The 288,358-nt window shown below is 42.1% G+C and overlaps 6 protein-coding genes across 12 annotated transcripts; 3 read left to right on the top strand and 3 right to left on the bottom strand.

Annotated features, from left to right (window-relative positions):
• Positions 1–19,342: 19,342 nt before the first annotated feature.
• Positions 19,343–27,663, top strand: LOC103279011 (uncharacterized). 2 transcript variants are annotated; one of them, XM_062967241.1, is made up of 3 exons: positions 19,343–19,428; positions 23,522–24,331; positions 26,417–27,663. In XM_062967241.1, exons 2-3 carry the CDS (start codon positions 23,544–23,546, stop codon positions 26,964–26,966), a joined length of 1,338 nt encoding a protein of 445 aa, XP_062823311.1. In that variant the 5' UTR covers positions 19,343–19,428; positions 23,522–23,543; the 3' UTR covers positions 26,967–27,663. The 2 variants fall into 2 exon arrangements, with proteins under 2 accessions (XP_062823311.1, XP_062823310.1); XM_062967240.1 differs by lacking the exon at positions 19,343–19,428 and adding an exon at positions 20,096–20,221.
• A 47,282-nt stretch (positions 27,664–74,945) lies between these two features.
• Positions 74,946–100,882, bottom strand: chpf (chondroitin polymerizing factor). Its single transcript, XM_003214980.4, has 4 exons — positions 100,168–100,882; positions 87,789–88,353; positions 82,063–82,245; positions 74,946–77,148 (listed from the first exon to the last, which is right to left on the bottom strand). The coding sequence occupies exons 1-4, from the start codon at positions 100,488–100,490 to the stop codon at positions 75,883–75,885; spliced, it is 2,337 nt and encodes a 778-aa protein (XP_003215028.1). The 5' UTR covers positions 100,491–100,882; the 3' UTR covers positions 74,946–75,882.
• A 13,068-nt stretch (positions 100,883–113,950) lies between these two features.
• On the top strand, positions 113,951–140,354 carry tmem198 (transmembrane protein 198). 4 transcript variants are annotated; one of them, XM_062967238.1, is made up of 6 exons: positions 113,951–114,220; positions 119,256–119,440; positions 127,942–128,192; positions 129,018–129,593; positions 133,517–133,725; positions 138,704–140,354. In XM_062967238.1, the coding sequence occupies exons 3-6, from the start codon at positions 128,030–128,032 to the stop codon at positions 138,848–138,850; spliced, it is 1,095 nt and encodes a 364-aa protein (XP_062823308.1). In that variant the 5' UTR covers positions 113,951–114,220; positions 119,256–119,440; positions 127,942–128,029; the 3' UTR covers positions 138,851–140,354. The 4 variants fall into 4 exon arrangements, with proteins under 4 accessions (XP_062823308.1, XP_062823307.1, XP_008110074.1 ...); XM_062967237.1 differs by lacking the exon at positions 119,256–119,440 and having other exon boundaries at positions 113,953–114,220; XM_008111867.3 differs by lacking the exon at positions 119,256–119,440 and having other exon boundaries at positions 113,971–114,220; positions 133,517–133,707.
• Positions 140,355–141,786: 1,432 nt separating this feature from the next.
• Positions 141,787–216,981, bottom strand: obsl1 (obscurin like cytoskeletal adaptor 1). 3 transcript variants are annotated; one of them, XM_008111858.3, is made up of 29 exons: positions 216,598–216,981; positions 213,223–214,294; positions 206,525–206,794; positions 205,081–205,341; positions 202,272–202,577; positions 201,697–201,972; positions 200,690–200,968; positions 199,807–200,079; positions 196,570–196,845; positions 193,629–193,901; positions 191,562–191,834; positions 187,960–188,232; positions 183,949–184,221; positions 182,767–183,042; positions 165,684–165,959; positions 162,376–162,651; positions 157,860–158,135; positions 155,745–156,020; positions 153,516–153,782; positions 152,848–153,117; positions 150,229–150,495; positions 149,596–149,862; positions 148,413–148,525; positions 148,018–148,171; positions 146,317–146,478; positions 144,901–145,005; positions 143,507–143,773; positions 142,504–142,773; positions 141,787–142,014 (listed from the first exon to the last, which is right to left on the bottom strand). In XM_008111858.3, exons 2-29 carry the CDS (start codon positions 214,256–214,258, stop codon positions 142,007–142,009), a joined length of 7,599 nt encoding a protein of 2,532 aa, XP_008110065.2. In that variant the 5' UTR covers positions 214,259–214,294; positions 216,598–216,981; the 3' UTR covers positions 141,787–142,006. The 3 variants fall into 3 exon arrangements, with proteins under 3 accessions (XP_008110065.2, XP_062823306.1, XP_062823305.1); XM_062967236.1 differs by lacking the exon at positions 162,376–162,651; XM_062967235.1 differs by lacking the exon at positions 187,960–188,232.
• A 5,311-nt stretch (positions 216,982–222,292) lies between these two features.
• Positions 222,293–227,878, top strand: inha (inhibin subunit alpha). The gene is made up of 2 exons (XM_003215061.4): positions 222,293–222,984; positions 225,779–227,878. The coding sequence occupies exons 1-2, from the start codon at positions 222,687–222,689 to the stop codon at positions 226,543–226,545; spliced, it is 1,065 nt and encodes a 354-aa protein (XP_003215109.1). The 5' UTR covers positions 222,293–222,686; the 3' UTR covers positions 226,546–227,878.
• A 4,926-nt stretch (positions 227,879–232,804) lies between these two features.
• On the bottom strand, positions 232,805–248,181 carry LOC100561092 (gap junction gamma-1 protein). The gene is made up of 3 exons (XM_003215060.4): positions 248,055–248,181; positions 234,882–236,042; positions 232,805–233,689 (listed from the first exon to the last, which is right to left on the bottom strand). Exons 2-3 carry the CDS (start codon positions 236,023–236,025, stop codon positions 233,682–233,684), a joined length of 1,152 nt encoding a protein of 383 aa, XP_003215108.2. The 5' UTR covers positions 236,026–236,042; positions 248,055–248,181; the 3' UTR covers positions 232,805–233,681.
• Between the last annotated feature and the right edge of the window lie 40,177 nt (positions 248,182–288,358).

The following is a 288,358-nucleotide window of genomic DNA, read 5'->3' as shown; positions in this document are numbered from 1 at the left end:
GATCTTACATGGGTGGCAAATACTCCTGCTGTGGGGAAACAGCAAGATACTCCGTATGTGACCGGTCTGTGCCTGAGTCCTTCCACACTTGCAGAGTTGGAGTATGGTGAGTACTGTTAAGGTAGGCCTTCCTTTAAATATTTTCCTGGCCTTGTTTCCCAATTAAGATCAGAAACGAAGGAATTAAGTTACAGAAGTTTTATTACTGCAGTAGAAAACTAATGGGTGACTTCCGGAATAGCCAGGTGTACCACAAAGAACAAAGATAATGGCAGCAGTATTTATACAGGTTTCAGAAAATCACACAGAAACACACCAGCATTTCTCTCCTAGCCCCACCCCTCAACTCCTCCCAGTTCCACCTCCTGCTCTTGTCCCTCCCAGTTGCCACTCTGAACATGTCCAAAATTCTTCAGTCCTATTGTTTATTCATAGTTTGTAACGGTCTTTTCTTTATCAGTTACTTCTCAAGCCAAATTCAGCCTTAACTTGAATGAGTCCTGAATGTCCCTTTGTTTGTAAAGCTGATTGCTCACCCTTAACTTTTCCCCCCTCACTTCTCCTGATGTGTTGCTTGAACCAACAGCAATCTAGAGTAGAGTCTCGCTTATCCAAGCTAAATGGGCCGGCAGAAGCTTGGATATGCAAATATTTTGGATAATAAGGAGGGATTAAAGAAAAGCCTATTAAACATCAAATTAGGTTATGATTTTACAAATTAAGCACCAAAACATCATGTTTTACAACAAATTTGGCAGAAAAAGTAGTTCAATACGCAGTTATGCTATGTAGTAATTACTGTATTTACGAATTTAGCACCAAAATATCACGATATATTGAAAACATTGACTACAAAAATGGCTTGGATTATCCAGACGCTTGGATAAGCGAGGCTTAGATAAGTGAGACTCTACTGTATTTCAAAATGGCAATTAATATAGATTTCAGTCTCTAACAATTAATAAAAAAATATATTATTCCGGACAGCTGTCTTCAGTATCAAGAAGTGTTACTGTTCAAGTTATATGGATTATGAACCAAGAACACAAGTTTGAGATGTTATATTTTTGGATTGCAATTGCCGTGGTAACTAGAACTGTATAGGGATTGTAATCCAAGCAAGTTGGGGGTTTTTTTTGGGGGGGGGGGGGGTTTGCAATGAGTTCTCCCAAGAACGCATCCCTTTCTATTCCACTACCTCCATCCTTAGTCCCCACATCCTATTAGTCATGAACCGATCTTCTCCCAAACCCATCTTTCCCTTCTGTTCCTGCATCAGCCCACCGGCTTCTCTCCCAGGCCCTACCCAATGCTCAGCACGCAAGGAGAGCGGCCTTTCTCTGGCCCATAGCCAGGGAAGAGTCTGTTGCTCCAGGCCTCTCCCTAATGGGGGAGTCTGGTCTCATCAGGGCAGACAGGGCAGCTTGAGGAAGCCCTTCTCTTGCACCATCTGTCCCTGGGCGGTAGAAGCAAAGCGTAGGGGCAAAAACGGTTCTCCACCCCAGTTCCTTGCTGAAATCACACTGCACTATCATTCTGTCAGAAATACAATCTTGCACCAGATATAGTAAAAATTGCGTTTTAATCCCCTTTTCTGACTTCACTATGTTAGCAAGCTGCCTCTACCAGGCTTTTACAGAAATTCAATTTCATGAACAAGTAATATTTAAGTTGCAATACTGCTCAGAAGGAAGCATGAACGACCAGAGTCACATAAATGCATATTTTCTCTACTTCTCAGGTATGTAATAGAACTACTAGTAAAAATGCTATGTCGCAGATCAGAGAAGATAAAAGGCAAGTTGAGAGAGCATCAGAGAATTGCAGAGGAAATGGAAGAGTCTCTTAGAAAAGCTAAAACTTCAGGCAACATTGGTCTTTCCATGGACATTGTTGGAGCAGCAGCAACAGGAGCAAGCCTCTTTCTGGCTCCTGGCACATTTGGGGTTTCTTTATTGGTAGGAGGATATGTAGGAGTGGCTGCAGCTGGAGTGGGGCTCATTTCCATGAGGAAATTCAAAAAAAGGGCAGTTGCCCAGAAGAAGGAGTTGGATGCCATCTTTGCTGAATGCCAACGTTTCTTTGATTATGTCAAAATACTTATAACTTTGCTAAAATATGAGATTGTATTGTCAACAGATTGGGTTTTTCAGTCTTATTCCTTACTGGAGTATATAATAAATGAGATTAACCTTATAATAGAGCAGATTGAATCCAAGAAAAATTATGTGCAGGAAATTATGTACATGGAGTGTAATATAGAACTGTGTGCATTTTACCTAAAAAAATTGCTTAAAATCTTTTGAGTAAAAAAAGTCATTGTCCAAGTAATATTGTACCTCTAAGGGACATCACTATATAAATATAGGCAGGCTGCTTTGCTACACTAGATTGACATTCCATATGGTCTGGTTTTCATCCCCATCCCCATTAATTTTAAACAAGGAAAATTGCTGATAAGGGGTACAACAAGCATTTGACATTGACTTTGTCCCAAAGGAACATAGCCTCGCTTCTACCTTCTGTCAAAATTATTATGGTTGGGGTGACTGGTTGTTCTTGTAATTGGCTTACTGCTTCTAGGAAATCACTTGTCATTTCTAGGGTAAATGGAACCATAGAATCATAGAGTTGGAACTCTACACGGGCCATCTAGTCCAACCCCCTGCCATGCAGTAAACACACAATCAAAGTACTCCCAACAGATTGTTTCTGGAGAAACTGAGGAAAATGATGTGAATATGGTTTGTCAAAACTATACAGTATGAAAAAGTATAATCGAGAAGGCTTTGCACTACATAGTAAGATTCCGCTAGTTGCTCCCACACGGAAACTTTCCAGTGGTACTCGCAGCCTCACACATTGCCTTTCCTCCCAATTAACTGGAGGCATGAGTGAAATGCGAGGCCTTACTCAGGATTTAGTGACATGCCACACCAACCAACAATAGCTTCCTTCATGGCCAAGATCCTCTGGAAATGTTTTTCCACACATACATTCCCTTCAGCAAAAGTCCCCTTCAATAATGGAAAGATTCCTCCTTCAAGGATCTGTGCTTTAATTGCTTCTTGTTCAGTGTGGCTAATAAGGAATTAATGACCACTGCCTATTTAATCACCTAGTGTTCTTAAAGGAGGGAGTGATCTAAATCTTACTTTATCTGTAATATTTATGTCCCAAGGAACTTTGGTTTCAAAGGAAATAATCAACAAACACAGCTCTTTCAGTGGACTACCCAACATGGAGAGAAAAAATTCCTGGCCACAGTTGATAATTGAAGATGTAAAAGCAAAGGCATAAATATTCAGTTTCCTAAACTATTTATGATGATTCAGGGAGAGTGCTGCTTTTTCGAGCATAGGGATCCCCGTACACATATTCTTAGTTCTATTACAGGGAGGAACTCTGTCCGGATAAGCCATCAGTGGCATCACTCTATCCGACCTACTCTTAACCTCCAGCAAAGTCCAGTCTTTCAACAACCCCACTCCAGGTCCCAAGATAGCCTCTCTCAATAGTTCCATCCATGTTCATATGTTTAAATCTATATTTTGGAGCATCAGCTGAAATCTGAAGTGCTATATGAAGGAATCTACTTAACAAATGCTCGAGAAATACATATTATCTTTTTATCTTGGCTTGGCTTTGGCATTTAGTCATTCAGATGACATTTTATCTGTGAATTAAACATTAGAATTAAACATTGGTTATTGGTTATCGAATGTTGTTGAGTTTATACATTTATTATTTTTATATGTTTTTATGTATTAAATCATTGTAATTGAATGTATCTTATGTTGTTGTATTACTGGACTTAGTCCCCATGTAAGCCGCCCCAAGTCATGGGAACCAATTGGACTCCTTGGGCAAGACACACTCTTTCAGTCTCAGAGGAAGGCAAAGCCTCTGAAAGAAAAACTTTGTCATAGGGCTGCCTTAAATCTGTAACAACTTGAAGGTACACAACAACAAAATGCAGTGCCCAGGATTAGCTGAGATGTTGCCTGGCTACAAAAGTAGAATCATAGTCTTTTAATAGTGCAGTGAAAGGGTCCTAGGTGATGGCAGATGGTCACTCTGCTGAGCACTGCATGGCCTGGGGAAAGGAATCTATCAGTGATTTTACCAAATACCGTATATACTCGAGTATAAGCCGACCCGAATATAAGCCGAGGCACCTAATTTTACCACAAAAACTGGGAAAACGTATTGACTCGAATATAAGCCGAGGGTGGGAAATGCAGCAGCTACTGGTAAATTTCAAAAATAAAATTAGATACCAATAAAATTACATTAATTGAGGCATCAGTGGGTTAAATGTTTTGAATATTTACTGTATTTCAAAGAAAAACAGTAAAATATCTCTATAAGTGGAAAAGCAACAATAACTTTATAATCATCATCAACATCATCAACAGCCTCTTTTTTACCCTGCCCTATCTATCTCCCCCTGGGGACTCAGGCCAGCTTCCAACATAGTAACAGGCAAACATATAATGACTACATAAATAATGCAGAGCTAGATATAGATCTATCATTATTTATATTAATTTCACATGTGTATTTCCCACTGAAACCTTTGCAAATCCTCTCTCTATGTGCATTTTCCTCCTGCAGTATTTGTAAGCTCTATTTATCAATGTTTATATCTATCTAGACATCTGTGTGTGTGTGTGTGTGCACACACACACACATTTTCCCTCTGCACTTGCAAACATGTGAGGGTAAAATTCATATAAAATTCATATATAAAATTAATTCATGTATAAAATGTATACATATAGGAACAGATATACAGGTACATGGAAATCTCTATCTATATTTACATAGGATTTGCAAAGACATGTAAACATATGAGGAGAAAATTAATATATTAATGTATTTGTAGGGAGAACATCTATATAAATATTTAGAAGCTTTGGGGCATGCAATTTACCCAAGGAAGAAATGCAAGCAAAGTCCCCCTAAAAACAACTTTGTCCTCTTTTCTCCTGCCCTTTCCCACCTCTTTTCTTTCTCCCTTTTTCAAACTCTAAAAGTAGCCAGAAAAGGTTTTTTAAAACTTCTCTCCCCCTCCCAAAAAAACCCACCTCATTTTTGTTTCCTTAGGAATAAAAAGAAATACACACCTTCTGTTGCTCTCTTTTCCCTCCTTCCCTCCCTTTGGACTCAAATGTTCTTGCAATAATAGTAGTAGTAGTAGTAGTAGTAGTAGTAATAATAATAATAATAATAATAATAATAATAATAAGGAATCATGCAAATTTGCAAGAATATCTTTTTTTTCTTCCCCTTTTATCCATGCAATCTGGCTTGCAAGGGTTTCTCTCGCATTCTCCTTTCACTTTTGAAAACATTCGCTTCTTGTCTCTGTCTCTGTCTCTCAAAAAAATAAGATAACCAGCCTGGGAGGAGAAGCAGAGGAGGGAGGTTTTGGAAAAGAAAACATACTGTGGCCTCCAGGCTCCGGCTGCTGGCTTGACCTTGACCCGAAAAGCCAGGGGAGGCTTTTTCAGCTCATAAATAAGGGCTGAAAAACTCGGCTTATCTTCGAGTATATACTGTATCCTAAAAATGCATTTTAGCTTTCATCTTGCCTTGATTTATACTTTTTACTATCTATATTGCATTTTATGTTTTGTTCATGATGAATAAAAAACCAAATTGAAACATTGGATGGCTCTGGCAGTTTTATTGTTGTTGTTTTTTTTTACGTTGTGCAGTGTGTGTGTGTGTGTGTGTGTGTGTATGAGAGACATTTCCAATTTTTTTACATACATACCAAAAGCAAAGATTAAAAAGACGGATAAAAAAAAGGGGAGAATGGGGCTATTGAAGTTATTGTTAGTAAATTAAATCTTTACCGGTATCTAATATGTCGAAGAGGAGGGGGAAAGGACAGAGGAAGAGGCAATATACAAAGTTATCATTTTACATCTATTTCTTCATTTGTATTATGCTCACTTACATTACTTAAAGTATTAAAAATTCCATATATCCTCTATAACAAAGAGAAGAATGATATTATCAATTAATTTTAAGCCTGATAGTCATACTTTCTTATATCTTCTTCTGTTATCTCATGTTCTTTCTTCTCTTCCGCCTTTTTTCATTAGAAGTTCGTCTCGATTATGCTTGTCAGATTATTTCTTTTAAATCTTTATTTAATTTTAATTATTGCCCAAGAAGTCTAAAAAATTAATTTTTTCTGTCTGTAAGTTAGTTTTGTGCAAACAAAAATTTATTATATATCACTACACTATCATTCTTTCGCCCCCTTAGCACTACACAAAGTTTTTGCATTTCTGCATTAAGCATTCCTAATCTATTAAAGAAGTGTTAAATAATCAATTTCCAAAATCTCTTAAATGTGGGATATATAAATAATACAAAATTTATATTTCTATATAAACATTCCAAATCTAATTAAAGGGTGCTGATCCATCAATTGTCTAAAGTTTCTTAATTGTGTGGTAAATAGGTAATTCAGAATGTATATATAGGGCAGTAATAATATTTTGATCAACAAATCCTGTTGTGGCCATCTTCTAATTCTTTATTAATTCCATATAGGGTTCCCACTCTTCTTGAAGTTTTTGTCCAAAACACTTGTGGTCTATCCAAAGTCTCTCAAAATTATAGTTTACTGATCATGTATTTTTACAGAATCCCCAACTTGCCATCTAAAAATTGAGTCTCTTAAGTTCCTCTTGATCAATGTTTCAAACTCATCTCTAGGGAATTTATTCCCGTGGCACATTCAGAATGTATCCCAAAAGTCGGCTCTGTCTGTCTCTCCACTTCCATTGCCTGGGTTCCAGGCCCTCCTACAGAGATTTGCATCAGCGTTTTTCTCAAATTTTGGGCATCCTTAGGAATACCATCTGGTCTAAGTGGGAGCCACTTTTGTAGTCAGTACAATAGTTATAGTAGAATATTTTATTTCAAACCTTTTGTTGGAAGTTGTTGCTGCAATCTTTTATTGGCTCTATCTGCAGATTCAATCAGAGCCCCAAGCTGCAGCATCATGAATTGACGTCGATCATACTAACTTTTTTCACTCTTGTTCCTTTAATAGTAATCATTTTCAAATATGTTCTTCTAGCATTTGAACTAACACCATGAAGCCCCCGATGGCATAGTGGACTAAAGCCTCGTGACTTGAAGGTTGGGTTGCTGACCTCAACGCTGTCAGGTTCGAATCCCACCCGGGGAGAGTGCGGATGAGCTCCCTCTATCAACTCCAGCTCCATGCGGGGACATGAGAGAAGCCTCCCACAAGGATGGCAAAAACATCAAAACATCTGGGCATCCCCTGGGCAACGTCCTTGCAGATGGCCAATTCGCTCACTCCAGAAGCGACTCAAGTTACTTCTGACATGAAAAAAAAACAACTAACACCGTGAGCCTTCTCCACTAGATTGTCACCTTCTGTTGTCTTTCTGCTGACTCTCTGACTGTCTGTTAAAAAAAAAAGGGTTTCTTTCACTTTGAATGGAATTGAATGTTGTTTTGAATGAATGTACTTTTTTAAGGCCAAGCTTCTCAGGAAGCCTGGTTAGTTGCTTTAAGGTAAGATACTATACTTTACATTTCCTTTGAAAACCTTTTTCTCACATTCTCCTACAAAAATTCTCTTTTCTCTCTTTTCTTTCCTTTGCTTCCTTAATATGTTCATTAATTTTGCTTAAGAATGATCTTATCTGCTTTGTTAAGTTTATCTTTTCATTTTCTGTCTTTTTAATGTCCATGTTATAAATCATTAAATCATTCAATTCATGTACTTGCCATTAATTGTCTGATCCAAGGTTCAGCTAATTCTTTTCCTTCTTTTCTCCCCTCCTCCTTCTACATTTCAGATGTAAGTTTCCTTGTCTTTCCTTGTTTCTTTAGTTCCTTTTAACTCCAAGGATATAAAAATAAAATTAAAAGAAAAAAGAAAAACAGAAGAAAAAAAAAGCTGAATTGATCAGAGCTGTTAGCTGATGAAAAACAGCTGCAATCTGATCATGTGTGCCATTCGTCTCCTGTCCAATGACACTGCCTTTCAGAAAGGCTGAAATCGTACACACTCCCCGCAAGGAGATTCTGCTGGTCTTACAGCTTCTCCTGATTGCTGCCACTTATTAAGGACTTTGCATTTACCCATGGACATTTATCTAAGCCAAGGTCATCTTTTTGACCCTTGAAGGATACCCTGGATGACTCTAAAACATTGCTTTCGGGAGCAAAGAAATCTTCCCAACCTGTCACACCACCATATCAACCAGAAGTATGCTCTGGAAGTTTTAAAACAGTTTAGCTAGTGATGAATAAAAACCAATTTAAACATTGGGTGGCTCTGGCAATTTTTAAACAGTTTGCTGATCATTTCTTGTCCCTATTACATCTATTATTCCTTATTTACACAAGCCCTTTCATATACTGGTTGGCTGGCAACACACATGTTGTTAATACACACATACCCTTCCCTGAGTACCAAGTTAGGCAGAAAGGTGGGGTATAAATAAAATAATATAAAGTGTTACAATGCATCACTTGTTTCATGGTCTGGGATGGAGGTGGAGACAACATGTGTCAATGTTGCTGCTGCAGTCTTTTCACTCCCTGCCCTGATGATGCCGCTGTGCCTGGGCAGAATTAGCCATCAAGGCTATAGCAAACATGAGAAGGTTCTCCATATTCACCTTATTCAGATCGTGCATTCATGTCATAAATCTCTGACAGTACACCCTTTCCTCAAAGTGAAGGAAATTCCTGAGTTTTGAGGATGACCCTTATTTATTTAAACTTTATTCCCTGAATTTTCCTCTTATGTGTTTAAACTTTGTTGAACGAAGATAACAGAACTGTACTTGAGATGTTTTACTTTCAGCTTTCCCTTTTCATTTTAACCAGACTTCCTTGATGGATGAGAGAGGAGAAACAAAAGCAAGAAAACAATTTGCAGAAAAAAGTGTTCACTACCATCCATGTTGTAGGAGGAACTCACTTGGGGGTGCCGGGACCATTTCTCCTTCAGTAAATTCTGTGTGGGGTCCAACCTCGTCTGCAACTTTGAAAGTTTGGAAGGATTCGTCCATTTCTTTTGTAACTTCATGCAGTTACTTTAGAAGGGATGACAAGGGATTTGGTTAAAATAATGAGGCAATTGATCCCATTTCTATTTTTTTTTCTTTTGAAAATGTGACATAATATATTCAATATGCACATCTTAAGTTTGTATAGCCAAATCTGATAACTGGTTCTTCCAAAGATCAATTTAGATTAACGTTCAAATCACACAGTACTAACTTTACAACTGCCAGATTTGGCAGGAAAACTGGTAATAATCCTCTGCCATCCTACTTTTCCATCTGCTTTGAAAATTTCTGAGTTTCTCTTCTCCTGCCCCCTCCCCCCCCCCAGCTTTGCCATTTTCTTTTGAGGACTATAATATCTCAGATTACTTGGAAGTTGTAGTTTTACAAGGTGTTAAGAACTCTGCCAAGAAATACTGGTGCCTCATGGAACTGCAAATATAAGAATGGCATAGCATTGTACCATAGTAGTTAAAGTGGAGTCAAATGACTTTAATTCTGCAGTGCTGAATTAACATTTTAATAAAATCCACGAATAGCCCAATCTGCAAAAGTGAAAACTTCAAATTTGGAAGTAAATTTGAATGTTTGCCTTTGTGCAGACCACAGGCAGAATGTGGGTTTCCTATTTAACCAGGCTAGGCTTATCCACACTTTATGTAGAAGTATGGTTCAAACTCCAGAATACAAGATCTTATTGTACTCATATAGGTCAACTTCATGTATAGGATAAAGACAGGTTTGGAAAATAAAATTATAGATTTTGTAACATTTATTTTAAAATTATTATTTTATTTTATTTTATTTTAAAAATTATACAACAAAAAAGATGAAAAGGAAAAACAGGAAAGAAAAAACAGGAAAGAAAAAAAGGGGTTGGAGATATTTGATATTTGTCACAGTAGATTAAACTGTGACAAATATCAAATATGTTGCAAAGGAAGAGGGAAGGGATTAAAGGAAAGGAGGAAAGACAATTATCAATGTACAAAGTTTTCTTAATGTCCATTGAAAAAAATTATTAAAGTATTTTAATACATCTGTTTCTTCAAATTAATTACAAGGATTATATAAAATGCCAAAAATTTATATGTGTTTACTAGAGTAAAGTGAGGAATGATTTTGTAACCAAACATTGAGTCTAATACCATATCTTCTTCCAGTATTATCTCATGATCTCCTAGTCTTTTCTTCCAGTTCTACTGCATTGAGTTTATCTTCAATAATATTATAAAACACAGCTTTGTATTTGTTTAAGTAAACATCAATAACTATCTATTATATTTATGTCTAGTAACTATATTTTATATGTATTAAATTATTTATTTTAAATCCTCTATCTAATTAAAAAAATTACATAGTAAATCTAATATAATCTGTTAGTAAATTAGTATTGGGTAAGGAAAATGTTAATATATTTAACTATCCTTGTTTCTTCATTTTCCAACAGTACCTAACATTCATGTCTCTTTGTTTAAAAATCTGAAAATAGTATAACAAAAACAAACAAACAAACAAAAAATATATCAGGTATCCAAACTCTTATAGGTGGTGGAAGGAAAAGGGGGGGGGGGAATGAAGAAAGGGAAAAAAAATATTTATCCAACAAACCCTGTTGTAGTCATTTTCTTTTGATTATTTATACATTCCATGAAAGGTTTCTATTCTTCCTGAAATGTTTTGATGTTTACTTGTTGTAGAGCCAAAGTCAATTTGTCCATTTCAGCCATCTTGAAAACTTTTGTGATCCAGTCTTCTGATGTTGATATATGTTGCTGTTTCCATAACTTCGCATATTTAATTCTAGCTGCTGCCATCACATAGAGAAAAATGATTTCCTGTTGTTTTAATACTTATTTGCTTAACAGTCCCAATAACAAAATCTGGTTTCAGTGGGATTTAAATATCTCTATGTATATTTGTCCAGAATTTTTTTGCTCTTAGGCAAGTCCACCACAAATGGTAGAAAGTTTCAGTCTTTCTGTTACACTTCCAACATAGGTCGGAACTTTTAATAATAATAATAATAATAATATACAGTAATAACTTTATTCTTATATTCCGCCCCATCTCCCTGAAGGGACTCAGGGTGACTTACATGGGGACCAAGGCCAGTAATACAGCAATAAAATACATCAACATAAAATATATTACAATTACAATGAGTTAATACATAAAAACATAAACTCAACAGCAACTAATAACCAATAGCCAAGCACAATTGCAGTAATCCAATCTTGAAATAACTAAGGCATGGGCCACCATGGTCAAGTCAGACATCTCAAGGTATGGTCACAGTTGACATACAAGCTTTAACTGTGCAAAGCCCAGACAGCGCTGAATCCAGGAAGACCCCCAAACTGCGGACCTGTGAATTCAGGGGGAGTGTAATCCCATCAGGCAGGACAAGGAGGACCTCTGTCTTGTCTGGATTAAATTTCAGTTTGTTAGCCCTCATCCAGTCCATCACAGCAGCCAGGCACTGGTTCGGGATCCGGGTGGCTTCCTTGGAGTTAGATGGAAAGGAGTAATAGAGTTGAGTGTCATCTGCATAGAGATAGCACCCAGCTCCAAAACTCCGGATGACCTCACCTAGCGGTTTCATGTATATGTTGAAAAGCATGGGAGATAGAATGGAACCTTCGGGGACCCCACAGGACAAAGGCCAGGGTCCAAGCAGGTATCTCCCAGCTTCACCAACTGGATATGACCCTCCAGGAAGGAGCAGAGCCATTGCAAAGCAGCACTCCCAATACCCAATACCCATTCCAGAGAGCCGTCCAAGAAGGATATCATGGTCAATGGTATTGAAAACCGCTGAGATGTCCAGGAGAACCAACAGAGACACACTCCCCCTGTCAAGCTCTCTGCGAAGGTCATACATCTTTGATAGCTTTTCTGGTGTTATATACCACCTGTATATCATTTTATAGACATTTTCTTTGACAGTATAGCTTCTTGCACATTTAAGTTATTTCTTCCAGAGTTCTTTACATTATTTTAGTTTTATTGTTTGGCCCACATATTTTGTCCATTGGATTATAGAGTCTTTTACTTGTTCATCAACTGTGAAGTCTTTCAGAAGGAATTGGTATCATTTTCTTATCTGTTTGTCTTTTGTCTGTAGTAATAATTCCAATGGTTCTCAGATTCTTGTATACTATTTTATTATCTAACCAATGTCTTTGTTGAAGTTAGTAATAATGAAACTATGTCATTATTGAATCTTCTTTCTGTAGATCCTGTAGTATTTTACAACTGCACTTTACAACTGCACTTGCACTTTTTATTGTTGGAGGGGGGGAGGCTGGAGGGTTACGGGGATTGTAGGGTGGGGGGAGGGAATGGGTGTGAAAGGATGCCAATTGATAATAGGAGATTAATAAACCAAATAACATCATTCGAACCAGGGGAAGAGGAAGAGAGAGGTCAGCATGATAGGGGAGGGGGGTGTTCTGATGGGTGGGGAGCCCCTATTGAGGTGATGTCTGGAAGGGGGAGATACGGGAAAGGGAGACCAAATTATTTAATTCGGCCTAGGGTTTCTGGAAGGATATTAATAGTCCCAAAACAGTCTCCTAACATAGTTAATCTGGGTAGCCAGGATGGCGGTCCCTCCAGGTTGAAGGGGTGCTGTTCAATGCCAGGTCTGTGAATGGGAAGACATTTCTCATCCAAGATCTCATCTTGGATGAACATGCAGACCTGGCATGTATAACAGAGACCTGGCTGAACAAGATGGGAGGAATTAATCTCACCTAGCTCTGCCCGCCAGGTTATGCTGTACAGCACCAACCAAGACCTGGAGGGCGGGGAGGTGGGATCATGGATTCCATCCCCCTGACCAAGTGCCCCATCCTGCAGTCAACCATGTTTGAATGTGTTCACCTGAGGGTAGGAGACCGGGACAGATTAGGGATTCTGCTAGTGTACTGACCACCCCGCTGCACTACAGTCTCCCTGCCTGAGCTAGCTGAGGTGGTCTCGGGCCTGGCGTTGGAGTCCCAACGGCTTAGTGCTGAGGGATTTCAATGTACATGCTAAGACCAACCTTTCAGGTGCAGCTCAGGCCTTCATGGCCGCCATGGCAACCATGGGGCTGTCCCAATTAGTAACAGGCCCTACTCACAGTGCGGGACACACACTAGACTTGGTCTTCTGTCAGGGATAGGAGGAAATTGGCAGTGTGGAGGAGCTTACCATTGTTCCGTTGCCATGGACCGACCATCACCTGATCAGGTTTAGACTTACTGCGCCCCCCAACCTCTGCAGAGGTGGTGGACCTACTAAAATGGTCCACCCCAGGAGCCTTATGCATCCAGAAGGATTCCTGAAGGCTCTTGGGGAGTTTCCCACCTCCTCAGCAGGTGATCCTGTTGATGCTCTGGTTTCTCTCTGGAATGGAGAGATGACTAGGGCAATAGACACGATCGCTCCGGAGCATCCCCTCTCAAGTAACCGAGCTAAACCAGCTCCTTGGTTCACTGAGGAGCTGGTAGCAATGAAGCGAAAGAAGAGGGAACTAGAGTGTGTGTGGCGATCCGAGTACAAGTCAGACCGAACACAACTATGTTCCTTTCTTAGGACATATGCCACGGCAATCAAAGCCGCAAGGAGAATTTACCTTGCAGCCAACATTGCGTTCACAAAGAACCATCGGGCAGCGCTGTTCCAAGTTATCAGAGGGTTATTAACTCTCACCACTCAAGGTGGGATCCCTGATAACTCGGCAGCCCACTATGAAGCATTTGCTCGGTTCTCTGCGGACAAAGTCACTCTGATCCGCTCTGACTTTGATGCCATATTAACAGCAGTCTGTGAGGATGTAACGAGAGCACCTGCTTGTCCAGTTTTGATTAATTCATTTCAATTGGTTGAGCTTGAGGATGTGGACAAGATTCTTGGAGAGGCGAGACCGACCACATGCATCCTGGACCCCTGGCCATCCTGGCTGGTGAGAGAAGCCAGAGGGGGTTTGGCCGAGTGGGTAAAGGTGGTGGTGAATGCCTCCCTCCAGGATGGCAAGTTTCCAGCAAGCTTAAAAATGGCTGTGATCAAGCCGCTGTTGAAGAAGATATCACTGGATCCCAGTCAATTAGGAAACTTTCGGCCTATTTCCAGTCTTCCCTATTTGGGCAAGGTCTTGGAACATGTGGTTGCCTGGCAGCTACAGGGATTCTTGGTTGACACTGATTTTCTGGATCTGGCAGTCTGGTTTTAGGCCGGGGCATGGTACCGAGACAGCCTTGGTCGCCTTAGGCGATGATCTTCGCCGGGAGCTGGACAGAGGAAGTGTGTCCCTGCTGGTTCTGCAAGATCTCACAGCGGCCTTCGATACCATTGACCACTTTATCATTCTGGGACGCCTCGCGGGGATGGGTCTTGGAGATACTATTTTGCAGTGGCTCCACTCATTCCTGGAGGGTCGGTCCCAGATGGTGTCATTGGGGGATGCCTGCTTGGCCCCACAACCATTGAATTGGGGGTCCCACAGGGTTCTGTACTATCCCCCATGTTGTTTAATATTTACATGAAGCCGCTGGGGGAGATCATCCAGAGTTTCGGGGTGCGGTGTTATCTTTATGCAGAAGATGTCCAACTCTGTCACTCCTTTCCACCTGTCACTAAGGAGGCTGTCCAGGTCCTGAACCGGTGCTTGGCCGCTGTGTCGGTCTGGATGAGGGCCAACAAATTGAAATTGAATCCAGACAAGACAGAGGTCCTCCTGGTCAGTTGGAAGGCCGAACAGGATATAGGGTTATAGCCTGTGCTGGACGGGGTCACACTCCCCCTGAAGGCGCAGGTTCGCAGTCTGGGGGTGATCCTAGACTCATCATTAAGCCTGGAGCCCCAGGTCTTGGCGGTGGCCAGGGGAGCCTTCCCACAGTTAAAATTTGTGTGCCAGCTATGCCTGTACCTTGGGAAGCCAGACTTGGCCATGGTGGTCCATGCTCTTGTTACACCCTGATTAGACTACTGCAATGCGCTCTACGTGGGGCTGCCTTTGAAGACTGTTTGTAAACTTCAATTAGTCCAATGGGAGGCAGCCAGGTTAATAACCGGAGCGGCATACAGGGAGCGTACTACTGCTCTGTTACGCCAGCTCCACTGGCTGCCGATTAGCTACCGAGCACAATTCAAGGTGCTGGCTTTAGCCTATAAAGCTCTAAACGGTTCCGGCCCAGCTTATCTGTCCGAAAGTGTCTCCCACTATGACCCACCTCGAAATTTAAGATCTTCAGGTGAGGCCCTGCTGGCGGTCCCCCCCAGCCTCACAGGTGCGGCTGGCAGGGACGAGAGACAGGGCCTTTTCTGTAGTGGCTCTGCGCCTATGGAACGCCCTCCCAAATGATGTCAGGCAGGCTCCCTCCCTCCTATCTTTCCGTAGAAATGTTAAGACCTGGTTGTGGGCCCAGGCCTTCGAACAATAATAGCAGCATCAATTACTACTACACGTTTTAAAACTCAATGACAGACCAAGTTTTTTAGACTTGAAATGCACCAATTGTATATTTATATGTATATTTTTATGAATGTTTATTGTATTTAATTTTAATTGGTTGAATGTTCTGTATTATTTTTATATGTGTGTTTTTATTGTAAGCCGCCCTGAGTCCCCTATTGGGTGAGAAGGGCAGGATACAAGTACTGTAATAAATAAATAAATAAATAATTTCTGTGGTGTCCCCGTGTCTAATAATTGTATATAATGTGTTGATGAAGGCTTTCATTGCCACAATCACTGGGTTGCTGTGGATCTTCCAGGCTGTATGACCATGTTCCAGAATCATTCTTTCCCGATGTTTCACCCACATCTATGGCAGGCATCCTCAGAGATAGTTAAGAGAACCTCTGAAAGCCGTGACATGGTCCTTTCATCCAAAATTTTGTGGGGTTACAGCTGCAGGAGCAATGTCTTGTGCCACCTTCAACTTATTTATTTATTTCGTGTCAAAAGCATTGCATAATAAGTTTAAAAGTGATAAAATAAAGGAATCACAAACAGCTAAATAGTTTTGGACCAAAAGTGGGCAACAGCAATCGCATTGTCCATAGCTTTAAACAACTCCTCCTCCGTGCATGAAGCAGGGCATTGTGGGCAAGCATACATATGAGGAGTTGTTTGTTCAGCTCCACAGTCACACAAGGTGGAAGATTCCTCCAGGTAGTGCCATCTTGCCAGGTTATCTTTTGATCTGCCCACTCCGCTTCTCAGTCTATTTAGGGACTTCCAAGTGGCCCATTCTTAGTTTGCCCCTGGAGGAAGACCCTCATGGGGGGCCATCCAGTTGGAATTGCCTGGTTTAGCTGCCCAGAGGGACACCCTTGCTGTTGCTGGGGGGACATCAAGAGTAGTGGTGGTTCTCATGAAGCCCTTCCTTGATTTGAGTCTGGTGGGAGGAGGCTGATAGTCATGCAGTGGGTGGCTTTCACAATGTTCAACCTTATTTCTCTCACAGTTCGCAGCCACCTTCAACTGAGGGTCATAGAGACACTAATGGCTGAAAGAGATCCAGGCAGTCAGTTTCATTCCAGGACTTTAGCCCACTCTGACTTTCTCCTCACAATCACATGAATCATAGAATCATAGAATCATAGAATAGTAGAGTTGGAAGAGACCTCATGGGCCATCCAGTCCAACCTCCTGCTAAGAAGCAGGAAATCGCATTCAAAGCACCCCCGACAGATGGCCATCCAGCCTCTGTTTAAAAGCCTCCAAAGAAGGAGCCTCTACCACGGCCCGGGGGAGAGAGTTCCACTGTCGAACAGCCCTCACAGTGAGGAAGTTCTTCCTGATGTTCAGGTGGAATCTCCTTTCCTGTAGTTTGAACCCATTGTTCCGCGTCCTAGTCTCCGGGGCAGCAGAAAACAAGCTTGCTCCCTCCTCCCTATGACTTCCCCTCACATATTTGTACATGGCTATCATGTCTCCTCTCAGCCTTCTCTTCTGCAGGCTAAACATGCCCAGCTCTTTAAGCCGCTCCTCATAGGGCTTGTTCTCCAGACCCTTAATCATTTTAGTCGCCCTCCTCTGGACGCTTTCCAGCTTGTCAACATCTCCCTTCAACTGCGGTGTCCAAAATTGGACACAGTATTCCAGGTGTGGTCTGACCAAGGCAGAATAGAGGGGGAGCATGACTTCCCTGCACATGAGTGCAGGAAATGAAAACATGCCAGTTTTAGAACATTCTCTGCATTAAAGCAACAGTGCTGCTTTGATGATCTATGGTCCCACCATCTATCCTCAGCACAGCCTCTGGACCTCACCTTCCTACTCTATGCCCTATCTCAGGGGTCCCCAAACTAAGGCCCGGGGGCCGGATGCGGCCCTCCAAGGCCATTTACCTGGCCCCCACCCTCAGTTTTAGGCTCTCCCAAAGTCTGAAATGACCTGAAGGAACAACAAAAACAATCCTACTTGATGATCTCATTGGCCAGAAGCAGGCCCACACTTCCCACTGAAATCCTGATAAGTTTACAGTATGTTGGTTAAAATTATTTTTATTTTTAAATATTGTATTGTTTTTTTTCATTTACCAATCTTGTAAATGAAATATTGTAAATGAATGATATGGTAATAATATAATATATTGTAATAAAAAATATAGTGTATACATGTTGATAATAAATATTATAATGTAATACAATATAATATTTATTTATTTATTACAGTATTTCTACCCCCGCCTTTCTCACCCAATAGGGGACTCAGGGCGGATAATAATAATAATAATAATAATAATAATAATAATAATAATAATAATAATAATACAATATAATAATATTGTATAATATAATAATATTAATTATATATTATATATTAAATGTAATATTACTAATAATATTACAGTATTCTGGTATAGTGCAATATAGTAATATACTAGCTGTGCCCGGCCACGCGTTGCTGTGGCAAAGTGGTGGTGGTATTGGTGAAAAATTGTTGTGTAATTTTTATTTGACGTTATTTGTATTTTTTAATTAATTTTATTATATGTTATCTTTTTATTATATTTTATTATTTTCTTGTATTATTTTAGTTATTTTCTGTTATTATAGTATTTTACTGTATTAATCTTTTAGTGTTTCTAATTATTTTTTTAGTGTTTTTTATTATTTTTTATTGGGTTGCTAGGAGACCAAGTTGGAGGAGCTTAGCCTTCTAACTGGCAGCAATTGGATAAAAGCAATTATTCCTCTCCCTCTAATTAGGACTTTATTTTTCTTTTCTTTTTGTTGTATCAACCTAGAGCCGTGAATGATGGGTTTTGTTGTCAAATTTCGAGGCTGGGGGGCCTGTAGTTTTGTTGTTTTGTCGGTTGCTGTGATGCCATCACTCTTTTATATATATAGATAATGCTAATATTGTGCTATGCTAATAACACAATATATTGTATGTACATACAACTTGTAAGCCGCTCTGAGTCCCAATCGGGGTGAGAGAGGGTGGGGTAGAAATGTAATAAATAAATAAGTAATTGTTGCTGGAGTTTTGTTTTTGTTTTTTGCACTACAAATAAGACATGTGCAGTGAGCATAGGAATTTGCTCGTTTTTTTTTTTTTTCAAATGATAATTCGGCCCCTCAACAATCTGAGGGACCATGAACCGGCCCTCCACTTAAAAAGTTTGAGGACCCCTGCCCTATCTAGTGTTCCCTTCAGGAGAGTTGACAAGGTCATGTGACAAGTACTGGCCAAAGACACTATTCTCAGGCTGAAATTCCAGTCTGATGTGATACGTCCGAACATAGTTGTGCTGTCACCTCTTGCTTTAAGGACTTCCTTAAAAGCATGCAAGAAGACATGTTAAAAAGACCTATTGTAAGTAGCTGAGCATCATGTAGGCATTAGCCATAACAATAGTCCCCTGCCCAACACCTATCAAGTGGCTTGCTTCTTCTCAAACACAGCCACAAATCTCCTCAGCTGCTACAATATGGTTTATAATCCACGCTTTAATAAAGCTTTCAATCCTCCCATTTCCTAGTTTCTTTTCCTTATCCCTTTTCTAAGTAATTAAGTCTTTAGTTTTGATATAATCCTCCACCTTTAGTAATATATCTACATATTTACTAGAAGACAATTGTTCATTTGCTAAATCATGTGTGGCAACTTTTTAAGGTGTTTTATTGGCATTACTATGGGTTAAAATTTTTCATTGCTTAACAGTAATAGGGACTTTCCAGCCATTCCCAAAAAGATGCACGTTAATATCAAAAACGAAAGCTACAGTCCAGTCAAACTATTGTTTCACTGTTAGAAAGCACAGCTCAAATTAACTTCTTTCAAGGTAAGAACAAAGCTTCTAAGGGTATCAAAAGCAGGACAGACCAAGGATTAAAGCAACAGGTGAGTACACTTGGCTTTTCTGAACAAGGTTCTGTTCTTTACCTCCTGCGAGAGAAGGATCAAGATCTTGCTTTGTCTCTTCGTTTTTTGGTGACAGTGCAGTTCATCCAAAAGTAGTATGTGGTGGACTGGATCTAAAAATATTGGTTGCCCGGAGACAAAGCGGATACACTCACAACTATGGGGCTATCATTTGAGTTTTATAAGAAACTAGCTTGTGTACCCTGCAATACCTAGGTTATGGAATGAACTGAATGTTCTTTTCTTTTCTTTTTTACTTAGAAAAAATGGATATTATTCTTTTCCTTAAACCTTTTAATTACTTTAGGCTATGATACAATCCTCCACTCTTAGTAATATGTGCACATATTTATTAGAATACACATGTCACAACTTTATTTAAAAGCCCATCTCATGGTGTTTCATTGGCATTATCATTTGTTAACAATTTTCATTGCTTGAAAGCAATAAGGACTTTCTAGCCCCTCTCAGTAAGATGCATGTCAAAATCAGAAATGAAAGTTACAGTCCAGTCAAATGCTATTGTCCTCAGTATTATTTGTTTTCATTGGCATTATCATCTGTTAACAATTTTCATTGCTTGAAAGCAGTAGGGACTTTCTAGCCCCTCCCAGTAAGAGGCATGTAAAAATCAGAAACGAAAGCTACAGTCCAGTCAGATGCTATTGTCCTCAGAAAGTACAGCTTTCAGCAAACCCACTTCTTTTCAAGGTGAAAAAGACGCCTCTAAGGCTGTTTGAAAAGCCCGGTAGACAAAGGACTAAAGGAACAGGTGAGTACAACACTTGGCTTTTCACTGAGAGAAGGATCAAAATCCTGTTTCTTGGGGTTCAGAAGTCTTATCATTTTTTTCCCTTCATATTTGAAGGCAGTGTAGCTCTCCAACGAACTATGCAAATAAACAACGCTCAGCCAAATTGCCACTGAATTAATTCTCAATGCAAGAAGTGCACTTTTGTCTGGAAGTGGTAACAATTTTCTTCCAAAAGTGCAATGAGATTCCTCCCTTTATCCTGTGATGAAACTTTCAAAAAATTGTGGTGAAAATCTGCTACTATTGTAGGGCCTGGCTGGGATTATGCTGGCAGGAGCAGGAGCCCTTTTCCAAGTGCTCAGGGCAACAATGAGTGTGAGTGTGTGTGTGTGTGTGAGAGAGAGAGAGAGAGAGAGAGAGAGAGAGAGAAAGAGAGAGGCTCTGAGACTGACTTATCAGCCATGCCTCACAGGAAGGCAAGGACGACCCCCCCCCCCCGAAAAATTATGCTAAGAAAACCCTGTGCAAGGTTCATTTGGGCTGTCATGAGTAAACAAATGAATTGAAGAAAGAAAGGAAAACATACAGCTGCAAAAATGGGTTGCACTGACTGATCCCAATACTCCTTGCACCACACATGTACACACTGTTTACAGTTTTAAAAAGATTCACCAGCCGTTGGTGATGGCTTTAACATCATATGTAGCTGATTCTAACTACCAGTCCCCACTGCTTCTTGTGGAAGGCATAGCTTAAATGTGTATGGGACATACAAACAGCTGACAGACTTACTTTTTTACTAGTAAGTAACTAAATTTCCAATTGGCATGGAGGTGGATTAAGCCCAGGTTGACCAGGACCACTGAATGCCATGGGCTGGGCTGATAGTATCTTGGATGATACTCATGAAGTTCAGTGAGGATGAAAAGCATATTAAGAAGTCTCCCATTTGTGAGTTCCTTTTGCTCCCCACCGCATACCATAATCACTTTATTGGATACTTCTTATTATCATTTAAGAGTCAGACTGAACACAAGGATTTTTGTCTCAGCGGGCGTAATTGTAATATTATGGGTGAAAGGAATGTCCTAGTTTAAAGTGATGCTATGCTCTATTAAGGGTGCATCCACACAGGGAAGAAAATGTGGACCCTCCTGGATTTTTACATGGGGTGTCTAAATGACGCCTCATGTAAAACACATTAATTTGCCACCAAGCAGGAAAACCCTGCTTTGTGGCAAATTAATTTGATACTGGATTAGACCTGAGTCTTCTTATAGAGTATGGGCGGTGTCTGGACTGCCCTCTCAGAAGTCCTGGACTTCTGAGCGGGCAGTCCAGACAGCCCTCTTGGGTTTTCCGGGTTGATTCAGCCCGGAATATCTGAGAGGGCTCTAATGCCCTTCCCAAACCCCCCAGAAATGCCTTAAAATTAAAAATTACTTACCCAACTGGCATTTCCCTGTTGTAAGAGCTCTGCTGGTGCATAGAAATGACACGCCAGGAGAAGGGGGGGGGGAGGGAAATCACTCCTGCCCCCCTTCTCCTGACACATCATTTCTACACACCAGGATAGGCCCAACAGCAGGGACATGCTGGCCAGGTAAGAAATTTTTACTTTTTAAGGCTTTTCTGGGGCAGCGGAGGTGGGGGTGGGGGTGTTGGTGTCTGGGTGCCCTGCCGGAAGATCTGGCAGGGCATCTGGACACCACCACCCCCAGGAAAGCACAGGGTTTTTACCGGTGTGGGGACAGAAATCCGGCCTGACCCGGGTTATTTAAACCCAGGTTGGACTGTACTTTTCCCCTGTCTGGAACCACCCTAAGTATGTGGGTTCAGGTAATACCTGAGACAGAATTTCAGCTTTTCAGATGTTGTTGAACCATAGCTTTTCTGATCATTTGTCATTGGCCATGCTGCTCAGGCATGGTAAGAGTTGCAGTCCCACGCCAACTGAAAGCCTGCTATTTCCCCATCACTGCTTTTAGCAGTTGTCTGAAGCAAGGTACAGTAACAATACTTTATTTCTAGACTGCCCTCTCTCCCCAGAGGGACTCAAGGTGAGTTACATGCATATAAAAGGCAAACATTCAATGCCATATTTGAAAACACAATGACAAGAAATGGAAATTTAAACATTAACAAACCTATTACAAAACAGAATTAAGATAAAATAATGAGAGATACAAATACTTAAATAAACACATAATTACACCAATAAAACATAATTGCACAAAACCATGTATCCTGAACAATTAAAATGACCAAACTGCAAAATGTGCCAAGCATCAGTTGTACAGGAAGCTATTTCTCTGTAAGCTCTGTAACAATCACCACTTTGAAACTCTGTGATGGCAATTTTTGGAGGGGTTTTCCATGTTCCTAAACTTATGAGTGGCAGTAGATGAAAAGTAGAATTGCTTTTGCTGATTATGTATTGCGGTCTGATGTTTTTGTATGAATTTTATATGTTGTTCGCCGCTTTGAATCCCACCCATGGGAGAAAGGCGGGATAGAAATGAATTAATAATAATAATAACTTTTTTTTTCATGTCAGGAGCAACTTGTGAACTCTGTTCTTTTCAATGGGACAACATATGTAAGCATAAAGATGAGGGTGTAGCTTGCACAGGAGATCCCAAGTGAATGAGTGAAGCCATCATTAAGGGAAACCATGTATATTGATTCCGTCAACAGGGAGGTCATATTGTACTGGTTCTCTTTAGATCCTTCTCAAAGATCAAAATGAAGGCAAATGAAGGAGAAGAGACTTGTAGTTGGGTGAATGGATAGGAGATGCTGCTTCAGGCATGCAGTGTAATGTCACAGAAAGCACTGCATTATTATTATTATTATTATTATTATTATTATTATTATTATTATTATTATTATGTTTATTATGTTTATTATGTTTATTATGTTTATTTATATCCTTTTCTCTCCATAAGGGGACTCAAAATGGCTAACATTAAAAGCATTACACTACAATTTAAAATATACAGATATTAAAACAGTACTAAACATCATTAGTATTAAAACAGTCATAGGCCCGGAAAGAAATTAGTTACTGAGTGCAAAAGAAAATGAATGGCTGCGTGAAAGCAAAAAAGGAACATAATGAGCAAAAGTAAACAATTTTTGTCACTGTGGATGGTGAAACAAGAGGCTATAGACATTTACAGACCAGAATTAGGACCAGAATTAGGAACTACAGCTCCTGCCATGAGCACTGTGCCTGACTGGAGGATTCTGGAAGCCCAAAGCTTAATTTTAAAATCTCTGCTCCTAACCAAAACATGTTTTTTCCCTTTCAAACAGGACAGTGTCTGACTGCACAATCATGAATACAGAAGAAATTTTTGTGTGTACAAAAGTAGAAAATGAACGGTGTTGTTTTAAGTCAGTACTAAGGCATGATTACATAAAGAATATTCAAGACCTAACCAAGGAGGAAGCAAAAATAGCAGCTGCAGCAAAGGAAGGAGCAATTGAAATCCTAAAAGATGCCTTAAAGAAGAAGGACAAAGTGCTGATGAAAATACCAACAAAAGTTGTTACTAAAGGGGAAGCGAAAGAGCCATTTTGGATGAAACGTCATGCAATATTAACAGAAGATCTAGTGAAGAAACTCCTTGTAGAACTGAAGATAGTAAGATTTAAGAAGGACATTTACAAGAACAATACCTTTGCATATGTAAAGCCACGTGATGAAACAAGAACCATTTATTTGTGTAACTTATTCTGGGATGCTCCAAAGTATCTTCAAGAAAATTCTCAACCAGGTACCCTCATCCATGAAGTGTCTCACTTTCTGGGTACTGCTGACATCGTCTATGGCAATTATGAAAACCCTACCCTTCAAATAGGCTGCAAAGGGGACATGGTAAAAGATGTGCACTTCAGACCTGCATCCAGTTCAACTGCCTCTCCTGTTGAGGAAGAGGTCCACGATGCCCTTTGGAAAGCCTTCTGGAATGCTGATAATGTGGAGTATGAGTTTGAGCGCACCATCAACCACAAAGGATCTTATGAGGGTGGCAAATACTCCTGCTGCAGGGAAACAGCAAGATACTCGGTCTGTGATCAGTCTGTGCCTGACTTCTTCCTCACTTGCAGAGTTGGAGAAAGGTGAGTACCAAGAAGTGTGCAAGCTACAGTATATGGATTATGAACGAAGAACAGATCTTGAAGTGTGACGTTTTTGGATGGCAGTTGTCATGGTGACTAGGACCTCATCACACTAGAGCATGGATCCACTCTAAACCCAGTTTCTGCTTCCTGCAGAATTCTGGGGCTTGTAGTTTAGGGAGGGACCTTTAAATTGCTTAGTCAGGCAGGTCCTGGGCCCGACAAGCCCCAGAATTCCAGAGGAGGCAGAAACTAAATTTAAACTGGATCCATGCTCTAGTACAGTGGCTCCCAACCTGTGGTCCATGGACCACCAGTGTTCCCCACTTTTACCAGTGGTAAGCATGTAAAGCCTACCCTTTACGTTGGCTGCCAAGGGGTCATGGTAAAAGGCAACCTCAGACCTGCACCCAATTCATCTGCCTCTCCTTTTGAGGACAACTTCCATGATTCCCTTTGGAAAGCCTTCTGGAATGCTGAGAATGTAGAGTATGAGTTTGAGCTCACCATCAATCACAGTCAAAAATATGTGGGTGGCAAATACCCCTGCTGTGGGGAAACAGCAAGATACTCTGTGTGTGACCGCTCTGTGCCTGACTTCTTCCACACTTGCAGATTTGGAGAAAGGTGAGTGCCAAAAAAGTGTTACTGTTCAAGCTATATGGATTATGAACCAAGAACAGACTCTGGATTGCAATTGCCATGCAAACTAGAGGTGCATGTGAATTATAGTCCAGGCAAGTTCGTTTTTTATTTTCCAAGAGCTCTCCCAAGAATACTTTTCTTTCTGTTCCAACATCCCTGTAGTTGCCATTTGTCACAGACAGACTTTCTCCCAGTCCTATCAATCCCTCCTACTATCACACTCCAGAGCAGGAATCCCTTTGACTTGAAACAGCACACCAGGTTGATAAAATCAGCAAGCAATTTATTATAAAATATATGTAGGCAAAGCAATAAAAATAGTAATAAAGTATCAATCCAAAAATCCAAGGTATTCTATAGAACTTTTGAAGAAAGCCAGGTCCATTGTTACATTTAGATCAATGAAACAAGGTACTTGAAAAACAAAGAATCAAAACAGCAGAAATTCTCAGGCATAAACTTGAACTCGACAACAACTTGATACATGAAACTTGGAGCACATGAAAACGAAACTGGCAAAATTAAAAGCCATTGACTCGACTGACTTACAAGTATCCCATGAATCATTATAAACCTTTTCCAAGAGCTGGAACTGACATGAAAGCATTCTTTCTCATGTTCCCACTAGATAACTGATTGTAACTCTTCCTTTGTTGTAAACGAGCAGAGTGCCTGATTTTTTGAATGCCTTGCCTGTGTTTATTGAAACTTTGCTTTCTGCTCAAGATTTCATTTTTTGTCAGCACATGGCAAAGAAATCTCAGAATCACCTTCAGACGGTTGCTCTGAGAAAAGAGGTGAACGGTCTTTCCCAGAAGTGTGGCCTTGTTTAGGCCTTCCTTTTGAACTTAACTCCGACCCAAGCCCATCAGCAGGAACATCATCTCCATTCCCATCATGAACATTAGACACAATCACAGGCTGAATAGGAACATCAGACACAATCACAGGCTGAACAGGCTGACATACAACACCTACTCCTGCATCAATCCACCAGTTCTTCTCCCAGGACCCACCCAATGCTCAGCACTCAAGGAGGGTAGCCTTTCTGGCCCATAGTCGGAGGAGAGCCCATATTACACCTGGCCTCTCTCTAAATGGAGGAGTCTGGTCACATCAGAGCATACAGGTCTGAAGGCAAAAGCCCTCCTGACTTCACCTGGCCCTGGGCACAAACAATTCTCCATCCCAGGTCTTTGCTCAAATCATACTGTGGTATTCTGTTGGTGACACATGGTACACACACAACCTTGCACCAGAAGTAGTAAAGATATAGTCTACACCCACTTTTCTTACCTTACTATGTTTCAATAAGGTGCCGCTATGAAGCATTTTGTAAAATTCAATTTCCTGAGCAGATAAAATGTAGGGTGCACTAAGTCTAGGAAAGACACAGGAATAACCAGAGTTACTTAAACATCTGTTTTCTCCACTTCACAGGTGGGAAATTGAACCATTAGTAAAAGAACTATGTCGCAGATCAAGGAAAATAAAAGACAAGTTGAGAGACTGTCAGAGAATTCCAAAGGAAGTGGAAGAGTATCCCAAAAAAGCTGAAACGTCAAGGAATGTTGGCCTTCCTGTGGATGTTACTAGAGGAAGAGCAGCAGACACAGGCCTCCTTCTGGCTTTTGACACATTTACGATTTCTTCATCAGGGGAAGGATATCAAGGAATAGCCGCAGGTGGAGCTGGTGCCATTTCCAAGAAGAAAATAACAACTACAGCAATCACCAAAATGAACCTCTTGGAGGGCATCTTTGCTGAATGCCAACATTTCCTGGATGATGTCAGTGGAGCTATAGCTTCCTTAAATGATAAAGCTGGAATCCGGAGAGATTTTGGCATTCAGCGTACAAGAGGTTTGATAAATCTAATGAAGGAACAAGTTGAATCCGAGAGAGATGATGAGCTGAAAATACATATGTACATGGGGTATATGATACAGTGTGATAATCTCCTGGAAAGTCTGTGCATTATGAGTAAATAGATCAACTGTTTTTATCCAGTTAATATTGCTTCAGCTCTAATCCTGCATGGGAAGCATAAGTATATCAATGTTGGTGAAAGGGATTTGATACATTGGTTTGATGTTGCTGAATTACGGGTGGTCTGCTTTTAATTTCCCACCCCTTTTGTTTCCAACATGGAGGATTGCTGATGGAAGCACAACAAATATTTGACACTGATTTTGTTCCACTTCTACCTTTTATCAAAACGATTGTGGTTGGGAAGACTGGTTATTCATGTAATTTGCTGATCCCTTTCAGAAAATCTGTTATCATTTCTAGGATAAATGAAGTGATTGTTTTTGGAGTACCCAAAAACTTGGAGAAATGTTATTAATATGATTTGTCAAAACCCTATATAGAATGAAAACATGATTTTCCAAAATGTAGTGGAGAACAGGGTTGTTGTATGTCTTTCGGGCTGTGTGAATGTTCAAATCAGTTTAACTGAATGTCTGGTAAACACAACTATGTCTTAGAAAAATGTTGAATAACCAAGGCATAGATGAGCCATGGGAACAAAAGGCATTCTTCTGTCTATATGCAAAGAGTGGCTCTCTTAATACGAAGAGATCAACACAAGTATCAATTCATCTGAGTTATGGAAGAAGGCTATTAGATGAAAAAGAAAAGTTTCCAAGTTTGCTTTGAATAAATGCTGGGAATCCCTCACAAAAATACCATTGCTTGGATTATTTAGGAAAAGGTTGTTAAATATAGTATTTTTGTCTCAAACGTCACTTGTGATAAACCAATTAATCCCTGCTTACTTATTTGGGCCTCACCTTCTACTAGGCCATCACAATTGCCAGTTTCCAGGCTTAACCAGTAGAGGGCAGCAAGGGAGCTTCGAAAAAATGACATTACCTGTGGCCAGTTGAGTCAGAAAACCCTCTTCTTTACCCAGGGACCAACATCTGTAGGAATTGCCCAAAACCCCATGACTGGGACTCTTGCTAGTAGGCAAGAGTTGTACCCTGGCATAAAGATCATGCGAGTCCATTCAGAAAGAAAACAGACAAAGGGGCTACATAAACTTTTGCCCTCCACATATTTAATGCCCCCAAACTTCCCTTCCTCAAAATTATTGTTAAGGAGACTTCCACTTCTATTTCACCAGTGTAGCTGTTCTTGTGAGGTCTCTTTGCTCACTGGGAAAAAGTGACTTCGCAAACTCTTCCAGCTGGCTTTCTGAGTTCCTTCCTCAGCAGATTGGCACCCATCTCAAATATGTGAGCAGGCAGAAGATGATCAGCATCTATTGCAGAGTTACAGTGGGGCTGAAAACTTTTCTGGATTGGCTGAATGAGGGATTAATTTCTATCAAATTCACTTTCAGGATTGTCAATTGACAATATCATTGTTATTTCTAACTATAGTAGACCCGTCAAGTCAGTCGGGATTACCTAAGTCTTAACATAGGTTGACTCAATAGGTCTATTCCAAAGTTGGGCAAAGTGGAGTCCCCAGGAATACCTCTTTTTTTTTTTGCTTTTTTTTGGGGGGATACACACACACACACACAGACAGAAACATACAATCATGATATTCCACAATCAAGATACCAGTATTTTTCCCCAATCCCGTCACCTCCCCATTATCACCTATGAACTTATCCTTACGTAGTACGAGGGTGCAAAAATACAATTTAATACTTACAGGGTAGGTAAAGGTTTTCCCCTGACGTTAAGTCCAGTCATGTCTGACTCTGGGGGTTGGTGCTCATCTCCATTTCTAAGCCCAAGAGCCGGCGTTGTCCATAGACACCTCCAAGGTCATGTGGCCGACATGACTGCATGGAGCGCCATTACCTTCCCGCCGGAGCAGTACCTATTGATCTACTCACATTGCCATGAATATTTATACCTAAGTATAATTGAGCATGTATATGTCCCTCTTTCTCCCTCCCTCCCTCTTCCCCCTGGGAACAGTTTATTGCTCTTACTATTCTTATTTTAGTTGTTCAATCATGAGGGTAATCTTATTTAATTCCTTATATTTATCTTTCCCCTTTATCCTGGAAATGAGGCCCTTCCATTTTGCCTCCCAGGTCTTTTTGGTTTGGCCCAACTTTTCCTTTCACTAATATAGTCTTGAAATAGGTAGTCGGCTAAATATTTATACCAAGTTTTTGTACCTCTTTTTTTTTGGTCCTTCCATCCTAAGGCAACAGAGGCTTTAATTGCATCTAGGATATGTTTTATTATTTCCTTCCATTCTTTAAGTTCCCCATTGCCTGCCATTTTTTGAACAAAAAATTGTGTTTTGTTCCAGTCTATTTTTATCCCCAGTAGCTCTTCCATCTCTTTCTTAATTATATTATAGAATCTTTGGATTTTTTTCGCATTCCCACCACATGTGGGTATAGGTTCCAGTTTTCCCACAATTATGCCAGCATTGTTTTGGGTTGGTTTCCGTTATATAAGCCAATTGCACCGGAGTTCTGTACCATTTTGTAAGTATTTTCTGTTACATTTCCTTAGTCTTTAAATTTTTAATTTTATTTATTGATTTTATCCAATTGTCTATTTCTCTCTCGTTGTAATTTAATTTCTCTTTCCAGACTTCTATCAGGGTGTGTTTTGTGTTATATTGTTTTTCCGTGATAATTTTGTATATGAATCCCATGATTCCTTTCTCCTTCTCTACTTTCCATTTTATTATTTTATCAAGATCTGTTTCTAGAGTCCCCTTACTCTTCCATTCTGTTAGCTTTTTAGACAACCCTCCCCATAGTAGCCAATTACCCTGCCCGCATTTATCTTTTATTTCTTCCCATTATATAACTGTTCCGTCAGATTTCAGTAAGTCCACGATCTTTGTTATATCATGTTGTTCTAATTTCTTTAACATATTCCGGTATACCTGGGGTTTTCTGTTCTCTATGGATCCTATTGGGAGTTTGTCTATTTTATTTATTGGAAGTTTGTTTTGCCACTTTCCCCAACATTCCATTGTTGAGGTCAATGGGGCCCCTTTTATATTTTTTAGGTCTTTTTCCCCATTTTCCCTATCAAACATAATCCGTGTTATCATCCATTTATTAGTTTCAGTCCCCAGGAATACCAAGGGATAAAAATATTTTTTGCAGTTATAACCCTGAAGTGTCTTTGGTGCTGCTCTTTCAGCCTCAATCGCAGGCCCTTTGAAGTACAAAGGGGGTGTATGAAAAAGAACATGGTATTTGTCTCCAAAACATCCAACTCCTGGTGTTTGATCCACTTTACTTGAAAGGGAGACTGCCAATGAATATCAGGTGCTGTGGGCTATATTTCGAGGAAGGAACTAGCAGAACCACTTCTGAGAATTCCTGGCCTAAGAAAACCCTAAGAAATTCATTGGGTTGCCATAAATTGACAGAAGATTTGAAAGCATACATACATACACACTAGTCACAGTGATAAGGCATGGAAGCTATGATTTATTTATTTAATGTCAAAAGCATTGCCTAAATAACTATAAAACTGATAAAACAGAGGGAACATAAGCGGCTAAATAATTTTAGACCAAAAAGGGGCAACAGCGACCGCATTGTCTGTAGTTTTAAAGAGTTCTTCCTCTGTGCATGAGGCAGGGCATAGTGGGCAAGCATACAGATGCAGAGTTGTTTGTTCTGCTCCAGTCACACAAGGTGGAAGATTCTTTTAGGTCAGTGGTTCTCAATCTGGGGTCCCCAGATGTTTTTGGCCTTCAACTCCCAGAAATCTTGACAGCTGATAAACTGATACGTTGTAGGTTGAAAACATCATGGGACCCCAGGTTGAGAACCACTGTTCTAGGTAGTGCCATTTGGCTATATTGTCTTTTGATTTCCCAACTCCACTTCTGACCCTGTTTGGGGACTTCCAAGTTGCCCATTTTTGGCCAGAGGGATACTCTTGCTATTGCTGGGGGAACATTAAGTGGAGTGGTGGTACTCATGAGCTTTTCCTTGATTTAAGTCTACTGGGAGGAGGCTGATAGCCATGAAGTAAGGTCATGTAAGTCAAGGCATCATGCCACAGACTATTGGAAGACTTTTTTCAGAGGAAATTATAATCTTGCTAATGAAGTTAAGATGTATAGGATTCCTTCTCTGTGTTAATTACACAATGGGTATTAGCAAAGTAAATCATGGGAGACTAGAGCTAGAAGACAGAATTGTCAAATACCCGTCAATCCCCTAGAAACCTGAAAGGGCTCTTAAGATCTTCAGGAAAAGGCTATCTCTCATTCCGCTGCCATCACAGTCTCCCTAGGTGAGGACACAAAAGAGAGGCTTCTCAATGGCTGCTCCTGTCCTCTGGAGCTCCCTTTCCATTCCATTGGAGTCTAGGTTGGACTCTTCCCTGCTTCCCTTTCTCTGGAAGGCAGGCTTTCTTTCTTCTTTGAGCAGGCTTTTAATGTATTGGAGGGCACATTTTACTGGACATGTTTTATTTCTCTTTACCTATGTTTTTAATTAATTTTAAAATGTTTTATTATTTTGATTGTTTTAATTTCTTGTCTTCAGAAGCCCCTTGAGTCCCATTCGGGCAGAAAGGTAGCATATTAATCAATCAATTAATTAATTAATTAAATGGAAAACAATTACTCAAAGGATGAAGAACTGTTATGTAATCCAACTAGCATAATAAGAGCTAACAGGACTGGAGTCAAAATTAAACAAAGAAGCAGAATACTCGTATCAGCGTGATTATGATTTGAAAATACAATAAATACTGTAGGTGAAAAGTCCTCCCCCAACTGAAAATGTAGTCAGTCCTTTAAACCCCTCATTTACAAGATTTCTTTGTAAGAAGAAGACACCCCTGGGGGGGGGAAAAGACAGCAGAACAAACAGCAGCCCTGACAATGATGAATGCTAGGCTATGGGCAAATGCTGTATCTTTTTTTGAAGAGCAAAGGAGGAACTCTGTCAGATCAAATGTTGGAAGCAAGAAGATAGTTTAAGAGTAATTACTAGATGAAAGACAACAATATTTAGTGTAAATATTCTGTTTTTCTGGCATTTTCCACTTGTGCCAGGGTGTTGTAGCAAAGATAAACTATAAAATAAACTAAATAGACTAAAATTTGGATAGTAAAAAATATACCCAACACCCACAGAAAAAAAGCTGGAGTCATGTTCCTTGCTAGCAGAGAAGAAGGTCTTGTCAGCCTTGCTGTTGCATTATGGATTTTTGCCCTAGAGCAGTGGTTCTCAGCCTGTGAGTCCCCGGATGTTTTGGCTTTCAACTCCCAGAAGTCCTAACAGCTGGTAAGCTGGTTGGAATTTCTGGGAGTTGTAGGCCAAAACACCTGGGAACCCACAGGTTGAGAACCACTACCCTAGAGAGGCATTAGCATTAGCCCATATTTGAAAATGTGAATTCACTGTTTGGACAAGGGGTCCTCAAACAATTAAGCAGAGCGGTTTGGGGGTCCAGACTATAGTTTACAGGAGAAAGGTACAAATTCCTATGCATACTGCACATATTTTACTTGTAATGCAAAAACATAACTAAACAATTCAATATTTAAAATGAAAAACAACATACATTTACCAGTATTGTGGTCGAACCCGGATGGCCATCTGCATTCAGCCTAATCTGACCTGCAGCAGTGAGTTCTGCCGATCAGAAGGAGCCAACCTGAGATCAATCCGGCCATGCATGCATGCCCCAGCAGCAACTTAAGATGTATTTCCTGCCTCTTCCCTGTGCCTTTCAGACTTTTAACTATGTAACAAACCTCTAATAAAAGAATCTCCTTGCTCTAACCTCCCTTCTTGTGGCTATTTTGTATCCTTCCTTGCATTGAAGCATGAATTCCCTCTCAATCTTAGCCGCTCTGCCTTCCCCTCCTTTTCTCTCTCTGGACGAACCACCCAGCCTCTATTTCCGGTCATATCTCTCTCATTTTGGCCCCAAGCATGACCATCTTCCATACCCCTAACTAAAAGGGCCTCCCCGTCACGAGGAGACCACTCGTTCTCAAATTAATAAAGTTTTTAGAAGCAAATCAGCTGATTGTCAAAGCCTATCAAAACTGTCAAAACGGAGTTTCCCCACACCGTGGCACGATTTTCTTTACAAGAACAGACTCACAAAGGTTCGGACTATGTGCTGGGTGCGGAGGGGGCCATCCAGGGCTCCCTGCCTGCCGTTCATGAACTGCCCTCATCTCCGGAGTGCCCCCTCCTGCTGACCTTTGGCACAGTGGGGCCGTTTCGCCCGGATTGCCACAGATTCCACCCCCTTTCTGAACTTTTATTACTTTATGAATTCCCTGCATTAAAACTTGGGCTCTGGGATGGGTGAAACCTGATGAATTATGTTCCTACATGTGTCCTGTGTACCCTGCATGTTCCCTTTTCCCTTTATCTCCAGGAAATATATTTTATATTAAAGAATGACCGAAATCTGACCTAGATAGTTGCAACATTTACCGGAGGACATTATTCCTCACACCAGGAGACTGTCAGACGCTCATCTTGCATGGACAATAGATATGGTCTTCCCCCATTAAACATTGGAGCTGGCCCATTTAATGGAAAGATGACTATCTGGTTCTCGGACCACTTACAATGGGGACAATCAAAGCCCATGATTGTCCCAGCTGTCAAAATGAACTGGACTCATTCAAAAACAAATCCTGCCCATCTGATCAGCTTTGGTTCACTGGAATCTATCAAGCCCGCCAGACAAATATATATGTTTGCACCCCAAGAAGCAGTCTGGAAACTACATTGAGGGCTTGTCAAGGCTCTCGGTACTTCCTTCTTGCATATTAACTCAATGACTCAATCATAATCTCTAGCAAATCCATTGTTCTTGGCTCAGCCAGTCTCCTTGCCTCTGATTGGTGGAAAAATCGAGATGGCAGGAGCTCCTTGATTGGATGGGGTTTCTCGCCACCGCTTCAGGGACCAATCAGCGCACAGGTGGGCGGGGGAATGAACGGCGCGAATTTCAAATTGTGCCTCCCATTTTCTGTATTATAAAAGTTGTTGCTCTGCATTGTGTGGCATGGCTCCTTGACGAACAATCACGGGTGTCATTCATTTCAGCTGAACTGAATAAACAACTCAGTCTTCTTTCTTCACATCTGAGGGTGAATTTTGTAGTGAAAAACCTTGATCTTTAGCGGCTCCCCCCTTGCCAGGATTCTCAGACCTACGGCCGGGGATCAGGAGCTGGGGTTCCCTCCAAAAAGGGATCCCCCCAAATCCTAGCTCGATATCAGTATTTCAGTGGGAAGTGTGGGCCTGCTTTTGGCTGATGAGATAGTCAAGTTAATGAGGATTGTTGTTGTTGTGTGCCTCCAAGTCTTGTTGTGTGCCTCCAGATTTAGGGTGACCCTAAGTCTAAAGTTTAGGGCAGAAGCTGGGTAAATTAAGGCCCATAGGCCTTAATTTGAGGACACCTGTTAAGACTAAAAGAAAATAGTGATGCCAAAAGCTGCTTGCAGAAATGCCATTTTTTTCTCTTTTTTTGTTTCCTAAGATCCCAATTTCATACTGAGAATAATGAAACTAAACAAAATGGCACTAGGAATGGCCTTGTCTTCATTTGGAGCTTTATGAGCAGCAGTGACCACTTGATTCATATGACATGGAGTAAAACTGTTTCCTATAATCAATAAAAGTTTAAGACATGTTAAAGGAAAAATCCCATGCCTTTTTGATAATCTTGTGGGCTCTATCTATCATAAGGAAAGAGGAACATGCAAAAAAAATATTGTGTGACAGCAGTGATTAACATGAGTAATGGCTTTCTACTTTGAGGTAAAATTGGTATCACTGATGGTATCACTGAGAGACATTTAGTAATTTCAATATGTCCAATTTAATAACAGCTGTTTGCTAAAAAATATATAAGACAATGCCAAGGTTTGCATTTAATAAAAAGTAGCTCTGAGTTCAAAAATGGGTGGCCGGGTAGCTACTAATACTGATATAATTTGGCCTCCTGAGCTTGATAAGGATCAAGAGGCAAAATAAAAACCTATGAAAATACAGTGTTTGAATGCATAGTGCTATTTTATCAAAATAATAATAATAATAACAATAATAACAATGTTGTTGTGTCAATAATAATAATAATAATAATAATAATAATAATAATAATAATAATAATAAGTTTATTTGTATCCCGCCTCCATCTCCCCCGAAGGGGACTCGGGGCGGCTTACAGCAAAATCAAAATACAAACAATGATAAAATATAAAACATCAGGACAAAAACAAAAACCAATAAAAAATATACACAATAGGCTTGATCGATCCATGAAAAATTTGATTCTAAACTCGTTTCAAAACTAGAGGGGGGCAGCTTTTCGTTTCTGATGGTATTTCCGAATTTGGCCCCCAAAATTTTTCGAAATTAACGAAAATTCGTTATTTTCAAAATTAATTTGTTAATGGCGGACGCGCATGCGCAATTCCCAAAAACAGCACAGAGGGAGAGGACTTTACAGGACTCTCCCACCCTCATTTTTTGAGTGATCTTCTTCAAACTTGGTACAGTGGTAGAACACATTTAACACTGATAGCTCACCAAAATTTGGAACGTTTCCCTTATCCTCTGATTTTTGGAGAATTTCCATAGCTTTTATAATAAACCATTTTTTAATAATTGCAGAAATCTGTTCCTGGTTTGAAAGTCTTATTTCCTGTTAAATTGGGTTGTCTTTACTGTGAAAGTCATTGTTCTACTTCAGAAACTTTGTTTTTGTGGCTGAAACTTTGTTAAATTGGTGTGTGTGTGATATATATTGTGTATATATATATATATATATATATATATATATATATATATATATATATATATATATATAAAAAATAGTCCCTGCTTATGTGTGTGTGTGTGTGTGTGTGTGTATAGGTAAAGGTAAAGGTATCCCTTGACGTTAAGTTCAGTCATGTCTGACTCTGGGGGTTGGTGCTCATCTCCATTTCTAAGCCCAAGAGCCAGTGTTGTCCATAGACACCTCCAAGGTCATGTGGCCGGCATGACTACATGGAGTGCCATTACCTTCCCAGAAACACCCAGAAAATGGGAATTCCAGACAGGAAACAATCAGGGCCAGCTAATACCTCCCAACAAAGGATTCCCCCAGGTAGGAAGCAGCCAGGCTTTGAAGCTGCAAGGCTATTCAATGCTAATCAAGGTGACCAATTGCAACATTCACACTTGCCTCCCACAGACAAGAGTTCTTTCTCCCACCCTGGACCTTCCACAGATATATAAACCCCACTTGCCTAGCTTCGCACAGACGTCAAAACCTCTATGTCTGCCACAGATGTGGGTGAAACGTCAGGAGAGAATGCTTCTGGCACATGGCCATAGAGCCCGGAATACATACCACAACAGTGTGATCCCGGCCATGAAAGCTTTCGACAACACAACCACAGTATCCATTCAAGTTCATGTAGCGTGGTATGGACTGGAGACCTGTATTGGGGGGAGGGAGGGTGCGAATCTGAGCCCCTGGGAGTCGTAGTCCTCCCTCCCTCCCTCCCCGGGAGCAGCCGAGGACGGGCCTGGCCCACACCCCCTCGCATCCCGGGCCTCTTCCTCCTCACCGCCGGGCCCCTCTCTGTCTCTCCAGGCCTGAGCTGAGGCGAGGCGGCGGCGGCGGCCATTTCCCCCCTCCGTCTTCCTCCTCCTCCTCCTCCTCGGCCTCCTTCCCCCTCGCCCCCTCCCATTGGCTGAGCCCATGCTGAGGGGCAAAAGGAAAGGAGTTTGGGTGATTTGCAAAAGCTTTTTTTTCCTAACGAAAAAAACGAAGAAATAAGAAAAAACGGCCTCTCGCGATTCAAAACCGCGATATCCAGACGTGTGGACAATCAAGGTCGTATATTGCTTCAAAACAAACGAAAATAATGAATTAATAACGGGTAACGGGGAAATCGAATTATTTGAGCAAGCCTAATACACAATAAGTTAAAAAACACAACGCAGAATTAAAACATCAGGTTAAAAACAATGAGGTTGCAATAGTGGATAAGCAAAGTGTACGGTGCACATTATGGATAACAAATTCATAAATAGATAAAGTGCATTAGAATCATTTAAGGTCACATTAGGTACGGTAGGGAGGAGTCCTGAGTAATATCAATCAATCAGGAATCGGGAAGAGCGACCAGTGCAAAAGGTCGTGGAGCATAATAATTGTGATGGAAAAAAGATGATCTTAACCAAAGGCCTGAGTGAAAAGCCAAGTTTTCAGACTCTTCCGAAATGCCATCAAGGTGGGGGCTTGCCTGATCTCCCTAGGCAGCGAATTCCATAACCGGGGGGCCACTACAGAGAAGGCCCTGTCCCTCGTCCCCACCAACTGCGCTTGCGATGCTGGCGGAAGCGAGAGGAGGGCCTCCCCCGATGACCGAAGAGACCGTACAGGTTCGTAGGGGGAGAGACGATCCCGAAGGTAGATGGTTCCCAAACCGTTTTGAGCTTTATAGGTGATCACCAGCACTTTGAATTGGGTCCGGAAAATAAGCGGCAGCCAGTGGAGCTCCTTAAACAGGAGGGTTGACCGCTCTCTGTATTGGGCTCCCGTTAGAACCAAGGCTGCCGAGCGTTGAACTAATTGAAGTTTCCGGGCCGTCTTCAAAGGCAGCCCCACGTAGAGAGCATTGCAATAATCCAATCTAGAGGTAACTAAGGCGTGAACCACCATGGCCAAGTCAGACTTCACGAGGTATGGTCGCAGCTGGCGCACAAGTTTTAGTTGTGCAAAGGCCCTCCCGGCCACCGCCAACACCTGAGCATCAAGTGTTGGCGATGAGTCCAGGAGGACCACCAAGCTACGGACCTGCGCCTTCAGGGGGAGTGCGACCCCATCAAGCACAGGTTGCCACCCAATACCCCGATCAGGCATGCGACTGACCTGGAGGACCTCTGTCTTGTCAGGATTAAGCTTCAGCTTATTCGCCCTCATCCAGCCCATCACAGCTGCCAAGCACTGGTTCAGTATCTGGGGGGCTTCCTTGGAGTTTGGTGGAAAAGAGTAGTAGAGTTGGGTGTCATCTGCGTAGAGATGGCACCGCACTCCAAAACTCCGGATGACCTCACCCAGCGGTTTCATGTAGATGTTAAAAAGCATGGGGGACAGAATGGAACCTTGCGGGACCCCACAGGTCAATGGCCAGGGGTCCGAGCAGGTGTCCCCCAGCTTCACCAGCTGGGAACGGCCCTCCAGGAAGGACTGGAGACACTGCAGAGCAGTACCCCCAAGGCCCATCCCAGAAATCCGTCCCAGAAGAATACCATGGTCGATGGTATCGAAAGCCGCTGAGATGTCCAAGAGAACCAGCAGGGTCACACTCCCCCTGTCCAGCTCCCTGCGGAGGTCATCCACCAAGGCGACCAAAGCCGTCTCAGTACTGTGACCAGGTCTAAAGCCAGACTGTGATGGGTCCAGAAAATCAGTGTCATCCAGGAAACCCTGAAGCTGCGAGGCAACCGCCCGCTCCAGGACCTTACCCAAGAAAGGGAGGTTTGAGATAGGTCTGTAATTGTTTAAAATGGTCGAATCAAGGGAGGCCTTCTTCAGGATTGGCTTCACTATGGCCTGTTTAAGGGAAGATGGAAATTTACCTTGATCCAAAGAGGAATTAATTATCTTCACAAACCAGTCTCGCAACCCACCTCTGGCTGATTTAATTAGCCAAGAAGGGCAAGGATCCATGGCACAGGTAGTTGGTCTCACCGCCTCAAGGATCCTGTCCACGTCATCTAGGTGAACAAGCTGAAACGAATCCCACAAGATAGGACAGACAGGTGCCTCGGCTAACTCACATGGCATTGCAGCAACGCTAGCGTCCAAGTCATGACAGATCTGAGCGACTTTGTCTGCAAAATGGTGCGCGAACTCACTGCACCGAGTCGCCGCGTCCTCGGGTGCCTCCCCACCCCCAGGAGGGTGGAGAAGCTCCCCGATGACACGGAACAACTCTGATGGTCTATTAGTTGCAGACGCTATGCGGGCAGTCGTGAAGGTCTTCCTGGCTGCCTGCAAAGCCGCGGAGTAGGCACTAATAGCAGCACTAGCCCGTGCTGAGTCTTCCGCCAGCAGCACTCTAGTCCTCTTCTCTTGCGCTTCATCACTGCCAACTCCTCTGAGAACCAGGGAGCCGACCTGACTATGCGCAAAGAGAGGGGACGTTCGGGAGCAATCATGTCAATTGCCCTGGACATCTCGCTATTGTAGCGGTCTACCAGGGCATTGACAGGATCGCCAGCCTCCATGACAGGAAACTCCCCAAGAGACCTCAGGAATCCATCAGGATCCATAAGTCTCCTGGGGCGGACCATCTTAATGGGTCCACCACCCCTGCAGAGGTTTGAGGTCATGGTAAGTCTTAAACTGATCAGGTGATGGTCAGACCATGACAACGGAAGAATATTTTGCTCTTCCACTCTGACACCACCATCCAAAGCAACAAAAACCAGGTCGAGTGTGTGACCAGCTTGATGAGTGGGACCAGATATCACTTGGGACAGCCCCATGGTCGTCATGGCAACCATGAAGTCCTGAGCTGCTCCTGTTAAGGCTACCTCAGCGTGGATGTTAAAGTCCCCCAGCACTACCAGATGCTGGAAGACCAATGCCACATCAGAGATCACCTCTGCTAGCTCAGGTAGGGAGACTGCTGTGTCGCGGGGTGGACAGTACACCAGCAGAATCCCCAAGCTGTCCCGGGAACCCACCTTAAGATGGACACACTCAAAACCTGTAGATTGCGGGATGGTGCACCTGACCAGGGAGATGGACTGCCGAAAGACCACCGCAACGCCACCTCCCCGCCCCCCGGATCTAGCCTGCTGTTGCACCCTGAAACCTGGAGGACACAGCTGGGTGAGATTTACCCCACCGAGCTCGTCCAACCAGGTTTCAGTGATGCAGGCCAAGTCCGCCGCCTCGTCCAGGATCAAATCCTGGATGATAGCAGATTTACCATTAACGGACCTGGCATTAAACAGCAAAAGCTTTAATCCGAGGGGGCTGTCATGGAGGCTACCACATCTAACCTTCTCCAGGGTCGCCAGAACTCTAGTGCGCTTCTCCCTGGGTCGATGGTGATTATTTCTCCCCCTCCCCCACACGGTCTCAATGGTCCCCCCCCCCCGGTCATGGCCCACCCCCTCCCCTGGGGCCCAGGCAGGTGAAAGCTGAAATTGGGGCATCCTAGTCAGTTCTCCTTAATCGGAGAGCTACATAAGTTTGAATTGTGTCTATGTTAAGAGTGTAGATCTTGAGATGATGGTAATGATAGTGCTGGTGTTGAGAGGAGAGAACTATTGGAGAAGCTAGATTAACTGAACAGAATCAGGGACTGAGGGTAGAGATCAGATGTGGATTGAACGGTGGCTGACAACAAAGGAGGGGACACTTGACAATTATCTTGAGCAGAGGGGAACCGAATTGGAGAATTTTGGGTGCTACCAATGCTTGGACTAAAACGATCTCTAACCGAGCCTATCATTAAGGGGCGAATCAAAGAGTCTAAAACGACTCTTCTGACATTAATTCCCCAAGATAACAATAAGGGTTTAAGTGCCCAGAGCTCTTCTGTTAATAGGCTATCTTCAAAGGTGGCAATAAGGGATATGAAACGATCTCGAAACAGGAAGTCCCTACACAGCCAAGTAACGGTCTTTAGTCTGACTGCTGATAAGCTCTTCGATAGTATCTGGGCTAGGGACTTCTGGATCGCTCTCCTAGAGGTCCATCTACCCCTATTCAATCCTGAATCTGTAATTTCAAAAGCCAATTTCCCATGCTGGAAAAGAAAATTTTGGGTTTGATGGCATTTTGGATCTGATGGATGAGGAGCAGACTCTGGTGTCAAATTTGTGAAAGCTCTTAACCAGCCACTGCCCTATATTTGGCCCTCCCTTCTGTTCTGCAGGAATAAACCTGCTCTCCCTCTTCCCCAACAACCTCAGTTCCCATAGACACATTCACTTCGCATTCGGAATGTCTTTCCCCGCCCTCTCCATCAGGCACCCGCGACCAGTCCTTAGCATCAATGTTCATCCTCTTCCTTCTGGATGACATTTTGGGCCGGAGATCTCACTATGAGAGAAATTCCATTAAAAATGAGATCCAGTTTCTTATTTAACATAGTGAGTTGTGATAAAACAAGGGCAAATGACTTGCCCATGAGGTCGCATAGATGGGATAGTTCATTATTCCTATGGGTTCCAGGCTTGTCCATAATTCCTATATCACTTTCAAAAACCTTCCAATAGTTACCACTCCAGACCTTCAAATATAATTGTACATTCCCAACCTAATCTTTCCACAGACTTTCTCAAACCAATAATAATGTAATAATAGATTGTGTTAATATAGATTAACACTTGGACTGTTAAAACTGTTCTCCCTCAATTTATTTTAGAATACAGTATAGTGCAGTATTACAACCTTTCCAAACCAAATGCTCTCCAGATTGTTGGATATAATTCACATTAACTTTAGACTGCACAGTCCTTTGACCATGATGTTTTTGGGGGTTGATGGGACTTGTGATCCACCACAGTTGGAGAGCAGTGGTTTAGAGGTGTTGCATCACCTTGATGAGATGAAAGCCTAATCAAGGTAAAAACTGTGAGCTGATGTGTGGTTAAAAGCTATCTGGAAAGAACACAACATTTTTCCAGTCTTGTGGGAAATGAAAGAAAAATTATCTATATGTTAAATACATTAAAGAAATAATTCCAAATATTTGAAAAGTGCTTCTAAATGTTTACATGAAGGGGCTCCAAGTCTGGGAATATTCCTAATTGTTGTTGTTGTTTATTCATTCAGTTGCTTCCGACTCTTTGTGATCTCATGGACCAGTCTATGCCAGAGCTCCCTGTTGGCTGTGGCCACCCCCAGCTCCTTCAAGGTCAAGCCAGTCACTTCAAGGATACCGTCCATCCATCTTGCCCTTGGTCGGCCCCTCTTCCTTTTTCCTTCCATTTCCCCCAGCAACATTCTCTTCTCCAAGCTTTCTTATCTCCTCATGATGTGGCCAAAGTACTTCAGCTTTGCCTCTAATATCCTTCCCTCCAGAGAGCAGTCAGGCATTATTTCCTGGAGGATGAACTGGTTGGATCTTCTTGCGGTCCAAGGCACTCTCAGGATTTTCCTCCAACGGAATAGTTCAAAAGCATCTATTTTCCTTCGCTCAGCCTTCCTTATGGTCCAGCTCTCGCATCTATAGGTTACTACGGGGAATAACATTGCTTTAACTATGCGGACCTTTGTTGCCAGTGTGATGTCTCTACTCTTCACTATTTTATCGAGATTGGTCATTGCTCTCCTCCCAAGAAGTAAACGTCTTCTGATTTCCTGGCTGCAGTCTGTGTCAGCATTCATCTTCGTGCCTAGAATACAAAGTCTGTCGCTGCCTCCACGTTTTCTCCCTCTATTTGCCAGTTATCAATCAGTCTGGTTGCCATAATCTTGGTTTTCTTGATGTTTAACTGCTACCCAGCTTTTGCACTTTCTTCTTTCACCTTGTTGATAAGACTCCTCAGCTCCTCCTCGCTTTCAGCCATCAAAGTGGTATCATCTACATATCTAAGGTTGTTAATGTTTCTTCCAGCAATTTTAACTCCAGCCTTGGATTCATCAAGCCCCGCACATCACATGATGTATTCTGCATACAAGTTGAATATAGGTTCCTAATTAGTTGGCTGAATTAAGTATTGTCGTTTCAGGTCTTCAGGCAGAGGCATCCAAACAGATGCAAAAGCGGTACTTATAGCTTGAATAATAAATAAATAATAAACTTTATTTATAACACACCTCCATCTCCCTGAAGGGACTCAGAGTGGCTCATATGGGGACCAAACTCAGAAGTCACAACAGATAAAAGAGGCACAACAACAATATAATTAAAACAGTTGAGCAGTAAAATAAAACATCATAAAATACATTAGTGAATATTGAAATTGAGAGGTAGAGCTATTAAAATTACAAGGAATGTGCAGGAATGTGAAAAACGCAGAGCAATATTATCAAGAGTGGGAGTAAAATCCTGGAGATCAGGGCAGTAAATGATTAAGACTGGGCAGTAATAAGTTATGAACTGACCTATTGTTCAAAAGCACGTTGAAGCATCAATGTCTTTCGGAATGTGGACAGGGTGGAGAAGAAATTTATTTGACCTGGAAATCTTTTTCCACTGTTGAGTAGACTGGAATAAAATGGAGTGGAGTGAATGGGACATCACTGATATGCCACAGCTGTCACATGTTCAGGGATGAGCCCACTCCTCAGCGAAGACACCAATGGATAAAATATATTATTGAGGAAAGAAGACTACAATTTCGTTAGTTAAAATTGTAAGTAGGGTGACCTCGGTCCCATGGATCCTGGATCCCGGCACCAACCAACTTGACTATTGATCGATAAAGCCCATTGCTCTAGCCTACTGCCAGAAACCTTGGGATGACAGGAAAGGAACCACATGCACCCATTATAGACTTCCCTTGTCACCAAGTGTCTAGGAGCCTCCGGTGGCATAGAGGATAAAAGCCTTGTGACTTGAAGGCTGGGTTGCTGACCTGAAGGCTGCCAGGTTCGAATCCCACCCGGGGAGAGCACGGATGAGCTCCCTCTATCAGCTCCAGCTCCATGCGGGGACATGAGAGAAGCCTCCCACAAGGATGGTAAAACATCAAAAACATCCGGGCGTCCCCTGTGCAACGTCCTTGCAGATGGTCAATTCTCTCACTCCAGAAGCAACTCCGGTTGCTCCTGACACAAAAAAAAAAAAAAAAAACCAAATGTCTACCCTCCAAACCAGGGGTCCTCAAACTTTTAAAGCAGAGGGCCGGTCCACAACCCTTCAGACTGTGGAGGGGCCGAATTATCATTTGAAAAAAAACCCGAACAAATTCCTATGCACACTGCACATGTCTTATTTGTAGTGCAAAACAACAGCAACAACAATGAAAGAAGAATACAATATTTAAAAATGAAAACAATTGTAACCAACATAAACCTATCAGGATTTCAATGGGAAGTGTGGGCCTGCTTCTGGCCAATGAGATAGTCAATTAGGATTGTTGTTGTTGTGTGCCTTCAAGTCATTTCAGACTTTGGGTGAGTCTAAGTCTAAAGTTATTTATTTATTTATTCATTTACTACATTTATATCCCGCCCTTCTCACCCTGAAGGGGACTCAGAGCAGCTGTATGTACATACAATATATTATTAGCATAGCACAATATTAGCATTATATATTACTACAGTAGAGTCTCACTTATCCAAGCTAAACGGGCCAGCAGAAGCTTGGATAAGCGAATATCTTGGATAATAAGGAGGGATTAAGGAAAAGCCTATTAAACATCAAATTAGGTTTTGATTTTACAAATTAAGCACCAAAACATCATGTTATACAACAAATTTGACAGAAAAAGTAGTTCAATACGCAGTAATGTTATGTTGTAATTACTGTATTTGCGAATTTAGCACCAAAATATCATGATATATTGCAAACATTGACTACAAAAATGGCTTGGATAATCCGGAACCTTGGATAAGCGAGGCTTGGGTAAGTGAGACTCTACTGTATATTGAACTATACCACTATACTGGAATATTATATGTAATATGTAACATATAATTATTATTATTATATAGTATTATTATTAGTATTATATTGTATAACATTATAATATTATTATAAATACTATATGTATATCTATATATATAAAAGAGTGATGGCATCACGGCGACCAACAAAACAACAAAACTACAGGCCCCCCAACCTCGAAATTTGACAACACAACCCATCATCCATACCTCTAGGTTGATACAACAAAAAGAAAAGAAAAATAAAGTCCTAATTAGAGGGAAAGGAATAATTGTTTTTATCCAATTGCTGCCAGTTAGAGGACTAATCTCTGCCCATTCCTAGCAACCAACTCAGCCCAGGGGACAGGCAGACTTAGGCCTCTTCCACAGATTATCTAATTTGCACTAGATTATATGGCAGTGTAGACTCAAGGCCCTTCCACACAGCTATATAACCCATTTATAATCTTATATTATCTGCTTGGCACTGCCACACTGACTCCACACTGCCATATAATCCACTTCAGTGTGCATTTTATACAGCTGTGAAGAAGGGGCCTCATATAATCCAGTTCTAAGCAGATAATATAAGATTATCAATATAATATGTATTAATTACTGTGATATAGAATCATAGAATCATAGAATAGTAGAGTTGGAAGAGACCTCATGGGCCATCCAGTCCAACCCCATTCCGCCAAGAAGCAGGAACTCGCATTCAAAGCAATTAATAATAATACAGAACAATATAATCTCTAAAATCAGGACAGTAATTAAGGAGCAACACTTTGAAAGCATAAGCCACAGCAATGCATGGCCAGGCAAAGCTAGTACAATATATTATATTATTTAAAATGATATAAAATATTATATTATAAAACTGAGGGCGGGGGCCAGGTAAATGACCTTGGAGGGCCGCATCCGGCCCCCGGGCCTTAGTTTGGGGACCCCTGCTCCAAACCAAAGAGCACAAGCATTCAGATGTTATCAAATAGTGAGAGGGATGAACTGCAACATACCAAACTAGTTGCCAGTCTGCTCCTTCCCTGCAACAAACTCATCCCTTGCTGTTGATGGGAAAGCCCGCTAATGGCTTCAGAGCACACCATGTTCTTGTCATTTATCTGTTATAATGAGCCAGGACTAAGAAATAACTTCATAGGACTTATTTTTCTTTGCTTTTGTTTCATAATGTGCGCTTTTAGGTCACCATCAACTTATTCAATGGTACACCCTTTGGTGGGGACCTGCTACTGTCTGTGCATGGCTTACAGGGCAACCTAAAATGTCACAGTGACCTTATGTAAACAAAAGCCCTCTTCATCTTTCCCTAACTGGATGGGATCACTCAGTTTATGAGGGGTTATAATGACATGAGCACGCCTCAAATGACAAATGAGAACAATTTGGTTCCCCGTTTTATTCGATGGCATACATACATCCTGGACACACCCTGATCCAAAGATGTAGAAGTGGCAGACAAAAATAAATACTGAGACAGGAGCCATATATCATATAAAGTAAAGGTAAAGGCTTCCCCTGACGTTAAGTCCAGTCGTGTCCGACTCTGGGGGTTGATGCTCATCTCCATTTCTAAGCCAAAGAGCCGGCATTTTCCATAGACACTCCCAAGGTCATGTGGCCAGAATGACTGCATGGAGCACCGTTACCTTCCCGCCAGAGCGGTACCTATTGATCTACTCACATTTGCATGTTTTGGAACTGCTAGGTTGGCAGAAGCTGGAGCTAACAGCAGGCACTTACTCTGCTCCCGGGATTTGAACCTGCGACCTTTCAGTCTGCAAGTTCAGCAGCGCAGAGCTTTAACACACTGTGCCACCGGGAGCTCCTATATATCATATAAAGCTTGCAATAGTGATATGTTGCATTGTATATATTTACTTAAAGGCTGAAGAAATTTCTGATCCAAAGGACACTAGCTGTCAAATGAATGCATAATAACAAAACATTAAAGATTTCGTTTGTTGTAAACAAATATTAGCATGGTTGTGGGGGAGATTTTTGTTCCCACCATGTATATGTATATCCACAAGCTAAGAGCTTTTATAGTTTTCCCATCACTTTTACCACCACCACCCCGGCATTCCCATTGGATTGCATTATATCTAGGCACTTAACCAAAACATACCTGGGCAATTATCCTAGTACTCACATGTTTTCCTTTGCCACCTGTCATGCCAGAGGTAATTTCCCTGATCATCCAGGGCACATTCACTGTCTTTTTGTGGGATTAACAGAAATCATACTGGAATGGTTCCTGTCAGGTTTTGCCTGACCTTTGCATAATCTTTGTTGTTGATGGGCAGGGGTATAAGGAACCCCCGGTGGTACAATGGGTTAAACCCTTGTGCCAGCAGGACTGCTGCCCGACAGGTTGGCAGTTCAAATCCAGGGAGAGTGGGTGAGCTCTCTCTGTCAGCTCCAGCTCTCCATGCGGAGATATGAGAGAAGCCTCCCAAAAGGATGGTAAAATATCAAACATATGGACATTCCCTGGCCAACGTCCTTGCAGACAGTCAATTCTCTCACACCAGAAGTGACTTGCAGTTTCTCAAATCACTCCTGACATGAAAAAAATAAGGCATCTGTTTCCTCATTTCTGTTGTTTGCTGCTACAATTATCAAAATAAATCTTCTATCCCAAAGTGTTTATTGCTCGTGCTTATAATTTGCCTTTTTGTTGTGAAGTGGGGGAGTATCAAATCAAAATGTTCCATCCCTTTGAACATTCACATAAATGAAGTGGCCGCAGGAAACCTTTGTTGTCATTACTGGGTATTTCAACTCCATTTGAAGTCAGAATCTTGTATATGCTGGGGGAAATGCTCAACCTAAAGTTAGTGCATGCTTTCAATTGGCATAACTAGTCCCAATTGTGGCTATTGGGGATTCCATTCCATAAGACCTCCACAAAAATGCAGAGATCCAGCGAGAAATCTTTGCCACCATTGTCAGGTATATCGACTACATTTGAAATTGGTATCTTCTTGCATTTGGCAGGGAGGGGAGAGATAAAATGAAATTGAATGTATTCACAATTGTCATTGAGGCGGGAGGTTAAGGAACCCCAGGAAATACCATATATGGGCAGAGATGGCGACAGCTAGCGACCCGGGTGCATAAACTCACAGAAACATGTGACTTCTGGGAAATCATGTGTTTCTGAAGAAATGAAAGCTAAAGATAAACAAACAGCGCATGCGTACGCAGGCGCTCTGAAAGATTTGTGAGCACGGCACAAAAGAGTGCAGCCGGCCTGCTGGTCAGCATTGATTGGGCAGCGTCACAACTCTAAGCCAATGAATTTGCTTGTGGGCGGGCATAACCCGAACCCTGTAGTGTGTATAAATGTTTACTCAGCCTGCCACTGGGCGTTCCCCTGGAGAAGCACTTACTTTGTGTTAGGGGGAACCCTAGTGGCCATTAGCGAAATAAAACTGCTTTCTTGGAATTCCTTCAGTTGTCCGTCTTCAAATTCCTCCACTGCGCCAACAAGAACCGTAGCACGAAGGTTCCGCTACATTTTCTGGTGACCCCGACGTGATTTTTTCCTATAAGACGGGCCAGGAGATTGGAGACGGATCCCGTTGGCGGGACGGCCTCAACTCAGCGGTGGGGGCCTGAGGCAACTACCGTGAGACGAGAAGGGGCCCCTGAATATTACACGACCGGCTGCGGTACTTGCCTCTGATGCCAACGCCGACTGACGGTGGAAGCTGCAACACCAGCAAGGTTCCATAGAAACCAGCTAGGATCCAGGGAAAAAAGCCCAGGGGCGAAGGTTGGTCCGACGTCTACAGAAATCTGGCAAGTATAGGGGTTTGCATGAGATATTAAGGGAACGCCAGCGCTGGGAGGGACAAAAAAAAGTTCCCAGGGAGGTAGAAAGGGGTTCTGTCTTGTGTTTCCTGACGCATGCCATTGAGTGGCCAGGTGCCCAGGCCAGGACAGTCCCCTCTATTAGGCAGGATGGGAGGGAAAAATTCAAAGAGCTCCACTCCCTTACAATGTATCTTAGATAATTTTGGCTCTTTTGCTATCAGAGCCGTAGCAGGGAACCCAAGGGACCTAAGAGATTATAGACTGAGGAATTTGTGTCAGGGAGAATGGCCAGAGTTTGGTTTAGGTTGGCAAGTAGAAGGAACGTGGGATCTGAAACTGATCCGAACAGTGGAAGAATATTGTGCTGTGAATCATCCGAACCAGTGGGTCTATATTGCTACGTGGGAACGGGTAGTTAGAGAAGATCCAGGTTGGGTTCGACAGTGCAGGAATGGCAAATGCATGGTGGTGAAGAAGGAGGGGAAAAAGAAGGAAGTTTTCCAATCCAATGAGGAGGACTACCCAGATTTACAGTTGAGTGTACAGGCTAGACAACAGGAATTATTGCCGCCACCCTTGCCACCGCCCCCCCCACCCCAGGGAACAGCCCCCGGTGCACCTACACTAGGAACGAGACCCCCACCCTACTCTTCGGAGTCAACCGAAGCAGCCAAGAAACACTATCCTAGCCTAGAAAAATATCAGGAGGAAACAAAGGAAAAGAAGAAGTCACAACGGATGCCCAGTGATGCTTCTCCGGCACAAACTCGGAGACATGGAGCTCCGGTGTGGTCTGGTGATTCACCGACCGGACCGGCCCTCCAGATGCCCTTGAGAACGGTGCCTGTGATAAACAACAGGAATGAGATAGTTCAAGCATACCAGGTAGTGCCTTTCAGTAGTAGTGACATTTTGAATTGGAAAAATAATACTCCACCTTATAGTGAAGAACCCCAAGCTATGGCTAGGCTATTGGAAGGGATTATGGCAACCCATAATCCCACCTGGCAAGATTGCAGACAATTGTTGAATATGTTGTTCACATCAGAGGAGAGAAGAGCAGTGTTGAATAATGGGGTAGCCATAGCCCAGGTTGGTGCCCCACAAGATGGTGATGCAGCCGAGTGGGGAGCACAGAGGTTTCCTGTGGAAATAGATCCCCAATGGGACACCGCAGAAGAAGGACATTTGCAGAGACTGAGAGGATTCCAGCGTATATTGGTAGAAGCGGTAAAGAGGGGCCCGCCGCGACCCGTCAACATTGTAAAAATTCAGGGAGTGGTACAGGAAAAATCTGAGTCACCAACAGCCTTTTTGGAAAGGCTGGAGGCAGCATATAGAAAGTATAGCCCGTATAATTTGGAGGATGAAAACGGTAGGAGGGCGATTCAACAGTCTTTTATCAGTCAAGCGGCTCCTGACATCCGGAGAAAGATTCAAAAGCAACCAGGATTTCTAGGAAAGACTATGAATGAATTGTTGGCACTCGCAGATCAAGTTTATATGGCGAGGGACCAGGTAGAAGAAGAGAAGAAGGACAGGAAGAAGAAGCAGGAATACCAAGCATTAGTTACCATGATGGAACAAAGTGCAAGTGGACAGAGAGGAAGAGGAGGATATGCCAGAGGGGGACAAGGAGGAAGAAGAGGGCCCCCTCGGAGGTTAGGTCGAGACCAATGTGCTAAATGTAAGAAGTTTGGACACTGGAAAGGTGAATGCCCAGAAGGAAGAGAAGGAAGTCAGGAAGGACCGAGAGAAAGAGGAAGGCCTGAGAGAGGAAGAAACCCAGGAAGGGGAAGAGGACGTGGGAACTACGTACCTTTTCCTGCAAGAGAGGTGATAGCTGCAGCAGCTGTGATGGAAGAAGAATGGGAAGATATGGATGGAGGAGAGGAATGAGGAAGCCAGGCTCTTGTTTTGTTGGACCCCGGGGAGCCGATGGTCACACTTGAAATCGGGGACCAACAATTGGACTTTTTAGTGGACACGGGTGCCGAAAAATCAGTAGTAAATACAAAAATTAGTCCACCAACTCGGGAAACTACGAAAGTAATAGGGGTGTCTGGGAAGACCCAGAAGTGCCCCTTCCTTAAGGAACGCACCTGCAATCTGGCCGGACATCAGGTCAAGCATAAGATGTTATATCTCCCAGACTGCCCAGTCCCTTTATTGGGAAGGGACATTTTATCAAAATTACAAGCACAACTCCAGTTCATGAAGAATGGACAAGTGGAGCTATCATTTCCCATGGAAGAGGAATGGAGACTGTTTCAAGTTAGGATTTTTACTGAAGAAATACAATGGCCATGGCATGAGACTCCTTTAGTGTGGGCAGAAGATAATCCTCCAGGATTAGCTAAATATGTTCCACCGGTGGTGGTGGAAGTGAAAAGAGGAATGGGGCCCATATGCAAGCCACAGTATCCCGTCAGTCGAGAGGCAGTGCAGGGGATCAGAAAGCATCTAGAGCGACTTCTGCAGCATGGGATATTGGTACCATGCAGTTCCCCATGGAACACGCCCCTGCTCCCAGTCAAGAAACCAGGAGGACAAGGAGAATATCGCCCAGTTCAAGATTTGCGGGCTGTAAATCAAGTCACCGTTCCCCTAACCCCGGTAGTGCCAAATCCATACATCATGATGAGTCTAGTACCAGCATTTGCCAAATGGTTTACTGTATTGGATTTAAAGGATGCATTCTTTTGCATTCGATTGGCCCCTGTATCCCAACCGATCTTTGCTTTCCAGTGGGAATCTCAGCAGTCAGGGCAAAGGACCCAGTATGTTTGGACACGCCTTCCTCAGGGGTTCCGGGACAGCCCGACCATTTTTGGTCAAGCCCTGGCCAAAGACTTACAGGATTTTGTAATACCTAAGGAAGAGGGAATTTGGCTTCAATATGCAGATGACCTGCTTATCGCTTGCCGGACACTAGGGGGCTGTAAAGAGCATACTTTGAGATTTCTCAAGACATTGGAAGAAAAGGGTTACAAAGTGTCAAAGAAAAAGGCCCAGTTGTGCTGTCCCACGGTGAAATATTTGGGGTTCCATCTGACCGAAGGAAAGAAGATGTTAGGAGCTGAAAGAAAGGAAGTTGTTTGTGCCATCCCCACTCCCAGCACCCGGCGACAGGTGCGGGAATTTTTGGGATCAGCAGGATATTGTAGACAGTGGATCCCCAACTACGCCGTGTTGGCTAAGCCACTGTACCAGGCTACGAGAGGTGGAAGAGAAGATCCATTTGAGTGGACAGAAGAATGTCAACAGGCATTTAAGGCATTAAAAGAAGCATTGATGTCATCTCCAGCATTAGGACTGCCCGATTTGGAAAAACCATTCACTCTGTTCGCTGCAGAGCGGGAAGGAACAGCGGTTGGAGTATTGACCCAACCACTAGGTTCATGGCAAAGGCCGATTGCCTACTTGTCAAAGCAATTGGACACAGTGGCTCGTGGATTGCCACCTTGCCTGAGGGCTGTGGCAGCATCAGTAGATTTAATCAAAGAAGCGAATAAATTGACCCTAGGACAGCCACTGACAGTTAAGGTGCCCCATAGCGTTAAGGCACTGTTAGACATTAAGGGACCGCGCTGGCTCACAAGTGAGAGGTTAATGAAATATGAGGGATTGTTGTGTGACAACCCACTGGTGACCCTGGAGACTTGCTCCACTCTGAATCCGGCCACCTTGCTCCCGACTCCAGGAGACACCAAGATCCATCAGTGTGCCCAGGTGATGGATGAGGTATTCTCCAGTCGACCGGATTTGAAGGATGTGCCACTGACTAAGGTGGACGACACTCTGTTCACAGATGGAAGCTCCTTTATGGAAAATAATCAAAGACACTCAGGTTATGCGGTTGTCCGGTGGGGGGGAGAGACGCTGGAAGCAGGGTCACTGCCCCCGGGGACTTCTGCCCAGAAGGCCGAATTGATTGCCCTGACCCGAGCGTTGGAATTGTCAAGCGGAAAGCGGGTCAACGTCTACACAGACTCAAAATATGCCTTCACCACCCTCCACGCACATGGAGCACTGTACAAGGAGCGCGGGCTCCTCACGTCTGGAGGAAAGTGCGTGAAACATGCTGGAGAGATTGTGGATCTCCTGGAGGCGGTTTGGAAGCCAAGGCAGGTGGCTGTGATGCATTGTAAAGGGCACCAACGTGGAGACGATCCCGTAGTGCAAGGAAATAGGCAGGCTGATCTGGCAGCCAAAGAGGCAGCTAGGCTGCCCTATATTGAACATCAGGTAATGGCCCTACAGGTAGAATTAACTGAACATAACATTACATATACACCAGAGGAAGAAGAATGGGCCTTAAAGGAGAAGGGTCAGTGGTCAGGAGAACTCATAGTGATGCCAGACGCCCGTGTCTACGTCCCTAAGGACTTGGCATGGCACTTAGTCCAACACATGCACCAAAACACACATTTAGGAAAGATGGCATTGGCAAATCTGCTAGGACGACAGTTGTATATCGATGGATTACATAGCCTAACGGCAGCAGCAGCCCGAAGATGCTGGACATGTATAAAAAATAACCCCAGAGAAGGACCCCTCAAGCCACCAGGAGTCCAACATGTGGGTGGGGTACCCTTTGAAGCTTTAGTCACTGACTTTACAGAAATGCCCCCATACAAAGGATACAAATATTTACTGGTATTCGTGGACACATACACAGGATGGGTGGAGGCTTACCCTACAAGGACTGAGAAGGCTGTAGAGGTGTCAAGAGCTCTAATGAAAGATGTTATTCCCAGATTTGGCATACCCTTAGAAATTGGATCAGATAATGGCCCCGCATATATTCAACAGGCTGTGCAAGGATTATGTAGAATTTTGGGCATAAAATGGAAGTTACATTGTGCATATAGACCCCAATCTTCTGGAAAAGTGGAAAGAATGAATAGGACATTAAAGGCTCAGCTTGGGAAACTTTGCCAAGAGACAGGACTGCCGTGGACGGTGGTTTTGCCCATGGCATTATTAGGAATCAGATGTACACCACACAAACGGACAGGACTCTCCCCTTTTGAAAGACTCTATGGACGACCCCCTTTGAACTTGAAGGGAGCCTTAGAGACAGGAGCTGAGCAGCACCTCATAGGAGAGAAACAGACATTGGCCCAGGTTCAGGCTTTGGGCAGACAAATGCAGCAGTTAGAAAAATACATTTCTGAATTGAACCCACCATTCCCTACCACACCTCTACATTGTTTTTCACCAGGTGACGAGGTTCTGGTCAAGGATTGGAAGATTGAGCCATTGGGACCCAAGTGGCGAGGACCCTATGTTGTGCTCCTGTCTACCCCCACTGCAGTGAAGGTGAAGGAGATTAAGCCGTGGATACATTACACCCGTGTAAAGCTAGCACCTGAGGAGTGGCGGACGGAGCGAGTTCCTGGTGAGGACCTGAGACTCAGGATCATCCGGCAACTCCCTAAGGGGTCAACAAGGCCATGAAGCTGATCCCTTCGGGTGCAACGGAGCGTCGGTGGTCAAGTATGTCGCAGCATGGCCCAACAAAGGCGCTCTCCGGGAGATGGTGGCTAGACATTTTGAGAGGAAAGAGTGGGAGACAAGTTATGAGGAGGGGAGGAAAGCGCACTGTGTTTGGTATATTATTTGTGCTGAGTTTTATTCTCTCTTTTGGAAAAAGAGCACATGGGAATTGGATAAAAGAACATGCCAATTATATGTTTGAGCAGCACGGGAAAGAGGTAGCATTAATATATGAACACCCCCTCACCGTAGGGGATTTTTCATTTCTTCCCGATTTAATTGATGAACCACAGATTGTGTTGGAGGGATTGTCCAAGGCTCAGGAGGGTCCACCTACCGTGTTTTCTAGCATACCGCAAAGGATAAATAAAACTCGGTTTCGACGGTTTAGATACCATACCTCCACCAGGGGTTTGTGCTTCTGTTGTGGAGGATCGGGAATATGGAATTCTGAGTGGAAACACTGGGGAACTAGGCAGGCGTTCTTTTCCCGATTAGGCAATTATTCCCATTGTCGAGACCGGTTCTATCTACATGGACGATTTAATACATCTTATGTCTCACGATTAAATCTAACCGCAACCGAGTGGGCTAGCATGTATCCAGATTATCCTACATTTAGTGTGAATGATTCTATTGAGGGCCTAAAATCTTATATGAACATACTGCAACAATTAACCCAACTGAGCCTAGGTAAAAGCCTCTGTCCGTTATGGCAAATTAGGGATCCAAATCTATGGTTTTTCTTTGATAAATGGGCCACAAATTATCACCCCGGCAACTACCAGTGTGTCGGTGTGGGTTATTTGACATTCCCAGTTCAGGTCTTACACAAAAGGCATCAGCGCCTGAAACGGGACATTGTGCAAACAGGCCCTCTAGGACCAGAATGCTCGGATGAGGTCATTATTAACAAGGCCCTGTCAGGTTCAGAAGCCTCCCGTGTAGGAGGAGGCCTGATCACAGGCTTGTTGACACTGGGTGCTTACCCAGGGATTGTAGCTCAAGCAAACCGTAGAAGTGTTCTAGGCCTGACTTGCCGCCTTGAAAAGTCCATAAATGCCACTGGTAAAATTTTCCGGGAAATCCAGTCTGAAGTAGAAGAAATCAGCCAGATGGCCCTACAGCATAAGTTGGCCCTTGACTACCTACTGGCGGCCAGGGGGGGCTTATGCGCCATGGTTAGAGGGCGTTGTGTAGTGAAATTTCATAACTTGAATAGTACTATTGAAGATGACATCGAGTCATTACAAAAGTTAATTTACAATAATGTCCAGGAGATAGAAGGTTGGTCTCCTTTCTCCTGGGTGACTAGCTGGTTACCCTCAATAGAATGGTTGAAGAACATATTGTTGGTAGGGATTTTAGGATTGTTCATTGTTCTCATAGTTATGTGTTGCACTCCAATAATGATGCAAATGTGTACTAGGTGTGTCACACAATCTTTACCTGAAAAAAAGATAGCCATACTCCAAGCCAAGCGGGATTGGATGGAACCATAATGCTTTGCTTCAGCTTTTGTACATGCGCTTCGCAAAAAGAAAATGGGGGAGTGAGGCGGGAGGTTAAGGAACCCCAGGAAATACCATATATGGGCAGAGATGGCGACAGCTAGCGACCCGGGTGCATAAACTCACAGAAACATGTGACTTCTGGGAAATCATGTGTTTCTGAAGAAATGAAAGCTAAAGATAAACAAACAGCGCATGCGTACGCAGGCGCTCTGAAAGATTTGTGAGCACGGCACAAAAAGAGTGCAGCCGGCCTGCTGGTCAGCATTGATTGGGCAGCGTCACAACTCTAAGCCAATGAATTTGCTTGTGGGCGGGCATAACCCGAACCCTGTAGTGTGTATAAATGTTTACTCAGCCTGCCACTGGGCGTTCCCCTGGAGAAGCACTTACTTTGTGTTAGGGGGAACCCTAGTGGCCATTAGCGAAATAAAACTGCTTTCTTGGAATTCCTTCAGTTGTCCGTCTTCAAATTCCTCCACTGCGCCAACAAGAACCGTAGCACGAAGGTTCCGCTACATCATAAGTACTCCCAACTCTATGATTAGTGAGGATTGGGTTTTGGAAAATCCTACCCCATCTCTTCTCATTCAAACGTATGCATAACTATTTAATCTGGTGGGAATGCCAATTGCTGTTATTTAATGGAGCAACGGAGATGGCTGCTTGCGACCAAGCCCAATGAATTACTGACTGGTGGCTTGAGAAGACCACTCTTCTGTTGGACTACTTGTTGGAGGCTAGTGCTAGTCATTGAGTGATGAGCCGCATCAACAAGAGGAGCCAGCATTTTTAATGGTAGCTGTGAAATGCATTGTGACAAAGGAGCCTGAACAGCAATGACAAATGAAGTTTATGAACAACAATGACAAATGAAGCTGTTCAGCAGTGGAACTCTCTGCCCCAGAGTGTGGTGGAGGGTCCTCTTTGGAAGCTTTGGATGGCCATCTGTTGAGGTGCTTTGAATGCAATTTTCCTGCTTTTTGGCAGGGGGTTGGACTGGATGGCCCACAAGGTCTCTTCCAACTTTATGATTCTATATTTGTGAAAGCCCAGGTTTTTTAGTAACTGGGGGTCCAAACCGGGGGCTCCTCGGTCATCACCCCCATTCTACAAGAAAACACACCGCTTACAAGTGACGGCAGAAAAGCCCAGCTGACTGAATCATCATCCACCATGTCCATTTGTACCACTAAGAACATGATGATGTGTTACCATCTCCATCGAAATTACCACAGAAATACATACTAAGTCAAGGAAGAAGCTAACTGGTGCCATACCAAATTTGAGGGCCCACATGTGGAAATTGTCCAGCCACAATTCCTTCAGTTTGGTGAAATGTGTGCTTGTTGTGTACCTTTCAGTCAATACTTACGATGGCTCCTTTGTTCAAACACATTTGACAGTTTTATTTAAAAGCCCTTGTCATTCATAGGCATTATCCCTTGTTAATAATTTCCATAGTTTGACAGTTTCAAGCTCCACCCAAGATATGCATGTTAAAATCAGAAACAAAAGCCACAGCCCAATCATACTCTGTTGTTTTGAATATCAAAAACACTGTTTTCAATAGACCCACTTCTTTCCAAGGTGGGGAAGAAGGTGCAGTTTGAAAAACACAGCAGACCAAGGAGTAAAGCAACAGGTGAGTTCAACACTAGGCTTTTCCCAACCAAATTCTGTTCCTTGCCTGGGAGGCTGGATTTGCATTGCCATACGATCCAGTTTCTGAATCCAGATTATCAGTATGGAGCTTTTAACTAACGACTATTGCCATAGTTTATTGATTCTATTGCTCTTGTTAATTTTATATGACTGATTTTAATGTGTTATTGATTTTAATGTTGATATGTTGCATTTTATATATTATAAAATTATATATTGTGTGATAATAATAATATTATTTTGTATATTGACTTTCTATGACTGTTTTTAATCATGTTGAAGTTTTATTGTTTGGTGATCTGTTTAATGTTTTTATTTGACTCGTGTTGTCGTATCCGGGCATGGCCCCATGTAAGCCGCCCTGAGTCCCTCCGGGGAGATGGGGCGGGATATAAGAATAAAATTATTATTATTATTATTATTATTATTATTATTATTATTATTATTATTATTATTATACCATTGTGTGCTTTATAAGCCGCTCTGAGTCCCTATGGGCGATGGTGGCGGAGTATAAATAAAAGATTATTATTATTATTATCATTATTATCATTATCTGAGTTGAACTGGATTATATGAGTCTACACTGCTATATAATCCAGTTCAGAGCAGACAATCTGGATTCAGAACCTGGATTATATGGCAGTGTAGATGGGGCTGGAGAGAAACAACTTGCTTCCCTGGGATCCAGAGTTCTCTTGTCTTCCGTTTTTTGCTTGCATTGTTGAAAGCTATGTCACTCTCCAGCAGACTACACACATATTCAATTTTTCTTTCAATTAACATGCTAATGCAATACTTTTGTCAAGAAATGGAAAGAATTTTCACCTAAAATGTGTTGTGCTTCATAGGGAAAATTATATTTTGCAATTAAATTTCTCCTTTTTGTTTGAGGTGGGTCTTTCAAAAACTACAGTTAGCCCTCCATATCCATGGATTCTGCACTTAGGAAATCAACCATTCTTGGCTTGGAAATGCCCCCCCCCCCCCCTTCGCATTGAAAAAGGCGATCACAGATTTTTAACATGCCCTTCTATATAATGACACTTGAGCATCCATAGATTTTGGTATCTCTGAGAGTGTCCTGGAACCATTTTCCAGGAGATACCAAGGGCCCACTATATCTAACAGTGAGTGTAGGGCCTGGCTTAGACTATGTCCCTTTTAGCTTTCTGGGGAAACATTGTGATAACATTAGTTGAAGCTCCATTTTTCTTTTCTTTTCAAACAGGATAGTGTGAATTGACGAATATCTAATTGCACAATTATGATCTCAGAAGAAATTTTTGAATGCAGAAAACAAGGAAATGAACGGTACTGTTTGAAATTAAAAGCAAAGGGTGGTTCAAAATTCATAATTGAAGACCTAACTGAGGAGGAGACAAAAATTGCAGAAGCAGCACATTGGGCAGCAATAGAAATCCTACAAGATGCCTTGAAGAAGAAGGAAAAGGTTCTGATGAAGTTACCAAAGAAAGTAGTCATTAAGGGTGAAGCAGAGGATTCATTTTGGGTGAAGCGTCATGCAATTTTGACCGAAGACCTAGTGAAAAAACTCCTTGAAGAACTGAAGAAGGTAATATTTAAGAAGGGAATTTCTAAGAAGAAAACCTTTGCATTTGTATATCCAAGTGATGAGAAAAGAACCATCCATTTGTGTAACTTATTCTGGGATGCTCCAAACAATCTTAAAGAAAATTCCCAGCCAGGTACCCTCATTCATGAAGTGTCTCACTTTCTGGGTACTGCTGACATCGTCTATGGCAATTATGAAAACCCTACCCTTCAAATAGGCTGCAAAGGGGACATGGTAAAAGATGTGCACTTCAGACCTGCATCCAGTTCAACTGCCTCTCCTGTTGAGGAAGAGGTCCACGATGCCCTTTGGAAAGCCTTCTGGAATGCTGATAATGTGGAGTATGAGTTTGAGCGCACCATCAACCACAAAGGATCTTATGAGGGTGGCAAATACTCCTGCTGCGGGGAAACAGCAAGATACTCGGTCTGTGATCAGTCTGTGCCTGACTTCTTCCACACTTGCAGAGTTGGAGAAAGGTGAGTACCAAGAAGTGTGCAAGCTACAGTATATGGATTATGAACCAAGAACAGATCTTGAAGTGTGACGTTTTTGGATGGCAATTGTCATGGTAACTAGGACCTCATCACACTAGAGCATGGATCCACTCTAAACCCAGTTTCTGCTTCCTGCAGAATTCTGGGGCTTGTAGTTTAGGGAGGGACCTTTAAATTGCTTAGTCAGGCAGGTCCTGGGCCCGACAAGCCCCAGAATTCCAGAGGAGGCAGAAACTGAATTTAAACTGGATCCATGCTCTAGTACAGTGGCTCCCAACCTGTGGTCCATGGACCACCAGTGTTCCCCAAGATCTAAAATATGGTCCGCAACCTCACTGTTACTACATTGTTGCAACAAGAGCAACTGATCTTGCAAAACCCTCTTATAGTGCCAAGGCAATGGAGATGTTGGGAGGAGGGAGACTGACTACCCACGACAGGTGCAAAAAGCCTCCTGACTGCTGCTTCTCCTCCTCCTCCCTTCCCCTTGGCAGAGCCGTTCCATGTGGCACCTGGAAGCAGGCGTGCCTTGGTGTCATTTTTAGGCCTGTTCTTGGGTTTTTTTGGGTGCTGATTAAGAAAATTGCATTGAATAGACCACGTCAGCGCTAGATTATTATTTATTTATTTATTTCAAATACTTCTATCCCGCCCTTCTCACCCGGAGGGACTCAGGGCGGCGTACAATTGGCAACAATTCGATGCCGATACATCATTAAAAACAACAACATATAAAAAATACAACCAATTAAATACAGTATAAAATATAAAACATAAAACGTGTTTAAAATCCGTTCGTCCAATATCCTCCAACTTTATCCATATAACAATCTGGGTCGTCTTTATCATTTATTCATTAAAAGCCTGGGCACAAAGCCATGTTTTTAAGGCTTTTCTAAAACTCAAAAGGGTTGGGGCTTGCCGTATATCTCTGGGGAGGGTGTTCCATAGCCGGGGAGCCACCACCGAGAAGGCCCTGTCCCTCGTTCCCACCAGCCGCGCCTGTGTGGCAGGCGGGACCGAGAGCAGGGCCTCTCCAGATGACCTCAGGGATCTTCCTGGCTCATAGGAGGAGATACGTTCGGACAAGTAGATTGGGCCAGAACCGTTTAGGGCTTTATAGGTCAAAACCAGCACTTTGAATTGGGCTCGGTAGCATATCGGCAGCCAGTGGAGCTGGCTTAACAAGGGGGTGGTACGCTCCCTGTAAGCCGCCCCAGTTATTAGTCTGGCTGCCGCCCGTTGTACTAGTTGGAGCTTCCGGGCCGTCTTCAGAGGCAACCCCACATAGAGAGCGTTGCAGTAGTCCAAACGAGCTGTAACCAGAGCGTGGACCACCGTGGCCAAGTCAGACCTCCCAAGGAACGGGCGCAGCTGGCGCACAAGTCTGAGTTGTGCAAAGGCTCCCCTGGCCACCGCCGAGACCTGAGGCTCCAGGCTCAGCGATGAGTCCAGGAGAACCCCCAGACTGCGAACCTGTGTCTTAAATATGGTTTTCTGTTAGTGAGCATATGGTGACTACTGGATGGCATATGTTCTGTATCAGAAACTAGAGCTGATTTGATCAATCCAATACAATTCTCTGAATCAGTACCCCAAATAAAATTGACCAAAAACGGGTTCGTGCCCCTTTTGGTACTAATGTTGGAGAGTGGTCCCTGGTCAAGTAGGCCCTGTTCAAAAAAGGGTTGGGAACCACTACTCTAGTGTGATGAGGCTGTAGAGGTGTATTTGAACTGTAGTCCAATCAAGTTAATTTTTATTTTTCAAACACACCATCATCCCCATCTGTAGCTGCCACAAGTCATTAGTCACCGTTAATGACCTTCTCCCTCCCTTATCATTCCCTGCCGCTCCTGTATCATCCCACCAGCTTGTCTCCCAGGCCCCACCCAATGCTCAGCACTCAGGAAAGCTTCCTTTCTCTGGCCCACAGCTGGAGAAGAGCCTTTGTTACTCCATTGGTCTCTCCCTAAATGGAGGAGTCTGGTCACATCAGAGCACAAAGAGCTATGGATGGAAGCCCTCCCTGGCTCCACTTGGCTGTATTTGATGCTGGAAATTTGAGTTTTTTCAAAGCCCTGTGGATACCGAGGGATGCCTAGCAAGCTTCGTTAACCTCTGATGTTTTGTGTCAGAAATCAGGGATCTCATCAGGTTGAAGGCAAATGACAGAGACATAATAATAATAATACAGTAGAGTCTCACTTATCCAAGCTAAACGGGCCGTCAGAAGCTTGGATAAGCGAATATCTTGGATAATAAGGAGGGATTAAGGAAAAGCCTATTGAACATCAAATTAGGTTATGATTTTACAAATTAAGTGCCAAAACATCATGTTGTACAATAAATTTGACAGAAAAAGTAGTTCAATACGCAGTAATGTTATGTTGGAATTACTGTATTTACGAATTTAGCACCAAAATATCATGATATAATGAAAACATTGACTACAAAAATGGCTTGGATTATCCAGAAGCTTGGATAAGCGAGGCTTGGATGAGTGAGACTCTACTGTAATAATAATAATAATAATAATAATAATAATAATAATAATAATAATAATAATAATAATAATGTTAACTGCAAAAGTCCACCCTACTGGGATCTGCATGCATTATCTGAAAATACATCACACAGTCCTAGACACTTGGGAAGTGTTCGACTTGTGATTTTGTGAAATGAAATCCAGCATATTTGTTTGCTTGCTGTACCATACAATAAAATAATAATATTTTATATTATTAATATTTTATAATAATATTTTATATTATATAATTGTACATATTTGCTTGTTTGCTGTACCATACAATAAAATAATAATAATAATAATAATAATAATAATAATAATAATAATAATAATAATAATAATAATAAAAATAAAAACTTTATATATAGACCACCCTCTCTCCTTGAAGGGACTCAAACCGGTTTACACAAAAAAGGCAAACATTCAGTGCCAATAAGAAAATACAAACATTTCAAAATGATGCAAAATAATACAAAATAATAACTGTAAAGTTATTTTTCAATCTGCGCAGAAGGGACACTTGTACCGCAATGGGTGTTCAAAGGGTACAAGTGTAAAAGTATAATCATAATCAGGCATTTTTATACACAAGACTTTTCATCCATTAACATGGCTACATTTTGAAATTCCCTCCCTTCCCCCTGATTGGCCAGTGCCAAGAGGCCACCGGCATTTCCCAGGCCTCTGATTGTTCTGATAGGAGGCGGGTCCTATCCTAGTCAGTGCATGCCCTGATTGGAGGAGGAGGCTGGGGCTTCCAATGGGCTGGCAGAGGTGGTCTCCGGGGTGGAGAGGTCTCCAGGGGCTAGGCCAACCCCTTGGTGGGTACCAATAGAATGCTGGAAACAATGAAAAGTCCAAAAGATGATTTGACAGGATAGTGCAGATACCGCACCCTGCTGGAGAGGACAATAAGAGTTGTTGTTCCAGACATCTTCCCATGCTAGGAAGACAAAGAAAGAGTCCCAAAGCTGTCTGTTGATGGGACTGCAATCAAAGTTCCTTCCTAGACTTTTGTCCCATGGATATCTGAGAACCCTAAAAAAGGACTTTTCAGGTAGCAGGCAGGTAGCCTCCTGCCGAGATACAGGAAGATCCTTTGTCCCATAGATTATGTGCCATCTCTGGTTCCCACACAGGGCATGGAATGGGCATCTGGAATTGCTCAAGAGGTTGTTTGCGAGGTTACTGCAGTTTCTGAATTCATGTACATCTACCTTCTATTTCATATGGTTCTGTAATAATAATACAAATATAAAAATATAAAGGATAGTTCATGTGGTGTTGTTGGTATATGCTTTTGGAGGGAAAGAGGTGTGAAGAGAGGGGATCTCAGCTCTGTGCTATGGAGCTGGGGTTGCTGCTGATCTTGGGAGGCTCAGAAGAGGCTGCAAGGACGGTGACTGTTCCCATTCATCTGGTCTTCCATCCTTGGGAAACTATAACTCCCGCAAGGACCAAACTATGTCTCCCTTTTTATTAGAGGTTGGGTGAGGGCTCTTCGATAACATGTTGTGTGTGTTTGCAATTCTCCATCCCAGGCCTTTGCTCAAATCACACTGTGGTATTCTGTTGGTGACTCACAGTACTTATGCAATCTTGCATCAGAAGTAGCAGAAAACATATGTCAACCCCTTTTTTCCTGGCCTTATTATGTTTCATTAAAGTGCCTTTCAGAAGCTTTTTGTGAAATCCAGGTTCCAGAATAAGTTGAACTTATAATCAGAGAGACTAAAAAATGCCTAATTAGTTAATGTACATTTTTTTTTTCAATTTCTCAGGTTGGAAACACGTGACATAGCAAAAGAGCTATGTCACAGATCAAAGAACAAGTTGGCATTACTTCTCAAAACTGCAGAGAAAATGGAAAGGTATCTCAGAAAAGCTGAGGCTTCACGCAAGGCTGGCCTTTCCGTGAGTTTTGCTGGAGGAGCAGCTGCTGCGGCAGGCCTCTTTCTGGCTCCTGCCACACTTGGGATTCTTGTCTTGGTGGCAGGAGGGGTAGGGGTGGCTGGGGCTGCAGCGGGCCTCATTTCCACAGCCATCTTTAAAGCAAAAGCAGACAAAAAAAAGAAAAAGCTGAATAAATTATTTGATAATTGCCAAGAATTCCTGGATGATGCCAAGAGAGCTGTAATTTCCCTAAATAAGGTAGCTGGGATTCAAAGAGATTATGGAGTTCAGCGTATAAATACTTTCATAAACCTAGTGGAGGAGCAAGTGGAATCTGAGAGAAATAATGTGCAAAAAATACATATATATGTGGGTGCTATCAAAAAATGTGCATATTTCCTGGAAGTTTTCTGCAAATTTATTTCTAAGTAAAGAGGTCAACTTTCTTGATCCACTTAATATTGCTGCAGTTCTGATCATAAATATGGATCAGAGGGCTTTGTTACACCGGGTTAATGCTGCTGAATCACAGATGGTCTGCTTTTCATTTTTTTCTCCCTGTTCATTTTAAATACCGAATATTGCCGAATATTGCATTTGACACTGACTTTGTTTTGCTTTTACCTTTTGTCAAAATAATTGTGGTTGGGAAGACTGGATTGTTCAAGTCATTGGTTGACTGTTTCCAGGAAATCACTTCCTATTTAATCAACTATGATTCTTCATGAGGGAATGGATCTATATCTTAATTAATCTGCAATATTTACATCCTGAATAACTTTCATGTAAAAAAATATATATCAGCAAACCTGCTTTTTCAGGCACAACATATGGAAAGGAAAAACATCAATATTTACAACAAAGTTCATACATTATGAATTGAACACAATGAAGTAACAAGTTACAAAATAACATGAGTGCTTGCAACTAGTTACTTAGATGGGGCAATGAGGTATGAGGAAGCCACACTTTAAAAGTAACATAAGGTGTAAGAGAGATTCCATTCTGTTAGTGTAATAATAACAGATATTTTAGCAATTTTGCAATTATTAGAGAATAAATCAATGTTAGTTATTTTCCAGGGCATTTTGACAAGGGTTTAACAATATTTTGTTATTTTCTTAAGACATCTATGGGTTATCCCTTAGAATAATATTGCAACAGTGCATTATTTTTCAGTCACTGTAAAGAGTAATGAGATGAATTATTTTGAGAATAAACTTTCCAAACTCTTCCAAGGCAGCCTCATTTGCAGGTCATGGAGGCACTTCAGTGTTCCTGGAATAAATGTACAAGCATCACACAGATGCACTTTCTTCAAAAACAGGTACAGCCTATGGACTTCCTTCAGGGAGAGTGCTGCTGTCTCAAGCACAGAGATTCCTGTTCCCAGATCTTTAAGGCTCATCTATACCAAGCACCTTAGCCCCATATAAATCTGCTCCAGAGCAGCCCTGAATCTAGAACGCTGGTTCTCACCCTATGGGTCCTCAGATGTTTTGGTCTTCAACTCCCAGAAATCCTAACAGCTGGTACACTGGACAAAACACCCGGGGGCCCACAGGTTGACAGCCACTGATCTAGAACATTCATTCTGCTGGGGCAGTGACACCAAATCTCATCTCCTTCATGTCACTGCTTCCAGCCCTGGAACCCCACCCGAACTCCTGGCTCTTATGGACGTCTCTGCTGGTTTAAGAATGGAGCACCAACAAGATGGACTTTCTCTGTGTTGCTACTATTCTGACATCTGCAGAAGCACCCATGATGGACAGAAGCTCAAATGAAGTTCTGCAGCTGCTTAGGAGCAGTGGCGGTAGCAACACAGAGAAAGTCCATTCCCTTTCTCCACAGTCATGAGTGCAAGGAAAGCATGATGGTACCAGTTTCCTGTGTTGACAGTAGATCAGTCCAAATCAGACCTGATCCCACTGCCCAGCCTGCCACAAAGACCTCAAACTCTGAAATATCCCCTAGGTTTATCTGAAGCATAGCCAACTTCATTCCAGATGGGGGGGAAACCACACAATACTCACCTAAAGCTGTTGTGCATTGTGGGGACAAGCCAGTGGTCCACATGGAATGAGTCGAGGTTTTTGGGTTCATTTCGGCCTAGTGCTAGTTGTCTTAAGAGGAGGACCCCTGCCTGGACATTTCAATTGGTGTAGCTCCATATAATCCCTTCTTGACTTCCAGGATGTCAACATCCCCAGATCCCAAGAGAGACTTGCCCAATTAACTCCACCCATGCCAATATTTGCCAGTATGTTTTTGTTGTAAGCCACCCTAAGTCCCCTCGGGGAGATAGGGCGGGCTATAAATAAAGTTTTATTCATATATGTTTAAAAACAGAAATTCATCCTTTTCATCTACAGTATCACCTGGAATCTGACATGTTATATATTCCATGAACATACCTGCTTTAATGTGATCTTTCCAAATGATCTATAATGCATTTTATCTCCTCATCTTGCTTTGCCTAAGACATTTAAATATCCATATCATATTTTACATTTGGATAGTGGTGAATTTAAAAAATAAACCTTTAATGGCTTTGGCAGTTTTTAAATACTTTGTTGCGTATGTCTTCTCTTTGTTGCATTTATCAGTCACCTTCATTTACTGGTTTGCTGGAAACAGATATGACTATCACATACACATACCTATCTGTCCCAAGTACGAGATAAGGTGCAAATGTGGGACATAAATAAAATAATACAGGTAATACAATTCATCATTTGTCTCATGATTCAGATGGAGACAAGTGTCAATGCCATCATTCTGAGATGTTACTTATGCAGTCTTTTCACTTCCTTCCCTGATGATGCCCCTGTGCCCACTTATCTCGTCCTTAACCTGGACAAAAGTAGCCATCAAAGTCACAGCAGCCATGATAAAATTCTTCTCTTATCCACATTCTTCAGCTCATGCATCAATGTCATAAATGCATGACCCCCATCTGCCTTCCACCACTAAATACTTAGGGGAAAACAGTGGTGCCACTGTTTAAATTCCCAGATCTAGCCACATCCCCAACACTTTCAGGAGCTTTACTAGATCAGTACTGATGTAAAGCTACCACACTTCCTCTAGTTCAGAAATCTAGATATCTCTCCCTAAAATGAACCAGCGTGGTGTAGTTTGATTCTCTTCCATAATTAGCTATACGGTCCATTTATTGCATTGGTACTCACACATATGTTTTCAACATTACTCCAGCTGTGGCAGTCTACATACATATTTCAGAAATTTACTCTCCTGGACCCAAGCCACACTACTTGAAGGTGAAGGCACAAAGCAGGGATACATGAAACAAGCCAAGATCCGCTGAGCTGCTGAACTTGCTGACCGAAAGGTCGATGGTTCGAAGCCGGGGAGCAGGGTGAGCTCCTTCTGTTAGCCCCAGCTGCTGCCAACTTAGCAGTTCAAAAACATGCCAATGTGAATAGATCAATAGGTACCGCTCCAGCGGGAAGGTAACGGCGCTCCATGCAATCATGCCGGCCACATGACCTGGAGATGTCTATGGACAACGCCGGCTCTTCGGCCTAGAAATGGAGATGAGCACCAACCCCCAGCATCGGTCATGACTGGACTTAACGTCAGAGGAAACCTTTACTTTATCTTTTACTACAAGAGCATCACAACGACTGCCAGTTTCCAGGATAAACCAGCAGAGGGCAGCAAGAGAACTTGGAAGAAAATGACACCACCTGTGGCCATTAGAGAGAGAAAATCTTTACTTTTACTTGTATAAACAGCCAAAATGTGAAGGACATGCCAAAATGTCTATGACTGGCATTCTTGCTGGTAAACCAAGATTAGCAGGTGAGTTCATTCGGAAGAAAAGCAGGGAAAGGAACGACATCAACCTTTGCCATTCACATATTTTAATGCACCAATTTTTCCCTTCCCCAAATTGTTTGAGGAGACTTGCCGCACACTCCTTTGCCATGTGAAATTATTTCACCCTTTAAAGAGAGTGTCTGCTACCTCTTGTGACATTATCCCAAATTTGAAAATTAGAATTCCCTTTCTAGATTACAGAAAACAGTGATTACAGAAAACAGTCAAAAATTGTTTGTAGAAATGTTATTTTGTTTTTTTATATCCTGAAACGTATTGCCATTTTGTTTTTTATATGTATACTGAGAAATATGAAAGTAAAACAAAGCAGCACAAGAAATGTTTTCCTTTGGATCCTTAAAAGCAGTAGTGAACAATTGCTTCTTTTGACATGAGTAAAAGCTGTTTCAATAAATTTTTAAACACAGGTTTAAAGAAAACATCCCACACCTTATGTTGGTGGCTTAAGCTTCCACAGACTGACATCTACTTCGTTGGAGGCAGATTTAAGTCAACTTAAGCTTTCAAAGTCTTGTTATAAATCTCTTACTCTCAAGTGTTACAAGATCCCTTTGTTTACTGGTCCAGACTAACACATCTATCTTTGAATTCTACCAGTAGAGTAAGTAAAGTGATTAACTGGTATTTACTGAAACACCCACAAACTGCAAAAAAAATTGTTATTAAGAAGGTTTCCCAGAATGAACATATCAGAAAGACATATTTCTAACAAGGAAAGGAAGTGAACTTGAGCTATATGGCAAGATGTTCCACGTTTGTGGCATATTAGAACAGCACTAGCACCAAAACTGGTAGGTGACTTATAACCTAAAAGAGAACTTTTCCAAAGTCTTTGCACTAGTTTTTCCACAATCATTTGCAGCATTAGTTTAATGGTGCTTATTATAGCACTACACCATCTAAAAACTCTTACCCAATAGGCCAGATTCTTAGAATCATAGAATCACAGAGTTGGAAGAGACCTCGCAGGCCATCCAGTTCAATCCCCTGCAAGAAGCAGGAAAATCTAATTCAAAGCACCCCTGACAGCTGTTCATCCAGCCTCTGCTTTTTTTAAAAAAAATGTATTTTTATTGAGATCTTTTAATACAATGCTTAAAAAAACTGGGGGAAAATCACACTTTGGGGAAGGGGTGGTGTACTGGTAAGGGGAGGGAGGTTAGGGAGGGGGTACTTCATGCAAGAGGGGGGGAGAGGAGAGGGTAGAGAGGGAGAGGGTGTGAGGTGGAATGATTTAAGAGTGTGTATTCTTCATTTGTTTAACTCTGCAGATTTCATCATCAGATGACCATTCCTCTTATGACGAGTGTCCCGATCACTTTTGGGTGTTTCCTTTTTCCTCTTCCAAGAGCTCTAATCTCTATTTCTTTTCCTCTGAATCTAGCATTCTTTGTCTTATGTATTCCTCGAAATTTGACCAATCCGTTTCTTTTATTTGGGTTTCCTTGTTGTTTCTTCATTAGGAATGTCAGCTTGTCCATATTCTTTATATCACTTATCTTTACCAGCCACTGGTCTGTTGTAGGTACTTGGTTTGATCTCCAGATTCTTGCAAAAACAATTCTGGCCCCCGTGACTAAATAATTTAAGATCTTTTCTTCATTTTTTCCTAAGTTCGTGTTAGTCACCCCTAACAGATATAGTTCTGGTCTAAATGGTAAGTCTTTTTTCAATATTTTCCGGGATTCTTTGTGTATTTCTGTCCAATATTTCTTCATTTTAGCACATGCCCACCACATGTGGAAAAAATTTCCCTCTTTCTCCTGGCATTTCCAGCATTTCGTTCGTTTATCTTTCTTGTAGTGACCTAATTTTTTCGGAGTTATGTACCACCTATATATCATTTTGAACTGGTTTTCTCTAAGATCCGAGGCGTAATTAAATTTCATCCAGCCTCTGCTTAATGTTTTCCCAGAACTTGCCATTCAGCAAAGGTCCCCTGCAAGCTTGCTCCTTCCAGGTTCTGTGCAGCTGACTGGAAAATTAGTACAGGTTGAGTATTCCTTAGAATACCAAAAATAAATCCAAAATTGTGGGGATCAAAAACATTTTGGAATATTTGTATTTGTACAGGTACGTACAAATGCCTGTGGTGGCACAGCAGGTTAAACCACTGAGCTGCTGAACTTCCTGATCAAAAGGTTGGTGGTTCGAATCTGGGGAGCGGGGTGAGCTCCTGCTCTTAGCCCCAGCTTCTGCCAACCTAGCAGTTCAGCAGTTTAAAAACATACAAATGTGAGTAGATCAATAGGTACCGCTCTGGCGGTAAGGTAACAGCGCTCCATGCCGTCATGCCAGCCACATGACTTTGGAGATATCTACAGACACCGGCTTTTTGGCTTAGAAATGGAGATGAGCACCAACCCTCAGTCAGACATGACTAGACTTAATGTCAGGGGAAAATCTTGACCTTTACCTACAGGTACATAATGAGATACCTTGGATCTAGGACCCAAGTCTAAACACAACATTTGTATATGTTTTACATACACCTTATGAACATAGTGAAAAGATAATTTTATACACAGCATTTAATCATGTTGTGCACAAAATGACATTGGCATACATTGTATCACCGGAAAACAAAGGTGTCACTTCACAGACACCCATGGGGAGTTTTGGATTTTGGTTAATTTTGGGAATGCAGATAAGGGAGGCTCAGCCTGTTAATTGCCTACTCTTAGCTTAGCTTTAGTACCTCAAAGGTAACGTGGATTTATTTGGTTTTCTTATTTTGTATATATCCAAGCTTACTTTTATATTAAAACTATTAGGGCACTAAATAAGAACTTATGATAACTAACACATTCTGGCAAGCAAAGGCTTCAAAGAGCCCCATATAGAGTGCACTGCAATATTCCTCCATCAGTGTAACAAATGTGCTTATTTTACTAGGAAAAGCTTCAGCTAGACTCAAATTGGGGCAGAAGGCGGGGTGTCTGTGTGTGTGAAGTGCCCCTAGCAAAGGCTGGCACTTGAGCATGCAGCTTCCTAGTAGAATACCAAAGCTAAATCCCAGTAGTATGCCTGAGTTCCAAGTATGAAAATGTATCTATACTATTCAGCACACAACTCTTAATAGAATGTAGCAATGCATTCTAAATACTTGATTAGAAATCCCAAAAATCTATAGGATGGTGCCAAGGAAGTGAAATGGTATTACAGTACATTTGTCAAATATGTGGCACAGCTATATTTCACGGAATATGCTAACCTACTGAAAGCAGAAACTCCATTCCTAGATTGGTAGTTTTTTCTTAACAGAAGCTCCTCTGTCTGGTTAAGTTTCAGTTCAATTCCTTCTAATCCATTACTGACCTCAAATGAAAAGTTAGACTTTCAGTTTCCTTATAATGTGGATGCCATCCAGTACCCATCACTCTGTACCCTAAATCCAGACAACCCAATTGCTTCCATCCATATAAATGCTTAAAAAGTTTCATTAGATTCACATACAAATTTGTTTGAAGTGCGACAATCCATGAGGGAACCTCTTCAGTGATTTCAGTGTTAATCTGATCGCCTTGCTTTCGCTTATGCATTCAACTCCAAATCAGTGTTATAATGAATACTTTGCTAAGACTGAATAAATAAAATTAAATGTTGCGCTGCTCTGGGAGTTTGGAAAGACTTTGCTGCATGTTGTAAAGTACTTATTACATCTGCTACAATGGGAATTTAATGTATTTGGTTAGTGGAGACACAAAATACTTTCACACTCCTATACATTTTCAAAGAGCCTCCGATGAGTTCAATCAGCTACAGATGCCATCATGCGGAGACTGCAATGTCCTGTTGCCCTGATAGTTTTCCTATATCCACCTCTTCTTCTACCTACACTATCAAAAACCCCGAGAAATTTGATGGAAAAAGAACATAAACCGTCCAGCTCCAAGGCCAGGAATATGAAATATTTATCCTTCCACATGTTATCAAACTGTAACTTCCACTAGTCCTAACCAACATAAGTAATGGTGATTGATGGATGAGAAGTGCAATACACTGGTATCTGGAAAGTCACACATTCCTCATCCCTGGTCAAAACAGTATTTTCAATTACATGAAGAGTGAAATGTTTTGGATGTTGTCATTGTGTGTTCTTTAAACATATTTATCCATCAGTGGACTCTATGCAAAAACTCTGGTTCAAAAGCTTTGCATTATGCTTAACCTGTTTTTCTAAATATGTAATTTCTTCAGTTGTGTACTTTTTTACACAGTTGTTTCATATTGTATATCTCAATACTTCATGTTCATTTAAGTATGTTTTCCTGGTTTTAACAAGCCACACATTTAACTGAACCTCTCTTTTCTGTCAGGAATGTACTTAGTCACCAGTGGCATTATCTTCCAGGTGTATTAAATGACCCCAGCTTAGTATCCATTCATTTTGCAAAACAAATAGTTGGATTCAGCCCACCATTTGTTATTGACACAAGTGTGGATAATTGCTGAATATAACTTGCAGTCTTTGAATAAATATGTATGTAGCGTTGTCATCTTCCATTTATGGTAACTCTATGAACAAGAGACTTCCAAGAGCCCCTTGTCATCAACAACCCTGCTTAAGTTCTGCACACTCAGGGACATGGCTTTTTTGACAGAAGCTATCCACCTGTAATGAAGTCTTCCTCTTTTCCTACTGGCTGCATACCAATCTACCAAGTGTTATATTTTCTAATGAGTCACATCAACTTCAGGACAAATTCTGAAAATCCAAATGTGAAGGAACTTGAACTCACCATGAACTGGAATGCTATTTTTTTTTTCAAGAAAATCCTCCTGAGCATCCTTGAATACAAGAATGAATGGGAAAACGTGGTGACCAACGTAACTATATACAATATATAGTCATGTTTTAAGTCGAGGGCAGGTTTGGGGGCCTAAATTATGGATTTTTATATGATCTATGCATAAGCCAAGGGTCATTTTGCAAAGGGAAAAGCAGCAATGAAACCTCAAAAGGCCAGCCACCCTTGGCTGCCGCTATTTCCTTGCCCTCATTCAGAAGGCCAGAAGTGTCATCACCAAGGCGAGAGTAAAGGGTGGTCAGTTTCTTTTAGATCAGTGGTTCTCAACCTTTGGGTCCCCAGGTGTTTTAGCAACTCCCAGAAACCCCTGCCAGTTTACCAACTGTTAGGATTTCTGGGAATTGAAGGCCAAAACATCTGGGGAACCACAGGTTGAGAACCACTGTTTTAGATTTTCCCAGGATGGACTACTCGTCTATTGCCTCTCTACTCAGAGAAGAGGGCAATTTCTTTTTTTCTTTTTTGTATTTATATTGACTCATGGATAAGTCAACTCAGGTTTTTAAAATTAATTACTACAATTTCTAGACGTAAACGTGAATATATAGGGTACTTTGGTCAATCATCACCAGAACCAAAAATAGCATCCATTTCAGAAAAGGGTCTCCAGAACTGCTGACAGGCACTGCTACATCCTGTTGCTTGTTCGGTTTGCCTACATTTAAGTTCAAATGGGATACTTAAGATAAATCTTTTGGCTTGAATTGTGTGAAGCAGTTTTTACCTCGGGGCTCTTAAGTTACAGACATCTTCCAAGCACAAAGTAAATAGATTTAGCATAGCCATTGATCCAAATGCATCTTCCAGCCATTTAAAAAAGTAGTTGCCAACTTATATGGGCTATTCTCAGCTAAGTCTTGTAGACATTTTTGCTTGTGAGAAGTTGCTTTCGGAAGATTTTCAGAGTGAAAAAGGAATTCAGCATCAAATACCAACTCCAGCAGGGGTCTAAAATGCATATTTGTAGAGGTTTGTGTATTTATATGCACATACCATGCAATCTGAGTATACCCGTGCTTTGATACGCACACCAAGGTCTTATGGCAACTGTTCAGGGGCAGAGATTACAAAACATAATTTTTAGGACTATTACTGATTACTGTGGCCTGGGGGATTCTGGAAGTGGTAGCCCCCCAAACATTTTCTCAATCCCATAGAAATATTTCATGAAGGGCCATGTTAAAAAAACATTTGTATTAATGACAATTATAAACAGACAAAACAAAAAGTTAAACTTGTAAGTTAAACAAAAGCCTCCCTGTACTTGGTTGATAACTAGGCAATTTTCCCTTTTCTGTCTACACTCTGATAATGCTGCTTTAAATAAATATTACCTCAAGATGCTTGTGAATAGTATGTGTAAGAGAGAGCTCCCAGTAAACCTTTCAAAATGTTATCAGAAACAAAGGTAAACAACGCCAGCTACCACAACACCACATGGAAAGCAGCTAGAGCCATATCTCTTGCTTTTCAGCTGCCCAGCACAGGGCTCCCATGGTGCTGACAACCTCCTGATCACTTTCAGGATTTGCCCAGTTTTTCCCAGCTGGAAGAAATAAATATTTCTAAGTGTGACCAAGACTAATAAAAACTAGAGCAGATCAATGTTTCTATTGAGTACATACTCACAAAAAGGATAGATTGGCTTGCCTGCCTAGCTTCTAGAGGAGTGAGGAACATAAGCTATTCAGAACCAGTGGAGATGGGGAACTAAGGAGGTTACCTTCAAGAGACTTCTTACCTCTGTCCTGAAGTGCACAGAATACCCTTGGTGGTACTTGAGATACCTCTTCTCTCTACAAAATGCTGTGTTATATTCCTTTCAGCCCGAGTGATCTGGGGAGTTGCTTTATCTCAGCTTTGCCCAAGAGACTTGGAACAATGCTCTGTCTGGCCAAAAACAGAGCCAGTACCCACTTCAACACATCTGCCATGATTGCTAATAATTTCCTTCTGCTCAACAACCAACCCTAAACATGTATCTCTTTAAAACATTATCAAATTAGGCCAGGAAACTTGGTTAGGACAGTACCAGGTGAGGGGAAACTCAAACCATACCACCTGCTTACAAGAGATCCTAAACTCTTTGATATTCTAATCTATTTCCCAAATCTGGTGGGATGACAAGCCCTACCTGTCCACAAGCTAAATTGCCTTCATGTAAAACAAGCTGAAAGTGGATCATCCCATTTTAATAAAGGAATAATACAGTAGAGTTCCGGTTATCCGATATAAATGGGCAAGCCGAATGTTGGATAACCAAAACTATTAGATAATAGGGAGGCCCTATTATCCTTCCCGGCAAGCTGGGTGCTGGTTGGGAGGGAAAAGTCTCCTCCCTCCCAGCAAGCACCCGGCTTGAAGAGGCCTGCTGCTGCCTAGAAAAACAGCTGTTTTTCTATGCAGCAATGCACAGGGGGCCTCTCCAAGCGCCGGGTGCTTGCCAGGAGGGAAATTTCTGCGGTGCTGGACACCCGCTGGGAGGACACGATGCCAGTGCATCAGATAATACAGTGTGTTGGATAAGAGGAAGTCAGATAACCGGAACTCTACTATAATAATAGCTCTGATATTTCCCCCTTAGTCAGCTTGGGTGCAACAAGAGCTAGTTTTAACTTGTTATATATAAATACACACTATAGGTAACAGCATAAAAAACAAGATGCCCAATTCTGTCTTCCCAACATGTGTGTAACCAGAAAACCAGAAACAAACACTGTGTGCTTCGCTCCAGTTTATTAAAATGCAAGACAAATGTCCCCAATCCCCGTGTTAAATATGAATCCACTGGAGAGCCAAGCTCTCTTTCTCCCCATTCTGGTGCTTGCCTGCTCTCTGGTCCAAAACTCTAGCTGACCAGCACAACCCATGTGGCTTTGAAGAGTTCTGGGCAACCACACATAGCTGCTAGGTAAGCAAAGTCCATGTACCTCCAGCTCAGCCATTAGCCAAAAGGAGCCAGGCAAACGTCAGAAATAAGGATCGTTCCCACAATGCCAGAGCCAGCCTGACAGCGGAGACAACTGCTTCTCCTACAGAAAGCTACTCCCAAGTCTGTACCTCCCTCTTCCCCTTTCCAATACTGATCTGAGGCTAAAGCAGCCCGAGTCAGGGTTTCTAGGAGGACTGTCGCAGGATGAATTCCTTCGCCCTCCCTCCCACAGAAAAAAAACCCTTTGTTCCCCTGTCTGGAGTGTTCATGAACTTAACACCAACACTGCAGCCAAAGGGCTGAGCAGTTCTCCTGTTTCTTTCCCAATGGGTCAGAATTCTGCCCCAGTCTAACAACCTAACCTCTTCCACTTCAGCACATCCCACCCTGGCTTATGCAAGGGCCCTCCCCTAAGAGACCTGGTGCCCCACAAGGCAGAGGCTACTGCAGGAACAAGCAACTCCAGTCAGGAAATCCCAAGGCAGGTCCTGCCTGTCCTTAATGTGAGGCTTGTAGGTCTGGGTGAGGGCCTGTACTAGGGGAACACAGCAGGACAAACACAAGACCAGGACCCATGACTCCCCATAATTCCCATTCTCATGAATGACCTGCAGCATAACCCACAAGGCCAGCCAGAGTGCCACCCTAGGTTCAGAGTCTGAACAGTCATTTCCAGCTCTCCTCTGCTGTGAAGTGAATGCAGTGGAGAGTGTGGGGCAAGTTCTCATGTGCTGTTGCCTTGTTCCTGCTCAAAAAGCACCATGGCCAGTTGGGCCCGGGAGCCCAGGCCTTCCAAGCTGCTCTGCACACAGCGGTGATACTGCTCTTCGCTCAGCCGGGGGTTGCAGCTCTGTGGCCTGTAGTGCTGCAGGAGGGCAGGCTCCACAGCGCGAAAGACATGCAGGTTCGAGTACTTGACAAAAAGGTCATAGATGTCCATGGTCTCCAGGATGTCCTCATTGTCCTGGGCATCAGCTGCCATTCGGGTGCGGGCCGCCATGTAGTCGGCATTGTAAAAGCAAGCTTCGTTGAAAGCATCGCGGTCAAAATGGCCAGCGTCCCGCACCAGGTCCAAGCCAGAAAGAGGCAAGGGCTGGTTGTGGAAAGCGATGGTGGGGTTGTAGCCCTGGAAGTGGATGGGAAAGAAAACCTGCCAGCTGTTAATAGTGTTCATGCGGCACCGGTTCAGGAACTCAGTAGTAACCTCAGTGCTCACGCCAGCCACAAAGAAGAGGGTGTCCACAGGGTGCTTCTTGGAGATGATGTCCATTACCTTGATTTGGGAGGGAGCATCTGTCTTGACACTTATCCAAGGGATCTTCACTTGAGTGTAGCGCCGTTCATACTCAGTGATGCGGGCTTTCACTGCCCCAAAGACGTCATTTTGAGCAACTTGTTGAGCTTCAAAAGGGTCATAGATGAAAAGGAAGGTCAGGACTGCATTCTCAGCATTCTCAAAAGCTGCCGTGGCATACACCTCCAGGAAACGTGTGGCATAGTCCCGCTCTGCTGCCGTCAGGGGTAAGATGACGTTGACCCGACTGGCCTCAGTCACATAGGGCATTGGGATGATCTCTACCTCACTGAGGGGGCGCAGCAAGTGCACCCGCTTGGCCAGGGACCGGCTGTGTCCCTTCTGAGTCACCACCTCCAGCTGCAGATCCAATGTGTACTCCATGCCCCTTGTGGGGTCAAATCGACGGTAGCCGTTCAGCAACTGCTGTTTGCGCACATGTAGTACAGGCTGGTAGCGGCGGTTCAGCTCTTCTACGGCTTCAGTGACCACATCTGCAACATCAGCAGCGTCTGCGCCTCGAAGCTCACACTTGGGGGCCCCATCCACACAGGAAAAAGCTGACTCTTCTGTAAAATAGTCCCAGCGAAGCACCTCAAAGCGAGTCTTCGGTTGGAAAGGGGAGGCAATGCCAATGGGCCATGTGGCACTCAGGGCTCCATCTGCCGAAAGGCTGCTGGTATTCTGGATCTCCCGCTGCAAGGACAAAGAGACAGCAACAGAGAATCAATGGAGGTTCAGAAAAGCTCAACCCATGAAGCCCCCAAAAAACTAAGCCTGGAGCACCTAGACTCAAGCTCACTCTCATTGTAGCTAAAAGGAGATCCTGCTCCTATTTCATTTAAAAGTGAACACTTTCCCAGCATCCACAAACAACCAGCCCTTTTGAATAAATCCTACACTAGCAATTCAGGTCTCCTTGCCTTCTAAGCTTTACTCTTTATCAGCTGCACTTAGCATTTACAAAACAGATTTTGGAAACTAAGCACTGTGCAATCTTCATATTTTTTCCTCATCACAACACATTCATGGTAGAAGCCTTGTTATACAAAGGTGGAAAAAGGAGACAGAGATAGTGGCTTCCTCCAAGGCCATCAGCTGACTCCAGCTCTGGTTTCCTAGACCCAAGGTCTCTCCCAATATCTTTCTCTCCCAGCTCTTCAGCCTCTTTCCTCCTCAGTCAATCAGCTCACTTTGGGACACTTTTGACAGCACTGCATAAGCATGAATTCCTAAGTTATGCACAACACCAACATGAATATTAAAATACATTTAATTACTTCAGCCACAAGATTTCTTCACTGAGCATTCTGCAAAAGGATAATGGCATTCAAGTAGACATCAAGGAGGGCAAGCCACAGAGCACATCAGACTAGCTCCTGGTTTGTATTCAGAACATCTATCTAACCCACATTGCAGCATACTATCATCACAGATTGCAGCAACCGTGCATATGGAAATATAACATCCAACCACCTGGTGGCAATATTGCCCCATAGTATAAACCTGACTCTTAAGGCTTCCATACTTGTGCACTGCTTTTCTACAAAGAACAAAAACATTGGTATAGTAAAAGATATATCAGTGTAATATGTGGTGTCAAAAATCTTGCATATATATTTATTACATTCATACACATGCATGCACATGCACACACACAGTATAATATATTTCTATCTATCATACATGCATATATGAGATAGCCATTCAGTGACTCAGACCATCTAACTCTGCATGTCCAAAGAGCTGAAATCCACAAAAGCTGATGCTAAAATTAAAAAACAACAACAACAAAATAAATCAGCCTCAAATTCTCGTGTCCCTCATTTTTTCCTTTACTTTTTGAAGCATGTTTGGTTTTGATACATGAGACAAACCGCCTATATTTATATCTATTTTAATCATCCCAATTTTGAGATGAAAGTGGGATACAAATAACAAAAAATAGTAATTATAGCAGCAGCTATTTCAGACTGCTGATTTGTATTGTTTTGCTGATATAAGTATATGAGATAATGCATTTGTTTATCAGTGTCAATGGATAATTGTTGAGGTACTACAACCAATGTAAAATGGCTTTGTATCTATGTCAATAAATACCTACTTGTTTTTGCTTCCTTTGCTGCTTAAAAATGTTATACCAGTATATCATTATCCCATATAATTACTACTTTCTCAACTTCTCTGCATTGTTAGATTAAACTTCATTTTTGTTGTGGTGCTGCCTACTATGTTTATGCTTAAAACAATTTCTACGTAAATCTTATTAAATTCCTGGATTTTGCTTAAGAAATCTGACCTATGGCTTTGTCCTTGAAGCTTACCTAGTTAGGCTTTCCTGGGGCTCACATGTTACCTTGGGTGTGCATTTAAACCTGGTGCCCCTGCTGTACAGTGTGGTTTCAACACATTTTATGCTAAGATTCCCAGACTGTTCGGCGTAGAGCTCCCTCTTTTCTCCTTATGACTAACATCTGAGACTAAGGAAAGAAGAAGTGATAACTCCCTTTGGATTAGACCTCAGTTTATAATAATCAAGATCAGGGTTAGCATCTCATTTACTAGTAGGGGGTAGATTTGCCAACCACAGGTTTTATCAACATTTACTCTTTGCAAAACATTTCTTCACAGCTGGGGGTGGGGTGGGGAGAATGTCAATGTTTTCTTTCTTTTTAACTCTCAAGCAAACATGGTGTTATTATTAAAGAGCATATTTTCATTAATTTATAGCAGACTGCAATGGATTAAATACGGTTAGACTAGACAAATTATAATTACCCTAATTAATCTCACTCTGATGTTTATCTGTGCTCAGACACTACCTGCTGTGCTAAGATCAGACCTTATGTTGGGGGTCAGCTGAGCACAGAGGAATTTGATTCCTTCCTGGAGGGCCCTTCAGGAGAGCTGCCCCCTCCTTTTCCCTCCAATTTAGAAGGTGGATGAAATACATGGGGAATTTTAGCTGTCCATATGTACTTTAGAGGGCTCAAACTACCATTCCCGAGCTTAGGATTCTTTCTGCCCATTTCTTTTTTTAATAAATAAAAAAGATAGGTTAGAATGTATTTTCAATTATTTATGACCTGCTTGATTATATATTATATTTGTTGGGATTATGCCACATAGCAACTAGCAGATCACTATATAATAAAGCCAGTCAGAAACTTATTATAATCTTTGCAATTTTGTCATTCCTATTAGGAATTTTCAGATACAATGGGCTGTTGGTATCTGCTAGGATTTGGATACAGAACCCCTCATGGACATCATAATCCATGGATGGTCAAATCTCATAATATATAACGGTTTAGTAAAATTATGTCCCTTATAGAAAATGGCAAAATCAAGGTTTGTGCTTCGGAATTATTTGTTTTTGAAAAAGTAAATAATGAAATCCAGAATATGGGAATATGGAGAGTTGATTGTAAAATAAAAATAACACACTAAGGAAAGCAGTGTGGGGGAAAAAAAGAAGAAGAAAATACAGAAAAAGAAAAGTGGCACAGTGGGTTAAACTGCTGACTGAAAGTCGCCAACATAGCAGTTCGAAAACATGGAAATGTGAGTAGATCAATAGGTACCACTACAACAGGAAGGTAACATGGTCCGATTGAAGGCTGAAGCATGAGGTTTTTATACAAATTGATCTAATTTACATATGTTTTAATTTTTATAATGTATTTTAATGATGTATTTTTATAGTTTTAATTGATTATATGTACTGTTTTTGTTTTATTATTATGTTCTTGGAATTAAATGTTGCCAACTGTTGTAAGCCGCCCTGAGTCCCCCCGGGTGAGAAGGGCGGAGTACAAATGCTGGAAATAAATAAATAAGGTAACGGCATTCCATGCAGTCATGCCGGCCACATGATCTTGGAGGTGTCTACGGACAACGCCGGCTCTTCGGCTTAGAAATGGAGATGAGCACCAACCCCCAGAGTCGGACACGACTGGACTTAATGTCAGGGGAAAACCTTTACCCTTACCTTAGTAAAGAATGCTAATATGGTAGACCTTAGCATTACTTCTAACCTACCTCAGGACAATTATTACAATCCAAGGCAATATTAAAGTACTAATTTACCACAGTATGCAACAAAGGTGTAACACTAAATATAATTTAATGTTAGTCTTACACATTGGTAAGCACTTTGGTTCTGTGCTGTAATACTTTTTCAAGTATGTTTTCATGTATCTTAATGTGGGACTGTTTCTACTTCACAAGACAAAATTTTAGCAATAAATCTGAAGAAATCAAGAATACTAGATAACTCCACACTTATAGTATGCAGAGCTGCAGATTATGAGTCAAGGTCCATCTTGACGGTAGCCAACATCAGGCCCGCCAGTGAGATTATGAGGCAGACAGCTGTCTGGACTTACCTGTTAATTTAACAAAAGCAAGCCTTCACTTATCACTTCTCTGTCTGTTCTACTAGAATGTGCACATGTGAAACTCTGGTTAACATTTCATTAAAGGCAGTTATTGCAACAATGCACAATAAAGTTCCATTTGAGATTATCTAGAGTCAGAAAGATTTCAGATAGAGATTGTAAGGCAGTCAATCTATATATTTTAATCTCACCAAGTACCTTTTTTTCAAGGTACCTAATTTTAAAATGTTTGGTTTTGCCTTTCCAATTCAGAATTGTTTCCAAGTATAATTAAACAATTAATACTTAAAAATAGACTGGGAGTCTCAATTCTTGTTCCATCACAGAAAAGAAGTGGTGGGCAGTGGTTCTGTGTTGAATTCTGCAATTCATCTTTCTCTTCTTTGTTATGTCCCCCTTGACAAAAATGACCACTGTTTCAAGCACATTTTTGATGCTGGAAACAGCAACTTTTTTTTCAGCAATGAAGCAGAGAATTGGGAAAAGGAAAAGAACACATGCAAACAAGGGCATCTCCTCCCCTTCCTTCATATCCATGTCCCTCCACAGAAAGGCATAACAGAAAGGCAACAATGAGGGCTTACAGTACTGTGTCATCAGCTAAATATGCAGACCTGCCCTCAGAGACTATGAGTGCCACAACAGAACCCAAATCTTCTCCAATTTAATTACTCATGAGATAACAGAGAGAGAGAAATAAAGAGATGGAGAAAATGAGAATGCTTGTGTGGGTAGAGTGGGACAACTAACAACCACGGAAGTTAGGTATTCTTATCTATAATAGGGCTAAAGAACCTTGATGCTGCAGATGATTGTGGAGTCTTAACATTCATCAGTCCCAGCCAATAAGAACAATGACAAGATGATAATGGGAGCTGCAGTCTAACTTTAGGAAATTCCCAAATTTTGGTTTCAAAATAAAAAATGGTATAAATACCATCAAATATGTTTCAAATAACTTTGAGCAGCAATTGGGAACTTTTGCTCTTGGAGACCACATTTCTTTGGAAGCAACCTGTCAAGGCCAAAGGTGCAGAGGCCAGGTTCAGCCAAGGATTCCAGTTGAGGCATGGACCAGCAAAGGAGGAATTAACTGTATGGCTTTATCCTACCTAACTCCACCAACTGAGGCATGACAATAAATATCTCAGTAACAAACCTTTCCCAGCTCAGCAATTTACAAAATGAGACATAGCCACTCCTTTCTTACCTGTAGCTGCTGAATTTCCTGATACGTGTGCTCCAATTCCACACGGGCAAAATATCTGTGCAGCCGGTACATTTGGATAGGATCCAGCACAGGATGAACAGTGAATGCAGCATTGAATCGTGGATCACTCTCCCTCTCGGGGTCTGTATTCTTTCCAAGCTCAAAGTACTGATAACGCAGGCCCTGGGGAAGGAGGGGGAAACAGTTTAGAATGGGAACTTTAGATTGTCTATTCAGATATGTCCATGCAAGAGCTACCTAATATTTCTCTCTAGGTGTAGTAAAACTGAAGAGAGAGCTTTAGTGGCACAATGGATTTAACCCTTGTGCCAACTGAACTGCTGATCTGAAGGTTGTCGGTTTGAATCCGCGAGATGGGGTGAGCTGCCGTCTGTCAGCTCTAGCTTGCAGGGACATGAGAGAAGCCTCTCAGCAGAATGATAACACATCAAGGTGCCCCCTGAGCAACATCTCTGCAGATGACCAATTCTCTCATACCAGAAGCGACTTGCAGTATATTCTCAAGTCGCTTCTGATACATTAAAAAAAAAAAAAACCTTGGATGCAAGGGCGACCAAGAATGCATCCCTTCTTAAGCCATTTCCTAGTATTTGCAACTCTTTTCTTTTGAATACAGGAAATCTCTCCCTTTTGTAGAAGAGAAAAACAACTACTTTTTCTTATTGTTCCTTCAGAAATTAATACAAGCAAGGTATTCTTGATCTAGGTTGGTTTCTTGCTCACTGCAACACACTCTTCCAACTGTCTGTTGACATTTTTACTATTAGCTTAGGTTCCATGACTATCACCTTTTGGATAGGTCAGATCTGGACACACTTAAATTCTTTTACTAGAAACCACATTGACAACTATTATGAAGCATGCTGGGCATACACAGAAATTAGTTTAGGTGAAATGGAACTGTGATTTACCTAGCTTCCTCTGAGACTTACTTCAAGTCATGTTATCCCTTCACTGTCCAGCATGCTCTAGGTCAGGGGTCCTCAAACTTTTAAAGTGGAGGGCCAGTTCCATGGCCCCTCAGATTGTTGAGGGGCTGAATTATCATTTGAAAAAAAAAAATGAACAAATTCCTATGCACGATGCACATGTCTTATTTGTAGTGCAAAAAAAACCCCCAACAACAATCATTTATTTATTTATTTATTTATTTGCTACATTTATACTCCACCTTCTCTCACCCCAAAGGGCTCAGAACAGCTTACAAGTTGTATGTACATACAATATATTATATTATTAGCATAGCACAATATTAGCATTATATATTACTATATTGTACTATACCACTATGCCATATTATTATTAGTAATATTACATTTAATATATAATATATAATTAATATTATAATTGTATTATTATTATTAGCTGCCCTGAGTCCCCTACTGGGTGAGAAGGGTGGGGTAGAAATACTGTAATAAATAAATAAATATTATATTGTATTACATTATAATATTATTATCAATATTCTATGTATACACAATATATTATATTATTACCATAGCACAATATTAGTAAATGAATGAACAATACAATATTTAAAAATAGAAGCAATTTTAACCAACATAAACCTATCAGGATTTCTTTCTTTTTTTAAAATATTTTTTATTGTTATTATTGAGAAAAAGTTACAATTATATAAACATATTCTATACATTTCCCCCTCTTTTATTTACATTCACCCCTGTGCTCCCCTTCCCCAGAGCCATCTCTTCTTCTGTAGTCCCACCAAAAGTTCAATTCTTCATTTGGAGGTAAATTCCCATCTTCTTTTTCCAATAATTTTTCTAGAAATTTTCTCCAAATACTTTCAAAATCATTTTTTTCCATAATCCCTTCTTTACTTTTAAATTTGATGTTAGCTTGTCATTCAGTGCCATTCGCCAAACTTCTTTATACCATTCATTAATTTGTATTTTCATTTCTCCTTTCCAATATTTTGCAATTAATAATCTAGCTGCTGTTAATAGCATGTCTATTAAATTTTTTCCCTTCTTATCTTTCTCATCCTCTTTTTTTAATTAAAAGTAATACTTCCACTGGATTCCTTCTAATTTTTATATTTATAATATTTTCTATTTCCCTTATGACCAATTCCCAAAAACCTTTTACATGTTTACAATCCCACCACATATGCATGTAGGTTCCAATTTCCTGGCACCCTCGCCAGCATTTTTCATTATTATTCTTATTCATAATATTTAACCTTCTTGGTGTTAAATACCACTTCCAAATTAGTTTGTAATAATTTTCTTTTATTCTAATTGACATGTTTTTTAATTGTCTTGTTTTCCATATCTCCTCCCATTCTTTTTCCGTTATCTTTGTTCCTAATTCCTCCTCCCATGATTCTCTTAATGTTAGTCTTTTCTTTTTTTCTATGTCTTTAATTAGTATTTTATATATTTTACTTGTTGTTCCTTTTAATGGCTCACTATTTCCTCTTTTTAATGCTTTTATTATTAATTCCTCAAATTGCGTTATTTGTTTTCCAGTTTTATTTCGGGCCCACCAGTTTTCATTCCATTTTTCTAATTGAATCCAATGAATCCAAGAAATATTTATTCCTCTCAATTCTTCTCTCATTTTTACCTTTTCCATTTTTTGTTCTATCCAATTTCCTACCCTTTTTAGTTCCCTTTTTTCTAATTCTTTATCTAGCTTTCCTTTTAGTTCCTTTGGGAAATCTTTTTCCATTATTATTGGCGTTAAAACTGAATTCTTATTAATTAATTGTCCTTTATATTTATTCCATATTTCCATTATATTTCTTAATGATATATTTCCAATTTGTTTTATCTCTTTCTTTGAGATTTCCTTAAAGAATATGTTATCCTTCCTCCACTCAATTGCCTTATTCCCTGATTCCATCCATTCCAAACCTTCTCCATCCATCATCTTCTCTACTACATATCTTAATTGGTTTGCCTCATAATATTTTTTTATATTCGGAAGGCCCAATCCTCCTTCTTTTTGGGGCTTGTACCAAATTTGTTTGTTTAATCTGTTCTTTTTACCATTATTGCAATATTTGTTTATCATTTGTTGCCAGTTATTTATTTCCTTTTCTGAAATCATTAATGGTATCATTCTGAACAAGAAATTTATTTTGGGTAAGACTTTCATTTTTACTAGGGCTATTCTGCCGAACCATGATAATCGCAGATTATTATAATCCTTTAATTTCACCTCCATGTGTTTTCTTAATTCTTCTAGATTTTTCCTTTCTATGGATTTTAGATCTTTGGTTATGATTATTCCAAGGTATTTTATATTTTCTTTTACGCTTATTCTCATGTCTTTTATATCCATCTGCTTTTTAAACTCCTCTTCCTCCTGCTTGGTATAATTAAATAACATTGCTTCTGATTTATTCCAATTTATCTTCAATCCAGTTGCCCATTCAAATTCTGTTAAATGTTTCTTAATTATTTCCATTTTCTTCATTATCTCCTTAATTGTTATCAATGTGTCGTCCGCAAATAAGCTAATTTTTCCTAACTTTGTTCCTATGCCTTCTAATTCCTTGTCTTTTCTTATTACATTAGCTAGTAATTCCATTACCATTGCAAATAGTATAGGCGACATAGGACATCCTTGCCTTGTACCTCGTGTTACTTTTATCTCTCCTGTGATTCCATCATTTAATATTATCTTTGTATAATTATCTGAATACAATTGGCTCATTATATTTTTGAACCTTTTTCCTAATCCAAATTTGTTCATTATTGTTTGAATAGTTGGCCATTCCACACTATCAAAGGCTTTAAATATATCCAGTGCTAGAATCCCCGCTTTGTTTTTTTCCCCTTCTATTGTTTGTATTTTATTTATTACTCTTCCTATCAGGTTGGACATTTGTCTCCCTTTAACAAACCCACATTGATCTTGTTTTATATATTTATACATAAAGTTGCTCATTCTGTTGGTAATAATCGCTGTTAAAATTTTTGCATCTTGATTAATTAATGATATTGGTCTGTAAGAACCAGGGTCTGTCAAGTCTTTTTTTGGTTTGGGTAATAGTATTGTTAATGATTGTTTCCATGATCCTGGTATTCGTTCTCCATCCATTATTGCATTGAATAATTCTAATAATTTTGGAGTTATCATTGCCTCAAATGTTTTATAATATTCTGGGCCCAGCCCATCAGGTCCAGGCGCTTTCCCAATTTTTAATTTCCTAATTACTTGTTCTATTTCTTCTTTCTTAATGGGTGCTTCTAATAACTCTCTATCTGTTTCTTCTATTTTTACTGTCCAATTTGTTTCCACATATTTGTGAATTTTATCCTTTGAGCATTTCCCAGCCTGATAGAGTTCTTTATAAAATTCTTCAAATATCTTTAATTTGTCTTTCATTAACCTACAAATGTTTCCAGATTTATCTCTCACTGCGTTTATCTCATTTTTCATTTTTTTCTTTTGTGCGGCTCTGGCTAACATTTTTGAGTTTTTATTGCTATATTCGAAGAATTCCCTTTTCAAATATATCAAGTTCTTTTGAACCTCATCTATTTCTATCTTATCTAGTTCTTCTTTCTTTGCTCTCAATTCGTTATATATTTGTGTTGTTCTTTTTATTATATATTGTTTTTCTAATTTTTCTATGTCTTTTTCTAATTTGTTTTCCTTTCTTCTTGTCTCTTTTTGAGATTATAGGTTTCTTTTATGCATAATCCTCTTGCCACTGCCTTCATAGTGTCCCATAATATATTTCTTGATACATTATTGTCATTTATATCCCATATTTCTTGCCAATTTGCTCCTATTCTTCTAATAATTTCCTCATAATTTAATATATTGGAATTTAATCTCCATCTTCTTGTTTGTTCATAATCTTGTTTATTTATAATCTATCAGGATTTCAATGGGAAGTGTGGGCCTGCTTCTGTGGGCGCTAGGCAGGAAGTGCCTACAAATAAGCTGGTGGAGGGAGAAGCTTAATTGCCCTTTAAATAAAGTAGTAATCGAGTTGGGAAAAGCAGCAGCTCGCCACTGGCCCTTCTAATCGAAACTGGTCAAAAGAGAGCACTATGCCATGGTGAAGCATCATATCCTGGTGCAATTTCGGTTAAAAATGGCTCCAGTGGGAGCAAAGCCATTTTTTTTACCTCCCAGGAAGATGATTAGTGCAGCTCTACCACACTGTGTTTTTCATGGTAAGCGTCCTCATCCTCACAGTATACACAAAAACAAAGAAATACATCCTAATAGCTGATGATCACAATAATCTGAAGGCAGATTTCCGCACAATTGCTCTACCCTGACCAAATTGACAACATATTTCTGGATTAAATACGTCAGTCTTAATTCTTTTAAAATGGTGAGGTATTCACTATTCTTAACACAAATCAATTGACAAGATCAAAAATAAGACCACCCTAAATCTGTGTTGAGTGACGGAGCGCCAGGTGTCTAGGCATACACTGAGAAAGCTGTCAGCACTTATGTATGAGCGTGAACAAGGCAGATGTACTGAGTGCATGTTAGGGCTGCTATTCATGTGACAGCACCTCCTACGTGAGATAACACTTTAATTACTGCAACAACAAAAAAGAGCCTGACGTGGTATTTTAATGAAGCTAAACACCAATGCCCTCTCTTTCTCTCATAGCGAGGTTGTGTCTATGATGTGGTGAAAGGCTTTTATGTGGCACAGCCCTTAGTGGAGAAAGTAGGGCCAAATCAACAGAAACAATACTCACCTCATGCTCTGCCACACAGTCCACCCCTGTATAGTCAATTATGCAGCGTCCCAACCATTCATCAGGGCGCGCACTCAGGATGTCATTCCGGCAACTTTCCAAGTGAGGCTGCAAGCGCAGGAGCAGAGCTCGAGAAAGCAGGTAACCAAAGCCGCCATAGCAGTACCGTCCAGGTGTGTCACCACCAATGAACTCCTCTGGTCGGCCCATGTAGAGGAGAGTGTCAATGCTGAGGTGAGAGGCCAAGTGGTTCACACGATGAGCCTCCGTGTAGGTGTCATCCTGGACCAGGAAAATCCAGTCGAAGTCTGCCACGTAATGGTCTAGCACATATTTGATGGTCTGGTACATGTTCCAAATAGGCCTCTCATCACCGTGTGTCACCACCATCATGCCGTGTGGAACTTTGCGCCCTCGTGTGCCTGTGAAGTAGACCAGACGCTCCAGCCGGTGGCCTAGAGTGCGGTTCACTGCCACGGCCAGGGAGTTCAACGTGTTCTTCGAGGTCAGTACCCCCACAAAGAGACGCTGGCGCATGCCCAGCTCCGTGCTGATGTATCGAGTCCTTTGGGAACAAATGGTACAAACGAAAAAGAGAGCATGAGACAACTGAGCAGGAAGATGTATTCACCTCCTATATCCAAATCCTTATCTATCAAAGGAAGTATGAGCTCAGCCTTGTCTTTCTAAACAAGCCCACAAATTCTCTTTGTGCCATTTGAAGAACAAGTATTTTGCACTGGCAATAGATGACATAAGAGGAGCCCTGTTGGATCAGATGACATGACTATCCAATCAAACATTCTGTTCACACAATGGCCAACTGGATGTATATGGAAGCTCACAGCAGGGCATGACTTCAACAGCACTCTCCTGCCTATGCTGCCCTAAAATGAATACAAAAGGCATGCTGTCTGTGGTACTGGATGGAATATATCAAAGTTTGATAGCATCAAGAGTTCTGAAGTTCCACTTATTCCCTAAAACATTCTATTTTTATCTCCCATATACAGTGTTCCCTCACTACTTCGCGGTTCACTTTTTTGCAGATTCGCTGTTTTGCGGTTTTTCAATAAACTCTAAAAGAATATTATAAATCATAAAAATTACAATTTACAGTCTAAGGAAGGGAGGAAGGAGGGGCTGAATGGAGAGAAAAGGAGCCCAAGCGGCAACAGGAGGAGAAGGAGGTGATTTATCAACACGCGATTGGTTGATAAAGACTTAAAATAGTGTATAACTACTAAAATAATGTATAAATATTAAAATTAATATAGTGTCCCTACTTCGCAAATTTTCACTTATTGAGGGTGGTCCTGGAACATAATCCCCACGATAAGTGGGGGAACACTGCATATCATACTCTCTCAACCTTAAAGGAAGGCAAAGACAAAAAGCCTTTCTGAACAAACCTTCCCACTTTAGATGTTGACATAAGTTTATTTTTAATATAAACAACAACAACAACATGTATATGTTAAGAGTGAAAATTGACCTATTTTCCTGTGGTATATATGCACAGAGCTAAGTGTGTTTGCTCAAAACAGACAAAAGATAAACCACTTTGTGAGGTTATACCTCATATACAGCCAGTCAGCCAGCAGAAGGAAGTTGGGTAGTCAAAGGGCTGTCTCCTCACCCACAACCAGACCACAATCACATGGAAAGCACTGAGGCTGCAAGAAAGCAGTTCTCAGCTAGCAAAGAGCGTTTTAAGTCCCAGTCACAATGGAGTCCTAAATAGATGTTCTCAATTGTTCATAATCATACATTGTAAATTTAATCCCTCAAATCCTCTTTTTTAACAACTAATCATACATTTTAGGTTACAAATTTATGCTGCATGAGTCTTTTGCACCTGTAACTGCCCAACATATTGTTGTTGCTTTTGGTACTCCTACTGTTATTGCTTTATGTTGAAGTTTGCAGAAACCTTGTTTTAGGGCTTTTTTGGGCTGCTGTATTCAGAGGAGGTTTGCTATTACCTTCCACTGAGGCCAAGAGGGTCACTTGTACAAAATCACACAGTGGGTTTCCATTCTAGGCAAAGATTTCAACCCCAGTCTCCTGAAATACAAGGCTGCATCTGCACTATAAATTAGGATTTGTGGTTTTGTGAAACACCAGCACCTTTTGGCAGAAAAGGTTAGAGAACATGAAAAATTACTACAATTTCATAGCATTCAACTATAGCAGTGAAAGTGGTGTCAAAAAGCTTTCATTCTATACTATAGACACACCCTTAGTCCTAAAAGGCACCCACACAACCATATTGATTTATTATCTCTTAATATTACTCCTACTGTACACATTGATTGTACAATACAGTACACTAAATAAGGTCTAGCATTGTGGACAGTCAACAAACTTCAAACACTGCATTAAACACTGCATTTTAACTGTATACGAAATAAACACACTACCATGTTTGTTCAGTTTTAGAACACTCTGCCAATACGTTATTAAAAAACTATGCTCTCTCTGAAGAGAGATGCACCTAACAAACCAAGTCATTAAGAGTGTAATAAGAGGGAGCACACAGTCTTATTGTGCTTTCCAAAATGCGCTGGTATAATTGAGCTGCTAAGTAACAAGTGAACCCTTTCTCTTTGGGAACTCCATGGCGGTCCAAAAAAAAAAAATTATTGGGGGGGGGGGGGTGTGCAGGGCCAGAACAGAACAGATATTTGGTTGCATCACATATTTGGTCCACCAGTGTCCAACTATGACCAACAATAGCCTAAAGGAGAAGCCTTTAGTCACCATAATCCAATAAGGCATAATGCCAACAGTTAGAACAGTATGGGGTGTGAGCTCCTTACATTTCATCAACATCATGGCTGACACAGCAACAGGCAAATGTGTGTTTGGTGCCCAATTACATACATGCACACTACAAAATTTCATAAGGTTAGAGATCACTTTTGGAGTCAGCTGTGATTCTGGCAATTAGTATAAGAAATTGGGGGGGGGGGTAGGAGAAAAAGTAGGAAAGGCTCTACTATGTTTACTCTAGGAAAAGTCAGAAAGTGTAGTGCTGCCCTTATCCTCTTCTGAGGAAATTCCTGCTCCATGTTGTGATATATTCATTTTCCACCAACAAGATGTGGGCCTGTTTTCAAACTTTGAAACCCATGATGAGTGGGATTAATCAGCCAACTGATCAATACCCATCTATCATTCAAATGCAGTTTTATGATAACCAGTGACTGTACAAAGGGTCAATATGTGTGTGTGTATTTATACATACATATGCATACATAAATTAAAAAATGTAATATCAGTTTGTGAGGACCTCTTATCTCCCAAACTATTTCACTGATTGCTTTGAAATTTGGATACAATGTAGCATTCGAACTGGCGAGTGTTTTAAGGCATTCACATACCTACTATTACACACCTGTTACACCTGAGACAGATAAAACTATGCTTATGTTCACAAATAGTTCCATCTGCTGGACAAACAAGCAACAGCCGCTGTACTAAAAATGACTGTTTAATAAAGGAGGAGAAGAATGCAGGGAGATGACGAGGGCTGAGGCAAAACCAGAAGTGGTGGGGGAAAGGGAAGGGAGGAGGGGAAGAAGGGCCTTTCCCTCTGCCTCAGAGATGGGTCACAATGGAAATTGCTTCCCTGCACAAAGGTCTGAGGCCTGAGGATTACTAACTAACAGGGAAGGGAGGCATTTAGGAAGAGACTCCTTCCACTTCCGGGGGGGGGGGGGGGGTGTTGCCTCCAAGGCAATGGCGGAGGTGGAAGAGACATCCAGGGAGGCCAGAGGCCTGAAGGTGAATGACTGAGAGCGAAGGGAGACATTTAGGAAGACCCTCCTTACACTTAGGGGGGGGGCTCTTTGGGGCCCCACACACCAACAGCAATAATAGGAAGGAGGGGGCACTGGAAAATAACAGAGTGTGGCCTACGAGGAAGCCATGCTCCCTGTCATTCTCCCCAAGGGGAGGGCAGAGAAAGAAAGAGATCTAAATCCATCCATCCATATTTACATTCAGAGGCAGTCTTTAGAATTCTGCCACGCTCCTTACGCTTAGGAAGGGGGAGCATCTTTGGGGCCCTACTCAACCACTAACAAGAACTACAACAGCAATAATAGAGAGGAAGGGTTACTGGGGTCACTCCCCGGGAGGGGCCTATGGCCTCTCCCAGCAGGAAAATAATAGAACAACCAAATATTACCTACCCAGACGGATTGTGAAATCACATATATTTGACACCTGCTCTTTCTCAATCCTTTCCTTTTTAACCAGACTAGGTCACAGCAACGGGTGGCTGGGTGCAGCTAGTACATATATAAAATAAGGCATGTCAAGTGTTTTAAGGGAAGTTGTAACCTTCATCCAGTCTGCAGGTCACTGAGCTAAACAAATGAGCAATATGCCTCAAGCCAGATTCCCCCTTGACCAGGTCTAAATCTGTTCCCTTTCTGACCAAAGGACAAGCCATCTGTAGCCTCCCTATTACACAGCCCCCTAAGGAGCTAATCCTAATCCCTAGATGAGTAGAAAGAGGCAGGAGTGGGAAATGAGGGTATTGTCAAAACTAGAAATCCACTGCTCAGGATTTCTAGTTCCCATGTTTCCATCACAACCTACTGCTGCGATTCATATCTTGTCTATCTGGCTAGAATATCTGCATCTTAAGGTGCTAAGCAGACATTAACATTGAGATAGGGTCTCTGTAATAAAATGAAATGTTCAAGAAAGTTGTAATAAGCATTATGAGGGGAAAGAGATTTAACTGACTCATTGTGACAGTCCAGTACAATCCGGAAGGCAGGTGGGCCTGTCTCTCACAATTAACTACAGGTTTAACTATTCAAATGCAACAGGAAACCATTCCTACCACCCACCCCATCTCCACCCTCACTCACACAGTGGGTTCATTCAGCCCCACCACTTCCTGCCCATCTCTCCCCCTCTCCACTCTTCCTAGAGGGGACAACACAACTCATTCACTCACTCATCCCTGGGCCCCCAATCCCCACCTTCAATTTCAGACAGTATACGAATGTGGAGTTTGGGGCACACAGGGGGAAGGGAAGGAAAGGGAAATGCTGAGAATCCTGTTCAAGAGGACCACAGAAGCACAGAGGGACTTTTCACCCACCCACTACATTCTAAAAGGGAATTGGTTGAAGAACAGAGATTAGGAATAAAAAAAGTCTGAAAGCAGCTCTTTGCAGCTTGGAAGGTGGGAAATTCACTCTGGAGAAACTGGCAGGCAAAGAAGAGGGTGGGGAAGAGAAAAAGACAGTAAGCACAAAGAATCTGGCACAGAGATAGAAGATGTTAAGGATAAGAGCTCAGCATAATTAAGCCTTGCAAAGAGCAAAACAATTCCCTAGAAAGGGGAGGAAAGACTTAAGAAACATAATAAGGGAATGCAAAGTAGTAAAAGCTGGACTCATGGGGCCTTCTGAATGGCCAGAAGGAAGCATTAAGCACATGTAACCATACTACAGAGAAGGGAGGGTTGGAAGGAGCACCAGAATAATGAGCATTTTAACTAAAGAGAAAGATAACTAAAAAAATGAATGTGTGAATCTTAGAGCTTGAAAGAGTCATTGTCTGGGGCTACAACCCACAAAATCTTCCAGCCTGTGCAGTCAGTGCTCATGCTCTCAGAGCTGTAGTCCAAAAAGGCAACTTTTCCAAACACAAGTTAATTGAGGAACAAAAAGGCTCCTGAACCCTTCTCTTTGCAGTGATCACACACATACTTTTTACTCAACTCTGGGGAAACCACATGAATTCTAGGACGTTGCTTGCTTTCACTGTCAAAGCTTCTTGTCCTTATGCAAACCTTGTATCTTAGAAACCAACATTATATTTAAAGACAAATTGTGCTTCCAATCCACATGGAAATCTCTATCTGTGCTGATTTACGGAACAGGATCTGTCTCTTGCTGCGACACAAGGTTAGCAAAGACCATAGAAGCTACAAAATCTGGAAAACAGAATGGAACCCTAAGGCAGGCCAAAAGTCATTGGGAGGAACAATAGCTATTTGAATTCCCAAATTTTATGCTCCTTTTCCATCTGTTCGCTGTACCTAATATTCAGTAGATAATTTTGTTCACTAATTTATCATGATATTTCTCATAGAGCATTTATGAGCTCTTTTACAAACAGGACCCCAGAAAAATTATTAGTTTTGTAATATACTATGAGGGGACCCTGGTGGTGGCGCAGTGTGTTAAAGCACTGAGCTGCTGAACTTGCAGACTGAAAGGTCCCAGGTTCAAATCCCGGGAGCGGAATGAGCGCCCGCTGTTAGCCCCAACTCCTGCCAACCTAGCAGTTCGAAAACATGCAAATGTGAGTAGATCAATAGGTACCGCTCCGGCGGGAAGGTAACGGCGCTCCATGCAGTCATGCTGGCCACATGACCTTGAAGGTGTCTATGGACAACGCCGGCTCTTCGGCTTAGAAATGGAGATGAGCACCAACCCCCAGAGTCGGTCACGACTGGACTTAACGTCAGGGGAAAACCTTTACCTTTTTAATATACTATGACATCAGAAATATAGAGCATCTTTTCCCACAATCTGCACAAAATATGTAACTTAGAAGACATGTCCAAAACACTATATTTCTAATACCTTAACATATTTCCTGGCATTATCAATTGTTTTGTACATTTGGCATGCTTCTTGATACTGTTATGGTTTTTAAAGCAAATTTGAGAAAAGTGTAAACGCTCATTTTATTAGGGAAGTGATATTGTTCTAAAATCATGACATTCTTCCCATTACTTGAGAAAACAGCATCTGACTGTTTTAATACAGAGGTATCCCTGTGGGAAAAGCATAATATCTAAGGACACTTTCTACATTGGTTGGTGTGCTGGGAGGGGGAAGCAAAATGGAATTTGCAGCACTTTTAAGATTAACTGGGTTTCACTTTAGCACAAACATTTGTAGATATGAATCACTTACTCAGATGCAGTACAAAGTGATATCCAGGCCTCAGGTTATAAAGTATATTTATACAGTTGTGCTGAAGGCATTTATTAGGACTTCCTAGAATCCTCCAGAGGAAATAATCATCAAGTCTCTTTGGGGCGGAGGATGAAACAAGGGATTTTCAGGCATGTCTTCCCCACTGGGATTTCTTAACACTCAAGGATCCCTGCTCACTCCCATCTTAATATATTCATCCCATATCTAGCATACATACAGAGGCAGGCATGTGACCAAAGGAAACCACAAAACATTCCAGGACTGTGACAGCCCTGTGCATGTTACTGGCAAAGACTACAAGATAGTTTATGAGCTGGTATGGAAGCTGGTAGGACCACTCAAAGTGACAGATTTTGGACAAGCACACAAACAAATAAACTCTTTCTATATCACTATGAATTAAAACTTCATCAGATGTTAAACCAAGATCTGAAAGTATGAGAAAGCACACAGATGGCCCCTCCAGGCGCTCATCCTGTTTTGGATTAGCCCCCCCCCCCCCCCCGCCCGCAAGAGCCAAACCTTTCCAATGCTAATTAGGGTGATTAACTGCAACATTATCGTTGGCTTCCAACTGACAAAGGACTCTTGTCACACCCTGGACTCTCCACAGATATATATTTACCTTCCTTGCCTAGTTTATCCATGCGTCACAACCTCTGAGGATGCCTGCCATAGATGTGGGCGAAACGTCAGGAGGTAATACTTCTGGAACATGGCCACACAGCCCGAAAGACATACAACAACCCTGTGATCCCAGCCATGAAAGCCTTCGACAACACTTCCAGTGTTTTTATTTACTTGTACCACTCTTATCTGACCTGTGCTATAAAAACCTGCTGAAACACATTAAAGATGCTCTTATTCTCGCGAGGTAGGAACCTATCCCGATTCTTTCCATGTTATTTCTGCCTCTGATACTGAAGATTCTGTTAAATAAGTAATACCAAGGAACATATCTGTTTCATTAACTGCAATGTGGCTATTGGTATTGTTGTTGTTTAAAAAAAACCTGATGAGAAATCTGGGAATTCATGTTGGGAGAAGTGAACCTGTAGAACTAGAAACATTTTTTTTTCTTTTAAAAAGCCATTGCTGAAAGCAGGGAGAAAGAAGTAATCCTACTGGCATACATTTCCACTCCTAAAAATACATCTATAAGCACTCTTGTGGTGTACCACTATAGCAGTGGTTCTCAACCTGGGATCCCCAGATGTTTTTGGCCTATAACTCCCAGAAATCCCAGCCAGTTTACCGGCTGTTAGGATTTCTGGGAGTTGAAGGCCAAAAACATCTGGGGACCCCAGGTTGAGAACCACTAGGTAATGGTAGGTAATGAGTTCATTGGTAATGAGTTCAGAAGTCCCACTGCAAGTTTTAGTTTTTAGAAGTTGACAAAGCATTCATTAACGCAACAAACATAACAGCTGGTGCAGGAAATGCACTCTGACAGTGTCTCAATACTTATTTCTGAGAGATGAAGATATCAATTTTCTACCTTTTCTTTCACAAGTATTAAGGCCAACAATATACCCGCAAGAAACTGGTTGACATGAAAGGCAAAATGCCTAAATTACTTCAATAAGCTGTACACAGACAATATGTGACCTGGGCCCCTTTCTACACTACCAGATAATACAGGTTATCAAAGCAAAAAAATCCACATTATCTGATTTGAATTAATTAGTATCTTAGTCTACATTGCCATATAATCCAGTTCAAAGCAGATAATGTGGATTTTATACAGCTGTATAGAAGGGGCTATAGTAGCACAAGAATAAACTATGAGTCACACTCATTTCTATTATGAACTTCCTGAGTGACTTTAGGTCGACTACTCTGTCTCAGCCTCAGGCCCTCTGCAATATTAAGGGTAAAATACTGACATATATAACAGAGGCGTTGTAAGGATTACAACTACATAATACACATGATGCATTTTAAACACTTGGAAGGCCCAGCACAAATGTTAAGTATAATAATTACATGAGGTAGTCAAAAATAACCTTCTGAGATGGCTACAAAGAAGCCTAAAAAGTAGTTGCATGACTCATCCCACAATCATCTCCCTTGTTCAGATGGAACCACAGACATCCTGCTTAGTTCATAGTGTTCATAGCCACCCCCCATTCTAGCCCACCTCCTTCCAAAGGAAGCTATTTGTACCGAAGGACTTCCTGAATAACAAGAGCCATGGCCTTGAGCTTTCCCATGGGAGATCTTAAAAGGAGGGAAGCAATCTAAGGGGGGAATGAATGAAGCAGCAGGAAAGGGGCTCAAATGTTACAGCAGTTTTGTTGAGATAACTAATATGTCCCAACAGTCCTGTATCACAGCTTTAACCCCTTTCCTTTGTCTGCAGAGTCTCAAAAACCCTTTACAAAAAGTATTTGTTATCTGTGACTTCAACCACCAAAGGAAATGATCTATGAATCAGTAGCCAGAGAATTAGAGCTGGATTGATTCAGTGTGTTACTTAGCATAGGTCACTCTTTCACAAAGTGTACAGTGAAACTAATGAATAAAATGTAGTGCCGTATATTCTTGTGTATAAGTCAACCTCATGTATAAATAAAGAAAAGGTTTTGGGAACAAATTATGTGTTATCATATGACTTGTGGATAAGTTGAGGGTTCTTCCTCAAAGAGCAGAAAGAATCAATGCTATCTCTGGGGGCCAGCCATAGCTGCCATCTTTCTGCCCAGCATTCAAATAGTAATGATAAATACACACAAATGTCTATACTAGACAATGTCGAAGAGATAAACAAACACTATAAAGGTTCAAAACATAAAAAGAGATGTGTATATTAGAGCAACTTGCAAAGGCCACAGAAATAGTCAGGCCTCTCTGAGTATAGAGCTATCTTCCTTCTATGTAAAAAGGATAAGCAATACTATAAAGTTTCAAAACATAAGTTGCACTATGTAATTCATTATTGTTGTTAACTCTCAGGTAATATTGTATGTATATGGTGCTCTGAATTACATTTGTCTATTTCTTTTTAAATAAAATGAGCATTATAAAGGTTGGCAACTAAATCAAAGCGACACAGTATTTCACTACTGAGTCAGTACAGAGCTTATGATATTGTTTAGTATCGAGTATAATACTAGTTAGGCAACTCTCAAGCAACCAGAAACTGCATTTATCCAGCATTTACCAACCGCCAATGGCTGCCGGTTAGAGTTTACTGTATTTGCAATTCAGCAACTACACAGGGGCCACTGGAATACCCGGCCATCACATGCTTTGATGCCTCCAATGTTGGATCTGTTCCTGAGTATATCTGACCTGCTGATTCCAAGAATTGCACCAGTTTTCCTCCATCGGCTCTACCTTTCAGCATACTGAACATATATATCAGTCTTCATCTGCCAGCCTATAGAAAACCATGACAACCATATCTAAGAAACTAGGGCTAGTGTAGTCTATCCAATGCAGTGGTTCCCAACCTGTGGTTCATGGATCACCAGTGGTCCGCAAGAACTAAAATATGGTGGGAGGCCTCACCGTTACTATTATGGATAATAACGCAGCCCAACAAAAAAAATTTCTTGAGGTCTTTGTTTTTAGGCTTGTTATTTGGGGTGCTGATTCAGAAAATTGCACTGGATAGACTACATCAGCTCTAGATTATTAAATATGGTTTTCTGTGGGAAAGCCAATGGAGACTACTGGATGGCATATATTCTGTATCAGAAACTAGAGCTGATGTGGTTATCCAATGCAGTTTTCTGAATCAGCACCCCAAATAACCAAACCAAACCTAAAGTTGATCAAAAACTGATTCGTAAACCTTTTGGTGTTAATGTTGAAGAGTGGTCCCTGGTCAAGTGGTCTTTGGTCAAAGTGGTCCCTGGTAACAAAAAAAAGGTTGGGACCACTGACCTAATGCAATTTCATGAATCAACACCCCAAGTATGCTCAGGAGCCGGCCTAAAAACCAAGAAAAATTGTGTTATTGTTGGGCTGTGTAGCCAATCACGGAAACCCAGGCCCCTTCCACACAGCTTAATAAAATCCCAAATTTTCTGCTCTGAACTAGCACATATGTATGGATTCACTTAGATAACCCAGGTCAAAGCAGGTATTATGGGATTTTCTGCCTTGATATTCTGTGCTATATGACTGCATGGAAGGGCCTGTAGAAGCAAGACATAGTCCTTTGCATCTTGCCATCAACTGCTTCTTCCCCCAGGGATTTTTTAAATACAGGAGATCCTTCTTTAAATACAACAGTTGTTGTGTATTCTTCCTCTTTAATGACATTTGAATTTATTTTATGCCTTCATATTCTTTATATTCATCTACGAAATGGTAAAGGATATGTGACTGGCTCTAAACAAATCAGTTTAACTGAAAGTCTGGTAAACACAACTATGTCTTAGAAAAATGTTGAATAACCAAGGCACAGATGAACCGTTCCTAATTTAGGACAGTAGATTCTTTAGGACAGTAGTTCTCAACCTGTGGGCCGCAGCCTGCGCACCTCCTTCCTCTTTATTTATTTATTTATGTATTTTATTTCCATTCCTTTCTGCAGAGCTGACTATTGCATTGGATAGACCACATCAGCTCTAGATTCTTAAATATGGTTTTCTGTGGGGAGTAGATGGCGACTACTGGATGGCATATGTTCTGTATCAGAACCTAGAGCTGATGTGGTCTATCCAATGCAGTTTTCTGAATCACCACCTCAAATTAAGCCAAATCTAAAGTTGACCAAAAATTGATTCGTAAACCTTTTGGTACTAATGTTGGAGGGTGGTCCCCAGTCAAAGTGGTCCTTAATCAAAGTGGTCCCTGGTCAAGTGGGTCTAGTCAAAGTGGTCCCTGGTTGAGAACCACTGCTTTAGGAAAAGATAGTTATTGATGTTACATATACAGTAGAGTCTCACTTATCCAAGCATCGCTTATCCAAGTTTCTGGATTATCCAAGCCATTTTTGTAGTCAATGTTTTCAATATATCGTGATATTTTGGTGCTAAATTCGTAAATACAGTAATTGCAACATAACATTACTGCATATTGAACTGCTTTTCTGTCAAATTTGTTGTAAAACATGATGTTTTGGTGCATAATTTGTAAAATCATAACCTAATTTGATGTTTAATAAGCTTTTCCTTAATCCCTCCTTATTATCCAAGATATTCGCTTATCCAAGCTTCTGCCGGCCCGTTAAGCTTGGATAAGTGAGACTCTACTGTAGTATTTTGCTCTCAAACGTCACTTGTGACAGGAAAGAAAAGCGTAACTTTTCCTTGGGCACCCAAGGCCCACGAGTCACAGGAACAGCAGTGGAGACACAAGGCTGGAGCCTTGTGTTGCGGGAATGTATGCCCCCCCCCCACACACACACACACACACAGGCTCCTTTCCCCCTTTGGTCGAGGTACCTGATGGTTTTCTTGACGGCCTTGCCTGGGTTCGGGGGCTTGTAAGGCAGGACACGGGGCTCCCAGCTCTGCTCGGGGTCGGCGCCCAGCCCTCCCGGCACGGAGTTGGGCTTACGGGCCGCGTTGCCTTGCCCGGCGCCTTGGTGGGGCTGCGCCTCCGGGCCCGCGTCTCCCCGGAGGCCGCCGTTGTCGCCGTGCTGCCCGGGCCCGCAGGGCTCCTCCACCCAGGTGACGCTGAGCAGGCTGAGCGTGAAGCCCAGGGAGACCCCCACCACCACGGGCCCCACCGGCCGCAGGAGGGACAACACCAGGGAGAAGCGCATGGCGGCGGCACTAGGGAAATACAACGCGGCCGGGGGCGCGAATGAAGAGGCAGCGGAACGGGAAAGAGTGGGCTTGGGGTTCCGGGATGAGAAAGGAGGTGGCACCAGCGGAGGCCTGGCGGTAGCGAGCAGCGGGCCCCAAGGGGAGCGAACCTGGCGCCGGCTTCGGGCCCTCTGGGAAAGGGGAGGGGCGCTGCGGCTGCCAAGCAACTGAAGGAGAAGGAGCCAGAGAAGAGGGCCTGCTTCCGTTCTCGCGGAAGGCCGTTGGGAGGGAAGGAGGGAGGGAAGGAGGGGCGGGGGAGAGGGAAGCGAAAGAGCGTCACTCCCGTCAGTCTCCGCTCCAGGAGCCGCAGGCGCCGCTGCCGGGCCGTACGACGTGTCACCCCCACGCGGCCCCGCCCCTTCCAGGTTGCGTCATCCGCTCGGCCCCGCCTCCGTCCCTCCCGGCCAATCCTTGGCCGAGGAGGTGTCTTCGTCAGAGCCCGCCCTAGGTTCCCCAGCACGATTCAAAGCGAGGCTGGGAAAGGAGGGAGGGAGTCAAGGCCTAGGAGCCGGTTGCGCAATCAGGAGAGAGTTTCTTGCCTGGTCGCCTTTCCGTTTCGCGGGGTGCATCACATTGCGGTTTGGCACCACTTTCGCTGCCTTGCTTCAAGGCTAAGGAATAATGGGAGTTGTAGTTTCACAAGTTCCTGCTGAAAAGTGCTGGGAAACTCCCAACTCCTTTATTTTTCGTGAGAACCCACAAGTTATTTTTATATGAACTGTCTTTAGTGTATTATTTGCAGGCATTGAATTTTTGCCTATTTATTGTAAGTCGCCTTGAGTCCCCTCAGGTGAGAAAAGGGGGGTAAAAGTGCTATAAATAAATAAATAAGGTGCTTCTGGTGTGAGAGAATTGGCCGTCTGCAAGGATGTTCCCCAGGGGACGCCCAGATGTTTGATGTTTTACCATCCTTGTGGAAGGCTTCTCTCAGGTCACCGCGTGAGGAGCTGGAGCTGGCAGTGGGAGCTCACCCACTCTCACCGGATTCGAATTGCAGATTGTCAGTCAGCAGACCTGCCGGCACAAGGGTTTAGCCCAGGCGTGGGCAAACCTTGGCTCCCCAAGTTGTTTTGGACTTCAACTCCCACAATTTCCAGGAATAAAGTTTGCAACCCTAACCCTTAACCCATTACGCCACCGCCCCCCCCCCCCCCCAACTCCTATGATTCCATAGCATTGAGCCATGGCAATTAAAGTGGTATCAAACTGCATTAATTCTATAGTATATAATTATTTATTTATTACCCTGTTTCCCCTAAAATAAGACATCCCCAGAAAATAAGACCTAGTAGAGGTTTTGCTGAATTGTTAAATATAAGGCCTCCCCTGAAAGTAAGAAACTAGCAAAGTTTTTGTTTGGAACCATGCCTGCTGAACAGAACACCAGAGCATGCAAGATCAGTAAATGTACATACCATAGAGCATTTTACATGGAAATAATGGTATAACAAGAAATTCTTGATAGGATCCACAGTTTGTCTGGTTATGCTTTGTGATGACAACTACTATACAGCATATAATAAATGTTCATTTTTTTGTTCAACAATAAATGTGAATTCTTCTTCATGGAAAAATATAACATCCCCTGAAAATAAGACCTAGCGCATCTTTGGGAGCAAAAATTAATATAAGACACTGTCTTATTTTCGGGGAAACACGGTATTTACCATATATTTATACCTTGCCTTTCTCAACCCAGAAGGGGACTCAAGGCGGCTTTACACATAGACAACTAAGTTTGCCCATGCCTACCTCAGAACAAAGTACAATTAAAATAAAACATTTTAAAATAGCATTTAAAACACATTTAAAAACATTACATTTACTATTAACCACGCTGTACGCAATAGTAATCGGGCCATTCCACTACTCATTGCACATATTTCCATATCCAGCTATTGCACTACAAATGTTCTCCAAAGGCTTGATCCCAAAGGCATGTTTTCACTCTCTTGCAGAAGGCCAGGAGAGAGGAGACTAATCTAATATCCCTGGGGAGAGAGTTCCACAGCCAAGGGGACACCATTGAGAAGGCCCTGTCTCTTGTTCCCGCGAGTCGTGCCTGCGAAGATAGTGGGACCAAGAGCCTTCCCAGACAATCTTAAACTCCAAGGCAGTTCATAGAAAAAGATACATTTAGACAGGTAAGCTGGGCCAGAACTGTTTAGGGCTTTATAGGCTAAAGCCAGCAATTTGAATTGTGCTTGTGAGTGTGGAGAAGAGCACACCACAGACCTCTACTGCAATGCAACCTGAGCCCTGCTGCATGCACAATGGAGGACCGTCTCACAGCAACACCAGAGGCAGTCCAAGTGGCCATCTTCTGTTCAAAGAAAATCTAGTAAAATGCCAAGTTTTTAACTTTGTGTTTTTAAATACAGTAGAGTCTCACTTATCCAACATTCGCTTATCCAATATTCTGGATTATCCAACGCAGCCTGCCTTTTAGTAGTCAATGTTTTTGTAGTCAATGTTTTCAATGCATCGTGATATTTTGGTGCTAAATTAATAAATACAATAATTACTACATAGCAGTACTGCATATTGAACTACCTTTTCTGTCAAATTTGTTGTATAACATGATGTTTTGGTGCTTAACTTTTAAAATCATAACCTAATTTGATGTTTAATAGGCTTTTTTCTAAGCCCTCATTATCCAACATATTCACTTATCCAACGTTCTGCTGGCCCGTTTATGTTGGATAAGTGGGACTCTACTGTACATTAAAACTGTATCCTCAATTCACTTCTAACACGATAAATAAATTCCACTCAATAATCATTCAGTGGCACAGGTTCAAATTTCATTTTTAAAACAAAAGTGCATTGAAGTTCAATACTCTGGTATGGACTTTAAAAACGATTTTAAAGGTTTTTCATGGAATCCCTATGATGCTTTTGTGGAACCCTATGATTTCACAGAATAAAGTTTGGAAACTGGGTTGCTGTAATTTTGGAAACTGCTGCCTTAGAGATTATTACATATGTTTGTTGTTGTCAGTTCCCATCAAGTTTATTTATAGCTGCTGCCTTCTTCAGCATGATCTCATGTTGCTTGGCCACACATCTACTGATTTTCATATTTGAAACATTGGAGAACATGTGATTCAAAGTCATTAAAGGCACCATCTATACTGTCATATAATGCAATTCAACGCAGTTAAATGGCATTATGAAACTGTATTACGAGTATATAGCAGTATAGATGGGACCAAAGAAAACCTTACCACATTTTTCTTTCAGTTTTTTGGTTGCAAATCTTCACAAACCAAGATTTGCAAACATTTAGGAAGCAGATGTAATAATTAATAAACAATTTTTCAAGTGCAGTACTTTTTAGCCCATCATCATCATTTTATTTCTTACCTGCCTCTCCTCGTGGCTCGAGGCAGATAACAACATAGCTAAAACACATAATCATTATATAAATACACATATTAAAATGTATTTCTACAAAATGGATATATTAAAACAAACATCCTTGTGGGATGCCATATGACTGCTCCTTTTTTTTGAGGAGCAGCTATCCCCAAGTACCACCATCTGGAACCTGCCTGAGAGATATGACTAGAACCACTGCAGCACAGTGCCTCCAATTCCCAGCCCTCCAGGCATTCCATAAGGATAACATGGTCAGTTGTATCAAAAGCTGCTGGGAGATCTAGAAGCACCAACAGAGACATATTTCCCCTGTCAGTGAGACAGAGATCATCTACTAAGGCAAACATAGCAGTCTCGACTCTGTATCCTGCTCTGAAGCCGGTTTAAAATGGCTCGAGGAATTGTGTGTCATCTAAGGCTGCCTGGAGTTGGAGGGCAACTGCCTTCTCAATCACTTTGCCCAAAAAAGGAAGGTTAGACACTGGTCTGTAATTATTACGGTCCAGGGGATCCAGGGAGAGCTTTTCCAGTAGTGATCTAACTACTGCTTCTTTTTAAAAGGATGGAAAATTCCCCTCCCTGAAAAAAAGCATCAATAATTTGTTGTACGTGTTTGAGATCAAATTGACCAGCCAAGAGGCACAGGGACCAAGAAAGCAGGTTGTCCTCTTTACTTGCCCCAGAAGTTTGTCTACATCAACAGTATTCACCAATTGAAATTGATCCAGTGTAATCCCACTCACAGAGTTTCTGGACACCTTGTTCACTTCTATTCCAATAACCGATCTAAGTCAGCTCTTATGTGAGAGATGTTATCTTAATCCTAACAAGACAGAAGTCCTCCAGGTCCATCAAACGCCTGAGCGGGATATAGGGTGGCAACCTGTGCTCAATGGGGTCACACTCGCCCTGAAGGTGCAGGTCCGCAGCTTGGGGGTCCTCCTGGACTCAGCGCTGACACTTGAGGCTCAGGTGTCAGTGGTGGCTGGGAGGGCCTTTGCACAGTTAAAACTTGTGCATCAGCTGTGACCGTATCTCGTGAAGTCGGATCTAGCCACGGTGGTCCATGCCTTAGTTACCTCTAGATTGGACTGTTGCGATGCTCTCTACATGAGGCTGCCCTTGAAGACAGCTGGGAAACTTCAATTGGTTCAGTGTTTGGCAGCCAGACTGCTAACTGGAGCAACTTACAGAGAGCGGTCAGCCCCCCTGTTTAAAGAGCTCCACTGGCTGCCATTTATCTTCCAAACCCAATTCAAGGTGCAGGTTATCACCTACAAAGCCCTAAATGGTTCGGGAGCCACCTACCTTTGTGACTGCATTTCACCCTATAAACCTGCACGGCCTCTTCGTTCGTCGGGGGTGGCCCTCCTCTCGCCCCCACCACCTTTGCAATCATGGTTGGTGGGGACGAGGGAGAGGGCCTTCTCCATTGTGGCCTCCTGGCTCTGGAACTCTCTCCCCAGGAGATTAGGCAAGCCCCTACCCATCAAATTTTTAGGAAGAGCCTGAAAACGTGGCTCTTCCAACAGGCCTTGAATGAATGATTCACGCCCTTATGTTGAGGGTCTGTCCTATTGACTACCAGTGTCTCTGTTGCACTTTATTCCATTCCTTCAATTGAAAATAGTTCTCATATTTACCTCATCCCAAGGCCCTCTTTATGACAATAGTCCCGGGTTACTTACCTCCCCTCCAGCTTACTTTCCTCACTATATGCACTTTCTACTGGTCCAGTTCATTTTTGTATGAGTTTTTCAGGTTTTTAACTAACTATGTTTCATTGTAATTGTGATTTTAATATGTTTTATAGATTGTTTTTACATTGTTGTGTTTTTTACACTGTCTGTAAAGTATTTGGGCTTGGCCCCATGTAAGCCGCCCCGAGTCCCTTCGGGGGGATGGAGGCGGGGTATAAAAATAAAGTTATTATTATTATTATTATTATTATTATTATTATTATTATTATTATCTGAAAAATGGTTATTAAAGGCATCACAGTGAGCTACTGAATGTTCTAGCAATGGTTCAAAGGGGAGGGTGCCTGGGTTAAGCCTCTCACCACTCTGAACAGCTCAGCTGGATGTGAATCCACAGATGCAATGCTTGCAAAGAAGAAAGCTTTCTTTGCTGTAGGTATTGCCAACGTATAGGCGCAAAGGTGCTCTCCACCTTCTGTGCTTTAGTTGTCTTTTCAATTTTATTTCCCTGAGAGTCTCTGTATACCAGGGGGTCTGATTTGTAATGGGTCAAAGAGGACATTTGGGAGTGATCATGTCAATAGCCCTGGCTAGATTTTGTTACCTGAACAAAGCTGAATAGAGTGGACTATTACTTTGGGGATTAAAATAACAAGTAGTCATCTTACACCTGGTTACTTTGCATATTTATTCAGAAGTAATTAAATTCAGTGTGACTAATTCAAAGTGCTGCAAATTGCCACCCACGTGTAGAAGTTCTACAGTGTTAGTTTAAAAAGTCGAGTAAGCCTAGTGTGAGAACATGTGATCTTCTCTTGTAGATCTATTATCTTGTAGGAATAATATTTTGGGTTTTGCTCTGCATTATGTTTGCAGAAATACCATATAATTGGTAAAGCCCTTGAGCCTCTACTATTTCATGTCCCATAGCGTGCTGCAAATTCATGAATAACTATTCCCTTTATGGTGGTCAATGAACAATGCACATTAAATTTGTATGGGAGGTTGGTGCATTGCCAGATGTTTACTTATGATGTTGTACCTAGGCTTTGCAAAAACCTTACCAATCCCCCAAGACATATCCAAATCCACCCAGATCGACTGCTTTGAAGCTGAAAGCATTTTCAAAAGAAAAATTACAAATCCTTAATGATTCAGTGATCAATACGCACAGACTGCCTTTACTTGATATACTCAAGAACTTCAAAAAGGCTCCCTTTCAAAACCATTAATTTCATTGAAATCCTGATAAATATTGAGGCTGGCATGTACTTAGACATATTGTTCCAAGTTCTAAATGCCTAAAACTAGATAGTCTATTTTGTAACTATGGTATATATGATTTATTTATAGCAGGCTGAGACTAGGCTATGTATTGCTTTCTTTGGAATTAATTTGTTTTCCCTTAATCTTCCTTTCCTTGTTTCTTCATCCTTTTCTTTTGTGTAGATCTGCACAATATACAGTATACTTTGTTTTGATCAATGTCATGTATTTCAGGGGTGACTGTAGGTCAGATTTCAAACTGAACATGCCTTGCAGTGATTGCAGTATTGGATCTGGCCTTGGTAGATTATGGTTCAAGTCCTCATATGGAACCATGGCCTTCAGCTCCTCTCTCTCTCCCTCTCGCCAAAACTAAACCCCCCTAGGGGTTTACCAAAAGGATAAAATAGGAAAGAGAAAAAGCAGTGGTTAGTTGAATCCCTAGATGCAGAACCCATGCATATGGAAGAGTGACTGTATAAGTGGGATTAGATATAGAGGAAGGAAATGTGAAAATAGTGGGACAAAACATTAGCAGCATAGGATATGCAAATAGCATCATATTACTAGCATAAAATAGTTATGGGAAAAACTACACAATTAAGTCTAAAAGCAGAATTACAATTTAATATTAAGAACTCAAAAATAATGTCTATGACGGATATGCACAGCTTAAAAACAGATAGTAATTAGTAGCCGCATCAACTGTTAAAGATTTTCTATATATTGGACCAGTCTTATATGAAAATTGACAGTGCATTCAAGAAATCAGAAGAAAACTTGGAATTTATTATTATTTATTTACAGTATTTATATTCCGCCCTCCTCACCCCAAAGGGTGGATTACAATGCACATGTACATGGCAAATATTCAATGCTATTAGACATACAACATATATAGACAGACACAGAGGCAATTTAACATTTTCTGGCTTCATGAGGGTATGCTCGATTCCGGCCACAGGGGGAGCTGCCACTTCACCATCCACCTGTGACACCGAGTCCTTGATGGAGTACTTCCTCATTCTTCTGTACACTGCCGGAAGGTTTTATGGTGTCATAAATTAATTATGTTAGCCTCCCTGCATAAACCTAAATTTTCTATAATTCTACAACTGTCTTTCGAGCTGCATACGTCAATAGCAAGCTAGACTATTAGTGGTCGGGAGCTCACTCCAACCCGGGCTGGCTTCGAACTCATGATCACTCGGTCAGTACTGATTTATTGCAGCTAGCTGCTAACCAGCTGTGCCACAGCCCACTTAATTATAAAGGAAATATGAGATAGATAATATAGTAGAGTCTCACTTATCCAAGACTCGCTTATCCAAGGTTCTGGATTATCCAATGCATTTTTGTAGTTAATGTTTGCAATATATCGTGATATTTTGGTGCTAAATTCGTAAATACAGTAATTACAACATAACATTACTGCTTATTGAACTACTTTTTCTGTCAAATTTGTTGTATAACATGATGTTTTGGTGCTTAATTTGTAAAATCATAACCTAATTTGATGTTTAATAGGCTTTTCCTTAATTCCTCCTTATTATCCAAGATATTCGCTTATCCAAGGTTCTGCCGGCTCATTTAGCTTGGATAAGTGAGACTCTACGGTATCTTCAGAGGCAAAGAAACTGTTGCTATATATGGTTGTAAAAACTGGATGGTGAAGAAAGTTCACAGGAAAAAATCAACTCACTTGAAATATTAAACTGGAGGAGACTTCTCCAACACCATGGATGACCAGAAACGTAAATAAATGAGTGTCAAAACAAATCAAGCCTGAACTCTCACTTAAAGCCAAAATGACTGTGGGTACAGTCATGCACTGGACACATCTAAAGACAACATGGAACATGCTAAGAAAAGTAGAAGGCCACAGTCAAAGAGAAAGGCCACATTATAGGTAGATTTACTCATGCCCCTGAATTTGCAAGACTTGACCAGGCTTGCTGCTGACTCTTGAAGGTCTTTCATTCCTAGGACCTACATAAAACACAGAAAATTTGACAGTAAAGAAGGAGGAGAAGGAGAGTATTAGAATAGAGCTAAAAGCAGTTGAGTGCATTATCTTCTGCTTATCTACATATAGACACGTCTGAAGCTGTTGATTTGCTAAAAAGAGTGTCCTCTAACTGCTGCGATTAGGTTATGACATCCAGACACTTGTGTGTGTGTTTTAATGATCAGATGTGCTTGGCAAAAGCACAAAAAACTGGATCACAGGCAACAGTGAATAACAGCATTTTACACAATCTGGTAACCTTTAGAGGTGGACGTGCATTTCTGTTAAACTGTTTCATGAGGACAGAGAAAGGCTTCAGTAGTCCATGGACAATATTAATCACCTGGCACAGAGGAGGCGAATATAAGCTGTCTGAATTGAAAAAGGCGAAGGAAGGGATGAGAGCACAGTAGTTGGCAGGGAGAACAGCAGTGCCTCATCGTCATCATCATATTTCCCACACATCCTCCTCCTCCTCCTCCTCATGACACAGAGAGCTCAGCAGATGCTAAGTGGGATTCAGACTTGCGCAGAATCACTGACATGTCTAAACTAATGGAATGACTGACCTTTGGGGGAAACAAGAATATTTGGCTTTCCACCCTCAGTTGCATCTTCCCCATAACCTGCCACTTACAGTAGAATCTCACTTATCCAAGCTAAACGGGCCGGCAGAAGCTTGGATAAGCAAATATCTTGGATAATAAGGAGGGATTAAGGAGAAGCATATTAAACATCAAATTAGGTTATGATTTTACAAATTAAGCACCAAAACATCATGTGATACAACAAATTTGACAGAAAAAGTAGTTTAATATGCAGTAAGGCTACGTAGTAATTACTGTATTTACGAATTTAGCACCAAAATATCACGATGTATTGAAAACATTGACTACAAAAATGGCTTGGATTATCCAGAGGCTTGGATAAGCGAGGCTTGGATAAGTGAGACTCTACTGTATTTAGTACTCAGTACATGCACTTACTTCATATACATACCAAGTGTTAGACTACAACTGTGGAGACCAGGGTTTGATTCCCATTTTGGCCATAAAAACCCACTGGGTGACTTTGGCAAAGTCACTCTCTCTCAGTTCCAGAAAACCCCATAATACGAGATTTGCCTTAAGATTGCCATATGTTTGGAATAGTTTGAAAGCCCATAGCATCAATATATACTGAACCAAAATTCCATCTCCCAGCCCAGTGCTACAATTACTATTATTCTTAATAAGTGTACAGTCAGCTGTCCACTTTTGCAGTGATTAGGGATGTAAAATGCCTGCAAAAGTGATAAAACCATGAATATATCTAGGTCCCCCAGAAATTAATTCTTAATTCTGTTGACTGTTGCACTCCAGGGCAGGAAACACCTCTGTACTTAACCACCACACTCCAGTCCATGTATTTAAAAATCCATAAGATTCAAGGGAAAGAATTGTTTCAAAATCCAAGACAAGAAATCCAGCATAGGATACAGCAAAGGCAGCATAAAAATCCAATACAGAAATCCAGTAGTAATCACTTAAACTTGAAACCATGAAACTTGAATACGTGAAACTTGAAAGCATGAAACTTGAAAGCATGAAACACGAAACTAGAAATCCTTTAGCAGGCTAGCTAAAACTTGGCCATGGTTGGTGTTTCTCAAACCAATGTTCACCAGACTGCTAAAAAATCCCTCTAATCTCTCTAGTATAGACATGAAGTCATGCCATCTTCCCTGGGAACCTGATAACGGCTTTTTTTGGCTAACAAGCACTGTGACCTAGGCAGCTCTGTGTTCACGAAAACTAAGTCTCCTATCTATCAGCTAATTAGTCTGTCCACCTGGAATTTCATCCTCTGAGCTCATCTCGGCCTCTGCCCTTGCTTCTCTAACTAAAGGTTTCTCTACAACATCTGGGCCCCTTTCTGGAAGTAGCCTTCACTAGCTTCTGGAGACAGAGACGTCTCAGTTTCAGGACTTAAAATCTCATGCTGGCTCACAAGCCCAGAAATCCCATGATCCCCTTCCTCAGTGACATCAAGTGCAGGCACAATCAAGGGCTGAACTACAACACTGACCATATTTAACACACACAAAAAGTACAGCATATATATTATATGCATTTATGGCTCACTACATTTTGTTTAGGTTTTTTTTTAGATGTTCTAGTCTATATATGCTGTCTGGGTTTTTCTATAATAGGTTTCAAAATCCCACAAAAGTGTATTTTAATTATTAATTAAACTTGTGAATACACACATTTGCGAAAGTCAAATCCATGAAAGCTGAGGTTCAATTATATTTATTACTTAAGTGGAATCCATCCAGAAAGACATTTGTCAGGAGTCACTATTCTCTCTTGTTTCTCTCCCTGGCCACTGTTGTAAGGATTTTCCTCCCTTTTGTAGGGCACAAGAGAAAAGCAATTTGTTGAGAGTATTCCATCGTGGTCTCTCAAGTATGTTTAAAGAGTTGTTCTGAGAGCTGTGATGTCCTAGAAAAATACCATGATATAAGTTCTCTGCAACCTCCCACTCACTCCCTAACATGCAATTGACTGGTACCATATTTATATACCGTACACTGTTAAAACTGTTTCTTTGCTTTCTGGAAAACTGCCATGGATTGGCAGCCAATGACTCATGCCCACGACCAGTCCATGGACTGCTATGAGTAGCACTACCCTAGGAGAAATTATGGTGTCCTTACATTTATAGGTATGGAATAAATGACTTAAAACGTGTTGAAGGAGGCAGATGTTGAATTGTTTTTAATGCCTACTTTTCAATCCATCGGTTGACATCTAGGGCATCACTATTTTTTGGGCAAGGGACTCTTTGGTAGCAATTGTCATCTCGGGAGATTCCTAGGTGTAGAAAATCACACCGAGTCACCCTTTAAAATTGTCCAGCCTTGGTCTACATAGTGAATGTTGCTGAAGAAGGCACAAGAAGGCCACTGACTTGTGCTCTGCAGTCAGGAGAGGGATGGGCCAACTTTGCTGTTAATATTTTGGCCCTTCGTGTCATTTCCAACCTATGGTGATCTTATCACAGGGTTTTCTTAGCAAGGTTTGTTCAGAAGAGGTTTGCCACTGCCCTCCTCTGAGGCTGAGTGCAACTGGGTAAATAGACAGCTACATCCGAATGGTGCCACAGCACAGTTTTCCCTCCAATACCCCCTGCAATGAGGCTAAGCAGCAAATGAGGTTGTCCAATGTGCTTAAAGTCCTGTTGGGCCTTTATTAATATGTCATGGTGTTTTATATGTTTTAATTATTGTGTGAGTTTAATATTTTATTTGGTTGTGTTTATTATTATCTATATTGTGTTCTTCTGTTGTAAGCCGCCCTGTGCTGTTAGGCTGTTAGGAATTGTGGGAGTTGAAGTCCAAAGCACCTGGAGGTCCAAAGTGTTGTAATGCACATTTTAATGTCTTCTTAGAACAAGAATTACACTCCACAGCTATTCAATGCTAATCAAGGTGATTAATTGCAACATTCACACTTGCCTCCAACAGACAAGTTCTTTCTCCCACCCTGGACATTATTCCACAGACATATAAACCCCACTTGCCTAGTTTCCAACACCTCACAATCTCTGAGGATGCCTGCCATAGATGTGGGCGAAACATCAGGAGAGAATGATTCTGGAACATGGCCATACAGCCCAGAAAATTCACAGAAACCAGTCACTGTTCATTCTCATGTTTAGATTGTATCCCTTTTCTTGCAATGTAAGATATTGAAGGGACTTATAGTCTCATAGGAGCCCCCCATGAGTGGTGCAGTGGGTTAAACTGCTGAGCTGCTAAACTTGCTGACCGAAAGGTCAGCAGTTCAAATCTGGGGAGCGGGATGAGCTCCCTCTGTTAGCCTAAGCTTCTGCCAACCTGTTGTTGTTGTTGTTCAATCACTCAGTTGTTTCCGACTATTCGTGATCTCATGGACCAGTCCACGCCAGAGCTCCCTGTCGGCCATCGCCATCCCCAGTTCCCCCAAGCGCAAGCCATTCTCTTCAAGAATGCCATCCATCCATCTCGCCCTTGGTTGGCCCCTCTTCCTTTTTCCTTCCATTTTCCCCAGCATCAATCTCTTCTCCAACCTTTCCTATCTTCTCATGATGTAACCAAAGTACTTCATATTTGCCTCTAATATCCTTCCCTCCAGTGAGCAGCCGGGAATTATTTCCTGGAGGATGGACTGGTTGGATCTTCTTGCAATCCAAGGCACTCTCGGGATTTTCCTCCAACACCAAAGTTCAAAAGCATCTATCATCCTTCACTCTGCCTTCCTTATCGTCCAGCTCTTGTATCCATAAGTTACTAAGGGGAATACCATTGCTTTCACTATGCAGACCTTCATTGCCAGTGTGATGTTTCTGCTTTTCAGTATTTTATCGAGGTTGGCCATTGCTCTCCTCCCAAGAAGTAAATGTCTTCTGATTTCCTGGTTGCAGTCTGCATCTGCAGTGATCTTCGCACCTAGCAGTTCAAAAACATGGAGACGTCTATGGACAACGCTGGCTCTTCGGCTTGGAAATGGTGATGAGCACCAACCCCCAGAGTCGGACACAATTAGACTTAATGTCAATGGGAAAACCTTTACTATAGTCCAGGCATGGGCAAGCTTGGGCCCTCCGGGTGTTTTGGACTTCAACTCCCATAATTCCTAACAGCCGGTAGGCTGTTAGGAATTATGGGAGTTGAAGTCCAAAACACCCGGAGGGCCCAAGTTTGCCCATGCCTGCTATAGTCTCATAAGCCCCTCCAGAGGCAGACAGGAAGCGTGCCTATCAGCAGTAAATGGGAGATCACAAACGTTGATTTTAGCTAGGTCTGCAAACCACCAGGAACCCCAGGGCGAGACAAAGCATGGGCGAACTTGAGCTCTCAATGTGAGGGCGAAATATTTCAGGGCCTCCATTGCAAGCCATGGCAAGGCCCGGGTGGGGGTCGAGGACTGGGAGGCCGTGCTTTGCAGCGGGGCTCGTGTCCCCAGCGCGGGGCTTGAACAGGGCCTGACACGCGCCTTGCGTGGGCTCAGCGCCCCTCTCCTCCTCCTCCTCCAAGCCATACGCGGAGCCTGGAGAGAGGAGAGGAGGGGAGTCGGGGGCGGTCTGCCACATCAGGAAGAGGGAGGAGCGGGAAGAGAAGGGAAGGGAAGGAAGAAAGCGGCCTCTGTGCGGCCCGGGGCGCGCGCCCGACTTTCTCCGCTTTTGGGGCGCGCGGCGGAGAAGGAGAAAGACACATACAGAGAGAAGACCTGCGCGGTGACGTCACGCGGAGCTGTCCCTCAGCACCGGGCCAGCTCTGGCGCTGCAGGTTCGAGACCCGGCCGAGCAGGTAAGAAAAGCGGGGAAGCCAAAGAGAAGGAGGGAGCGAGGGAGGGAGAGCTGGTAGGGGGAGCACAAAGAGGGACCCGAGCAATGGAAGCCAGCCATGGCCGCGCTGTGCCTTCCTGCCGGAAAGGAGGAAGGAAAAGGCGAGTGGGGCGGGCGAGGGTTAGGCTTCCCTTTGGGGCGCCTCTGCCCCCGAGATCGGAGAGCTTTGTGTACAATCAAGCGGCGGAGAAGAAGGCCGCTGTTCTTCCCAGCACAAAGGGCTCTCCTGCTGTCAGGGATCCGATCCAGAGCTGCCCTTTTCCAATCCCCGGCTCCCTTTCTTGAAGGCTCGTTCGGCCGGGAACAAAAGAAACGTCCCCCGACCGCTTGGAAATCAACACAACCACCAGAGAAATCAGCCATAGCAGAGCACTTCACGAACCAGCCTGGACACAGCGTATTATTCTTTGGGAACACAGAAATGCTCGGCTGCTCGAACAACCACCATGTCAGGTTACACAGAGAAGCCACTGAGATCCACAATATGCATGTGGACAATTGCAACAGAAAGGAGGAAACCATGAACATGAACACAATGGGGCTATCAGTATTAAAAAGCTCTAAAATCAGGACAGGAAATATTCTGAAAACAGGGGAATTCCAGGCATGAAACAATCAGGGCCAGCTAACACCTCCCAACTCCTATGATTCCCCCAGGCAGGAAGCAGCCAGACCTTGCAGCTGAAAGGCTATTCAATGCTGATCAAGGTGATTAATTGAAACATTCTCACTTGCCTCCAACAGACAAGAGTTCTTTCTCCCACAGATATCTAAGCCTCCCTTGCCTAGTTTCCAACAGAACTCACAACCTCTGAGGATGCCGGCCATAGATGTGGGTGAAACGTCGGGAGATAATGCTTCTGGAACATGGCCATATAGCCCGGAAAACTCACAGCAATCTAACAACTTCCCTATTTCTCTGTGATGGCATTCCTTAGGATGTGCGGAAGGGAATTTTTTTTAAAAAAACCTTATGCATGTGGTCCCCCGTTTGGGAGAAGAAAAACCCCAAACCTTGCCTGATGTATGTCTAAAACACGTGTAAACAAAGGGTGTGCTTTCAAAGCCCAGAACCTAGATGAAAATCCAGAAGCAGTGCCTCTTACCTCCTTCTAAGCAAAGCCTGGCACTGTGTTCTGGCAGAGACATTTCTAGGGTCCCCTTGCCCCAAACAAAGGGAGCCCAGCAGGTCCCCTGAAGCCTTTGCAGCAATGTTCCCTAGCAACCCTGCGGCTTCCCTGGTGGGATCCAGCAGTCCCAAACAAAGGTGCCACCTGAGTCGGGGTCCACCATGACAGGGACAGGCAAGGAAGTGGAAGGAAGGGACGGTGCAGGACTAGACAAAGGCCGTTATGTGCCAGGCAGTGAGGAGGAGGAGGGGGGGGGGAAGGAAATGGGTCGGGTATAGAAGTGGGGGCATGGTTGGATCAGTTTAGGACACCACCTTGGAGGAAGAGCAAAAGGCAGGTGGACTTTTCAAAGGCTTTCACGGCCGGAATCACTGGGTTGCTGTGAGTTTTCAGGCTATGGCTATGTTCCAAAAGCATCCTCTCCTGACGTTTTGCTCACATCTATGGCAGCCATCCTCAGAGGTTGTGAAGTGTTAGAAACTAGGCAAGTGGGGTTTATATATCTGTGGAAGGTCCAGGGTGAGAGAAAGAACTCTTGTCTGTTGGAGGCAGATGTGAATGTTGCATTTGGCCACCTTGATTAGCATTGAATGTTTTTGCAGCTTCTAAGCCTGGTGGCTTCTTGCTTGGAATCCTTTGTTGGCAGGTTTAACTGGCCCTGATTGTTTCCTGTGTGGAATTCTTTTTTTTAGTGTTGCTCTTTATTTACTGTCCTGGTTTTAGAGGTTTTGTAATACTAGGAGCCAGATTTTGTTCATTTTCATGGTGTCCTCCTTTCTGTTGAAATTGTCCACAAGTTTGTGGATTTCAATGGCTTCTCTGTATAGTCTGACAAGATAGTTGTTAGAGTGGTCCAGCATTTCTGTGTCCTCAAATAATATGCTGTGTCCCGATTGGTTCATCAAATGCTCTGCTATAGATGTGGGCAAAACATCAGAAGAAAATGCTTCTGGAACATGGCCTTACAGCCCGGAAAACTCACAGCAATGCAGGTGGAATTGTTGCAAATAAAAAGAGGAAGCTGCAAATGTGTTGAACCAGGCTCTTTAAACTGGGAATCCCCTCGGCTCAGTGTTGGGGCCATGAACATTTTTGGCAACAGTAAAAGATTTCTGCACACCACTCATTTACACAAATCTGTTGACTAGTGTTTACAGTGGACTCTGCAGAAAATGCTTCAGGTGTACACAAAAAAGAATATCAGCCTGTTTAGCAAGCCTTGCAAATGGTGATTTGCTTCAGTAAATGTTAGATTTTTATACCTATTTTATATACCTTGATACCTGGGGTCTCCTAAATATGTCTTGGGTGGAAAGACGTCACAAGTGGAAAAAGTTTAAGAAGCCCCTACATAGACTAGTGAATGCCAAACTCTGGTCCTATTTTGGACCTCATCCTCCAGGAGCTCAGCCACTTTGGCCAAAGGTCTGGGAGCTGAATGCAGAACACCTGGAAGACCAGCTTGTGGGCATCACTAATCTAGACTCACCTAGATTTTAGAGGTTCGTCAAAATTTCAGTTGTCTCCTTCTCTGGTAAAAGGAGAAATTGGTGGAACTTTATTATATTCTATCAAGACATTGTAATTTCCATCTAATATTTATAACCCACCCAGTCTTGTGCATATTTATCTCCTATAACTTCGATAATGCTTAGTTCTTGTGACAAAGTGCACAGGAAAGCATAATGAATGTATTTGCTTATATGGTAACACATGTCACTCGCTCATTGTTATTTTTAAAGAAGTGCTGTTTTCCAGACAACAAAGAGAAGGGTTTGCACTTTTTTGTAGTTGATTTAATGCTATCATCCTGTGTTTTAACCTTACTAGGACTTTGGGGCTAATAACTGTCAACAATGAGGCTTGAGCCACCTGCGTAGCTGGTGAGAGTTCAAACAAACTAGTTCAACAAATCCTCTGTTGTGGAAGTGACTGCAAACCTAAGAATGGAAAAAGGCAGCATTTCTCATAGCAATAATAAGATGTGCTCAGTTAACCAAAGCAGGGATGGGAATATATCGCTCTCCTGATATTGTTTGATCACAACTCCCATCAGTCCCTGAGCCAGAATAAACTGTGGTGAGGTATGGGGTAGTTCTAACTCAGCAACATCTAGAGAGGCACAAATTGCCCAGCTGTGTAGCTGGATGCTTCTTGGACCAAAATAGTGTAGAGATACAATATATATGAGAATGAGATTTGCACAAAATGGGGTAGCAAAGGGGATCATCTATCTATATATATATAAACTAGCTTTGCCCGGCCATGCATTGCTGTGGCTTATGGGAATCATTTGTTGGCCAGGTGGAATAGCAGTGAATAGCCTTGCAACCTCAAAGCCTGGCCATTTTCTGGAGTAGCTGGAGTAGCACCCTCAATCAAAGAGCCACTTTGAAGCCTGGCTACTTCCTTTGTAGCGGAATCATTGTTTGGCCAGATTGAATTGCACTGAATAGTCTTGCAGCTTAAAAGCCTGGCTGCTTTCTACATAGGGCATACTTGCTAGGCCAGGTTGAATGGGACGGAGTAGCCTCATGGCTTCAAAGCCTGGAGATTTTTCACCTAGGGGAAATCTTGGTTGGCCAGGTTGAAAAGCACTGAATGGCTTTGAGGCTGCAAGGCTATTCACTGCTATTCCACCTGGCCAACAAATGATTCCCATAAACCACAGCAACGCGTGGCCAGACAAAGCTAGTAGATTTATAGACTCATATAGTTGGAAGAGACCACAAGGGCCATCCAGTCCAAATCCCTGTCATGCAGGGACACACAAGCATCCCCAACAGATGGTCATCCAGGCTTTACTTAAATACCTTCAGAGAAGGAGACTCCATCACCCTCTTAGAAAGCAGCACATTTCACTGTTAAACAGCTCTCATCATCAGGAAGCTTTTCCTAATGTCTAGGTAGAATCACTTTTCCCGCAATTTGTGGTATTCAGGGGACTTATAACCCAGACATACTCCAGGAAAGTGGAATCTGTCTCCATAGCTAATTTCCTTCAGACTCATTAGCTACAGGCACAAAACATCTGTTACATACCAGAGCTTTGCAATAATCTATTGACAGAGCAGAACGGGGAAGATCCTAAGCTAGTCATTCTTAAGCAACAGGGAGAGATATAGGATGGGGACATACATAATGTGTCTGAACAAGGATTACTCTGACTTCAAATATATATTTTTTATTCTCCAATCTCCTTACTAAATGAAAAAAAACTTCCATATTATATTTATTCCTGCCACTTTCAAGTTGTCTGGCTTTCGCTATGCAAAAGTTAAAGAAAAATATAAACATGTGGGTGTTGTTTTTGTTTTGCATTCACACACACACAAACAAGAGGCACATTCACTTCTCAGAGTCTCAGTTTAACTGGACAGAGAAGCATCAGGGAAAATGAGAGGACATTCTCAGAGGCTACTCATGGCTTCCATGAAAGTGGGGTGATGGATGCTATCGGGGTTTTAATCCCAATTTTAAAGGGGATGTCCAAGATGTGGAACCTGTTTTACACTAGAGTTGTACACCTCTACAAAGTTAAGACTAAAACCCAGGACAAATTCTCACCCCATTGGAAGGCACCATCTGCCACTAGTCAGGCCTTCAGAAAGGAACCAACTGTATAATTGCCAAACCACCAAAACTGGAAATTGTTAGCAGATTATAGCAGACAGTGCCAGCTCTATACATTAGTGACACTTACTCTCATTACAGTCACTCATAGATTATTTGTATTTTGTGCCAGGTGGCACTTCTAATATAAGTATTATGAAATCAGGTTTTTTTTAAAGCCCAACTCCCTTCATATATATATCTCTCTCTATCCATCCCCTTTGAAAATGCCCCTGTCTTTTTTCTGTCTTCCAGACAAGTCTGCACAGTGCTTCCTAAGCCTAGAACATTGGGCCCTGGGGTCTCCTCTGTTTGCGGGGGGTCAAGCAGGGTCCTGTACTTCAGCCACTCCTCAGAGTACCACTCCCCTGGGTTGCTCCTGGGTTAATAGGATTCTTGTGCGAGGAGCTTTTCAGCAGGCTGCCAGAGTAATCCGCAAGGTAAGAAGAGGATAAGGAGCTGAGGATTCCCTGCCACATAAACAGATCCTATCTGTAGGTGTGTCTCACCCTAGCCTACAGGTAAAAAGTTTACTGGAATGGCAGTGTGTGCCTTCACACCTTTCCTTTAGACTCAACAAATTTCAACAAACTTGATGCCAGTGTTTTGCACCCTGCAGCAGCACCCCGTCAGGAAAGGCGGAGTCTATTTGATTTTTTCCACAGATTTTCTGCTGGGTGAGTTTTCATTACATGCTGTACAACTTAAACAACATCACGGCCTCTCTTCCTGATGAACTTCCTCACTAAGAAACTAGGGCTACAGTATTGGTCTCAGCTCCTTTGTGAGATGGCCAGGTTTCTTGAACAATTGTTATCACGCTATCTCATGCAATCGGGAAGGAAGTCTTTCTACTCTTCATAGAAAACATCCACTAGTTTTATATGAAGATGTCAGTCTTGCTTCTTAATATGTGGGTGCAGTGTTTGCCTGGGTGGATGCAGCACATGAAGGGAGCCTGTAGGACAGTGGTTCTCAACCTGTGGGTCCCCAGGTGTTTTGGGCTATAACTCCCAGAAATCCCAGCCAGTTTACAAGATGTTAGGATTTCTGGGAGTTGAAGGCCAAAACATCTTGGGACCCACAGGTTGAGAACCACTGCTGTAGGGAATTGGGAACTTGAGCCTTCCCTTTACTAGGGAAGATGATTGGCCAAAGTATGAGTTTCCTTATCTCACAGGGCAGGGACATGGCAGGCAATGGGTTCTCCTCAGATGTATATGGATGGCTGCCACACAGAACAAGAGCCAGTTTTTACAGAGCAGGTATCTAAAGTTGAATTGCATTGGCCTGCCTTCCTCTCTAGGTAACAACAGGGCACATGCAAACAGGGAGGGTTGGGAGAAGAGCTAGAAGGGCTGTGCTACAGAGAAAAACCATTTAGAAATGTAGTAGGAAGTCACTGTTTGGGGCAGGAGCCCCCAGTGGCGCAGTGGATTAAACCCTTGTGCCGGCAGGCTGATGACTTGAAGGTTGGGTTGCTGACCTGAAGGTTGCCGGTTCGAATCCAATCCAGGGAGAGCACGGATGAGCTCCCTCTATCAGCTCCAGTTCCATGCGGGGACATGAGAGAAGCCTCCCATAAGGATGGTAAAAACATCATAACTTTCGTGCGTTCTCTGGGCAATGTCCTTGCAGACAGCCAGTTCTCTCACACCATAAGTGGCTTGCAGTTTCTCAAGTCGCTCCTGACATGGAAAAAAACTGAATGGGGCTGGATTTTCCCCATTTAGGTTTCAGCTGACTTTGTCACATAATTACAGGCATTGTTCCAAATGTTGCTGTCATGGAACATTTTGTGTTAGTGGATTTGTGTGATTTTCAGAGATGGAAACTAGGTGAGGTGATTTTAATTGGACCTGCATTTTCTCCAAAAGTAGAAGCATTTCAGTTTTATCAAGCCCTAGCTATGTAAGGTCTCAGGTTACACTGCCACAATGAACTTCTATAACTCGGAATCTTGCAGATTCCTTATACCAGCAGAAGATTGTCTTGTGGTTTCATAGCACCTTTCCTTCAACGTCATCTTGATCTTCAGGTTGCAGTACTATGTGTATTTATCTGGGCATCTGCATCATTGAATTCAGTGGGATTTCTCATCAGGCATTCATATGATTGGGCCATAAGAGATCTATGAGTTCAACAAGATGCCATGGCATAAACTGTCTGCACAAAAACAAGACTTTTGCCCCAGCTCTTTCCAAGCCGAGCTCTATATTTATCAGCAAATAATTCTAAGAAAATATTAAGGACATGTGACAGAACAGGGCCACTCTTTAAGTCCTGCTTATACATTTCCCATAGAAACAGGATGCTGGACTAAGGATGCCTGTCTGTTGTGATCCAGCAAAAGCTCTTTGCATTTTTAAGTGAACCTTGAGATACTTTTCCATGATATGGGGATTTATGGGAGGCCCTGGTTTAAAATACACCCACCTCAACATATAGACCTGACATGAATGTCACATTGCTGAAATCCACTGCTTTTCGAGGTCCTTTTCTAATCATGTGGCAGGAAGCTAAACAGAGGGATGCAGCTTTCAGGATCAAGCAGCTTTCAGTTAGCAATTCTTCATGGTAAAGCATGCATGCTCCAATAATTTAAAGATGTTTCTTGACCTCAATTCCTCATATTTGGGACACTACAGTGAAAACATGCTTTTCTTGGTCAGTCACACTGTTTCTTTGCAGTTAAAATGCAGCTTTCATTTTCTTCTGGTTTTGTCTCCAGTTTAAGATCACTAGCTCTGTGTTTCTTAATGGTCTCCTTGACTGTTGCTCCTCTAACTGTTATAAAGCAATCTTCTAAGTATTTAATTCAATGCAGGAATGAACAAGAACTGCCTTCCTGCTAGCTTTGATATTACTGTCCTTTTAAACTATACACTGCAATGGTGGCCTGTGATCCAGCTATATTGACAATGTTTGCCATAGTTCATGGATCTGATAGTCATGACTTCTTGTGACTAAGACAGTTTTAATATAAAAGATGAATTTAAATGACTGTTTAATCATCTAGTGAGCCAGGAGCCAGTCATCTATGTTTATACATCGGGTGAAGTTGACTATTCCCCCAGTTGCCCTTGATTTCTAATTGGGAATGGCTGTGGATTAAAGCGCTTTTGACTGATTTGGAAGACATGACAGATGGCCAGCTGCTTGTCATGTGGCTACATGCACAGCATGATTACTTTCTAATAGGTTAATAAATTATCAGTTTTCACCGGTAGGCATGATAGTATCTATAGTTAGTATTTTTATTCACCCTTCACAACCTAATGGACTGCTATGGCTTGAGGGAACATTTGAGATTTAAGATTAATCTATGGGCTTACTTTTAAAACATTACTGTATTTTCTCCTCCGCAAAGGGGGTTAAAAGGCAGTAGCAAAAACTACTCTTATCCACTCAAGTGGCGATAAATAAAATGCTTGTTTAAGAAGAAAGGCCTTCAATATACCATTGAAAGGAGTCCAAATCTTTTAGAGCAGGGAGTTCTAATATAAGTGGTGCTGCCACTAGGAAAGTGCTCTCAGGTGTTGCCAACCCATTGTAGAATTAATGAAATTTGATACCCCTTTAACCACCATGGCTCATTGCTATAGAATCCTGGGAGCTGTAGTTTGGTGAGGCACCAGCCCTCTGGCAGAGAAGCCCATAACTGCCATGATTCCATAATACTGAGCCATCGCAGTTACTGTGATGTCACTGCATTAATTCTACAGTGTAGGTCAGGCATGTGCAAACTTCTATCCTCCAGGTGTTTTGGTTTTCAACTCCCACAATTCCTAACAGACTATTGGTTGCTAGGAATTGTGGAAGTCCAAAACACCTGGAGGGCCAAAGTTTGCCCATGCCTGGTGTAGGTGAACTATATGTCTCTGAATGCAATGGCAGATGCAAGAAATACATACCAAGAGACATGCAGGTTGTTACAGGAGGAGATTGCCATGTATGCAGCCAAATCCCCAACTCTTTAGGATTATTCTGTGTGTTGGTTAACTAAGGGAAAGCCCAGAGGTATGGTCTTCATCAGCTGCAGTAGAGGAGGCCTTCCATCAGAAGATTTTATGCCAAAGTGTGTGTGCTTTGAATAAAAACCTAAAACTTGGATCCTCTTTTATCATAAGATAAAGAGCTTTAAACTTCAGGATATTTTCATCAGGGGCCATTTGTCAACTTGGATTACACATGACTCTCCAAAATCAGGTCACGGGCCTCTCTGTCACTCCCCACCCAATGCCCTGGATAGCCTTTTCATAGAAACAACTGCTTTTCCCTAGCTATTCCAGATCCTGGTTGGTCTTGGAAGCTAAGTTCCTAACTGCGAGAGCTGTTCAGCAGTGGAACTCTCTGCCACTGAGTGTGGTGGAGGCTCCTCCTTTGGAGGCTTTTAAGCAGAGGCTGGGTGGCCTTCTGTCAAGGGTGCTTTGAATGTGATTTTCCTGCTTCTTGGCAGGGGGTTGGACTGGATGGCCCATGAGGTCTCTTCCAACTCTATGATTCTATAAGTAGGCTCAGCCTTGGTTAGTACTTGGATGGAGGATTGCCAAATAATACCAGGTGCTGTTGGCTATGTTTCAGAGGAAGGGCCAGGCCAAACCACGTCTGAGTGTTCCTTGCCTAAGAAAGCCCTATGAAGTTTATGAGGTTGCATTTGCTCACTGTGGGCCTGTCTGAGGGGCATCACGTGATGGAGGAACCATCAGATTTGAATAAAGGGGCATTAGCAAGCGATCCAAGGAAGATGCAAGACTGAATTCAAGACTGAGGGGACTGATAGGTACAGTAGATGGGGGACAAATCAGTATTTCTGTGCCGCCGCATTGTAAGGGAAAGCCAAGCTGGGATGCAGGGGTGGGGGGAGTTGCAGGCTGTTTGTATGAAAGAGGCTGGATTGTTGAAACAAAGCGGAAAAAGATATAGCCAGGAGAAGGCCGTCTTTGGCTATTTGTCACTGGCCAATTGGAAAATGCTTTGCCTCCCTTAGCAACAGAGAAAGACTAATCAGAAGAGGAGATGCTTTCAGTCCTGGCGCTCATTGGCAATGGAAGGTGGGAGGAGAAAGAGACGGGTGGGAGGAAGAGGGAAAGAGAAAGAAAGAGAGAGATTTCTCAGGCTCTTGACCCCATTCCTGGGCAGCAAAGGAAGCAGGGAATAAGGGCTCATTTTACCCACACTTTCTTCATGGTGTTTCTTTCTCTCACATAGGGTACATCTACATTGCAGAATTAATGTAATTTGACATCATTATAACTCTCAAGGCTCAAGTTGTTCTTTTAAAAGGCTTTAGTCTTCTCTATTGGTAGAGGAGGCTCCTTCTTTGGAGGCTTTTAAGCAGAGGCTGGATGGCCATCTGTCGGGGGTGCTTTGAATGCGATTTCTTGCTTCTTGGCAGAATGGGTTTGGACTGAATGGCCCATGAGGTCTCTTCCAACTCTATGATTCTATTGAAGAATGATGGTGAATCATCAAATCTCTGGTGGCGCTGTGGGTTAAACCCTTGTGCCGGCAGGACTGATAATTTGAAGGCTGGGTTGCTGAGCCGAAGGTTGCCGGTTCGAATCCAACCCAGGGAGAGTGTAGATGATCTCCCTCTATCAGCTCCAGCAGGTACATGAGAGAAGCCTCCCACAGGATGGTAAAACATCAAAACATCCAGGCGTCCCCTGGGCAACGTCCTTGCAGATGGCCAATTCTCTCACACCAGAAGTATCTTGCTGATTCTCAAGTCGCTCCTGACATGAAAAAGAAAAACCTCATCATTACTACACCATTGCAACAAAAGCAACTGGTTTTGCGAAACCCTCTTATAATGCCGAGGCAACAGGGATGTCAGGAGGGGAGAGGCTGACTATCCATGAAAGGCACAACAACAAGCCTCCTGACTGCTGCTTCTCCTCCTCCTGAGCAGAGCCATTTCATGTGGCACATGGAAGTGGGGGTGCCTTAGTGTCTTCATTTTTAGGCCTGTTCCTGGGGTTATTTGGGGTGCTGATTCAGAAAACCTTGGATAGACCACATCAGTTCTAGATTATTAAATATGGTTTTCTGTGGGTGAGCAGATGGTGACTACCAGATGGCATATGTTCTGTATCAGAAACTAGAGCTGATGTGGTCTATCCAATGCAATTTTCTGAATCAGTACCCCAAATAACCAAACCCAATCTAAACTGATTCGAATCGTAACCCCTTTGGTACTAAAGTTGGAGAGTTGTCCCTGGTAAAAAAAAAAGTTGGGAACCACTGATCTAAACCTAAGGAAGAGTTTTCTGACAGTCACAGTGAAATATGCTGCCTCAGAGAGTGGTGGGGTCTCCTCCTCTGGAGGCATTTAAGCAGAGGTCGGATGACCACCTGTCAGGAATGCTTGGATTAGGTCTTCTTGCATAGCAAGGGGTTGTACTGGATGGCCCTTGGAGTCTCTTCCAACTCTACAATTCTATAATTTATGATTCTAAGATATTGTTATCTGCTGCTATGGCTCATGACTGTCCAGTGGCAAATTTTGAGGGGAGGGCAAACCCATTTGTTAGCCAACGATTTTTCATCTGGATGGTAGCCAGGCATGTATTCATACCATTAATGACACTCAGATTTTTGAGCGATACTTTTCCAAACTGCAACCCCGCTCCTTTGGTGACTCACAGCCCTCTCTACTGTTTCTATATGAGCTATAAACTAAGTCTGTGTGGATGTGGGGGTGAATGCATCTGCTCTTCCCTTGGTTGCCATGGAGACCATACGATGATCGTTCTCTTTATAGCCACCACCACCACCACCACCATCCAATTTTGGCAAGATGTTGTCCTGTCTCTGATCAGCTGCTCCTCAGATCGCTCTTAGCATGTTTCGTCAGGGAATATGATGCAGAGTAGTGTTGGCAGCCTGAGATGATTTGAAGAGAAACTTTTTGTAAAAAGCAGAGATGGAGCAAGGATGATGGGATCCTAAGCACCATCCAAAGGATAGGTTTGGGAAGGGATACTAGTCAGGGGCCTGTTCTACCTCTTGTAATGTATTCTTCATGCTCAATGCAGCTTCTTCTGCCTTCCAGTAATGTCTGCTTGGATTTGACTCAGAGCCAGAGAGTTGGTGGTGCTCACATTTTTGACTGTGTCACATATTTTTATTCCTGGTTGTTGGTTGCCTCTCGCAGCCTCCACTAAAACGGAGGTGTTTTTTTCTGAACATCTTGGTGGAACAGCTGTGCTGCTGGAGAGAGGTGAAGGCGTCATTCCTATGAGATGGTGGCATTTTTGCCTCCAACATATAGTTGAAGTCCTTATGCATAAGTGGTACTACTGGTTGGTACCTTAATGGACCTCCAAGGAAGCTCAAAGAGTTTGAAGTTGACTTTGAAATAATATTTTTATAAGCTGGTGCATAGGTGGTATACTTAATGCCAGAGAGACTTTCTAAGATGTATAAAGGCAGTTCTAGGAAATGTTGGAAATGTGAGCCAAATGTTGGGACATCTTATTATATGTGGTGGTCTTGCAAAAAGGCCCTGCAATACTGGACTCAAATACATAAGGTGCTGGAATGAATTGTTAAAGTTAAAATTATGATCAAACCAGAGTTTTATTTGTTGGGCATGGTAGAAAGAAAATATGGAAGATTACTATAATATATAACTGCTGTGAGTTAAGAAGTCTATGTACAGAGATGAAAGGAACCAGTTAAGAAGAATGGCTGACAAAGATCTGCAGACTGAGATGGACAAACTGACTTTGCTGAACCAAGTAGAAATCTTTGATCAATTTTAAGGAAGATTTTGAATTACTTATCGTCTTTTCACAGCAATAATGGGGGAAAACTTCAACTACTGGATTTATGCATTAGAGAAATGTTATTAAAAGTAGACGTGTGGTTATATAGTGTTATCTAAAGGGAGTAGGATAATAACAAGTAAGAACAGATAATCCACATGAAGCTTGAATAGTTTAATAGTTGTGTGTCTTGTATGTGTTTAGTACGTCTATCTTAGGTTACTGTGTTTGTTTTAGATGTAGGTTTGTTAGATGTAGTAGTTTTTGTGTTACAGTAGAGTCTCACTTATCCAACATAAACAGGCTGGCAGAATGTTGGATAAGCAAAAATGTTGGATGATATGGAAGGATTAAGGAAAAACCTATTAAACGTCAAATTACATTATGATTTTACAAATTAAGTACCAAAACATCATATTGAAAGAAAATTGAAAGAAAAAGCAGTTCAATACACAGCAACGTTATGTAGTAATTACTGTATTTATGAATGTAACACCAAAACATCGCAATGTATTAAAACATTGACTACAAAAACATTGGCTACTAACAAATTGACTACAAATAAAGATAGAATTTCATAAAATGAACTTACAGTAACAACACTGGTGAAAATTAAATCTATAAAAAATTCAGTCCTTGCTGCCTAAAGAAACAGTTGTAGATCCAGGCAGGAGGCAGACTGTGTTGGATAATCCAGAATGTTGGATAAGCGAATGTTGCATAAGTGAGACTCTACTGTATATATTATGAAAATAGGGGCTGCGGTGGCGCAGTGGGTTAAACCACTAAGCTGGGGAACTTGCTGACTGGAAGTTCGGTGGTTTGCATCTGTGGAACAGGATGAGCTCCTGTTTTATCCCCAGTTTCTGCCAACCTAGCAGTTTGAAAACATGCAAATCAATAGATCAATAGGTACTGCTTCAGCGGGAAGGTAATGGCGATCCATGCAGTTATGCTGGCCATATGACCTTGGAGGTGTCTACGGACAATGCCAGCTCTTCGGCTTAGAAATGGAGATGAGCACCAACCCCCAGAGTCGGACTCGACTAGACTTTAATTTTACTATTATGAAAATCTGTTTTTTGTATTGTCCTTCTTATTTATTTTTTCTTTATTTCTGAATAAAAGTTGATTTAAAATCCCTTTCTTGTCCTCTCCTCTCTTCACAGATGGAAGAAATGCCATGAGGCAAAGTTTTCCACAGGCAACAGGGAGGGAGTGGGAAGCCTGAAGTCATTTCAGAGACCTTGAAGAGCCATGACGTCAACGGTACAGACCCTGCGCTTTCCGCTTCTGCCCCATGCACCGGGCCAGGATCGGATGCATAGTTGTGAGCAGGAGATTGAGCGACGCTACCAAGTGGTGCCATCGGTGGTGTGTGCCATGTGCTGCCTCTTTGGGATCATCTACTGCTTTTTTGGTGAGCAACTAAAGGACAACTGCAGGAGTGGCATAGGGCCTTCAGGAGTTCCATTTCCCTGAGTACCCTTCCTAGGTTTGCAGAATGAAAGTCCTTGGCACACGGCCGCTGGAGTCACTCGGCATCATTGGGGGGCATGGGGAACTTGGCGCCCCATGCTTCGTACTGCCCAACTTCAGTAAAGAGAGATCCCATGGGGGAAGCGTCGATTGTGCAGCTTCCCCCCATGGCTTCCTGTGGCAACATGGGAAGCTTCCCATCTTGCTATGGTGGCATGCACCAGCACCGCCCTATTTTACCCAAGGAGCCCCTTCAGCATTGTTTGATGGGAGCCAGTGGGCTCCGTGAGTGACCTGGGCTAAACCAGCATATGCCGGTGTCACAGTGTGTCTCTGGCAGCAGCAGACTCAAAAAATAGCCTTGGTGACATCCCCCTGAGGTTGCATTTCTTGGCTGGGTTCCTGTGCTAAGCACAGCAAAATCCCAGGACAAAAGATTAGCTGACTTTCCTTGGGACACTTTGATGCTTCCACTCATCTATTACAGAGCCAAGTGCAGAATCAAAGAATGCCAAAGTAAAAGATAGAACATGCTTGATATTAGGATTTGTCATTTACTGCTGGCTACAAGGTCAGACCTACCATTAGACATGGTGAGATCATAAATGACTACCCAGGGGAACAGATTTTGGTGGTCATAAAAAGAACAGCAAATTGTTAGTGCCTAATTTATTATTTTTATAACTTTTATTCATAATTTTTATGAATATACTGTATCCCTCTTTCTCCTCCACAGATATTAATGTCTGTTCTCCTCTTCCCTAAGGGTACCGATGTTTCAAGGCAGTGATGTTCCTGACAGGGCTGATGTTTGGCTCAGTGATCATCTTCATGCTGTGCTACAAGGAGCGGGTGCTGGACACTCAGCTGAGTGTGGAGGCCTCTGTGGGCATCGGGCTGGGCATTGGTGTGCTCTGCGGGCTGGTCACCATGCTAGTACGCAGTGTCGGGCTCTTCATGGTCGGCCTGATGCTAGGGCTGCTGCTGGCTGTGGCCGCCTTGGTGGTAATGGAGCAGTTCTACCACCCACCGACTGTCTGGATCCCCATCGGCTTGCTGCTCGGTGTGGGCATGCTGTGTGCCGTGCTTACCCTGCAGTGGCAGCGACTTTTCACCACGCTATCCACCGCTGTTTTTGGCAGTGCCGTCATGACTGCCACGGCTGACTACTTTGTCGAGCTCTTTCTGCTGCTGCAGTATGTTTATGAGCGTGTCAAGGTGGCGCCTTCCCGGCCCATCTGCTGGTACAGCTGGGTCATCCTGGGTACTTGGCCCATCCTGGCTTTGCTGGGCGTCCTGGTGCAGTGGAAAGTCACCGCTGAGGGATACTCACACACTGAAGGTGGGTTCAGTGCTGCAGGGTGGATATATTGGGGTCTGGGAACACTGGAATCTGTCTTATAGTTAGACGTTTCATCTAGTATCATAGCTCTCCCTGAAGAACCCTTGTTTATCTAATAGTTTCAGCTCCATGTACTAACCTTTTGTCTGATCTGTTGATCGTAATAAATGTTTCATTAATGTACTAACCATGTCCAGCCTGCATGGTTTCAAAAATCAGTGAAGATGGTGTATGTTCAGGGTATCAGTATTGTTATAGAGAGTGAAGAAGCCTCATTGCTTCCAGCCCCTTGCTCATCCAGTTCATTTACCCACCAAAGAGTTATGATAAGCTCTGTTTCCCCTGCCTATCTTTCCGCCCTAATAAGAAGTTTCTCACCAACACAGGGGCTGGCATCTCCCAGATTTTGCTAAGCAAGATTTCTTTCCTTTTAATAGAATATGCTGTTAAATTCTTGGAAGTGATATACTTAACAAGCCATATATCTGTCAGTTACACGTTGGCCTGGGGTGTGTGGGAGGAACCCTTATGCAAGTACACCATGCCTTGTGGATAGGACTTTTTATCAGATGCGAGGAGAACTGTGTTTACCAACATAAGGCTGACAACATTTAGTCCAAAATTACAGGCAACAGGAATGGGTTTATCATTGTCAGAGCTTGGAAATGTTAGTTTTGCACTACAACTACAAGGATCCCTCAGGCAATAGCGTCACTGGGTAATTCAAAACTGGTTTTCCTCAACTAATGATTGCTGTTGGTGTCATGACTACGGCTTCCTGCTGAAAGTGGTTAACACAATGTTTATATTCAAAGGAAAATAGGCTTGGCACCAACTTTTATACCACCTTCCCTGGTCATGCTGTTAATCATTGTTTGAGGCAGAGACTCTGTTTGCTGTCATTTGCTGTCAAATTGCCTTTGATTTAGGACAATTCTATAATGAAGAGACCTCCAGGAGTCCACAGTCACCAAATGTTCTGCATAGGCATTACAGCCTCAAGGCTCAGGGCTGCTTGTATTGAATCAGTCCACTCTTAATGTAGTTTTCCTATTTTCTTATTTCCTTCCACTTCACAGAGGTTTGTTATCTTTTCAAGTGTGTCATGTTCTCATAATAGGCTTGAAGTACAATAGTCACATTGTGGCTTCTACCAAGTTTTGATTTTTCTTGTTAATACAGTAGAGTCTCACTTATCCAACATAAACAGGCTGGCAGAATGTTGGATAAGCGAAAATGTTGGATAATAAGGAGGGATTAAGGAAAAGCATATTAAACAAATTATGTTATGATTTTACAAATTAAGCACCAAAACATCTTGTTTTACAACAAATCAACAAAAAAGCAGTTCAATACATGGTAATATTACATAGTAATTACTGTATTTACGAATTTAGCACCAAAACATCGCAATGTATTGAAAACATTGACTACAAAAACATTGGCTACTAACAATTTGACTACAAATAAAGATAGAATTGCATAAAATGAACTTGAAGTAACAACATTGTCGGAAATTAAATCCATAAAAAGTTCAGTCCTTGCTGCCTAGAGAAACAGCTGTGAATCCAAGTGGGAGGAAGGCTGTGTTGGATAATCCAGAACGTTGCATAAGCGAATGTTGGATAAGTGAGACTCTACTGTATTCTCTTTTACTACATACCTCTTCCTTGGCACCACAGTTTAAATGAGTAGATTTTCTTCCCGTCCATTTTTGTCAGTGTTCGGCTTTCACAGTCACACATAGAAACTGGAAATTCTATGGTGTGGATGATTTTGACTTGGATATTTAATGAGATACCTTAACCTTCAGAAGCAGGTTTCTTAATGCCCCTTTGTCCCTAGTCTGGTTAATTTGCTTTACAGATATATCCTTTTCTCAGTTTTCTACCAGAATACAAAGTTATTCTTTAGGCCCATAAGAGGGCCAAAAAGTTGGCTATATCGGTTCAAAGACTACTATTTTGAACAATTTATTTCTTTAAACACCAAATTATTAAACAATGGACTGATTATTTACACATTGCAAAATTAGGAGAGAAGTGTCCTTTTGGAGGATCCTGAATGAAAAGGCTATGTAGTAATAGGTTTCATTTGGACTTTTCAGTTAGCTTAGCAGGAAATAGGAAATATTTCCTGCTAGTGTAACCTTCCTGATTCGTTAGAGGAGTGGTTGTCAACCTGTGGGTCCTCAGATGTTTTGGCCTTCAACTCCCAGAAATCCCAACAGCTGGTAAACTGGCTGGGATTTCTGGGAGTTGTAGGCCAAAACACCTGGGGACCCACAGGTTGAGAACCACTGCATTAGAGCAGGGGTCCCCAAACTAAGGCCCGGGGGCCGGATGCGGCCCTCCGAGGTCATTTACCTGGCCCCCGCCCTCAGTTTTATAATATAATATATTGTATATACATATAATATTGATAATAATATTATAATGTAATACAATATAACTAATAATAATACCATATAATAATATTAATTATATATTCTATATTACATATAATATTACTAATAATATTACAGTATAGTGGTATAGATCAATATAGTAATATATAATGCTAATATTGTGCTATGCTAATAATATAATATATTGTATGTACATATAATTTGTAAGCCACTCTGAGTCCCCTTCGGGGTGAGAAGGGTGTGATACAAATGTAGTAAATAAATGCAGTAAATAAATAATAAATACATTTTAGACTTAGGCTCACCCAAAGTCTGAAATGACTTGAAGGCACACAACAACAACAACAACAACAACCCTAATTAACTTGACTATCTCATTGGCCAGAAGCAGGACCACACTTCCCATTGAAATCCTGATAAATGTATGTTGGTTAAAATTGTTTTTATTTTTAAATATTGTATTGTTCTTTCATTGTTGTTGTTGTTGTTATTTTTGCACTACAAATAAGTCATACATCGGAATTTGTTTGTATTTTTTTTCAAATGATAATCCGGCCCCTTAACAGTCTGAAGGATTGTGGACCGGCCCTCGGCTTAAAAAGTTTGAGGACCCCTGCATTAGAGCTTTCATAAAACTGTTAATATTGATGTAGAGACTGTTAATTTTACCTTAATACTATCAATTGCCCGTGGTACTTATTGTTAGAAGGAAAGTGGCAACAATTACTTTCTGAAAGGCCAACTATTTACAAGTTATTGTTATCAAGTGGAAAAGAAAATGCCATCTGTAAATTCTACATTCCAAAGAAGGTTCAAGTCCCTGCCAATTCATCAGGATCAAATTTCCAAATGTAATTAAATCTCATAATTCAGGTTTAGGAGGGTCCATCCAATTCATTCTGCAAAGGCTAAACTACACATTACATGCAAATGTAATTGCAACCTGCCATATTTCATCTTTATTTTTAAAATCTTTTTTTAGAGGATACAGTCAATAGCAGAGGAATGGATGGAAATATCTATCCCAAGACCTTTTCTCTCTGTTTTTGAAGTATCATTACAGCAAAAGTTTGGCTTTTTTTAAAGACTCCAGACATTACTCTCAACAACCATACAGAACTAGTTAATAGGAATCCCTTAGAGTGTGGTTAGTCATTCAGCACAACCTGAAAAAGTTATTTTTGGACACAACTCCCAGAATTCCCATGTTGGCTTGGAGATTCTGGGGAATGTAATTCAGAAAATATTTGTTTCTAAGCTACAGTGAAAAGTAGTTCCTGGCAAGGAACTGTACATTTTCAGAAAGATACAATTTTTGAGTCATCTTCTTTGATACTTCATGATGGCTCTGCCAATCATAACCCTAACTCAGTCTTGAAGCATCTAATGAGGTTTGGTGGATCTTAAGTGTTATTTTAGGTTTTTGCTTCATTCTGCAGAGGTGGCATCTGCTCACCCTTTTAGGCCAGCCTTTATTTCATTGAGTTTCTCGCCTTGTTTCCCTTTTCTTCCACAGTGATTATCAGTCGCCAGCAGCGCCGGGTTCAATTGATGCGGATCAAGCAACGGGAAGAACACAAGGAGAAGAAGAAGAAGAGGCGGCCACATCCTCATCCCCATGTGCAACACAAAGCCCACCCACCAGAGCCCGCCTATCGTCGCAAACCTAACCCTGTACGCCGATTTGATGGGGATGTACTCTCTCCAGTGAGTGAATGCCATAGGGTAGGATGGCATGTGCTGAGAAAATGGGTAACACCCTCCCTGCTACACTGCGAATCATGTCCAACAGCAAGAGTGGGACAGACAATTGGAGAAAGTCAGCGTGTCTCTGATTCTTTTCCTCTGGCCTTCCTATCTCTTTCTGGCATTTAGAAAAACGAAAGAGTGGAAGGTTTCTGTAGGCTACCTACCAAGTAATGTCTCCATGTGCAGGCAAAAAATATCAATCAAATAAAACACAACATCATGTGTATGGAGGGAAGGTAGCTAAATAAACTTTGAGCCAGTTGTGCTCTTGACTTGCTTCTGGCAGTTTAATTTGAAACCTGATATGAAGGAGAGATTGAGCCTCAAAAAGTATAAATTATACATCCTGAGACTTACAAGGGTATTCAGGTTTAACTGTCATGGGAATATCATATGGAATCCTGGGGCATTATACTGTATATACTCGAGTATAAGCCGACCCGAATATAAGCCAAGGCACCTAATTTTACCACAAAAAACTGGGAAAACATTGACTCCAGTATAAGCCGAGATACCAATAAAATTACATTAATTGAGGCATCAGTAGTTTAAAGGTTTTTAATCTTTACATCAAACTGTAATTTAAGATATGACTGTTCAACTCTGATTAAATCATTATTTTCATCTTCTTCAATGTAAATGTGCTTATGTATCCTTTTAATAATAAAAGAGTGAAATAATAAATGTAATAATAATAATAATAAATGCAGTAAAATAATAAATGTAATAATAAATAGAGTAAAATAATAAATGTAAAATAATAATTAATAGAGTAAAATAATAAATTTAACAATACCAATAATAATAGAGAAAAATAATAAATATACCATATGTACTTGAGTATAAGCCGACCTGAATATAAGCCTACCAGGATCCTCACCCGAGTATAAGCCGAGGGTTTTTTTTTTCAGTCCTAAAAAGGGCTGAAAAACTAGGCTTAGACTCGAGTATATACAGTAACTCTTAGCCAGAGAGCTTTAGAGTCTCAATACACCGCAAAATGCTGAATTCCACATAATGTTTCCATGGCAGTAAGACTGGAATGTAGTGTTAAAACAATATTGAGTGGTAAGATCCTTAGTCTCTCTTTTACATCAGGGCTTGATATCTTTAGTTTATTGCACTTTAGTTTTAGCTTAGAGCCAGAAGCTGAGATTTCGCTTCGGCCGTAGTGAAATCTCTATCTAGTCTTCCAATGAGGACCTAAAAGAAGCTTGCTAATTGATAAACACAACTGTCACTGCATAACAGTAAAAATATCTAATGATTGACTACTTCACCACATCAGTTGCTGACCAATTACATCCAATAAGTCTGTGCCAATTAATTTTCTGTGTTGTCAGAGGTATAAATCGCCTGGGACAAGTTGTGCTCTGTTATGGTACTAGCACTCTTTCTCTTTACACTGAAATGTTCAAATGCACAGAGGAGGAACATCAGATATCTATTCAAAACTTTAAGGTGACTGAAGGCTCGGACAGTGTCCCATTACAGTCACTTTGTAAAGTGTGAACAGCAGGCATACATTCCCAACATTGTAGGAAAAGTGCCACGAAACTTCAATTGGTCATGGTTTCCTGCCATATGGCAACTGGATGTTTAGGAATGTGCACCTGTTAGCCACATTTCACGGTTTTGCTATAGCTAACACTATATAATATAGCCATAATCACGGTTCTTCATGAGCTCTGTGTCTCACACAAATGGGTTTTGTGCTAGTGGAAACATTTGGAAACTTTTAGAGCTGAATAGCTTGGAAACTATACCTCTTCCCATGTACTGTGCATGTTTCTGCCCTCCAAGCTACTATCCCATAATTTCTTCTCTCCACCAGAATAATTTGTTTGGTTGTTTCTCCTTCAGCTGAGTAGTTTCCCTCTTTTGCTTTATATCATGCTTATTCAAACTGTTTATTTTTCTACTTCATCTCTGTCTTCCCTTACCTTTCTTCTTGAATTTTATGGCTGCCCTCTTTTAATACCTTTTTTAAATGCAAGTTTCGCTTTTTGATGGGCATTCCTTCTGTTTATTTCTGAAAGGAACATATTGTACAGAAATGTAGCTTCTGTAGGGCTCTGAGGGTTTACTGTTTGGAGAGCTCCCCTTGAGTATTTTGAGAAGCTGTCCCCAGTGCAACCTTTGGACATTGCTTCCTCTTTGTTTTCAAAACCACATAAGATGAGAAAAATGTCAGTTCCTTCAGTACCAATTCCATCTGCTTCTAGGTCTATATCTGTTTCTTCGGTCCCAGTCATTCCTTCAGTTTGGATCACACATCTATTTCACCGGCTTCTGCTACCCCATCTGCTGCTGTCCTGGTAAAAGAGAATTATCGCAAAGCAGAGAGACCAAGACGTCTCATGTGAAAACTATTCCTAAAAGGCCACCTGTGCCAGGACCTTCAGGGTCAATGACACACTAAGACCCTGCTCATAAAAAGTGGGTCAGACAGTCTGGCTACAAGAAACCTCCATGAATGACTTTGCCTTCTTTGAATACTGAATCTTCTGCTGATTATAATGATAAAACATCTGAATTATAAAACACTAGCTGTGCCCGGCCACACGTTGCTGTGGCAAAGTGGTGGTGGTATCGGTTAAAACTTGTTGTGGAATTTTTATTTGACGTTATTTGTATTTTTTTAAATTAATTTTACTGTCACTTATCTTTTTTATTTATTATATTTTATTATTTTGTTGTATTATTTTTAGTCATTTTGTTATAGTATTTTATTGTATTAATTATTTTAGTGTTTTTATAATTTTTTATTGTCTTATTTGTATTTATTTTTTTATCATTATTTTATTAACACTGGGCTGAGTGGGTTGCTAGGAGACCAAGTGGGCGGAGCTTAGCCTTCTAACTGGCAGCAATTGGATAAAAACTATTATTCCTCTCCCTCTAATTAGGAATGTATTTCTCTTTTCTTTTTGTTGTATCAACCTAGAGGCATGGATGAGGGGTTGTGCTGTCAATTTTCGAGGTTGTGGGGTGTTTACTTTTGTTGTTTTGTCCGCTGCCGTGATGCCATCACTCTTTTATATATATAGATCTCTTTAGTCTTTCATACCAACTGCTCAAGTTACTTCTTTTTTGGTCTGTCTGATCCTATTCAGTTTGCACCTCTTTCTAACTTGGGATCTAAGCAGTTGGCTAGGGCTTTTTCACATCATCCTCCATTTCCATCACTTAGGAGGGTCAGGTTTCTCTTTCAAAGGGAACCTTCTTGTGCCTTTTTCAGACCTTCCTACAGAGCAGGAGCACCATGCCTTTACCTATCATACAATACATACAGCCGTGAACATCTATGACAAGAATGGCTGAAGTTATATCACTTTTATTCACTTTCTTACCATAATAAGCACCACTATCAGAGGCTATTACAGCCATCCCCTTTCTTATCCATACTGTAATCACACCTAGCATCTGATACACTTGATGTCTCCTCACCATTGCTCATCTCAACATGTTTTTCCATCTTCTCAGTACCTCTTCTTCCACTTGCCCCTTTGAGACATTCATTGGTTTTATGACACTGTTGACTGACTCTGGAAGTGGCTTTTCTTGTAGCTCTGTGAAACAAGAGTGAGTTCACTGCTCTTTGTTCAGATGAACCATATTTTATTCCTCATAGGAACAAGATGGTTTTATGCCTGGACACGTGGTTCCTTCCTGAAACATTTTCACAATTCCATCTCAATGATGAAATCACTCTTCTTACCTTCTATCCACATCTGGGTTGGGGCAGTTCCCTCATAACTTTGAGATTTGCAGGGCTCTTGAATTTACTTTTAATGTACTGCCTCTTTTTGTGAGATTTGACAGACGTTTTAGACCTTGAAAGAGACATCAGGTCTTATCACAAAGATTTTTGAAATGGGTGCCCCAGGTTATTAGACTTTCTTACATGTTGCCCAAACAACATGTACGAGATTGATTGAAGGTTTTATTCTACCAGAGCATTGATGTTGTCTACAGTTTTGCTATGCGGTTCTACTTACAGTTTAGGCAGGACCACAACACAGTCACAAAATTCCATATTTGTCCAGCATTATAGACTGGATTGCAAAGCTGGGGTAGATGCTCAGTTTGGGCATTCTGTCCTGTCTTCTGTTCTTTAGTGTCCTGACCCACCACCTAATGGTAAGCTTCACAGTCACCCATTTGTCTTAGGCACAAGGACCATGAACAAGTTGCTGAACCTGTAACTGATCTTTGAGTGGTCATCTGTGTCCTCACACAAACCAATAGTACCGCACCTCTTTTGAATCCCTGCAATATTTCACAACAGATTTCAAAACTGATAGGACAGTGGCTTGGTGGACTTGGACATGCACAATACACGAGAGTAGATGAAGGTCTGCCAAGCTGCTTAGGTTTAGAAGTTTCCAAATGGGTTCTCAATTCAGGTGCAAAATCCATTTGTGTTGGGGCACAGATGAACCAAAGTTAGTTTCTTCTTTTCTATGAAGAAGTCTTTGTTTTTCTTGTTACAGTAGCCTTGTCACTTCCCTGAAAGCATCCAGCTTTAGTCACAGCACAACTGGTCAGAGCAGTGCATCTCTGGCAGCCTATGACCTGAATTCTACTTGTAGTCCCATTGATTTTGTGGGTATTTTCCATTTTGGGTTACAGTATGATCCAGGCCATTATCAGAAAGGTCAGAAACCATTTTAGGAAATGATATCGTTTAGCTTAGTTTAGTTTATTTGTTAATGAATGTACAAAAAAAGCAAAGAGTGGTATGTTTTGTGGTTACTTCCAGAAGGAATAATACTGCAGTGCTTTGGAACAGTTCTGAGAACATTCCTTCTCCCAGGCAGATATGCAGGAGGAGCCTGGACTTTCCCACAAAACTCTAGAACAAAAGAAGTGATTTTACTCAGAAATAAGTTGGGGAAAAGGGTGGAGGAGTAAAGGTAGCATTCTAATTTTTTGCTTCCTCTTCTTGCAGAGCTACATACAGAGCTTCCGAGAACGGCAGACGGGCTCCTCTCTCAACAGTCTCTTGGTCAGCACTCATGCTGCTATTGACATAGACTATGACTGCAGTTCCACTGTGCCCCTGACAACGGGCTCTGGCCCTGCCATGCGAGTATAGTCCAGCACCTCCCACCAAAACACAAGGACGCTATCATGAGTGGTTTCAAACTTCACACCATGTGGACATTGTCCAGCGCCTGTGTTGCCATCAAGCCTTGGGGGATGCTCATCGCTAGCATTCATGGGCCTGGCCTGGACATGCAAAGGTAGTCCAGCATCTCTCAAGCTGCAGTATATGCAGAATTCTCCCCAGTGCTACGTTGGCTCTGACCAAACCACCAAGAACAAGGGGCAAGGGAAGAGTGTGAGCAAGAGCTTGGGGCAAAGGGCTGAAGAGAGACCTGGTTGCAACCCACCCAGGCCAAAAAATGTGGAAAGTAGTTATTGACATAATAATCAGCATTGTGCTATAAGACTAGGAAGGAAGAAGCTAATCACACTTAACCACTCCCAAAAAACTGACAAGAACCTGCTGGTGTGTCCCACCCAACACTATCTGAGCGGCCCGTATACAGATGGACCATGCAGCGTTCTTGTGCTGTCTCGCCACATGATGGACCCAATCCTTATCCTGGAGTTTGTCTTTGCATGAGCTGGTCCCAAGGATCATCTTAGGGGGTGCAAGTGCCCATTGTGTAATGACAGTGATACAATTTGATTCAGTTCAGTCTGGCTGGAACAAGCCAGCTCAGGGAAATGGGCTCCTCTGGCCCTGGGGCCCTTGCCCATACCAGTGCCTGGCTTTCTGTCTCAAAGGGTGACTCGAGAAGGGAGGGGAGGAGGGGGGGCTGGGCACCCAGGCTGGGCTGGGCTGTGTAACTGTCCACGTGTGCAAGTGAGAGTGTGAGTGTGGGGGAACTAGAGCAATGTGGCCATTCGACTGGTATCCAGGCAATGAGCCTTTTTGAGGCTCCCTCCCTTTCCCATAGTCCCCTTACTCCTCATTCTGGAGGGTGGGGAGGACAGTGAAGGACCCGGGTTGGGGAGGAAATACCCATGTACATAGTCTTGTTACAATTATTTGTATTAATTTATTATTGACAAAAAGAGCTGGGTCTGAAGATATCAGATGGGCCCAGAGGGGCCATTGGAAAGATGGTGGAAAACAACAAAATGGATTTCTACAGCCCTCTTCTCTTTCCCCTCAGGTCTATACCTGCACTTACCCCCTTTTTCTGTCTATCTCCACAGCCCTGGGCAGGGTGGGGAGGTGGATGTTTTTCCCTACTTAACAAAAGCCCTGCATTTGAACTTCGTCTGTGGGTGATTTCTGTGTGGACTAGACAGTGAGTCTCTCGCTGTTTACATCTTTGGAGGCGATGGGAGGGGAGAATTAATTGGCCATCTCTTTCAGGATGGGGCAGAGGAGAATACAGTGCACTTCAGCAAGGCCTCTCCTCCATGGGGAAACTGCATGTTTTTGTCACCAGTCGCCATTGTTGTCACCACAGAAACCTTGCACTCTTTGGTTTTCTTTGTTTTGTCTTTATCTCTTTCTTTTTTTGTATATGTGCCAAACGCTGCCCAGCTGTGGCTGCGCAAGTAAAAAAAGCCTTTCAGGAGTAGTGCTTTCATGAATTAATGCGCCACAAACAGTGAGTTGAAACAGGAATGGTGCTGCTTCCATTAATGTGTATATGGAAAGCATGGGTGGGTGGGAAATGAGGTTTCAACACTTTTCTTGCTTGGCAGGTCATAGTACTGTGTTCCCAGGACTGAGGATTTACATATGCAATCTTGCAGAACCATGGCTACAGCATCTTATTTTGAAAAAAGGTGCCATACTAGGGCAATGAATGTGCTGGATGACACTCTGCCAGGGCTCATCTCTAGCTAAAATGTGTGCTGTTTCTGATAAATCCAATGGAAGGAAAGTTACAATAAGATTTGAAAACTCTACCTAGGACAGAGTGCCAAATCAGCAAGGCAGTCTTTATGGTGTGCTAGATAAACATCTTGTGCCCTCCATCCTTCTTCACCTTTTGTTTTCAGGTCCTTCTAAAAGTGTGAGGCTTAAGAAATGTGCAAACTGTGCGCGCACGCACACACATAGAGTAGAGTCTCCCTTATCCAAGCCTCTGGATAATCCAAGCCATTTTTGTAGTCAATGTTTTCAATATATTGTGATATTTTGGTGCTAAATTCATAAATACAGTAATTACAACATAACATTACTGCGTATTGAACTACTTTTTCTGTCAAATTTGTTGTATAACATGATGTTTTGGTGCTTAATTTGTAAAATCATAACCTAATTTGATGTTTAATAGGCTTTTCCTTAATCCCTCCTTATTATCCAAGATATTCGCTTATCCAAGCTTCTGCCGGCCTGTTTAGCTTGGATAAGTGAGACTCTACTGTATACCCTGTATCTATTCTACAGTATACATGTGCTGTTGCATAGACTGCCCTTTCTTCCATGCAACCTGATGCTGTTTCAGATGAGTAAATTAAGAGGGAAAAGAAGTAGGCACTGGTCCTGACATCACCCAACCATCAGTGTTATCTGAATACTACCCTAAATGCACCTGATCCTGTCTGATCTTCAAAGCTAACAGGGTCCATTGTGGTTAGGACCTGGACAGGAGACCACCTATCAATACCAGGTGCTATAGGCTACATTTGAGAGGGAGGAACTGACAAAACCACCCGAGTAGTCCTTGTCCAAGAAAAACTTACACAATTCAGGGGGTCACTATAAGCTGAGGGTGCATACATACAGGGTAAGCAGCCTTGTAGTCAGAGATCTTAAATGGAGATGTATTGAATGCATCTCTGGTGGAGGCTCCTCCTTTGGAGGCTTTTAAGTAGAGGTTGGATGGCCATCTGTCAGGGGTGCTTTCCTGCTTCTTGGCAGGGGGTTGGACTGGATGGCCCATGAGGTCTCTTCCAACTCTGTTATTCTATGATTCTATACTGCTGCACTGTTTCACCGCATCCTACTGAACTAAACAACTGATGGGACGGTCTGCCTATAAAAGCAATCTCACCTAATAAAGACCACTAGAATTTAATTTTAGAAATAAATCAGGAATCAAATGCATTTAATAAAACAGAACCTGCTTCCCTTGTCATGCAGAAGAGGGAAACAGAAAAAACTGTCCATCTGTGTGTTCATTCTTCCAGCTGTCTGTGCAACCATCCAACATACTGTTTACACCTTTCCCTTGTGGTCCTGGCATCTGCTGTGGTTACATTCAGCACCCTCCTGATGCTAGTGCTCTAGGGAGAGAAGAAAGGGAGAAACAGTAAAAGGGCAGAAGCTTTTTTTATTATCGTCTGTTCCATTATATCTTCTGCCCACAATCCTGTTGAAACAAGGACATTATTTAGATTTCAGTTTCTCAGTTGATAAGTCAACTAGGACTACAGAGACTGCTAAGGGCCGCAGAAGGTTTAGCATTTATTATATTGCTCCATATATTATATGGGAGCCCCTAGGAAGGTAATGGTGCTCCATGCAGGCATGCCGGCCACATGACCTTGGAGGTGTCTACAGACAACACCGGCTCTTCGGCTTAGAAATGGAGATGAGCACCAACCCCCAGAGTTGGACACGACTGGACGTAACGTCAGGGGAAACCTTTACCTTTTACTTTACTATATTGTTCCAGAGGACAACCATTGGCTCTGTTTTCCCTGTACCCAGACTATTTTCATGTTTGGAACTGTCTATATACTTTATGCCATCACCAAAAAAGGCAGGAGTACCTCGGACTGTGAGATGTGCTTTCGAACGGGCACTGCCAATGGTAACTTTTACCATCCCATTCATTCCAGGTGTTGTCTGACAGAGCCTCAGCCGATGGATGTGTCCTGTGCTCTCCATATGCACTTGTGAGCTAGGCTGTAACTCCTCCCCATTAAGGCTCCACTGGGGGCTAAATCCTGGAGGAGCAGATATTTCACACTCAAACTGAGCCTCAGAGGGAGCGACCACTTCCACGTTCCTCAGGCCTCGCACCACCTGGATACCTTCAGCTGCAAAGGCAGAGAAAAGCATCAGTTTCCTCTATTATGCACAGGCAATATTCTATCACAATGTGCAAGCAGAATGTAGACTGGGATCTACTGGTATTGCTAAGGTTGTCTGCCAGGTTGCCAACAATTTACAAATTCCAAATATCTCAGAACAGCAATATCAGGTTTCTCACCTATCCACCCTCAACTGAAATGATGGGGACAGAGAAACCAGGAAATGTACTATGTGCATAAAAGTAATATTAGCTCTGCTCTAGTAAAGAAAGCAAGTCAGTGTGGTGTAGTGGTTTGAGTGTTGGATTGGGCATTGAGATCAGGGTTTGAATCTCCACTCAGCTATTGAAACCCTTTAGGCAAACTTGGGACGCTTCCTCAACTTCAGAGAAAGGCCATGGCAAGCCCCTTTTGAACAAAATCTTGAAAGGAAACTCTCATGATAGGGTTGCCAGAAATGACTTGATGACACACAACAAGTACAGAACACAAACTTGAGGACTTAGTGTGTACCTAGGGCCACACTGATAGTTAATAGCAAGTTTATATCTACTACCTAAGCTGCTGTACTATACTTGCATCAGTTTTGGAGACCTGCCGGGAGTTGTACCAGTGATGCTTTGTTATGCTCTGTCACTCCTTTGTTTCTCTTCTGCATTTTACTGACACACAGTTCCGCACCTATGCACATCTCTTATGAACAACCCATGTTGCACTGCACTCATGCGTTCTCCCTTACCCTCCACTAGCAGGCGGGCTGTGGAGCAGTCATCCAGTGCATCGCAGGTGTACAGGCCTTCATCTGCAGGCTCAATACAGTGGATAACCAGGGTTCGATAACAATCCAAGTTGCATATCTCATACTTGGGGCCAGCAAAGATCTCTGTGTCACCACGAAACCAGCGCACACGTCCACGAGACTGTGAGACTGTGCATTCTAGTGTGGCTTTGTGCCGCGCTAGTACGGTCTTGTCCCTCAGTGGCTTCACAATGCGAATGGGCAATGCTGTGGAAGAAATGGACCATGTGACTCTTACGAAGTACCATGATGGTACACACGCGCGCACACCTTTTGTTTGTAGGAGACTAGGCTCGGCAACCAATCCTGAATGGTATGTGAACACATTCTCATCTTTCCATAGTACAGTGGATCAAAGGGAGACACGTTTCTGGTTAGCCATGGACAGAAGACCAATTCACATATAAGTACTCCATGCATATTTCACCTTTAGTCTTTTACTTCACGATATCTCCATAACATCTCACACATTTCGCCCTCTCCCCCTCCCTCTCTCTATAAAGACACATGATGAAGTGGGTCCTTGGTATCCACTGGGGTTTGGCTCCAGAGTCCAGCCACACTTCTGTGGATACCAAAATTCATGGATGCTGAAATCCCATTACAGTGTTCCCTCACTTATCGCTGGGGTTAGGTTCCAGAACCACCCGCAATGTGAAAATCCGCAAAGTAGGGACACTATATTTATCTCAATATTTATACATTAATTTAGTAATTATACACTATTGTAAGTCTTTATGAACCAATCGTGTGTTGAAAAATCGCCTCCTTCTCCTCCCGTTGCCGCTCGGTCTCCTTTTCTCTCCCTTTGGCTTCTCCTTCCTTAGGCTGTAAATTGTAATTTTTTATGATTTTAGAGTTTATTGAAAAACCGCAAAACAGCAAATTCACGAAAAGTAAACTGCGAAGTAGTGAGGGAACACTGTATATACAATAGCCTAGTAAACTGGTGATCCTTATATAAAATTGCATAATAAAGGTTTGCATATGGGATTTTTTTTTAGAAGGAGTATTTTCATGCTTTGGATGGTTGAATCTGTGGATACAGAATCCATGATATTGAGGACTAACTGGATGTCATGCATTTAAAAAGAAGCTAGGTGATGCTTTCGTGCATGTATGTTCATGTTTATATATAAATATACATGCACATGCATAAAAAACTGGTTGAGCTACTTATTAAATGCATGACACTACTGTTCTGAACTTTGTTTAGGACCTGTAATTTAAACAAATGCACACCACACCACACACACTCTCCCACACTTGTCAACCCCAGCCAAGTCTCACATGACAGCTGAGAACCAATGTGAAGTGTGAAGAGGTCTTCTCACCCTCCACTTCCAGGCGTGCTTCAGAAGTGGCTGCTTTGGCCACAAAACGGATCTGGCCTGCATCCTCAGGATGAACGCAGCACAGAAGCAGGAAGTGCCGGGCTCCTGGTGAAGAAAGACAGAAGAGATGCCAACATTCTGCAAGAGTCATGTGGAGCTTTGTTTCCAGTCCCTAGGAACGGGCATGACATGTACAGTAGAGTCTCACTTATCCAAGCTAAACGGGCCGGCAGAAGCTTGGATAAGCGAATATCTTGGATAATAAGGAGGGATTAAGGAAAAGCCTATTAAACATCAAATTAGGTTATGATTTTACAAATTAAGCACCAAAACATCATGTTTTACAACAAATTTGACAGAAAAAGCAGTTCAATACGCAGTAATGTTATGTTGTAATAATTACTGTATTTACGAATTTAGCACCAAAATATCATGATATATTGAAAACATTGACTACAAAAATGGCTTGGATAATCCAGAAACTTGGATAAACGAGGCTTGGATAAGTGAGACTCTACTGTATATATGCTGAGCTGCTCATTAAAGCAACCAATGGCCTGTGTGTGTGTGCGCACATGTGCTTCCATATGTATCTGCACAGAGATACTTGTAGTGCAAAAAACAGTTACTGCAGGAATCTGTTCTTTTTTGATGAAGTAGAACTCCTGTTGCAATTTCCCATCCGTTAAGCCACAATACTGAGATGCTGGGGGAAAGCGTTTTTTGTATTTCCATTTATTTTGTCAGTTGCACCTTCCTTGGGCATAGTGTAACCTTTTAAAATGAAAGCATAGCCTGCCCAGGCATCAGTTTTAAATAAAAGGGGGAAATCTTGACAAATGCCCCATTTATAACAATAGGAATACATGTACATTCTTAAGTGTACCATTTGAAAAAATGGAATAAAGGTGATATAAATTAGCAGAATCATGCCCCAAAACAGTGATGAGCACAAAGTAAGATTGTTCTTTCCTACATATACTGTTTCACTGTCATTTGGTGAACCTTCCTTCCTCAAGGGCTGCCATATATGTTGGGCTCACCCAACCATCTGCACAAACCATTTTTTTCATGTCAGGAGCAACTTGAGAAACTGCAAGTCGCTTCTGGTGTGAGAGAATTGGCTGTCTGCAAAGACATTGCCCAGGGAATGCCTGGATGTTTCATGTTTTACCATCCTTTGGGAGGCTTCTCTCATGTCCCCACATGGGGAGCTGGAGCTGACAGAGGGAGCTCAGCTGCTCTCCCCAGATTCGAACAACAGACCTGTTGGTCAGCAATCCTGCTGGCACAAGGGTTTAACCCACTGCGCCACCGGGGGCTCCTTGCACAAACCATGATCCTGGGTAATTAAGACAAAATTAGCAAATCACATTTCCACCCCACCCCACTTCAAGATTGAAGGCATTCACCTACCTTCCTGGCGTATTTTCACAGTGCTGGTAACTTTGATTCTCTCTCCATCCCGGAACCATTCCCCTTTCACCTCCTCAAGTGATACCTCACACATGAAAACAGCATTCTCATTTTCCCGTACCCGAATATCCTCCAGATCTCGCAAAATCTGCACCTGCCGTTCTGCAATAGGAAGAAGAAGAGGCCCGTGGAGCTGCTGCTAAGGATATTTCTGCTGGATAGCATATTTCCAAATGGACTCATCATGTGGGCCCATTGAAAACAGTGAATCTGAACTCCATCTCAGCTGTGACCATGGAACTCGCTCCAGCAAGTAACGGAACAAACTCACCCCAACTAAGCAAAGCTAATCTTCCATGAAATCATTGGACATGGCTTGATGAGAAATAGTAAAGACTTCTCTTAGATTGTACAAAGAGATGGATTAGACTACCGTGCCACCAGAAAATCCCTACTGGATCAGATCAGAAGTTCATCTATTCAAGGATTTTACCAGTTCAGTACTTCTGAAAAACTCATGAGTAGACACTTGGGCAGTAGCACCTTCTCCCATTGTTGCTCTCCAGCCACTTCCTTTGAATAAGGACATTCCCTTGAATTATTGTGGTCTGCATTCTGTTTCCAAAAGCATCCAGGCAGATGTGCCCAGGAAAACTTGGAGGTAGCTGTTGTGGCTAGTGGTCACTCTTTAAACCCTGTCTAAACAGCTCAATTATCACTGAATAGTGAATCAACATATATGTAAATCTAATGGATTGTGTGAATCTATTCTGATCAGGATTAACTACTCAGGTCAGACTTATGCCTGTGGCTCCCATCTCTATCAGATCATGAAACTGAATAGCATTAGTTAAATTCAAGTATTCTTTCCCCCCATTCATCAAACAGAGACAGAGAAAGAAACTGAGAGAGATATGGGGGAGGGAGGAAGGGAGAGATGTATGCCTCCAGCTAACTTTCCTGGCAGAAGCTGCAAGGCTTACTATCTTAAACCAAGTGTCAGGGCTCAGTTGGGCCTGGAAATCAAGCGAGTCCTCCTCTCTTATTCAAGATATGTGGGGGCAGGGCACACAGACTGCCCTTTCTTTCTATACATGCACAAAGATGTCTTTATTTTAAAGGCTTCTTACAGAACCCAAAGCAGCATCTTCTGAGCCTGAGCTCTCATTCAGATTAAACTCTGAGAATCTAAATGGGATTTTTCCTCCTCCAGCTTTTCCTGCACAGCCAAACGGGATCAGCACCATCATCTAGTGAGTCATTTAGCTTCAAGAGCTGGCCTCTGTACTAAAAAGAGATATCCTTCTATACTTAAAAAAACAACCTTGACAAGAGACTGTCCAATGTCTTCCTGGAAAGTTTTTTTAAGTCTCCTCTTGAGTATGCTTTTCCATTGCTGAAATGTTCTTACTTCTGGGATGGGGGAAGGGGGGGTTAAAGAAAAACCAAGCACGGAATGTTTATCCTAAACCTAGCTTCCTGTACAAGCTGTACAAGCTTCTGAACAAGACTCTGACTCACCACAGTGTACAGAAGAGGCAGCTGTCAGATAGGCAGGTGGGAGGGGGAAATGAAGCACACAGCAAAGGGTAACAGATCTCCAAAGAATGGGAGGCTTGAGGTTGCTTTACATCGTACATTCCCCACACAACCTCCCCACATGCCATCTCTGCCTTCACATCCTGTTCAGGCCATCCATACCAAAAACTCGCAGCTTAGCAGAGGCACGGCAGTCACCAGCATCGCATGTGTACTCGCCCGCATCTTCAAGGCTACAATGATTGAGCTGCAGGAGGCGCCGACGTCCCACTGAATACATGCGGCGAGTGGGGCCCATCTGGATCTCCTCCCCATCCTGTAATACAGAGAACAAAGTATAATTAAGGACTGCAAAAGGCAGGGAGGATCCATTGGATTGAGTCCAGCTCTCAATCCAATTCGGGGGGCTTGGGTATGAATATGTGCAAAAATTAGGAACACTAATTCACCCTGTAACATATCATGCTCTTCAGAAGAAGAAGAACCACTACTCTTGGAGGTGTGGGAGAGATCAATGGAAATTAAAGGAAGGGCAATATTAGAAGTAGAACTTTCACCTTGTACCACTTCACCTCTGCTAGAGGCCGGGATAGCTCACACTCAAAGGTGGCAGAGCCGGTCTCAGGGATGCCCATATCCTGGGGAAGGCGCAGCATAGTTACTGGAGGCTCTGCAGGGACAGAGGCAAAGACAGGTCAGAATGTAGCACAAAGATGAATCAACCCGAAACCAAAAAGTTATCCTCATCAAAGTCTTATGCTTAGGCAAGCCATGACAGTTTCCCTAGCTTGGCACAGCACAACAACTTGCAGCCTTTATTCAAGTACAATTTGAGGCATACTCACTCACCCGCCTCACTTAATTCCCACCCTGTCACTACTATCAGTAGCTCTATAATTGGCGCAGTGCTGCAGGTACATTGCGCTTTAGACATGAATCCACAAGAAGAGCCTTGCTAGGTCAGCTCCAAGACTTATTTAATTCAGTATCCTCTTTGCTTCAGTGAACAACCGGATACTTCTTGAGAAACCCACAGGCTAGTCTTCTCTGCTGTTGCTCCCCAACAACTTGACTTCAGGGAGGACACTGCCTCATGGCCACTCACCACGATAGCCTTACCCCTCACAAATCTCTCTAATCCTCTTTCCAAGCCACCTAAGTTAATGAAAATCACCATATGTTGTGGCAGAAAATTCCATCAGAATCTCTGGGCTGTGTGAAGAGGCTTAGCGTACCTGCAGGGCTCTATCCAATCTGCTATGTCAAGCAGTTCACAGAAGAAGCTAGTTAGGAGTGTTGTGGGACTAGTATTTTTCATAGCCATAAATGTCAAGAGGGAACACCCCTTTCCTAAAACCCAGTGGATGTGCACCAAGGAGTTACAGGCAAAAAAACCCCTGTTTTTGCTTCTTGCAACAACAACAAAAAAATCTAAACAATAGTCCAGATAACCTGTTATGTGCCTACACTGGGGCCAGGGTTGGTATAACTGCGGCTTTACATAGTCATTCTGTTCAGTTGCTGAAGAGCCCAAACTCAAATGTAGCAAAAGGCAGTATCAGTGTATGTCCTCAAAGCAGAGAGCCAAAAACAGGTTTCCACCCCCCATCTTAGGGTTGTTCCAGTTGGAAATCACAATTGCAACTCCTTCCTATTCCTTCCCTGGAATCCCACCCTTTCTAAATGGATAACACAAATTTGATTCAGCCAAATCCACTCCATGCACATCTGTCCCAGTACCTTGAACAGTAAGACGGGCGCTGCTCCGCACAGTGTCAGCAGTGAAGGCCACAGTCCCCGAGTCATCTTGCGTGAGCCCCAGCAGTGTCAGGCTGTGCGTGCAACCCGTGGCACTCACTCGGCATGTAGAACCAGGCTTCACACGGATGCCATCCCGAGTCCAGACCCCAGACACATTGGGATGGGATAGCTCCAGCTCAAATGTCACTGTCTCCTTCTCAAAAGTCTCCACATCTGATAGTGGTTTCTTCACCATTACCTTTCGAGCTAGAAGGGGAGCAGGGAAGGATCAATTCAAGTTTAATATTCATCTACCCCCCCCCCCCAAGTGACTTGACCAAGAAGAAGGATGTCTGATAGGAATAATAAAAGATGCAGCCTCTTCCCATGACAGAGGTTTTCAGGGAATCAAGTTCTAGGACCGTCCCCTCAAATGGCTCTCCTTGGCACCAAATTTTATTCCTTATCTGTACTTTCCTAACAAAATTCAAATACTTTTTGGAGCATTCCTGATATTAGTGCTTAACATTTAACATCAGCAGTGTGCAAAGTTGTGTACTAGGAAGTGATCAGAGAGCACGCAATCCATAACTGAGAAATAAACGAAAAAAGAAGGCAGAGTTGGCCACTTACGTTCCACGCTCATCCTGGCTTGGGTGCGGTCATGCAGGCTCTCACAACGATAGGTGCCTCTATCTGCCAACTCAATGTTGTAGATGGTGAGGGCCCTCTGAGGACCATGGGCCTCCATGGAGAACTTGGAGTTCTGCTGGAGCAGAATGCCTTGTTTCATCCACTGCACCTCTGCACTCTCCAGGCTCAGTTCCACTTCTAAGCGTACGTCTTGGCCCTCCTCAGCCACCAAGTCATGCAGCATCTGAACAAACAACACCTGAGCCTCTGCAGGAAGAAACCATCAAAGATTAGTTTCCCCAGGGGGGTTAGAAACATCTCCTGCTCAGGTGCATTCAGAGATCAGAACAACAGTGTTGATGTTTATTATTAAACCAGAAGACAAAGTATCTCCCTGCTTTATATATATATTTAAATTATAAAGATATTGTGTTGTTGAAGGTTTTCATGACTGGAATCACTGAATTGCTGTGAGTTTTCCAAGCTGTATGGCCATGTTCCAGAAGCATTCTCTCCTGACGTTTCGTCCACATCTATGGCAGTAATCCTGAGAGGTTGTGAGGTCTGTTGGAAACTAGGTGAGTGGGGTTTATATATCTGTGGAATGTCCAGGATGGGAGAAAGAACTCTTGTCTGTTGTAGGCGAGGATGAATGTTGCAAATTGCCACCTTGATTAGCATTGCATAGCCTTGCAGCTTCAAAGCCTGGCTGTTTCCCAGGATGCCTGCCATAGATGTGGGTGAAACATCAGGAGAAAATGCTTCTAGAGCATGGCCATACAGCCAGAAAACTCACAGCAACCTATAAAGGCATTTTTCTTGGAAATAAAAAGAGGTATAGCATTTTCATTTCCTACATGGTTAAACCTGACCTTCTCACTGCCACCTTTGCCATCCTTGCTGGATTTTTTCCAAGTGACTGAAATGATTGAAAGCAGAGGAAGCCATGAAAGGCAACAAAAAGAAAGAGAGGGAAGGAGGAGCAGGAAGAGGAAAGCTTACATGGTGCACCAGGATGGGGTAATAGAAAGAAATATATGATGAAAGATGAAGGAGGAATGGCAAGGGTTTTTTTTTCACTCTTCTTCCCTACCCTCTTGCCCAGCCATATTTGCATTTTGTAGGCTTTCTGTTCACTTTTTGATCAGCTTAGTTGGCTGCAGTTTGAATTGTAATGGGGACTACCACTATGTTCTTTCCTCTTACAACACAAGAATTTTGCTAATACAGTACTAATCAGGTGGAGCATTTTATTTGCCCACTTATCACATCACAGTTATCTACATTTTCAAACCTACCTCTACTCATTTTGCAATTCTGAAATAATTATTCCAATAGTGAGAAGGATGGTTGAATCGTTGTTTTTGGAGACATGAGATATATTTGCTATTGTAGGAATCTCTTCAATGTTGCTAGGAACTTGAATTGACACTTTACTGTGACTGAATTAATGAACATTGTTTAACGGTCGGAATGCTAGATTGGAATTTAACTTGCAGCCTCCTACATCCTTTATTACTATCATGCCACCGAAGACACTTTAGGTTTCTTGGATCTTTCCTGTGTCTTTATTTTTAATCTCAGAGATTCCTTTTCATTGGATGGTTAGGTAGATGAGAAATGAAATCTTCACAAATTTATGCACCATTTCCCCAAGCAAAAATCATGAACAGAAAGAGGGAGGAATGAAATCATGGACAGAATATTTCACTTCAGTTCTGACAATGCAAACTCACAGTGGCCAGAATCCTCTACCAAGGTGTATGTTATTTAACACTACATATACTTAGCTATGAAGCAGAATCATTAAGAATTTTCTGTTAGTAAATTGTAAAAATATATAATGGCACACTAGCAAAAGTGTCCCAATGTCCATCAGGCTATATACTAATGGACATCGGTGGTTGGTGTCTCAATTCACAGTGGAATCAATGCCGTAAGGAACCAATAATCATCACTCCTCTTCTGAACCTGTCCCAATGTGCATCGGTCACAATGTGCTGGCTCCTCTATGTGCTAACATAATAGCAGCCCTTTGCTGAATACAGATATTATGGAATTGCCCAATTCTAATATGTGCAGTTGTAATTTCACATGTAAAGATGTAAGTCCTCAACAGGATTATGACATCAATTTTGTTTTTGGCTAATTTTCAGATGGTCTTTCATGGGATGAGGGTTGTGACAGGTATGGAAAGCAAAACCATTGCATTTTGGTGTGATTTTATGTGTCTTGGTGGGCACTGAATCAAAAACTGAGTAGAAAACTAGGGGTCACTTGGGAGACCTCTGGACCGAATGTAGCCATGGGGCTCCTTTTCCCTACCCCTGCAGAAGAGTTATGTTTGAAGTTTAGCAGAAGTTCCTGTTATCTATTACTGAATGCCTCCAAGTCTCAGGAAGTCAAATAAACATTGTTTTTAATTCAATTCTAAATTGCGGAAGCCATAGAATTGTCAGGTAAAATAAACACAGTCCTGGGATCAGCTAACTTTCTTCTTGAACACTAAGGTAAACTCAGAGGTCCTGATTCCTACTTATTACCAATGACACTCAGCTACAAGTTACCTTCCTCCAAATGCAATCAAAACCATATACTTGCTACCACCTTTCCTCTTACCTTGGACACTGAGCCTGGCTGAACTCATTAGACCTTCTGCGTAGACGGTTACTATGCCAGTGTCACTCAGTCGACACTGCTTTATGGTGAGTGTATGGCACAGTCCATTCTTAGTTATAGTCAGTCGTTCACTGGGCACCACATCCTGGCCATTCAGCTGCCACTGTAGGACCACATCATCTGGAGACACTACAGCCTTGAAGGTGGCATCATCCCCCTCCAGAACAGTTAAGTTGTGCAGCTCAGAAATAATCTCCACCAACCTGGGAACTGGGTGGAAACAAGCTGAGAGTTAGGCTTAGCTAGACCTGTTTTGGTAAACACTGACCACCCCTGAAGTCTGAGATCATGTCAATAATGGTACGCTAGGCTGAACCCTTTATAGCAGCTCTAGAGGACCTTCAGGCAGGAGCCCACGTGTTTGACTTGCCACATCCAGCACACTTCAGCTAACCCCAGATAACATGTTTCTAATCAGAAGACAGTGCTTCTAAATGAAGGAACACAGCAACCTAAGAAGTCACCTAAAATTCTAGTAAGTCATGTCTCAGATCTGACAGAGATTCCAGCACAGGAGCCTTTCTCAGTCCTGCTGTAGGTGTCGGGATTGCACCAGGGAACCCTTGGAGCCTTTTATCAGAGCTATGGCCTTTCCCTATAGGACTCACTCTGGACTGTAAGAATAGCCAAGGTGCGGTCGTCCTTGCTTTCACATGAGTATTCGCCAGCATCCTCTGGCCTCACATGGCTCAAGGTCAAAGAACGCTCCCGTCCCTCTGCTCGGATCTCCACATATTCATTGTTTTCCAGCTCCTTGCCATCTTTCTGCCACACAACATCACCCTTGGTTTTGCATAGCTCACACCAGAAGAGAACTGTCTCCCCTTGTAATGTTGACACATCTGAGAGGCCCCGAACAAACTTCACGGGCAACTCTGAAGAGAGAAAAGAACAGTGTAAATACAGTGAGTAGGTAGCAACAGTTTTCTAGAAATCTTCATGAAATCCTCATCAATAATAATAATAATAATAATAATAATAATAATAATAATAATAATAATAATAACAATAACTTTATTCTTATATCCTGACACCATCTCCCTGAAGGGACTTGGGGCAGCTTACAGATGGCACAAAGTGCCTAAAAACAACATAAAAATGAAGCCCAATATAAAATACAATAAAATGAAATGCATGCGCATATAAAAACATCAACTCAGACTCAATAAAACTAAAGTCATCAACCAGTGGCAGTAAGCTATGCCAGAATCCCAAGACCTACAGTTTGCTTTCTTCTTAAGTTGCCAGCAATCATGATAATAGGTACATGGTCAGGGGTTGGTGGAAAGGATTTGCTCAAAGCTCAGAAGCCAGAAAGAACTAAGACTTTTAATAAGGTGAAGAAGATGTCTGCACAAGTACTCCTGTCTGTCCCTCCTCAGGCTTGCTTTTACATACAAATTGCATTCAAAGTCCAACACTTCAGACCTACAAATACATGAGGAAATTAAATGAACATGTGCAAATTTGAATTGTTTATGCCAAATGCAGAATCCAAGCAGAGAAAATCAAACTCAAAATCTTGGCAACTGCTGAAACAGTCCAAACCAAAAATACCAATGGCTTCAGTAAGAAACAAAAAAATCTTAAGACAGTGACTTTAGATTTCATATACAAAGTATAGGCTCCTTTTAAAAGGAGAAATAAATAAAAACATCATAGGAAGCCTGCATATTTAAGGTTGCCTTATATCAAGTCAAATTCCTGGTCCATTCTTCCTAACAACCAGTTGTGCAAGAGGGCTTTCCAGATCCTGCAGCCTGGAATCCTTTTAACTCAGGATGCCAGAAGCTGAGCCTAGCAGCTACCACAAGAAAAGCAGGTGTTTTGCTTGGGAGCACACTGTTTCATCGCTCTTGACTCTTTTTGCAACAGCAGCTGAATGAACCGTGGCTTATTTAACATGATGTGAACCAGGAGCTTTGGTTCGTCTCTCCATTAACCAGCCAGAGTCATGAACCAAGTTTTGTTCTTATGACTGTGGCTCACTGGTGGAAGTGGGATGTTGCTCCCGCTTGCAACATAAACATTCAGGTAGCATGCACAAGTTGTAATATGCGAACCAAGTAATTGTACAGATGGGATAATTTTGACTAGTATTGCTTACCCCAGGTTGTGGCGTTATGGCAGAAGATTCTATACCTTCTACAAATTTCAATAGGGCAATGTCATTCTGTTTTGACTCCAGCGCCCATTCCTCAATGACCTACAAACACCAAATTCCATTTGATCTTGGAAGCTAAGTAGGACCTGCCCTGGTTAGTACTTGGATGACTGATCACCAATGAATACTAAATGCTCTAAGTTATAAATCAGAGGAAAGAACCAGAAAAAACCACCTGAGTATTCCTGGCCCAAGAAAACCCAATGAAATTCATGGAGTCACTATAAACTGAAATGCAACTTGACACATTGACAAACACAACCACCCCTATTTCCCTTTTGTTCAAGCCACCCCATAATCTACTGATATGCAACTCATCTCATATTGAATCACCTATGTGTTTCCGAGTACATACTTTTTATTGGGAAAAAAACCATACTTTTTACTGGTCCAACTAAAAAGCACAAACTAAATCATGCAAGCTTTCAAAGTTTTATTGGGAAAAGATGTTAAAAGTCAAACAAGAGAAGAAACATGATAATGTTAAACTCACATCGGTACTGTACTTTTCTTCTCCTGTACAATTTTAACATCCTGCTCTGAAGAAACCAGTGCATGATGTGTTTTGTGCTTTTTAGTTATTAAAGCCATTTTTAGTTAATAAAGCCATTGCTATTCTACAGGTTTTGGGTTTCATTGTACCATGGCTCCTCCTGCATATGTTACATCTTACCTTTGACACTTAGCTCAAAACACATCTGGTCATGAGCGGATTCACATATGTACTCGCCAGTATCAGCCTTGCTCACGTTGTTCAGCAGGAGACTGTGCACCCGTCCCTCTCTGCGGAGCTGGCAGTTCTCGCCTGCCACCAGGGAGCCCCACGGCCCCTTCCAGCTGACCACGGCTGACTCCTTGGAGACAATGGCCGAGAGCACCGCACTGCCCCCCTCCAGCACCAGCACTTTCTCAGGATGATCTGGTTTTGGCACAAACAGCACGGGAGCCTCTGGTGTGAGAAGGGAGAACAAGAGCAGCAGCAGCAAGGTGAATGTCACAATGTGGAAGAGATGTCATATTAAAATGATATATACATTTGATAAATGTAGATTTTATATGTGTGGGTATGAATTAACTGAATGAAGGGAATGAATGAATGAGAGCAATAATTTTGAAGGTTTTTTTGTGAGTGTGTCAGGAGCAACTTGAGTCGCTTCTGGAGTGAGAGAATTGGCCGTCTGCAAGGACGTTGCCCGGGATGCCCGGATGTTTTGATGTTTTTACCATCCTTGTGGGAAGCTTCTCTCATGTCCCCGCATGGAGTTGGAGCTGATAGAAGGAGCTCATCCGCACTCTCCCCGGGTGGGATTTGAACCTGGCAGCTTTCAGGTCAGCAACCCAACCTTCAAGTCACTTAGTCCACTACACCATTAAGGCCTGCAATGACTAAACCATTAACTAGCTGCCTGATGAATTGCAATTAAAGCCTGCTAATGAGAACTGAAATTTTGACCTGCCCTAGTAAACTGTGATAAGATCTGTGACAATGATAAGAGAAATATTTACATCTGTTTACATCTGTCAACATTTACTGACCAGAAACCAATATATGTTAAACAGGTTCCTTACATTTACCAACACCATTTAAAAAGAGTCAACATCTGCCAGGAACGGAAATGGAATCAACATGTTTCAGACTGAAAAAACATCTATCATTCATTTACAACTTTGGAACAACATCAGCAGAATATTTCTATAAAAGACTCAAGTAAAGTAATTCTCAAGTGTGACAAACAACGGTGCTGTTCATCCACCATGCTCTACTGAAAGAGATGGTTTACCTTGGAGCATCGGATCTGCTATGGGAAAGCAGGATTCTGGACACTTACCTCCTTTTCTCAAGGGAAGAGAAAGGAGTGCAATTTTGGAGTCATGGTGCATTTGCAGGGAGTCAGTTTCTGCTGTAGAGATTTGATCTTTGGTGTTGTTCTTAGGGAAAGAGGATGTATTTTGGCGTTTTGGAACTGTGTGTTGGCAGGCTGCAGGGAAAGCAGGGTCTGGCCTAAGCAGGTGCTTCTCCGGGAGATGACAAAAGGAGAAATGGTGATGTATGCATGAGGATGAATGAATGTGTATGTGTAATGTGGATGCTGAGTAAAAATGTAATTCCCCTCTCTTTGTTTGTTAGGCAATGTAACTAGGTTGTTTGTGAATTCAACGTAGTTACAAAGAATCTGTATGTCTAATGCCGTTCTTTGTGTAAAAGTGTAAAAGTTCGGATACCCTTTCTCTTACTGGAAAATTGTAATAAAAAGAGCCTATGCTTTAAAGTTATTGAAAAACTATTCATAACAGAGAAGGCAGGACAGGCTCAGGTGGATCTCTTATCTTCACTCTTAAATCTCATCTATTGGAACTATGAACCCTCCTGTAGCTCCATCTCCCCAGTTCTTATTTTAATTTCACCAGTACAGTCTCTTATAATTGGAACATTATAACTGGAACACGCCAGCTCTTGACATTTTGATTCCTTCTCCTCCCACAGCATTTGAGTGGATTCCCCTTAGAACAGCTTCAGGGACAGACAGTTCATAGGCTGCAGACACAGCCAGACCATAATTCTTGACACTGTGTGATACTTCTCCTTCCCCAGCAGCTTTCCGCAGGACCCTTCCTCTCTCCTGTGAGTACCTCAGCTACTGCTTTCACTTTCACAAATACTGAACAGTATCACATTGCAGTGCCTGTAGCCCTTCAGCAAAGTGATAGGAAAAGGAGTTTGGGGCTGGAGGTTCCTCCACAATCTCATTGGAGCTAGGAATGGGTTTTTTGTTGGGTCTCATCTTACCTCGCACATACATTGTGAAATGTATTTCATCATCTCCGGTATCGCAGCTAAAGATGCCGCTGTCACCTGGCTCAGCTTGCCTGATGGTGAGGCTACGTGTTAGTCCGTCATTGCTCACAACCACACGTGGCCCGGGGTAAAGTGGCCGCATATTCTTCAGCCACTGGACAGAAGCCTTCTCTTGGGAAAGACGAGCAACCAGGGTGACATTCTCCCCTTCCTGAACTTCCACAGGCAGCTGGGCATCCGTCTTATTCATAATGCTAACAGGGGGTGCTAGAAGAAAAAAAAGGCCTTCCTATAAGAAAGGCTGGGTACATTTTGCTACAGAGTCAGCTCAACGATGGGACAGGGTGAAACATGCATCAGATTTAGGACCATCACTAAAAGGCAGAAAATCATCCATTTTAAACAAGCTGTGAAAAGAAATATTTAAACTGCAGCCCCAAGAGAGATGTTGTTTTTTTGATATCTTGTGATACTATTTCAGTCCCCAATGAAGATAGCCTAGCACAAATTCAGCATTTCTAAAAAGAAATGCATGAGACTTAATAATAATAATAATAATAATAATAATAATAATAATAATAATACTTTATTTTTCTATCCTGCCACCATCTCCCCGAAGGGACTCGAGGCGGCTAACATGGGGCCAAGCCCAAAACAGAAACAAAATATAACAAATTAAAACCAATATCGATAACTGAGAAACAACGATACAACAATGATACAGGCAGTCCCCAAGGTAGAAACTTCCATTATTTTATTTTATTTTATTTTTCATTGTTAGTCTTATTTTGTTGGTTGCTGTTTTGTTTATTAAGTTACAGTTAGGTTGTTTATATTGTCTAATGTGCTTTGTCTTGATGTCTACTGTGTTGTATACTTTTCTTTGGGCATTGAATGGTTGCCATATGCTTGGAAACCACCCTGAGTCCCTTTGGGGAGATAAGATAGTATATAAATTATTATTATCATCATCATCATCATCATCATCATCTTACAAATGACTCATAGTCAAGAACCGGGTGAAACAACAGGAAGCGACAGGAATCTTCCCTAGGATGATAAATTCACTCTTGGAAGAGTTATCATGGGGAAAAGGTGTCTCCACTGAAGAAGAAGAAGAAGAAGAAGAAGAAGAAGAAGAAGAAGAAGAAGAAGAAGAAGAAGAAGAAGAAGAAGAAGAACAACAACAACAACAACAACAACAACAACAACAACAACAACAACAACTTTATTCTTGTATCCCACCTCCATCTCCCCGAAGGGACTCAGGGCAACTTACATAAGAAAAACAGTCCATAAATTTAAAACACAATATAATAACATAGTTATAAAACAACATAACATGACAATTATTAAAACCAAGACATCAACTGCTATGTACAGAGGGTGTTTAGTGTAAACTCTGAGTAAAGTCTGTGAGTAAAATAGAGACGAGCGGGGAAGGACAAGGAACCGATCACGTTGAACACTAACCTATAAAATAGGGGGCAATATTAAAGTGCAGCACCATTTGAAAACAAGATACATGGCTGGTGGTCTCTTCACTCAAAAGCTTTATCACTAATCCTTGTTTCCACAATAAGCCAATTTTTTCAAAATCCAATTGTCACAGGGACAGAAAGTGAGGTGAAATTTTCTCAACAGGGGCACAGATAGCAAAACAAACACCACAAAGGTGTTAACTCTTCCCTACGCGATCCAAAGCTAAATATGTATATATATTTGACTTTAAAAATGCACCTGTTCCAACTTACAGATGATTTCAACTTAACAACAAGCCTTCAAAACATATCTTGTTTGTAACTTGGGGACTGCCTGTATTCATTATTAACATTTTGTATGCAGAGCAAATCCCAAGACAAAGAAACTCTCAAATTATTATTATTTATTAATAATGATTATTAACAACATTATGCAATTTCCAATCTGGATTTTCTAACACAGGAAGCAAATGTACATTTAAGAGGGAAATTTTATGTGTACAGAACAGAATTTCATTTTTCAAAATAAATAAATGAACCCACTTCTTGTCTCCTGTGTTAGGAAAGTCAGACTTGCAAATATTAGGGCCAACTTTCCACACCTTTCTGCCCCACATACAAGCCCATCAGCATGGTAACTTGCCATGTTTATTTGTAAGGATGGGAGTTGAAATGTAACATTTCTAGAAGAAAGTAAGTTGGGAAAGGATGGCATATAGACAATGACACTGAGAACAGAAAGCCAGAAAGTTGACCGATTTTGTGCTCATTGATAAGTCTCCATTTCTGTTCCCGACTTTTCTTCATGATTTTCAGAAAGCAAATAAGATATTCAGAGCTTACGTATGTAAGTTAATTTATGTAATGAACACAGATTGCAAAATCCCACCACTTTTGTTGGGAATTTGGATAAAGCTGATGACTCCCAATGTTGTAAGTGACTGAGAAAGCAGACTTAACTCCTCCAAAAGGCAGTGCTATAAGGATCGTAGCCAAGTGTTGGCCTCAAGAGGGAATTTGCAACCAGTGTAGGAATGTTTCCAGCTGTCCCAGTGCCCTGCGTTCACCCTTTGGGCACCTCCTCTCCTCCCTAAAACACACTGCATTCAGCCACAGCTGCTGGAAAGGGGCCGGCTCCTGCCTGCTGGCATCTCACTTTGTTGCCAAAGCCTGCTGAGATATGCCTCTCCTTTAAGGCACCTGTCCCTGGTAGGAGCTAGCCCTGCCAACTCTCTCCTTCACACTTTAAATAAAAACTCTAGTCAATAAGACGTTCCATGTTTTCAATGAGGGCAGCGATTGTTGGCAGGAAGGTGCAGAAGCAGTGGCGCCTGGGAGTCTGCCAAAGTTAAATTTAACCCTCTCACAGCAGAACAGAGAGAGAAAAGCTGCTTGCTTCCTTAGTTTTTTTTTCCCGTCTTGCCAAATTCCCAAAGGTCTGAATATGGGAACAAAGCTACAATTTCTGGTATTAAACTCCCAAATACTGCCCAAGAGTGCTGAGCCCTCAATTATTGAGACATGGGTTGTGGGAAAAGCAAAATGAGGGAATAACCCTCAAAATAAAAATTCTTTCTGCCAATGAAATGTTCCTTTACTCCCCAAATTTCGAGCCTTACAAAAGTAAGACATTGAAAGTCATTCACATCGCACACTGAAGTTTTACGGTACTACAATGCTAGAAATTTGAGAGAGAAGGAAAATATCGGGGGGAGGGGATGTGTTTTTATTTAGGAGGTCAATGTCCTCATTTTGCTCACCTTCATCATAGCTACACCCCTGAAATGAACACATGGCCTTCATGTGCTACTTCTTGCCAGCTTATCTGCTATGATGTTTTGGTAAGAAGAACATTTGATACAGTGGTTCTCAACCTGTGGGTCCCCAGGTGTTTTGGCCTACAACTCCCAGAAATCCCAGTTTACCAGCTGTCAGGATTTCTGAGAGTTGAAGGCCAAAACATCTGGAGACCCACGGGTTGAGAAACATTGATTTAACATCATGTAAGATTTAGGTAATGCTTTAATATGATTCCTAATAATTTAGGTAATGCTTCAAAGTGATTCCCAATAACAACTTAAAGCTTTAGGATGGCCATTTTTGCTTTGCAAAAGTTGAGTGGTAGTGGCTTTCCTAAAAAAAAGAATTCTTGAGTTTATATTTGAGAAGACTGAAGTCCAATCAGAAATTATAGCATGCATCCTTCGAGAGGATACCCAGGAGGATAAAACAGAAGAAATAAAAAAAGAAATGGGTGAACTTATATGGAATGGATAGAAAGTGATAAAGCCAATATAGATATTGTACAAAGAGTAAGAAAATTGTGTTCATGGTTAAAGACAAAGATATAGAGGAAAATGTGGTAGGGGGATTGGGGTCGGGGGTGCGGGGGGAGAGGGAACAATGTGAAAAGAAGAATAACTTTGTAAAAGAGATGAATAGATAATATAGAAATACTCCATTATTTACAATGTTTAAATTGTAAAGTTTAAATTGGGAGCCTCCGGTGGCGCAGTGTGTTAAAGGTCGCAGGTTTGAATCCAGGGAGCGGAGTAAGTGCCTGCTGTTAGCCCCAGCTTCTGCCAACCTAGCAGTTCAAAAATATGCAAATGTGAGTAGATCAATAGGTACAGCTCCAGCGGGAAGGTAATGGCACTCCATGCAGTCATGCTGGCCACATGGCCTTGGAGGTGTCTACGGACAATGCTGGCTCTTCAGCTTAGAAATGGAGTTGAGCACCAACCCTCAAAGTTGGACATGACTGGACTTAACGTCAGCGAAAACTTTTACCTTTACCTTAAATGCAATAGCTGTCTATTACCTATTTTAATGCCCATATATTAAAATATATTTGAGAAGATTGTTGGACAGGGGATCATTCTCTTTCCTCCTTTAGCAATTATGCTACACCAGCTCTTGAGGATTCAAGAATAGGGTCAGCAGCATTTTTGCACCTTCCATCTCTATGAGTCTCCTACTTCCAACCCCAGTCCTAGATTGCTTATTTGTATTCTGGGTAATCTCACCTGCCACTTCTACTGTGGTCACCATCCGGTCTGTCCCTACATCACACACATAGGAGCCCGAATCCCCTGGTTTAGCTCCAAGAATAGTGAGTTGCCGATGATTTCCATGGGCTTCAATGCGAATACGCTTGCTGGATATTAACTCTTCATCATCCCGTAACCAGCGCACAACAGCATTGGGTGAAGATACCTTGCAAACCAATACTAGGGCTTCTCCTGCTGCTAAAGAGTGATGTTCTGGCACCTCTGTGTTTCCTACAATGGAGATCGGAGGCTCTTAAGAAACAAAGACAAGAGAAAAGACAGTTAGAGATGTCAGAACACAGAAAAGAGATATGGAATATTTCCTGGAGAAATGCAAACATTCATATTATCAGTCAGGTAACCACAAAAGTTCCCAAACACAGTTGTCAACAGGCATAAGGAAGGCAAGGCCAAAGAGTGGGGTCATGGAGCTACAAGGCACAAAAGGGGAATGGGGGTGGAAGGAGGCAGCATTGCTTTCTTCTGACCCAACAAAGGAAACTGCAGCAAGTGTTGCACCTGTTCCACTTCTACTCTTATTATGAGATCCAGTCCTGAAAACTCTGGTAGCATCACATTCACATGGATCTCATCTCAGAAGAAAAGTAAGTTTTCTGCAAAGGACAGATATTTTATTTATTCTAGAGTCCCAGACTTAGGCCAGTGAATTTCAGATTTATCAGTGCCACTCAAAGTTCGGAGGATTCTCTCATACTTCCCACAGAGTTACTTGGACCTCTTTCCTCAAAAGCTAGGTATTGCAGACTACAGTTGAAAAAAAAAACTTATTTTGCACCACGACACCCAAGTTTCCTAGTCAGTATGGCCAGGGAGATTTGGTGAACTGTAATTTCAAAAGTAGCTTTTTCAAGCTCTATTCCAGACCCCACAGTACGAATTTGACTCTTGTATTTCTGTCACACCTACTTTCTACTTGATTTCTTAATTCCATATGAACCGGTCAACCCTCACCACTAAAACACGAAGAAAGGCCAATTGAATCAGCACAAACGCTTGCATAGTGTTCATTCTGTTTCTTAAATGCCAAATCGAGCACTCATGAGAAGATCACAGTCAGATCATGAGGACAGCAGCACCTTCCTTCTTTTGTTTACTTTTGTTGTTGTTTCCTTTTGCTATTTCATTAGTTTGATTTTGTATTTTTTATTTATGAATGTGTTTGGCATTAAATGTTTGCCGTTTTTTGTTGAAATCCACCCAGAGTCCTCTTGGAGAGAGAGGGCGGAATATAAATAGTATTATTATTATTATCACCATCATCAAGCATCAGTATGAAGAGACATACTGTTGCCAATACTTACATATGACAATGAGGAGTAGGAGCCATTGATAGTGTTATTGTCCACAAACACTGGTTGCAAATACGGTATTATTTCCTTTCTTTGCATCCATCAGAAGTGAAGAAATTCTTTTAAATATACTGGTGTGCATTTGCAGTGAAGTTGAATAATTTAATTTATAGTGAACTTGAGCTATTTAATGTATCCCATGATTTAAGTACGGTAAGTAGGACAGGTTGCATTAATGTAAGTTTCAGAATTCTGGCTTTCCAATAATCATATTTTGATTGCTACTGGAATTTTTTAATGTTATCCAACACAATTGGTTATAAATGTCAGTGATGCATATAAACATCAAAGGAAATAAGTGTAACTCAAGCTGTCACAATTGATGTCAGAAAAAACATTTTCTTTCAAAATCTAAGCACTAGTTCCTACATCATGATTACTTCAGAGGATTAATGCTATGTTTTACCAGTGATATTTCAGACAGATGGTGGAGATGCAACACTTTAAAGCCTTATTACCTGCAAGTTGGTGCAGGGAGCAGAAGCTAAATCATATGGGCATAAAGTAATTGAGGGCACAGGATATGGATGTTACTATTTATCTTTCTTTTCATAACACTATGTAACATGATTTTTGTTCCTGGGTTATAAATGTAATTTCCTAATTGGTTCTATCATAAAAACATGGAAGAGGTTTATTAAACAGGACATCCTGCAGCACATTTTGCTATAGTTTTTAATTAATATGTCATTGATTCTCAACCAATTCAACAAAGTTTGTGGCAGCTACAAAAACGAAGTTTCTGGAATATAACAACTACTTTCAAAATAAGCACCACACAATTAAACTGGAATAACATTTTCAAACCAAGAATAGATTTTTTTCAAATTTTGTTACGTAGTGTAATCCCTCCAAGATTCAGCCAAGAAATCAAGAAATAGTGGCAGCACAAGAAAGTATAGCTAGAACTGCCGTTGCCAAAATGGGAAACAAAGGTATTGTCTCTGAATAAGATGACCTTTTACAAATATATGTGAAAGTATGCATTTCCATCAAATCAATTTTCCCATGTACGAGGGCTGAATGAAAAGTAATGCCTCCACCTTCGTAACTCCTCAACAGATGGCAGTACTGGTATGCGGCAGGTACTGGCTTATTCAGTAGACTCTCCTCTACAGTTCCATCTGGTGAGAAGCCTTAGCATTTAATGGTTGTGTTGTTAAAGGGCGAATCCTGCACAGACGGTCAATGCGACTTAAGCAACATGCAGTCACTGAATTCTTGACAGCAGAAGGTGTCACCCCAAAGGTGATTCATCAGAGAATGCAAGCTGTTTATGCTGATTGTGTTGATGTGAGTACTGTGTGTTGTTGGGCAAGTAAGTTTAAAGATGTTGAGGTGGGAACATCTGACTTGCGTGACAAACAAAGAGTTGGACGTCCTATGACAATAACCACCAGTTTCAAAAGCAAAAGGTTGACAGATTGATTCAGGACGATCGCCGTATCACTTAGAGAGAAATTTCAAGCATAATCGGCATTTAACAAGAACATGAGGGTCACATTATTGCTTTGCTTGGCTATCGGAAGATCTATGCACGATGGGCACTGTGAGATGCTGGTTGCGGAAACAGAGTGTCAACTTCTTCTGTGACGGCTTCAGAAAACTTGTTCATCGTTGACAGAAATGTATCCAATTGTTTGGTGATAATGTGGAAAAGTGAATAGTGGTAGTTAAAGAGCACGTTCTAAGGATTATTTCTGCGTTTGATTTATTAAAATATTCCCATCCAAACTCAAGTAACGAAGGTGCAGGCATTACTTTTCATTCAATCCTCGTATGTTGGAACATGGTGCTTTTTCAATGTCATAGATTGCATGTTTACATAACAAAAATTGGTTTTTTTAAGGAAGAGAGAGCATTGTGTCTGGGTGGCTCTTCCTCCCTCTCTTTCTCATCACATGCAAGTCTTACCCTCCACCGTCACATAGAAGATGAGGTTGTCATCACCGCTGTCACACAGATACTCCCCTGCATCACCACGTTTTACTCCCAGAATCACCAACGTATGACACGTTCCATCCTGCTCCAGCCGCACACGCTCTGTGTCTTGCAGCTTCTCTCCGTCCTTGTACCACTTCACCTCTCCTTTAGGGCAAGACAGCATCACGGACAGCGTAAGGTCCTCTGAAGCCAGGCAGCGGTAGTGTGTTTGCAGCTCATCACGCCTTACAATCCGTACTGGAGGGTCTGCCGGCACAAAAAGAGTTTCAGTTAACTTTCAGCTGCTGCTGTTCTCTCTGTCAAATGTGTTTGTGACAATATTAATATACATAATCAATTGAAATCCTTAACATGGCTATCCTAACACCACTTCCCTAGCATCCTTTCTCAGTTTACATACAATGTAAGTGCTTCATGGTTTGAGTAAGGGTCAAGTGAGGACCAAATGATGAGGATCCCCTTGATTTTGGGGTGAGGTCTTCCTTTCATTCAATCCACAAGCCACCACTGGCATAAAGGGGAATTGGAATAAACTGAATAAGATCTGGGCACTTAAGACTCCATAGCATGTAAAGGTAAAAGCATGAATCAGTCCTATATAATTTAAAGAGTTCCCTCAGGAGTTCAGGGTATATACAACAATTGATGTGGGTTCTATGGATAACTTTTGCAGATGCTAGGATCAATCTTAATGCCCCCAGAAGACATTATAGGAAGTTGCTCACGACAGTTAAGTGAACACCTAAAATATTGGATCAGTGAGAAATATAGCAATGATGATTCTGGTGTTTTTTTTTTTAATTAAAAAAGATAATCATACTACAGTTGGCCTTCTACATTTTCAGGTTTTACTTTTGTGCATTTCATTAATATGTTCTTTCAAAGAATCTCTAAGTCCTCCAAGATGACTCTATGGTCAACATTCACCAGAAACTGACCACAGAATTGCACTGAAGGATCTATAGATTCTTAGACGGAACTCTTCTTTGGGCACTTGTAAATCCTCCAGGAGAAGCTGACCATAGTGTTGGAGAACCTAAAGATTTTAAAGAGGTGTTCTCCCAAGTTTAAAATAGTGATTTTTAATTCACGGCTTTTCCAATTTCATAGAGGTCCTGTCTCCTGAACTCCAGCGAATAATAAGAGCTGACTGTATAGTTTTACATTCTTACCAAGTTGGATGTTTGAGGAAAGTGTGTATTTAGAATGTTGAAAAGCTTAGTAAAAGGTAAAGGTTTTCCCCTGACATTAAGTCCAGTCGTGTCCGATTCTGGGGGTTGGTGTTCATCTCCATTTCTACGCCGAAGAGCCGGTGTTGTCCGTAGACACCTCCTAGATCAGATGGCCGGCATGACTGCATGGAATGCAGTTACCTTCCCGCCAGAGCAGTACCTATTGATCTACTCACATTTGCAGAAGCTGGGGCTAACAGTGGGAGCTCACTCCACTCCTCATATTCAAACCACCACCTTTCGGTCAGCAAGTTCAGCAGCTCAGCGGTTTAAGCTGCTGCGCCACCCGTGGCTCCTTGAAAGACTTAAGTTCAACTTAACTGTCTTGAGATTGTGTCCTGCCCTGTATCTCTTCAATACAGATCTTACAAAACCATAAGCTAAATATACTGCTTTGTAGCTGTGAAACAGATTCCAGATCAAATGCATTTCAGGTCAGAGAGTTTCCGCAGTTAACACCAGCACACTGAATTTTCCTCCATTTTTAACATGTTCATTGAGGAAGTGGGCTTCCTTAAACTTCTACCTCAAAAAAAATAATAATCAAAGAACATCCTGTTTTCTGGCCGCTTTCTCATCTGGATATCAGATGAATTCTGGGAAACTGATAATAATGCACAGAATAACCTGAAAACAAAGCCACTGCCATCTAGAGGCCAAAAGCACACTGCATGGTGGAGATTTTACAGTGAAATATCCCTTTTGTTCGCCTTCAAGTACCAGCTCAGTTTTAGTTTTGATGGCATCCTTAGAGTAATTTTGATATGACAGGTTGAGCACCCCCTATTGGGAATTTCAAAATATTCCAAAATCTAAAACTGTCCACCTGAGTAGCTGAGACAGCAACACCATTTCTTTCTGATGGCTCAGTATACCTGTATATTGTTGCATGTACAAAATTATTACCAATATTGTTTATGAAATTACCTTCAAGCTATGTATATAAGTTGTACAGTACATGAAATATTAATGTTCATTATTTATTTATTTATTTACAGTATTTATATTCCGACCTTCTCACCCCGAAGGGGACTCAGGGAGGATCACAATGTACACATATATGGCAAACATTCAATGCCATATGAACATAGCGACAGAGACAGAGATACAGAGGCAATTCAATCTTCTCCAGCTTCCAGCTTCCTGAGGGTATGTTTGATTCCGGCCACAGCAGGAGCAGCTGCTTCATCATCCACTGTGATGCCAATTCCTTGGATATTTCCTCATTCCAAACCCTGCTGGACTGTCTTTTAATGGTGTCATAAATTAGTTAAATTAGCCTCCCCACATAAGTGGTACCTAAATTTCCTACTTGATAGATGCAACTATCTTTCGGGTTGCTTAGGTCAACAATGAGCAGGGCTATTTTTTATTTTAATGGTCAGGTGCTCACTCTGACATGGGCTGACCTCGAACTCATGACCTCTTGGTCATAGTGATATATTACAGCTGGATAATAACCAGTCTGTGCCACAGCCCTGTCTTCAGAACATCTCTCTATGTATACAAATATAGGTACAGAAGAGTCTCACTTATCCAACATAAACGGGCCGGCAGAATGTAGGATAAGCGAATATGTTGGATAATAAGGAGAGATTAAGGAAAAGCCTATTACACATCAAATTAGATTATGATTTTACAAATTAAGCACCAAAACATCATGTTTAACAACAAATTTGACAGAAAAAGTAGTTCAATACGCAGTAATGCTATGTAGTAATTACTGTATTTACAAATTTAGCACCAAAATATCATGATGTATTGAAAACATTGACTACAAAAATGAGTTGGATAATCCAGAATGTTGGATAAGTGAGACTCTACTGTATTCCCAAAACAGTCATAAACACATCTGGACTGAAGCACTTTGATGAAGAGATACTCAATCTGTACCTGCTTCAGCTTCTATAGAAGTTGTTCTCTCTGTCCCAAAAGGAATTCAGTATACTTTACTCCTCAGGTTTCTACCCAATACATAATTTATATTGAAAATTATTCTGCATCTATATTCTACATTCTTTATTTCATGCCTAGACTTTGTGTCCACCTATTCTAATAACCATAAAGACAAGTTTGGCACTAGCTACTAGGCTTGATCGATCAATGAAAAATTTGATTCTAAACTCGTTTCAAAACTAGAGGGGGGCAGCTTTTCGTTTCTGATGGTATTTCCGAATTTGGCCCCCAAAATTTTTCGAAATTAACGAAAATTCGTTATTTTCAAAATTAATTCGTTAATGGCGGACGCGCATGCGCAATTCCCAAAAACAGCACAGAGGGAGAGGACTTTACAGGACTCTCCCACCCTCATTTTTTGAGTGATCTTCTTCAAACTTGGTACAGTGGTAGAACACATTTAACACTGATAGCTCACCAAAATTTGGAACGTTTCCCTTATCCTCTGATTTTTGGAGAATTTTCATAGCTTTTATAATAAACCATTTTTTAATAATTGCAGAAATCTGTTCCTGGTTTGAAAGTCTTATTTTCTGTTAAATTGGGTTGTCTTTACTGTGAAAGTCATTGTTCTACTTCAGAAACTTTGTTTTTGTGGCTGAAACTTTGTTAAATTGGTGTGTGTGTGATATATATTGTGTGTGTGTGTGTGTATATATATATATATATATATATATATATATATATATATATATATATATAGAGTCCCTGCTTATGTGTGTGTGTGTGTGTGTGTGTATAGGTAAAGGTAAAGGTATCTCTTGACGTTAAGTTCAGTCATGTCTGACTCTGGGGGTTGGTGCTCATCTCCATTTCTAAGCCCAAGAGCCAGTGTTGTCCATAGACACCTCCAAGGTCATGTGGCCGGCATGACTACATGGAGTGCCATTACCTTCCCAGAAACACCCAGAAAATGGGAATTCCAGACAGGAAACAATCAGGGCCAGCTAATACCTCCCAACAAAGGATTCCCCCAGGTAGTAAGCAGCCAGGCTTTGAAGCTGCAAGGCTATTCAATGCTAATCAAGGTGACCAATTGCAACATTCACACTTGCCTCCCACAGACAAGAGTTCTTTCTCCCACCCTGGACCTTCCACAGATATATAAACCCCACTTGCCTAGCTTCGCACAGACGTCAAAACCTCTATGTCTGCCACAGATGTGGGTGAAACGTCAGGAGAGAATGCTTCTGGCACATGGCCATAGAGCCCGGAATACATACCACAACAGTGTGATCCCGGCCATGAAAGCTTTCGACAACACAACCACAGTATCCATTCAAGTTCATGTAGCGTGGTATGGAGACCTGTATTGGGGGAGGGAGGGTGCGAATCTGGGCCCCTGGGAGTCGTAGTCCTCCCTCCCTCCCTCCCTCCCTCCCTCCCCGGGAGCAGCCGAGGACGGGCCTGGCCCACACCCCCTCACATCCCGGGACTCTTCCTCCTCACCGCCGGGCCCCTCTCTGTCTCTCCAGGCCTGAGCTGAGGCGAGGCGGCGGCGGCGGCCATTTCCCCCCTCCGTCTTCCTCCTCCTCCTCCTCCTCGGCCTCCTTCCCCCTCGCCCCCTCCCATTGGCTGAGCCCGTGACGCCCCTTTTGCTGAGGGGCAAAAGGAAAGGAGTTTGGGTGATTTGCAAAAGCTTTTTTTTCCTAACGAAAAAAACGAAGAAATAAAAAAAAACGGCCTCTCGCGATTTGAAACCGCGATATCCAGACGTGTGGACAATCAAGGTCGTATATTGCTTCAAAACAAACGAAAATAACGAATTAATAACGGGTAACGGGGAAATCGAATTATTTGAGCAAGCCTACTAGCTACTGTTTATCTGTCTTGAGGGGGAATCACTCTTCTGTGTGACTGACATAAACAATGTTTCTATTATAGGAAAACAGCATCTGTTGCCCTCAACCCTTGCAACAAGAAGTACCGATTTTAATAAAGTACGTCCTGTTGTACTTCCTGTTTGCTTGCTATGGTTGATTAGCAGAGCAATCTGTGGAAAATACCATGAAAATGATTTCACAAGAGAAAGGACCCCTAAATCAATTCCACCCATGATTGTTCTTGTGTAACCCACCTCAAGACTGCCAAACACATTTATAAAATATTTTCATTTGAAAATCAGAACAGGTTTATTAATAATAACTTCTCTAAGCTAAATAAGAGGAACCCAACTTTCCATGTAAAGACAATGCAAGCAAAGTGAAGTGAATAAAATCTGCTGCAAAAGAAGGGCTGCCAGAGTAAAAATTGTACCCTAAATAATGGTATAGAAAAGGGAATTTCAGCAGCTGTTGCTTCTTATGCAATCAGTTAACAAGTAACATCTGCTGAAATTCCCTCTTTTAATGGTTTGTTGCTAAATGCCAATTTCAACTTATGGCAGCCCTATGAACTTATAAGTCGATTTCAATTTATGGCAACCCTGTAAATGAAAGACCTCCAAGGCCCCATCTACACTGAACATATAATTCAGTTTCAGAATGCAGATTAACTGCATTGAACAGGATTATATGGCAGTGGAGAAGAGGCTCAAATTATCTAAACCTCAACAGCCCCACTGAGGTTTTGCAAACTCGAGGCTGTGACTTCCTTGATTGAATCTATCCACCTAAAAAATGGTCTTCTCTTTTCCTGCTATCTTCTACCTTATCAAGCATTATTGTATTTTCTCGTGAGCCATGTCTTCTCATGATATGGTCAAAGTATGCCAGCCTCAATCAACACTATGCTATTCTAACTACTATCACAGAGCAAAGATCTAGACAGGTTTTAAATATTCCTTGGGATATGTAACACATTTTCCTGCAAGTAGACATGAAACAAGAATATGCCAGTGAGCGATGGAGCTCTGTAATATCTATTGGTGAATTTTAATGATAAGGTGGAATTGGACCACAAAATGTAGAAAATAAAATGCTTTAACAATAAAGTCAATTGTTCCTACAAAAACCAAAATAATAATCATTGGGGAGACTCTGGAGGGGCAGTTCCTCAATAGAAGAACTAATAATAATAATAATAATAATAATAATAATAATAATAATAATAATAATAATAATAATAATAATAATCTTTTTTTGTATCCCGCCCCATCTCCCCGAAGGGACTCGGGGCGGCTCACAACAGGGACAAGCCCGAAACAACAACACAACATATTTGACAAAAACTTAAAACATTCCAACAATACACAAAATAAAATAATGGACAATACATTAAAATCCAAACAGATAAAATCAGCATAATTAAAAGCAAACCAGCGGGGACAGGTTACATAAAGTGCTGTATCATGGAAATAAGTAACAGTGATAAAGTGCCATACGCTTTTAAAACAGAAGTATTCTAATGACAGCTCTATTGGGCCTATTCATTCAAACGCGCTCTGGAACAACCATTTTTTCAATTCCTGGCGGAAAATGGGCAGGGAAGGAGCTAACCTGATCTCCTTAGGGAGAGAGTTCCAGAGCCGGAGGGCCACTGCTTCACATGTAAAATATTCCAGGTTCAGTTTTTAGCTGAGACTTTGGAAGTATCCTGTTTGAAATCCTGGGGAGTTGCTCTAATGTCAGTGTAAACAAAGGCAATGCTCTAGCTCAGCAAAAAGGCATTTCCTATTTTCTTGACCTTACATCACTCACATCTGTCAAGAAGAAAATGCCAATTTTCTTCTTGTGATCGAGATGACCACCCTCCCCCCCCCCCCCCAGGACTTTGTAAAAGATAGTTCAAAAATCAAGACTTTATGTTCTATATTCCATATATTTATAGTAGAAGGTGATTGAGACTTTTTACTGGAGTTTACTGGAGTGGATTATCCCTGCACTCTGAGGCAAGAGATAACAACTTCATGAATTGTAAAATCATGCTGCTAAAACTCCACTTTTATGAATTTCCATATTGGGTTCTCCAGATGTTATGAACTTCGTTCTTATCAAATATTTTCAATTGTTTATATCACTCATGATTCCCCTTTATGCAATGTAACTCACTTTTATGGATTCTCCCTTATTTCCATGAAATCTATCTGTCTGCCTATATGTATTTGTACTCTTTGGGATCCCCGGAAAATATGTATTTTTCCCAGCAGGGTTTATATTCCAACTTTGTTTTATTTTTCATTTTATTTCATATAATTGTCAAGTCATGAAATCAAATAGGAAATATTCTGAACTCAACCTGAACCCTAGAACCCATCCCAGCTCCTATGACCCAGGCTTCCCCTTCCCAAAAACAAAAGGTGATTCGCCCCCAAGGCAAACATTGTCATATCTCACCCAAAGGAAAAACCAGGACACCTCAGGAAGGCGCCCTGCAGAGCCTGTAAATATGGCTCATTACCACCCATCCTTACTTCCACCTCTGACACCCCAAGGCATATCTAAAATCTGTATACGTGACAGGAACCCTTGATTGCTGTCATTAATCCCTTTAGAAATCGGTCTAGCAGGAATTAATATGATATTTCCTGCCCTGTCACTTCATTGTTTCAATAACTCCCGCCTTCTCCTCCCTGATTGGCTCGAGTGGGGAAAAAAAGCAGCTCCCTATTGGGCCAACAGAGCAAGGCGGGAAACGAAAGCCCGCCTCGTTCAACCCTCTAGCCTATCCGCGATCAGATGGGCGGGGGAGCGGGGTGGGAAATTCAAGGGGCTGTCAGACTGAAACATTGTATAAATATGGCTTTATTTTGATTATATGGTACCCTAGTAGACTGAATGATCACTACTAGAGTCCTTTTCAGCTGAATCGCTCAATAAAGACTCCTTGGCGGATTTTCCTTCAACTTTGGCGGACCTTCTTCATTTCGGCTTCAGGTTGTATTGCGGCTCATATTCTCCTATTGGCTCCGCCAAGGTCCGTTCTCTCAGGACCGGATCGGCTCTCTCCTTAAGGGGCCCGATCCCCTAAAAACGCGGTCGACAACATAATTTGGCTTTACCACGAAGGGACTTGCTTGGAAGTTCCAAAAATCAATTTTTAGGCTAAAATTCCAAGCGGCGACCTTGGTCCAGATATTCTGGAACAGGTTGGGGAGAGAAACGGCTGCAAGGAGGGCCCTCCGACCAACAATTTGACCTCATTTCACATCCAAATTTCTCTGGCAGTCCCTTTCTCTCTCTAGATCTGATTCAGGATACTGAACAAAGGAGCCAGATAGGAGGAAGCAGATTTTTAGCTCCTCGAAGGAAAGGCGCCAACGTGAAACAGGGGACGCCCTGAAAAGGAACCGTTTCCGTTGTTAAGACCCAGGTGGGCGGAGCTCTGGAGGTATTGCACTTCGGATCAGGGCTCGGTAACAAATTCCTGGTGAAACGCGGGAACATCTGGCACCTGAAAGCATGTGAGAGCAGTCTAGCGTGCAGTTGCAGGTTCAAGGATCGTAGGGTAGGGGAACGGTTGTGCTCCCGGGTCACCTGCGGATTCCACGAACGCTAGCCATTCAGCCTTAGTGGAGGGAACTCTTGAAAGGACGAGCTGCATCCTGACCGGTTGGGTGAGTCGTTACTCCATTAACTGTCGGTGTGGGCAGGGGCTGAGCTAAGGATGGGTGTTTGTTCAGCATGTCTAGGGTGTCCCACCCCAGCAGACATCCCCAGGGATTCTCCATTGGGTAAGATCCTGGCCAATTGGGGTGGGCTTGCATTGAAAAACATGGTGCAGGCCAGGTTGGGCTAACTCAGCGCGCATAAGTGGCCCCTCGTGGCCCTTGAAGGGGGAACAGCTTGCCCCCCCCCCGCTTGAGTCGCCGAATTAAAGGTGACTCGCCATGGGGAGGGCAGGTGGTTCCAGCTTGCTTATGCCACGATGTTCATGGCCCTAAAGCCAGGGAGAGAATTGGAGGGGGGAGGGGGTCCACGTCTTCCCATGCAGAGATTTGGGCTCCAAAAACAACCCCCCCAAAGATTCCTCTCTAGACCCTTTCCCCTTACCCCCTCCTCCAGAGGATTTTCTGGACACATTTGCTTGCCTTCTCGCCCAGGCCCTCTGCCCCATCCCTATCCCTACTTTTTCTCCTCACCCTGAATCCTACACTGATCTAGGACTCCCAAATTGGCCTTCCAAGGGAACCCTTACTTCAGGGATCCCCCCCCCAAGAAATTCCCCTCCAGAGAGTTCAGCCCAGTCTAACGTGGAGGAGGGCTCCCAGCCCCCTCCCCTCTCACCCCGAAACACACCTGATCCAAAACACTGTTCCTCTTCTCAAGTCACACTCTCTCAGCCCCCATCCCAGCCGTTCCTTTGAAGCCTGATGCCCCCCCCCCCCCAAGTTGTATCTGCCCCTGCCACTCAACTCCTGCCACATTCAGAGTTTTCCTCAGATGGGAAGAATCACCCCACCATCCCCCCTCCTTCTCTTGCCCCCACCAGGCTCTCTCTCTGCGCTCATTCCTCTCTTGGAGAGAGAGGAGAAGGAGGGGCTGCAGGGAGATTGTGCAAAGAGGACACTTTTTTTCTCTTCCTGTTTTTGGAGGGGCAAAGGGGGGAGGGGGGCATTCCTTTAGCCGCTTCTGTTTCTTAATTTCCCCTTTTCTTTCTCTCCCATCTGGGAAGCATGGCAAAGGATTTGGGTGGGGGAGGGGGACTCCCAGAAAAGTGTTGGTTTAAAAGCCACCAGTGATATATAGTTTTCTGGGAAGGAGGGCTGGAATGGACTAGCTTAGTGCTATGCTCTCTCTCTCTCCCTTTTCTTCTGTGCCATCTCACCTCCCTATTTTCAAAGGTTCAAGCCCTAATATTTTGTGACCACCCCCCCCCCCAGAGAAATCCTGCTGCTTCTGTGGTTTTAACTTTTTTTTCTCTCTCTCTCCTCAAACCTCCCTTATCTTGGGGAGAAAAGGGGGGGGGGATGGAAGAATTGATGTATTTTTCTATATGTGAGTTTTTTTTCTCTCTCTCTCTTCCACTTCATGTTTTCCTAGGCCAAAATGCACTTCAACATTCTCCTTTTTCAAAGCTTTCTCCCCCCCCCCTCTTCCTTCCCAGCATCCCCATTTCTCCTTATAAACATACAGTCAAAATCCTGGTTTACTTTTATAGTAAAGGCACTCTTTCACTCTCCACAGTTCCCCAACAATCTCCTTTCTTCCTTTCGGGTCCTTCTCCCTCCTTTTCCCTGAGTGCATGCGTGTGAATGTTTTAAAAATCCCTCTAACTGCCTTTAAAAATGAGGAGGGCATTACTGCGTCCAGGGGACCTTCCAGGCACAGCTGAAGAGATCCAGAGGACCGGACCCAACCACCTGACTGAGGACATCAGACCAGACTGCAAGACCCATAATCCATACCTGCCACCATGAACAGTTCTAAGACCTGGGTAAGGGCTCCCGGAGTGCGCTGTGGATTTCATGCAGCAGCTAGAACCCGGAGGCCATTGAAGATGGTCCTGTGAGGGTAAGCCCGGACCCCCAGTCACCCAGAAGAGACAGCCCCACCTGTGGCTGATCTGAGACCCCCACGGGGGAAGCAGCCCCATCTGCCTGGCTCAGGGGCTAGAGACTAAGACACTGCTGAAAGGATTCTTGCACATGGCAGGCTTTTATGGCCAGACCACCGTATGGTGACCTCCAGCTGGCCTGGTTCTGCCCTGGCAAAGGGCTACTGAGTGCAGGTCTGCCTTTGACGCTGCCAAGGAGGCCCTCATGACATCACCAGGGGACAGAATTGGCCGCCATGGCAGGAGATGTCCCAGAAGAAGTGAACAGGATTCTACCAGTGACCACCATGAGGGAAGGATGTTCCGCCCTCACCAGAGCTGTGCCAAAGAAGGACCCCAGGACTGCTGGAGCCCTCACAAGGTATGAGTGACTTCCCTGACTAACCCCACCAGGGGAGGGAGGGGGGGGCTTATAATCTGTCCTTAGTTTCCCTAGGCACTCTCTCCTTTCCGTCTCCTCTGTTGGAGTGCTGGACCTGCCTGCAGTCACCAGGAGGCGCCGTGCTGTGAGGCGCAGAAGCTGTGCCCAGTTGCCCCCAGCTGCCAACTACAAAGGGGGGCCCAAGCTGCAGCCAAGAAAAGGCAGCCAAATGGGAGTACTGCATCACAGCCTCCATCATCCCCAACTCTCACCACCTCCACCTTCATGCTCCATTTCCCATGACTCCAGACCAAGGGACACCTGCTTCAACACCATGGGATCACCCACCACTGACTGAACCTCAGCTTTCACCTCTTCAAGCTCCTGCCCTCCAACCAAAAGGCACAATCTGATCTACCAAGGCAGAGGCCCTGCATGCAGTGAAATGTCGGGGCTTTGGGAAATGTTCATAGCCATTTCCAAGCCCCGAAGGGGGGAAAATGTGATCGAGATGACCACCCTCCCCCCCCCCCCAGGACTTTGTAAAAGATAGTTCAAAAATCAAGACTTTATGTTCTATATTCCATATATTTATAGTAGAAGGTGATTGAGACTTTTTACTGGAGTTTACTGTGGATTATCCCTGCACTCTGAGGCAAGAGATAACAACTTCATGAATTGTAAAATCATGCTGCTAAAACTCCACTTTTATGAATTTCCATATTGGGTTCTCCAGATGTTATGAACTTCGTTCTTATCAAATATTTTCAATTGTTTATATCACTCATGATTCCCCTTTATGCAATGTAACTCACTTTTATGGATTCTCCCTTATTTCCATGAAATCTATCTGTCTGCCTATATGTATTTGTACTCTTTGGGATCCCCGGAAAATATGTATTTTTCCCAGCAGGGTTTATATTCCAACTTTGTTTTATTTTTCATTTTATTTCATATAATTGTCAAGTCATGAAATCAAATAGGAAATATTCTGAACTCAACCTGAACCCTAGAACTCATCCCAGCTCCTATGACCCAGGCTTCCCCTTCCCAAAAACAAAAGGTGATTCGCCCCCAAGGCAAACATTGTCATATCTCACCCAAAGGAAAAACCAGGACACCTCAGGAAGGCGCCCTGCAGAGCCTGTAAATATGGCTCATTACCACCCATCCTTACTTCCACCTCTGACACCCCAAGGCATATCTAAAATCTGTATACGTGACAGGAACCCTTGATTGCTGTCATTAATCCCTTTAGAAATCGGTCTAGCAGGAATTAATATGATATTTCCTGCCCTGTCACTTCATTGTTTCAATAACTCCCGCCTTCTCCTCCCTGATTGGCTCGAGTGGGGACAAAAAGCAGCTCCCTATTGGGCCAACAGAGCAAGGCGGGAAACGAAAGCCTGCCTCGTTCAACCCTCTAGCCTATCCGCGATCAGATGGGCGGGGGAGCGGGGTGGGAAATTCAAGGGGCTGTCAGACTGAAACATTGTATAAATATGGCTTTATTTTGATTATATGGTACCCTAGTAGACTGAATGATCACTACTAGAGTCCTTTTCAGCTGAATCGCTCAATAAAGACTCCTTGGCGGATTTTCCTTCAACTTTGGCGGACCTTCTTCATTTCGGCTTCAGGTTGTATTGCGGCTCATATTCTCCTATTGGCTCCGCCAAGGTCCGTTCTCTCAGGACCGGATCGGCTCTCTCCTTAAGGGGCCCGATCCCCTAAAAACGCGGTCGACAACATTCTGGTCGCAACTACAGTTTGTGTCCTTACTATAAAGAAACACACTGCATCTTTAATGGTTCAAGCATAAGCAGAAAGCTTTTTCCATGAGAATATCAATGCTGGAGTCAATCTACCATAATAATATTTCAGAGTAACAGAGCCTTAGGATGTACCTACACAGTTGAATTGATGCACTTTGACACCACTGTAACTGCCATGGCCCTGTACTATGGAATCCTGGGAGTGTAGATTCACCAGATTTTAGCCTTCTCTTCTAGAGTCTGTACTTCACCAACTACAATTCCCAGGATTCCATAGCATTAAGCCATGGCAGTTAAACTGGTGTCACTGTAGAAGCTAAACAAGACCAAAAACTCTTCTCCAGCCTCTGACTGAATTCAAAGTACACATCAAACTTTCCACAGATTCTTTAAACTATCACAATCTCAAGTTTACCATGAAAACAAAGGACACCTATGCCGTCTGCATGACTTAAGAAATAACAAAGCAAACTGTATGCAATGACAGTGGCTCCACACCTTTAAAAGCTAGATCATTAATGCTCCATAATGAAAAAAAGGTTGGCCTGCTGGTCTCTACGTGTCACAATTTTCCACCCATTATACGAAGAAAAGGCCTGGATCCATATTGTAAAGGGGAATGCTAAGGGTTAAATATCCTCTGGCTAAGCAGTATAGAACATATGACAACTATCTACTACAAAGCCTATAACTAATGTTTTGAAATAGAAAAGGACAGACATACAGTAGTTACATAATACACAATCAGCATAATAGCAGTTTGGCCCTCAGGCACAGAATGCAAATGGTACTCTCTCCATGTTAAGATAAAAAATAAATGTAAATAACTCATCAGGTTGGATTCTTCCAGGGATTATGAGAAAACCTCAAGTTTATTCTAGATTGTGCAGAGTTTAAGTATCTGCAAATTATTGCAAAAATGATTGCAAGATGTTCAAGCTACCCGTGGATAAAGAATGGTGTGCTTAAAAATGCAGCAATGTAAATGCTGACATGCAGCGGTTCAACACATTTAGGACATTCAAAGAAAAGCCAGTGCACACTTTTAGGCAAGCAAAAGAGCCAGCAACCCCGGGTACCAACAGCCAAACTAGTAAATTACTGTTTGCGGCAGAATCAAAACATTATTTGTGATCTGGTTTCTACTTCTCAGTGGATTTCTCACTAGTCTTAAAACACACAACATCATCAAATATATAGAAGGCCATTATTTGAGAAACAATATTGTTTCTTCTCTTTCTATTATGACATTATAATCCATCTAGATTTAGGACATATTGAAGGGACCATAAGGTACAGACCTTTGTGTGTGTGTGTACAGTTGTTTTGCCTTCTCATAGCTATGATGAAAATAAACTTTGCTTTTTGTACTGTCATGAGACTGGGTTTTCTGCCTGATTTCCTCCTGAGCCAGGAACCTTTGAAGGTAATTGTTTTACAATATTGATGGTCAAAGCTGGATGACTGATGACTATATGACCAGTTCTCATTCAGGAACTCTGTGGCACCTTTGCTCAAGCTCTATACAGCAGGCGGTGCAAGAAGCTTGGCTCACACGAGCCTGAGACCTGGAATGGATCTTTATGTCCAATCCATTTCCACCAGGATTCCCTCCCCAGACTGAACGCCACCCACCACCAACAATGTGATCTCAGCTCCCAAGGAATACTCAGATGTAGTTTTGCTAGTATATCCCACAGCAGCTAATATACAGTATATTGGCAGTCTCCCATATAAGCATTAGCCAGGGCTCGCCCTGCTTAGCTTCCAAAATCAGACATTATTTGGTGGCCGTATGATCTTTAGACCCCCTTATCTGTCTATTACAGGCCTTAACTATGTAGAAGTCTTGGTGTTTCAAGCACTTCCCCTATGGCTTGAATTTTAGGAGAGAAAACACTGATAGGGAATGGGTTAAGATGTGCCTCAACTTTCCATGCACCACTATCCTGCAGCTAACTGCAGCATTGAGGGCAAGGAGAATTAAACATTAAAGGAAAGACTGGGTGTTATTTGTAGTTTAACCTGATTTCTCAAAATATGGCTCACGTTGACAGCTTTCGAGCTGCCTTATCTGGTAATTATTTAAAGTCCTGGTTTGTTTCAAGGGATACTAGAACCTGTTTGGAAGATCCTTCTCAGTTCAAGGAAACATCTTTTCCCTATGAATCCATAAACACACCTAGAAATTCTAATAATCCTTTAAGAAGCAGCAGCACAATGAAAATTAATGCCCATATATTGCTCCCAGCGTTACATAAAGATATATAGATCAATGAGCTCTCTTGGGGGAAAGACTTCAATTGGGCTACCCACATCCATGGTAAGAATGCATTCATGCATAAGAATACTGTCAACTCCCCAAACAACTTAGGAAATCCTCTATATTCCACTTCCTTAGACAGATTAGCAAAGCCTTGGCATTGACAACAATATGCTAAGCCAGCAAAAGCTCATCTTTAGATGTGTAAACATTGGCTGGTCTTAACTGTTTTGTCTGATCAGTCAAGATTCTCAAACCCTTACCAGCAATATGATAGCCTCAAGCAATAGAAACTTAATGCAAGCACATAAAGACAAATTCTGGATGACAATCAATTCTTGGATTTGCTGTTTGAGTATAATTTGGTTTGGCCACACTCTACATAATAGATTAACTTATTTGCCTATGAATAAATGTTACAGTATTTGGGATTTTATAGTTTATAAACACTGTTGTGCAGTGTTTACAGTGGAATATGTTTCAAATGTCCTTTATAAAACGGAGAATCAGCCTGTTTAGCAAGCCTTGCAAATGCTGATTTGTTATCAGTAAATGGTTGGCTTTTATACCTATTTTATATACCTATATACCTGAGGTTACAGAAAGGTTTCTTGAGCCAAAAAGGATTGTGAGTGGAAAAGTGTAAGAAGCCCTGACCACTGTTAAAATATATAGTCACTACCACATATCATAGTGATCACCACTAACTTGAATAGCATTAAAAGATAAGCGGTATAATAAATGTAAGGCCTTCTTGCGGACCACCCTGAGAATTTCGGGGGGGGGGGGAGGCCCCTCAAGCCCCCCCCCCCCCCCCCGCTACATGCCTGGGCACCATGGAAAATGGGAGTTGGGAGTAGACAGGTGTTTGATCTGATCCAAAACCTCTTCTTGTGTTTAGTACAGATTAGTACTCAACTGACATAAATACTGTGAGAATTATACTGCAAATATAAACATTAAAAACTAGGATCAGAGTAGGTGCTTCCAAATGGCATACTGTGGTTACAATGTGTTGAACTGCACAAGGCATAAATATGGGGGATGGAAGGATAGTTGCTTTTGTACTTGGATTTCAGGGTTACGGATCTCATTTGGTCTATGCTTTTTCCCATTTCTGTTTCTCTCCCACCTTTCATAATGAAATCAGATTTTTTTTAAGTGTTATGTAATTTGCATTTGCTCGGTGTTTCTTACAATGTGTAGTTTGTTGATGTTATTCTTTCTACCTACAAGGTTTTACAAATCTACAAATTAATATATAAAACCAAATCTTGGACTGGGATGACCATAAGATTTAAAAAGAGTGCAGTTTAGCTGGATGTAACTAAACTGTGCTCTCATGAGCACTCGTATTTCTTTAATGCAAAGTCGTGGTTCAGTTTTTCTTCTGAACAGTGCGTTGCAGACAAAAGTATGTTATGGCATGTAAACATCAGTTGGTGTGTGTGTGAACAAAAAAATGAAATGCACCAAGCTGATTGGTTGGGCTACACCCAGGGAGCTAACTGAGCTTGGGAGTTTTGGCTACAGTTACAGTTTCTGATGGAGCTCAGTGTGTGTTCAGAAAGGGGCTTAGCAAGAGAGGATTTGTTCCTGAGCTGCTGGAGGAAGACATTTTACATAGACATCTAAGGCCCCCTCCATACAGCTGAATAAAATCCCACATTATCTGCTTTGAACTGGAATATATGGCAGTCTGGTCTCAGATAACCCAATTCATAGCAGATATTGTGGGATTTTCTACCTTGATATTCTGAGATATAGGGCTGTGTGGAAAGGCCCTAAGAACTATTTGAATCTCTCTTAAAAGGACATTGTGTGAGTCAAAGCAACTGCTCATATGTGTGTGTGTGTGTGTGTGTGTATATGTGTGTGTGTGTGTGTGTGTGTGTTGTTTGGCATTTTGAAGAGTAAACTTCTTGTTGTTTACTGTTCATCTGCATTGCATATATTTCCTCTGGCAAGACAGTGTGTGAACTGGTCAAACGTGAACTATGCGTGATTTTCATTCCACCAACAAAGTACTCACCTGAAACCTTGACATCAAAAGAAACAGATTCATCCTTGGTCTCACAGATATATTCTCCAGCATCTTCTGCACCTGCTTGCAGTACGAGCAGGCGGCGCTCAGCACCCTCCACCTGAAGCAAGAGGTTGTCTGTTTCATCCACCTCCAAGCCGTCTTTGAACCAGCGAACAGGAGCATCAGGAATGGATACCTCACAAGTCAGCTCCAGGCGTTCAGATGCCCATATTTGCTTCTCCACTGAACGTTCAGCTGGGTATACAATCTGCACTGGGGGCTCTACCAGAGAGATACAAAGTAGGAGTCTGAGAACCTCATTCACTAGGACCAAACTATAGGTCATCTGCAGGATAGGCATTTAAATCTGGCAGTGGCTGCTGCTAAAGGAAAGCTGCTCTGGCAGGGAACAATTTTCAGTGGCATGTCTCTGGAGGTTCAATAAACATTGCACAAAGGATATACACAGAGGGATCTCTTTTGAAGGATCAAACGTGTTCATTTACTCATGTCACTCGGTAACTGACAATTTTATGCAGAGGAAGTGCGGGTAACCTTTACCAGCCATGTTTCTGCTTCAGTTCCTCCTCAACCATTCCCTCTCCCTCAAATTTCTGATGCATCATTGATTTTACGAGCTCTGGTTGGGAAGCTAAACCTTCAGCAGAGAAGGGAGAACTGCTGGGATGGAGAGCCTTTCTGTTAAACATGACTCTCCTCTGTGGTGGGTACTATTCTGTAAAGGAAGCAGCTGCTACCTGAGATTAAATCAGGATGGCAAATTTGTGGCCCTTTGGATGCTGTTAGTCTCATCAGCCATAGTCTGCCCCTATGTATGTGCATTTACGTGTAATGAATTTGGCCTTTTAAAAGTTTCTTCCAGCATTTCTTCAAGTCATGTTAGAAATAATATTTCAGTGTCCAGGACCTTTTCTGGACTAATTAACATTATATAACTCTGAATGGCAATGCCTTTTCCTTTCTTCCATGAAAGGATTCAGACTCACATAGCTCCAGAGAACTGAAAGGCAGAAGACAAATAGCTGGAACCAACTTCCTAGATCTAACTAGGAAATGAACATGTTGAGAAGTGTCAAAAGGCCATAGTCCTCAACTAATAAACCAAGAGAACAATGATGCTATCAAATGAAGCCCAAAATGTACCCAATGGGGCTGAATCTCACTCACCTGTGATAGTGACATTGAAGAAGACAGAGTCACCACCAGCATCACACACATATTCCCCTGTATCCTGAGCTTTGGCTGCAGTGATGACCAGACGGCGATAAAGCCCTTCACTCTCCAGCAGGAGTCCATCGTTTTCTTCCAACTCTTCACCATCCTTGTACCAACACACCAGAACATCAGCACAGGACAACTCACATGTCAACTCCACATGCTCTGAGACCTGATAGACGTGAACTGCATCGGAATTAGAATGCACAACTCGAACAGGCAGCTCTGCGGATGGGAAAACCATAAGGGCATAGAGAAAGGAGATAACTTTAAATGAGAGCACTGTGCAAAATAGAGAAGGATAAGGAATGGTGTTCAGTCCCATGAATTTCACTAGCTCTGGCTAGGTATGAGTAGGAGGAGAAGAGGCTGAAAGAATGACTGAACTTTCTACTTCTGGTCTGAGGGATTCTGGTGGAAATTAGAGATTTTGGTACTCATATGTCAAAAACTGATCTGAGGGTTTGCTCACACACATTTTTCCTCAACTCACCATTGACTGTCACAGTAATAACATAATCAGCTATGTTGCATGAATATAGCACAGACTCCAGGGGATAAGCAGCAACTTCCTAAGGAAATCCTCTGACCAGACAGTGAGAATGTCATCATCTTTGAGCCACTGGACAAGGTCATCGGTGGCAGAGATCTCACACCTCGGAAGAATAGGCATTTCAACCAAACTCATATGGATTGATGTGCATTTTAAGAGCTGAAGATAGACCTCATGCATGGGTAATACACCTGTGACCTTCCTGGTCAAGTAAAGCTGGACATGTTTCTTTCTGTTGGTTTATAGAAAATCAATGTTACGAGCAAGACATCTTTTTCCACTGTTAACAAATCCTGTCCTGTTTTGTACATCAGGGTTCAAAAATCCATATGAACCTTCAGGTGTTGCTGAACTGCAACTCCTTTTTTTCCTTTCTCTTCGGTATTTCTCCGGCTTGATGGTGGGCGGGCATGTAGAGCAAAGTCCAAGGTGCCAGTTTCTGCAGATCTCTAGTAACTCCCACAATCTCTCATTAATTGACATAGTGACTGGGACTAATGATACTCAGCATCCAACAATATCTGGAAGACACCATGATTCCCACCCAATATATAGAAAAGCCTCAATTTTTGAAAATACATGTGCTGAATTAAAGCTCTACTTGAAATGCAAGTTCCAAATTCAAAGATATAATCCACACTGGATTACTTGGGGTGAAGAAAACACGTGCTACTACATGCTTAGACACATATTGTTTTTCAATTGCTGCTTTCCAGGCTTCCAAACAAAGCCCTGCCAATCAATACAGTGTCAAATGGTTCCAGCCCCAATAGAGTTTTACTGCCACTTCCTCTTTCCAATTGAATGGTGTTCAATAAGATATGGCTCCAGGGATGCATGAGTAAAAGTAGTTCCCTCCATCTACAATATGGTGGTGTTTTCCAAATGGTAGTTTTCAATAGAAACAGGGAGAGAGAGATCTGTATTAATTTCATATTCTCCTCTTGTAATCTTAACAGGTTTCTCTTATGGCAGGGATGTAGTTAAAGTGACGTGTATCTCCAGTTATAGCACTTTGTAATGCTAGCCCAAAGTTTTCTGTGAATAGTATATTGGAAATAATCCAGAGTTGAAGTCAGTTCCCTGATGATGAGCTTATTGAAAAAACTGTGAATCTGACAGACAACCTAAGAAGTTTAAATTAACTTACTGGGAAGTTAAAATGAAAGCACAATATGTAATTGAATAGGTATTGAATAAAGAATTGATATTCAAAGGGGTGTGCAGAAGGTAATTCAATTTAAAACTGCCTGCAGTAACTTTCAGGTGACTTGTAATTCACTTCTCTGGCTTGATTGCCCATTGGGAAAATATTTGCTTTTAAGAGTTTGCTTTGATTCTTTATCATCTTTGTTGGTTGTTTACTACATATATCCATTTGATATACTATAGAGTATAGGGCATGTACATGATGTTGAAATCTTCTGTTGGGGTTGGAAGAGGAAGGTATCATTAATCGGTGTGCTGCTACAGCACCATTACTGATTCGTGAGCATGACTCCTATCCAATAGATTTGCAGAAGTATGCCTTCCCAGGAGAATCTGTAAATGTTTCTGGGAAAGCACTTGTACCATGAAGTTCTCTCTTCTGACTTTTAAACTCTGTTTATGGGGTAAATGATAAGAGGGCCTCCATGGAATAGTTGAGTAGCTGGACATTTTGCCTCTTGGAGAAAAAAGGAACCCAAATTTCCCCTTCCCAGGGTTTCCTCTGAGCTCATTTTCTTCTCAGTGAATTGTTTCTAGAAACCAAACATTGAGTAAAAGACATGCATATTTGGTCTATTCCACACTCTCCCTGAAACTCTTCAAATTTGGTTGAAATGAACACATTCAGAATCTTCATATGTTCATTTCAATCAACTGAATAGGTTTCTACCATTAGCAAAATACTTTTGTTGTCCTAACACCTGCTTTTTGTACCCACACCTCTAGAATATAAATAGTTCCATCTGTGTCATCACAGTAAAATGTTTCAGCACTACAGTCTGACAAAATCAGGTAGGTTCATCAAACTGTTAGTTTACAAAAAGGTAGGTTTACAAAACACCACCCCCATGGATCTAGAATTCAAGGAGGAAAAACAAGACTGCCAGCCAAAAGAAGAGACATCTGCTAACTCCCTGCTCTTTGGATAGAAGTTAGCAGCATAGACGTATAGATTATAGCAGCTCTCCTAAAGCCCATCTCCACATAATCTGCTCTGTAGAGATTCATATATGCTGATATTCCTAGCCTGTGTCCATATAGTCAGGCACTTATATGTCACACAAATAAAAATATGCTACAAGACGTATGTTGGAAAGCAAATAATACACATATCATATTTGAATCAGGTGGGCATGAGGAACTTGTAACCTCCTTCCACATTTTGATGAGCTTCTGCTCCCATCCCTCACTATTGCCCTGCTTGGCCAGAGCTGATGGCAAGTGGAAGGTCATGCTGATGTTCAGCCATCATGTTTTCTATGTATCTTGTAACTCATTCACAGGAATGGAAATATGATATATATAAATATGATATATATAAAAGAAAATAGCTTTTAGCTATTTTCATTGCTTTTTAATTTCATGTTCTCATAAACATCTAGTTGCCTTTTAATATAGATTCAATTACACATTGTACTTTCATTTAGACTTTTTTGGGAAAAACATTAAAATATTCCAGTTTGTCTCTCAAGCTCTTGGCTGACTTGTGAAGGTACCAGACTTATCTTCTGATTCTCCCTCCACTTAAAAAAAAACAAGTCAATTAACAGAAATCTGAACCCAGAGTTCTTTGACGCTTGCTGTCGGAAAGAGGGTTCATCCATTGATTTTAGCACCAGCCAATGCTGGTGCTCAATTGTAAATCTTGGGGTATGGCTGTAAAGGACTTCTGTCTGAAATTCTGCAGAATGGTTTAACAGGCAGTGTAGACAGTACTAAACAGGTCTTCCATTATGATTGGCAGTGTCACCCACTGCTGAACTAGAGAGATTAATTGCCTGTCACAGTATAAGGTAATTTCCTTTGTGAGAAAGAATGATCATTTCTCAGAACGTACCACAGGAAAGACCATCTGAGTACTATTCTTACTACAAGATAAACCAAGTCCTCTCCTCTCTTGAACAACAATCATAGTATTTATCACTAAGACAAGTGATAATGGGGCACAATGTAAATTATGGTAGCATAAACCAAATCTGACTTTTAATATTTTGTTCAGGGAGACAGGTCAAAGGTTGTTCCAGTCTAGAAAAATGAAGCTAAATCTAGGCACGTCAGAAATTGCTTTATGCCAAGTCTGAGATAATACAATAGCTAAGTATTATCACCTACAGATGCTCCTCTGTACTTGGATTGAAGTAGAAATCTTAAAAATATATAGGAAAACAAACCTAAGACAGGAGCCATTTCACATTCCTCACCTGCAACAGAGACAGTGAAGAAGGCAGAGTCAGTGCCCGTATCACACACAAACTCCCCCGTATCCTGCACCTGTGCAGAGGGAAGGATGAGCCGTTGATAGGGGCCTTCACTCTCTAACAGTAGGCCTTCCCCCTCCTCAACTTCCTCCCCATCTTTGTACCAGCGAACGAGGGCTTTGGGGCAGGACACCATACAAGACAGCACAACACGGTCTGAGGCTTGATAAGTGTGGGCTACATCTGCATTGGAGTGCACAATCTTCACAGGTGGCTCTATGGTATATGAGAGAGAAAGCACACAAAGTTTCAGGATTAGCAGGAGGCTGGAGAACAAACCAGGGAGCAAAAAAGCGAGGATGCTCTGCAGACAGTATTTGTTTTTACAGCCAAGATGGTATACAGAAGGCAGAAGGAACCAATATGTTATGGGAAACAACGCTGTTTTGTGTTGGGGGATGTGCTTGTGCACATGAGTCTCTCTCTTTCACACACATACATATACAGAAAGACAGAGTGAAATTAAAGAAAATATTATCTTTTTGCAAAACATTAAAAACTCAGGATCATCCATTGATACTGCTCTACAGCAGGAATTTGTTAACTAATGGAGAATAGAATGCCTTGGTTGCCAGAACAGCTCAAAACATAACCCCTGTGTTCAAATTCAGCATATGTCTGGCCACCAGAAACTTGGTATTTACAATGTAAGAGGTTCTTTACAATTCCTCTGGTCATGAATTTCCTACAGCAAATAATAATAATAATAATAATAATAATAATAATAATAATAATAATAAAACTTTATTTATATACCGCCCTATCTCCCGAATGGGACTCAGGGCGGTTTACAGTCATAAAAGCAAACACAAACATTACATAACAACATAATACACATTATTAAACAAAGTAAAACAATACAATTATAACAATAAATCACATGTACATGACCAGACCAAGAGGACGGGAACCATAAAACCAATATATTAAAATGTATCATTTTAGGCTAGGGAAATCTTGTGCAATATATTCAGGCCCAGAAATCGGCGGTAGTCCAATGTAATTACTCAAAAACCTGCCGACACCACCAGGTCTTCAGTTCCTTACGGAAATTGGATAATGTAGGGGATTGCCTGATCACTTTTGGCAATGCATTCCAGAGCCGGGGGGCCACTGTCGAGAAGGCTCGTTCCCTCGTCCTCACCAGTCACACTTGAGACGGTGGTGGGAGTGCGAGAAGAGCCTCCCTGGAAGATCTCAAGGTCCGCACTGGCTCATAGGAGGAGATGCGATCACGAAGATAGGTAGGGCCTGAGCCGTGTAGGGCTTTATAGGTCAAAACCTGCACTTTGAATTGGGCCCGGCAGTTTATCGGCAGCCAGTGGAGCTGCTTTAATAGGGGCATTGTGTGCTCCCTATAGCCGGCCTCCATTAGAAATCTGGCTGCCGATCTTTGAACCAGTTGGAGTTTCCGGGCCGTCTTCAGGGGCAGCCCCACGTAGAGAGCATTGCAGTAATCCAGTCTGGATGTAACTAAGGCATGGACCACCGTGGCCAAGTCAGACTTCTCGAGGTATGGTCGCAGCTGGCGCACAAGTTTTAAATGTGCAAAGGCCCTCCCGGCCACCGCTGACACCTGGGCATCAAGCGCCAGAGATGAATCCAGGAGGACCCCCAGACTGCGGACCTGCGCCTTCAGGGGGAGTGCAACCCCGTCGAGCACAGGTTGTCACCCAATACCCCAATTGGTCCCACGACTGACCAGGAGGGCCTCTGTCTTGTCAGGATTAAGCTTCAACTTGTTAGCCCTCATCCAGTTCGACACAGCTGCCAGGCACCGGTTTAGGGTCTGAGCGGCTTCCTTGGAGTTTGGTGGAAAAGAGTAGTAGAGTTGGGTTTCATCTGCGTAGAGATGGCACCAAACTCCAAAACCCCGGATGACCTCCCCCAGCGGTTTCATGTAGTTGTTGAAAAGCATGGGGGAGGGAATGGAACCTTGCGAGACCCCACAAGTCAAAGGCCAGGGGTCCGAGCAGGTGTCCCCCAGCTCAATGCTTACTGTCCAAACAAAAAGTACCAGCTCAATGATATGGGGCAGCATCCTAGACCAGCATGGCAATTGTGTTCTCTTCCTCATCTCTACTGACTTTGATGCACCAAAGTGTCATTAGAAGCACCACTGCGTGCAAAGTCAAGAGAGAAGGGGGATGGTATAAATTATTGGACCTGGGGTGGTGCTGATGGGAATCTGAGGCCTGAACATGTTACATATGCTTTTATCTCTCTCAGTAGTATCGCTATTTGACCATTTCCTTTTGACGAAAAACAACAGGAAAAACTCAGCCGCTATCAGGACCTCAAGACTCTGGCAGAAACCAGTGCAGGTGGTCCCGGTGGTGATGGGCACACTGGGTGCCATGCCAAAAGATCTCAGCCGGCATTTGGAAACAATAGACATTGACAAAATTACGATCTGCCAACTGCAAAAGGCCACCCTGCTGGGATCTGCACGCATCATCCGAAAATACATCACATAGTCCTAGACACTTGGGAAGTGTTTGACTTGTGGTTTTGTGAAACGAAATCCAGCATATCTATCTTGTTTGCTGTGTCATACAACGTCGTTGTGTCAATAATAATAATAATAATAATTTTATTATTATAGTAATAATATACAATCTTGGAAATCCTGCATAATGATTTTAACTGGTCTACCAGGGACTCACAATTGCCACTGGGAGGACCAAGAAGTGAATCTGGACTCCTTGATAGTTTTTCCTGCAGCTGACAAGCAAAGCAATCTGACACTACAACAAAGTAGAAAGCTCTGCCACACCTCACCTTCACACCTCACCTTCATCCCTGCTTCTCATATGGCTTCATGACTGCCACTAACATTGTTAACTGGCCCATTGGTGAGCTAGGCCCCCCAAGGTCTCTTTCTAGCCTGCATGAAGAGGAAGGAGGGCAGGATAAGAGCCCTTTCCTCACATCCCTCACTTTCATTCATATTCAGGAGCCTCTTTCCTACTCAGCCCAAAGCTGTCTGGGTCCAAAAGTGCTTATCTTGCCAGGTGACTACCCTCCAGCCTCCCCATTAATAATTACCGGTACAGTAGAGTCTCATTTATCCAACATAAATGGGCCGGCAGAACGTTGGATAAGCGAATATGTTGGATAATAAGGAGAGATTAAGGAGAAGCCTATTAAACATCAAATTAGGTTATGATTTTACAAATTAAGCACCAAAACATCCTGTTATACAACAAATTTGACAGAAAAAGTAGTTCAATATGCAGTAATGCTACGTAGTATTTATTGTATTTACAAATTTAGCACCAAAATATCACGACGTATTGAAAACATTTACTACAAAAATGTGTTGGATAATCCAGAACATTGGATAAGCGAATGTTGGATAAGTGAGACTCTACTGTACCTCTGTTTTGCCCATTGGCATTTAGTGAACAACTGCAGGAGGGACCTAAAAAAATAATCACTGGATTGTCAAGCCCACTTTCAGCAGCATAGCTAGTGTGAAACAGATGAGAACAAATGTCCCAGTGAACATTTATTTTCTAAGGCAAAACCATTGATCCTCTTACCTGCAATGCTGATGTTGAAGAAAACAGAATCACCACCCGCATCACACAGAAACTCCCCTGAATCTTGGACCTGAGCTGAGGGTATGATTAGCTGGCAATGCCGGCCCTCTCTTTCCATCAGGAGGCCCTCCCTTCCTTCCGCCTCTTCTCCATCTTTGTACCAGCACACAGGAGCATCTGGGCGAGACAGCTCACAGGACAGCACCACACGCTCCCCGACCCGGTAGGCATGAGCCTCATCCGCATTAGAGAGCACAACCTTTACTGGAGGTTCTGTGAACAGAGTTCGGTAGAAATAGTAAGAAACAATTTACACACACACACATACACACCGAATACTGGAAACCAGAAGGGAATTGTCAAAATCAAATATACTGGGTCTAGGGTTGTTGTTTGTTTTCCGGGCAGTATGGCCATGTTCCAGAAGTATTATCTCCTGACGTTTCGCCCACATGTACACCTTACAACCTCTGAGGATGCCTGCCATATATGTGGGTGAAACGTCAGGAGAGAATACTTCTGGAACATGGCCATACAGCCCAGAAAACACACAACAACCCGGTGATCCCAGCCATGAAAGCCTTCGACAACACATACAGGGTCTAGCTCAGAACTCCATATTGGTAGGGCCTTATTTTTCTCCCTAGATCCAACTATCAAGCAGATGCTATGTGCAGAGAAAATTAACTAGCTTAAAACTCTTAGATCTCCCCATAAGAGTACATTAGAATTCAGCTATTCCTGGAAAGTAGGATGGTTTGTTAATGAGTCAAGACAAAGCCTGTGGGGATTACGAGAACTTGAAATTGTTTAATAGACTTTCATGAACATTGCCCAGGAGGAGGGGATGTGGGATCTAAGGATTAGTCCCAGTTGGGTACCAGTGCTATAGTTTTTTAAGCATCAAACATGCACAAGTTAGAAAAGAGACTCAAATTCAAGTCAAAGAAGCAGCTTCCAATGCATTTAGAAAATAAGCCCATTGGGATATTTGCCCATCATTAAAAATGACTCCTCTACATTGTGGTGTGATGAGTGCAACTCTGTAATGTACACAAGCCATGTAATCCAACTTTCCTTGAGGAAGTGCCAAACAACATTTTCAGATGTGTTACCATGTAGACATCTATATACAGACAATTCCTGAGTTACAAACATCTAACTTACAAACAACTCATAGTTAAGAATGGGAGTGAGACAACAGAAAATACTGTAGTTGCAGTTGCTGGGATTTACAGTTTACCTAAAATTAAAGGGAATTCTGAAATCCATCAATGATGGAATTGAACCAAACTTGGCACACAGAACTCCCATGACCAACATAAAATACTGGAAGGGTTTGGTGGGCATTGACTTTGAGTTTTGGAGTTGTAGTTCAACAGCGCTGTGGATTTAAACAATGATGGATCTGGACCAAATTTGGCAGGAATACTCAATATGCTCAAATGTAAACACTGGTGGAGTTTGGGGGAAATAGACTTTGACATTTGGGGGTTGTAGTTGCTGGGATTTACAGTTCACCTACAATCAAAGAGCCCCTTGAACCCCACCAATGATAGAATTGAACCAAAGGACAGGCGGAGAGATCTTCAGCCTTCGCTTCCAAAATGGTCACCTAAAACCATCAGAAATATTTGTTTTCTGATGGTCTTCGGTGACCCCTCTGTAACCCCCTCACAAGCCCCCCCCCCCCCCGAGGTCCCGACCCCCAGGCTGAGAAATGCTGACTTACAGTCTGGCAACGGCTGATGGGTGCAGAGAGCAAATAGGATAATGTCTGAATCCCCATACAAGCAGCCTTACCCAACTTGGCCCGTTTCAGATGTATAAGTCTACAAATCCCATCATTCTCGACCAGCAGATATTAGTCAAATCAATACAACAAGAGGAGAAATTAACTGGGACACATCAGAAACTATTCTTGTTTTCTGAGGAAACCATTATTTTTTCATCCTCGTTTCTAGGTAAAAAACAGTGCAGGGAAATTTAGGAATGGTAGCAAGCAATGCACTTTGCTCACTCCTGGCTGAAATCTATGTCCAAGGAAAAGCAATCGATCTCACTGACCTGTAACAGTAATGTTGAAGAAGACCGAGTCGCCACCTGCATCACATACGAATTCTCCTGTGTCTTGCACCTGAGCAGAGGCAATGACCAGTCTGTGGTGGCACCCTTCACTCTCTAGCCGAAGACCCTCTCTCTCCTCTACTTCTTCCCCATCTTTGTACCAGTGAACAGGAACATTAGGGCGGGACAGTTCACAGGTCAATGTCACCTGATCCAAGGGTTGATAGGTATGAGGTTCATCTGTATTGGAGCTCACAACCTGGACAGGAGGTTCTGCAATATAATAAACACATCCAATATTGGAGAAGGGATCACAATTTAGAGGAAAACCATTTTTTTGCATGTGGAAGATATCAAGCTCTGTCCCAAATATCTCCAAGAAGAGTTTGGAAAGAACTATTTCTGAAGAGACACTGCCAAATTGCCAAAAACCATACTGCACTAGACATTCACTTATGATGGATGCTAATTTTCTAATCTGATAGTTAGTAACAGCCATTGTGGCACAGTCGTTTGAGTGTTGTGCTGAAACTCTGGAGACTATGGTTCAAATCCCCATTCAGCCATGAAAACCCACTGGGTGACCCTGGGTATGTCACATACTCTAGGCCCCAGGGAACCCTGTGATAGGCTTGCCATAGGGTTGCTATAAGTTGGAAACAACTTGAAGGTACACCATGGGTCCATCCAGACAGGGTTTTAAACACTGGAGTTCCCATTTCAAAAAGGGGCGGGTGGCTACACAACATCAATGCTAAATGCATGCTGATTTGCTACAAAGAAGAGAAACTGCAGGATAAAAAAGGTCCCCTTTTATCCCGGTTTCTGGCTGAAAGATGTGGATCTTCACATGTCTGTGTGACTGCGGATGCCAAAAAAACTCGTGTTTTCTTTCTCTTCCCCCGTGGAGACTTCTCCAGTTGATTTCCGTCCCTTTTAAAAAGACCAAAACAGCTGATCAGCTGACTGGGCTGTCAAACTGACACATTGCTGATTGAAAAGAAGCATGAATGGAGAGCCATTAGAACTCTCTGAAACACTTTATTTTACACTGTAGACACTGTAACATTGCAAAGAAAGCTTTAATAAATAATTAGAGAAAGGGAGAAATCCAGCAGAAGGTTTTTTTTTCTTTAAATTCCCTCTGTTATGCGCTGATCGGGAGCCCCGGTTGCGAAGTGTGTTAAAGCAAGGAGCTGCTGAACTTGCAGACCGAAAGGTCGCAGGTTCAAATCCCGGGAGCGGAGTGAGCACCCACTGTTAGCTCCAGCTTCTGCCAACGTAGCAGTTCAAAAACATGCCAATGTGAGTAGATCAATAGGTACCGTTCCGGCGGGAAGGTAACAGCGCTCCATGCAGTCATGCCGACCACATGACATTGGAGGTGTCTATGGACAACGCCGGCTCTTCAGCTTAGAAATGGAGATGAGTCAGACATGACTGGACTTAATGTCAGGGGAAACCTTTACCTTTTTATGTATATGCGCACAAGCGAATATGCTTGTATCTATTAAATTAGGTTGCTCATATGAGGATATACGGATCAGTGCATAATCGTATCCTTTTTTTAAAAACTTCCAACAGATGTCCTTCATCTGCCCTGCAATTTTTCCCCAAGACAGAGAAGGGAGGCCAGTGAGAACAGCGGAGGAAGAAATCCTGGAACTGGCAGGTCTGAGTGGGGACCTACTCCGAGATCCCAAGGGATTTTTTGCCCCTCTTTTAAAACCCATGTTTTGATGCTATCTGGAAGCACCCAATAACAATAATCAGGGGACCAATGGAATGGAACCATAGAAAAGAACGGAAGAGGCAAGCACAGCTCCATTGTCCTTAAGCCCAGAAACAAATGAAAGCCCCCCTCCCTCTCCAAAAGAAAAAAGACACACACACACAGATCGCAGCTGCCACTGCCCTGACCTCGGAGGAACAAAAGAAGAGGCAATCACAGCTATATCATGCCTAGGCCCCAGAAGCAGATGAAAAGTCTTCCATCCACCCCAACTGTCACTGCTTGGCTTTAAAGGGATAGAAGAAGAGGCAGGTCACCCTAAGATGGCAACGCGAAACTAACACTGCAATAAAATAATATTTTATTGGTAATTAATGGATGCAGCAGGTATTTTGTAGTAGGCAAAAAGCATACACACTGCCTTCAATTAATAGAAACCTGCCTGCTCATGGGTGAGCGTGTGACTGGGATCCTTAAAATATATTCACTGAGTTCTCGGCTGGTGCTGGGCATATCTTTCCCATACCGATGAAGTCTAAAAGTAATCTCAAGCAACAGATTGTATATTAAAGATTCAAAGAAATATCTACCATGTTTTCTCTCCACTTCCAGAAACATCAAAAGAAGCTAGTCCTCCTTCCCAGTCTCTAACAACTAACTGGGTGATCTTCTATGCCAAGCTAAAGGAAATAAATTTATGCTAAGAGAAATCTGAAATGTCTTACAGTGTTCCCTCACTTATCGCTGGGGTTAGGTTCCAGGACCACCCGCAATAAGTGAAAACCTGTGAAGTAGAGACGCTATATTTATTTTAATATTTATACATTATTTTAGTAGTTATACACTATTTTAAGTCTTTATCAACCAATCGTGTGTTGATAAATAGCCTCCTTCTCCTCCTGTTGCCACTTAGGCTCTTTTTCTCTACGTTTGGCTTCTCCTTCCTCCCTTCCTCAGGCTGTAAATTGTAATTTTTTATGATTTATAATAGTCTTTTAGAGTTTATTGAAAAACCGCAAAACAATGAATCCGCAAAAAGTGAATCGCGAAGTAGTGAGCACTGTATATTTAGAGATGTGTAATAGTATTTTGTGAACCAGGCAGACAACCTTGACCCATCCCCTTAGCAAATGTCAGGCTCATTACAATGATACAAAAGTAATGAGTAATGTACACTATGCAGGAAGTTTAGCAGAGGACATTTCTCACCTGTGACAGTAATATTGAAGAAAACAGAATCACCACCCACATCGCAGACAAACTCTCCTGTATCGTGGATCTGTGCAGAGGGAATGGTCAGCTGGCAGTGTGAGCCCTCTCTCTCCAAAAGGAAGCCATCACTTTCTTCCACCTCTTCCCCATCTTTGTACCAGCGAACAACAGGAGCATTGGGACGGGACAACTCACAACTTAAGACCACATGCTGGGAAACCTGGTAGGCATGGGCATCTTCAGCATTGGATTTTACAACAGTTACAGGAGGTTCTGGGGAACAAAAACACATTATAAGATACCCTAGTTACCACAAATGTCTGATGGACCTCCACAATTGGAAGATGACTCATAAAAAGGGCAAACTTTGGGGACATAATGAGGTATAAGCCAGCCAAGTTCCCACAGCTTGCAACTATTTCAGTCAGCTAGAGCAGCCACATTTAATTATCTTATTTTCTGCTTTCTGAGAGCCTCTCCAGATAAAAGTCTCTAGTAGTCCCAGGTTTTGTTCCTGTACAAACCAATTTTATTTTTGAGATCTACTTGACATTTTGTCCATTCTAAAGTATTAACAGGAAACTCCAGACATTACCAAGGATTTTTTATCGCCACTTCCCAAATCAGTTTAAATTAAACACATGTTTTTGAATCAGTCTTAATCTTATTTTTTTTATATAATATAGGAACAAAATTAATAAAAGAAACATATTCAGGTATAACCATCCTTGATACTTCCAGGAAAAATTATGGTCAAAGAGGCAATTAATTTTTTGTCCTCAAATATGGGAGGTTGTTTTATAAATTTTCAGTCCAAGGAAACTTAATATTTTTTTAAGGTTCAAATGGGTATTGTTGATGATAATGTAATGCATTGGAATCCGTATGTGGTAAACAATAAAAAACAAGCTTGATGGGCTAATTGATTGTTAGCTGTTTATTTCTTTAAACAAACTTCTATAAAGCCTAGCATATAAATACAGTAATTGACCATCAATTAGTACATGGAGCTTGTTTGATTTTTGCTCTCTCCTTATGTATATGCCCTTTGTATTCTACCATATGGGGTGACAATGCCTATACCTGGGATTTGCTATCTGCAGAAATCTATAAACTCTGAGTATTGAGTTTTTTCTTTGGTAACTACCAACTATATTTAGGTCTTCATTTATAATGTCTTCTAATATGTGCATTTTATTGTATGCATTTCATTGTGATACGTTTTAACTGTGAATTGAGGTGTGTAACAATAAAAATTGTTGTTGTTATTCAGAAAGTATAATTGGTTTTTCCAGGGGGATCTAAACTTTGAGATAAGTGATTTCGGTTCCTGCAAGAACCAGGGGTTCAGAGGCCCAGTGTGCCAAGCTCCAAAAACCAAATGAGACACAAATGGGTTGAAGGCAAAAGAAAAGCAGCTTTATTCACCTTGTCCAAAGTGAGTGCTAGCAGAGTTTGCACTTTCAAAAACTGATGTCAGGCATTGAAAACATAAAAGACACATTTATAGGAGTTGACAACAGTTCAAAGCAAAGGCCGTTCGCCACCCTGAGTGTTTGAGTTGCTTTGAATCTCCTTGTGAAGAGAAAAAGTGGGGTATAAATAAACATAATACGATGATGATGATGATGATGATGATGATGATGATGATGATGATGATAGCCTGGTCTGGCTAGGATCTATCGTATGCACTGCTTGGTCAGACATGCAGTCTTGAGCTGCAGTCAATTGGCTTCTTCATGGGAATTTTAATAAACTGTCATTGCTCTATTTGAAGTTTGTGACTGTTTCTTGATTTGCCTCTCATGGGTCCCGAAGGGAGGAATGTGGGTAAAGTTTGGGGTTAATGTGTGCTAATGACTCCGTTCCGGCTGCTCAGACAAGACAATGGGTTTCGTCTGGCTTAACAATGAATGGCAGGGTGTTGGCAAGGTATGAATGCATTCTCATGAAGAGGGTTTGGCTGGGTGTTGAGTGATTTCCACGACCCTCTTGATCTGGGTCTAATGTTAGTTCCACAGTATATGAGATTTGCACTTGTATGTGTATGTGCTTTATGCAATTTAGCAAGTTCAAACTAGGAGTCACCTGGAACTGGGTTTCTGGGGGAAAGGTCAGTTGCCAGCTCCATGCCTGGGTACACTCAGAGCCACAGGCTTTGGGCTCTGTTTTGGGTTTTGTGGTTTTGATAACACCATGTTTTCTTTTTCTTTCGTAATCATATTTTATCATGAGGGAGAGGGACGGGTGAAAAAAACCTGTTTGACTATCTTGCTTAGTAGGAATGAAATTTGAGTGAAATAAAGTGGCTGCTGCAGATGCCCTAAAAGCTTCCTTCAAAGGAGATTTGGTTTTGTTCCTTCAGGAGGAGCAGGTACAGCCTCTTAATCAAAGAGACAGCAAACACATCGCCCTAAATAAAAGTATATAGATCAAGCAGGGCAGGAAATGGCAGAGTGAGCAGTACCTCAGTATGTTCAACATTTACCCTTGTATCTTGTCAATGAAAGGATTTCATGATACCTATTGAAACTACGTTTTCCTTTGACAACTGAGTTGTGCAAAGAAGCCATGATTCTAGATCTTTGGAATTGGAGGCCTAGGTTTAAATCTCTGCTCAATCATAAGTTATTGTCTTGCCTCAGGCAAGTTTTCTCCCTTGGCCTCTGTAATTCATTTTGCAAAATGAAGATGCTAAAACCCTCTTCGTAACAGCCACAGGAATGAATGAAATAATTATTCTGAAGATGCAAGCCTGTATATACCTGGCAAAGTCACCCGAAGAGTCATGTATAAAGATATCACTGTAGAACTCTTATTATTTATCATTATCATAGACATTTTCTGCAACTAAAATGTTTTACAATTTATCCCAGCCTCACAATAATAGAATGAGAGAGAATGTTTTCTGAAGGCTTGGGGTAAGATCCACACTGTAGGATTAATGTAGTTTTGACACCACTTGACCTACTATGGTTCAATGCTGTGGAATCATGGGATTTGAAGTTTGGTGAGTCACCAGCTCTCTTTAGCATTGAAGGCTAAAGACCTTGTAAAATTACAGCTCCCATGGCTCCATAGCATTGAGCCAGAGGCACACTTAAGAGTGGCTAGATGCAAAAGGCTGGATCCCCTGCACTTTTCGATAGAAAACTCAAGTGAAGGCTCCTACACACATGAAGAGCTTTGAGACACATTTTGTGGGTTCATCTTAATCTGGGGAAAATGGCTGACCTGTAACAGTGATGTTGAAGAAGACAGAATCTCCACCAATGTCGCACATATATTCTCCTGAGTCCTGTGCTTGTGCCGAAGTGATGACCAATCGGCAGAGAGCTCCCTCGCTTTCCAGCAGGACCCCATCTCTTTCTTCCACTGCTTCTCCATCCTTGTACCAGTGCACAGGGACATCAGGGCGGGATAATTCACAGGTCAACATCACACGTTCTGCAGCTTCATAAGCTTGGGCTTCTTTGGCATTGGAGTGAATAACCTTCAGAGGAAGCTCTGCAGTGGTATAATGATACAATGGTGGTAGAAATTCAACCAACACTCACAGAATGAAGGACAGGTAAAATGAGCTTCCAAACCAAACTCCTACAGGTAGTGGATAAGACAGGTTGAGTTTATCCAATTTTACATATACTGTATACTGTACCTACTGAAATATCTTAGGGATGGGACACAAATCTAAACATGAAATCCATGTATGTTTCATATGCATCTTGTACATATAGCCGGAAGCTAATTTATACACAATACTTTTAATAATTTGTGCATGAAACAATGGTTTTGTACGTTGAACTATCAGAAGACAAAGGTGCCACCATTTCGGCCACCCTTATAGACAATTTTAGAGATTGGAGTATTTCAGATTTGGAATTCTGCATAAGGGATACTCAACCTATACAAATCCCAAAGTGTTAAGAAAAAGCTGTTATATGCTCCTTTTTTTTCAAGCAGCAGTTTTGTTTTAAAAGCTATAGCCTTATTTTTAGGCTGATCGATCTTCCAATCAGTTCATACCTCTCACATCCCTCCCTGCTGCTTTTATTTTTGGGTGGGGGGGGGGGGATGTAATGCAGAATTTGCTACACCAACATCTCTGACAACTTACCATCCACAGTTACCCTGAAGGTGATGGCATCATCACCTACATCACAGGTATATGTCCCAGAATCCAAAGATGAGACTGAGGAAATTAACAGCCTGCGAATGCAGCCTTCTGATTGGACAAGAAGAGCACCCTCATCCAAAGACACAGGGTTTCCTTCTTTGAACCACAAGGTGGGAGCATCAGGTGTGGAGACCTCACACTCCAGGACCAGGGGCATCCCCGCCAATAGTGTCTGGAGTCTCCTGGCCTCAGGCACTGGGGTGATGTGCACCAGTGGGGCTGGAAACGACATAATGTGTAAAAACCAATACAAAGCATTAAGGTCATATCTCCATTAGCAAAAATAATCATCAGATATCATCCAAAACCTAGTACTAGCAATCCAGACAACATATAGCTACTTACAGTGAGGATCCACTTTTTTTTTTTTTGCCTCACCTGGACTTTGTTCCAAGCTAAGCAAGGTCAGGGGAAAGTCCATTGTTCCCTGGAAATTTACACAGCCTTGGAGACTTTTGAATAGCTGGACTGGGTCCAATTCAGCCTGATCACCATATAGCAGAATCCACATCGCCCCCCTTCCCTTGCTGATGAATGACCACATGTCCAAGCATCTGTCTATGAATGCCTCAGAAGTGGTGGTACACTGGACAAGTTTTCCTCAGGGCTACAAGGCTGGTGAGGGATCATTGGTCATTGCAACTGAAAATGGGCCAGGCCAGTGGGGACAACATCACCCTGGCTGGGATGTGTGGACAATGATGCAGAGCCACACAGAATTCAACCTGGTCCATTAGGCCAACATCATAGTCAACCTGGGCCAGTCTGAAACATAATGCTCCAGATGGCCCCTGATTAAGCATCCATCATAGACACAGCCTCAATAACAAAACACAAAGATACATTACTCTATTGCAAGAGGACTGAGTTTTTTATGGATAATATCTTGAATATATTAAGAACAGGTAGGGTGATTTTTGACCTGCTATAATCAACTAAAGGGTCACCTTGCACGTGCAAAACAGCACATTCCTTTACACCATTGGCCTCAAATCGAACCTCAGACCCATTGGCAGATAGCTGTACTTGGCTAATTTTCAAGGCATGGTCTGTTCCACAGTGTGTGATCTGGTACTGCTGGTCTTCTTCTTCCTTTTCTAGCTTTCTTCTGTTGAAGAACCAGCAACCTGATATGGTGATTGAAAGCTGGACTGAAAACGTAGCATCCCCACCAGTGTGAACTGTAACATCTTGCAGTCCTCTTTGTACACGGGCCTTGGGCACTGTAGGAACAGAGGTTGAGGAAGTCAGAATAAAAAGGGATGAAGAGTGCATGCACACATGCAGCCAGAATGCAGGGTTGGAGTTCAGACTGTGCAATAAAAGAAATGGAAGGCAAACTGCATTGTCTTATTGAGGAGACGCTTCTTTCCTTCTGCTCAGCCCTGCTGGATATCCCCCGCCCCCCCAACCACAATTTAACTGTTCGAAGTAGGCTAGAAAGAGATGTTTGTAACAGCCATGTTTGAACAAAGGCATTTTCCCCACATAATGTATCTAAATAGAGGGCAGAAAGGCTTACCAAGATGAACAGACCCTGGGAATTCCACATGTTCACTGCATCCGTACTGATTGGCAGAACACACACGGAAACAGTAGTCCCCTTCCTGCGGCACACCATCACCTGGAACTTCAACCATGCTGGCAACATCAGTGGTCAGGCATGACACCCAATCGGCCTCTCCCAAGGCCTGCCTCTCAATGACATAACTGCTTGGTGGACTCCGGTGCATATCAGATGGTGGACACCAGGTTAGGAGAGCAGCATTGCTGCGTGATGTGCACATCTTTGCTGCCACAGGTGCACTTGGTGGGATTCTCTTGGCACCTGAAGAAAATAAGTCACTCCTGTTATCACCTCATCCCATGATCTAACTGGTCCAGTCAACAGCCAGGTAATAACCTATCAATGAACTGAAGTTTCTAAAATGTTTTCAGATAGCAGACTCATGAACAATATATTATAGCAGTCAATCTTAGATGAATAATTAGATGAATAAATTAGATGAACAATTTAATGAATAAGCATGATGAACTAACATGGTCTGAATTAAGGTTTATGCATGAGGTTCCGGACAAATTGATTTAACTATATATATGCTTTTAGGTTTTATAATGTGTTTTAATAGTATTGTTAATTGATTTGTATGTGTTGTTTTTTATTTTAATAATTATGTTTTGGGTATTGAATTTTGCCAACTCCTGTAAGCCGCCTTGAGTCCCATCGGGTGAGAAAGGTGGGGTAAAAATGCTGTAAATAAATAAATAAATAAATATGAATAATCAGATATTCCTGTCCAGAAAAGACTAGACTGCACAATTGTCACAGCAGTCTAACCTGAAGAAAGGGAATCTTTGCTAAAGAGGCTACTTGGACCTTTAGTGACAATGCGGGGTTGAGGTGCACATAATAGGCATACTGTTATAGGAAGAAGTAACTGCAAAATACGATTATCATTTTGCTCATATAAAGGAGGTGGGTGGTGGAGTCTCCTTCTCTGGAGATTTTTTGTCAGGGATGCTTTCATTGGGTTTCCCTGCATAGCAGAATAGGGTTGGACTAGAGCAGTGGTTCTCAACCTGTGGGTCCCCAGATGTCTTGGCCTTCAACTCCCAGAAATCCTAACAGCTGGTAAACTGGCTGGGAGTTGTAGGCCAGAAGACATGGGGACCCATAGGTTGAGAACCTCAACCACTGGACTAGATGGTTCATGTGGACTCTTCCAACTCTATGATTCTACGATTCTACAATTCCATGCAGCACATGGGACACCATCCCATCTTGTTAAGAATGCATTTCTAATCATTGGCCTTCATTCAACTAGTTCCTGAAACCAGGCAATAAATGCTCACCAATTAACTGATCACCAAGAATTCTGTAGCCACATGAACATGTGATGAAATAGATGCTGCACCCAGCATCAACAGTTCAATTCAACCTATCTCTTAATTCATCGGATACAAGTCTTAGGAAGGAAGGAAACCCCATGAAACACTCCCCATCTAAATACTACTTGGGTTTAAATCCAGACCACATATCACACAGAGTTTTGTTTTCTGCCTAATATTTAGACTTGTGGGTTGCTTTTGTTTTTGAGAAGAAAAAAAACAGTTCTTAACAAAAACACATAAAGCAGGAGGAAGTGATTGCCTCTTTAGCCCCTTTGGATGGGAAAGCAGCTTGAGGATGCTATTTTGAGCAAGGAGATGACAACTTATTAAGCGGCTCCTCTCCTTATTACATCTCCATTATCTCAGCCTCAGAAACTGAAATGAATCATCAAGAGAAAGAGACACATGAGTAGATGCACCCCAGAGAATAGGGTCACAATATTGTTGAACATCATAAAAAGAAGAGAATCTACAAAGTGGTCTATTTATGCTCAGTTTTGTTCCTGGGACATTCCAAGTACCAGAACTTTTTATTAAGGGTTATTCACAGATTTCAATGGTAGTCTCAGATAGCTAGCTTGCAGCTTAGCTTCCTATCCCCCTGCCTCCCACGTTTCCCTTGTATTCTTATATCCTATAGGTATTTGGCCTGGTTTTTCATTCGAAGAAATGGTGGCTGGCCTGTGTAGAACTCTCCCAGGGGAGCAGAGGAAAGAGTCTGGGGCCCAGGAGAGAGAGGAAAAAATGGTGCTTAAAGTAATGTCAAAAGCAGTGTTTATTTTTAACTTGCTAGTTCAAAATGAAGTTTGCCAGGAGGGATAACTTTCAATTTCCAGAACTTTGCAAAATTGCTAAGTAAAGTTCAATTTGAGTTACACTTTCAAGAAAAAATATAGCTAGAGCCAGGTTGATTGATTTTTAAGCTAACTCAAAATTCCTTCCATGCCTTGGAATCTCATTGCTGGGAAGGCCACTTTAAAAAGTTGCTTTGACCTTGAATTTGATATCTGAAGCCGCTTTTTCCATTTCTTCACCAAGTACTTTTCAGAAAGTGGTGAAGAATATTATCCTATAGTAGCTCCCCTATTATATGTTCCCCAGGAATGCTCATTTGCCCCAACTTTTTCAAATTGCATGAAGCAAATACATTTTTCCTTTCCTCCAGCACTTGGATCTGGATCTTACAGCTTTACTTTCTTGCTTCTTTGCTTTTTTTTTTTCCTTTGGAGGTTGAGGAGTGGGCAGTTAAATGGTTTTTAGGATAAGTAAGTTAAGTGGGTTTTTGTGTTGTTGCAAACTGCCTTTAAACTGATACTTTAAAAAAATAAAACTAAACGAGATATAGGTTTCACTACCTGGCTTTTTGGACAGGTATAACAGATTTTGTGAGTTGCTGGATTTCACCTCCCCAACCCATCCCATTAGCTCTCTCAACTCACATTTGACACGGAGCTGTGCTGAAGTTTGTGACTCGCCAGCTGTGAAAGTGATGACTCCGGCATCATGCCGTGACACATGCACCAGCACAAGGAGATGCGTTTTGCCAAAGCTCCTGATGAGGGTGTGTGGCGCTTCCAACAATTCCTGCCCATTACGGCCCCAGCTTGGCACTTCCACGGGTTCACGTGTCTCCACGTAAAAAGCAGCATTTTCTCCTTCCATCACATCTAACTTTCGCGGCAACCGCTTCACTATCAGACCTGAGGGACAAGGTTTTAGCAGTTATATTGTCAGTTTTAACAGCGCTCTAATTCAGTGCTACCCAAAAGCAATGGTCTGCAGAACAGTGGTAGTCTCAGCCATTTAGTGTGGGCCAACGGTGAGTTTTTGGGAAATTATGCAGATGTGATAACTTGTCACATGGGAGGAGGAGTGAGATGCCCATTCCTACCACATCAGATAGTTTAAGAAGTACAATTTCAATGCTACAGTGATATTATTAAAGTAACCCTGTCATGGCACAGGCCCAATCCCTAATTAGGATTGCTACATTTGCATCACACACTCCAAAGGAAATACATAATACAGTCCAACAAAATAAATTTTGATGTCTTTGGTTTTTGGGCTGTTCCTGGGCTTATTTGGGGTGCTGATTCAGAAAATTGCATTGCATAGATTGTATCAATTGAGCTCCCAGTGGTGCAGGGGATTAAACCGCCGAACTGCAGAACTTGCTGACTGAAAGGTTGGTGGTTTAAATCCGGGGTGCGGGGTGAGCTCCCGCTGTAAGCCCCAGTTTCTGCCAACCTAGCAGTTCGAAAACATGCCAATGTGAGTAGATCAATAGGTACCACTCCGGCGGGAAGGTAACACCGCTCCATGCAGTCATGCTGGCCAAATGACCTTGGAGGTGTTTACGGACAACGTTGGCTCTTCGGCTTAGAAATGGAGATGAGCACCAACCCCCAGAGTCGGACATGACTTAATGTCAGGGGAAAACCTTTACCTTTACTAGACTGTATCATCTCTAGTTTCTTCAATACAGTTTTCATGGTTTTCTATGGTCAAGCAGATGGTGACTGGTAGATGACATATGTTCTGTATCTCTGATAGGGGCAAACTGATGCCATTTTTGGAATGAGTAGGCCAAATATACCCAGAAACAGATTGAACATTTGGGGCATGAAAATGTGTTTTGCCCCATCTAATCAAAGAGGACCCCTCTCCTTTTAGTATAAATTTACATAAATGCATCAATGTGTATAGATTTCAATTAAAAGAATAATTATATTTGAAATAGAAACATGTTACATTTGCCGTAGTAGGAAAGACTATGATTTTGCCCCTCCATTTAGACCCAATGCCTTCAAGTAAATTGTTGTTCAACGTAAAACAGTATACATGCCGCCCTTGCACTTGAAGTTTCTTCCACACTCTTCTTACCTTGGACTGAGAGCTCTCCAATGCTGCGGCCCTTGCCCTCCATCTCACATAGGTAGATACCATCATCGTCAGCCCGGGCGTCTCGCACCGTCAGCCGCCGCAGCAAGCCCTGTTCCTCTATCAGGTACTTGGGACTGGGATGCAGTCGCTTATCTTCAAGATACCACACTGTAGGGATGGTCGCAACAGGCACTTGGCACTCTAATATCGCATCTTGGCTCTCCAGCACTTCCACATCCACCAAAGGTGCCTGGAACCGCACTCGGGGTTCTGTGAGCAAGAGGCAGATTATATGTTGAAACCTAACCAGGGGACATAATCCACCCCAAGACTGAGCCTAAACTCTCAAGGTCTTGGTCTGGAAAGGGCTGGAGGGTACAAGAATAAAACAAAATGTCACTTTTCCCTCACACAAACTTCAATTTCTTCCTTGTTGCCTCCACTCTGAGGGTGTTGTTTCACAGTCACAACCCACTGTCACTCCCTGCTGTCCATTTGGAAAGGGCCATTTTAGCCATCAAGTGCATCTCCAAAGCCCAAAGCTATCAAGGACGTTGTCTTTCTACAACTTCCTAGAATATCTACATATGCATTCGCCAGCAAGACTTCCTGGTATTCAGGTGACATTCCTTACGATTTTTCCTATCTTGAAAAAAAGTAAAGAACTTTTTCTGATAAGTACTGTATATACTCAAGTATAAGCCTAGTTTTTCAGCCCTTTTTAGGACTGAAAAAAAAACCTCCTCAGCTTATACTCGAGTGAGGGTCCTGGTGGGCTTATATTCAGGTCAGCTTATACTCAAGTATATATGGCATATTTATTATTTTTGTCTATTATTATTGGTATTGTTACATTTATTATTTTGTTCTATTAATTATTATTATTACATTTATTATTTTACTCTATTATTGTTGTTACTTTTACATTTATTATACTCTATTTTTATTATTATTATTACATTTATTATTTTACTGCATTTATTATTATTATTATTATTATTATTATTATTATTATTATTATTACATTTATTATTTCACTCTATTATTATTAAAAGGATACATAAGCACATTTACATTGAAGAAGATGAAAATAATGATTTAATCAGTGTTGAACAGTCATATCTTAAATTACAGTTTGATGTAAAGATTCAAAAACATTTTAACTACTGATGCCTCAATTAATGTAATTTTATTGGTAGCTCAGCTTATACTGGAGTCAATGTTTTCACAGGTTTTTTGTGGTAAAACTAGGTGTCTTGGCTTATGTTCGGGTCGGCTTATACTCAAGTATATATGGTAATTATTGGTAGGAGCCCCCAGTGGCGCAGGTCACAGGTTCAAATCCGGGGAGCGGAGTGAGCGCCCGCTGTCAGCTCCAGCTTCTGCCAACCTAGCAGTTCAAAAACATACAAATGTGAGTAGATTAATGGGTACCACTCCGGTGGGAAAGTAACAACCTTGGGGGTGTCTACGGACAACGCTGGCTCTTTGGCTTAGAAATGGAGGTGAGCACCAACTTCCCTAGTCAGACACGACTGGACTTAATTTCAAGGGAAAACCTTTATCTTAATTATTGATAACTTGCATGTAGGCATTGAGGAATCTCATTATTTATCAATTTACTGGCTTTATAGCTCTCTCTCACGCACACACGCATTTTTTGCTAGACAAGTTTATGAACAACAGGAAAAGGAAACATGTATGTTAAGAGCTCCACTGTTTTCAGAGTTGTTTCCAGGTCCTTCCTCACCTTTGTTATCCTATAGTGGACCAGCAGTTGGGGGGCAGCAGCCTGATTCTCCTCCCAGGGGTTATTCTGAGAGGTGCCAAAGTGCTAAGTGGGTGGCATGTGGTATCGATAGCAGTCCCCTTGCTGTCACCTCTTTGGGGCCCAGTGAGACAGACACCTGCCACCCCCACAAGAACCCAAGGGAACACAGAACAGAGATGGAATGGTGGGAAACAGCAAAGGCAAATGACCCTGGAAAGAACAGGTGGGGTTTACTCAGATGGCACAGCTGTGCCCTGTGCTTAAATTTCCAGCAAAAGAGACGCCAGGCACAAGCCATTCTGGAAAAAAAATAGCCCCTGATCTGAATGCCCTTCGCCTTAATCCACAATGAATGTGGCCCCTCTAAAATTACTCAGTGGTGAATGTAATGTAACCAATGGATGAAGTAAGCAGTTCCATCTTTTCTTGTTCCAGGACAAGAAGGTTGGCAATGAGATGTCAATGCTGAGACCTGGCACAAATTAAGCCCTGGATGAGCCTTTCTCCAGAACATTGGGGGTTTTGAAACCAGCAAGATGCCAAGCATGCTCTAAAGTGGTAGCATCATTCTTGTAACAACATTTGGGATCTGCCCTAGAAAGTGAAGTGGTGTAACTATTCCTGGCTATACCATTCAGTGGGGTGATTAAATAACATTTTGAACATAAACCAATTAGAGATGGGAAAGTCTGAAAAAAGTGGGAAAAATGGGGGGGAGGGTTTTTTTCCAAAGGCATTTTTCCCAGAAAAATTGAAAAATTGTATAGAAATGATAAATAATATATCCATGAAATGGTATTCAAATATATAATATTAAGACCTTAATGAAAGATTTCTGAAACTTGGTTGTCTGGCCATGTTCCAGAAGCATTCTCTTCTGACATTTTGTCCACATCTATGGCAAGCATTCTCAGAGGTTGTGAGATTTGTTGAAAACTAGGCAAGTGAGGTTTATATATATCTGTGAAATGTCAGGGTGGGAGAAAGAACTCTTTTCTGTTGAAGGCAAGTGTGAATGTTGCAATTGGCTACCTTGATTAGTATTGAATGGCCTTACAGCTTCAAAACCTGGCTGCTTCCTGCCTGGGTGAATCATTTGATGGCAGGTGTTAGTTGGCCCTGACTGTTTTCTGTCTGGTTGTTTCTACACACCTTTTTCCTCAATTTTTCCAGAAAAAAATGACTTTGAAAAAAAAAGTTCTCGCCCCTAATGTTTCCAGTTTTTTCCAGACCTTCCCATCTTTAAAACCAACACATGTACCCCATTTAAAATTTCCATTTCAGAGGAAAAATATAGACATTAAGTTCTTCCACTTGGCATCTTTCTTTCTATGGTAAAAAAATGTTTATATGGGTGATTAGCAGATATTTAGTCTCATATGAAATGGAACAGTCCATGTTTTCACCAATTCCTTTACTATTTTCACAGTACGGACTTTAATTCTGTTGGCTACCTAATAAATATTTTGCCTTATCTGGTATTTTTCCAAGCTACTTTCTCTCCCTTTTCAGTCCCATGAATACAATCAACATTTTCATTCTATCCACTCAAGCTCCCTCCTGTCGTGACAAATGTTTTGCCTATTTTTAAAAACTCCCAGTGAATGCAGACCCTTCACATTCCATTGGATGGCTATTCTAACGGACAGAAACAAATATTCCTGGTATTTAATCTCTCTTTTCGGGTAATGCCTCTTCCTCCACTTGCCTGATCCTCAATAGGTTCAGATAACAGTTTGGTTCCTTTCTCACTAAGAGCAGCCTTTGACATATAACTGAAGCCTGTTATCATGCCACCCTCCAGATTTTTCTCTCCAGGCTAAACAAGACTTCATCTGCTCCTGCTCAGCTCAGCAGCATTCCAGGCCTTTTATCAGCTCAACCACTTTCCTCTCTGCCCTCTTCAAAATTAATGACCTCAGGTCCCATCCAAGCACCCGCTCTAAAGTAGGAAAGGGCACTGAGCGCATCCATAAAATATGTTACACATTGAAACGCTTTCTTTCCCTACTTTTATCCCCATTTTAACCAGTCCCCTTATCTCTCTTCCGTTACTTCTCAACTTCTCTTCTGGGTGGTATATGTTATTCTGGACCATCAGGTGCCTGTGCAAAAGGGACATACCAACAAAAAATGGTTGCTTCTGCAAAGGCAAAGCCAAGGGCAAAGCAGGCACAGCCTCCACTTCTAGAATCATAGAATCATAGAATTGTAGAGTTGGAAGAGACCTCATAGGCCATCCAGTCCAACCCCTGCAAGAAGCAGGAAAAATCTCATTCAAAGCACCCCCAACAGATGGCCATCCAGCCTCTGATTAAAAGCCTCCAAAGAAGGAGCATCCACCACAAAGGGCTGACAAAGAACTGGCTGTTGTAGAAACATTTCTTCAAACAACATATTCCCACCTCACCAAGTGAGGTCTCATTCATACAAAGAAGCAGCAGATGAAGTACAGTAGTCTCACTTATCCAACATTCGCTTATCCAACGTTCTGGATTATCCAACACATTTTTGTAGTCAATGATTTCAAAACATTGTGATATTTTGGTGCTAAATTCGTAAATACAGTAATTACTACGTAGCATTACTGCATATTGAACTACTTTTTCTGTCAAATTTGTTGTATAACATGATGTTTTGGTGCTTAATTTGTAAAATCATAACCTAATTTGGTGTTTAATAGGCTTCTCCTTTATCTCTCCTTGTTATCCAGCGTATTCGGTTATCCAACGTCCTGCCGGCCCGTTTATGTTGGATAAGTGAGACTCTACTGTAATAAAATTATCTGTAAACTTCTATCGATACTATGAGAGACAACTGAATATTTAAATACACAAACATACACAATTTTATGCATCTATAATGGTAAAACTGTCTGAAAAATTCTCTCCCTAGCATCTAATGTTGTGCATGTAAAAATATGTTACACAGAGAAATGCTTGGGCATGCACTTCCTACCAATGGTCTTTATAATCCTCCCACTGCAACATCAATCTCTTTTTCTGGACTGACCCTGAAAGATTCAGGCAGCCAATTCCCAAAAGATTTAAGGTGTCATTAAAATTATTAATTGTTCAATTTATTTTACTTGTCAAATTGGTTGCCAGAAATGGAGAGAGGTGCTTGTGGTATCTTCGGATTCATGTGTGAAAATAACTTGGCTAGCTTTAATTACTATGTAATTAATTTTAGGGAAAGGGTCCCACTGGTTTTGCTACCTCGGGCAGTGAAACAACCTGGCATTGCTCTGCTCTTTCATACAACAAACTAAGTAAAATGTACACATGGTGGAAAGGAACCATGCCCACTGTCCATACCCCCAGCACCTATGTGTTGATAATCAGTTTTGCACATAGCCTACATATGTGCAGCTTGCAGGCTCTGGCCAATATGCAGTTATCAGGAGCGGGAAATGTAGTCATAATCTCACTGCATTCCATCATGTGCTTATGACCTGATTCTGCCTATGTTTGTTGTTTGGAATAGGAGTATGATTCCTCCTGGTCCAAGATGGAATAGTGTCCTGCCAAGCTATCTGCAATAGCCCCTATCTGACATGCCATATGTCCTCCCTTGAGATGGGAAATGTTTCTTGTCCGACCCCATACTTGGCATCTAATCTGGCCTCTGGCTGAGTGCCAACCACTCCACACTTTTGTAGGCACTGTCACTGGTGAGTGGCAAGCATTCCTTATTCCTGGCAAGGCCCTCAGGAATGTCCCTGAAGAGTCACTCAGGCTCCTGTGCAAGCAGACAACAAGCAATGAGCAGGGCTCTGTTTGGCAGTCGAACCACCTTACAGAGCCTGCCTCCTGACTCTCAGACTGAGAGACTCTCTCTTGCAAGTTCTTTGTGAGAGTTTCTTGCTGACCACTTTGTACCTTGTGCTTCATTCTCATTTAAGGAACAAAGCTGAATGCACACCTCCTCTCTAGGAGCTACTGGCTCCTTCATTTGTCATCTCCAGTACAGGAATGCTTCAGTAGATCAAGGAGCACATTGGTTCAGCCTGGTCCATCCCCAACCTGATGGCCTGTAAATCTGTTAGACTATAGTCATAGTGGTTAGGGAATAATAGGAGCTTCAGACCATCTCATCTGAAGGTTACCAAATTGGGAAAGGTTGGGCCTGGTCTATAAATCAAGAAGAAGTTCCAATTCACACATATACCATTTCATGGATTTCATGTAATCCCTTCCCCTCCATTTAAGGCTTTTTTCTTTTCTGTAGCCTTGTGATTCTCATACTTTAATTATTAGCAGTGTGGCAACAAAAACCTAGGAAGCAGTGTTTGTTTATATTTGTGTGTAGAGAACCTCTCCCCATGTTCAACAGTTCTGTTGTCGGTTACAGGATCATGGAGGAGAGAGGTTAAAGCTTCTAAACGTGTCCGCCTTGTTAACCTGATCAAAACTGCTTTTTTCGGTGTCAGGAGCAACTTGAGAAACTGCAAGTCACTTCTGGTGTGAGACAATTGGCCATCTGCAAGGACGTTGCTCAGGGGATGTTTTACCATCCTGTGGGAGGCTTCTCACATGTCCCTGCATGGGGAGGTGGAGCTGACAGAGGGAACTCGCCCGCTCTCCCCGGATTCGAACCTCAATCCTGCCAGCACAAGGCTTTAGCCCGTTGCATCACTGAGGGCTCCACATCAAAACTGCTGACCCAGCACTACTAATACCTCTGTCTGCCTATGAATTGATGCTCTTCCTAGGGCCTTGCAATCCAGACTGAAAGCAACCAAGAGCTGCAGAATGCCCACCTATACCCTATGTTTTCCTACCTGCAGGTAAACCCTTCACTCTGTCCCTTGCGGAAAGTCCCTGGGACTACAGACTTCGCCTTCCAATACATGCATGTCCCCATTCTATTTCCCAGATGCAATGCCACTTCATCCCACACACTTTCCTCTCTATTGTGCGAGTACCTTTAACATAGAGTCTCACAGAACTGAGGGTCTGACCAGCTGTGTTGCAGGCTGTGCACACGTAGAGCCCACAGTCGCGTGCCGTGCAGTAAAGGACCTTGAGTATGAAGTAGCCCTCCCGGTCCTCATAGAGCAGGTGTCTCCGCCCAGGGGACAACGCCTTCCCATCCTTCTGCCAGACGATCTCTGGCTTGGGTTTGCCAGTGACATAGCAGCGGAACTTGGCATGTTTCCCTTCATTCACCGTAAAGGCTTTTGTCGTAGGTAGACGGGGAAGGACCTCCCCATTCTGCCTGGCATCTGAAAACCCATTTTGTTCTGTGTGATGTCTTCGCCTCTTAACCTCTTGTGCCTCTGGATGCTTTTTGAAATGGCAGTTTGTGGGAGCATCCTGAAAGGATTCATCATGGGGATGGCATGTCATGGAATCCACTAGGAGCACGGCTGCAGCCATGGTCTCTCCAAAGTTGTTCTGTGCCCGGCACACATAAACCCCTGCATCTGGGAGACGGACGTTATAGATGTGCAGAGAGTGCCAGTCATCAGGCTCTGCGGCCACCTTGTAATGGCTGCTCTCAAAGATATCTGAAAGTTTGTGCCCGTCCTTTTCCCATGAAAGCCGCCCTGAAACCCTGCAGGAAAAAGTCACATTCTCTCCTCGGGCCACCTGGGCCGAGATTGGCCTATTGAGGAAGACTGGAGGCTGGGCATCAAGGTTAACCTTGGGTTGCTGCTCTCTGGCCTCCACTTTGAGAGTAACAGCTGCATAGGTTTCACCCACACTGTTTTTAGCTTTGCACATATATCGTCCACTGTCTGTTGGAGCAGCTTGAGACACCAGCAAGCTATATGCATCCTCATCAGCCATCACAAATATTCGGCCTGATAACTCCAGCTCAGAGCCATCCTTCTCCCAGACAATGCTGGGACGTGGTTCGCCAGTCACTTGCCATTTCAGTACAGCATTATCCCCACTCTGCACTGTGAATGTGCGGGGATAGGCAAGAAATCGGGGAGCTCCCCTAAAGGCATCCATTGCGGACTCAGTCAGGATACAGCTGAGGCCAGGGACCTACAGAAAATGAGATCAAGTTAGGATTATATCTGAAAGGCAAGACTGAAGGATGAATAAGGAGCTATTCATTGAAGAATAAACCCAAAATGCTTATTGCTGCAGGAAAATGATTGGGAAATTGCTTTACAATGATCCTATCTCACACAGCTGTTCATCTCCTTTGCAGTAACTTTAAAGTATTTCTGGGAAAGACTGGGTTGAAAGGTGACCACTTCATAATGTTATCCAGAACTTTGAACAGTTTCTTATCTGGATGGCAATTTCCAGAATCCCCCAGCCAAAATTTCCAATAATCAATCTGGTTGAGAGATTATAAGAGCTATATTCCAAAGCCTAATTGTTCCAGTCTGTACATATGATTTCTTCATCACATGCCAAATTGGATCATGAGCATTCAACACACATTGTTTAGCCATCCTCCCTTACTCTGGGAGAGCAGGATGTCTGTGACAAATCTGTCCACGTGATGATTCCTCCAGCTATCCCCACTTGGCACAAACTTGGTTCATTCATGCTTGTTCTTTTGTGCATTGTGCTACACTTTGGTGGCATGGGGAGGTTCAAGAATAGACAATCCAACTGTAGAACAGGGAACTTTCAGATACACCCCAGGACTCTTTCTTTTCATGTGTGTGTGTGTGTGTGTGTGTGTGTGTGTGTGTGTGTGTGTGTGACATACCAATGTGGAAAAGAACACGGCAGAAACAGAACTAGACTCCCTAATTTTTAGGGTAGCCATGGATGTTTAGGAACAAAGTTTAATGTTATTTTCCTAAACCACAAATAATAGAGTGGCTTAGGGAAATAATACTCTGAGCTAGGATGACAGTATTATAGCTTGATGGCTGAACAGTCACCAGAACACAAAGATGGTAACAAACAAACAGTGATGCTGATCATTACAATATCCAGCACATTTCAAGTGTTCAAAGCACTCCCAATACATCAGCTGCAAAGTAGGTCACTGTAGTCAGGCCTGTAGCCGGGTTTGAACCCCCCCCCCCAAAAAAAATTCAAGTTAAAAAAAAACCTGGTTTACTCATGAATTTTAACTGGTTAACCAAATCCCCATGCTAAGTCTATGAGACGCAAAAAATTAAGAGTCCCTCCAGGCATTATCTCAAGCAGATATTGACAGGTCTGAACCTGTGGGGCGGGTGGGTCAGGGGTTCAACCCCCCCCCCCCCATTTTCAAAACCCCTCCCAAAAATTTTTTCTGGCTATGGCCCTGACTGTAGTCATTACTATATAGTGGAGGGGCATGCAGAGAGAGCTGAAGCTGAGAGAAAAAATGATTTCCTAAGGGCCATTTAGGAGTGCAAAGCTATGGTCAGATCTGAATTGGGTACCAGCTTGTATTTCCTGCCTGAATGCTATACCAGCTCTCAGAGGACCCCAGTTTTGTATGGATCCCTCCACATGCCTGTCCTATCGTGCATTCTTGCCCTATCACATTCTGCTTAATGCTCCGCAGATAAGAGGCTGTCACTACCATGCAGACCCCAAAGCAGACTAGGAGGGAAGAACGTTTTTAATAGGCCACACACAGACAGCCGGGTTTTTTTGTTTTCCAAGCTCCCATTTTCTGCAGGAAAATGTTTGCACATAAAGGACAGAATGGATGGTGGTGGCCAAGAGACCCATGTAATGCCTTGATTCAGTGGCACAAACCCCCAAAACACAGGGGTTGCTCCCAGAAAACCAAAGCTCTGATGTGGAAGAATACATTGAGACCAGTGTTCCAGGACCCCACGAGGACATCAAAATCCACAGATGCTCATATCCTATTGTATACAATGGTGTGGTAAAGTGATGTCCCTTATATAAAATGGCAAATCAAGGTTTGCTTTTGGGGATTTGTTTTAATGGATGGTTGAATCTGTGGGTACAGAATATGGAAGACTGACTGTGGGTGCATCCACGCTGTAGAATTATTGCACTTTAACACCACCTTAAATACCAGTTGTAGCTTTACAAGCTCTTTAACCTTCTCTGGCAATGACTGCTGGTGTCTCACCAAACAGCAAATCCCATTGGGAAGTAGCATGGATACTACAGAATATACATACCCTGTATTGTCACTTTTCTCAATCTGCTGAGTTTCAACCCAGTCATTCCTTAGTTCTGCTCTCCTCTTTGGCATCCAAAACCAATGCCCAACTATTCCCTGTGATTTATCACTTGGTGACTAGCTGGGTCGTTAATGCTAGAGCCATTGCCACTAGCAGGGGGGAAAACTTCCCAAAGTATCACATTTGTCTCTCTCCCTCTCCTCCTTTTATTTCCCCAGCAAGACTTACCCTGTGAGAGGCGTGGGAAGCAGGTGGTGAGGGGATCAGGCTGCCTGCCTTCCTCTCAGCGTTCAGTAACCACCTTCTGCATCAACCTCTGAACTTCTTGGTCAGTCAGTTCCTGCTTCTACTCTTCCTCTTCTCATCGGGCAATTTCCATTTGTCCATCCATCCATCCATCTGTGCAGACGCCAGTTGCTCTTCTCCGTCGTTCGAGCCCTTCCTGTACCATGCTTCAGACCGGGCATCCCTTCTTCCTGACAGATCCCCACACAGACATGCTTCCTGCCCCTCACATGCTATGGGTCCCTGGCCTGCCTTTGCCCTGCTCGCCTGGCGTCTGAGAGTAAGAGACTAAGAGTTACAAATGCCTGCAGCTGCTGTCCCCAAAAATACCCTCTGATGACATGGCTGGGCTGATAAGCGGGGAGGCTGGGGCTTGGCTAAGTATAGAGCCCAGCAGGGAGGAGCACAAAGGCATCCCTCACCCCTGGAGCCCAGGCAGGCACAGCCCAACTCAAGGAAGGAAGGAAAGAAAGAAGGGGTCAACGTAGCTTTAGAACTACTAGGAACATCCCTCCAGGAAACCTCCGGGCTGTCTCAAATTCTGGACTATGTCACACTAACACTTTTCAGCATTATTCAGAAGCCCAAATAATGGTTGCTAGTGGTGGGGCTCAACAACTACCCTGGTGACTCCACACCTGTACAATGATTTAAACCTGTGGTTCCCAACCTGTGGTCTATGGACCATCAGTGGTCCCCAAGAACTAAAGTATGGTCCGCGGCCTCACCATTGCTACACCATTGCAATAAGAAGGACAGGTCTCATGAAACCCTCTTATAGTGCCGAGGCAACGGGGATGTTAGGAGGGGAAAGGCGCAACAACAAGCCTCCTGACTGCTGCTTCTCCTCCTCCTACCTTCCCGAACTGAGCTGTTCCATGTCACACCTGGAAGTGGGGGCGCCTTGGCGTCTTCATTTTTAGGCTTGTTCCTGGGGTTATTATGGTGCTGATATTAAAAAATGCATTTTATAGACCACATCAGCTCTAGATTATTAAATATGGTTTTCTGTGGCGAGCAGATGGCAACTACTGGATGACATATGTTCTATATGAGAAACTTGAGCTGATGTGGTCTATCCAATGCAATTTTCTGAATCAGCACCCCAAATAACCAACCCGAATCTAAAGTTGACCAAAAACTGATTCGTAACCCTTTTGGTAATAATGTCGGAGAGTGGCCCCTAATCAGAATAGTCCCAGGTCAAAAAAAAAAAAGGTTGGGAACCACTGATTTAAACCAACAGTTCCCATAGGGTGCATCTATACAGTAGAATTAAAACACCCCTTAGCAACCTTGACTCAATGCTAGCGAATCATGGGAGTTATAGTTTTGCAAGGTCTTTAGTCTTCCATACTAAAGAGTGCTGGTGTCTCCTAAATCCCAAGAGATCGGTTGGTTTAAATCACCAGCTGGCTTCCTAGTGCAGTTCTTGGGCCCCACCACTTGCACCCACTATTCAGATCTGTGTATAATCTTGAAAAAATATTTAATGGCAACAATGGGCCTACATTGGCTGACTATTTGCCCTGGATTCTCCACACCAGGAAGCAGGATTTGTGAGACTCCATTTTTACCTTTAGAAGGGCTGCTGGCAAGTAGCCCCTCCAAAGATAAAAATGGAGGCTCACAAAGCCCATCAACCTAGTAGAGGGTCCCAGCAACCTAGCAGAGGGGCCCAAAGAAGGGAGCTTTATTGGAGCAGGGCTTTCAGATCATAGGAAACCACCCTATTGCTACATACAGTAGACTCTCATTTAATCGGTACTCATGCCAAATAAATTTAATTTCTGGTTGCTTGAGAGTTACTATGAAAAATAGACCTAGGTAATATTATACCCCATATTATACTATAACATACACTCTGTGTTGGCTTGATATTGAAATACATTAATTACGGTAAAAGCAAATAAAGACAAATGTAACACAGTTTTACTCTATTATAAAACAGCTTTATGACTGCACTGTTATTTCTTCTATTTTTTTGTTGGTTGCTTGAAAATTATGGTTGCTTGAGCTTGTATTAACTGAGAGTCTACTGTACTTAGCAAACAGAAACAAGGCAGCAGTCCTAATGTTAAAAACAGAAAACATGACATTTTAAAGGAGATGACCCTGTCAGCCAACAGGAGGAGGGAAAGGTTACAAGAAAACTTCATGTTCTCTCACTGCCGCCACTTCAGCAAGTTCAGAACATTTACAAGTTATTTTCTCTCTGAGACAGGGTGGCTTATAAGCTCCATTTGTTTTCCATGTTGCAAAAATTATCAACAAAAATATATTGGTGCCATTAAAAGATTTTTCCAGAACTATTTGCAACTTTCTCCATTCCTCTGACATACCTCCTGGGATTGTTTTCAGTTCTTTCCTGTGACAAATTCACTGCCGTCAAGCCTTCTGTTAACATAAGCTGAGAGGCAATGAATGGAATCTGAAACTGCATCTCAGAGGAAAGTAAGAATGATCTTACCACAAGGAGTAAAAAGCAGCCCCTCTTGTATTCCTCACAAATGTATTATTTTAGGCTACAGATGAGAGATTGTTTGTTTGAAAGAATGGGAAATTATTCCCAAATATCAAATCATAGAATTATAGAATAATAGAGTTGGAAGAGACCACTTGAGTCATCCAGTCCAACCCCTTGCTTTGCAGGAAAAGCACCTCTTTCCTCTAACATTCATTTTTGTTGGGGGGTTTTTTTTCAATCAAGAACTTATGAGACAATCTGAACTTGCAAGAAATTGCCACAAACGATGATGCTCTTTTCCTTGCGGAAGTTTTTAAGCAGAGATTAATGGCACATAGCCAGGATGGTAGATCTCCTCCTATTCTACCGTATGGTCTTATTATTCTTGATATTCACCTCATATCATTGTATCCTTGATACTGCTGAAAAGATAAACTCCAACTGACATTGTAGATGTTTTGGTGAACATCAGCAGCAAGAACATGTCTTGAATTTCTAGACAGTTGAAAGGTTGTATGATACAAATCTATAATGACTCTTAGGTAGTTTACATATAATTGTTGTTGATCGTAGAAACAGAGTTGGAAGAGGACCATTCAGTCCAGCCTTCTACCATGCAAGAATACACAATGAAAGTACTCCAAGCAAATGGTGATCCAGCCTCTGTTTAAAATCCTCCAGAGAAGGAGACTCCACCACATACCCAGGAAAGACTGCTAGACAGCTCTTAACATCAGGAAGTTCTTAATGTTTAGGTGGAATTCTTTTCCTGAAAGTTGAATCCATTGTTCTGTGCCTGGTAGTCTCTGGAGCAGCAGAAAACATGATGGATCCAAGGTTTTGTTTTTGTTTTGTTTTGTTTTTGTGTCAAGAGTGACTTGAGAAACTGCAAGTCACTACTGGTATGAGAGAATTGCCAATCTGCAAGGACGTTGCCCAGGGGGTGCCTAGATGTTTTGATGTTTTACCATCCATGTGGGAGGCTTCTCTCGTGTCTCTGCATAGGGAGCTGGAGCTGACAGAGGGAGTTCACCTGCTCTCCCCGGATTCGAACCACCAACCTGTTGGCCTGCAGTCCTGCCAGCACAAGAGTTTAACCCATTGCACCACTGGGAGATCGATGTTAGGGCAATTAGCTATACTCCCATGCATGGTAGAAATTGTTTCCTTACAATCCTTAGCATCCTTCTCCCTTATAGAAGTAGATGTGCACTCCATTTGGAAAAAATGGTAGGAGACTAGGTAAATTCTAACTCATTCCTGAATATATCCAGCCCACACCTGTTTGTGTACCTTTTGGAACCATACAGTTGGTCTTGCTTGGATCAGTTTTAGAGTACACTGAAATCTAACCTCATCTGACAGGTGCCAAGCAGCACTATGTTCTGAATTCTTAGATACATGCCTGAAAAATTACCCTTTTTTTGGCATCTTCCCCTTCAATTCTTGGGCAGCTTTCCCAAGTCTGTGGTTGAAAGGCAAGCAGCACTACAATTTGCCAAGCATTCAGTAAACTGTGACCCCTTTGTTTGTGTTTGGATCCTAGTCACCACTTCACCAATTACAACAGTAGAGAAAATGTGAAATGTGCACATAGTTGGGTAACAATCACAGCCAGATGTTACAGGCAGTACTTGGAAGCCTTACATTTTGGACTATAATGCTCAGCATACCTCAGCATAACCTGGGGAATTCTGAGAGGCCCCTTCTAGACTGCCATATAATCCAGATTTTCTGCTTTGAACTTGATTCTATGAGTCTACACTGCCATATCATCCAGATCAAAGGAGATAATCTGGATTTTATATGCTAGTGTAGAAGGGCCCAGAGTTACAGTCAAAAGAGTAACTTGGGATGTATATTTCCTGGCTTAGCAAAATACAGTTGCTGTGGCTATTTAGCATATACCCTGTTTGTTAAAGGTCTGCGCTAAGAAGTCATTTCAAAGTTCATCTTGGCTGTTTGAACTCAATAGGTGGCCATAAGAACACTTAAATTACCTAAAGTTATATTATTTGCAGCAAGATGGTGCTAATCTCAGCGTAATTGTTGTCACAGTTGCTGAAATAGTTTTGTGAAGCACTCTGACTTCTCAAAGTATGCTGTCTAAAAAACTAAATACAAATACAACACATCAACTCATGATATACACCGAACTAAACCAGCTATTGTATTTTTCCCTAGAGATAGAACAGATTCATGTGCAGAAAATGTTTACTATACAAAGCAGCTCTGTAGACATGTATACATCAGAACACTATTAATCACCGGCATCCCCTCTAAGAATTCAAGAAGAGTTTTCTCCACTTATTTCTACAGAAGAGGTTAATCCTACAACAATTACTAACGCTGAAGAGACTGGGATAAGAGATTTGCCTAAGCAGGTGTAACTTCAATAGTCTCACTTATCCAACATAAATGGGCTGGCAGAACGTTGGATAAGCGAATATGTTGGATAATAAGGAGGGATTAAGAAAAGCCTATTAAATATCAAATTACATTATGATTTTACAAAATAAGCACCAAAACATCATGTTTTACAACAAATTTGACAGAAAAAGCAGTTCAATACACAGCAGTATTATGTAGTAATTACTGTATTTACAAATTTAACACCAAAACATCACAATGTATTGAAAAGATTGACTACAAAAACATAGACTACTAAAAGGCAGACTGCATTGGATAATCCAGAATGTTGGATAAGCAAATGTTGGATAAGTGAGACTCTACTATATGTCTAAATATGTTTGAATGACCTTGAACACATAGGTTTAGGGTGGTAGTAATCCACACTTTCTTGAGATCTAAAAAGCTCTGATCTGATTGAACATTGGAAGGAATAGCTTTGAGGTATAGATCAGATTTTGTTTAGCACGTTTTAATACTTCTATTACATTTAACTAACCAAAATGCGCTCACTGACCATTCCTTTGCACAGTGACAATTATATAGTAAGCAAGAAATTTGGGCAGAAGATTCTTCCATTTTCCTTATGATCTGGATCCAGACTGACAGTCATTGCTTGGGGTTGGTGAGCTTGATGAGGCTTCAGTTCTAAGCATCCTGATTACCCTGATCTCCAGGCAGATATGGTGGGTGGAAAGGGGAAAGGAAAACTTTGCCCCCTTTGCCAGCACTGCCTAGCACTGCCACCCAGCCACTGCTTGCCTCCCTCTCTCCCCTTGAGCACCCTGCCCTAGGCCCTGTCCCTTGGGCAGCACTATCCTTGCATTCCAGACGTCTCCTGTTTTTGCTGCCCAGAAGATAATATTCATGGCTGGCAGACATTTGCGTCAGTGTCAGATACAGTCTCAATGCCATCGTGCCCCCAGCCTAGCTCAGCAAGGAAGGCAGGAGGAGGTGGCTTGGTTGGACTGAAAAGGGAAAAGTGAAAAGCCAGGGCAACCTGCACAAAAAAGAGACAGGGCTTCAACATTCATGCAGAAACCACCAGCTCTTGAGCACAAAGACTCAGCCTTCTTTCTTACCCACATTCAAAAAACAAAAAAGGAAACCCAGTCCTGTAGGTCTTTTGCCCCTCTTGCACATTATTTCTTTGCACATGCTGGATCTGAGCTCTTGGCACACCTTGCCCCACATCAACTCCATGTTGATCTTGCTGTTTGTCCTGCTGGCTCCTGCCAGGGTTGCTAGCTGTAGCAAAGGGGAAGTTGACAGGCATCTCATCCTGGCCAAAGTCAAGGCACATTTCCTGGAGTACCTTGGTCCTGTCCCACAAACTGAAAAGCTCCAGGCAGGACGGCGAAGGGCGCTCCACAGACGGCATGCCTCAGGCACATCAGTCACCCTGAAGTGGGAGGAAGAGGACATATCCCAAGTGATCACCTTCCCATCCAGAGGTAAGCAAACCAATCACAGGCAGACTGCTAGAAAATGAGGCACCTTAAGAATTGGATGGCCCTTGGGGTCTTTTCCAATTCTATGATACTAGATTGTGTCAGATGTTTTTTATCACCTAGGCCTAGAACAGAGATGGGAAAATTATTTATAACTTCACCTCCCAGAACCTCCATTGTAGCCATGCTGGCTGGAGGCTCTGAGAGATGCAGTTTCCAAAAAAAAAAGGATTCCAAGATGTGATCAGTTATTGCTAAAGCAATGGACTTCATAACTGGCCAATTATTGCTGCTATAGCATTGCAGATTAACAACCACAACCTCTGCAGTTCCACAGATTCACGACGCTGCTGGTTCTTCTCAATCTTAGGTATTTGGCTGTCTTTCACATTTCACCTGTGATGTCCCTCACAGTTCAATATTTTTTGAACATGATTCTCTTTTTTTCAGATGTGTAATTATTTCTATCTCTGCTTATTCTGAAGTGCCAATGAATTTAATTAGATTAGCATTGTCATCTAATATAATCAGAAGTGTGGCATATTGAGTTCAGTGGATCCAACTGCCAGCTAATTGCATTTCTGTATGCTGTACATTTGTTCCACTTAACTATGATGTACTAATATGTACAAATACATATGAATAGCACTGCACTGTGTCAAGACAATATATAGTCCAAAAGGTGTATATTTATTTTAAAACTAAGCTCCAGTTTTCAGAGTGAAGTGTGTGTGTGTGTGTGCTTGTATTGGCCTATGGCAAACCCATTAATTCCGTTGGATTTTCTTTAGCAAGAAATTCTTAAGAAGGTGGCTTTGCTATTTTTTTCTTTTTAAATATAATCTGTAGGACCTCGTTGTCATTGATGTTTCCTATCCAAGTACTTACCAGGGCTGACCCTTCTTAGCTTCCAAGATCAGAAGGGATCTGGTATCTTTAGGGTATTTAAGTGTGAATTCCTTCCTGGCGATTTTGCCTAAGAGTGCTGACTTAGCAAGGATTTTGAAGCTCAATTTGGTCTTTTCCTATTCAGCATTAAGAACATCAGCATTTCTATCCATGTAGGAAATGGCATCAGGAATAATGAAGGGAGAAAACAGAAAATAAAAGTAAATCCCATATAATAGGGAAATTACTAATGACAGATATGGGACTTTTAAACTAGTTATTTCTCTCTGTTTTTAATGACTGGACTATCTCTTCCACCACAATGCAGTACTAGCATACAGACATCAACATGTTAAGACAGCCAAAAATAAGTTAGGCAGTATCTTTTATTGGATACAACTTCCGCTGGCATGAGAACATCCAGGCTCTCATATGATACAGCTCTCAAGCATCTGCTTTCCCTAAAACTGATCAAAAGTAATTTATCTATTAAAAGAAGGTACAAATAAAGATTTTCCCGACATTAATTTCAGTTGTGTCCAACTCTGGGAGTTGTTGCTCGTCTCCATTTCTAAGCCGAAGAGCCGGTATTGTCCCTAGACGCCTCCAAGGTCATGTGGCCAGCATGACTGCATGGAGCACTGTTACCTTCCCTCCGGAGCGGTACTTATTGATTTACCCACATTTGCATGTTTTGGAACTGCTAGGTTGACAGAAGCTGGGGCTAACAGCTGGAGCTCACCCCACTCCTTGGATTCAAACCACTGACCTTTCAGTCAGCAAGTTCAGCAGCTCAGCGACTTAACCCGCTGTGCCACTGGAGGCTCAATAAAAGAAGACATATGACCAAATTTTGTATCACCCAAATATATTTGTCTAAATTATGTATTTTTGAAGAATGTGGCTAGGACCACAGAAACAAGATTCCAGGTGTATCTATAGTAATTGGTGGCAGCCAATTGATTTCCAAAAAGCAGTTAACAAGAGGGAGCTATTTTCCTGCTATTCAGTAAGACGATGGGAAAGGAAAATCCAGTTTGGCCACTAACTCACCTAGCAAATTGTGTATTGTTTGCATATTTTATAGCCTTATTTTATTTAACATTTTATTATGGATGATAACTCTGGCTTGATTTGGTTTTTACCTGCCACCAACAACAATGGTGCCATTGATGGGGATCATACATCCATTCCCAAGTTACAACATAAGGATAGTGAGAGGGGGTTCTGGGCAAATAAATGCTTGCCACTACTCGAGGCATTAAGTTTCCACAAAAATAGAAATAGGAAAAGTATGGCCTTCCAGATGTTGTTGGGACTACAACTCTTATCAACCTTAGCTGGCCAATAGAGAAATATTGGATTTGCAGTCCAACATCTGAAAGGCTGCACTTTGCCAGATCCTGAATAAAAATTCAGAAGTGATTATGTTGATGGCAAGAGATTTCAGCCCTTCAGCATTTTGGAAATCAGCTTCACTGCCTGATAAAGGGTTAACATATGAGGATACATATTGGAGATTCAGGGGTACAGAATGTTCATGGACATAGACATAGTGCTTTTTTAAGAGTACAAAATGATAAATAGAAACACAGAAGAAACAAAACAGACACTGAGAGCTATTATCAGCTGTGGCTTTTTTAAAAGTCCCGAGGATTTAAAAACCCACACATTTGCCCTTTCTGCTTCAAACCATTGCTTGCATCAGTTTTCCTGCCCTTCTGTTCTTGGAGAAAAACTCATGTCATCAATTTTGAAGCTTTGGCCTCCTAAATGTTTTGGACTTCACCTCTCAGAATCCTGAGGCTTCAACTGAAGACCAAATACCTAAAGGGCTAGGTTGACAATTAGATCATATGCTGAGCAAAGCCATTAGTAATCCTTTTTTTGTTTTGTTTTTGTTTTGCAGATGTGACCTGTGGGCCATCTCAACCTGATGGGCTTCCAGAAGAGGCAGGTCTTTTTACCTACGTCTTCCAGCCCTCCACACACACCCTGAGTCGTATGGTGACGTCAGGACAGCTGTGGTTCTACACAGGACCAGTGACAGTGCAAAGCAGCAGCCCTTCAGAAGCATCCTCCAACACCTCCATGCCCGAAGCAGAGATCCTAAAACTGTCAGAGCAAGGCTGGGAGCCTGTGGCAACTACGGCAGTGCCAGCTGCAGAGGGCTGGACAGTGTTTCATTTTGGGACTTCCTTCTTGCCCTATATTACCCAGAAGATATTTGTGTTGATGGTTCGTTGCCCTGGCTGTCCGTGTGGATCCGATGCTGAAAAGATACCTTTCCTTGTGACATCTACCAACCCTAAGGGCCATGATCGGGCCCGGCGTGCTTTCAGACCCGGGTCACCAGCTCTTCTCCGCTCGCTCCAACGACCTTCAGGTGATGCTGAAGTCCATGCCAACTGTCACCGGGCTTCCCTCAATATCTCCTTTGAAGAACTGGGTTGGGACAAATGGATTGTGCATCCTTCCAGCTTCATATTTCACTACTGCCACGGGACCTGCCCTGAGAACCACGTTCTTGCACACAAGTCCGGCTTCAAACTCTGCTGCGCAGCATTGCCAGGCACTATGCACTCCCTGAGGGTACGCACCACTTCAGATGGTGGATATTCCTTCAAGTATGAGACAGTGCCAAACATCCTCACCCAGGATTGTGCCTGCATGTAGCAAAATCCCAGCTCCAAAGGAACAATGCATTCCTGAAGGTAAACTAGACTCTTTGCCCAGTTCAATTCACTGTAGCACCTCAGCAAGTATTCTCTCTGGTTGGTAGGCCCATGACCAGTCCCATCTGTCAAAGATATGCACATTGAACCTGATTTTTACTAGAAAATTGTTCCTTTCTAAGTATTGCCTAGTCTGTAACTTGTCTAGTATAAAGAGTGCTTCATCCAAAATAGATATAGCCATTTGCTAAGTTTGTGGTTTTCCCAGCCAGACTTGTCACTTGTAGTAGCCTTTCAGGTTAAAATTGATCACGGATATGCAAGAATATGGAACAGAAGCTGCTTAATTATTTCACTTAGTTTTTATGCAATTTCCCCCAAATTGCTATTACACAGAGAGCAGTCTGCTGTCCAAATGTGCTGGACTCCATCTCCAGGGCAGTGTTTGTGCTGGTATCTAACATATCTTGGGAAGCTGGTTGAAGAGGGTGATACTATACAATCTCATCTATTTTTAGTCTGAGAAAACCAATTTTGAATGGAAAAACAACTAGGCAATAAAAGACCTCCTAACTTGGTTTTTGTCAAAATGCTATAGACCCCTATAAAGTCCCATAAACAAAGCCAGGTATCTTTATCATGATCTAGACAAAGATTTGTTGTATCCTTCAAGATCAATTTCCTTGGCTTTCTGCACACAACGAGATATACACAGCGGTCTTTGCACTGGACTCATTGAGAATCCCACAGCAAAGAACCTTTCCATTGAATATTCTGATGTAACAGGAAACATTTGGGGCAGAAAGAGCTGTATAATAGGATTAGTGGGTTTTCTATCCAGCAGTTGAGCCTCATGGTTCCTTGGGAATAGCATGTTGAACCTATCAAGAATACATGGAAGCAGTGATCAAGAAGTCACAAAGAGCAAGCATAGCCCAATTCAATCTAGCAATGGTAATCAACAAAGATCATTATCAGATAGACATTTGGGCAGTGGAAGACTATTTTAGCTCAGTAGCAAAACTGTTGAAATTGCAGGGGAAAGGTGAGGGCAGAGACCCAACTCATCTTGCTGACTAAAGTGTTCAAGATGGGATAAAGGCAACCAGATATATCAGCTATCTTCCAGTACTGCTGTCTGCAACCACTGAATGCCAGTAATCAGAACATGGTGTGATAGCCAGGATGTAGGAGTGCTCTTGCTTTGTTAAACTTGTACTGTAATCAACAGATTTAAACTGTAGGTTATTCAGAAAGTGTTTTGAAAACACTGTATGTTAAATAAAGATTGTTGGTTTTTTAAAAAAATAAAATGATCTGTTTGGAAACTCAAATGATGCCCTTGCTGGGACAGCCTGTACTCATTCCACTCATCTAAACACAGTACCTTGGTCTAACAAATAATATGGATTCTTAGCTTCTTGCCCACAATAATTTAGAAAACTATTTTCACGGCCGATGAAATTTAAGCTTAACTTTAGAGGAATCTATGATATTTCTGGAAAGATAATACAGGCAAAATAAGTACTAAGACATGGGCTATCATTCTATTCCAAAGTAACTTATTGCCTTGGCTTTGAATTGTTTCCTGGTTGTAATACAAGGCGTTGGTCAGCAGAGGGCACCAAACTACCTAATGTAAACCTAGAAATACAGGACAAGATTAGATTTAGGGTCCCTTCCACACAGCCATATAACCCAGAAAATCAAGATAGAAAATCCCACAATATCTGCTTTGAACTAGGTTATCTGAGTCCACACTGCCATATATTCCAGTTCAAAGCAGATAGTGTGGGATTGTATTCAGCTGTGTGGAAGGGGCCTTACTAACTCCAGATTTGTACATTATTTTTAAACCATCACTTCTTACTTAAAAAAAAACATGCTAAAACAGATCTGTCTTCCAAATGTTAGACTACAACTTCTCTTCATCCTAAACTAGCCACCATAGTCAATGGTGATGGATGGTATGAGTTTCAGTTTAAAAAAATCTAAAGGCCACATTGTCCAGTGCTGCAGTAATGGCAGAAGAGAAGCAAGGCTGATATCTGAACAATTCAGGGCAAACAAGATTGGATAAGGGAGAAGAAAGTACTATTTCCCTCCTTTGGGTTTGTACAGGAACATATGAGCAGAATTAATTGCTCCCTATTCGTGTGTTGGTATTTGAAACCACTTTCAATAGCCTAATTTAGCACTACTGCTACTCCATGTGATAAATAAAGCTGAGGAAAAACCCTGTTGCCTGCATGCAGACCACCTCTGCTTTATAAATGCACTTATACCTCAATCTCAGAAAAGCTTCCCCAGAGTAGCCTTTCAATAAAATGAGTACATTTTTCAGAAGGCTGTATTTTGTTCCTTCTTACTGTGGGCATGAGGGTGGGATAGTCAAATAATTGGGTTGTTGTAGGTCTTTCGGGCTGTGTGGCCATGTTCCAGAAGTATTCTCTCCTGACGTTTCGCCCACATCTATGGCAGGCATCCTCAGAGGTTGTGAGGTATGGATAAACTAAGTGAGGAAAGGAAAGAATATATATCTGTGTAGAGTCCAGGGTGTGGCAAGTCCTTTGTCACTGGGAGCCAGCATTAATGTTTCAGTTAATCACCCTAATTAGCATTGGAAATGTTTTGTCTCTTGCCTGGGGGCATCCTTTGTTCAGTCAAGCCCTCAGAGTTTTGGTTCCCATCTACTGTTTTAGAGTTTTGTAATACTGGTAGCCAGATTTTGTTCATTTTCATGGTTTCTTCCTTTCTGTTGAAGTTGTCCACATGCTTGTGGATTTCAATGGCTTCTCTGTGTAGTCTGACATGATAGTTGTTTATGTTCAAATAATTGTTTGTGGGAAAGAAACATGGGACACTTCACCTAGCTGAACCTCCAAGAACACATAACCAGAGGGTTTAATGTTTGAAAATGCACACAAGCCTCCCATAAAAATCTCTGGTTCAATTCCTGATGTCTCCAGTTCAAAAGCTCAAACGGCGATGAAGCTCACGTCAGTTATTTTGAAAAACACTTACAGAATCCCTGTCTAACACGACTACCAGTTATGCTGGATGGGGATTCTGGGGACTGTAGTCCCCAAAAATAACTTTTCCATGCCCCACATCAAACATTTCAGATTGGTGGTGAGCAAAACATGTTTGCAGTGCCCTCATACTGTTTAGCCGGTATTGCACCACCTGACATCTGCTGCAAAGTAGCAGCCAATAATGAAAGGATCAAGGCAGTGGCATCTCCAGCCCATCCCGTTCGAATATCAGCCTGTACGCCGCCTTGAATCAAGAAATAGATTTCTAAGATCTACAGAGATACTCGCAGGAACAACTCAGCAAGCAAGAGTCCAAAAGTGGCAGGCTAAAACCCAGAACCTCAGTGGCCGACGTCAGATGAAAGACTGGTGACTTGGAAGGTACCGAACAGACTGCTCTCTGGCACCACAAGATGCAGAGTCAACCATAAGAAGTGGGGCCACAAAGGGGAGTCCATGACATGCGAGTGTGGAGAAGAGCAAACCACAGACCACCAATACAATGCAGCCTGAGCTCTGCCACATGCACAATGGAGGACCTTCTTGCAGCAACACCAGAGGCACTCCAAGTGGCCAGCTACTGGGCAAAGGACATTTAGTATATTGCTAAGATTTTAACTTTGTGTTTTTAAATACATTACAACTGTACCCTCAATTCGCTTCTGACACAATAAATAAATGAGGAAATATTAGGTCACTCTTTTCTCAAACAACCTGTATTGTGGGCAATATTTTATGTAAAGGGATGCTTCTTCCACATGAAGCCCAAGATAGTGCAGCCCAGCAGCAAAATGCATCATGTAGCTCAGGCTGGGAGAAGGGCTGGAAAACCCTCATCCTGTGATCCTAAGAGGAGCTGCTCCCTGTGAAGGACTCTGAAAGATCTTAGCCAGAGCCATAGGGCTCTTGGCCTCTTGCTCAAAATGACTGATGGAGGGAAAGGAATTCAGCAACTTTTCTTTAGCTTCCAGGCCAAACTGTACGAAAACCCACATCGGTGTGGCCATCGCCAACTCATAACGCATCCCTTCTAATCCACACCCAGTTCCTGCTTCCTCCCCAAGTTCACTGTGACTTCCACAAGGGAACCTTCATGTATCCTGGTAACAAGACTAGTGCCCCTGTGAGGTCATTTCCTGTGATGTATGGAACCAGCCACACACAGGCTATCACCTAGGCAACCAGGCAAATGGTTCCAGCCTGCTGCCTTTGCTCCCCACTCACCAAGGGATTAGACTATGGAAGCCTCTTAACTACTACAGGGTGTTTCAGAAACGACGGACCCAATTTCAAAGCAGTAGATTTCATGGTGGCAATGTTATAATTACACAAAAAGTTACACACGGATTAATGAGTTACCAAGTTTGACTAACCCAGTGGTTCTCACCCATGTTTTTGGCCTTCTACTCCCAGAAATCCTAACAGCTGGTAAACTGGCTGCGATTTCTGGGAGCTGTAGGCCAAAAGCATATGGGGATCCCAGGTTGAGAACCACTGGTAACCATTTTGAGCTAGAAACAATTCTTAAACAATAACTTTTCAAAGGGAGAATATCTCATTAGACATGATGCTATGGGGTCACCATCTTCTGGATGACCAGGGTTATAGGAGCTGTTCGTGCGCTGGGAGAGACACAGCAATAACTGCATGAAGCGGTATGCCCTTTCAAGCAGTGTTTCATTCATGGCTGCAGAGAGTGATTTCAATTCTAGAAACACACTAGATTACATACATGGCATTCATTGACCTTGTAAAGGCATTTGACCGTGAATTGCAGTGCTCTCTGAACCATCCTCCAAAAAAATCGGATGCCCTGACAAATTTGTGAACATCCTGTGGCTCCTTCATGATGGCTACAGTCTTGTACAGCAGTGGCTCCCAAAATGAACCATTTAAGATTGAATCAGGTGTCAAACAGGGATGTGTTATTGCTCCAATCATATTCTCCATCTTCATTGCTACGATACCACACCTTGTTGATGGGAAACTTCCTATCAGCATGGAAATCACAGGGTTCCATCACAGCATGGCAATAGGACAGATGGCAAGCTATTTAACCTCAGCAGACTGAAAGCCAAAACCAAGGTCACAACAACATCTGTTATAGAACTCCAATATGCTGATAATAATGTAGTTTGTGCTCATTCAGAAGAAAACCTACAAACCACTCTAAACACCTTTGCAGAAGCATACAAAATGCTTGGCCTCTCACTGAACATCAAGAAAACCAAAGTGCTCTTTCAGCAGGCACCAGACAATCCCTCTGCAATGCTGGAAATACAACTTAATGGTGTACCGTTAGAAAATGTTGACCATTTCCGCTACCTTGGCAGCCACCTTTCAACAAAAGTTAATATTGTCACTGAAATACAACACTGCCTGAGCTCTGCGAGTGCTGTACTTTTCCGAGTGAAACAGAGAGTGTTTGGGGATCGGGGCATTCATAAGGATGCCAAAATGCTTGTTTATAAAGCTATTGTCCCCCCAACCCTGTTATACGCCTGTGAAACGTGAACCATCTAGAGATGTCACACTCAATTCCTGGAAAGAATTCGTCAGCATTTCCTCCAAAGATCCTGAAAATCTCTTGGGAAGACAGGCGGACGTCACTGTTCCAGAAGAAGCAAAGACCACCAGCAATGAAGAGATGATCCTCCACCATCAACTCCCCTGGACTGGCCACGTTGTCTGAATGCCCGATCACCATCTCCCAAAGCAGTTACTATACTCTCAACTCAATAATGGAAAACAGAATGTTGGTGGACAAGGAAAGAGATTTAAAGATAGGCTTAAAGCCGACCTTAAAAACTGTGGCATAGACACTGAGAACTGGGAAGCTCTGACACTTACGCGCTCTAACTGGAGGCCAGTTGTTACCAACAGTGCTGTGGAATTAGAAGAGGCATGAATGGAGGGCAAAAGGGAGAAACGTGTCAAGAGGAAGGCACGTCAAACCAACCATCTGGAAATCGGTCCTCATTACAGAAGAACATGCAGATCAATAATAAGCCTCTACAGTCACCTACGGACCAACCACCAAGACCCTATATTTGGAAGGCAATCATACTCAGCCATGATATTGATGGGTTGGGAGACAAACTGCCCCATCCCCACCCCTCCCCATCCATTTTAATTAACAAAATCTTAAAAAGCAAATCAAGAATGGCGCGCATACACTTTTGCAATCTCTTATCTGCTGCAAAAAGAAGAGTCAGACTCTCAGGATTCGTATTTTTTAAAAACCGGTTGATTTTTACCAAATATATATTTCATATAAAAAGGAACAACTTCATAACTATTCCAGTAAATTCCATATATAAAAAGAACAAAAAAAAATCCCGTACGAATACTTTTTATGTCAACCGTTGAGATGATTGAAACGTCAGCTCCCATCGCAATTAAGGAGGGAATCCAGCACCGCACCCCACAGAGGGCAGGAAGACAGACACTGCCTAAAAGACAGCATCTTGGAATGTAGCAGAAGTATTATTATTATTATCTTTGGCCCAGCCACCATTTGTTTCTGGTGTTGGGGAGAGGGGGAAAGCAAAGGAAGAGGTCCATTTGCACACAATGTGTGCAGACATCTGGAATGTTGTGGACATCATAGTCTTCTCTTGCCATCCCTTCCCCAATGTACAGTAAACCTCTACAGGAAAATTAAGGGGGCAAGGAGAGGCTGTCATATAGCTACCTATCCAGTCCTGCTAGAGAAAAACAAGACAAAAAAATCCCTCTAAAAGAGACAAAATAGTACCTCTATAACATGTAAAAAAGTAAAAAAATAAGTTTCCCTTTGGACCCCTAAAAAAAGACACACACTCACATACGTATATACATCAAGAGAGACTTCCAAGGGTGCCCCACTACCGCTCCACCCTCCTCAAACATGAGGGACGTGGATGTTCACATCTGTCCCTTTCTCTTGCCCTCAACCCTCAAAGAAGGATCAGAGCATATTGTCACCCCCTCCCACCCACCCCCAGTCTGTCAGGGCGTTCCCAATCTTCAGGCCAGGAGTACACATTCACATGCTGCCAATTCTCCACAGACGCTTCCTGTTGTCATCTGTGCAGCTGCCCAGTGAGGCCCAGCGAGGTCTTCAGAGACCTGGACAATGGAGAGAGAGAGAAAAAGCCTGTTCAATTTCTCATTCCAAACTCCAGAATCAACTTTCATCCCCACACACAAACAATCAATCTTGGGAGTTTACTAATCACACTGTTAAGATCTCTTTTCTCCTCCTGCTCCAGACATTAGAGTCCAGACTTGGGAATTGTGTGTATATATGTGAGCATGTGATGTCCTTTCTTTGGATTCCTCTCATGGCTATAAAGAGGAGAAAAGACCAAAAAACAGCCAGAAGTTCACTTCTGGTTTTGAAAAGCTGAGTTTTTCATGTTAAATAGTGCAGAAGGGTACTGCAACCTATTTAACAGAGAACCAGCCTCCTTCTAAATGTTTTGGAGTTCAGCTCCCATTATATATACTGGTTGAGAGATGAAGTTCAAATCATCAGTAAAGTAACACTTCCCTCCCTGAGTCTAATAGCAGTATCCAAGCACTAGTAGCCAAGAATGGTAATCACTGGGGGCAATAAAAGGGCAGGCTGGAGAGTCTCGAGAGCCACAACAAAAAAGCCTTTAAAGGCCACATGCACCCACCCACCCCAGTTTGGCACTCTGCTGCCCAACCCCAGAGTCCTCCAGCACTTTATGCATCGTTGTTTTATGTCGAACACCAATGCTCTTGGCAGGCCAAGCCTTTCACACTGTGAGAGGTGTACATACCATCAACATCCAATCCTTCTCTGGGTGACAAATGTTTTCAGATGCTCATTATATCTGGCTGTCAGCCACCATCATTAACACTGCCATTTGACTAGCTTTACCAGTCAACCCATTTTCTGGCATTATCTCCCACACTGTCAAAGGTCTGACTAAATGACACTTGGAGATAATACTGCTAGTCAGCAAAGCCAGAATCTCAGAGCCAGAAGGGGGAAAAAACACATCATCTCACATGAGCAGCTCTTGTAACTTAACAACAATCAACATCAGCCAAAAAAAGAACTGACAAGGTGGCTAATTTTTGCCTATCCAGAATGGAATGGCTGCCCTTTGATAGGATACTGGTCCTAGGTTGCAAGGATGGAGAATTTTAGGCCTTCCATGTACTTTGGTCTTCAACTCCAAGAATCCCTAGTCAGTGTGACCATGGGTAAAGAGTTATAAATAACTGGATGCCAATTCTAGAGGGCCAAGGATTCCCCAATCTTGTTCCAGACATTGGCCCAACATACCAGTTGTTCGCTCACAGGCTGCACCTTCCTTCTCATGTGCCAGGTTGAGGCGGTTCTGTTCTGCTGCCAACCCATTAGACTCTGGACTGCTACTACGCGAAGGGCTGGCTGTGTCCTCTGGCTGAAGATGGAAAGCCATTTCCAAATGCTCCTGTGCCATCCTGAGGTGCTTGCGAAGTCGTTCCAACTCATGGTTTGGGAGACCCGATGCAACAGCATAGCGCTCAGCACCAATGCCAGCTAAGTTCTCTCCACCATAAGCCATTTTGTCCTTAGCAAGGTGGTTCTTGGAGGGATTCTTCTTGATTGAATGATAGGTAGGAGGTGCAGAAGGGTCCTTCCGAGCATACTGGGACTTGGGAGGGACACCGTTGTCCTTGTCAAGGCCACGGAAAGCATCCCGGATTCCCCCGAAGCCCAGGTGCAAGAGCTCACAAATATTGAGAAATAGGCAAAGCCCGCTCACCGCATACATGATCAAGAGGAAAATCGTTTTCTCAGTGGGACGGGAGACAAAGCAATCAACGGTGTGAGGGCAAGGACTACGGGAGCATACATATGAGGGATTGACTTCAAAGCGGTACAGAATGTATTGCCCCAGCAGAAACCCCACCTCAAACACCAAACGGCATAGCAACTGCAGCACATACGCTGTCATCAAGCCATCTTTTTTGATTCGCCGGCGGCCATCATGTTTCTGATCCGGTGTCTCCTTCACCTCTCTTTCTTGCTCCACCTCCTCAAAGATCATAGGGTCCTCCTCACCATTGTCCTCAGCCTCTTCATAGTCACGGCCAGCCCCACGGTGCACTACAGGTGCCCGGGTTTTTCGAGGGGGCTGGCGTGAGAGGCGGTGTAGCGCAAAGCCCAGATACATCACAGATGGGGTGGCAATCATGATAATCTGGAAGATCCAGAAACGGACGTGTGAGAGGGGTGCAAAGTCATCATAGCAGACATTCTCACAGCCAGGCTGCTGCGTGTTGCAGACGAATTTGCTCTGTTCATCATAGTAGATGGACTCACCACCCACGGCAGTCAACACAATGCGGAAGACAATCAGCACAGACAGCCACACCTTTCCCACAAAGGTTGAGTGTTGGTTGATCTCCTCAAGGAGGCGTGTCAGGAAACTCCAACTCATCTTGGCTCACCAACAGTCTGCAGCCAATAAATACAAGAAGGCAGATGGTTAAACTACAACAAGCTAACTGTATAATTCCATAAGCCTTGAAGTCATGGGAAAAACAGTTTTTCTTTCTGACCCCAACTCTGAAAATAAAAAATTAGCAAATTTTGGAAGGGGGAACTGAAATATGGGTTATATCAGATCTCAACTTAGTTTGCTCCTTTAAGGAAATAAATATATACAGACAAAGCATTGTTATAGAAAGATTTTTTAATATAGCAACTATTGCATCAGCTTCCTGCAGCTGGGCTGAGAGGTGTGGGTGGTTCCCACCCCCATTATTACTACATCGCCCCATCTGAGGGTTTGTCAGGAGAGGGGGAGGGTCAGGATGATGCGGATGCAAATGATCTTTCAATAACTTTTTTAAAGAATTGGGCTTTAGTGCTTAGTAATCTTTAGTGCAGTGGTTCTCAACATATGGGTCACCGGACGTTTTGGCCTTCAAGTCCCAGAAATCCTAACAGCTGGTAAACTGGCTGGGATTTCTGGGAGTTGTAGGTCAAAACACATGGGGAACCAGGTTGAGAACCACTGCTTTAGTGGGAAATATGCCATAGGAGCCCCCCAATGGTGCAGCGGATTAAACCATTGAACTGCTGAACTTGCTGACCAAAAAGTCGGTGGTTCAAATCCGGGGAGCGGGGTGAGCTCCCGCTGTTAGCCCCAGCTTCTGCCAACCTAGCAGTTCGAAAACATGCAAATGGGAGTAGATCAATAGGTACCACTCTGGCAGGAATGTAACAGTGTTCCATGTGGTCACGGCGGCCACATGACCTCAGAGGTGTCTACGGACAACGCCAGCTCAACTTAGAAATGGAGATGAGCCTCACCCTCCAGAGTCGGACATAACTAGACTTAATGTCAAGGGGAAACCTTTACCTTTACCTATGCCATCCTAGCAGCAGGCCTCCTCCTCTTCTGGGAGAGGAACCCTTTTGCCACTACAATTGCTCTCTTAGGCACACACTGGGGAGAACTGTCTGTAGAATGAGTCCTTGGTTTCCAATGGGGTTTGGTTCCAGGATGTCCCACGGACATCAAAATCCATGGATGCTTAAGTCTCACTACATACAATAGTATAGTGAAATTGTGTCCCTTATATACGGTAGGGCATAAAGATGTCCCACATTTTCAAGGGGTATAAAAATAAACAAAGCTATCTAGACAAAATGTATATATTTTTGAAAAGCATATAAAAATCAGTTTTGTTTTAATGGATTTCAAAAATTATATCAGACACATGGCAACCAAGATATTCCCGTTATTCCTCCATCACTCTCAGGGTCATCTCAGGCAGAATGCTCTCTGTGTCATTATTACAGAATGGTTGTTCTCATAATATCCCTCAACAACAAAGCCCCAATGTTCACCAGTTTAACACATTATGGATACTGAAAATGACAGAATCTAATCTACCGGTAGACCTACCCCACTTCTCAACCCCCATTACAGCCCACAGTGCCCACTTGAAATATGGGAGATCTTTATGTCCCACCCTGTTTACAATGGTAAAATCAAGGTTTGCTTTTGGGATTAAATTTGTTTTACATCTATGGATGGTTGAATCCCTGGAGAATAGTTCTTTCTTTCTTTATTACAATACGTATATCCCGCCCTTCTTACCCATAGGGGACTCAGGGCGGTTTACAAACAAATGTGAATGTTCATAACATTAACCTTTATCATGCCCTGTAAACAATATATTCTCGATACCTTATCATGCTTCTTTTTACAATACAAAAGTTTCCAATTCTCTAATTTTTGTACATATGAACTTCAAAAGAATTGTTCAGACTGATTTGATATACTGATGTTGCATATTTCTTATCCAAAATGTTTAGGACCAGAAGTGTTTTCCTTGGAGCTACAGGGCTTCACTCTGCAGCCAGCCAAGTAAAGCGCCACAGTTAGTATTTTTTTACCACATAATAGTTAGACCCACACTTTTGGGCCCCCAAAAAGGGACAAAAAGTGTGACTATTACATGGTGAAACAGTGTAACATTTTGAGCATGAAACGAAGTTTGTGTACAATGAACCATCAAAAAACAAAACTGCTGCTATCTCAGTTTCCAATGTGGACCATTTTAGATGTTTGAAGTCTGGATATGGGATATTCAGCCTGTATATTTGGAAATACAAACCAGTTCTTTACATCCTACACAAAATGAAAAATCTAGAAAATTGTTTGTGTCTACAGCATGAACGTACAACATTGCTTATTTATTTATTTATTACATCATTTCTACCCTGCCCTTCTCACCCATCAGGGGACTCAGGGCGGCTTACAATATAATACTTTTTAGAAACCATACAAAGAGTGTATGGGGCAGCCAAGGTTTTTGAAATTTGTTTTAGTGCAAATAGGGAGAATTTTCCAATTTTTCCACTTAAATTATCAAAGACTGGGGAAAACTAGAATGGATAGTTCCCCAATTTTTCACGATCTCCTTCACTTGAAGAAAAATGCCACAAAGCACAGAGATCAAGAATGAGTCATAAACTATTTCCACTCTTGCCCACAAAACATGAACTGTAAGTGCCAATGTGCCCGCAATTACTATTTAGCCATCAGAAAGAAGGAATTGAGGGCCACTCCCAAATTATGTTCTAGACTGCATGCTTCAGACAGGGATCAGACCAAGAAATAGACAAGAGACTACACTGGTTGTGAACTGCCATCAATTTGGTATACATTTGCTATCATGCCTAAAACTGGTTCACAACCCAATCTTTATATCTCCTACAAAAAGTCTCACAAAAATCTGACAATTTTTTATTCTCTTCTCCAATTTCTCTTCTCCCAGTTGAAAGGCCCAATTCAAGAAACAGCCTCAGCCCAAACACAAGTTACATCAGACAGCCATGTATATACATCTGACTTGGGGAGGGGTGTGTGTCTAGTAGTTTCAGAGGGTCCAATTCAGAATGGCATCTAATTCTGCACATACATATATACACACACACCATTTGTTGCTGTTGTGTGCCTAAAAATTATTTCCTTGATCATGAGATTTTCCGGGTATGACAGTGTATTTCACCTAAAGTCAACCAGTGGGTTTCCATGGTCAAGTGGGAATTTACAATCCTAGTCTCCAGAGTCATAGTCCAACAATCAAACCAATACAGGCAGCCCCCAAGTTACAGACAATATAGGTTCTGCAGGTTTGTTAAGTTGAATTTTATGTAAGTCGGAACAGGTACATTTTCTTTAAGGGCTTTAAACTTTTATACGAGTATAAAGTTTTGGATAGCACAGGGAAAGGTTAACACTCCTGTGGCATTTGTTTTGCTATCTGTGCTCCTGTTCAGAAGATTTCGTTGCACTTTCCATCCAAAACAAGGATTGGCAACAAAAGTTCAGTGGAGACACCTTTCTTCCCATGATAACTCTTTCAGGAGTGAATTTCCCTTCCTAGGCGTTGATTTCCTCTCACTTCCTGTCGTCTTGCCCCCATTCTTAACTACGATAAGTCAGATGCCTGCAATTTGTGGATCCTGATCCAAATCATCATCCCTAGACTTACGTATTCACCGCACTAGGAAAAGATACAGATACAATAGAGTTGCTGATGTGCAAGCTGGAGGAATTTGGAGGGGGTGAGCTAGGCCCAATACAAACTGCTCCGATGACTGCCTCTCTCCTCCAAAAGAGCAGATCCTTTCCACTCTGCTGGTGTCACACCTAGCCTGGCTTTCTTTGAAGGTCCTCCCCATGAAACACCACTATTTGTTCTACCTCAAAAGTGTGACACTTGTGATGTACATACACTACGTGGAACTGAAGGAAGGGGTGAGGCCACCTGAAAACAACAGGGGAACTAGGAGCAGCACTCATTGGTAGGGTTTTCCCTTCTTCCTTCAAATATTCCTTGACTGTCGCATCAGCCCTGAGAGCACATCAGTGAGAGTCGGGCAAAGAAGTTGCCTCAGGGAGTCAACTCAAGAGGCTTTGCCTTTGGATGCATGCCACATCCTTGTGTGCTGGAAAGGGTGTGACGCTCCAATGAGTGAGCACAATGAACATCCTGGAGCAAAGCACACGTCAGTGGTAGCAGCCTCAGGCAGATGTTTGTTTTGTTTATGCTCTCTTCCTTCATGACTCTCTACTTACTGCTCCCATGCACAAATGTGAGGGAGTTGGTCTTCACCTTCTCTCTATTTGAGCCCTATATGAATGACATCCTTGGAATGGAGAATAACTCCATACAAAGGTAAGCAGAGTAAGAGCTTTTATATTTGCACTATTGACTCATGTTTTAATCACAGGAAGATATAAAATACTCTTCTTCCACAGACCATATTCAGTGAAGTTGTCAAAAGAATATATCTGAAAATTGTTTGGTCAACTTTATCCCATTAGAGACAAGGGTACCTTTGGAAAGAAAGATCTATTCCTATTATGAAGTAAAGATGGGCACTTTGTGGCTTTCCAATTGCTGGACAGCTAATATTTTGTTGTTGTTTATTCGTTCAGTCGTTTCCGACTCTTTGTGACCTCATGGACCAGCCCACGCCAGAGCTTTTGTCAGCCATGGCCACTCTCAGCTCCTTCAAGATCAAGCCAGTCACTTCAAGGATACCAACCATCCATCCATCTGCTCTTGGTCGGCCCCTCTTCCTTTTTCCTTCCATTTTCCCCAGCATCATTGTTTTCTCCAAGCTTTCCTGTCTTCTCATTATGTGGCCAAAGTACTTCATCTTTGCCTCTAATATCCTTCCCTCCAGTGAGCAGTCAGACATTCTTTCCTGGAGTATGAACTGGTTTGAACTTTTTGCGTTCCAAGACACTCTCAGAATTTTCCTCCAACACCACAGTTCAAAAGCCTATCTTCCTTTTCACAGCCTTCCTTATGGTCCAGCTCTCACATCCATATGTTACTATGGGGAATACCATTGCTTTAAATACAGTGGAGTCTCACTTATCCAAGCTAAACAGGCCAGCAGAACCTTGGATAAGTGAATATCTTGGATAATAATGAGGGATTAAGGAAAAGCCTATTAAACATCAAATTAGGTTATGATTTTACAAATTAAGCACCAAAACATCATGTTATACAACAAATTTGACAGAAAAAGTAGTTCAATCCATAGTAATGTTATGTTGTAATTACTGTATTTACAAATTTAGCACCAAAATATCATGATACAGTAGAGTCTCACTTATCCAACACTCGCTTATCCAACGTTCTGGATTATCCAACGCATTTTTGTAGTCAATGTTTTCAATAAATCATGATATTTTGGTGCTAAATTCATGAATACAGTAATTACTACACAGCATTATTTCATATTAAACTACGTTTTCTGTCAAATTTGTTGTATAACATGATGTTTTGGTGCTTAACTTATAAAATCATAACCTAATTTGATGTTTAATAGGCTTTTCCTTAACCTCTCCTTATTATCCAACATATTTGCTTATCCAACATTCTGCCGGCCCGTTTATGTTGGATAAATGGGACTCTACTGTATATTGAAAACATTAGACTACAAAAATGCCTTGGATAATCCAGAACCTTGGATAAGTGAGTCTTGGATAAGTGAAACTCTACTGTATGAGGACCTTTGTTGCCAGTGTAATATCATAATGCCAAGCAATACATTTACTAAGCTGGCTATGGAATGAAGGGAAGTGCAGTCTGAAACATTTGGAAGAATGTGTGTCTCCCAAGCAGATGTAAAAAGACATTGCACTCATTTTGTTGAAATCTAAGAAATAACTGTAATATCCAGTCCTACTGAGAACAACATACCTTACTTCTAGGTAAATATGTACACTATTGGGGTGTCTTTTTAAAATTGAGTTTTTTCGGGGGTTGGTCTAAAACATGCCTGATTTGGGGGGGGGGGGGGGACATTCTAAATGGTTGTGCAGATGGTGTCCTCTGATAATACAAAAGTACAATTATTGGGCCTAAGCTGCCTTCAACTAAACACACGGTGATCAACTCTCAAATTGAAGTTTAGTATTTCGGATATGCTACCGAATTAAGATACGAGTATCTCATCCAGTCCCTTAAAAACCAGCAAGAACATGACCAGAAAACCTATAACCCAGAGCATCAACATGCGGTTTATCAATCTGTGTAAAACAGTGGTTCTCAACCTAGGGTCCCCAGATGTTTTTAGCCTTCAGCTCCCAGAAATCCTAACAGCTAGTAAACTGGCTGAGATTTCTGGGAGTTGAAGGCCAAAAACATCTGGGGACCCCAGGTTGAGAACCACTGATGTAAAAGCACCAATAAATATAACCAGACCTGTGAGCAGAACACATTATAGGAATGAGTACATATCCTGTCTTTGGCTCTCTGTCCCTCCTGGCTCGCATAACCATGAGATAATGCTACTTGTGACCCAAGAATCTGGATTCTACTGGAACACTAAAGCCATGCTAAAGGCTTGGTACTAGGGTTAATTGGGATAAGTTGTACAGTTAAAAATAGGCAGATGTTGCTCTCAAGATCCAGAAGACTAAGGACAGAGACCATTTTCTATCAGGCCCCCAACTGAAGTTCAATCCACAACACTTTGTTCACTTTTTCATCTGTTAAATGTCTCATGCCTCTGCATAGGAGTACTTGTCCCACTTCAATTATTTATGCTTCACTTTGTACTCTTACAAAGCGCAAACAAAAATATATTCAACATGTTCCAGTTCTCAGTGCCAAGCATGTGTAAAACTAGCCACAAACCCCATAAAAATACATGTAACCATGAACTTGATCCCTCTCTGTTCAGTGGTCACATATATTTTAAGCAGAACTAGTCAGGAAGTCAAATGGAACCGACTGGTAGAGAACTCAAGAGTGACTTATAGTGAATTGGCAAGGATTTCTTCGCTCCCAACTACATATTTTAATAATATAGCAGCAGCGGAAGGACTGTGCTATCTTACTCTGAATTAAATTGTGAAATGAAGAAAGCATGAGGTCACAGGCATGGGTCTGGGTGACCCCTGATGAGGCTTCTAAATTCTGATTTTCAGAACAAGTATGTGGGCTCAAAATCCTTCAATTCCTAAGTCTATCTTTAACATATGAGGTTCTGGAAGATGGATCCTGGAAATTCCAGGTTTGTTTTTAAAAGGCAAATTTCACAAGTCTCTTTTCCCTGATTTTAAGGGAAATTTCTACATTAGTTCAGAAATATCCACCTCACTGCCCCCAAAAAAGAGAAAGAAACAAGCAGAGTATGTAATACAAGACGTAGCACTAGGCTGGATAGCAAGAATAGTTTAAGGAGTTCCGGGATTTTTTTTTTACAGCTGAACAAGTGAACTTTTTGTGAACACAGCTTTACTCATACACTCAAGCGCACACTCCTAACTTACCCAACTTCAGTCAATTTTTCTGTGGCTCAGAGGAATGCATACTATGCAGGGTGTACAATTTCCCATCCAAGGGAGCCAGCAGGTTCCCTGTACAGCAAAGGTGAAGGCATCATAGACAAATTCTGCTGCCAACTCAAACTACAGTTTTACTCCTGTTAAAAGGGAGGGCCAGCCTAGGACATTGTACTGCCTGAAGTAGGATAGGAAATGGCACTACCACATTTTCCACTGAAACCAAGCAAGACATCTTTGGCACATGAGGCAGAAAATCCCAGGAGTGGCTTTCCCTTCTTTGGCAGCAGCATTACAATCACAACAAATTAATTGACTGATTTAAATTAGTTCATGACATACAAATCTGCTGCCTGAGGGAGCCTTCTCATTCCGCCTAATAGCAGGAGTGGCACAGTGCAGGTGTGAAGTGAAAAACGCAGCAAAAAGGAGGGATAATCTTTAAAATGCACAGAACCATGCTGGCTGAGCAAATGTTGCCTGAACGTATCTGGAGGGCATAGATTTGGGCAAGACTAAACTATTTTTGGGGCAGTCTGGGATGAGTAAAATAACATCTACCAAATTCAAAGCAATCTTGAATTATAATAACAACTACAAATTGAATCCTCTAATGATAGGAATGGCTGGTTTTTAAATGGTGGTATATAATGTTTTTTACAGGGTTTTACAGTAATATGTGATTACTTTTTATGTATACTATTTACTGTTTTTGTATGGTTGTAAGCTGCCCTGAGTCGCTCTAGGGAAGTCATGGGCAAACTTCGGCCCTCCAGGTTTTTGGACTTCCAACTCCCACAATTCCAGCTGTTAGGAATTGTGGAAGTTGAAGTCCAAAACACCCGGAGGGCCAAAGTTTTCCCATTACTGCTCTAGGGAGACGAGGAGGCGTACAAATAAAGCTTATCATCTCACAACCTTTGAGGGTGCCTGCTTTAGATGTGAGCGAAACATCAAGAGAGAATGCTTCTGGAACATGGCTATACAGCCCAGAAAACACACAACAACCCTTATTATTATTACTTATTATTGAAAGTCCACTCCACAAGTTAATGAGCCTTTGAAACATCCTCCAGCTCCTCCAATCCACTGTCCTGAGTAGGAGAGAGAATAATTTATCTCCAATTAATAAAACTTCATTCCCAGAGAAAGGTGGAAGGGCAGAGACAAATTAATTAAGAATCCCACCATCCCAAATCAAATATTTCCTCCAGTCCCCAAATTTCTAGCATTGCAGTAACTTAAAATTTAAGTTGAGCACTGAGAAATATAGTTTAGGCATCTGAAGCGGCAAAGTTACCAAGGAAATATGAGCATAGCATATATGAGTGTACCGTTATCAATATTACACTATGTGGAGTGCTAGAAATTTGGGGGTGGAAGGATAACACTAGGTAACAAAATTTGAAAAAAAAAATCCTGGTTTAAAATTGTTATTCCTGTTTAATTGTGTGGGACTTACTTTGATAGAAGTTGTTATACTCCAGAAACTTCATTTTTGGTGGCTGCCACAAACTATGTTGAATTGGTTGAGACTCTAGTAGATATTCATTGAAAAACTATAGCAAAATGTGCTGCAAGATGTCCCGCAAAAACAAAGGTTCTGCAGTTTTATAAACCTTTTCCATGTTTTTATGATAGAGCTAATTAGAAAATGACATTTATAACACAGGAACAAAAATAGTGTTACATAGTGTAATTCGTTTTGTTGGCAGAGTTCTTATTTTGGCATTGGGGATTTTGGCATTGGGGGGGGCTCTCTCTTTGTTCTCATCAAATCTACACTCCAGCCCAGAACCATGCGAGTGCACAGTCAAAGAAAATGAATCAGATGCCGCCTAAAGCTTGTATAAGAGACAGGAGAAAAGGATTCCCCTCTTTCCATCAATCTCCAAACTTCGAGTAAGAAGCAGAGGAGGTGACTCAACTCAGTGCCACTGTTTGCGTTTAAAGTGGAACTATTCAACACAACCAAGATCCCACAGTTCATTCACTGAATCCCATCTATCCAGAATCAAACTTTTGTTGTGTATTCTAATAATTTAGAATGGGGCTAAGAAACTTGCAACCATCTATGTATTGGACTGAAACACACATCATCCCTCACTACTGGCTATGGATGATGGCAGTCCAAAGGGAAAAATTTCCCACTCTTCATTTCTATAGTAAGACAAATAATTGTTAAATTCTGCTATATTACATTTCTAAGTATCATTCCCTCCTGCACACAAATCTGGAGACACATCTGCTTTGGAGATGGGAACAACTGGGGAATCAAATTCTGCCAATGGGAAAGAGAATGTAATTTATCTAGACACACTAATATCCATGCATAGGTTTGCTTTTCAGATCTATCTATTCCAACTTGGAAAAGTTGTTTTTGGGGACTGCAAGTCCCAGGATCTCCAAGTAACTTTTAAACCTTAAACTTTGCTCTATGCCTTCAAGTTGTTTCCAACTTCTGCCAACCCAAACGGGTTTTCCTGGCAAAGGTTTTTCAAGAGCTGGCCTTTGCCTCCTCCTGAGGCTGTGTGAATTGTATAAGGTTTGAAGGTATCCCATGGAGATTCAAACCCTGGATTCCAAGTCTTAATCCAAAACTCAAGCCTTTCACTGGTCACAAATGAACTGCTGATGACCAATGACTGATTTCTTAGCCATGCTGGTTGGGGAGCATGAGAACTGTGGTCCAAAGAAACAAACCCTGATACATGTTCATTATTACCATCATTTCCAGGTATCTTCCCTGGAAAGCTGGCACCAATTTCAACTCACTTCTACCTACAAACTTGCCTGTATAACTCAAAAGCCACTTTGCTGAAGGACTTATTTGTCGCTTGCCCCCAAAGAAACACAAACGTGATCCTGATCTTGAAAGAACTGGAGAGGGAAAGGGGAAATATCAATCTGACACAACCACAAACAAATAGCATTGTGCTGCCAAAGGCTTTCATGGCCGGAATCACTGGGCTGTTGCGAGTTTTCCGGGCTGTATGGCCATGTTTCTGAAGCACTCTCTCCTGAGATGTTTCACCCACATTTATAGCAGGCATCTTCAGAGATTGTGAGATCTATTGGAAACTAAGCAAGTGGGGTTTGTATGGCAAGTCCAGGTTGGGAGAAAAAACTTGTCTGTTTGATGCAAGTGTGATTTTTACAATTGGCCAGCTTGATTAGCATTGAATGGCCTTGCGCTTCAAAGCCTGGCTGCCTGCCTGGGGGGATCCTTTGTTGGGAGGTGTTAACTGGGCCTGATTGTTTGTTGTCTGGAATTCCCGTCTTCTGAGTGTTGTTCTTTATTTATTGTCCTGATTTTAGAGTTCTTTAATACTGGTAGCCAGATTTTGTTCATTTTCATGGTTTCCTCCTTTTTGTTGAAATCGTCCACATGCCTGTGGATTTCAATGGCTTCTCTGTGTAGTCTGACATGGTGGTTGTTAGAGTGGTCAGGCATTTCTGTGCTCTCAAAATAATATGCTGTGCCCAACAAAGGATTCCGCCAGGCAGGAATCAGCCAGGCCTTGATGCTGCAAGTCCATTATAATCAAGCTGGCCAATAGCAACATTCACACTTGCCTCGAACAAAGAGGAGTTCTTTCTCCCACTCTGAACCTTCCACAGATATATAAACCCCACTTGCCTAGTTTCCAACAGACCTCACAACCTCTGAGGATGCCTGCCATAGATGTGGGTGAAACATCTCAGGAGAGAATGCTTCTGGAACATGGCCATACAACCCAGAAAACTCACAGCAACCCAACCAATTACTGATTTATTGACCATGCTGGATGGGGAGCCTGGGAAGTGTTGTCCAAAGAAGCAATGTTTCCATGCTCTGATACCTGAAAATGATGGTAATGATGAACATGTATCTTCCCTGGAAAGCTGGCCCCAATTTCAACTCCCTCCTACCTACAAGCTGGCCTATATAACTCAAAAGCCACTTTGTTGAAGGACTTCTTTGTCGCTTGCCCCCCCCCCCCCCCAAAGAAACACAAACATGATCCTGGTCTTGAAGGGAAAATTTCAATCGGACACAACCGCAAACATAAATGCCATTCTTGGCACACAGATTTGGGCACAACCTCAAATCCACCCAAACCCGGATCAGCTAATCTTAACTAAACATCTTTGTTTTGTAAGGTGCCAGGGTGGCATTTCGGAACATGTGAAAGGAACTGAGGGATGCATCTACACCAGGCATGGGCAAACTTGGGCCCTCCAGGTGTTTTGGACTCCAACTCCCACAATTCCTAACAGCCTACCGGCTGTTAGGAATTGTGGGAGTTGAAGTCCAAAACACCTGGAGGGCCCAAGTTTGCCCATGCCTGTTATAGACGTTATAAAAATTCCCAAAATCCACATAATATTGAGCATCCAATTGCATTGATTCCAGAGTGAGTGCAAAGGCTGTGAAGGAGAGAAAGCACACAAAGAAACCCAACTCGCCCAAACGCATGGCGCGTGTATCCTTATGGCTTGCGGAGGATATCCGCGCCATACAGGGGCTTGGAAAGCCCTCCCAGTAAAATAAACTGGGGAGAGGGTTCGGGACGGGAACCCCTAAAACGGCCTCCCTCCCAAAAGCCGCGCCGCTCCCCTTCCCTTCTTTTCCAGAGACCCCGGCCCCAACTCACTCTCTCTGGGCGCTCACAAAGACCCTCGTCCTCTCCTTCCTCCGCCTTCCTCTCAATCTCTCTCGCTCTCTCCCGCCCGAACAAAGGGGCCCTGGGCCGCCACTGCCGCCGCCGCCGCCCGCCCCTCAGCCCCGCCTCGGGAAGGAAGGAAAGAAGGGACCCCCGCCCCCTTTCCCCCTCCTCCTCCCTCCTCCCACCCACCAAAGCAGGCTTGAGGCGGGCTGGAGGGCGGGCGAAAAGCCCACGCGTGTCTCCACACGCGCCTTGCCCTTATCTCTCCCTCTAAACAAACTTTGGAGTAGAAAGAATGAATGCAAGTTCGCCACCGCTTTAAACTGCCATTGGCTCAATGATAGGGAATCTTTGGAGTTGTATTTTTAGTCTTCTTGGCCAGGTTGCTGAGTTTTCCGGGCTGTATGGCCATGTTCCAGAAGCATTCTTTCCTGACGTTTCGCCCACATCTACCCTGTTTCCCCTAAAATAAGACATCCCCAGAAAATAAGACCTAGTAGAGGTTTTGCTTAATTGCTAAATATAAGGCCTCCCTTGAAGGTAAGACCTAGCAAAGTTTTTGTTTGGAAGCATGCCTGCTGAACAGAACATCAGAGCATGCAGGATTGGTAAATGTACGTACCATAGAGTGTTGTACATAGAAATGATGGAAGTACAGTAGAGTCTCACTTATCCAACATAAACTGGCTGGCAGAATGTTGGATAAGTGAATATCTTGGATAATAAGGAGGGATTAAGGAAAAGCCTATTAAACATCAAATTAGGTTATGATTTTACAAATTAAGCACCAAAACATCATGTTATACAACAAATTTGACAGAAAAAGTAGTTCAATACGCAGTAATGCTACGTAGTAACATTATTTACAAATTTACATTATTTACTGTATTTACAAATTTAGCACCAAAATATCACGATGTATTGAAAACATTGACTACAAAAATGCGTTGGATAATCCAGAACGTTGGATAAGCGAGTCTTGGATAAGTGAGACTACTGTAACAAGAAATTCTTGATAGGATTCAGTTAGACTGGTTATGCTGGTTTGTGATGACAACGACTGTACAGTATATAATAAATGTTCATTTTTTTGTTCAACAATAAATGTGAATTCTTCATGGAAAAATAAGACATCTCCTGAAAGTAAGACCTATCTCATCTTTGGGAGCAAAAATTAATAGAAGACACTGTCTTATTTTCAGGGAAACACGGTATGGCAGGCATCCTCAGCGGTTGTGAGGTCTGTTGGAAACTAAGTGGGGTTTATATATCTGTGGAAGGTCCAGGGTGGGAGAAAGAACTCTTGCCTGCTTGAGGCACGTATGAATGTTGCAACTGGCCACCTTGATTGGCATTGAATGTCCTTGCAGCTTCAAAGCCTGGCTTCTTGAACCCCTGCTGCCAAAGAGGGCTAGGGACTCAACAAAGGACAGAGTGAGAGTGGGGTCAAACTGCATTATTTCTACAAATGTGGACCTCGCAGCCTTAGTCTAATTCCAGACTTAACTGCAAGGCCGAAAGAAGTCACAAAGGCCTCTGCTTTGATGACTTTTTCCCCCAGAGAAAAATTAAGGTTTTAAATGGAATGTAATTTCACACACACATAAAATTGTGTGCGTATATTATACACACACACATATATACAGTAGAGTCTCACTTATCCAACACTCGCTTATCCAACGTTCTGGATTATCCAACACATTTTTGGAGTCAATGTTTTCAATATATCGTGATATTTTGGTGCTAAATTCATAAATACAGTAATTACTACATAGCATTACTGCGTATAGAACTACTTTTTCTGCCAAGTTTGTTGTCTAACATGATGTTTTGGTGCGTCATTTGTAAAATCATAACCTAATTTGATGTTTAATAGGTTTTTCCTTAATGCCTCCTTATTATCCAACATATTCGCTTATCCAACGTTCTGCCAGCCCGTTTATTATTTATTTATTTATTTATTTATTTACAGCATTTATATTCCGCCCTTCTCACCCCGAAGGGGACTCAGGGCAGATCATATTACACATATAGGCAAACATTCAATGCCTTTTAACATAGAACAAAGACAAGACAAACATAGGCTCCAAGCGGGCCTCGAACTCATGACCTCCTGGTCAGAGTGATTCATTCCAGCTGGTTGCAACTGTCTGCTCTCCAGCCTGCGCCACAGCCCGGGCCCGGGTTATTGAGAGTGCTTTATGTTGGATAAGTGAGACTCTACTGTATATTAAAATGTAATATATATGAAATAAAATGTATATTATTATAGGGTGAGTTTTCTGGGCTGTATGGCCATGTTCCAGAAGCATTCTCTCCTGACATTTATGGCAGGCATTCTCAGAGGTTGTGTGGCCTTTTGGAAACTAATCAAGTGGGGTTTATAATATCTGTGAAGTGTCCAGGGTGGGAAGAAGAACTCTTGTCTGTTGGAGGCGAGTGTGAATGTTGCAATTTATCACCTTGGTTAGCACTGAATGACCTTGCAGCTTCAAAACCTGGCTGCTTCCTGCCTGGGGGAATCCTTTGTTGGGAAGTGTTAGCTGGCTCTGGTTGTTTCATGTCTGGAAGTCCTGTTTTCGGGGTGTTTGTTCTTTATTTACTGTCCTGATTTTGGAGGTTTTTAAATACTGGTAGCCAGATATATATACAGTAGAGTCTCACTTATCCAACGTTCGCTTATCCAACGTTCTGGATTATCCAACGCATTTTTGTAGTCAATGTTTTCAATATATCGTGATATTTTGGTGCTAAATTCGTAAATACAATAATTACTACATAGCATTACTGCGTATTGAACTACTTTTTCTGTCAAATTTGTTGTATAACATGTTTTGGTGCGTAATTTGTAAAATCATAACCTAATTTGATGTTTAATAGACTTTTCCTTGATCCCTCCTTATTATCCAACATATTCGCTTATCCAACGTTCTTCCGGCCTGTTTATGATGTATAAGTGAAACTACTGTATACTGTATATGGTATTGCAGAAAATTACACTGTGTATCATATGTGTGTGTGTGTTTGTGTGTGAAATAAAATATATATAATGCAGCAAATGATACTGTATCTCATATACATACACATATATATTCATATGTATATTATTATTATTATTATTAATAATAATAATAATAACTTTATTTATACCCCGCCACCATCTGCCCAAGGGGACTCAGGGCAGATTACATGGGGCAAAATCCGAATAACGTTAATTAAACAAAAACATACATACAAAAACAAACAATTCACAGTATAACAACATAAAAACAAAATACAATATAAAACAGGGATATTATAATAGTTAATACTGTCAACCACCAAGTACAGTTCTGTCGTCTACATAGGTGGAGGAACTGAAACATCTATGCAAGAGTATGATGAGATAAAATGCATAGATAATAAAACTGAGGACCTAATAAAATACTGGATAATACCGTCTGGGGTTGATTATCTAATGCTTGTCTAATCAAAGGCCAACCGAAACATCCAGAGGGAGCTAACCTGTATATGTATACACACACACACACACAGATACAGTAGAGTCTCACTTATCCAACACTCGCTTATCCAACGTTCTGGATTATCCAACGCATTTTTGTAGTCAATGTTTTCAATAAATTGTGATATTTTGGTGCTAAATTCGTAAATACTGTAATTACTACATAGCATTACTGCGTATTGAACTACTTTTTCTGTCAAATTTGTTGTATAACATGAAGTTTTGGTGCTTAATTTGTAAAATCCTATCCTAATTTGATGTTTAATAGGCTTTTCCTTAATCTCTCCTTATTATCCAACATATTCGCTTATCCAACATTCTGCCGGCCCGTTTACGTTGGATAAGCGAGACTCTACTGTATATGTGTGTGTGTGTATATATATATATATATGATACGTAGTATATGTTGGAACAAAAAAAGTACTTATTACATATTATAGAACCCCCTTCCTGACTTTTGGCTCCCCCTGCTCAACTCCCAGGATTCTTCTACTATGGAAGCAGTTTTCGCACAGCTATCACGGCCATGGCTCAATGAATAGGGAATATCGGGAGTTCTAGTTTTACAAGGTCTTGAGCTTCCTCTGGCTGCCCTGCCCCCAAACTGCAGACCTCAAGATTCCACAGCATTCTAGTGTCAATGCAACTTGAGAAGTGTCTACAATTCCCAAACCGTTGGGAGGAGAAGGGATTGCGACACTGGAGGAAAGAGCAAGTGAATCAGACCAACCGTCCGACGCAGTGCAATATCCTCGGGGAGGATGGGGGGGGAGTTGTACGAGAAGGGAGTCACGGCAATGAAGTTAGCTCGGGTCTCCAGCCATGAGACTGTGGCTTGGGATCCCCTCGAGGCGCCTGCTTTTCCTTTCCCAGCCCAGGAATGCCCTGCTCTGTGCGGGGAAGAAGAGACTCCTGTTTCCTGCCGTTGCTCTCACCTGCGCCGAGGCCATTGGGCCCGCCCCACAACTCCCCGGCCCCAACCCAAGGCATGGCCTGGGCTCCTGGGGCAGGAAGAGCCCGGCTCCTCTCTCCCACTGGGACAAAAAACGCGGGCTCCTCGGAGGACTCGATCTGATTGGACAGAACTCAGCGCCTACGTTTCAAACTTAGGCCATGTGCGTTGGAAATGCGTACAGCAACAGAAGGGCTTCTAATGCAGGCAATGGCAAACTTGGGCCCTCCGGGTGTTTTGGACTTCAACTCCCACAATTCCTAACAGCCGGTAGGCTGTTAGGAATTGTGGGAGTTGAAATCCAAAACACCCGGAGGGCCCAAGTTTGCCATTGCCTGCACTAAGCCTCAGAGGAACCCCCCTGTTAACAAATCTTTCCAAGAAAACCCCAGGATAGGATTGGAAACAACTTCAAGACGCACAACAACGACAGGTTGTAGCACTTTCCCACAGCCTGGACATCACTGAGTGATTTGTCTTGGTCTGCGCAGAAGAATCCATGGATGCATCCAGAAAAGAAGGTGGCAATTGGGTGATTGACCCAACCAGTAGTCCCCAAGATCTAAAATATGGTCCGCGGCCTCACCATTACTACACTGTTGCAATGAGACCGACTGGTCTCACAAAACCCTCTTATAGTGCTGAGGCAACAGGGATGTCAGGCAGGGAGAAGCCGACTGTTCACGAAAGGTGCCACAACAAGTCTCCTGACTGCTGCTTCTCCTCCTCTCTCCCTCCCCCCGAGCAGAGCCATTCCATGTGGTGCCTGGAAGTAGGGATGCCTTGGTGTCTTTGTTTTTGGGCCTATTCCTGGGATTATTTGGGATGCATTGGATAGACTACATCAGCTCTAGATTAGAAGCCCCTTATGGCGCAATGGGTTAAACACTTGTGCCGGCAAGACTGCTGAACAAAAGGTTGGCAGTTTGAATCCGGGGAGCGGTGTGATCTCCATCTGCCAGCTCTAAATCCCCATGTGGGGACATGAGAGAAGCCTACAGGATGCTAAAACATCAAACATCTGGGCGTCTCCTGAGCAATGTCCTTGCAGACGACCAATTCTCTCACACCAGAAGCAACATGCAGTTTCTCAAGTCACTCCTGACACACAAAAAAGCTCTAGATTATTAAATATGGTTTTCTGTGGGCGAGCAGATGGTGACTAATGGATGGCCTATGTTCTGTATCAGAAACTAGAGCTGATGGGGTCTATCCAGTGCCATTTTCTGAATAACCAAACTGAATCTAAAGTTGACCAAAACTGAACCCTTTTTTTTTTTTGGTACAAATGTTGGAGTGGTCCCTGGTCAAACTGGTCCCTAATCATGTGGTCAAGTAGTCCCTGGTAAAAAAAAAGGCTGGGAACCACTCGTTTAAGCAAAATTAATCACAGCTGCACTTTTGCAGGGAAGGGAGGACTTCTGTTGCCAGGCCACTGCTAGAATCATGGAATCATAGTGTTGGTAGAGACCTTATGGGCCATCCAGTCCAACCCCCTACCGAGATACAGGAAATCGCATTCAAAGCATCCCCAACAGTAAGGATACTTTACTTGCATTCCAAACTACAGTAGAGTCTCACTTATCCAACATAAACGGGCCGGCAGAATGTTGGATAAGCGAATATGTTGGATAATAAGGAGGCATTAAGGAAAAGCCTATTAAAAATCAATTTAGGTTATGATTTTACAAATGAAGCACCAAAACATCATGTTAGACAACAAATTTGGCAGAAAAAGTAGTTCAATATGCAGTAATGCTATGTAGTAAGTACTGCATTTATGAATTTAGCACCAAAATATCACGATATATTGAAAACATTGACTACAAAAATGTGTTGGATAATCCAGAACGTTGGATAAGCGAGTGTTGGATAAGTGAGATTCTACTGTACCATGCTTAGGTCAGGGATGTAGCTACACAGAGATAAGAGATCATTGCCTCCAATACCAATTCTGCCTTTGCATTAAATTTTCTTTCAATTCCCAAATTTTTAGCACTGTAGTCAGTTAAACTTCCGTTGTTCAACATTTAGAAACTGTTTAGACACCCAAAGAAAAGCAAAGGACATGCAAAGAAATGCAAACACAGCAAATGTAATAATTCTAGCAGTGAATATTTTTCTTTATTAATTTACTCTGCTATTATGTTTGAAATCTGGGGACTGAAGGAAAAGGTTAAGGAGAGCCCTCGTTCCTGCCCTTTACACTGCATCCCTGCCTTGAGTTCTGATATTAAAGGTCTTTTCAACCAATTTAGGGAGCACCAAGCGCTACACATTGTGAAATCATGAAGAAAATAAACTCATTTGTAATGGGGTGCTGGAGAAAAGTTCTACAAACTCTGTAAACTGCTAAAAATACAAATGTCGCCGAGAGGAAATCAAATTCAAACTCTCCCTAGATGACTCAACTAAGACTGGCCCATATCATGAAAAGACACGACTCACCGGAAAAGATAATAATGCTTGGTATGGTAAAAGGCAGCAGGAAAAGAAGAAAACCGCATTCCAGATGGAGGGACTCACTCAAGGAAGCCAGGGCCCTGAGCCCCCAAAACTTGAGTGAGGCACTGAGGGGAGGGCCTTTTGGAGGACTTTCATTCATGGGTCACCATAAGTCGAAGTCAACTCGACAACAACAAAACTCAGGATCATGGGACAACTAAAAAAGGAATGATTGCGTCACTTGGGACAGCGTGCTACCACAGAGGTTTACTACAGAACATGGAAAGTTTTAAAAGACTGAATGTAACATGCAGAAACCCTCCTTAGCAGAACTCAGTACATTCTCCTAAGACTGCTCAGTTATGGGTGGCATCAGGGCCGTGGCCAGAAAAAAAAATCAGGAGGGGTTTTGAAAATTTGGGGAGGGGGGGTTTGAACCCCTAGCAACCCCCCCCCCCCGCTACAAACCTGTCAATATCTGCTTGAGATAGTGCATGGAGGGACTCTTAATGTTTTGCGTCTCATAGACTTAGCATGGGGATTTGGTTAACCAGTTAAAATTCACGAGTAAATCAGTTTTTTTTTTATAACCTGAAAAATTTCGGGGGGGGGGGGGTTGAACCCCTAAACCCCCTCCCCTCGCTACAGGCCTGGGTGGCATCACTATGGCACTATATTCTTTGTTCTTGAAAGTTTATTTCCAAGCTCAGAAGTAAGACCTATGGCCAACTCCCCTGTAAATGTACAATTAAGGCCCACCCATGAAGTCGCTGCATCATGTACTTTTCCCACTGGACCTTGTAGATGCATGCTTTTGGACATAAAGAAAGTTAAGCTGTGCCTTTAGAACAGAAATAACTATGTTTTTAATGTGTATTACTCCTTTCTTGTTCAAGGACTGCCCTGGCTCTTGTCTTTCCCCCATCACATCCTCCTCCGCAAATACACATATTTCAAATTCAAACCTCTTCCTTCCAGTTTGTACATTTCTCCGTAAATGTGTAAAGCAGATAATTTGTTGCCTCATACAAGTGGCCTGGAAAAATACAAGTCATTTAAAAAAAAAAACAAGAGAAAAATCCAACTAAAAGGCACAACTCAGCATGAGACAGTACTTTTTAAAATGATCCATACTTTATCACAGAAGCACTGAGTAGAGGAACAGTGTTGCCTGTATTAGTAAAGGTAAAGGTTTCCCCTGACGTTAAGTCCAGTCGTATCGGACTCTGGGGGTTGGTGCTCATCTCCATGTCTAAGCCGAAGAGCCAGCGTTGTCCGTAGACACTTCCAAGGTCATGCGGCCGGCATGACTGCATGGAGTGCCATTACCTTCCTACCAGAATGGTACCTATTGATCTACTCACATTTGCATGTTTTCAAACTGCTTGGCAGAAGCTGGAGCTAACAGCGGGTGCTCATTCCGCTCCTCGGATTTGAACCTGCGACCTTTTGGTCCGCAAGTTCAGCAGCTCAGCGCTTTAACACACTGTGCCACTGGAGGCCCTGTTGCCTGTATTACACAGTAGTAAAAACACTTGGTTATTTAATGGAGCTGTAAAGCCCCACTGCCTTTCAAGAGGTCTAGGATGTCCTGCTTGATGATCCTGTAACAATTCCAGCCATCAGCAAGCAGTTCAATACGCGGTAATGTTATGTTGTAATTATTGTATTTACGAATTTAGCAGCAAAATATCAAGATATATTGAAAAAATTGACTACAAAAATGGCTTGGATAATCCAGAAACTTGGATAAGCGAGGCTTGGATAAGTGAGACTCTACTGTATTTACTTTCTAGAATTTTTATATCAAATTTGCAATCCTTTATTGAGAGTGAGGCAGATTAGACACACGGGAGAAGTTAAGATCAGAGTTAACATGTATACAATTGTAAATCAAGCCTTTTGTAAGAACTAAATAGGAGCCAAATAAGTTTTTTGTCCTTAAAGGGCTTGTAAACCTGACTGCCTTTCTAATGTGAATTAACCTTGCTTTGCATGAGATAGCGAAGGCAAGTGTTTTCTCAAACGTAGACTGAAAAGAGTTTTTGCATTTCCTTGAAGTATAATGCAAATGAACCAAAACCACTAAATCCTGACTGGAAAAGTACATTCAGTTTTTAAATTGTTTCTGGTCTTTTTACATGCACATACAACTAGTACAATTAAATCAGATAACAGATTTGAATCTCTTTAGAACTAAAGTGCATTGCAATCTGTTTGTCAACGTGACAGAACCCATTGTTCCCATTGAACAAGACTAGCCTTAGCCATCCTTAGCAGGCACAAAGCGCAGCTATGAGTCCAGAAAACTACAGCCTGATTCTGATTTATTTTGGGAGAATTACATTTAATAGATAATGGGGCAGATGTTTATTTCTCTACCTTCATTTTAATACCTGGGATTTTATTTTTTATTTCGGAGTAGTTAAATCCATAATAAATAGTTTAAATATCCTAAAATCATAGAATATGGATCCCTGATTTTATTTGCATCCTATGTATCCTGCCAACCTAGCAGTTCAGAAACATGCAAATGTGAGTAGATCAATAGGTACAGCTCCGGCGGGAAGGTAACGGCACTCCATGCAGTCATGCCGGCCACATGACCTGGGAGGTGTCTAGGGACAACGCCGGCTCTTCGGCTTAGAAATGGAGATGAACACCAATCCCCAGAGTCGCACACAACTGGACATTAAGTCAGGGGAAAACCTTTACCCTACCTTTAACTATGTATTAGTGAAGGTGACCTGTAGCCCTCCATATAGAATTAGACTTCAGCTTCCACAATCCCTGGTCACTGGCACTTACATCAATAGAAGTCCAGCTTTGGCTCCTGCCCTAGCAAACTGTTCCAAATTCTATTTCTATATAAATATTTCAAGTACTTTTTTTCCTTCATGAGTTTGCAGGACCTGAGAAGGACCATTGGACTGTTGGGAACCTCTCAGTGACAGGCTCACTATGAGCTGAAGTTGACTTAATAGTAAATAATAGCACCAACTCTGAAGTGTTGAGAGTTGGACTGAAAAATGCACAGAATAGAATAGAGGGAGAAATATTTCATCATGTGAGACAGTGATCAATAGTATTGATTCAGTGCATACCTGTCTGGCAGGACTCTCTGGAGTTTCAGACCAGGGTCTTCCCCAATCCCACTTGAAAATGGTTATAAGATAGCTGCTTTGTTGCTTTACAAAGCAGTTGTCAAGATAAAGTAGAAATGTGGAGAGGTCTTCATCTACTTTGTTCCGAGTTTCTTGGAGCAAGGGCAGGCTAAACAGGTAAAACAGAAATAACACCCCGTATCTTTTTTTTACAATTCTCCTTACTACATTCCTTGCAAAAAGAACATAAACTCTTGCGGAAGGAAGAAAACAGAGAAACTGATCACTATCAGAAGCTGGTTAGTAGACTGGACAGACCATTTCTCTAAGCTGGATTTTTAATTTAATTTAAGAATAATAAAATTTAAAATGTTCTTGAAATATTCTCAGGGATGGTGTTGTAGGAACTTATATCCTGATAATAAAAGAAGGTGAAAGTTTTACAAGTTGTCAGATGGCTGCAGGAAACAATATTTATTAACACAGGCTTGGGAGTGCAAGTAGCCGTTCCTCAAAGTGTAACAGTTCTGCTAAGTGGTGGGTAGGAGGAAAGTAGTTTTGCATATTTTGTTTCATTTTAATGAAGAACAATGGGATCCCAGGGCTGAAAGAGAAATTCCTTTCTGTAAAAAAAAGTGGTGGAGGAGTATGCCTTGCAAGAATACTGTCTCTGATCTAAAGGTGGTGCCTTAGGGTCTCATAAGTCGTAAACAACATGAAGACAGACAAGGACAAGGAAGGCGGATCTCAGCTTAAAAGAATGTATCATGTGCTTCAACTGTTATTGCTTGTGGCTTGAATATGACAAAGGCTCCTGAGTAGATTATCTGTACTTATCATTTGATCAATGCAGAATCTATATGATACCACCTGACTACTATATGTTAATAGCTACTGTTAAGGTAATCATTTGTTTTGTTTATACTTTTTATATTTCAGTTCACCCTAGAGGCCAGTGATTATAATAGATGTGAGTGAAACATCAGGAAAGACTGCTTCTGGAACATAGCCATACAGCCCGGGAAACTCAGCAGCTCACCTATTATAATCCTTCACCCACAAGAATTATCAAAAGTTTCTATCACCTTTGGCTTGAACAGATACAAAGAGCCTTTTTATTTTAAAAAATAGCCTACAGATATTAATATTAATATTAATAATCTCATCAGGCAAGGATTTTACCATCCAAGTCCTGTTTATCTATAACTACTGTTCAGCTGTTGCCGCGATGGCTAAACCCTTGTGCCGGCTGAACTGCTAACCTGAAGGTGGCTGATTTGAATCCAGGAAGAGCACAGATGAGCTCCCATCTGTCAGCTCCAGCTCCCCATGCGGGGACATGAGAGAAGCCTCCCATAAGGATGGTAAAAACATCAAACATCCAGGCGTCCCCTGGGCAATGTCCTTGCAGACGGCCAATTCTCTCACACCAGAAGCAACTTGCAGTTTCTCAAGTTGCTCTTGACACGAAAAATCCATGTTTGTTCTTTTTCTCACCTACCCTTTATTCCTTTTGCTCTGAGAGCAAGTCCTGTAAGCATCACTGTTGCCACGATAGTGCAGTGGATTAAACCCTTGTGCCAGCTGAACTGCTGACCTGAAGGTTGCTGGTTCAAAGTTGTGAGATGGGGTGAGCTCCCATCTGTCAGCTCTAGCTTGTGGGGACATAAAAGAAGCCTCCCAGCTAACATATCTCAGTATCCTCTGGGCAACATCTCTGTAGATGGCCAATTCTCTCACACCAGAAGCGACTTGCAGTATGTTCTCAAGTCGCTTCTGACAAGATTTTAAAAAACTGTTGGCCAAATATTTTTTCTTAAACACCAAGACGTGTTACTTTTCTCATAAAATAGGGTTTATAGGATTCTTGGCACTATAGTTAATTTGTGCCTTTACGCAACAAATAGTGCCGCCTCTTGCACATAAACCGATCTTCTGTGAATCTGTCAAGGTTCAATTAGTCTTCAAAATCCTGAAAGAAAAACAAATCTCTCCCAGTCTCATGTCTATATTTTACTGCTGCTTGTTATGAGCCTTCAAGGGGATTCTTGACTTATGATGCCTATATTTTTTTCAAATAAGGTTTGCCATTGTCTTCCTTAGCAGCTGAGAGAGAGAGAGAGTGACTTAATCAAGGGAACTCGATGGGTTTCCATGGCTAGGGATTCCTACCCTGTTTTCTCAGAGATTCCTAACTGGACACTCAAATCACTATACCACACTGGCTGTCAGATCTATAGCTACTTTTGCCCTCCCAATCCTTTTTTAGAAAAACTTAGGAATCCTCACTTGAAGAGCTTTTTGACACTGGCCCAAATTGGAAGTTCATTTAGAAACTCTCAGCAACCTGGGCTGCACTTTATAATTGTTATCTTCCCATAAGGTGTTGCTGGTACAAGCGGGTCCCAAGTTTTGAACAAAATAGGTTCTATAGGTTTGCTCTTAAGCTGAATTTGTATGTAAGTGGAACAGGTACATTTTAATTTTTTAAAATATTTTTTATTGAAATAAAAAAGTTTTTTTTTCATAAAAAGTGGGAGAACATTTTGGGTACAAGAAAGTAGGAAAAGTCAAGTTTTAAAAAGAAGAAAAAAGAGAAGAGGGGGGAAAAGAAAAAAAGAGAAAAAAGTGTTGGTAGCTTCCTTTCTTCGTAGTGATGGTATTTAATGTTTGTTTCGTATATAAAAAAGAAAGGGGAAAAAAACAATTAGTCATCGATCAATATGTCTCAGTCCACTTCCCTTCTCATTAACGCGGATGGTCTTTTTATGTCATTTCCATTTGTCTAGTTAGAATCTTTATTTTCTTTTCTTTGAGACAATCTTTGAAGAGAGTCCAATCTGTCGTTTTAACAATCTTTCCTTGTGATTTTGATAAAAAGTTGTTAGTAAGTCCATGTTCATAATGTCCATCATTTTTTCTATCCAGTCCTCTTTGACCAGTACATTTTAAGTGTAACTCCAGACAGACTGACAGACAGACATACACACACACACACACATACACATGCATGTTTTGCTGTCTGTGGCCCTGTTCAGAAGATTTCACTACACTTTCTGTCCTTGTGAGAATTGGATTTTGAAAAATATGGGGTGTTGTGGAAACAAAGATTGCTGATAAAGCTTCAGTGGAGACACCGATAACTTATGGGAGAGCATGGATGAGCTCCCATCTGTCGGCTCCAGCTCCCCATGTGGGGACATGAGAGAAGCCTCCCACAAGGATGGTAAAAACATCAAACATCCAAGTGTCCCCTGGGCAACGTCCTTGCAGACAGCCAATTCTTGCACACCAGAAGCGACTTGCAGTTTCTCAAGTCGCTCTTCACATGAAAAAAAAATCCATATGTTTGTTCTTTTTTTCACTTACCCTTTATTACTTTTGCTCTGAGAGCAAGTCCTGTTTATCTATAACTACTGTTAAGGTAAGGATCACTGTTGCCATGATAGTGCAGTGGAACCCTTGTCCCAGCTGAACTTCTGACCTGAAGGTTGGGTTGCTGACCTGAAGGTTATTGCGCCAAATTGCTATGTGTGTGTGTAAAGAAATCCTTGCAAAGTTGCTTGCAAAAAATCTCTGCAAAAAGGGGAGCTGAGCTGTTGCAGAGGCAAGCCACGCCTCAAACAATGTATCGGTTTGCTGGCAGATGGCTGGGTTTGTCAGTTGGGAATCTGAGCTTGCAGGGAGAGCACAGAAAAGACAGGCTCTCTAGCTACGGTCAAGTAGCAGTTTAAATATGCTATGCTGGATATATTGAATGCTGATTGATTAGTTATTGATCCTATGCAACTACAAGGACATTGTACGATTGCTGAACTGTTTACTTAACTTCAACTTCAACAAGTAAAGCTCCTTTGTTCTTTCAATTCCTCTGCCTGGTCTGAGTCTTTTGCACATGGTGTTAACTGGACGCTGCTGGTTCCGCTATACACACTCGCTAACAAAGGTTGCTGGTTCAAAGCTGCGAGATGGGGTGAGCTCAACTATGAGTTGGTTGTAACACGGAGACTGCCTGTAACTTTAAGGATTAAGGATTTGGGGACGTGTAGTCCTAAAAGTTATGTTTCTCTGAGGAAGCAAGACAGTGTTTGTTTTCTGGTTGCTGTGCCCAAATGCACTCAGAGAGGGAGGACAAAGAAGATGATAGAACCGTTGGCAACAGACAAGTTCTGGGTATTTGCTTCCTGGCAAAATTTGGCAATGATTGTGGTCAGTCAAGGGCGGGTGACTCAACATCCGTCAGGTCCAAGTTGCCATGCAGACAAAGCAAGGAGAAAGGGAACACGTTCCAGCTAAGCTTTTCCACTGGGCTGGAGAAATTGGCTTTTGGTGGTGAAGGTGAAAGGCCAATGGAAAGAATGAAAAGCCTGTCCCGACAGAGGAGAAGTATGTAGCGAAAGAGAGGAAAGAGCAGAAGCAGCAGGACAAAAGGGTGGAAATGGCAGAAGCAGAATGAGGAAGTGGCACCTCCTTCCCAGACTGACAGATATCTGAGGCAGGGCTTGGAAAATTTGCTTTTGGGAATGGCAACTCCCGGAATCCCCACGGACAGCAGTGGATTCAGTAGCAGCCACATACCAAGAAAGATCATAAAGAAGCCTTTCCCTAGTCAATCCAATGTTTTTTTGAAGAGAAAGAAAGGATTTTCCAAGCAGCATAGTCTCTAGCAATAGCAGTTGAATTCAGCACCTTCCCTCTGCTGCTTTAAAGTCTTCTCAACTATGTAGAACCACTCATAGGGGCCAGCCCAACAGAATTTGCTGCTTGAGTCAAAAGATTGCATTACCTAACCCTGCAGAAGCAGTTGGGCTGGCCTTTGGACACTGGCAATAGCAGAGGGTCCCCCATCACACCAGATGGCATCAGGCCAGTCTAGGAGGAGGAGCACAGGTTGTACCACATATATAGCTCTGTCCTTCAGGAGAAAGAAAAGGTTGCCTTCTCCCATCTGAGATGGTTGCCTCATGCTGCTTAATGCAAAGGAAGGCATTTCAGTTCAAACAGGATATTGACAAAACGAAACATGTCGAAAGAAGAATGGCCAAGATGATGAAGCTAAGCCTTCTAAGGAATCTTAGGATATGTTCGGTGAAAAGAAAACTTGGTGACATGATAGCCACCTTTATTGGTGACATAATATCTGAAGAGATATTATGTATAAGATGGAACAAGCTTGCTTTCTATTGCTGCAAAGATTAAAACAAGATTCAATAGATTAAAATTACAAGAAAAAGAATTAGAAAGAACTCTTTTTTCTGTAAGAACACTTTGATGATAGATTAAAGTGCCTTGCAGAGTGGTGGACTCTTCTTTGGAGGCCTTTAAGCAGTGGTTGGATCCCCTCTCTCAGATGTGCTATAATTATGTATTTCTGCATAATTGAACTAGATGAGCCTTATAGTCCTTCCAGATCTTATGTCTCTATGATTCTTAGAACTGCCAGGATTTCTGCACACTACAGAAATCAGTATTATCCTCACTGATGCCATGGGGAGAGGAAGGCAAACAGGCATAAAGAGACCATCCTACAGCCCAGTCAATCCACAATGTACACAATTAAAAGTCCATGGTATTTTCAGAACTGCTAGACTATTGTTCAGATAGCTACCTGTGGTCAAGATCCTGCTTTGCTTCCATGTAGTGCAAATATCCGCTGGCAAAGTTACATTACATAACTCCTACACCAAATACCAGCCCTGCTTGAATATCAAGCAAAAAGTGGGTGCTAGAAATAATATCATACGAAAGCTGACTGGCACAATCTGGGGATCACAACCAGATATAGTGAAGACATCTGCCCTTGTGCTTTGCTACTCTGCTGTCGAATAAGCATGCCCAGTGTGGAATGCATCTCAGCACATTAAAACAGTGGATGTGGCCCTTAGTGAGACATGCCGCATTATCACAGGATGTCTACATCCAACACCACTGGAGAAATTATACTGTTTAGCTGGCTTTGCACAACCTGACATCCACTGGGAAGTAGCAGCCAGCAATGAAAGGACCAAGGCATTGACATCTCTGGCCCACCCTCTGTTCAGATATCAGCCAGCATGCCAATGCCTTAAATAAAGAAACAGCTTCTTAAGATCCACAGAGATACTCGCAGGAATGCGAGTAAGTGAATGTCCAAAAGTGGCAGGCTAAAACCTGGAACTTCAATCCTTGGCTGATACCAGATGAGAAACTCCTCCCTGGGCACACAGAAGACTCAGTGACTTGGACGGTGCTGAACTGACTGCGATCTGGCACCACAAGATGCAGAGGCAATCTTAGGAAATGGAGTGGAGTCCACGACATGTGAGTGTGGAGAAGAGCAAACCACAGACCACTTATGCACAATGGAGGAGCTTCTCACAGCAACACCAGAGGCACTCCAAGTGGCCAACTACTAGTCAAAGGATATTTAGTATAATGCCAAGTTTTTAACTTTGTGTTTTTAAATACATTATAACTATCCTCAATTCACTTCTGACACGATAAATTAAAAACAACAACATTACACCAACTACTGATCTCTGTAGATGAGTGGTCAATGTGCATATAGCATTTGCAATGTACAATGACAACACATCGATGCAATTAATATTCTGTGTACTTTAATGCAAGATACTTCACTTCGGCAGAAAAAATGAAATGCAAAGATACAGAATGGGGGACGATGCCTGGCTCGACAGCAATATGTGTGAAAAAGATCTTGGAGTCCTCGTGGACAACAAGTTAAACATGAGCCTACAATGTGATGCGGCGGCGAAAAAAGCCAATGGGATTCTGGCCTGCATAAATAAGGGAATAGCATCTAGATCCAGGGAAGTCATGCTCCCCCTCTATTCTGCCTTGGTCAGACCACACCTGGAATACTGTGTCCAATTCTGGGCACCATAGTTGGAGAGAGATGTTGACAAGCTGGAAAGCATCCAGAGGAGAGCAAATAAAATGATTAAGGGTCTGGAGAACAAGCCCTATGAGGAGTGGCTTAAAGAGCTGGGTATGTTTAGCTTGCAGAAGAGAAAGCTGGGAGGAAACATGATAGCCATATACAAATATGTGAGGGGAAGTCATAGGGAGGAGGGAGCAAGCTTGTTTTCTGCTGCCTTGCAGACTAGGACACGGAACAATGGCTTCAAATTACAGGAAAGGAGATTCCACCTGAACATCAGGAAGAACTTCCTCACTGTGAGGGCTGTTCGGCAGTGGAATTCTCTGCCCCCGACTGTGGTGGAGGCTCCTTCTTTGGAGGCTTTTAAGCAGAGGCTGGATGGCCATCTGTCGGGGGTGCTTTGAATGAGATTTTCCTGCTTCTTGCAGGGGGTTGGACTGGATGGCCTGTGAGGTCTCTTCCAACTCTACTATTCTATGATTCTATGATTCTATGTATACGCAATAGTCTCATATTTACAACTCTGCTCATGCCACCATCAGTTGTATATATCCAGTGCTCATTTTACAAAAAACAACCAGTATGTGTAGTATAGCCTATCCCTCCATATGTTACTAACGTAAGGATGTCAGCTTGTGGATGCTGTGAATTTACAACAGGAGTAAGGAATCTGTGAGCCTCAACGCCAGGAGAATAAATCACGTGGCCCTCCATATGTTTGACCAAAAGTCTCATCACACCTATCTGGCACAACTAATGGCAAGGAGTACTGGGAATTGCAGACCAAAAAAATCTAAAGAACTCTATGCCTCCCATTTCTGCTCTACATATTGTTGGATTGCTAATCCCAGTATCCCCCACCATTAGCTATACTAGCAAGGGAAATTGCAATCCAGTCACTCCTGGAAGACTACATATTCCTGCTCTAAAGAGTTAATACGTCAAGAAATGTTTCTGAAAGCATTTTAGCACCAATGCAAGATGTGACAGCGACAAATCCCAGACAAACCTGGGGATTATTGAGCCCTACACAGAAGCTTAATACTGCTATTCCCATCCCACCTTTGTACGTTAGTGTCTTTTATCCATTCTTTTTTATTGAATGCTACTTAGGATAGATTAGGATAGATTCCATTTGCTGATATGATCTAACTTTTCCCAGGGTAAAATACAGTTCACAGCTCCAAGTATCAAAAAAGAGGAACAAGCCCAACTTTCGTTCCAGTGAATGCTGCAGAGGCATTTCCAAGAGGGAGTAACCACCCTTTTGGCGTTATGGCGCTGATTCAGTCTGCAGTCACTTACTACCCAGAAGTAAATAATAATAATAATCATAGTCGTCATCATCATCAACATCTTTATTTATACCCGTCACTATCTCCCTAAAGGGACTGGGGCAGTTCACAAAAGCACTCAAGTGCCCCATATAAACAACAGTACATAAGCATATACACAGTGATATAATTATAAAAACAACGTACATAAAATCCCAAATGATAAATTCTAAGAATTGTAAAAATTGTAAAATTCCTAAAACCCAGTAGAATCTGTGAATAAAACTGGCTATCTGCAAAACAAATGACGCAATTGGTGGATCCTCAAACTGGACATAGATTATACAGGGTCAAAGGCCTGACTGAAGAGCCATATTTTTTAAACTCGCCAGAAAGGCTTGAAGAGGCTAATCTAATTTCTTTAGGGAGGGAAATCTAGAGCCGGGGAACCACCACCAAAAAGGCCCTCTCTCCAATCCCCACCAATTGAGACGGTGGTGAGACCGAGAGAAGGGCCTCCCCGGCAGATCTCAAAGCCCACACAAGTTCATAGAAGGAGATGTGGTCTCGGAAATAGGTTGGACCTGAAGTGTATAGGGCAGGGGTCCCCAAACTAAGGCCCGGGGCCCAAATGCGGCCCTCCAAGGTCATTTACCTGGCCCCCACCCTCAGTTTTAGACTTCGCCATGCCCAAAGTCTAAAATGACTTGAAGGCATACAATACCAACAATCCTACTTAACTTGACTATCTCATTGGCCAGAAGCAGGACCACACTTCCCATTGAAATCCTGATAGATTTATGTTGGTTAAAATTGTTTTTATTTTTAAATATTGTATTGTTCTTTCATTTACTAATATTGTGCTATGGTAATAATTGAATATATTGTGTATACATATAATATAATGTAATGCAATATAATACTAATAATTATACAATATAATAATATTAATTATACATTATATATTAAATGTAATATTACTAATATTATGGTAGTGTTATAGGACAATATAGTAATATATAATGCTAATATTGTGCTAAGCCAATAATATAATATATTGTATGTACATACAGCTTGTAAGCCGCTCTGAGTCCCCTTCGGGGTGAAAGAGGGTGGGGTATAAATGTAGTAAATAAATAAATAAATAGTTGTTGTTGGGTTTTTTTTTTTTGCACAACAAATAAGACATGTGCAGTGTGCATAGGAATTTGTTTGTATTTTTTTTCAAATGATAATTCGGCCCCTCAACAGCCTGAGGGACCATGAACCGGTCCTCCACTTTAAAAGTTTGAGGACCCCTGGTATAGGGCTTTATAAGTAATCACCTGCACTTTGAACTGGTCCCGGAAACTTGTCGAAAGCCAATTGAGCTGTTTTAAAAGGGGTGTGGTATGCTCCCTAAAGCTTGCCACGGTTAGCAATCTGACAGATGACCTTTTCACTAACTGCCATTTCCAAGCCATCTTCAAAGGCAGCCCCATGAAGAGTGCATTACAGTAGTCCATTCTGGATGCAACTAAGGCGTGGACCACTGTGGTCAAGTCAGGCTTTTCGAGGTTGCAGCTGGCACACACATTTTAACTGTGGAAAGGCCCTCCCAACTACCAGCGATACCTGAGCTTCAAGCATCAGCAATGAATCCAGGAGAACCCCCAGACTGTAGACATGTGTCCTCAGGGGGAGTGTAACCCTGTTGAGCACAGGTTGTCACTCTATACTCCGATCGGTCCCGCAACTGACCAGGAGCACCTCTGTCTCTCCTGGTTAAGCCTCAGCTTGTTGATCCTCATCCAATCCGTCACAGCTGCCAGGCACTGGTTTAGGATCTGGGGAGCTTCCTTGGAATTGGGTGGAAAAGAGTAGTGGAGTTGTGTGTCATCTGCATTGAGATGGCACTTGACTCCAAAACTCTGGATGACCTCACCCAGCGGTTTCATGTAGATATTGAAAAGCATGGCAGAAAGAATAGAACCTTGTGGGACGCCATGGGTACTATCTGGGTACGCTCCTTCAGGAAGGAGCGGAGCTGCTGCAATGCAGTGCCCCCAAGACCCATTCCAGAGAGCCGACCCGGAAGAATACTATGGTCGATGGCATCGAAAGCTGCTGAGATGTCCAAGAGAACCAGCAGGGATGCACTCCCCATGTCTAGTCCTCTGCAAAGGTCATCCACCAAGGCAACCAAAACTGTCTCCGTTCCGTAATCAGGCCTAAAACCAGATTGTGAGGGAAGATAACCATTTTCATCCAAGAATCCCTGGAGCTGAGAAGCCACCACCTACTCCAGAACCTTTCCCAGAAAGGGAGATTCCCCCGCACAACCCAACGAATTCTTCTAAGTATCACTATGAATAAAAAATAACTCTTACAATTGAGATGGGACTTGATAGGAATGAATTCAGCTGCAAGATCTTTTCTAAGCAAGGAAGATGGGCTCATTGGGCAGCAAGGTCTGAAGTGAAGTGTAGCTTTCCCAGGTGATGAAGGAATCCAATTCCATAATTCCTTATCACTAGCAGTGCTGGCTGGAATTGATGGGAGTGGCAGTCTGACAACATTTGAATGATCACAAGTTTCCTATCTCTGAGTAATTCATAACATTTTTTCTGTGATTCACTTGTACTGATATCATTCAGGAGTCATTCTGTAGTCCTCTCCTATTCTACTTGGGGGATTTTTTTGGACCACTTCTTTTCTGACTGATTTTGTACAATGTGTATCATGCTCAGTAAAATAAACTCCAACATAAGCAATTTGAGGCTTTAAAATAATAAAAGCACGCACACAAACACGTGTCCTCACATTGACTCAAGTCCCCTGTGTTCAGCCATGTGACTCAGTGATGACTGACTTCCATATCCCAGCAAATGCTGTGGTTAGTATTCGCAGGACCAAAGCACGCACTAAATTAACAAAAGAAAACTACAGTACAAAACTAATTCTTTTTTAGCCTGGCCATGTTTAGCATGCAAATACTTCAAACTTGACAGCTTTTAAAGGAGAACAATGTTTAGACACGATTCCATGTGTAAAAGTATTTTAATTTTTATCGCATTAATTAACCAATCATATTTACATAAGCAGCTGGGAAGATTCAACCTGGAGGGCTATCACAGGGTCTGAATGGAGCAATGGACATTCTCCAGATGTTGATGTCAACAAAGTTTGGCTCACTGCTGAATTCCTTATTTTCCCTTTGAGTATAAATAGAGCATTTGGAAAGACGTGAAGTATACTACTTATTCGCATTTCTATCTGTGTATTGTTAAAAAAAACTGATCTTATTGTTGAGTCGTCCATCCTTAAATTAAGTCACAATTTTGGAGTTAAAACTAAAACCTCTATTCATATAGCTTGGATCAATCAATACCTGTATGTAGGTGTTCTAACAGTTGCTCTTTAGGGACAGCACACACATACAAACAGAGAAATACATATATCCATATCCTGGGGTGCAGCTATGGGGTAGGTTGAAAAGGTACAGCCAGGGGTTAGGGACACAGGACCCTCATGAAAGTAAAAAAAAAAAGTGATTAAAGAGGTTGCTTTTTTAACTGAGAGAAAGCTTCTCTAGGGATTTCTAGCTATCCAGCATGCATCTTTAGTTTGGAAGCTGAACACAGAATCACACTGGACGACCTAGAGATTTCTAGAGAGGTGTTATCTCTAGAAATGTTTAGGTTCTCCAGCATGACTGGAGCAGGTTGACCATAGAAGGCTGGCTGGAGGACCTAGATAAACGTTTTCAGTAAAATATGTGAATTTATTTATTTATATTTATGGTGTCAGAAGCAAATTGAGGTACAGTTATAACATATATATATATTTTAAAACAAAAAGTTAAAAACTTGACATTATACTATATATAATGGGGGCCTCTGGTGGCACAGTATGTTAGAGCGCTGAGCTGCTGAACTTGCAGACCAAAAGGTCCCAGGTTCAAATCCCGGGAGCGGAATGAGCACACGCTATTAGCCCCAGCTCCTGCCAACCTAGCAGTTCAAAAACATGCAAATGTGAGTAGATCAATAGGTACCGCTCTGGCGGGAAGGTTATGGCGCTCCATGCAGTCATGCCGGCCACATGACCTTGGAGGTGTCTATGGACAATGCTGGCTCTTCTTCTTTGGGGATGAGCACCAAACCCCTAGAGTCGGTCACGACTGGACTTAACATCAAGGGAAACCTTTACCTTTACCTATATAGTATATACTATACTATACAATTGGAGTGCCTTTGGTGTCACTGTGAGAAGGTCCTCCATTGTGCATTGGCAGGGCTCAGACTGCATTGTAATAGGTGGTCTGTGGTTTGCTCTTCTCCACATCACATGTCGTGGACTCCACTTTGTAGCCCCATTTCTTAAGGTTGGCTCTGCATCTCGTGGTGCCAGAGTGCAGTCTGTTCAGCGCCTCCCAGGGGGGAGTTACTCATCTAGTCTCAGCCACTGATTGAGGTTCCAGGTTTTAACCTGCCATTTTTTTACTCTTGCTTGCTGAGGTGCTCCTGCGAGTATCTTCGTAGATCTTAGAAAGCTGTTTCTTTATTTAAGACAGATGGCCATCTGTCGGGTGTGCTTTGAATGCGATTTCCTGCTTCTTGGCAGGGGTTGGACAGGATGGCCCATGAGGTCTCTTCCAACTCTATGATTCTAAGACGTTGACATGTTGGCTGATATCCGAACAAAGGATGGGCCGGAGATGACACTGCCTTGGTCCTTTCATTATTGGCTGCTACTTCCTGATGGATGTCAGGTGATGCAATACTGGCTAAACAGTATAATTTCTCCAAATATGTGAATTATCAGATCTATAAAGTCAAAATCATAAATGTTGAGGGACAAATGTATTGCCCTCAAGGAGCATCCCTCCTTGAAATTTCTATTCCAAAAGTTTTAGCATTGCAGATTAAGATGTTGAAAATCATTCACACTCTTATGTTGGCTCTGTTCGCATTTTGTTGGTGACTTTGCCTATCCCTTTTCTTTGTATACCTACACTTTATTTCTGAAGTCTTAAGTGATGATGGTACTAGAAATTTAGGGAATGAAGGAAATTTTAACTTGGAGGAGGAGAGGTCTTCTTTGTATTGAGTGCAAGCTGTACTTGTGTTCCTATCTCCTATTTGTATTTAGCTGTCTTTGCTTTTTGGAAGAGCTTTATATTCATCTTCCAACCACCTTGAGAAGTAGTTTAGGGTTTTTTTTCCATGTCAGGAGTGATTTGACACGAAAAAAAGTTGCTTTTGGTGTGAGAGAAGTGGCCGTCTGCAAGGACGTTGCCCAGGGTGTTTGATGTTTTGACCATCCTTGTGGGAGGCTTCTCTCACGTCCCCACATGGAACTGGAGCTGATGGGTTGGATTCAAACCGGCAACTTTCAGGTCAGCAACCCAACTTTCAAGTCAGCAGTCCTGCCGGCACAAGAGTTTAAAACACTGCGCCACTAGGGGCTCCTTGGTAGATTAAGTTGAGATTTATTGACTGTGACCTTCAAAGCTGAATGAAGACGTGAACCTGGGTCTGCTCCATCCCAGTCCAATATGCTACTCCAATATGTTAACAACGCCACCGCACCATCTGCTATGAGGCCTCCAAAAGATTTTGGTCAATATAACAACAGCTTGTAAGCAAGCAAAATTTGGGTGATTCTGACTTAAGGCGAGTCAAGTCAAAAGGTCACTATTGATTTTGAATTTTAGCCTCATCATCCAAAAAACGTCCCTCTTCTCCAAGCAGCTTATGAAATCACAAGAAAAAGGCAATTCCTGCCTACAGATATGCAATCTAGATTATGTGATGCAAAAAGGAGAAGAGACTGGGAGGGGAAAAAAAGAAGAGGCAATTGCAAGCACCAGTTTTTAGTGTTATAAAATTCTTAGAAGACCTACTTAGGATAAAAAAAAACAGTTCAAGGAGAGTGGGAGTCAAAATCAGAGGTGATGGTGGGTCTGAATCCTTCCTTCTGATGTCAACTGATGACATACTGCTTCCAGGTACAGCTACTGATCACCAATGTAATCTCATGTTGAGTGATTTCAGCTACTGCAAGAGCTGCAGGTTTGGAGCCCAGTGTGTCTAGCTAATTCAGAAGGCCGAATGAGACTTAGACAGGTAGAAGGCAAAAATCAGAGGTTAATTCTCAATGGCTAAGGAGGAGGTCAATGGAGAAAGCACCCTAAAGTACTGGCATACTGCAATTGTGAACACAGAGCTTTCATTTGACAGCTATTTAAGAAACTCTTGCCAGCTCCTGATTGGTTAAAAATGGTCCGGTTACAATCTGCATCCTTAGTGGCTCAGGACTCCGTTGGAGCTCATCATTGGTTGACTCTTTGTGGTGGCAGGAAATTCAAAAAACTATAATTAGGGCATTTGAGGTGTCAGTTCGTTTAACGGTCCACCTCCAAAAGGAATGGTGCGATACCAGGTAATGGATACATGATGAGCTTAATAGTTTGGCTCTGGATAACACAATAGGGTTAGTCCAATGTACACAATGGATACTTGGGGGTGATGACTTGGGACATAGGTGCCATATAGGCAAAGCTGGCTCAGGGCATGGGTGCCTTTTCTTTCCCACAGATACCCTGTTTCCCCTAAAATAAGACAGTGTCTTATATTAATTTTTGCTCCCAAAGATGTGCTAGGTCTTATTTTCAGGGGATGTCTTATTTTTCCATGAAGAAGATTCACATTTATTGTTGAACAAAAAATGAACATTTATTATATACTGTACAGTAGTTGTCATCACAAACCAGCATAACCAGACAAATTGTGGATCTTATCAAGAATTTCTTGTTACTACAGTAGAGTCTCACTTATCCAAGCCTCACTTATCCAAGCCTCTGGATTATCCAAGGCATTTTTGTAGTCAATGTTTTCAATACATCATGATATTTTGGTGCTAAATTTGTAAATACAGTAATTACAACATAACATTACTGCGTATTGAACTACTTTTTCTGTCAAATTTGTTGTATAACATCATGTTTTGGTGCTTCATTTGTAAAATCATAACCTAATTTGATGTTTAATAGGCTTTCCCTTAATCCCTCCTTATTAGCCAAGATATTCGCTTATCCAAGCTTCTGCTGGCCCGTTTAGCTTGGATAAGTGAGACTCTACTGAACTAATATTTCCATGTACAACACTCTATGGTACGTACATTTACCGATCCTGCATGCTCTGTTGTTCTGTTTGACGGGCATAATTCCAAACAAATCTTTGCTAGGTCTTACTTTCGGGGGAGGCCTTATATTTAGCAATTCAGCAAAACCTCTACTAGGTCTTATTTTCTGGGGATGTCTTATTTTCGGGGAAACAGGGTAGCCCCGATCTTATCAATGGGAGCAGGAAACGGACCCGGGAGGAGTTCTGACGTACATTCATTAAGTAATTTCCCCCATCTCCCTCACTGTGAGGGGATTATGGAAATTAAAGAAAAGGGTTTTGGGTGCAACCAGGCAACATTCCACAGCCAATTCATAACAAAGATTTTAGGTGAGCCACAGCACTTGCTCACAATGGAGTAGTGGCTTCTATTTCATACTTCAGTACAATTCATTACACATTTCCTCATTTGGGAGTCCGATTTCTCAATATCACTCATGATTCAGATAAAGTGTATACTACTTTTATCCATTTTCCTCTCTGTGTAGGTCACTGAAGAAGGTCAGCATACCTAAAAACACAGGCGCATCATCCTCTAGTCTAAGCAAATGTGAAATATTAATACAAAATCCCCAACCAAACAGTAATGCTTTAGTGTCAAAATCTATAATCTATTTTCAAAGACTTTCACAGCCGGAATCACTAGGGTAAAGTATTTACTTTCCAGGCGGTATGGCCGTCTTCTAGCAGCATTTTTTCCTGACGTTTTGCCTGCATCTGTGGCTGGCATCTTCAGAGGATCCTTTAAATATGCCAGCCACAGATGCAGGCAAAATGTCAGGAGAAAATGCAGCTAGAACATGACCATACAGTCCAGAAACCACACAACACCCCAATCTATTGAATCAATATACCCAGATGCTGAGGGCTTCAAGAAAGCATGGGTTACTGGTCTACATACAAATGTAGCAAATGTTCCAAACGTCTTCCAATAGAATGTGTATCTTGCCACATAAGAAAGCATGCTTTAAAAATACTACACTTTTGGTATCAATCCCCAGTAAAAATGAAACATGTAGAGAAACACTTGTCTAACAAATGACTGAGGAACTGTGGGGCATTAAGTCAATGTTTCCACGTATTTCAATATTTCTAAATTTTGGAAAAAGATTTCTGAGAGTAAGTCAAATTACAAACTGAGCAATTCCTTCTGCTTCTCTTCATATCTTGTGACAAATGCGAAGCTTTAAATCATAATGATTTATTATTGATTTGGCAATCTGTCAGGCGTGCTTTTATTGTATATTCCTGCGTGGCAAGGGGATCGGAGTGGGTGGCTCTTATGGTGTCTTCCAACTCCATGATTCTATTCTATGATTTAATTATAATTTTTGTTTTACTGCAAAACTTAAAATAGCTCAGAAATGGAAATGAACTGGGGCACCTCTCCACTGAAATCTGGTATTGGGAAATAGCATTTATATATACAGTAGAGTCTCGCTTATCCAACGTAAATGGGCCAGCAGAACGTTGGATAAGCGAATATGTTGGATAATAATAAGAGATTAAAGAAAAGCCTATTAAACATTAAATTAGGTTATGATTTTACAAATTAAGCACCAAAACATCATGTTATACAATAAATTTGACAGAAAATGTAGTTCAATACGCAGTAATGTTATGTTGTAATGACTGTATTTACCAATTTAGCACCAAAATATCACGATATATTGAAAACATTGACTACAAAAATGTGTTGGATAATCCAGAACGTTGGATAAGTGCGTGTTGGATAAGTGAGACTCTATACACACACACACACACACACACACACACACACACACATACATACATACAGTAGAGTCTCACTTATCCAAGCTAAATGGGCCAGCAGAAGCTTGGAGAAGTGAATATCTTGGATAATAAGGAGGGATTAAGGAAAAGCCTATTAAACATCAAATTAGGTTATGATTTTACAAATTAAGCACCAAAACATCATGTTATACAACAAATTTGACAGAAAAAGTAATCCAATACGCAGTAATGTTATGTTGTAATTATTGTATTTACGAATTTAGCACCAAAATATCACAATATATTGAAAACATTGACTACAAAAATGGCTTGGATAATCCAGAGGCTTGGATAAGCGAAGCTTGGATAAGTGAGACTCTACTGTATATATATATAAACCCTGACATCTTCTGCACATGATGATGTCAGAAATGATCAGTCAGAACTAATTTTTTTCATCATGATTTCCTTTTATTTATTTCATCAGTGGCAATGGGGACTTTCCACTTCCTCCATTTGGACCTATGGAGAGATTATTTAGTTGAATGTCACAACCACTGTTATTTCCTCATGTTGTGAACCTATGAACAAGAGATTTCATATAAACCCTGACAATCTCTCTTTTGGAGGAAATAATATGCAATACCCATTGAATGTATTGTTCTGTTAAAAATATTACATTATACAACTTAGCTGGCAGCTGTGATGGACTGGATGAGGGCCTACAAGCTGAGGCTTAATCCAGACAAGACAGAGGTCCTCCTGGTCAGGCGCAAGACCGATCAGGGTATAGGGTGGCAACCTGTGCTCAATGGGGTTACACTCCCCCTGAGGACACATGTCCGCAGTCTGGGGGTTCTCCTGGATTCATCGCTGACAACTTGAAGCTCAGGTATCGATGGTGGTGGGAGGGCCTATGCACAGCTAAAACTTGTGCGCCAGCTGTGACCGTACCTCGAAAAGCCTGACTTGGCCATGGTGGTCCATGCCTTAGCTACATCCATAATGGACTATTGTAATGCATTCTATGTGGGGCTGTCTTTGAAGACGGCTCGGAAACTGCAAAGACTGGCAGTCAGATTACTAACTGGGGCTAGTTTTAGGGAGCATACCATATTTTAAAGCAGCTCCACCGGCTACTGACAAGTTTCCAGGCCCAGTTCAAAGTGCAGGTTATCTATATATATAAAAGAGTGATGGCATCACGGCAATTCACAAAACAACAAAAGTACAGGCCCCCCAACCTCAAAATTTGACAACACAACCCATCATCCACGCCTCAAGGTTGATACAACAAAAAGAAAAGAAAAATAAAGTCCTAATTAGAGGGAGAGGAATAATTGTTTTTATCCAATTGCTGCCAGTTTAGAGGGCTAATCTCTGCCCACTTGGTTGCCTAGCAACCAAGGGACAGCCAGGTTTCAGTTGTATAATATGATGTTTTGGTGCTTAATTTGTATAACGATTACCTAATTTGATGTTTAATTGGCTTTTCCTGAATCCCTTCTTATTATCCAACATATTCACTTATCCTGCCGGCCTGTTTACGTTGGATAAGTGAGACTCTACTGTATATTTCTAATCTTATATTATCTGCTCAGAACTGGATTATATGAGGCCCCTTCTTCACAGCTGTATAAAATGCACACTGAAGTGGATTATGTGGCAGTGTGGAGTCAAGATAATCCAGTGCAAAGCAGATAATATAAGATTATAAATGGGTTATATAGCTGTGTGGAAGGGCCTTGAGTCTACACTGCCATATAATCCAGTGCAAATTAGATAATCTGTGGAAGAAGCCTAAGTGAGGCCTAAATCTGCCTGTCCCCTAACTGAAACCTGGCTGTCCCTTGGTTGCTAGGCAACCAAGTGGGCAGAGATTAGCCCTCTAAACTGGCAGCAATTGGATAAAAACAATTATTCCTCTCCCTCTAATTAGGACTTTATTTTTCTTTTCTTTTTGTTGTATCAACCTTGAGGCGTGGATGATGGGTTGTGTTGTCAAATTTTGAGGTTGGGGGGCCTGTACTTTTGTTGTTTTGTGAATTGCCTTGATGCCATCACTCTTTTATATATATAGATTTGACAGAAAAAGTAGTTCCATGCGCAGTAATGCTATGTAGTATTTACAGTAGAGTCTCACTTATCCAACACTCGCTTATCCAACGTTCTGGATTATCCATCCCTTTTTTGTAGTCAATGCTTTCAATATATCATGATATTTTGGTGCTAAATTCATAAATACAGTAATTACTATATAGCATTACTATGTACTGAACTACTTTTCTGACAAATTTGTTGTCTAACATGATGTTTTGGTGCTTAATTTGTAAAATCATAACTTAATTTGATGTTTAATAGGGTTATCCTTAATTCCTCATTATCCAACATATTCGCTTATCCAACGTTCTACCGGCCCGTTTATGTTGGATAAGTGAGACTACTGTACTGTATTTACAAATTTACCACTAAAATATCACAATGAATTTAAAACACTGACTACAAAAACATTGATTATGAAAAGGCAGACTGCGTTGGATAATCCAGAACATTGTATAAGCGAATGTTGGATAAGTGAGATTCTTCTTTAATATGAAATAATTACTGGGATAGAATAATGCAGAACAATATAATCTCTAAAACCAGGACAGTAAATAAACAGGGGAATTCCACACAGGAAACAATCAGGGCCAGCTAACACCTCCCAACAAAGTATTCCCATCATCAAAGTCTGGCAAATCCTCTGTTTTCTCAGGGCCACAGACAGTAGAAGCACATAAAATATCGCAAACAACACCACTCTGAAAACAAGGGAATTCCAGACAGGAAACAATCAGGGCCAGCTAACACCTCCCAACAAAAAATTCACTCAGGGAGGAAACAGCCAGGCTTTAAAGCTGCAAGGCCATTACATCCTAATCATTTTTCCTAATTGCAGCATTCATACTTGCCTCCAACAAACAAACAAAAAACCAATCAGAAATATTGTATATTCACAACCTTTAGGAAATAATATCCCCTGATGGTGCAGCGTGTTAAAGCGCTGAGCTGCTGAACTTCTGGACTGAAAGGCCACAGGTTTGAATTGGGGGAGCGGAGAGAGCCCCCACTGTTAGCCCCAGCTTCTGCCAACCCAGAAGTTCGAAAACATGCAAATGTGAGTGCATCAATAGGTACTGCTCCGGCGGGAAGGTAACGCCGCTCCATGTAGTCATCCCACATGACCTTGGAGGAGTCTACGGACAACGCCGGCTCTTCGGCTTAGAAATGGAGATGAGCACCAACCTCCAGAGTCAGACACGACTGGACTTAATGTCTGGGGAAAACCTTTACCCTTGACCTTAACTACCACCAATTCCTCAATACTTTATTTCCCATACCACCATACTTCGCCACAGCAACGCGTGGCCGGGCACAGCTAGTTACCTATAAAGCCTTATACACTTCGATCCAACCTATCTTTGAGACCGTATCTCCTTCCATGAACTGAAATCTGCTGCAGAGGCCCTTCTCTTGGTCCCACCACTGTCTCAAGCACAGTTGGTGGGGCGAGAGAGAAGGCCTTCTCGATTGTGGCCCCCCGACCCTGGAATACCCTCCCTGGAGAGATTAGGTTAGCTCCCACTCTCCAAGCCTTTCGGGCTAGTTTAAAAACATGGCTCTTCAGACAGGTCTTTGACCCTGTGTAATCTATGGTCAGCTTGAGGATCTACCAATTGTGCCACTTTGCAATTTGTTCTGCAGATAGCCAGCTTTATTCGCAGGTTCTACTGCATTTTAAGAATGTTATAATTTCTTTACAATTCTTACCATTTTATCAGCTGGAATTTTATGTATTTATGTGTTTATGCTTATGTACTGTTGTTTATATGCAGCTCTTGAGTGCTTCTGGTTTTTCAGACAGGCCTTTGACCTTGTGTAATATATGGTCAGACTTTAGGGTCCACCAATTGCTTCACTCCGCTCTTTGATCTGTTACTACATGCTTTGTTCGCATGTTCTACTGAGTTTTAGGAATTTTACAATTTTATCAGATGGATTTTATGTATGTTATTTTTAAACTTACATTGCTGTTTTATGCTTATATACTGTTGTTTATATGCAGCACTTCGAAGTGCTACTTTGACCTACCCCGAGTCCCTTTGGGGAGATGGCAGGGTAGAAATAAAAATTTATTATTATTATTATTATTATTATTATTATTATTATTATTAAAAAACAGAACAAGACATTTAATGGGCATTGTATATTGGTAAGTTGTATAAATTGTTAAATTATGAAATGGAGAAGGAACAGGTGAAAGATTGTATGGTTAAATGGGCACAAAATTTTGATAAATGGAACAATGGGAAAGAGTATGGACAAAGAGTTGATGTTGTTGTATACCTTCAAGTCGTTTCTGACTTATGGTGATTCTACCATGGGGTTTTCTTGGTCAGGTTTCTCCGGGGGGGGGGGGGGGGGTGTCCACTGCCTCCCCTTAAGGCTGAAAGTGTGTGACTTGCCCAAGGTCACCCCGGTGGCATAGTGGATTAAAGCCTTGTGACTTGAAGGTTGGGTTGCTGACCTGAAGGCTGCCAGGTTCAAATCCCACCCGGGGAGAGCGCAGATGAGCTCCCTCTATCAGCTCCAGCTCCATGAGAGAAGCCTCCCACAAGGATGGTAAAAACATCAAAACATCAAGGTGTCCCCGGGCAACGTTCTAGCAGACGGCCAATTCTCTCACTCCAGAAGCAACTTGCAGTTTCTCAAGTCGATCCTGACACGAAAAAAAACAACAAAAAACAGTTTTTTTCCATGGCTTTCCACAAAACCAAAACTGCATACTTTCTATGGGCAAGTTATTATCTCTGACTTGGTTTATTTCCTTCTTTGTTCACATTGAATTGTTCAAAACCACAGCACCCAATTAAACGGCGAAAAAATATTTAAAAATTAAAATAAAATTCAACAAAAGAGAATCAAGAAAAAGCTAAGAGGAGACATGATAGCTATGTATAAATACGTGAAGGGAAGTCATAGGGAGGAGGGAGCAAGCTTGTTTTCTGCTGCCCTGCAGACTAGGACGCAGAACAATGGCTTCAAACTACAAGAAAGGAGATTCCACCTGAACATCAGGAAGAACTTCCTCACTGTGAGGGCTGTTCGGCAGTGGAACTCTCTCCCCCAGACTGTGGTGGAGGCCCCTTCTTTGGAGGCTTTTAAGCAGAGGCTGGATGGCCATCTGTCGGGGGTACTTTGAATGCAATTTCCTGCTTCTTGGCAGGGGGTTGGACTGGATGGCCCATGAGGTCTCTTCCAACTCTACAATTCTATGATTCTATGATTAAAAATTCAAGACACAGTTTTAAGAGAGAAAATAAAAACCTCATACTTATCCAGAAAAAAATCCCCTTCTCTGCAGTATAGAGATTTGTTGCTAAACCTTTTCCAACCCCATCAAGCACAAACAGGGAAGTTCCCATCAAGAAATATCTTGTTTTGATTTAGTTAACCCAGCTCATCTAGTTTGACCTTTTAGTTTTTAAGCTTTCAAAAAAGCAACATCTGATAAACCCAGGTCTACGCAACAACTTTTTATCACCCATTTTGCGCCTTCGTTGAGACAATAGCAGAAATCCTCCTTATCTGTGAAGTCTGCTCCTGGCTGTCACCAGAGAGGAGAAGGAAAACAGGAAGAGGGGGAAAAAAACATCACCATTCTTATCTTTTCCACTGTTGCATTAAATTCCATTTCTCCAAACTCAACAATCTCAGTTGAGCTTTATTCAAATCACTAATGCTGAGAAGAAGAGTAAAAGACATATCCCAGGCTTTAATTTTATGGGAAGTCTTCAGTCTAGAAGACCTTCATTCCCTTTGAGAAGAGCAATAACCTCCAACCTTCCCCATGTACCTTCTTCTTATCTCTGTAAGGATTCCAGAATCCAGAAGGCTGCCCTTATAAAGATGCCATAAAAGGCTTATTTTCTTATTTGTTCCAAAATCAATTGAACAATTTCCCCATTTGCTGCCAGTGTGGACTATGCATTGGACTACGACTCTGGGCCCTCCTCTTGGGCCATGGAAACCCGCTAGATGGCCTTGGAGGAGTCGCACACTCTCAGCCCCAGAAAATGCTGGGATAGAATTACCATCAGTCCAAAATGACTTAAAGGCACATGACAGAACAATAACAACATGCTGCTTTCTATGCATTTCCCATGCATAATAATAAAAAACTGGGAATATCATAGAACTGGAGTTCAAAACCTCTCATGTATTATTGGACAATTGTGCCTAGTAAACACAGGTACTATGTAGCCCTCTATATCTTTTGCACTCCAGTTCTCATCAACCACAATGAGTACAGCAAAGGTCCAGAAAACTTTCCTGACATGCTTTGCTCTCTCTCTCTCCCCAGAAACAATTTTCACAGGCTTAATTTTGTTTCCCTCTCCTAACCAGCCTGGTTAATGGTCAAGTGGTACAATGGAAGTTGTGATCCAGTTTCTGGAGGGCTACATGCTCCCCATCTTCTGTGTTGCAACAACTCCTGCATATGTCATGCTTATTCAGTATATAAGGGAATTCTATATTACAGCATGTCTTTTTATTAGTTATCTGAGTCAGTTGGGACCATCTATTTATATGCTGCATTTCAGTATCAAAATGGACCACAACTGGGTTGCTGTATGGCCATGTTCCAGAAGCATTCTCTCCTGACGTTTCACCTACATCTATGGCAGGGATCCTCAGAGGTTGTGAGTAATGTTGGAAACTAAGTAAGTGAGGGTTATATATCTGGAATGTCCAGGGTGGGAGAAAGAACTCTTGTCTGTTTGAGGCACATGGGAATGTTCCAATTTGCTACCTTGATTAGCATTTCAAGGCCTGGCTGGTTGCTGCCTGGGGAAATCCTTTGTTGGGAGGTGTTAGCTTGCCCTGATTGATTCTTGAGTTCTTTCTTCCACCCTGGACATTCCACAGATATATAAACATCATCACTTACTTAGTTTACAACAGACCTCTCAACCTCTGAAGATGCCTGCCATAGATATGGGTGAAACGTCAGGAGATAATGTTTCTGGAACATGGCCATACAGCACAGAAAACTCACAACAACCCAGTGATTCCAGCCTTTGACAACACATTGTACCACAACTATTACTCCAACGTTTCAAGGTTTAGGCAGAATAAACTATACAGGTAGAATAACTGCCTTCTACCCTCACAGAATACCAGTCACTTATGGCATGATGATGCCAATACTATCACTCATATCATTAATAATCTGGATATTACTTGGCATGCTGCACCCAGCTCCCCACAGCGCTTCAGGAGGAAACTTTAATCATTGGATAAGAGAGGCAAAACCATAAAACTATGGAAGAAGGCAGCTTCCTCTTCCCTTCCAAGAAAATTGAGCACCTTTGTACATCAAAACCTGTGTTTTCTATTTTCCCATGAAGTAAACAGACATAATTTAACATAGCCCTTGGAGGGATAAAGTAGTATGTAATTCTGCCTTAGCAGGGTCAGAGTGGTTTAGTGTTTTGGACATTGGATGATGACTCTAGAAACCAGCCATGGAAACCTACTGGGTGATCTTGGTCAAAACATACTTTCTCAGTCTCAGAGGAAAGCAATGGCAAACGTGTTGTCGAAGGCTTTCATGGCCGGGATCACAGGGTTGTTGTATGTTTTCCGGGCTGTATGGCCATGTTCCAGAAGTATTCTCTGCCCGGAAAACATACAACAACCCTGCAATGGTAAACCTTTGCTGGACAAATCCTTCTAAGAAAAACCCTGTGATAGGTTTGCCTTAAGGTTGCCATATGTCAGAAATGACCTGATGGCACATGGCAAAGTGTTACATATTTTTAAATGTCAGTATAACACCATAAATACAGGGTAGAAAAATGCAGCTGAGTGAAGCAACCCTTTTCTAAGGCCAGTCCCGTGTACTGGTTTGATTTGATTAAGCCTGACAAGGCCCATGTTTTAATCTTTACTCAGCTACTAATTTAATTTGAAGGAACCTGAATTAATTCTTTTTGATCTAACCAAACTCACTGGGTTGTGCTAAAGTCGGGGGTAATCACATACGCTTGCTGATCTCAGCTCCTTGGATGAAGGGTAGGATAAGTCAGGTGTTAGCAGATGGATCAGCAAACATGCTAAAATTGTCATGACTCTTTAAATTCCTATGATGGCATTAAAGGGGAGTCAGGGAGCGGCCAGAGTATTGGTCATTATGTTATCTCCCTTAATGTTAAATCCCACCTTGCCTGCAAGCAGTGCCTGCATAATATTAAAACAACATAACAGCCATTTTAAGTAAATGCACACCCACAAGAAACAGAGAGCCCACGGATCTAGTTTTTCCGCCCACTCCCAGGCCTCTCAACTCCGGAGGACAGAATACGGACCATCACACTTGGCAGCCTCCTGTACAAAACAGCAGTGGGAGTGTGATCCCCACCCAATGAAGGAATGGCTTACATGTTAAAACAGATGCCTCTGGCTGTAGCACTTTCCCCAGGGCTTTAGAGCAGGGGTGGGGATTCCACTGCCCTCCACATGTTGCCAGAATACAGCTCCAAGCATCCTTGACAGCAATGATGAATGATGGGAGTCAGAGTTGAACAACATCTGGAAAGACTGTGTGAGTTTTACTTTGTGGGCAAAGCATATATTCAAAAGCCTGCACAAAGAAACAGATCCCACATGATCACAGCATTCACTTTCCAGAGCTTGGAACATTATCTTTGGGACTATAACCCCCAGAATCCTCCTGCTGGAGAATGATAGGAGTTGCTCTTCAGAAGTTATTGTTTTCAAGCTCTGTTCCTTTCACTAAGACCAAAGAGTTAGGGAAAAGAAATTGTTATCTTTTCACTTAGCACATCATACAGACATCTGGCTGCACAACCAATGGTGAAGCCAAGCTAGAGTGCACTGGGTGGAAGCAATGAGATTAGACATTTTGATGAGAAGGAACTATGATCATACCTGCCACTCCCTTCAGACTTCCCTCTTCCTGCTTGACCTTAGTTGCCATACTCATACTAGCTGTAGGAAAATTAATCTCCTCAACACCAAAACATTGTTGGGTGTAGTGCCTTCCTTTGCTAAAATACAAAGCATTTGAGTTGGTTTCCTGTTGAATGGGAAAGTAAGAATTGTTAGCCTTACAATAGATATGCTCCTGGGAGAAATGAAAAATGAACAAGTTTGTTGATTTTGAAATAGGGCAGGCAAAGTACAGGCCTCCAGATGTCATTGGACGTCAAGTCCCTGTGTTCCATACCATTGACTAAGCTGGCTAGGACTGATGGGCCAGCTTTGAATCTCAGCAACATATGATTCTCACCCTTGTTCTAATGCTTGGAAATAAACTTATGAAAAATCTTGTGCTGGTGGCCCTATGTTGTTTGAGACATGTTCTGTCTCTTCTTTCCCATGACGTTTCAGCTTCCCACGGCCAAGGGCGCACATGCCAACCACCACATGGTCCTTTTGACACCAGCTAACAACATTCAGTCAACTTCAACTTATAGCAACCCATGAATGAGAGACCTCCAAGTCATGCCATTATAAACAGCTCTGCTCCTTTGCCAACATACTATTCTGTGTCTGCCAGCACAGCTTTTTTGGGGTGGAGGTATGTATGAATCAACAGAGAGACTTATATTTATAGCCTCTCCCTAGACATGTGGCTATGGTGTCCATCACAAATGCCTGCACTTAAGAAATTAACATAACACAACTAGGCTGAGCTTCATTTCGAAATAGCAAAAATAATCTCATTTGTCCTGCTTATTGTGGGATTATACACATATTGGGAAAGTACAACAAGAAACCCATTTCAGTTGACTCAAAAGTGAGAAAGTCAGATTTCTGATCCATGGCTGAGAACCTCTGGATTCAGATCAACATTGCTGATCTAGATGAACTAGGGTTTCCATCGGGTAAAAGATGGCAGGTATAGAATTATCTGACCTACACAAATCAGGCAGGTTTCTTGTCTCTGCTGGTCTGTATGTATCCAGGAACCCTGGAGGCTTGGGTTGGGAGCATCTACTCTTTCATGCTTCTATAAGGTAAACATAGTGCACCCTACTATAACTGCAGAGTCAGGCTTAATCGTTAGTCCTTTTAAAGTCCTCAACGGCAACTTTTCCCCGAACCAAAGTTGCAGTGCCTTTGAGAAGTTATTTTTCACCTTATTTGCATTTTTAGGAGGAGCAGGTTGCATTTTGTTGAATTGTAACCTAGAATTGAAATTGATTTAATTCAGATTTTTAGTGTATAATGTAGACATGGTTCTCAACACCGTGGATGTGCAAATATAAACCAAAGGAAAGTGGCCACTTGTTTAATGCATTTCTCCCATCCCCCACCAATACTCCATAGAAACGACTTTGGCAGAAATTACAGCTGTAGGTCATCTTGGGTAAGTCTCTATCAGCTTTGTGCATCTAGCTCAAGAACATTTTGCCCATTCTTCTTGACAACATTGTTCCAGCATTGTCAGGTTGTATGGTAACTGTTGACGAACAGCAACTTTAAAGCCTTGCACACATTTCAGCAAATCAAGTTGAGCATCCCTTATCCAAATTGCTTGGTACCTGAAGTGATTTGAATTCCAGATTTTGGAATATCCTGTACCTGTATTTGCATGCACGTACATGAAATATCTTCAAGATAGATTCAAGTCTAACCATGAGAGTCATTTATTTTTCATATACACTTTTATGCAGAGGGTGAAGGTAATTTTGTACACAAGATTTTAATAATTTTTGTGCATGAAACAAACTTTGTGTGCATTGAATTATCAGAAAGCAAAGATGCCTATCTCAGTCACCCATGTGAATAATTTTGGATTTCAGAAATCCAGATAAGGGATATTCGACCTATGCCAGCATCATATGCTGTTTTCCAGTAAAACTAATCCTTGCTCTCCAATTTGTATTGACTGCCTATCACATTTATTTCTCTGGGATTAGTTCACTGAAGGTAAAGAAACTCCAGCCTATTGATCAGGCCTGGGGAAAGTTACAAACCTGCATGTGCTGACTAGGAGAGGATATCTGGATTTCGCCCTAACTGTAGGCTCTCAAAAGTGATTTGGCAAGTGGGATAGCAAAAATCACGCATGTGAATTCCTAAAATCCAAGACAGAGACAGCTTTATACTAGTTGTTCCCATCATCCTTTGACAAATTATTCAACTGGTAGATGAAGAAGATAGCTTAGAAATTTTAAACTTTCTTGGATTATACATATTTTCTAGTCATTTCTATTAAAACCTGCTCCCAAATAAGATCTAAAATCTAGGCAGTTTAACTGCTGCCAAGCTAGGTGTGTTTACACAGAAAAGTACATCTTTATAACATCCCGAGAATGCAAAGGAATCAAAGGAAAGGGAATAGATTAGTTCTCTTATCTGGTCTATTCTGCTTCTAATGAGTGTGATTACTCCCCCAGTCTACACCTCTTTACACTTGGCTGAAGATTGGATGCTTGAGATGTTGTGGTAGGATCTCTGAACATTCAGCTGTGAAACAGTTGATTTATATTAGTGCTGTTGAACAGAAAGTCCTGAGATTTGCATAAACTTGGGGCAAAACTCAAAACATTGAGAGTGAGAGCAGAATTCTGAAGCAACAACATGATCTGAAACACCAGTTTACACATTGCTAGTATCATTATTTTGGAAAATGGAAGGGACACGTGATAAAGATTATGACTTTAGCAGATCCAGCTGATAACTCAGTGTAACATAGTGAACTAGTGAATAATGCCTGTTACCTCTCAATTACTGTAGATTACCCCGGTGCGGTGTAGGGAGCCCCGGTGGCGAAGTGTGTTAATGCGCTGAGCTGCTGAACTTGCAGACCGAAAGGTCCCAGGTTCAAATCCCAGGAGCAGCCTGAGCACCCGCTGTTAGCTCCAGCTCCTGCCAACCTAGCAGTTCGAAAACATGCAAATGTGAGTAGATCAATAGGTACTGCTCTGGCGGGAAGGTAATGACGCTCCATGCAGTCATGCCGGCCACATGACCTTGGAGGTGTCTACAGACAACGCCGGCTCTTCGGCTTAGAAATGGAGATGAGCACCATCTCCATTTCTGGGGGCCAGTAATGTCTGACCCCCAGAGTCAGACATGACTGGACTTAAGGTCAGGGGAAACCTTTACCTTTACCTTTTTTACCCTAATGTTTTATACAGGAGGGATGCTCTTTACAAGCGTTCAAAATGCAGCAGTCATAGCGATATCAACTGTGCATTTTAGAGACCATATAAGACCTGTCTTCCCAGAACAACACTGGCTTCCCATTTGTATCTAAGCTCAATTCAAGATGCCGTTGTTTACCTACAAATCCCCAAATGACTTGGGGCCAAGATGCCCAAGACTGCCCTCTCCCATGCATCTGCCAGAAATCTGAGATGGTCAGAGGAGGCCCCGTTCACCTCATGAAGTTCGGTTGGTGGATACACATTACTCTGCAATCACAGTTCCAACTGTGGAACTCCCTACTCAAGCAAGTTAGACAGGCTCCATCTCTTGTAAGCTTCCCAAGGACAGCTAAAACAATACTGGGTTGCTGTGATTTTCCCAGGCTGTACAGCCATGTTCTAGAAGCATGAAGAGAGAATGCTTCTGGAACATGGCCATACAGCTCGGAAAACTCACAGCAACCCAATGATTCCGGCCATGAAAGCCTTCGACAACACATAAAACAATACTGTTCCATATGCCATTCAGTGTTTGAAAATGCTGTTTTAACTGTTTCAAAACTGGACTTTTTCAATTAATTTTTAAAGAGTATTTTAATGTGTATTTATCTTTCTATTGTTTTAATGAGATTTTGTGTTCATTGCCTTGGCAGCCTTTGTGGGCTAGTTGTTACAGAAAATAAAAGTGATCCTGTATTGAGAGTGAATGCAGGAAACCTTCAATTAAATTCTGTTTAAAGATTGCTGGATAGCTTTTTGGAAATCGTTTAAAAATGTACCTTCTTTTGCCTTGTAGGATTCTAAACAGTAAAAACTGTTTAGAGCTTTGTGCCAATCCAGCAAATAAATCGGAATGGCTCCTCGCTCAGCTAGGAAGTAAGTTTTAAGTGTACTTCTCTTTTGGAAATTAGCTAGCAGAATGGGCAGCTACAATGAGATGGTGGAATACATCTACACATGGGATTCTGAATGGTCGATTCTACTCCAAAACTTCTATGGAGCATTCTT

Source organism: Anolis carolinensis, chromosome 1, assembly GCF_035594765.1.
Source record: "Anolis carolinensis isolate JA03-04 chromosome 1, rAnoCar3.1.pri, whole genome shotgun sequence".
Classification (NCBI taxonomy): domain Eukaryota; kingdom Metazoa; phylum Chordata; class Lepidosauria; order Squamata; family Dactyloidae; genus Anolis; species Anolis carolinensis.
This window is presented reverse-complemented; position numbering and strand designations above follow the sequence as displayed.

Bases quoted from the DNA above. Each gene is read 5' to 3' on its own strand.
- LOC103279011 (XM_062967241.1), top strand. From the start codon at position 23,544: ATGAATACAGAAGAAATTTTTGTGTGTACAAAAGTAGAAAATGAACGG. The intron at 24,332-26,416 runs GTGAGTACCAAG...TCCACTTCACAG, and splicing joins ACTTGCAGAGTTGGAGAAAG to GTGGGAAATTGAACCATTAG.
- chpf (XM_003214980.4), bottom strand. From the start codon at position 100,490: ATGCGCTTCTCCCTGGTGTTGTCCCTCCTGCGGCCGGTGGGGCCCGTG. The intron at 82,246-87,788 runs GTGAGTATTGTT...CTCCTTCCCCAG, and splicing joins ACTGTGTGGCAGAGCATGAG to GGCCTGCGTTATCAGTACTT. The intron at 77,149-82,062 runs GTAAGAAAGGAG...TTGTCCTTGCAG, and splicing joins AGGAAATTCAGCAGCTACAG to CGGGAGATCCAGAATACCAG.
- tmem198 (XM_062967238.1), top strand. From the start codon at position 128,030: ATGACGTCAACGGTACAGACCCTGCGCTTTCCGCTTCTGCCCCATGCA. The intron at 128,193-129,017 runs GTGAGCAACTAA...CTCTTCCCTAAG, and splicing joins GATCATCTACTGCTTTTTTG to GGTACCGATGTTTCAAGGCA. The intron at 133,726-138,703 runs GTAGGATGGCAT...CTCTTCTTGCAG, and splicing joins CAGTGAGTGAATGCCATAGG to AGCTACATACAGAGCTTCCG.
- obsl1 (XM_008111858.3), bottom strand. From the start codon at position 214,258: ATGGATGCCTTTAGGGGAGCTCCCCGATTTCTTGCCTATCCCCGCACA. The intron at 156,021-157,859 runs GTAAGATGAGAC...TTCTCACACCAG, and splicing joins TTTCACAATGTATGTGCGAG to AGGCTCCCGTGCTGTTTGTG. The intron at 148,526-149,595 runs GTACTGGGACAG...CTGTCCCTGCAG, and splicing joins CGCCCGTCTTACTGTTCAAG to AGCCTCCAGTAACTATGCTG.
- inha (XM_003215061.4), top strand. From the start codon at position 222,687: ATGCTGGATCTGAGCTCTTGGCACACCTTGCCCCACATCAACTCCATG. The intron at 222,985-225,778 runs GTAAGCAAACCA...TTTGTTTTGCAG, and splicing joins GATCACCTTCCCATCCAGAG to ATGTGACCTGTGGGCCATCT.
- LOC100561092 (XM_003215060.4), bottom strand. From the start codon at position 236,025: ATGAGTTGGAGTTTCCTGACACGCCTCCTTGAGGAGATCAACCAACAC.